Source organism: Manis javanica, chromosome X (assembly GCF_040802235.1).
Source record: "Manis javanica isolate MJ-LG chromosome X, MJ_LKY, whole genome shotgun sequence".
Lineage (NCBI taxonomy): Eukaryota > Metazoa > Chordata > Mammalia > Pholidota > Manidae > Manis > Manis javanica.
This window is the reverse complement of record NC_133174.1, coordinates 42,442,216-42,730,573: the sequence shown is the minus strand read 5'-3', so window position 1 is coordinate 42,730,573 and position 288,358 is coordinate 42,442,216. Positions and strand designations below refer to the sequence as shown.

The window sequence follows — 288,358 nt, the reverse complement described above, 5'->3', positions numbered from 1 at the left end:
TTTGTTCTAAAGTACAGCTGTTTATTTAAAGAGGGAGAACTCTGAATGTAAAAGGAAGTTGTAGAAAGTTGTGGAAGAATTGATATGGTCATGCTGTGTAAAATTAAAGTAAATGAGTCTCGATTTCAAGTACACAGCAAATTAGAATTTTGTTTTCAGTTAAAAGGGCAAAGTTTTCTTAAACTGTTAGTCTGCTTTTAATGTTGAGAGATTGCTGTTAGGCTGGAGGAAGGAAAAACAAGGACATGCAAACAGAACAGAAAGATGCCATAGGGGGAGAACAGACCAGACCCCAAGGTCTGTGCCTTATATGGAAAGGGGACAGCTCTTCCTTAATTCCATCCTTCTGATGTGCCAACTAAGACCTGCATGTCAGCCTCCTCCCTCTTGGAAGGAAAAAAAGTTTCTAGTTGTCTATTATGTCACCTTTAGCCAATCATACCTCTCCATGCCCCCTAGGATAGCTTGCCCACTCCTCCCCCTCCTAATCCCTTATAAGCCCCTACCTCCCTGACCAGGTGTGACTTCCCTGGCCTGTAATACCCAGACTGTGGAACATCACCTGGGAGTTGCACTCAAATAAACTACCTGGCCCTTTGTTGCCTCTCTTCGCCTGCTTATTTCGGCTAAAACTTATCTTACATTTGGTGCCGAAATCCGGGAAGGAGCCTGAGCACGGGGCCCCAACTGGCCACTGGTAGCACCGCCCCCTCCGTCCCTGACCCAGGACCTCAGCCTGCTCTCCACTGCATGGACTATTTTCCGATGAGTCCCTCAGTTTCCCCCAGTCTGTTTCCCTTCCTTACTCCATTTCACCTTGTCTGTTAGAAATTGTATGTAGGTCCAGGTGGGGCATCCGGCCCCTGGGCATTCAGCCCACCCTCTGTGGGCATCTGGCCCACCCCTGGCCCTGCAGTGGGGGAGACGCCCCTTACCCAGGCTCCCAGGATGTCTCCCCTGACTTGGCGCGCTTGGGATGCTGGGCTCTCTTCTCAGCAGGATTAGTTGGGACGTGGCAAAGACATGGGAAACCAGCCCTCAAAAGCAGAGGCTCAGACCCCACTGCGGTGTCTCATTTCTAATTTGGCTACTCTATATTTGTCCTGGGAAGTTCGCAAATAGAAGCTAGTCTTTCTTTGCTCTGAGGCCAGGCCTCAGTATCCCTTGGACAATCAATCTCACTGGCCCACTGAGGGAACTTTCAATTTTAGCCCCCTCACCAACTTGATTAATTATTGCCACTGGAGCAGAGAGTAGAGTGAAATCCCATATGTGCAGGCTTTTTGGACTTTGCACTCCCACCCATACCTTTATGTTAAGTGTTCAATGACACAGGTTCTCCTAGCCCGATCTCCAGTTAAAGATTGTTAGCCTCTTACTCTGCTCAGTCCTTCTTCCTTTTCAAATCCACCAGAAGACCTCAGTCGCCCACCTCCCTCAGCTTGCAATCCCCTTCCCCTCTCTCCATAACCATCTTTAAGTCCTTTGTCTTCACATGTGTTGCTGCCATCTTAAAGTCCTACATTCTCAACCATGCCGTTGTCCTGCTCTCCTCTTCTGGTGGCTGCACCACCCCCTCCCCCTCTCCTTCCACCTTCACTGCCCTCTTCTCCCACAGGAACATGCTCCTACCACCCTCTGGTTCCAGAAGCCACAGACAGGAAGCTCAGGAGAGGGAAAGCAATTGGATATCAGTGGCTCAAGTCTTTATATCAGTTTGTCTCTCTGTGTGTATGTTTTTGTGTGGGGAGTGCTGCTGACTGCAGTCATTGTATCTCAGTTTGTATGTTTGTGTGTCTAGGTGTGTAAATGAAAAATATTTTCCTACCTCCGGATAGTATTAATAAAAATTGATTTAAAAACAAACACTTGTGAAAATTGGGCATTCTAAAACTTCCAGAAAATCTGATTAAAAATATTAAGCATTAATGCTAATTTGGGTTTGGCTGAGGTGGGCATGTCCTTGTGGTTATCAGCTTCCTAAGTTTACCTAAGGTCATTTAAGTTGATGTTATCTGCTAAATCTTTTAAGAATAAAATGCTTAAAGGCTTGGCTTTGTCTGATATTCAGTAAAGGTCTTGTAAGTAATCTAGCATAGTTGTTACGAATGAGTGAACTAAATAAGTGTGGCAATGAACACCTTTTTAATTGTGTGTTACAGTGTGTATACCTACCTGCAGCCTGAGGATCTTTGTGGTAAACTAAAACCTTAAAGTTTCGCTAAGTTAAGAAGATATACTATATGTTTAGTGAGAGACTGTGCTGTAAGGCTCATAGGTACAGAAATTATAAAATGTTCATAAATTTGTCAATCTAAAGAATGCTAGTGTAACAGTTTACAATAGCCTGCTTCTCAGTGTTCACTAAAAATTAAGGTACCTAATGGTTTTAAGTTCTAATTCAAACTACTTAAAGTAATAAGGAAAATATTTCTGCATGCTAAAGAATGTGTATTTTGATAAAAGAAAGTAACATTATTCTGAAGTACAGCTGTCTATTTAGAAAGAAAAATCTAAATGTAAAAAACGTTGTAAAAAGTTTGTGGAAGAATTTAATATGGTCATGCTATATAAAATTAAAGCAAATGAGTCTCGGTATCAAGTACACAGCAAAATTAGAATTTTGTTTTCAGTTAAAAAGACAAAAGTTTTCTTAACTGTTAGTCTGCTCCTAATATTGAAAGATTGCAAAAAGTTCTCTAATTGTTTTATCAAAGCAGTTTCTCATGCTTAAAGTCTCAGTGAGTTGTCTGAGTATTTAAGAAAATAAGCTCTTAATATTAAAAAGACTAAAAGCTAAAGTTTGCTAACAACTGTGCAACCTTCTTTATTTGCCTTTGAGGTATTTTGTTGTCATTCTAGTTAAATAGATAAGTATTGCTTCATTGCAACCTATAATCCTATTTAAGCAAGTGCCAAAGAAACTTTTTTCTGACAACTTCCCAAAATCAAATTCAAAAAGGTACTTTTACCTCTAGTTAACTCTGATATGTTCCAGAGGGCCCCTGGAACAAGTCAGAGAAACTTTTTCTCATTGGAGAAAGTATTTGGCTAATTTAGCTTACTTATCTGATATATAATTATCTGCTTAATTACCTAGAAATCACTGTCAAAAAGAATAATGCTAAATTTTTCTACTAAATGTTTTGTGTTACAGAAATATCAGCATTTTCTTATGTCAACTGTCTTACAGTAAGCTCTCATCAAATCTTTAACCATTGTCATTTGTAAGTCTTTTATTATTTATAGTCACTGTTTTATTACTCTTAAGCTAGTAAAGAACTAGATTTCAGCAGAACAGGTATTAGTTACATAGGATTAAGTAAACTAAGAAAGATGATTTTGTGGCTTTTTGTTTCAAATGTTGTTGATAAAGTGTTTTGAGCTTTTTCTCTTAAGCTGACAACAGTTTAGTAAATGACTGCATTTATAAGCAGAATTGAAACTTTATCTTTCTCTCTACCTGATCCCTCCAGAATTTAAAAACTCTCAGTGACTATTTTTATATTTCATGGCAGTATGTTTATTTGCACAAGTTCAATAATAATCTGCTTTCCTTGTAAGAGGACCAATTAAAAACACTGGTCATGTTACCAAGGCTTTGACTGGAACATCATACCTGAGAGACACGTGTGTAAACTCAGATATGAACAGACAGCTTTAAGGAACTAAGATTGACTTTATAAAGTCAACAAAGCCCCTTAAAAGAACTGGCCTGGTACCTTGCTTACAGAGTTCCCAGCAGCCTTACCAGGTGAGTAAGGAAGGTCACTGCCTGGCAGGTGCAGGAAACTCAAGAATGTCTTGGGAACCTCAGAGAAGAGAGGAATTCACCGAAATGTACAGATACTGCAGGCAGAACTTGATGGCAAGTCTGGCTTGGCTTTCTGCCCTCAAAAAGGCTTTAAAAGTCCAATCTGAAATTCCTTATAAAAAGTTCCCTTAGAACCTCACCCCCCCTGTTTTGAGAGAAATCTTCTGCATCCGTGGATGTTTTATTGCCCTTGTCTAGCTTGGATTAACACTCAGTCTACAGGCACACACCTGATCATCTACATTTGCTCTCTTACAGCACTAAACTAAGTTTTCTACCTTTATCTAGCATCTACCTACCACTTCAGCATTTTATTTAAAAATAATAATAATAATAATAATAATAATAATAATAATAATAATAATAAGGGAGAAATGTGGGATTCACATATAAATCAAGTATAAAAATCAAACGAATATTCATATTTGACCTGATTGTTTATAGTTCATAATGCATGATCAAAACCGAAAGTTTCTGTGAAGACTGCCTTTCACCATGTAAGAACTTATTCACTATGGAAGAATTTGTTCACCATGTAAGAACTTGTTCGGTATGCTTCAGAAGATTGGAGACTGTTGAGAATTAGGTTTGGGGTGGATTAATGATTGTGAATTGAGTCCCCTATACAGAATTTTATTGTTGTTAACAACTATTTGATCAATAAATATGAGAGATGCCCTCTCAAAAAAAAAAGTTCCAGAAAGCATATTTAAAAGAGCCTATGTAATCAATTGCTCTTCTTGCTGCACTTATGCAAATAATCAAGCCAACTGTTAATGATTTTCTTAATCTGGCTACTTCTAATAAAAATGAGGGTGATTTTAGAGAAAAGTATTGTTTCAATAATGCAGTCTTATCTATACTAAATCCCATTGCTAGTCATTGAGATGTAAACTCAATCCAGAATTCCACTCCCCCATAATGGCCTGGCTAATACCCCTAGTGGGCCCCTTAATAACAGTTTGTGGTTTACTCTTAGTTGCCCCTTGTGTCCTCAGGTTCCTCCAACAGCAGCTAAACCAGATGATCCAGGTCGCCACCAACCAGATGTTACTTCACCATTATGCACCTCTTCCCACTGAACCCCCTCCTTCAGCCTAATACCAGCCACAAACCCCCACGATGCCCCTTGTCAGCTGGAAGTAGCCAGATCGAGTCATCACCCATTATGACCAAAAGGCTGGAATGTTAGGCTGGAGGAAGGAAAAACAAGGACATGCAAACAGAATAGAAAGATGCCATAGGGGGAGAACAGACCAGACCCCAAGATCCGTGCCTTGTATGGAAAGGGGACAGCTCTTCCTTAATTCCATCCTTCTGATGTGCCAATTAAGACCTGGATGTCAGCCTCCTCCCTCTTGGAAGGAAAAAAAGTTTCTAGTTGTCTATTATGTCACCTTTAGCCAATCATACCTCTCCACACCCCCTAGGATAGCTTGCCCCCACCTCCTCCTCCTAATCCCTTATAAGCCCCTACCTCTCTGACTGGGTGTGACTTCCCCAGCCTGTAATACCCAGATCATGGAACATCACCTGGGAGTTGCACTCAAATAAACTACCTGGCCCTCTGTTGCCTCTCTTTGCCTGCTTATTTTGGCTAAAATTTACCTTACAATTGCAAAAGGATTTTCAAATTGTTTTATCAAAGCAGTTTCTCATGCTGAAAGTCTCAATGAGTTGTCTGAGTATTTAAGAAAATGAGATCTTAATATTGAAAGGACTCAAAGCTAAACTTTGCTAACAACTGTATAACCTTCTGTATTTGCCTTTGAGATATTTTGTTGCCATTCTGCTTAAATGGAGAAGTATTGCTTCATGGAAACCTATAATTCTATTTAAGCAAGTGCCAAAGAAACTTTCTTCTGGCAACATCCCAAAATTAAATTCAAAAAGGTACTTTTACCTCTAGTTAACTCTGATATTTTCCAGAGGGCCCCTGGAACGTGTCAGAGGAATTTTTTTCTTATTGGGGAAAGTTATTTGACTAATTTGGCTTATTTATCTGATATATAATTACTTGTTTAATTACCTGGAAAGTACTGTCAAAGGGAATGATGCCAAACTTTGTTACTGAATTCTTTGTTACAGAAATATCCAAATTTCCTTATGTCAACTGCCTTACAGTAAGCTCTCATCAGATCTTTAACCATTATCATTTGTAAGTCTTTTGTCATTTATAGTCACTGTTTTATTACTCCTAAACTAGTAAAGAACTAGATTTCAGCAGAACAGGTATTGGTTACATAGGATTAGGTAAACTAAGGAAGATTATTTTGTGGCTTTTTGTTTCAAATGTTGCTGATAAAATGTTTTAAGCTTTTTCTCTTAAGCTGACAACAGTTCAGCAAATGACAATACCTTTATAAGCAGAATCAAAACATTTATCTTCTCTCTACCTGATCCCTCCAGAATTTAAAACCTCTCAGTGTCTATTTTTATATTTCATGGCAGTATGTTTATTTGCATAAGTTCAACAAGAATCTACTTTTCTTGTAAGAGGACCAATTAAAAACACTGGTTATATTACCAAGGATATGACTGGAATGTTATACCTGAGAGACACGTGCATAAACTCAGATATGAAGAGCTTTAAGGAATGAGGTTGACTTTACAAAGCCAACAAAGCCCCTTCGAAGAACTGCCCTGGTACCTTCTTACAGAGTTCCCAGCAGCCTTACAAGGTGAGTAAGGAAGGTCAATTCCTGGCCAGTGCAGGAACCTCAGGATGTCTTGGGGACATCAAGAAGAGAGGAATTCAGCCAAATCTACAGGTACTGTAGGCAAAACCTGATGGCAAGTATGGCTTGGCTTTCTGGCCTCAAGAGTCCATTAAAAGTCCAATCTGAAATTCCTTATAAAAAGTACCAGCAGAGGCGGAGCCAAGATGGCAGTGTGAGTAGAGCAGTGGAAATCTCCTCCCAAAACCACATATATTTTTTAAAATACAACAAAGACAACTCTTCCTAAAAGAGAGACCAGAAGACACAGGACAACATCCAGATGACACCCACACCTGTGAGAACCCAGCGCCTCATGAAGGGGGTAATATACAAGCCCCAGCACAGCAGGACTCGAGCTCCCCACACCCCAGCTCTGGGAGAGAAGAGAGTAGTCAGAGTGGGGAGGGAGACAGAGCCCAGGACTGCTAAATAGCCAGCCCTAGCCATCCACACCAGAGCGCAGACACAGTGCATGCATGGGGTCCTGGATACTAGGGAAACAGGACAGTAAGAACTGTGAGTGGGTCCCTGCAGCTGAAGCCCCAGGGACAAAGAAACGTGAGTGCTTTTTGGAAGTTGTAAAGGGACAGGGACCCCACTGCCAGACAGAAGCATCCTGGGACACATAGTCCAGCAGCAGGGAACTTTGGGCACCCTAAACCCCTGGAGAGCAGAGCAGCTCAGAGGCCCCTCATGGAGATAAAGAACCTTCCAGCCATTCCCCCTCCAACGTGGCTCCACCATCTAAGAGCAGCAGCCCAAGGCAGGCCATGACCACAGCAACAGCGGAGATAAACTCCATAGTGGCCAGGCAAGAATCAGGAGCCCGTCTACACACAGCTGCCCAGTACAAGACACTAGAGGTCACTGTTCTCCCAGGAGAGGAAGGCCACAAACCAACAAGAAGGGAAGTTCTTCCAGCCATCACTCGTGCCAGCTCTGCAAACTATCTCTATCCCCATGAAAAGGCAAAATTTTTGGCAGACAAAGATTACAGAGACAACACCTGAGAAGGAGACAGACCTAACCAGTCTTCATGAAACAGAATTCAAAAGAAAAATCATAAATATGCTGATGGAGATGCAGAGAAATATACAAGAGCTAAGGGATGAAGTCCAGAGGGAGATTACAGAAACCCGGAGGGAGATTACAGATGTCCGGAAGGAAATTACAGAAGTGAAACAAACTCTGGAAGGATTTATAAGCAGAATGGATAAGATGCAAGAGGCCAATGATGGAATAGAAACCAGAGAACAGGAATGCATAGAAGCTGACACAGAGAGAGATGAAGGGATCTCCAGGAATGAAACAATATTAAGAGAACTGTGTGACCAATCCAAAAGGAACAATATCCATATTATAGGGGTACCAGAAGAAGAAGAGAGAGAAAAAGGGATAGAAAGCGTCTTTGAAGAAATAATTGCTGAAAACTTCCCCAAACTGGGGGAGGAAATAATAGAACAGACCACAGAAATACAAAGAAATCCTGACAGAAAGAACCCTAGGACAACACAAAGACACATAATAATTAAAATGGCAAAGATCAAGGACAAGGACAGAGTTTTAAAGGCAACTAGAGAGAAAAAGGTCACCTACAAAGGAAAACCCATCAGGCTATCATCAGACTTCTCCACAGAAACCTTACAGGCCAGAAGAGAATGGCATGATATAATTAATACAATGAAACAGAGGGGCCTTGAACCAAAGATACTGTATCCAGCACGATTATCATTTAAATATGAAGGAGGGATTAAACAAGTCCCAGACAAGCAAAACTTGAGGGAATTTGCCTCCAACAAACCACCTCTACAGGGTATTCTAGAGGGGATATTCTAGACGGGAGCACTCCAAAGACTAAACAGATGTCACCAGAGAAAATAAAATCGCAGCAAAGTAAGCAGACAAAAAAAATACTAACTAAAGGCAAAAAATAAAATCAACTAACCACTAAAAGAAGTTAAAGGAAACACAAAAGAGCACAAAATAAAACAACCAACATATAAAGAATGGAGAAGGAGGAATAATAAGGGAGAGAAGAAAAGAATCTCCAGACAGTGTATATAACAGCTCAATAAGTGAGCTAAGTTAGGCAGTAAGATGCTAAAGAAGCTAGCCTTGAACCTTTGGTAACCACGAATCTAAAGCCTGCAATGGCAATAAGTACATATCTTTCAATAGTTACCCTAAATGTAAATGGACTGAATGTACCAATCAAAAGACACAGAGTAATAGAATGGATAAAAAAGCAAGATCCATCTATACGCTGCTTGTAAGAGACTCACCTCAAACACAAAGACATGCACAGACTAAAAGTCAAGGGATGGGAAAACATATTTCAGGCAAACAACAGACAGAAGAAAGCAGGGATTGCAGTACTAGTATCAGACAAAATAGACTTCAAAAGAAAGAAAGTAACAAGAGACAAAGAAGGACATTACATAATGATAAAGGGCTCAGTCCAACAAGAGGATATAAACATTCTAAATATATATGCACCAAATAAAGGAGCACCAGCATATGTGAAAAAAATACTAATAGAAATAAGGGGGAAATAGAATGCAATACATTCATTTTAGGAGACTTCAACATGCCACTCACCCCAAAGGATAGATCCACTGGACAGAAAATAAGTAAGGACACACAGGCACTGAACAACACACTAGAACAGATGGACCTAATAGACATCGATACAACTCTACATCCAAAAGCAAAAGGATATACATTCTTCTCAAGTGTACATGGAACATTCTCCAGAATAGACCACACACTAGGTCACAAAAAGAGCCTCAGTAAATTCCAAAAGACTGAAATTGTACCAACCAACTTTTCAGACAACAAAGGTATAAAACTAGAAATAAATTCTACAAAGAAAACTAAAAGGCTCACAAAGACATGGAGGCTTAACAACATGCTCCTAAATAATCAATGGATCAACAAACAAATTAAAATAGAGATCAAGGAATATATGGAAACAATTGACAACTACAACACAAAGCCGCCACTTCTGTGGGATGCAGCAAAAGCAGTCTTAAGAGGAAAGTATATAGCAATCCAGGCACACCTAAAGACGGAAGAACAATCCCAAATGAATAGTCTAACATCACAATTATCCAAACTGGAAAAAGAAGAACAAATGATGCCTAAACTCAGCAGAAGGAAGGACATAATAAAGATCAGAGAAGAAATAAACAAAATTTAGAAGAATAAAACAATAGAAAAAATCAATGAAACCAAGAGCTGTTTCTTTGAGAAAATAAACAAAATAGATAAGCCTCTAGCCAAACTTATTAAGAGAAAAAGAGAATCAACACACATCAACAGAATCAGAAATGAGAATGGAAAAATCATGACAGACTCCACAGAAATACAAAGAATTATTAATGACTGCTATGAAAACCTATATGCTAAGAAGCTGGAAAAACTAGAAGAAATGGACAACTTCCTAGAAAAATACAACCTTCCAAGACTGACAAAGGAGGAACACAAAAGATAAACAAACCAATTACGAGCAAAGAAATTGAAACGGTAATCAAAAAACTACCCAAGAACAAAACCTCCGGGCCAGACGGATTTACCTTGGAATTTTACCAGACATACAGAGAAAACATAATAAATATTCTCCTTAAAGTTTTCAAAAAAATAGAAGAGGAGGGAATACTCCCAAACTCACTCTACAAAGCCAACATCAGCCTAATATCAAAACCAGGCAAAGACCCCATCAAAAAAGAAAATTACCGACCAATATCCCTGATGAATGTGGATGCAAAAATACTCAACGAAATACTAGCAAACCGAATTCAAAAATATATCAAAAGGATCATACACCATGACCAAGTGGGATTCATCTCAGGGATGCAAAGATGGGACAACACTCGAAAATCCATGAACATCATCCACCACATCAACAAAAAGAAGTACAAAAACCACATGATCATCTCCATAGATGCTGAAAAAGCACTGGCCAAAATTCAACATCCATTCATGATAAAAAAAAAACTCTCTAAAAAATGGGTATAGAGGGCAAGTACCTCAACAAAATAAAGGCCATATATGATAAACCTACAGCCAACATCATACTGAACAACGATAAACTGAAAGCTTTTCCTCTGAGATCGGGAACAAGACAGGGATGCCCACAATCCCCACTGTTATTTAACATAGTACTGAAGGTCCTGGCCACAGCAATTAGAAAAAACAAAGAAATACGAGGAAACCAGATTGGTAAAGAAGAAGTTAAACTGTCACTATTTGCAGATGACATGATATTGTACATAAAAAACCCTAAAGACTCCACTCCAAAACTACTAGAATTGATATTGGAATACAGCAACATTGCAGGATACAAAATTAACACACAGAGATCTGTGGCTTTCCTATACACTAACAATGAACCAATAGAAAGAGAAATCAGGAAAACAAGTACATTCACAATTGCATCAAAAAGAATAAAATACAAAGGAATAAACCTAACCAAAGAAGTGAAAGACCTATACCATGAAAACTACAAGTCACTCTTAAGAGAAATTAAAGGGAACACTAACAAATGGAAACTCATCCCATGCTCTTGGCTAGGAGGAATTAATATCGTCAAAATGGCCATCCTGCCCAAAGCAATATACAGATTTGATGCAATCCCTATCAAATTACCAACAGCATTCTTCAATGAACTGGAACAAATACTTCAAAAATTCATATGGAAACACCAAAGACCCGGAAAACCAAAGCAATTCTGAGAAGGAAGAATAAAGTGTGGGTGTGGGGGGATCTCACTCCCCAACTTCAAGCTCTCCTACAAAGCCATAGTAATCAAGACAATTTGATGCTGGCACAAGAACAGAACCACAGACCAGTGGAACAGATTAGAGACTCCAGACATTAACCCAAACATATATGGTCAATTAATATTTCATAAAGGAGCCATGGACATACAATGGGGAAAGGACAGTCTCTTCAAGAGATGGTGCTGGCAAAACTGGACAGCTACATGTAAGAGAATGAAACTGGACCATTGTCTAACCCCATACACAAAAGTAAATTCGAAATGGGTCAAAGACCTGAATGTAAGTCATGAAACCATAAAACTCTTAGAAAAAAACATAGGCAAAAATCTCTTAGACATAAACATGTGTGACCTCTTCTTGAACATATCTCCCCGGGCAAGGAAAACAAAAGCAAAAATGAACAAGTGGGACTCTATTAAGCTGAAAAGCTTCTGTACAGCAAAAGACGCCATCAATAGAAAAAGGTACCCTATCGTATGGGAGAATATATTTGTAAGTGACAGATCCGATAAAGGCTTGACATCCAAAATATATAAAGAGCTCACACACCTTAACAGACAAAAAACAAATAATCCAATTAAAAAGTGGGCAGAGGCTTGTCTAGCCTGGATTAATACTTAGTCCATAGGCACACACCTGATCATCTGATCATCTACATTTGCCTTCTTACAGCACTAAACTATGTTTTCTACCTTTATCTTGCATCTACCTACCACTTCAGCATTTTATTAAAAATAAAAATAATAATAATAATAAAAGGAGAAATGTGGGATCAACATATAAATCAAGTACAAAAATCAAACAAATATTCATATTTGACCTGATTGTTTATAGGTCATAATGCATGATCAAAACCGAAAGTTTCTGTGATGAATGCCCTTGTACTGTTCACCATGTAAGAATTTATTCACTATGTAAGAATTCGTTCACCATGTAAGAACTTGTTTGTTATGCTTCAGAAGATTGGAGACTGATGAGAATTAGGCTTGAGATGGATTAATGATTGTACATTGAGTGTTGTCCCCCCTATACTGAATTTTATTGTTGTTAACAACCATTTGATCAATAAATATGAGAGATGCCCTCTCAAAAAAAAAAAAAAAAAAACAGAAAAAAAATAAAATAAAATAGTAAAAAAAAAAAAAAAAAAAAAAGTGGGCAGAGGAACTGAACAGACAGTTCTCCAAAAAAGAAATAAAGATGGCCAACAGACACATGAAAAGGTGCTCCACATTGCTAGTCATCAGAGAAATGCAAATTAAATCCACAATGGGATATCACCTCACACCAGTAAGGATGGCTACCATCCAAAAGACAAACTACAACAAATGTTGGCGAGGTTGTGGAGAAAGAGAAACCCTCCTACACTGCTGGTGGGAATGTATATTAGTTCCACCATTGTGGAAAGCAGTATGGAGGTTCCTCAAAATATTCAAAATAGACTTACCATTTGACCCAGGAATTTCACTGCTAGGAATTTACCCTAAGAACACAGCACTCAAGTTTGAAAAAGACAGATGCACCCCTATGTTTATCGCAGCACTATTTACAATAGCCAAGAATTTGAAGCAACCTAAGTGTCCATCAGTAGATGAATGGATAAAGAAGATGTGATACATATACACAATGGAATATTACTCAGCCATAAGAAGAAAACAAATACTACCATTTGCAACAACATGGATGGAGCTAGAGGGTATTATGCTCAGTGAAATAAGCCAAGCAGAGAAAGAGAAATACCAAATGATTTCACTCATCTGTGGAGTATAATAACAAAGGAAAAACTGAAGGAACAAAACAGCAGCAGAATCACAGAACCCAAGAATGGACGAACAGGTACCAAAGAGAAAGGTTCTGGGGAGGATTGGTGCATAGGGAGGGATAAGAGGAGGGGAATAAGAAAGGGGGAATTATGATTAGCATGCATAATGGGGAGGGGAAATGGGAGGACTGTACAACACAGAGAAGACAAGTACTGATTCTACAACATTTTGCTATGCTGATGGATGGTGACTGTAAAGGGGTTTGTGGGGGGAACATGGTATAGGGGAGAGCCTAGTAAACATAATATTTTTCATGTAAGTGTAGATTAATGATAACAAAAAAAGAAAGAAAGAAAGAAAAGGGGGAGTACTCCCTGATAGGATAAAACAAAACTAACTGTAAATCAACGATTAATGCATGCTTTAAATATCCTTAATTTTGATCACTTAAAGGGTGTCAGATGAATGGCTATGGAGGTATATTTTTCTGATAATATTCCTTTCTCTTAAAAAAAAAAAGGAGTTCCTGTGTGGTGACATCCAATGAGTTCTACACAATGGTATAAAGGGCATATCAAAGTGTAGGCAAAGGGTCTGTTTGTGTTTATACAGAGGATCAAAGCCTAATTTGGCTACCCAGAAAATGAACTAAGATACGATATGAAGAAGAACTTCCAACATCAGCACTCTCTGGAAGCCTCATACCAGAAGATGATCATCAAAAAACCTCAACAAATATCCAGGCGCTGCTACAGCTGTAGCTGCATTCATCCCACCAGTACCTGGACTTGCCATGGTAATGAAGAAGGAGATATCTAAGCTGGCCTGTGCATGCAGTAAAACAACAAATTTGACTGGATCTATACTGTTGGAACTCAACCAAGAATTAGGAGAAGTGCAAGTTGTAACACTCCAAAATCTTACAACTACAGACTATCTACTGTTAAAAGAACATATGGGATGTGAACAGTCCTCAGGAATGGGTTGTTTTAATTTGTCTGATTTCTCTCAGACTGTTCAAGTTCAGTTGGACAATATCCACCATATCATAGATAAGTTTTCAGGAATGCCTAGGTTGCCTAACTGGTTTCTTGGTTTCACTGGAGATGGCTGGTGATTATAGGTCTGCTTTGGTTATGTAACTGTACTCCTATTATGTTAATGTGTGTGCACAATTTAATTAGTAGTTTAAAACCAATACATACTGAAGTTACTCTGCAAGATATGTCAAAGAAATAAACGAACTTCCCACGTTTTCTTACGCCTGCTACTTCTATAGCTTTTCTTCTTCCTTCCTAATTACAACCCTTAAATAGAATTCGTGCCTCATATCGAATTTACCGAGTATCATAATTCCTCCAAGTGGTAAAGATACCTCAAGACAAATACTGGGCATTGAAGCCACAGTGCATAAATCTGCAAATAAGTAAAAAGCTAACCTTCTCAAACAATATTGCTTCTCTCTCACTTACCAACTTTACATTTCCCTGTATGGCCCTGGAAGATGACTGGCTAGTCAGAGACAGGTAAGATTCCTCAAGGGAGGAACAACCTAAGACAGGCACAGTCGCAGGGGGACCACCAGGTGAGAAATTGGGGATCAACAGAGGTGAGGCTTAGAACCTCACAATCCCCCCCCGTTTTGAGAGAAATCTTCTGCATCCATGGATGTTTTATTGCCCTTTTCTAGGCTGGATTAACACTTAGTCTACAGGCACACACCTGATCATCTACATTTTTTCTCTTGCAACACTAAACTATGTTTTCTACCTTTATCTAGCATCTACCTACCACTTCAGCATTTTATTAAAAATAATAATAATAATAATAATAATATTAATAATAATAATAATAAGGGAGAAATGTGGGATTCACATATAAATCAAGTATAAAAATCAAACGAATATTCATAGTTGACCTGATTGTTTATAGTTCATAATGCGTGATCAAAACCGAAAGTTTCTGTGAAGACTGCCCTTGTACTGTTCACCATGTAAGAACTTATTCACTATGTAAGAATTTGTTCAACATGTAAGAACTTGTTCGTTATGCTTCAGAAGATTGGAGACTGATGAGAATTAGGCTTGGGGTGGATTAATGATTGTGCATTGAGCATTGAGTCCCCTATACAGAATTTTATTGTTGTTAACAACCATTTGATCAATAAATGTGAGAGATGCCCTCTCAAAAAAAAAATCTCCTAGACATAAACATGTGTGACCTCTTCTTGAACATATCTCACCGGGCAAGGAAAACAAAAGCAAAAATGAACAAGTGGGACTATATTAAGCTGAAAAGCTTCTGTACAGCAAAAAACGCCATCAATAGAAAAAGGTACCCTACAGTATGGGAGAATATATTTGTGACAGATCCGATAAAGGCTTGACATCCAAAATATATAAAGAGCTCACACACCTCAACAAACAAAAAACAAATAATCCAATAAAAAAGTGGGCAGAGGAACTGAACAGACAGTTCTCCAAGAAAGAAATTCAGATGGCCAACAGACACATGAAAAGGTGCTCCACATCACTAGTTATCAGAGAAATGCAAATTAAAACCACAATGAGATATCACCTCACACCAGTAAGGATGGCTACCATCCAAAAGACAAACAACAACAAATGTTGGCAAGGTTGTAGAGAAAGGGGAACTCTCCTACACTGCTGGTGGGAATGCAAATTAGTACAACCATGTAGAAAGCAGTATGGAGGTTCCTCAAAATGCTCAAAATAGACTTACCATTTGACCCAGGAATTTCACTGCTAGGAATTTACCCTAAGAACGCAGCACTCAAGTCTGAAAAAGACAGATGCACCCCTGTTTATTGCAGCCCTATTTACAATAGCCAAGAATTGGAAGCAACCTAAGTGTCCATCAGTAGATGACTGGATAAAGAACATGTGGTACATACACACAATGGAATATTATTCAGCCATAAGAATAAAACAAATCCTACCATTTACAACAACATGGATGGAGCTAGAGGGTATTATGCTCAGTGAAATAAGCCAAGCTGAGAAAGACAAATATCAAATTACTTCACTCATCCGTGGAGTATAAGAACAAAGAAAAACTGAAGGAACAAAACAGCAGCAGAATCACAGAACCCAAGAATGGACTAACAGGTACCAAAGGGAAAGGGACTGGAGAGGATTGGTGAGTAAGGAGGGATAAGTGGGGGGGAAGAAGAAAGGGGGTATTATGATTAGCATGCATAATGTGGGGGTGGGAGAAAGAGGAGGGCTGTGCAACACAGAGAAGACAAGTAGTGATTCTACAACATTTTGCTATGCTGATGGACAGTGACTGTAATGGGGTTTGTGGGGGGGACTTGGTATAGGGGATAGCCTAATGAACATAATATTCTTTATGTAATTGTAGATTAATGATAACAAAAAAAAAGAGAGAAAAAAATGGGGATTACTCCCTGATAGGATAAAACTAACTGCAAATCAATGTATCCTTTATTAACATATCCTTAATTTTGATCTTTTAAAGGGTGTCAGATGATCAACTATGGAAATACATTTTTCTGATAATATTCCTTTCTCTTAAAAAAAAAAAGCAGTTCCTGTGTGGTGATCTCCAATAGGTTCTTCACAATGGTATAAAGGTCATATCAAAGTGTTGGCAAAGGGTTTGTTTGTGTTTATACAGAGGATCAAAGCCTAATTTGGCTACCCAGAAAACGAATTTAGATACGATATGAAGAAGAACTTCCAACATCAACGTCCTCTGGAAGAGTCATTCCAGAAAATTATCATCAAAAAACTTCAACAAAGATCCTTGGCGCTGTTGCAGTTGTAGCTGCATTCATCCCACCGCTTCCTGGACTTGCCATTGGAATGAAGAAGGAGATTTCTACGCTGGCCTGTGCATACAGTAAAACAACAAATTTGTCTGGATCTATACTGTCGGAACTCAACCAAGAATTAGGAGAAATGCAAGTTGCAGTGCTCCAAAATCTTGCGACTATAGACTATCTACTATTAAAAGAACATACGGGATGTGAACAGTTCCTAGGAATGTGTTGTTTTAATTTGTCTGATTTTTCTCAAACTATTCAAATTCAGTTAGACAATATCCATCATATCATTGATAAGTTTTCACAAATGCCTAGGGTGCCTAACTGGTTTTCTTGGTTTCACTGGAGATGGCTGGTAATTGTAGATCTGCTTTGGTTATGTAACTGCATTCCTATTATGTTAATGTGTGTATGCAATTTAATTAGTAGCTTAAAACCTATACATGCTTACGTTATTCTACAAGAAGATGTGTCAAAGAAATAATCAGTCTTCCCATGTTTTCTTCCGTCTGCTACTTCTATAGTTTTTCTTCTTCCTTCCTAATTACAACCCTTAAGTAGAATTCATGCCTCATATAGAAATTACCGAGTATCATAATTCTTCCAAGTGGTAAAGATACCTCAAGACAAATGCTGGGCATAGAAACCACAGGGCATAAATCTGCAAAGAAGTAAAAAGCTAACCTTTTCAAAGAATATTGCTTCTCTCTCACTTACCAACTTTACATTTCCCTGTATGGCCCCGGAAGATGACTGGTTAGCCAGAGACGGGTAAAATTCCTCAAGGGAGGAACAACCTAAGACCAGTACAGTTGCAGGGGGGCCATCAGGTGAGAAATTGGGGGTCAACAGAGGTGAGGCTTAGAACCTCACCCCCCCCCCTGTTTTGAGAGAAATCTTCTGCATCCGTGGATGTTTTGTTGCCCTTGTCTAGCTTGGATTAATACTTAGTCTATAGGAACACACCTGATCATCTTCATTTGCCCTCTTACAGCACTAAACTATGTTTTCTACCTTTATCTCGCATCTACCTACCACTTCAGCATTTTATTAAAAAAACATAATAATAATAATAATAAGGGAGGAATGTGGGATTCACATATAAATCAAGTATTAAAATCAAACAAATAATCATATCTGACTTGATTGTTTATAGTTCATGATGCGTGATCAAAACTGAAAGTTTCAGTGATATGACTGCCCTTGCACTGTTCACCATGTAGGAACTTATTCACTATGCAAGAACTTGTTCACCATGTAAGAACTTGTTCATTATGTTTCAGAAGATTGGAGACTGTTGAGAATTAGGCTTGGGGTTGATTAATGATTGTGCATTGAGTCCCCTATACAGAATTTTATTGTTGTTAACAACCATTTGATCAATAAATATGAGAGATGCCCTCTCAAAAAAAAAAAAAAGTACCAGCAAAGCACATTTAAAAGAGCCTATGTAATCAATTGCTTTTCTTGCTGCACTTATGCAAATAATAAAGCCAAGTGTTAATTATTTTCTTAATCTGGTTACTTCTAACAAAAATGAGGGTGACTTTAGTGAAAAGTATTATATCAATAATGCAGCCTTATCTATACTAAATCCTAATACTAGTCATTGGGAGATAAACTAGATCCAGAATTCTAGTTTCTTCAAAATATCTGGCTATGATTCTCTAGATGTTTCAGTTTTCTTCCATCATTTAAATTAAAGTTTTGCTATTTCTAGTCCTCATATTTAGCCATGCATTCTTAATCTCGTCAAGTTGATCCAAAATAGAAAGTCCAACTCCAGATGTTGCTACTTAACACAATTTGTTCTATCTTGCCTAAAATCCACAAAACTACAAATAGTAATAGAAATGGAACCTGGAATAAAAGTGCCCATATTCCGAGGCCCTCTTAACTGACCACTGATGGAGACCTAACTACACCCTTTACTGCACCCCTTCTCAGCATGAAGCAGCCACAGCAGTCATTGCCCCCTTTCCTTAGCAGCAGCTAGGGTCTCTATCTGTAGAGGGGGGAATGAGACAGGGACCATGGGATTAGACAGAGTAGGGTGAGGGTCTATGGAAAAAGCAAGGCAAGATATTTACAGTCAAAGCAATGTAACAATGTAAAGTCCCTATCGAAACTCTGTGTTCACCATTATCCAAAGTCAAGGTCACACTAATTCTCTAGGGTAAAGATACCAGACCAGGAATATACACATCTTCAGTGAGATCAGTTAAAGGTCAAAAGGCCAGGAGCAACTTGGCCTGGAATGTTTAAGTGTTCTGCAAGGGCATCTCAGCATAACCTGTGACTTCACTGTAAACAGCCCTAGGAAACAGACAACAACCCAGCCCACCTTGAGGGCAGGGCAGGTGACACAAGTCCACACCCTATGCCCTCAATTCCCAAAAATCCTCAACTGCCTATAAGTCCCCTAGACAACACACCACTCCGGGCTCTCTTGTCTCTTCCTGGAGTGAGCCAGGAGCTCTTTCCTCTCACTTTATTTCTAAATAAAAGCTTCTGCCCTGGCTCTCCTAAAAAAAAAAAAAAAAAAAAGCAGGCCCAACCGATGGGCTATGGCCCACATTGTCTTTTGCCCTGCATGAAACAAATGTTGTTGTAACCATTGGGCCACATCAGAGGCTTTCCTTCTAGCCAGTGCACCTGGGCCAACGTGTCTGCTTCATCATTCCCTGGGGATGCCAAAAGCAGATGGCCAATCACATGACACACAATAACTGTTGTAGTCTAACCAGAGGCCTATAGATCTTACGACAACTCTTGCACCCAGAGGAGTTGGTGATCAACTATCCAGTTGGTGTGGTACCATGTCGGTAGCCACAGAGTCAAGCCTCCTAGATGGCCCAGATGTCAGTGCAGACAACTATTGCAGAGGGTGCCTGGATGATCACAAGTCATACTGCCCACAACTCTGTCCATTAACTGCTCTTCCCCTCTCTGTCCTCCATCCATATTGTCTCAGTCTTAGGATGGAAAGCCACAGCCCTCCACTTTGGGGACTGCCCACTACTGGAGCCATCTGTGTACCAAGCATCTTCTAGTATAGGGGCTCTTCCCTCCTGATAAGGGCTCTCTGTTGCTAATTGCTCCAGTGTAAATTCTTCCTGCCTTTCTTCACTGGTGTATGTCATTGGCCCCAGTATCAGACTTCTCCAGTCAAGGGGCTAGTAGAGGGGGCGCTATGCTGCTGAAAGTATGAACCTCACATGGTCAGTGTTGGCAACTGTGCCACACCACTCCATGGCCTTTGGGTTCAGTCTTGTACCCACACTGTGATGGGATAACTGGTTATTACCTTTGTTGGGGCAGTTCCAGTGATGGGCTCCATAGCTAGCAAAGTGTGGTATGTGGCAGCCAATTGCCTTTCCAGAGTTGTGAAAAGAATCCAATAGGTTGGTGAGTCTCTTCAAGCTGCTACCAGAGGCCCTAGCCATAACCATCTTTGGTTACATGAACATCTAGCTCACAGAGCCTTGATGGGTCCATCACCCTCAAGGCCTGCACAGCCTTGACTGCCCTCTTAGCAGTGGCAAAGGCAGATGCACATGTCTCATCCCAGTCCTGATACCAGGGTTCTTGTTTACAGTGTGGAAGAATGAACTTCACAAACACTCAAGGTAGGCAAACAAGAAAGAAGCTTTTTATTGATAGAAAGAATTAAAGATACAGAACTCCCAGGCATAGACAGGGAGCAAGCGACAAGGCTACCATTTATGGGCTCAGGCCTAGGGGTTTTATGTCTGTTGCATCAACAAGGGAGAGAAGCTGTTTGTTTTCTATAGATTCCCATCAGAATGCCAGCAATATTTTAGCTAATCATACTAAGGCCATTTCTATTTTTAGCAAGTATGCCTTGGTTGAGCTACATGTGCTGCATGACTTACAGTCAGTAAAATGGTTCTTTATCATGGAGATTTGGTGGGAACCTTCTTATACACTGTTGTATTGTTTCAGCTGCAGGTCTTCTGTTTTTCACCTTCCAAGGTCCTCAGTAATCATCTCCTTTGTTGTTCCCAGGGACCTTATCTTGCTGTAACTGGACAGGGGCTACTGCCCCTTGTCCTTTTCCTATCTCACTCCACCCTCTACAGATGGAGACCCTAACTGCTGTTAGGGTCTTGAGCAACAACCGCTCTAACTGCTTCAAGCTGAGAGGGGGTGAAGTGAAGGGATGAAGTCAGGTCTCCATCATTAGTTAATAAAGACAGCCCCAGAAGATGGATGTTTCCATTCTGGGTTCCATCTCCATCACCATCTGTAACGTTATGGATTCTAGGTGAGATAAAAGGAATCATGTTATTAGATTCAGCATGCAAAGACCAAATACCAGGATTAGAATGATATTAAGACCAATAACAAAAGAGATTTCTACCAAAGGGACTATTGCAGGGTATCAGAAGACTTTGGGCCCTTAGGTTGTCAATGCTTAGCCTCAGGCCCTCATGAGCTTCTGGTTTGAAAGGGTACTGTCTTCTATGAGGAAAGTGTTCAGGGTCTTTGAGGCGGATCTGCACTGCTTGGGCTAACTTACCCTTGCCAGTTTTTCCTTCAGTCACCCAGACCTCAGGATTAATGTCTACTTCTGCTACAGGGAGGCACCACTCATCTTTCTCCATGTTTATATGTATAGAGACCTGTGCCTTAGGAAGCACATCACAGCCTAAGAGAGGTGTTGGGCTTTCTAGGACTACTAGGAAACAGCTCTGAAAAACAGAGTCCCATGTGCAATTTACAGGCTGAGTAAAAAATTTTGTCATTGGCTTCCCAGATATGCCTCTAACAGTAGCTGACTGGGAGAAGGGAGGACAGCGATTGTGGAGGACTGAATAGGCAGCTCCTGTATGGAGCAGGAAATCAATGGCATGGCCTCCTGCAGAGAGAATCACCCAGGGCTCCTGTGGTGTTATAATGGTGATGGGAGCCAGCATGGGTAGCCCCGGACCCCTTCAGTCCTGCCTTTGCTGTTGCAGATAAGACCTCAGCAGCCTAAGCCTCTGAGGGCAGTGTCACTTCCAGTGGTTTCCCTGGCAGAGCAGACAAGGCTTTGACTGTTCTTGGCATCCAAGCCAGGGTCATTCCCACTTAAAATGTCCCTCCCCACAATAGAGAAAGCAGGCCCTGGGCCCCATCCTCTGCACCGGCCTCCCTTTCTGAACCTAAGAGCCCAAGGCTAACTCCCTGCAGGGTTATCACAAATGCCTCCACCTGTTGCTTGTCCCTTTTATCCTGTTCTCTCTTCTCTTCCTCATCTCTATTATAAAAAACTGACATGGTGACTCTCATGAGGCTGTCCAGATTTTGTTCTGGGTCAAACACCAATTTTTGTAAGTTTCTCCTAATATCTTGGGCCAACTGAGTGATGCATTTGTCTTTAAGAACTATTTGACCCTCCAGAGACTCTGGGGATATATAAGCATGTTTCACCAGTGCCTCCCTGAGTGACTCCAGAAGGCTGAGGCTCTCCTTCTCCTCCTGTGCTCACTGCTGATAAGCTTACAGTAGTTCAGGGGTGTAACTCCAGGGGAAAATCCCAAGGCAAAATACCTTTGAAACTGAAATCAGTCAAAGGGAGGAATAAAGTGGGAGAAGCCCATTTATGGATTACAAGCAGTCGTCCCACTTCTCTCTCGACCTGGCTGCAGAAGAAGAGAGAGCTCCACACAATCTATCTGGTCCACATAAGCCCTTGGCTTGCCCATGTAATTACCTATTGATATGGAGATGAGTACTTCTCTCCACCCCTTGGAAACACCTACTGGTATGGAGATGAACTAAAGCCAGGCAAGAGATTCTGGAATTATTGCAATTTTACCCACAGCCCACCCCTCCAGAAATCTCACCTTACAATCTACTCATTCCCCATCTTCCACAATGGCCCCTGTGCAAGAAAAACTGGAGCACTGTAACCAGACTAATAACATAAAATCATGATACTCGTCAAGCCGGAGGATTCAGCTGGGTTCAAAGTCCTGTGCAGATTAAGTACATAGCTCGCCCATACCACATGCAGTTAGTAGATGAACAGGTAGGGAGTTTAGAGCAATGATCACATGGCAGCTGCAGCCAGGGGACACAACCAGTCCACAAGGACTGTAGAAGAAAATAACCTTAAGGAAAATAAGATACACATTTTAATAACACCAGCATAGGCAAATCTTGTTCATAAGGAAGGATAAATGCAAGAGAATGGTCCTGTGATAGGACAATGGCAAGAATGGGATCTTGTCCTGATCTAGTATACCAGACTTTTACCCCTCTCCCTGTGGGAGTTACAGATGGATCAATATATAGGGCTATGGGAGGTACATGCACTGGCCATAAAGAAAAAACAAAATTTCCCCGTAAGATATTCTTACCTCCTGGATATTTTGGATACACTACCATGATCTTTGGGGGCCACTGTGCTGTTACTCCAAGAATATACAGGAGGCCAGCTTCGAGGCCTTTTCCCCAAGGTGCCAGAAGGGCCAGCCATCACTGATTCGTGTGTTGAAATGTCCAGGGCCACGTCCATTCAACAGGGTCTGCAAGGGATTAATGTAGTTGGGGATGGCATTATGATCTTGCTCTGCTAGCCATATCCTGGCTTCAATAACTCTTCTGGTTGGCACATACAGTTGCATAGGAGAGGCAGCAATATGTGTTAGCATACCCACAGGGCTCAAGGCTCCTTTTCTGGGCTTCTCATTCAAATGCTGTAGCACTGTCCATAAGCAAACTGACCAGCCCTGTAGACTATTGGTGTCTGACTTCAGGACAGATTTCAACAAGCCATTGTACCTCTCTCTCATGCCTGCCCCAGCAGGGTTATATATATGGTACATGAAACTTCCACTTTATTCCTAATTGCTGCACCCATTCTTGTAATGCATGTCCAGTAAAGTGGGTGCCTTGATTGCTCTCAATCACCTGTGGCTGGCCATAGGCTGCAAAAAGATGCTCTAAACCCCTGTTGGTGGTTTGCAGATCTGCATGACATGCAAGAAAAGCAACCAACAATCCAGTATCTGGGTCCACACAAGTTGTCGCCTACCAATACCCTTCTGATATGGGCAGAGGCCCAATACAGTCTATTGGCCACCTGACACAGGCTATCAGCCCCCTTACTATTGTCCTGTGATGCTGTGGGACTCAGTGTAACTGCCACTTAGAGCACATAAGGCACTCCTTCCAGTCTCTGCTGACTTCTTCAAAGGTCAACAGGAAGCCCCACTGACAGGCTAAAGCCCACATTGTCTCATGCTCTTTGTGCAACAAACACTGATGTGACTATTGGGCCACATCAGAGGCAGGCTTTCCTTCTAGGCAATGCACCTGGGCCAATGTGTCTGCTTCATCATTCCCTGGGGATGCCAGAAGCAAATGGCCAGTCACATGATATACAGTAACAGTCTTAGTCTGGCCAGAGGCCCATAGGTCTTGCCACAACACTTGCCTCCAAAGGGGCCAATGGCCAAACATTCAGTTGGTATGGCACCATATCAGTAGCCACAGAGTCAAGCCCCAATAGACAGCCCAGCTGTCAGTGCAGACAACTACAGGGGAGGGCTCCTGGGTGATCATGAGCCATACTGCCTGCAACTCAGCCCACTGGCTGCTCTTCCCCTTTCTGTCCTTCATCCATATTGTCTCAGTATTAGGATGGAGAGTCACAACCCTCCACTTCGGGGTCTGCCCATGACTGGAGGTGTCTGTATACCAAGGATTTTTAGGTATAAGAGCTTTTCCCTCCTGATAAGGACTCCCAGCTACCAATGGCTCAAAAACAAGTTCTTCCTGCTTTCCACTGGTATATGTCACTGGCCCCAGTAAGCGTTGGAGTTCTTCACTTAAGGGGCTAGTAGAGAGGACGTTATGCTGCTTTAAATATGCACCCCATTTGGCCAGTGTAGGCATCTGTGCTATGACACTCCGTGCCCTTTAGGCCCAGTCTCACACCCACCCTGCAACAGGATAGGTGGTTATTAGCTTGGTCGCAGCTGTTCTGGTGATGGGCTCCATAGACAGCAAGGTGTGGTACACAGCAGTGAGCTGCTTCTCTATCAAGGTGTGCCAGACCTCTGCTCCTTTTCATAGTTGTGAACAGAATCCAATAGGTTGGCATGTCCATTCAGGCCACTGCCAAAAACCCCATCCATAACCATCTTTGGTTACATGAACATTCAGTTCATAAGGCCTTGATGAGTCCATTACATTTAAGGCCTACATGGCCTTGACTGCCCATTTAGCAGCAGTAAAAGCATCTGGACATGAGTCATCCCAGTCCCACCTGATGCCCTTTCACACCACTGGTATAAGGGCTTCAGAATTTGTGCCAAGTGTGGGATAAACACTCTCCAGTAGCCCAAAAGACCCAAAAATTCTTGTAATACTGCCACAGTGGTAGGGGTAGGGAAAGCCTAGACCATGTCTATGACTGCTTCAGGAATAACTTTAGTTTTACCCGACCAGACAACCCCCAAGAGTTTTACAGACAAACCAGGCCCCTGAACCTTGATGCTGTTCACAGCCCATCCTCTCTCCTGTAGATGTTACACCAGTCTAGGAACTGCCCTTTCTAAGTCTGCAAGAGAACCAGATGTGAGCATAATATCATCAATGTAGTGATACCGTTGCACCATTTGCAGTTTCTTCCATGTGGCCAATTCCTGGGCTACAAGTCCATGACAGATGGTGGGACTGTGGAGATATCCCTGAGGAAGGACAGTGAATGTCCACTGCCGGCCTTCCCACATGAAGGCAAACTGTTGCTGACTTTTCTGTACTATGTGAATAGAGAAGAAGGCATTAGCAAGGTCCACAACATAATGATATGTCCCTAGTTCCTGACTGAGGGTGTCCTTAAGGTCTGCTATAGAGGGGACAGCAGCATGCAAAGGGGTTGTGACTTTATTCAATTCCCTGTAGTCCAAAGCCATATGCCAGGAGGCGTCTGGCTTTCTCACTGACCACACTGGGGAATTGAAAGGACTATGAGTGGGCTTTATGATGCCCACCTTCTCCAACTCCTGTAGAGTTTCTCTAATTCCCTTGTGTCCCCAGGCAATTTATACTGCTTAGTATTTGTCACTTGCCAAGGTACAGGTAGAGCTACAGGTGCTAAGTATGTTCCCTCAGAACTGCCTTTACCACACGTACCCTCAGTCTGAACTCACTTGCAGTGGTGTGTAACAGCAGACCCTGCAGGATATCTACCCCCAAAATATACTCAGGGTTGGGAGAAATGTACACACTATACTCCTTTGGGGGTAAACACCCTATTCCCAATGGGATTTGGGCTTTCTTCACTCTAATTGCCTTACCCCCATAGCCATCCATCACAGCAGGGACCCCAGGAAAATGCTCAGGGTTGCCATAAATCAGAGAACATTCAGCTCCTGTGTCCACCAGAACCAGTAAACAGTGTACATTCACAGGGGACCAATGAATTGCTAATTATACATGTGACCTCTGGTCCCCACCTTGTCCCGCAAGGTGGGGGACTTGACCACCTCTAAGTCAAACCACACCCAATCATTTTCCCATGGGGTTGCAGGCCAAGGCAGAGCCTGAGTACTGTCCTCCAAGAAGTCTTGCAGGGACACAGGCCAGACATGGGGCTTTGACTCTGGTTTCCATGTCCTGGACCTTAGTGGCTGGAACCGCTGCTCTGGTTTTAATTGGTGCCACAGTTCTAACAATATCATTTTGGGCTACTCATTGAGTTTTTTTTCACATACCCCAGCCTTTATCAAGTCAACCCACATCTGGATTCTGAAGACCTTCACAGGGCCCTTTGCACCTCTCCTTTCAGTCATACTTCCTTCCATGTTCTTATTGTTTCAACCTCCCCCAGATCTCCTAAAGTACAACTAGCCTCACTTATGGGTTGCCCTAGGAGGGGGCAACAATAGTCACTAGGGACCCAAAGAGAGATGGGTGAGGTGTATGGAGCACCAGATTTCTCATTCCTGCAGTGAACAACTCCTATCAGGGCCCTGGGGGTCCACATTTTGAATGATATTTTTCATGCCCAGCTCCCATAACACCTGCTGCAGCTCTGCATACATTTTCCAGCTAGTGGGTAAATATGATAAATCACCCTGATTAGGCTAAACTTCCCTGCTGGCTACTGTCAGCCAATCCAGAAGCTCCCAATTCCCTGAGGTGTGATGGGCACTTTGCAACCACTGCCAGAGAGAAGGGCAAGTCGTCAGGGAAGCCAGTCTATTCACCTCAGAACCCAACATAGCAATGTTTTCCACCCCCATATCCCAGAGATGCAAAAGCCATGCAGGCAGAAGTTCCGATGGCCTCTGCCTATACCAGATGCTCATGTCCACCAGCTCATCCTGGGTATAGGGGTGGAGCATGGAGTGTTCCAGAACTTGTTCCTCTCCCTGAGGAGCCTGCAGTAGCTGCATTTTTATTTTCTTAATTACAATCAGGCAGGCCTTTAATACAGGAAAGGCTGGTACCACAAGTGGTAGCCTCAGCAACAGATCAGCTTTCAGCCACATCCCATCATCCTTTCCAAACATCTCCTCTATCATCTCTGGGGCTTAAGGCAGTGCTCTTTCCTTCCCCTCCCCCACAATCTCCTGCAACATGGACTCATTTGCTGTCTCCCCCTTCACTGCTGCTAAGGAATCTTCCAGGTGCATGACTCATCTTCTCAGTAGCTGTCTCTCTTCCTTAAGGGCATCCCATAGGTCATTGCCCAGCTACTCCAAGAAATGCGAAATTGTGTCTCTCTCCTGCTGAAGTCTCTCTCTCTCCTTGATAACCCTCTCTCTCCTCAATAACAATTTCCACTATCTCGAGGAAAAGAGACCCTATATTGCCAGCTGCTACATGGCCACTCAGGGCCTCTAAGCAGTGAATTAGCCTTCTATCTCACGGAAGGCTAATTCTGCAGCTTCCAGTGTCTCCACCCTTCCCTAATTCTGGAGAAGGCCCCACCCCTCTAGGAGGTGCTTTACCCTAGGCCAATTCCCCACTAGGGGTTCCCTAGTTGGAAGCTCCACATATAGGGGGTTTCTGAGTGAAGCTGCACCCTCTACTGCTGCAGCCACTTGGGCCTCCCCACCATCCCTAGAGTCAGCCTGCCCAAGGGTTGCACCCATGTAGACAGATTTCGTGTTCAGAGGTCTTCCTGACTACCACCAGGTATAACTCTGGGGAAAAATTCCTTTGAAACTGAAATTAGTCAAAGGGAGAAATAAAGTGGGAGAAACCCATTATTTCTTACAAGCAGTCATCCTGCATCTCTCTCAACCTGGAAAAAGAGAGCTCCACCCAACCTGTCTGGTCCAAATAAGCCCTCACTTGCCAATGTAATTACCTATTGATATGGAGATAGACTAATTCTCTCCACCCCTTGGAAACACCTATTAGGATGGAGATGAACTAAACCCAGGGGAGAGATTCTGGAAATATTGCAATTTTACCCAGAAGGGGTTTTACTCATGCCCTTTTTAGCCCTTCCAGAATGCAGGTGATAAAGTGGTTTTGGTGGCAGTTTTGGTACCATCTGTGTCTTGGACCCTTTCTGTGTCAGAGAGTGGTACTGCCTGACAGCCAGTGGGGACTTGGGTTAAGTCCCCTGGAGACTTGCCACTTGCATTTATAGTGTACCACTCATCTCCAAACTCTAGGGCTCCCCTGATCACTTTTTTTTTCTCCCCTCTGGTAAGAGTTTGGTTTAATATAAGCATGATGTCCTTCCAGATTAATTCAAAGGTCATGATAAGTCCTTGGAAGGCTTCTACATATTTGTCTGGGTCATCTGAAGACTTCTCCAGGTCCTGTTTTATTTGACTCAGGTCTTGGAGGGAGAAGAGGACATGAACTCTAACTAGTCCCCATTCCCCATTAGCCAGTTCGTAGGGGTAATAAGGATGGGTATAATTGTTTTGCCACCACCTAGAAAGGCTGGTGTGGCTGTTAGCCTGATGGAGCTTGTGGTTATGGCTTTTCCACAGCCTGTCTTGCAGGGGTCTCAGGGGGTGGACGTGGATAGGGTGGGCAAGTTAGTGTCAATGGGGAGGGGCTGGTACTTGAGTAGGATCAGGGATTAATCCACATTCTTTGCAAACTCTTATCTTCTTGAAGGGCAAAGAGAGCCTGCACATATGGGACCTCTGACCATTTCCCCTCCCTGCAGCAGACAAATCTAGCTGCAAGATCTTATGGGATTGTATACTTCCCTCAGGGGGCCATGCCTCTCCATCAGAGAGTTTGCATTAAGGCTTGTGCGCAGAAGATTAGGCACTTCTTTTTCAGAGTCTGGGGATCAAAACACTCAATTCCTCTGTATACACATCAGTGGGGTGCTTGATTTTAGGCTTGACGGGGTTGTTACCATCTGAATGAGAAAGCAAGAACAGGCATCCAGCACCTGGTTCTCTACTTCCCTTATCTGGGCATCCCCATCTCACAGCTGAGAGACAAGGTGAACAGTGACAGTTCACCCCCTCGGGCCTACTGAACTCTCCTTTACCAGTCACTCCTTTACCAGTGTGGCCATAACCATTACTTGTCCCCTACTTCCCACTAGGTAGCGGATGTGAGACATCAATTTTAGTGTGCTTACACAGGTGTTCCCATTCCTCACTGACTTTGGGAGTTTTGACCCAGATGAGAAACCTCTGTTCGCACACTTCTGTGTGGAACACTGAGGCACAAGGTGGTGGTAGATTTCATCAGTGCAGTGTTCAGATATCGATCTTACACACAATTCTACCAGGGACTGGGAGTTCCTATCCATCTGGACTCTGACCTTTACCAGAGTAAAGGCCTCCCTAGCCCTGGGGAAATCTCCCAAACACCAAAGGAGATTGAAAATTTTGAGTCCTGCTGAAGTCCCATCTAGGAGGACGAGGCACATAGCCTGGGTGAAAGTCCAGGCCCATGCAAGCCGAAGTGGGGGACTCATCTCAGGAACTTCCTCTGTACTCAGTAGAGAAAGTGTGAGAGCCCAAGGAGAACTGCCTCCAATGAGAAGGTGGTAGAATCTGGTCAGGGACACAAGTCAAAGGGGAAGCAGGGGTGCCAAAGACAGCCATAAGGGTGGGAGCCAATAACTCTAAGAAGCAGTCCCTGCCACTTCTGGGAGATTATTCTACTAGTTGCCTTCTGTAGAAAGTCTGCCCTTTGAGGTAAGAGGTCAGGGGTGATCTGCAACTCTTGCATAGGCAGCAACCTAGCTGGAGGTTCACTCAGCACCACCAGTTCAATTGGCCAGATCCAAGATCCAAGGACTAGTGTCTACTAGTCTGGTCTGCCCTCAGAGTCCTCTGATTAGGATAGGAAAGTAGGAAGTTGACTCAGCCACTTCTCAACATTCCTGCCCATGGGTGGGAGATCAAGGGACAGCAGATGCCAGGAAACATTTCACCCAAGTCTTAAGGCTGGTGGCCTATACTAGCCATGTTTAAGTGGCCAATGGGTGCCCAGAAAATGCCCCCAAGATAAAGGGAAAGTATGAGGAAAGGTGAGAGCAAGAGTATTTGCAGCCTACCTGGTGGTGGTGAGCATCAGTTCCATGAAGTTAACAGATGAGTCAAAGTATACAAAAAGAGAGCAAAGGAAGTAAGGAAGTGCTCCTACCAGGGCCAGAGTAGTCCAAGGTGAACTGAAAGCACATAGATGACTACTCAGTAGGATACCCATTAGGGAAGTTAGGGTCTGAGTTCAAACAAGCCAACCTTTGAGAGGCTGCTGAGGTGCAGCTTCAGCTTGGGTTCTCATAATTGTCCACCTGCATCCATCAGTCCCTCACATCCAGGGAGAGACTCTGAAGGGAATCCTGGTCCCCGCTCAGTCTACTTTCCCAGCTCCCAGTGGAGACAAGGGGTCCACTGAGGGAGACACAGGAAAACCTATCACTTGAGATTTGAGATCAGCAGCTGGGCTAATATAATTTAAACAGCTGATGAGCGTCCATTGTTGTGCACCATAGATGGCATCCTGTTATAAGGAAAGTGACAGAAAAGGAGGAGTTTAGATGCTGCTCACCTCTGAAGATATCCCAGATGAGCCCCCAAAAGATGATGCTGGGGTTTTTGTTTACACAGTCGAAGAATGAACTTAACAAACACTCAAAGTAATCAAGCAAGAAAGAGGCTTTTTTTTTGGTAGAGAGAAGTAACAATACAGAACTCACAAGCATATACTGGGAGGGACAAGGCTACCATTTATGGACTCAGGTCTAGGGGTTTTATGCCTTTGCATCGACGAGGAAGAGAAGCTGTTTGTTTTCTATAGATTCCCATCAGAATGTCAGCTATATTTTAGCTAATCATACTAAAGGTCATTTCTATTTTTAATTAGTATGGCTTGGTCGAGCTACATGACTTACAGTCAGTAAAATGGTTCTTTATCATGGAGGTTCAGTGGGAACCTTCTTATACACTGTTGCATTGTTTCAGCTGCAAGTCTTCAGTTTTTCACCTTCCCAAGGTCCTTAGTAATCACCTCATTTGTCCTTCCCAGGGCCCTTATCTTGCTCTAACTGGACAGGGGCTGTCCCCTGTCCTTTCCCTGTCTCAGTCCTACCTGATGCCCTTTTGTATCAGACAGCAATATTGGCTTTAGAATTTGTGCTAAGTGCAGAATAAACACTCTTCGGGAGCCCAAGAACCCCCAAAACTCTTGTAATAATGCTACAATTGTAAGAGTAGGGAAAGCCTGGACTTTGACTGCCTCTTGGATGACTTTTGTTTTACTCAACTAGACAACCCCAAGAACTTGACTGACAAACCAGGTCCCTGAACCTTAGTGCTGTTAACAGCCATCCTTCTCCTACAGATATTGCAGCAGTCTAGGTGCTGCACCTTCTAGATCTGAAAGAGAATAAGACATGAGCATAATATCATCAATGTAGTGATACAACTGCACTGTTTGCATTTTCTTCCATGTGGCCAAGTCCTGGGCTACAAGTCCGTAACAGATGGTGGGGCTGTGGAGGTATCCCTGTGGAAGGACAATGAACGTCCATTGCCATCCTTCCCATGTAAAGGCAAACTGTTCCTGACTTTCCTGTTCTATGTAAATGGAAATGAAGGCCTTGGAAAAATCCACAACATAATGATTTGTCCATAGTTCATGACTGACGGTGTCCATAGGGCTGCTATTGAGGGTACAGCAGCATGCAGAGATGTGACTTTGTTCAGTTCTCTGTAATCCATGGTCATACATCAGGAGCCATCTGGCTTTTTCACTGGCCATGCCAGGGAATTATAAGGACTATGAGTGGGCTTTATAATGCCCACTCTCTTCAGCTCCTAAAGGGCTTATCCAATTTCTTTATGTCCTGCATGCAATTTGTATTGTTTGGTATTAGTCACCTGCCAAGGCACAGGCTAAGCTACAGGTGGGTGCTGAGCATGTCCCCTCAGAACTGCCTTCACCACATGTGTCCTCACTCTGAACTCACCTGTAATGGTCTGTAGCCACAGGCCCTATAGGATATCTATCCCCAAAATATATTCGGGGATAGGAGATATACACAGTGTACTCCTTTGGGGGTATATACCCTATCCCCAATGGGATTCAGGCTTGCTTCACTCTAATAGTCTTATACCCATTCCCATTTATCACAGTGTGGGTCCTAGGAAACCTCTCAGGGTTGCTGTAAACCAGAGAACATTCAGCTCCTATGTCTATCAGTAAAAGGACATGCTGCACATTCACTGGGGACCTATGAACAGATCATTCAACCATGTCCCCCAAGGTGGGGGCCTCAACACTCCCCTCATTCAAACTGCAACACCCAGTTATCTTCCTTTGAGGGTCCAGGCAGGATTGACTTACTCTCCCAGAGGAAGTCCTATAGACACACAGGCCTAACATGTGGCTTCCATTTCTTGGCCCTCTGGGGCCAAAACCACTGCTCCGACTTCAATTGTTGCCATAGCTCCAGATATTTGACTTTCCATCCAATTTCTCTTTATCTGCCCCTTCCTTTATCAGAGTTGACTTTCACAGGGCCTTTTAAACTCTCTCTCAGTAGCAGAAAGCACTGTCTTCCACCTCCTCATTGCTTCTGTCTCTTCCAGATCTGCTACAGTGCAAGTAACCTCATTTATGGGTTGCCTTAAGTGAGGGACAAGAATAGCCACTAGGGACCCAAAGAAGGATGGGAGAGCTGTTTGAAGCTTTTGCCCAACTCCCATAATACCTCTTGGAGCTCAGCATACATCTGCCATCTAGCATGGAAAGATGGCAAATCACCCTGATTAGGCCATACTGTGCAAAGACAGGTCATAATCCAATCAAGAAGGGAGTGGTTCCCTGTGTCTGATAAGCATTTTGTAATCTCTGCCAGAGGGAGGGTTGATTCCTTAAGGAAGCCAGCTTTCCCATTTCTAATCCAGACATAATAATTCCGTCTATCCCTAAGTCCCAAAGGTGCAAAAGCCAGGCTGATGTAGGCTCCAAGGCCTTCTGCTGAAACTGGGAGCTCAAATCCACCAGTTCAGCCTAGGTATAGGGATGGATCATGGAATGCTCCACAACCTGGGGAGGGGGCTGCATCTCTCCCTGGGGAACCCACTGTTGCTGCATCTTTTCTTTCTTAACTACAACTTGGCAAGCTTTCAATAGGGCAGTGGCTGGTGCCTCTGGCAGCACCACCCTTGGCACCATCCCCTCTTCTTTCCCCAGCTCCTCCTTCTCTGATGTCTCTTCTACCATTTCTAGAGCTGAAGTCACAACTACTCCTTTATCTCTCCCATGGCATCTCACAGCCTTCATTCTCCTGCTGCTCCTTCCTGTGTCACTATCACATCCTTCAGCAGTGCTATCTCAGTCTTTAACAACTTTCTTTTCTTCCTCACAACATCCCACAACTAACTCACATTCCCATTCTGTCACTTCCTTCAGAAGCACATCTCTCTGTGGTAACACTTTCCAAAGCAGTGAGAAATATAACCCACAGTTCCAGCTACCTCATGGTCACTAGTTCCCCTAATGAGTCCCCTAATTTTCAGAAGACCAACTCCACTGTCTCAGGTGTCCAGACCTCTCCCCGGTTCTGGAGAGAGGCCCAATCCTCTAGGAGGCAAGCCACCACAGACTATATCCCCACTGGGGGATCCCTGGGTGTCTCCCCATCCATAGAGGCAGCCCACTGAAGCATCCATCCCATGAGGACAGCCCTTCAATCTCAAAAAATCCTGCTGACTACACCAAGAATGTTGCTCCAAGAGGAGGAGTTCCCTACACAGAGCAAGATCTCCACGAATTTGATGAGACTGAATAAAGGCAAGGGCAAGGAGTTGGGGATTTAAAAGGAGATTTTATTCTCATGTCAGTATGTCTCAGTCTCTCCTCATTCCCCACCCTCTCAGCCACTCACCACCTCCCTACCCCTCACACCAGGAGGATCTCCATGGGTGGATCTCTGATGACTGGCAGATGCCTGACCAATTATGTACCAGGAACTGAGGGCAGAAGAGAATGGGTGTTTCCTCTCCACCCCTCCCCTGGGATGGTACTCCTGTGACTGACCAGTGGTTCTGTCCCCGGTAAATACCCCATGGAAGTGCAAACAGGCTCTTATTATATGTATATTATATATACAATGGGTGATATTAAGGCCAGGTGGGAATCCTGGTCAGAAATTCCCATTGCACAGTACTTACTATGTGCAAGTGTTATACTAAAGGTTTTGCATTTATTACCTCATTTTAGTATTCACAACAACCCTATGAGGTGCATGCATATTATTATTACCCTTATTGAAACTGATAAACTGAGGCATAGAGAGTTTAAGTTATTTCCCAAAGTTCCCACAACTATTAACTATTGACACTAGAGTTTGAATGTAGGAAATCCGCCTCTGGAGCCCAGCTCCTACCACTATGCTATGTGGCCTCATATATTACATATTTCATACCTAGTGGCAGGTAGATCATGCAAAATGTGACTTGAAACTATTCACTTACTCTTCTTTGCCACATCCATTCCTTTTTGCCAGAGTTGTTCCCCTTCTAGGAAATGGGCTAGGAGCCATTAATTGGCCTAATACCATACAACAGGAAGAGAACTGAGGAGGAAAATTAAGAACTGGATGAGGTGGCTTGCAAGTTGAAGGAAGCCAGGGCCAAATGGAGTAACCACAAGAAGCCGATCCTCCATGAACTAATAGTCTGCAGCAGACAGTTTTGGCAGGCATTCTCCTATCTTCTTGCTAACAGAACTCCAACATTGATACATCCAACAGAGATCTTTTGATCTCAGGGAAGGTGAGCCAGCATTAGGAGATGAGTCATGATTAGTTTGACAATTACAGCAACAATTTCCCCCTTTACCCGTCATTGGCTCCAGTTCTGGCCAGTGAAGTATAAAGGGAGGCCAGCTAGGGAACTTCTGGGAAAGATTACATCCCCTCTTGTTGAACCAGATGCCTCCCAGAAGACCTTCCTGTGTATTTTGCATTTAGACATGAGACTCAAAGTCAGAAGAGAACAAGAAATCCTTGCAACTGTGCATGACAGAATATAAACATTGTTAAAACCCAAAGTAAAGTCTAAAAGTGTGGGAGGAGTTGAATGGCCAGATTATGGAGCAAGAGAAGGATTCCAGAAAGACACCAAATGGCAGGACTGAGACACTGTGATCAATCCATCTTAGATCATGTGGTCATCACTCTTATGGCCCAGTGAATGGACTCTATTACTAGAAAAAGGAGAAAATGTAGTAGGCAGAAACAATAGGTAGTCATTACTGGGATCATCCCCTATTTATATTTTTCCAATGACTTCTCCTATATTATCTGCTTTAGGGATCTGCTAAAACCATAACCTCCTTTTTCTGATAACTGGATCCTTTCCCCTCATAAGGGTAGGATCCTGGAAGCCATACTGTAACCCTGACTCTGGGCCAAGTTTATTGAACCATACAGGATCCCTGATCCAAGCTGGGATAACCAGATTCCATCCTGAGAATTTGGAATTGGAATTCAGAGATGCTAGTCAGTCTCTGCTGGTCTCTTAAACCTAGGATTTGTAAACTCAATAGCTGTGGGGAAGCTCTATTTAGTCAAATTCATGGAAAAGCAGAGAAGTCAGGGTTGCAAAGTGAAGACCGGAGTAGATATGAAAAGATAAAAGCCCATATGGACTGAGATGGTGATTAAAAGAAACAGAGAACTAACTACCTTGACTCCTGATGACTCTCTAGTTCACAGCTTTAGTCCCTTCTGAAACATCGCTATACTTACTGACCTTGTGTTCCATAAAATTCCCTGTATCCTATAATAATGTAGGATTTCTTAAAACTAAACTAATTCAAGTAAGTTTCTGTTCTTAGCAACCAAAAGAGCCCTGATGAAGACACTATATTGTTTGCTCTTCAAACCAATTGAATAAGGGTAGTTAGTCATCATCCTCATTTTACAGATAAGGAAACTGACAACCCCAGAGTTCAGCCATATAGTTTCCAGTGAGATATGCCTACTGGAGGCTGTGCAACCTTGGGCAACTCAGAGAACCTTTCTAAGTTTGTAAAAAAAAATTTGTGAGTAATCTCTGGATCTCTTGAGTTCCTTGAATTAAAGACCCATTTAAAATAAGACATTTAGGTTTTTTCTGATGTAAAGCCTCCCTTCACAAGAGATTGCATAGGGTTCTTCTCTGTGCTCCCATAGCCACCTATGCATCCTATTACAGAACTTCTAACACTGTATTGAAATTGCCTGCTTACTTGCCTGTTTCCCCCCCTGGACTATTATCTCTGGGGATCATTGTTTAATAGGGACTAACACACATCAGGTGCTCAATAAATATACGTTGAGCGAATAAAAGAATAAATGTCAGTTTTTGATTGGCTTCTTTCCTGACTACATCCTCTCTGAATGGTTCACATGACACAGTTGGACCCAAGGAAAATAATGTCTTTTGGTAGAAAAATAATTGAAGGCACACATGGCTTCCAGGATCAGCTCTGTCATTAATAAGACAGTTGCGTGACAATAGAAAAGCCATTTCCCATCTGAAAAACCAGAGAAGTAGATTATATGGTTTTATCATTTTTCTTATAACTTTGAGTCCTTTTCCTTTGCGGACTGTCCTACATTATGAGTCTATGTTTTCCCAAAGCAGAAGCCATAAATTTGCATTCCCAGCCTGCCTTACCACTAAGTTACAGGCATATGACTTAGAGTCTAATAAAACATGGTAGCTCAGTTTCACACAGGTTACATACTTAAGAAATACATAAATATGGCATATTTAGACCTGGATTTTGCTTGCAGAAGCAAGTGTTGAAGGGTCACAGCTTGTGAGCTATTACTGAAATGGTGAAAGAAATGTAATCTGAATTGGAGGGGAAGTTGTAATGCCAGACATAGATGGTATTTTTGTATATTTTTTGTTTTGTTTCGCTTTTAGTTTGTTTTTTCTTGTTGCTCTGGGATCACAGTATACACAGTTAACTTACTGCATCCTCCTAGTATTGGTATTTTATCACTTCAAGTGAAATATAGGTCCATGCTCTCAGTTTATAATTTACTTACCCTAAATATTTACTCTACATACATTGTGAACCACATTAGGCAATATAATTTTCTTTTAATAATATAACATAATTTTCAAAACTCAATAGGAGATGGATAGTCTATTATATTTATACATATCTTTACTTATTCCATTGGTCTTTCTTCACTTTTGATGTTCCAAGTCTCGTTTCATTGTCATTTCCTTTCTGTATGAATAGTTTCCTTTGGTCATTCTTTTAGGGCAATTCTGCTGGTGGCAAATTTTGTTAATGTTCATTATCTGAAAATGTCTTCATTTCACTTTCATTCCCAAAGAATGTTTTTGATAGATAATGAATTCTGGATTGATAGTCCTTTACTTCCAGCTCTTGAAAAATGTTGTGCCACTTCCTTTTGGTCTCCATGGTTTCCTTTTTTTTTTTTACATCTTTTATTGGAGTATAGTTAATATACAATATTATATTGATTTCATATGTACAACATAGTGATTCAACAGTTATATACATTACTAAATGCTCACCATGGTAAAAACAGTACCATCTGTCAGTACACCAAGATATTAATGGTTTCTAACAAGAAATCTACTGTCATTTGATTCTGTGTTCTTGTACAATATTGCTTTTAAGATTTTTTTTTTTGGTCTTTAGTTTTCAGAAGTTTTATTATGTGTCTGGGCATGAATTTCTTTGAGTTTATCCTGTTTGGATTTCTCTCAGCTTCCTGAATCTGTAGGTTGTGTCTTTTGACAAACTTGAAAATAATTCAGCTATTATTTTTCCTAAATTTTTTTAGCTCCATCTGTAACTTCTCCTTCTAGGACTCTAATGATACGAATGTTGGATCTTTTATATTGTTCCACATGTCTCTAGGCCATGCTCATTTTTTAAAACCTGTCTGATCTCTGTTGGTTTGACTGAATGATTTCTATTGACTAGATCACTGATTCTTACCCTATTATCCCCATTCTGCTACTGAGTCATTATTGTGAGTTTAAATTCTTTTGGTTATTAAATTTTCAGTTCTAAAATTTCCATTTGGTTTTTCTTTGTTCTTATATTTCTTTGCTTGAAACTCTATAATTTTCATTGGTTTTAAGATTATTTGATGTCTAAAAGAAACTCATTTCAAATATAACAAAAATTAGATTAAAAATAAATGTACTTGAAAAGATACACTAATCAAAAGAAATGTGCCATGGCTATGCTAATATCAGATAATGTAGACTTCAGAATTGGCCAGCTTCGGGAAAATTCAAACTGCCAAAGCTCACCCAAGATAAGATAGATTATCTTAATAGTCCTACAACAATTAAAGAAATTGAATTAGTAATTTAAAAAATTTTAGTAAAAGAAATCTCCAAGCCCAGATGGTTTTCCTAGAGAAATCAGCCAAATATTTATGGAAGAATTAACATCAGTTCTATACAACCTCTTCCATTAAACAGAAGAGGAGGCAACACTTCCCAATTCACTTTATGATGTTAGCAATATTGTGATGCCAAAACCAAAGATGACACTGTTAAGAAAAGAGCTACAGACCAGCATCCCTCAGAACATAGATACAAGACCTCTTAACAAAATATTAATAAACAGAATTCAGTAACATATGCAGGTAATCATACAACATGATCAAATGTAGTTTATACCAGGGATGCAAGGCTCATTCAATATTTGAGAATCAATCAACGTAATCCACTGTATTTACAAGCTAAAGAAAAAAATCGTGTAATTATATCAGCTGATGCAGAGAAAGCTTTTTACAAAATCTAACATTCATTCCTGATAAAAACTCTCAACAAACTCAGACTAAAGGGGAACTTCCACAGCTTGATAAAGAACATCTACAAAAACAAAACAAAACAAAACAAAAAACCCTATAGCTAATACCACACTTAACAGTGAAATACTGAATGTTTTTCACCTAAGGTCAAGAACAATCAAGAAAGTCAACTTTCATCACTTAAAATGGTACTAGAAATCTTAGCCAGTGATACAGGCAAGAAAATGAAATATAAAACATACAGACTGGATAGTAAAAATTAAAACTGTCTCTATTTGTAGATGACATGATTCTCCACATGGATAACCCCAAGTAATCTACAAGAAATTCCAAGAACAATAAGTGAGTTTAACAAGGTCACAAGAAACAAAGTCAACAAACAAAAATCAACCTACTTCTTTATCTTATTGGTGAACTATTGGCAACCAAAATTAAAAACACAATGCATTATAATCATTTCACAAAAACAAAACAGAAATACTTAAATATAAATCTAACAAAACATGAATAGTATCTGTATATTGAGAACTACAAAACTTTGAAGTCAAAGAAGACTTAATAAATGAAGACATGTCGTGTATAGGTTGGAAGGTTGTATATTGTAAAGTTGTTAAATCTCTCCAAACTGATCTTCAATAGACTTTTTTGTAGATATACACAAGTTTACCTTAAAACTTATTTGGAATAGTTAGAATGGTTAAAATGGTTAGAACGGTTAAAAGATGATAGAATAGTTATAACAGTATTAAAATAGAGGAATAAATTTGGAGGAATCACACTGCTTGGTTTTAAGACAATCAGGACAGAGTGGTATTGGAGGATGCATAGACACAGAACATGGGAACAAATTATAGAACCCAGAAATAGACCCACATCAATATGCTCAACTACTTTTTTACAATGGTGCAAAAACAATCCAATGGAGGAAGGATAGTCTTTTCAACAAATGGTGCAGTAGCAAAACTGGACATCAAAAATGCCCCAAAATAAGAACTTCTACTTAAACCTCATACCTTAAGCAAAGATGAATTCAAAATGGATCATAGATTTAAATGTAAAAATATAAAACACTTGAAGAGAACATAGGAGAAAATGCTGACCTTTAACATGCTTTACAACATCAAAAGCATAAAAAGAGAAAAAAATGAACTTTTTTAAAATTGAAATTTTGGTTAGTAGAAAAACCTTGTTAAGAGGATGACAGCATAAACCATCACCTGGCAGAAAATATTTGCAATTCCCAGATCCAACAAAGGATTCATATACAGAATATAAAACATGCTCTAAATTCAACAGCAAAAAAAACCACAATCTGATTCCAAATATGAGAGAAGACTTGAACAGACACTTTACCGAAGAGGATTAAATGTATCTAAAAACACAGGAAAAGATGATCTACATCATTAGCCATTCATGAAATGCAAATGAGAATCATTATGAGATATCACTTCACACCTATTACAGTAGCCAATAAGAAAAATACTGACAATAGTAAGGGCTGACCAGGATATGGAGCAATTAGAACTCTCATATATTACTGGTGGGAATAAAAAATGGTAGAGCTATTCTGGAAAACAGTCTGTCAATTTTTTACCATAGGACCCAGGAATTTCACTCCTGGGTATTTATCCTAGAGAAGTGAACTTCTGTTTACACACAAAAACCTGTACATGAATATTCATAGCAGCTTTATGTGTAATGGACTGAAACTGGAAACAACCCTACATCCTTCAACAGGTGAATGATTAAACAAATTATAATGCATCCATGCAATGACACTAATTAGCAATAAAGAGAAGCAAACTACCAATGTAGACAACAACAGGGATGAATTTTCAGGGACTTATGCTGAGTGAAAGAAAGCTAATCCAAAGAAGTTACAGATTCTGTGATTCTATTCATATAACATTCTCAAATAGACAAAATTATAGAGACAGATAACAGCTAAGAGCAGATAGGGAAGGAGAGAGGATGTGAAATTATAAAATGACAGCATAGGGAGTTCCTTTTTTTGTGACAGAACACTGTTTCTTGATTGTGGTGAAGGTTATATCCATTTACACATGTGATAAATGTCATAGAATCATACACAAAGACATACAAAAAAATGAGTGGATGCAAAAACTAGTAAAATCTGAGTAAAAGATGTAGTCTAGAAAATTGTATCAAGCCCATTAGTTTCCTGGTTTTGATATGCACCTTAATGATATAAGGTGTCATATTTGGGGAAACTACCTAAGGGGACACAGGCCCTCTCTGTGCTAATTTTGCACCTTCTTGTGAGTCCATAATAATTAAAAAATAAAACATTTAGTGAAAAAAATACCAAGGGTTAGCTAGTTGGAGTTATCCCTTAATGTTCTTACACTCACATAGACTTTGTTTGCTAAAGACTATTTGCCTGAAGGTGACTTTCTGGGGTATAAACCTCACCACCAATCTATAGAGGCTTGATCCAGAAGCCAGAGGCTTAAATTCCATATGTCAGCTTACAAATTTTACCTATCTCATTCCTGGGAAGTTCAATGTTCCCTCCAAGATGTCTATATTCTCTATGTTACTTAGTCACTTTTGGCTTGAAGAACTTGCTGTTGCTGAATGGATCTATATCCCTACTTAATCTTATTTCCTATGGCTGATCTTTCTTCTTTCTCTGAAGCAAACCCTACATAAGACTCAGTCTCTTTTCCTTCATTTCCACCAAAATCACTCGCAAAAGATATTTGCATGTGTAGCAGACTGCTGAAAGCTTGGAGCAATGGAGGGGAATTGATACTATAGCAATACAAAAAAACCTTAACTCTGAATATTTGATATTCTTTTGCTTTGAATCCTTTTGTCCATGTTCTTAATAGGAAACCTTCAGTCTTCCTACCATCTTCCCCAATTCCCCAGAACATCAATATCTACATCTCAGGAGGCTTCTCAAAATATTTTCTTTGGTGAATATTTCATAATGCATATAATTGAAGAATCACTCTATTGTACACCTGAAAAGAATATAATATTGCATATCTACTGTGGGAAAAATGGAAGTTCCTATGGCCAGGATCCTCAACTGACCCTAAACTACTTGATGTGATAATTGTGCTACCTCTAGGCTAATACTTACACACCCATTAGTGATTACTGACTGAGTCATTATATAAAGAGTTCTTCCCAGTGCTCTGGGCAGAAGCAGAGAGGGAAGTGGATTACGGACCTGCAGACTGCTGGATGCAGACATGATTCTAGTGCTCAACCTACTGCATGAGAATAAAGCCAGGTATAAACCCTTACGCCCCAAGAACATTCCATTGTCATTTCTTGGTCTCATCGAATCCATAGTGAACTTGCCCAGGCCTGAAACCCTTGGGTGAGACAATTGGCATAGTAGGCAGGATTCTCTGGAGACTGAAGAATGGAACAGGCTGCCTTCATGGGAAGGGTGCTTCAGCAGTCTTCCCCAATGGATGGGGAGACATTTGAGTGCCCCACAGTGGGCATGTGGTCTGAGGTGGCTTGACTCCTAGAAGGTTGAGCCCCACTCCAGGACTGGAGGGTGGTGGAGGTTATGCCTGAGGCAGTAGAGTTGGCCCTTATCATAATAAGAAGGTCCTATGAGGAAAAGAGTGCCTGCAAAGTGGTGGGAAATGTGTGTTGGCTGTTTCTCAGAGTATTAAAAAAGGGCTACAGATAAGAGGAACATGGTCTTGTGAGAGACACGAGAAATGACAACACAAGAACATGAGCAGCAAAGTGCTGTGGATTTGTTGAAGAATGAAATGGTATTGATACAAGAGGAGGCAGCATAAGAACACAAGCTGTGAGCTGTTGAGGAAGTAAAAAGATTTGTTGAAAAATTAAATGGCTTTGCTGCCAGGCACTGTGGAAGAGGTAAAGACCTTGAAGGAGAAGGACTACTCCTGTAAGAAGCACAAGAAGAGGCAGCACGAGAATGCCAGCTGTGAGGTATTGAGATAAAGATAAAAGAGCTGTTGAAGACTGAGCTAGCATTGCTGTGAGGCACACTGTAGAAATGGTAAAGGATATAGCAGAGGAGGCACTTGGGGCACTGGTGAGAAAGGTGCTGTTACCCCCCCAAAATGGAGAAGGAGCTGGGGAAGGAAGAAGGGGTTGGTGCCTCTGGCACCAACCCCTTTGGCATTGAAAGCCTGTCTGGTTGTAGTAAAAAAAATAAAGAAGCAGCAACCACAGGTTCCTCTGGGAAAGGTGCAGAACCCTCCCACGTCATGGAGCACTCTATGCTTCACCCCTATACTCAAGCTGAGCTGGTGGATTTGGGCTCCCGCTTTTGGCAGAAGACCTTGGAGTCTATATCTGCTTGGCTTCTGCATCTTTGGGATGTAGGGGAGGATGGAATTGTTGTGTCTGGATCAGAAATGGGAAAACTGGCTTTCCTTGAGGCAGTGATTACAAAATGTACATTAAACCCCAGAAAATCACTTCCTCCTTGATTGGCTTATGGCCATGCTTCATATTCTATGGCCCAATCAGGATGATTTACCATCCTTGCCCACTAGATGGCAGTCATTTGCCAAGCTCCAACAGGTGTTACGGGAGTTAGGCATGAAAATTGCCATTTATAGTCCAAAGAATTATGGCCATGATGAGGAGCCTTTTACTGTGGGGATGAGAAATGTGGTGCTTCAAACAGCTCCCATGTCCTCTTTGGTCCCCTAGTGGCCATTCTTTCCCCTCACTTAGTGCAGTCCATAAGTGAGGTTACCTATATGGTACCAGACTTGGGAGAGCCTGAAACAATGAAAACATGGAAGTAAATATGGTCCACTACATAGAGGAAGAGTTTAAAGGGCCCCATTAAGGTCACAAGGACCCAGATGTGAGTTGATTTAATAGGGGTAGGAGCAGACAGAGAGAAATTGGATGGGAAGTCAAATAGAATCTTACTTGAGCTGTGGCAACTATTGAAACCAGAGTAGCAGTTCCAGCCACTGAGGACCAATAAGTGGAGGCTGGAAACAGAGCCACAAGTCTGGCCTGTGTGTTTGTAAGACTTCCTGCTGGACAGTGAGCTGACCTCACCTAAACCTGCACAGGAAGATGATTGGACAATATGGTTTGACAGAGGGGAGGGTCAAGGTACCCACCCTGAGGGACAAGAGGAAACTCGAGGCTACCTATTAAAATATCAATTCTTTGCTGCCCAGTGAATGTACAATGTGTCCTGGCTCTGGTGGACACAGGAGCTGATTGTTCACTGATTGAGGGCAACCCTGAGCAGTTTCCCAGGACCCCTGTCGTTGTATATGGATATGGGAGAAAGGCTATCAGAGTGAAAGAAACCTGAATCCCATTGGGAATATGTGTCTACCCCCCTCCCCAAGGAGTGTACCATGAATATCTCTCCTATCCCCTCATATATTTTGGGGATAGATATCCTGCAAAATACTGCAGGGGATAGATAGTTGAAGACTACTGCAGGTGAGTTCAGACTGAGGATACATGCGATAAAGGTAGTTCTGAGGGTACACGCCAAGTGCCTACTCTTAGCTTTGCCTGTGCCTCAGTGGGTGACTAATACCAAACAATACAAATTGCCTTGAGGGCATAAAGAAATCAGAGAAACCCTCCAAGTACTGGAGAAGGTAGGTATTATTAAGCCCACCCATAGTCCTTTCAATTCCCCAGTGTGGACAGTGAAAAAAGCCAAATGGCTCCTGGCATATGACTGTGGATTACAGAGAATTGAATAAAGTCATACCCCCTCTGCATGCTTTCATCCCCTCTATTGCAGACCTGATGCATACCCTCAGTCAGTAACTTGGGACATATCATTATATTGTGGATCTTGCTAAGGCCTTCTTTTCCGTTGACATGGAACAGGAAAGTCAGGAACAGTCTGCCTTCATGTGGGAAGGATGGCAATGGACTTTCACTGTCCTTCCACAGTGGTACCTCCACAGTCCCACCATCTGTCATGGACTTGTAACCCACACCTTGGCAGCATGGGAGAAAACACCAATGGTGTGGCTGTACCATTATATTGATGATATCATGCTCACGTTTGATTCCTCTTCAGATCTAAAAGGTGCAGCACCTAGACTGCTGTAACATCTACAGGAGAAGGATGGGCTGTGAACAGCACCAAGGTTCAGGGACCTGGTTTGTCAGTCAAATTCTTGGGGGTTGTTTGGTCAGGTAAGTCTAAAGTTATCCAAGAAGCACTCATAGACAAAGTCCAGGCCTTCCCTATCCCTACAACTGTGGCATTGTTGCAGGAGCTTATGGGTCTTTTAGGATACTGGAGAGTGCTTATTCTGTACTTGGCACAAATTCTGAAGCCATTTTACCATTTGGTATGAAAGGGTGTCAGGTAAGACTGGGATGAAACATGGGCATCTGCTTTTACTACCACAAAACGGGCAGTCATGGCCATGCAGGCCTTGAGTGGGATAGACCCATCGAGGCCCCATGAGCTAGAAGTTCATGTAACTGAAGACAGTTATGGCTGTAGTCTCTGGCAACAGCTTGAATGAAACTAGCCAACCTATTGGATTCTGGTCACAACTCTGGAAAGCAGAGGTATGGTACACCTTACTAGAGAAACAATTGGCTGCCGTGTATCACACCTTGCTGGCTACAGAACTCATCATTGGAATGTCCCTGGTAAAGGTAATACCCGCCTATCCCATTGCAAGGTGGGTGAAAGATGGACCCAAAAGCCATGGAGTGGCATGGCACAGATGCCTAGCCTGGCTAAGTAGGGCCCATACCTGCAGCAGTATAGTGCCCTCTATACTAGCCCTTTGAGTAAAGAACTCCAACAGTTACTGGGGGCAGTGAAATATATCAGTGAAAGGCAGGAAGAATTTGCTTCAGAACCATTAGTAGCAGAGAGCCCTTATTGAGAGGGAAAAGCCCCTCTACCCGAAGATGCATGGTACACAGACAGCTCCAGCCATTGGCAGCCTCTGAAATGGAGGGCTGTAGCTTTTCATCCTAAGACAGAGACAATATGGATCAAAGATGGTTAGGGGAATAGCAGACAATGGGCAGAGTTGTGGGCAGTATGGCTCATGATCATCCAAGAGCCCTCTTCAATAGTTGTGTGCACTGACAGCTGGGCTGTCTATTCAGGCTTGACTCTGTGGCTATTGACATGGTATATGCCAACTAGATGGTTGGTCACCAACTCCTCTGGGGGCAAGAGTTGTGGCAAACTTATGGGCCTCTGGTCAGACTAAAATAGTTACAGTATATCATGTGACAGACCATTTGCCACTGGCATCCTCAGGAAATGAAGAAGCAGACATATTGGCCAAGGTACTTGGGCTAGAAGGAAAGCTTGCCTCTGATGTAGCCCAATGGTTACATCAGTGTTTGTTGCATGTGGGGCAGAAGACAATGTGGGCTGTAGATCATTGGTGGGACCTGACTTTGACCTTTGGAGAAGTCAGCAGATCATAGCAGGGGTGCATCATATGCTCTAAAAGAGACATACACCAAGTCCCACTTCAACATGGGACAATAGCTAAGGGTCCAATAACCCTCATCAGATAGACTATACTGAGCCTCCACCCATGTCAGAAGTGTATCAATATGCCATGATTTGTGTGGACACAGCTACTGGACTTCTGGTTGATTTTCCTGAACATTGTGCACACCAGGGAATGAAAAAAAGAAGTCTGGAGCATCTCTTTGAAGCCTATTACTGACTTCAGGTGTTTGAGAGTGATCAAGGCACCCACTTCACTGGATATACATTACAAGAATGGGTGCAACAATTGGGGATAAAATGGAAGTTTCATGTACCATATAATCCTACTGTGACAGGCATGATAGAGAAGTGCAATGGTTTGTTAAAATCTGGCCTGAAGTCAGACACCAATAGTCTACAGGGATGGTTTAGTTCTCTTACAGACAGTGCTACAGCATTTGATTGAGAAGCCCCAGAAGGGGACATCGAGCCCTGTAGACATGCTAACACACATTGCTGCCTCCCCTATACAACTGCAAGTACAAACCAAGGAGGAATCATTGAAGCTGAGGTTTGGCCACCAGAACAATATATTGCTGCCAGCACCAACTACACTAAACCCTGGAGACTCTGTTTAGTGGATGTGGCCTTGGACGTTTTGACACATGGACCAGTGATGGCTGGCCCTCCTGGAACTTTGGGGACAAGATCTAGAAGCCAGCCTCCTATGTATTTCTGGAGTAATAGCAGAGTGGCCCCCAAAGACCACAGTAGTATATCCTAAACAGCTGGAAGGTAGGAGCATCTTACCAGGGAGTTTTGTTTTATCATTATAGCCAGTGCATGCACCTCCAGTAATACTATATATAGATAGACCCCTCAGTAACCTCTACAGGGAGAGGGGTAAAGGTATGGTATACTAGACCCAGACAGGACCACTCTCTTGCATGCATCCTACCTGATGGACAAAATTTAGCTCTGTTGGCATCATATCACCCTTAAGGTTTTTGTAGATTGGGTACATCCATTAGCAAAAAACTGCTACTCACTGGGGTGCATTGAGCTCCCTATCAGTACCACTACTGGCCTCCTTTGGGAAGTATGAATCATGAAGGACTGGTTTGAATACATCTGGGATGACCACTTGGTGGCAATCGATCTCCTCAGGCTGGAGTATAACTATTATTATTTTTGTTGTTGTTGTTGCAAGGTTCTGGCTTTCTCACACAGGGACCATAGCCGATTGATTTCTCCCATAGATAGTGTGAGTCATAAACTCATCTGAGTAGAACTGGCTTGAATACAGCTGGAATGACCACATGATGGCAATTGATCTCTTCAAGCTTGAGGATAATTATAATTTTTGTTACCTGTATCATAATTTTTGTTGTATCACAATTTTTGTTATTATCTGTATGTCATTGTTATCTTCTTTTGTGTTGTGGAATCTTGTTACAATGCTCAAGCTTTCTCACACAGGGACCATCACAGAAGACTGAGGGCATGTAGATTGTGAGGCAAGAATCCTGGAGTGGTAGAGTGTGGGGAAAATGGAAATTCCTATGGCCAGGATCCTCACCTGGCCCTTACCTACTTGATGATGTAGTTGGCCTACTGCTAGGCTAATGCTTCCACACCTGAGGCAATAAGCTATTAGAGACTGAGTCACTATATAAAGAACTTTGCCAAGTGCTCTGGGTGGAGGCAGATACAGAGGTAGATTACAGACCTGTCAGCTGCTGGATGCAGATGGGATCCTAGTGCTCAACCTAGTATCATGAGAATAAAGCTGGGTATAAATCCTTTTACCCCAAGAACATTCCATTGTCATTTCTCAGGGTCACTGAATCCATAGTGAACTTGCCCAGGGCTGAAACCCTCAGCCAATACATCTACTAACTTCAATTTTTTTTAAATGTGTTTTTCTTAAAAAATGCATTTCCTTTCCTAAGAAGAACTGTAGTACCAGTTTTTAAAGTATAAAATATTAAAATATCACCTATTAAAATTTTTACCCCACTATATACAGATAACAAGTTTGAGGTTATTTTTTCATTTTGTTTTGTTTTCCACAAAATGAAATTATAGTGTACTTAATTGTCTGCAACTTGCTTTTTTCACTCAATTATATTTAATGGCTATCCTTCCATACCTGTCCATACCAATCTACCTTATTCTTTTTAGAATATAGACTCATCATGTGACTGTTCCATGATTCCTTAATAACCCCTATATTGATGGATATTTAGGTTATATCAATTTTCTACAGTACAGACAATGCTGAGATAAATATCCTCTTACATAAAGCTTTGCACAGTTGTTCAATTATTTCTATAGAAATATTTCCCAGAATGGGAATGCCAGGAACAAAGGGTATGTGCTCTTATGCCTTGGAGAACTCACACCAAACAAGCCTCTATAACAACCATGTCAATCTACATTCCAACCTGGGTGTCTGAGGATGTCCCTTTCCCTGTACTCTTTCTAACCCTAGTAATATAATTTATATTTCTTTGATTATGAGTGAGATTAAATGGCTTTTTCTTTGTTTATTGGCCATTTGGGTTGTTTCTGTGAATTACTTGTTTATATCATTTGCCCACCCATCATTCCCTTCCTATTAGTGTTTTGAACTGCCCCTACTCTCTATCTCAGGACCTAAATCAGGCTTATAATACACCTTCACCAGTCGAGGCTTTAATATCATTATTTGGTTGAAATGTTCTATGTTATTCAATATATTTATGTCATTATTAATATGAAAAACAAGATGCTTTTAAAATGTCATTCTTTTTAAAAGTTATTCTTTCAAAGAATATTGAATGAAGTGGAAAATACAATGGCATGTTAACAAAACATTACAGAAGAACTACAGTTTATAGAACTACAGTGCCACCCACCTTTCAATAAACCATGCATGTTTTGCTAAAGTTGAAATCATACTGGGATATAATTTGGTGCCTCAGTTTGGGCAATTACCATTGAATCATTAACCTTGGGCTTTTCTTATCAACCCAGTGTCCATTTGCATTCCTTCAGTCCCTGGCCACAAATCTTAGCCAAGGTTTTGGTTCTTTTGGTGTACTTTACACTTAAGGGAGTCACAGATTCTGGTTTGTTCCTTCTACCTATTCCCCAGAGCTGCCATTTTCTCTCAACTGCCCCATCAAGGTTGCAGGTGAAAACAGTTACTCAGCAGTCCCATAACCTGAGGCAAATCCACAGAGGCAAAGCTCCTTTGGGCTTGGAGCCAGGGCCTTAAACAAGCTGAACATGGATCAGAATAGGCTGGAGAATAGGAAGTCAATAACCCAGGAGGGAAATTATTCCAGAGGAAAAGACATCTGTGCAAAGCAATCCACTCCAATAGTTACTAAATGGTGTCTTCCCAATGGGTTTCAGCCCCGGGAAAATTCGCTATGGATTCAATGTGACCAAAGAAAATTGACAGCAGAACATTCTTTGGGATGATAGGGTTATACCCAACTTTATTTCCAGGTGGCAGGTCAGTCACTAGAATCCCATTCACTCAGAGCGAGTCTGTATGAAGCAAGCCAGTCTCTGCCTCTGGGCCCCTCTGTCCGCACAGCTGTCCTCTGGGCTTCTCTGCACAGCCGTCCTGCACAGCCATCCTCTGGGCCTCTCTGCACAGTTGTCCTGTACAGCCATCCTCTGGGCCTCTGTTCTCGGCGCTGCCACCACTCCAGCCTTTGCCCTGCTCTCCTGCAGCCTTGCAGCCCTACCACCATGTTGCATGCAGAGCACTGGGTGGAGCTCTTTATATAGAGTCAATAGCCATGCATTGCCCACAGGTGTGCAGGGAGCTAGTCAAGCAGGGCCAGGTGAGAATCCTGGCCACAGGAACTCTCATTTTATCCACAAATGGAATATAAGAAATAATTTTAAAAAAGAATATAAGGCACTGTGGGTTAACATTACTTAATTCTATTTGTGTGTACAAACTGTCATATATAGAAAAATAATAAAAATACATTCACCAAAACCTTAACAATGCTATCTGAGTGAAGAAATTTTAGATTATTTTACTTTCTTTACTACCATGATTTTCTGTATTTTCTTATTATTTTACAGTGATCCTATGTTTTATAATAGGAGAAAAATGAACATTATTTTTTAAAAGCACATTATTGTTTTTCAATTATCCCAATGTCATCTGTGAGCAGTTGGGAACTGACGGAGGTGAGTTCTGATCTCTGAATTCTTAAAGCTTCACCCAAGAAAGGTTTGCTTGAATTGCCATAACAAAGTACCATGGCATAGACGGCTTAAACAACAAAAAGTTATTTTCTCACAGTTCTGAAGGCTGGAAGTATGAGATTGGGTTGCCAGCATGGTTAGTTTCTGATGAGAGCTCCCTTCCTGGCCTGTAGATGGCCACCTGTGGGGAAAATGGAAGTTCCTATGGCCAGGATCCTCACCTGATCCTAAACTACTTGATGATGTAATTGGCCCACTGCCAGGCTATTGCTTTGGCACCCATAGGCAATAAGCTATAAGACTGAGTCACTATATAAAGAGCTCTGCCCAGTGCTCTGGCCAAAAGCAGACACGAAGGAGAATTACAGACCTGTAGATAGTTGGATACAGAAGTAATTCTAGTGCTCAGGAGCACAATTCTATGGCCAGGAGAACAAAGCTGGGTAATAAACACTTTTACCCCAAGAACATTCCATTGTCATTCCTCCGTCTCACTGAATCCTAGTGAACTTGCCAGGGATTGTGTCCGCATTGTGTCCTCACATGGATGGCCTGTCTTCAGTGAGTGTGCACACAGAAAGAGAGGGCAAGCTTTCTGGTGTCTCTTCCAAAAGGGACACTAATCCTTTTGGATCAGGGTCTCACCCTTACAACCTTATTTAACCTTGATTACTTCCTTACTCCTCTTACAACCACACTGGGGATCAGGACTTCAATATATGAATTTTAGGGAGACACATTCAGTCTATAACAGAATTAAAGGAAAGAAATCTACATATCTACTATATACTAGGCAGTTTCACACATAATCTCATTAAATTCGCACAATAACCTTACAAAATAGGGGTTATTTTTCCTAATATATATTTAGTAAAAGTAGTAGTAAAATTTATTAAGCACTTACCATGTGGCAGGCACAGGGCTATGGGGGAATCCCTGCTAAGTACTGGAATAAAGCTTATTGAAATTGTTGCCTGAATTTATGGAGAAAGTAGAACATGTAGGTAATGATCTTGCTTACTTTATAAGACTTTCAAGCAAAGTGTTGAAGGTGTAGCCTGATTTTTTATTGCTGCTTTTAGTAAAATGTGAGAGGAGAGAGATAAATTAAGGGAAGAACTGTTTAACCAAAAAAAGAACTAGTACTTGATTCTCAGCCTTTCCAGATGGCAGAAGATACTAAAATTAAGAAATGACTTCTGAGCACTGTTAGGAAAGTATGGCACACAGAAAAGCCTGAAAGAGTGATGGTACAGCATTTTGTTAAAGCCTCAGAAAGATCAAAGGATCAGAGTGGTATGTAGTCACACAAGGGGCCCTTTCAAGAGATTAGAGATGTGCCTCACAGAACCTCAAACAGTAAAGCCTCTAAGAAACTTAAGAGCTGCACCTAGCTATGTCAGGAGTCCAAGGTAGAGAACGGTTTTTCTCAAACAAATCTGTGCATGTGTCTTTTTTCTGAGTGAACCTCAGATAATTCCACTGAGGACTCATAAAGTTTTTGAGAAAGTTATTTCAGCAGAAACACTGTTAGTTTGGACTGAGACAAAGAGTGCAAAATTAAGGAAGGCTGTTAGACCCCCAAAATTCTATTTTAAAGAAGCAGGCTGATAAAAGTACTCAGCTGCGAACATGTGCTATCTTTTATGAAAAAGGCCCTCTTCCCTGGGTGTCTAGCCTGCTGGGCCACCTACAGATTTTGGACTTGCCAACCTCCATAATTTCATGAGTCAGTTCCTTAAAATAAATCTCAGTACACACACACACACACACACACACACACACACACACACACACACACACACACACACACACACACACATATTCTATTGGTTCAGTTTCTCTGGAGAAGCCTAACTGAGGCCTTCAGTCTGTCACCCTCAAGGAGTTGAATGCTACCAACAATCATGTGAGTTTGGATATGGATTCTTCCCCAACTGAGCCTCAGATGAAATCCCAGGCCTGGCCAACACCCTGATCGCAGCCTTACGGACAATCCAGCTAAACTGTGCCAAAACTCCTGACCCACATAAACTGTTATATAATAAATGTATATGTGTGTGTGTGTGTGTGTGCATGCGCACGTGTGCACGTGCATGCGTGTTTGTTTTTTTAAGTTGCTAAGTTTGTGGTAATGGTGTTATATAGCAATAGATAATTAATAGAAGAAGGCATGGATTTCAAAAACTTGGGAATTTCTACGTACATAGTTGACCCCAATTTTTTTCTTTCAAGGGCTCTTATAGCTTCCAGCAAGTAAGCTCTGTGTGATGCTTCCTTAGCAGAACTACCCTATGGAAATATTGAAGCATTATGGTATTGTAGAAAGAGATTCAGAAGTCATATAGACTTGGACTTGAATCCCACCTCCACTATTTCTTATCTGTGTAACCTATGGCAAATCACTTCACCTTCTCACCAGTATGAGCTTCCCTTTCCTCATCTGACATAAAAGAGTTAAATAATAGTATTTGTTTTTCAAATTTCTTGTGAGGATTAAGTGAAATAATAGATGGGAAGCATGGAATCTAGTGCTTGAAACAGAGCAAAAACACTCAATATGTGGAACTTTTTAAAAATGATAACTTGCAGAGGGTTCCTAAGCCCAAAATATCCCCAAGGACAAGCATCATTTCCTACATCTGCCCCAGATCCAAGGCCACTTGGTCATCTGGTTAATAGCTGGTAGTGGCATGATGACTAGTGAGTAGAGTCACTATTCCTTCTACATCAAGAAAGCCTAGAAACAGCAGGTCCAATATATATTTTCTGAAAGAGTACATGGAAAACAAAACAAAAACCCTCCACTAGACTATAAACCCTGTGAAGACAAGCACTGTGTCTGTATTGTTCGCTGCTCTATCCCCAGCACAGTACTGGGACAGAATATTCAATAAACAGTTGCTGAATAAATGAATGAACGAATGAATGAACAACTGAATGAATGAAAAAATGAATGAATGACTACCCATATATGGAGCATAAAGGGAAGTAGGTTGGGTGTTTATTTCTAACTTGTAGCTCCTCCACCTGAACGACTTCTCAGAAGCACTGAGGCCAACCAGGGATTTCCTGTAGGCCAAATTATTTCTACTGCTGTCCTGGGGAACTGTTAATTCCCCCAAAGTAAAGCAAATAGCTGTGAACCGAAGGGTCCTGGTTATTTAATTAGAGTGAAGAAGAAGAAGAATGCTATTTTTTAGGATCTACTGGATACCAGGCACTGTTAAGCATCTCACACACATTATCTTTCTCGTTTATTTCTTACCACAGCTCTGGGTTGGGTATTAACATTCTCTGCATTTAGCAGAAGACATTACTGAGGTACAGAGAGGTTAAGTGCCTTGGCCAGAATCACATAGCTAGTAAGTGTCAGAGCTAGGATATGAACTTAGACATGTCAGATTCCAAACCTCAGTCTGTTACACCACTATTGGGATTAGACAGCAGCCACAGAGTTTTAGAAAGTCTAAGGGCAGAGACTTATTTGCTTTTGTGCATTAAGTTCTATCACAGTAGCTGTCAAATAGTAGAGTTTCAATAAATGCTTGATGAACAAATCTATCAGTGAAGAACTTTTCCCATTCATTCATTTATTTGACAAATATTTACTGAATGCTTACTTATAGTTTGCCAGGTATGTCTAGGTAGAAGCTGGAGATAAAATGGTGAACAAAATCCCTATGGAACTTATATTCTAATTGGGAGAAATATACTATAAACAAGTAAGAAAGCATCAGATAATGACTGTGCAGAAGAAAAAAGAGCATAAAGTGATTAAGAATGACTGGAAGGCCAGAGAAGACCTCTGTAAAAAAGGACATTTAAACTGAATACCAAAAAAGACCTAGTCATGTCAAAGTCTGAGGGAGGTACATTTGAGAAAAATGAAACAGCTTGTGCAAAGATCCTGAGGCAGCAATAAACTGGATGTGTGAGGAACTGAAGGAAAAAAGAAGATGGCATTCTGGGAGCAAGTGAAAGGAGAGGGAGAGTGCCAAGAGATGAGGTATATTAGCTTTCAAGGGCTGCTGTAACAAAGTGCCACAAACCAGGGGAGTTAGGCAACAGAAATTCAGTGTCTCAGTTCTAGGGGTTAAATATCCAAGGAGATCAAGGTGTCCACAGGGTTGATTCCTTCTGAGGACTGTTAGGGAAAATGTGTTCCAGGCCTCTCCACTAGCTTCCAGTGGTTTGCTGGCCATCTTTGACACACCTTGGCTTGTAGAAGCATCACCTTCATCTCTGCCTTCATCCTCACATGGTGTTCTCCTTGTGTGTATGCTTGTTTCCTAATTTCTCCTTCTTATAAGGACACCAGTCATATTGGATTAGGGCCCACCATACTCCACTATGATCTCACCCTAATTTAACTAATCACAGCTGCAATGACCCTATTTCCAAATAAGATCACATTCTGAGGTACTGGGAGTTAGGACTTTAACATGAATTTTAGGTGGACACAATTCAATGCATGAAGTTAGCAAGATAGGCCAGGTGAAGATCATGGAAAGCCTCAGAGGCCAGGGTAAAGGGTTTAGATATGCTCTAGATGTAATGAGAAGTCACCAAAGGGTTTCAAATCAGGCAAGTGGGGTGACTTGATCTGATTTATGTTTTAAAACTGTGGCAGCTGTGTTAGATTATGGGAGAAAACAGCCCTCTGTGCCTATATGAGTCATATGGCTCCCTGCTAGGAAAGGGAATTCTCATGATAACAAGCACTTACTGGATCTGAGGCTTTAGTTTTCATTGTTTATGATTAGTTTGAAGGAAAAACCAATTTTGCTTCCAATTGATGAGATGAACTCATTTGTATAACCACATATAAAAATACTGTTTTCTTTCCTGGATGCTTGCTTTCAAAAATTATTAGTGATACAAGCTCCTGGTAAAAACTTCAAATTACATCAAGGGAGGTAAATTAGTAAATACAGGACCCCAGACACTGCTCCCCCACACCTCTCCCTTCCCACTTTTCACTTTTCTACACCCACTTTTAAAAGATTTTAAAATTCATTTCTTTTAAAAGAAACTTCTTTGGAGATCCTCTTCCTAAAATTGTTGTCTTGTCTCTATACAGATTCTTACCCAAGGTAATTTTATCACTAGGTCAACTGTCCAGCCATGCAGGCTCCCATTGCCATAAAGTGGCCTGGAAACATTCAGGATGAACAAAACACTTGGCTGCAAGATTAGTAGTAAAAAGATCATTGGACATGGGATTAAAAACACTGAGTTCCAGTTTCTGTTGTAACACTTCCTGCTGCTGAGAGACTCACCAAATCACAGCCAAATAATTGTTTCCTCACATTTTCCCTATCTCATAGGGTTGTTGTGAAGTTCAAGGGTATTTGTTTAATAAAGCCTTTCTCATATATTGCTACTAGGGTAGATGTGGATAAAATCAAAGTTCCTGTGGCCAGGATTCTCACCTGGCCCTGTTTGGCTAGCTCACTACGCACATGTGGGCAATACATTGCTATTGATTGTTTACAAAGAGCTCCGCCCAGTGCTCTGGGTGACACGGTGGCAGGCTACAAGGCTGCAGGAGAGCAGAGCAGAGGCTTGAGTGGTGGCAGCACCGAGGACAGAGACTGAGACGCCTATGCAGATAGAGAGGCCCAGAGGCAGAGACCAGCTTGCTGCATGCAGTCTCACTCTGAGTGGATGGGAATCTAGTGATTGACCTGCCACTGTGGAAATAAAGTTGGGTATAACCCTTTCACCCAAAGAATGTTCTACTGTCATTTCTTTGGTCACATTGAATCCATAGTGAACTTGCCAGGGGCTGAAACCCACTGGCAAGACAGTAGACAACCCTCCTCCCCACTCCCCACATACACATGGCCCTTTCTGTTGGTATTCATCCATATATAAGGGAATTTTTGTTTTTTAACTGGAACTAGAAAGAGAAATTATGCTGGAGGACAGGCAAAGAATGAAGAGGTACAATTAGCTTTGTCAGGCTGGGTGATATCTAGGATAGTGAAGGGCTCTCCAAGTGGCTTTGCAGACTTCAAATGTGGCCAAATGGACATTGGAGCTTGAGGGAGGAAGAAAGTGCATGCATCCCTCTTGACAAGCATAGCTGACAAATTGGTGTGACCATACCTGGGATGCTCTGATTTGGTGGTATATTCTGGAGTCTCAGAAACAGAAATAACTGGAAAACATTTTGGGAGAAAAGGTGCCAAGATTCTGCTAATATTCAGGATAGGCTGCCATGCCCGTAGATATTGGACTTTGAAAAAAAAATTCTTACTAGAATAGTCTGCTGGTTTATGCCATTCAAAATTCTATTTTTGGATCGTCATCTAGGAAATGGGTCTGTTGCTTCCTTCACTGACTACCCAGTGCCAAGAGATGCTCATTAAATATTGGTTGAATGAATAGACTATTCTCATTCATTATCTCCTTTAGCTCTCAGGAGCAACTGAGTAACAGTGATGTTTGTAAAGCCCAGTTTTCAAAGCCGGTTTCACTTCATCTCAACAGTCCAATGAAACAGGTTTTATCATCATGCCTGCTTTATAGGTGAGGTTCTGAGGTTCATATAGGTCAAATCACATGCCTAAAACCACATGGCAAAGTAGGAGAGCCTAAAATAAACATGCCCTCTGTCACCTACACAGTTGTATGAGATAGTGATTACCAGATTGTGACTTGAATCGGTTGTGGGTGGGTAGGTGTGGTGTCCCTGGAAGGTGGTATACATCTAGGAAAGAGACACATCTTCAGGCAGGCAATAGTAGCTAAGCAGGCAAGCTCTACACAGCCAGCCATTCCACCAGTACTGCATTTTGAAAGGTCTTGCTCTGTGCTGAGCATTGTATCTGGTGCTTGGGATACAAGAGTGAACAAGTAGGATGAGCTCTCCCAGGCAGGGCTGAGATGGTACCCACCACATAGCAGGCTACGGCTTCAGAGTGGGTTGAAACCTGCAATTCTTTTATATGGTTTTCCAAATATTAGTGCAACACCTGGCCCCAAGCCTCCAAGAATGTATATTTTAACATGCACTTCAGGTGATTTTGATGCAGTCAGAGGAAGCCAGATGAGCCTGTTGTATAACACATAGGTTCCCTTTTATTTTACCCTGAGCTTTTAGATTAAAAATTCTACCTCCACCTCAGTTGTGCTATAGAGGCCCTCTCAGGCCAGAACATTTAGAAGGAAGTGATCTCTCCTACAGCCCTAGGCCAGTGAGGTAACCAGAAAAAATTGCCTCTGTGGTAAGGAGACTCTTGTGGAACACAAAACCATACTGTGAGCTATCCAGAAGCCCCTTTTCAAGAGGGATTCTTCCTGTGAGGTCAATCTCAGAGATCCTGAGTTGCATTTGATCAAGAAAAGCAGCAGTTCCTTTATAGCAAGCCTCGAGTCCAGTTCCTCTCATTCTAAATCCTGTGCTTCATCCACTCTGTCTTTTAGTCTATCTGCAGGCTCCTGAATCAAGATCCTAAAATGTCAATTTAGAGACACTAGCAGTGGGCAGTGTATAGACATGGAACCTCTTCAACCTGACAGCTTGAGGAGGCCTAAAGCAACCCAAAAGCCAAAATTGTCTTTCTCTTACCCTGAATGCTGCTTTCTTCTCAGAGTCCTACTGTTGTTTTTGAGAATAAGAATTTTTTTACATGTTTGAACACCTCTCTTACTCCACATCCCAGTAGCAGTTAAGATGAGACTGCTTATTATGAAGGGAAGAGAGCTCAGGAGAGGGGCCCTGGGAGCTCAAGGGAAGGGCAGAGTGTGAGATCCTAGGGAAGGAGCTTGGGAAACCTGGAGCTAGAAGCCAAAGGACAGGAGCTAGGGATCCCTAAGGAAGAGAGGGACTACATGTCTTGCTTTGATTGCCTGGTGTAATGGACTGAATGTTTGTGTCATCTCCCCAGATTCATGTATCAAAATCCTAACCCCCAGTGTGATGGTATTTGGAGGTGGAGCCTTTGGGAGGTGATGATTTCATGAGGGTGGAGCCCAGAGAACTCTCTAGCTGTCTTTCTACCATGTGTGGATACAAGAAGTCAGGAGTCTGCAATTCTAGAGAGGGTTCTTACCACAACGCAACAATGCTGGCACCCTGATCTTGGGATTCCAGCCTCCAGAACTGTGGGAAATAAATGTCTATTGGTTATAAGCTACCAGGGCTATGACAATTTGTTACAGCAACCAGGATTAAGACACCTGGGTAGCTCATGTTCACACTTCTTCTCCCTGGGTAATTATTAGCACCACCATCCCATTGTGAAGTGTCCTAGTCATACAATAAATTATATGGTCATCCAAATGAGAGGAACTAGAGAGCCCTTCTGTCCTCATTGTTTTTATGTGGAACACTGCTTTTAAAAAGAAACTACAAGTTTCAGACACCAGGAAGATAAGTCCCTTAAAGGCAGGGGCTGCCATGTGGTTGATTTTTTTAAAATAAGAAAAGCATGAAGTTTTATTATATACATTAAAAGGACAATTTCTGATAAACTAATTCCTTGTGACTGAATTTTGTATTCCCAGCATCTAGCTGTATGCATGAATTATGGTTTCTTGCCCTGCCTATCTTCAGACACAGCTCTCTTCTGACCAAACCACAGTATATAAGTATTTTAATGATTGCACTGACATCTGGTGGTCATTCCCAGGTTTTTCTCTGGGCAGCTGCTGTACTAGATGATGGATGGATCTGTACCTCACACTCTATTAAAGCCACTTTTATCTGAGCTCTACAGTCACCAGATATGACACTCTAATTGACTTCAACTTATTGATAGTTGGTAACAGCTAGACATACTGTTTTTTGTCAAAAGGTATTTAGACGTAGGAATGGCAATAATGTGGAAGGAGTCCAGTAAAATTTTAAATAACATCAAAAACTGAAATTTCTTTGTGGAATTGTAGGCTTATGAGGGAGTTATTTTTACATATTGGTGTCCTTTCTGAAATGATACCAAGTAGGTCAAAGGCATTAAAGTTCTTTGTAGAAATAAGATACCAAATCAACATCAGTGCCGATATGGTCAAATGTCAACAAAAACGTGGACACAGTAAACTGCCTTACTAGTGGTCTGGCTAACAGAGAGGGGGAGGGACAGGGGAGGAGGTATCAGATGCAGGAAAATAGTGAGCAAGTAGGAAAGCCATGTATAGCTTTCCTTTGTTTTCTGTGTTTCAGAGAGATGTGAAAAGGAAATGTTTGCATATTTGACTACCTCCCTGAAAGCCCACCTCCTTGGTCACTTGAGAGGGTATTCCCCAGAAGGCATATTAATCCAATCACTCCACAAAGAGGGTACTACTAATCCTACTATTCACTGGACAAATACTTCAAACACCCACCCTACTCCCTATAAGAACTGACTGTGGGCAAGACGCCTGGTAAAACCCATAATCTTAAATCATTAAAAGCTCGAAAAGAGAGAAGAAAATACAGCTCCCAGTTAATTCTCATGTCATCAGGAAAGCATCACAAGTGTGTGAGACAGGAACATTTAAATAGCCATAAGGAATGAGGTATCTGGAATTTCTCAGAAAATGCATGTTGCCTCTCATCTGTCTCCTTATTGTAAAAAGTATTACTGAATCTGAAAACATAGAAATAATTATTTAATAAATCTTTTTAATAAGTGAGTCTTCTAGTAAGATTTTGTAGCTGCCTTTTACATAATCTCAAATCTCACACCCTGATCCCCTGCTTTTATGATCAGATCCAGAGCTACAAAATTTAGGGTCTTCAAAAACATATCAGAAACCAGGTTGGATAAGGCTGTGCTTTATTACATGCATAATTACAAATCTGTGCTAAGTGAAAATGTATAAAGCAATGGCGACCTGGGCATAAGCCACAGAGAAAGGGCTGGACAATCCCATTAACCCTTCTAGCAATGTCTATTCCATTGCCTTTAACATGATTGTTTCCATTTCTTACAATTTGCATAGCACTTCTCAAAGTACTTTCCATTCATTGTCTCAATTTATCCTCACAACAACCCTGTGAGGTAGGTAGGGCAATTAACATTATCCCCATTTTGCAGATGGGAACACTGAGGCACAGAGTGGTTAAGATCCCAAGGCTAGTTAGTAGGAGCATAGGGAATAGAAACCAGGTCTCCTGACTCCCCAGCCCATGTCTTCCTTTTTAGACTATGTTACTATGCATGACCAGGAAGCAGAATGAAGTGAGCAGTGAGCCACAGCTTGGTACAGACTGTGCCTACAAATGGGGACCAACACCTCTAACAGCTAGAATAAAGCTAAGAAAGCATGACTAAATGGTTGGCAACACTCAGATAAATAACTGCTGTTAATAGCTCAGCACCAAGCTTCCTGCAGAAACTCGGGCTCTATTAGCTTTGGTTGATGCTAGTTTCTGGATGCCTAGCTACTGCTGATGTCTATACATTAGCATCAGTTGAACTTTTACCAACTCTCAGGAACTAGAATGTCGAGTCAGATAGCTTTTCTTTGGCTACTACAATTGGAGCCAGCCCTACAAATGAGCATGTTACAGAGATATTTATATAGTGGCCCATGGGTTAGAACCCAGACCCTCTGCTCCTCCCAGTCCTATTGGCTCACCCAGTGGGTGGTATTTTTCCCATAGCCAGAAATGAATGGAGAGAGGCAAGAGCAGGAGGCTGGCCTTGGTCAAATGAGGAGTCACCATTACGACATCGATATCCCTAGGTGGTCTGACCAGGGTGCTGTCTGTCAGGCTCAACACTTCCTGGCCTATACCTGGTTAGCAGCATAGCTTCAAAAGAAAGTTTAAAAGAACAAAATATTAAAACATCATTTTTCATCTAAAATGAAATTCTTGATCATTACATAGTCCCAAAGGACCAAATATACAATAATAAAGTAAATACTTATTTTAAAAAAAACTAAGTACTAAAAAGGGAGGGCAATGGAAGAAAAACAGAGAAAGGATAAAGTGATATGGAGGAGGGAAAAGGAGCGCTCTTGAAGGACCATATATTTTGAGGTACATTCAATATGATAAGGACAAACATTCCTACCCCAATAAAACCATCTCTGGCTACTCCCTCATGCCCATTTTGCTAGATGGCATTTCACTCACCAAATCCTAGACTGCCTCTGACTTTCAATGGACTTGGACCAGTAGATAATGACAAGGTTTAGCAATAAATACTTCATATGCCTGCCCTGAGATGCTAAGGCCCTCGACACTCCCAACACATGCCACTGGCTTTAGCCCCTACAGTACAACAGAGCGCCGTTGGCCCTATCAACTCCGAAGTGTCTTCCATTCTCTGTTCTCAGAACAATCCTTTCTCTCCCTGCCAAAGTCCACATCCAAACAACACATCTGTAACAGTTGAGAAGATTTTGAATTTAGGGCATGGGGAGGGGAGAGAGAGAGAGAAAAAAAAGGGGGGGGAGGAGGAAAGAAGGAGAGAGAAGGAGGGAAGAGATAATTTTTTAAACCCTTGTATTTTTATACCACTGTATGCTGTTTCTCCTTAAAGGGCAAGACTAAATACTATTCATTCAATGAGTGTGCACACAGAGGCTGAAGACCCTTTGGCAGGAACTTAGAGGTAGGAATTTATGACGGTAGGATCAGGCTGGGTGACCTGAAGGGTCCCATCCAAGAAATGCAAACTCTGCACATCATATCCTTTCTTCCTCCTTGTGGTGATCTGGCACAATCAAACTACATAGTGGAGAAACCAATTTTGTTCACTTCATTACTATAAAACTTGTTCAGATCCAGATATTTAGAAATGAGACTGTGGCCAGCAACCATTTGGGGAGTAACTTAAGTTGCTAACACCAACCATTCCAAGAACTTCTCTTCTTGGAGCAAACAACTGAAATTGAGGTAGAGCAAAGGTCACCAACAGGTCTACTATGTCAATTTCACTTTGAATTTACACAGCTCCATGAGCTGTGATCTGCAAAACTCTCACTTTTTTCTTTTTTATACATAGCAAGTACATACTAGGGAGGCTAAAAATATACATTAAAAATTTTTTGCTATCAAAATTTGAGACAATCTACTTAAAGCTTATCACTTAGGCAATGGCAGTAGATGCTGCCCACCTTCATGAATAGATGTCTCATTTTATGTCAATCCTCTCCATAAAAAATAGACTGCCTCCAGCATAATGCTGCTTTGAACCTCTCATTTGCTTGGAAAGCCTGGTCTCTAGGAGACCGCTTGGTTTTTTCTCCCCTCAGAGCACACGTTCAAGCAGTTTTTCCGTCCCTGGATATATGGCTTGGGGCATGGGATAGCCTTCGTCCCACCACCTTACAAGAACTCATATATTTTCTTACTGAGGCTTTTCCACTGCCATAACTTTCAAATATGTCTCTAAAAGGAATCTAGGCCACCCAGAGATGGTTAAAAAAAATCAAAGTTTTAGGACACTTAAGTTCAGACCACATATTCAGACATCTATTTTTTTAAAGAACTCAATATTCTACTTCCCATTTTCTTCCTAAGTTCCTAATTTTTCTAAATTTCTAGTCTTTCAGGATTTTAGGAGCACAATACTCTATGTACCACCATAAAAGATGCTCTTCTGCTTTCTCTGAACTGATCAGTGGCCTGTATTTGGCTCTGATCCAGTACAGGTGAACCAGTTCCTCACAGTACAATGTAGCCAGTCATCAGGAAGTACTTTGGCAATATAAAACACACTGGCTCTTTTAAATTCTCAACATTGTCTTCACTATCACTATTAAAAATTAAACCTCAAAAATGGCATTCCTTGGGACTTATTTTTTAAAAAATGAAAACAGAAACAGGATACTGTGGGTAACAGGTATATACCTTCCTGCTCTTCACCTAACAAAACAAACCTGCCCAACCAGGACAGGTGATTCAAATATTTAAAACATACAGCAATGATTACTTTCCATGATGGACTCTATGGCACGCTGTTTTTAAAAACATATTTGCTCCCCCCACGCCTGAACTGGTTCATCTTCATGTTCAAACAGAATTGAAGACTTGCTAGAGAAATTTATACTTCGCTCTGCCCTTCCTGTAAAGGGCTCAGATTCAGCGTCTGGTGCCAAACAGTTGAACTGTTTTGTGGTTCAATCAGCAAATTAATCATTTCCTCTGCCAGCTGGCAAATCCAAGTTCATCAATGTCAGATTATCTACCAGAGGATATGTGTTCTGTGAATTATATCACCTCTACTCCATAGCTGGACTGAGCCAGAAGAATGCTAGAGCCAGAAAAGAGGAGAGTATCTGAACAAACATCCAAATAGAAGTGATCTTGAAAGTGGCCACTATTTTGGCATTTTCAGTCCCCTGTTTCTCCTCTCCAATGGTATAACTAATCATGCATGAACTGTTTCAACTTCTTTCATTCTTTACACTGAATATTTGAAGATACAAAATGTAGCAGTTACACTTTTACAAATCTATAAACTCTGATTCCTTTCATGGCTGACGTCTACCAGATCTTTTCTCCCTGGAAAATCCTCTCTTGAAGCACTTATTGACATTCTTCTGTAAATCCTTCCCTTGTGTCAGGCAATTTTCCTTTCTAATATCAAAATAGGCTAGTCTCTCAACTCATATTAATTTTTTAAATCACAGATTATCTAGTCTTTTGCCACTGAGATGTGTGGCCATTTGAGGCTACTCCCTATATTGACTTTATTTATTGGTTAAGTATGTCCAACTGCTGAATTTGCAATGGCATAAAGAATGTTTTCCTTTGCCTCAAGACAAGAAACTCTGAGTGTTAAGGTGCTGAGCTAGCAGTCTATTAGAGAGCTCTAGCCACAATTAGCCAACCTTTGAGCCAAACCATAGAATTAGACAGATAATGGATACCATACTCTACAGTTACTTCCGGCGTATGAGTTATAAGGATTCCTGAGAAGCTGAGGTTAATGCATAAGATTTATCAGGAGTGAGGTATCAAAGGAATATTACTCTCTGGAGGGCCATCTGGAAGTATACCTTGGCACAGTGTTATCTGGTTTCTTGAATTTATTATCTGAAGTAACACCTTAACACTGGCTCATCTGTCTAAAATAAAAAACAGAGACTAGGAGAAACACAAAGGCAAACTTAGACACCCTCCATATCACTGTTGCACTAGGAAATGTGACCAAGCCTTTCACTGTCATGAAATATCAGAAATACTAACACTTTCTGTTTTGTAAACTTTAGTTGGTCAGCTAATAAGATAGGTAGTGAACCGGAAATACACAGATAAGAATGATTTCCACTACTGGGTGGTCGGTCAGACAAACAGCCTCATCTCGTGTGAGGGAATCAGTGGGACGGAAGGGACAAAAGATATAAAGTTACTGAGTCATGACTATGGTATAATATAACCTAGAGAGTTTTTTTTCTTTTTCATTAAAATGCTAGAGTGATATACTTAAAAAGAGAAACTCTAATGACTAATTTGACATTTTTAAGATAAAAATCAAAATAAGCTTTGGCTACCCAGTTCTGGACAATCAAAGAATTTCAGATTTTGGAAAGACAAGAACTAGAAAATCCTAGAATCAGGGGTCAGCAACTTTTAAAATGAGGTGCACTGAGGTGTTTGGGAGGAGAGGTGGTGGGTCAGGGAGGATATACCGCATGACTGCTGATTCTGGGCTAGAAGGGTGGTGGGAAGTGCTGGGAACAGACCTGAAATGTCGGAAAGGCTGACCCCTCACCCATGGCAGTTAAGCCTTGCTGCTGTGTGCATTGGTGTGAAAATGGAGGCACGGCAGCAGCAACTGGGCTACAGAGCAAAGAAAATGGCTGTGCATTACATCTGGTCCACATGCCATCACATTGCTGAGCCTTGGTTTACAATTTAACTAGCCCTGGAGTTACTTTTTTTGTCATAGGAATGATTAACCAGGCACAGTTCTCAGTCCTGAAGGAAGGATTCAGGACTGAGGAGTGGGAAGATTTTAAGAATGGAGGGGAATAAGCGTATGTGGGTAAAACTATAGAAAATGAAACAGTCAGAATGATGGTGGTAGCCTGTAATTCCACCAGGTGTCCCTACAGTGTGATGTTTTCTGCTGCACTAAAGGTGGTAGAAAATTGAGATAGGCACCTTTTCAATTGAATACAAGCACCTTTGGTATCACCAGGCCTTGTCCACACCCCTGGGTCTTAAGATGGTTCTACATTTTATTTAGAATTCTAAGGAGCCTCAAGGGAGTCCCAGCTGCCTATCTTGTTCCAATGCACTAAATATATGTGAACGGGCCCCAAGCTGAAATTCATGCTCACAGGGACAACACTGGCCTGTTATTCACTCTTTACAGTAGGAGGAGGTTATTTTAGTATTGGTGGTCTTTATGAAGGAGTGCATTAGAATGCAGATACAGCTCGAGGTCTTCCTTTGGTTTACCAGTATGCAGCCCCGACTTGGCTCCCTTTACTATTCTTACACATTCCAGAAGCCTAAAGCACCATCACTCATGGAGGTGGCATCTGGGTAAGAGGGTTAGTTGGGACCTCATAAAAATGTGAAATTCCTAATCACTGACTTTGCTTAGAACTTAACTAATGATTCATTTAAGGAAGCTGGACAAATCATTCCTTGCTACTAACAAATTCATGACAGAGTCCTTGTCAACTAGCTACCAAATGCCTTCTGGGAAATTACCCCTTTTGCAGACAAGGAGAAAGTTCTAGAACTTATCTTGTGCACTTCAAAAGAGTACCAGGAACAAGCAAGCTATAAAAGTCAACCCCTCTAAATTCGTTTAGAGAGATTAACCAAAGCAGCACTGTCTTATAATCAGATATTAAAGTTAGCATACACATACACACACAAACTCATAATGCTAAATATTGTAACAGGAACACAACAACATTTGAACTGAATTTCACAGTCTGGAAAACACCATTACTATTTTCCTTCTGACTTTCCTTTCTGTGGTTGGAGAAGCAAAGCCCCTTAGTTTACACTTCATCTTCCACCAATGACAGAGTCCAAAAAAAGTGACTTTTTCATGAGTTTCCTCCAGGCTATAGGTCAGGACAGTTGGAATTTTTTTTGCATAGTTTTCAATAATTGCATATTGGCTAATAATTATGTTTTAAATTTTTTAAAAATCTCTTAAAAAAAGAAAAAGAATTAAACCATAGCAATCTTGTTTACTCTTTCATGAAATCCTCCTAATACAATATCACAGAAGCCTAACTGTATTTTCTCCTAAAGAGAAGATTAATTTCTAGAGATTATGTAGTGCAACTGGTTAACTCAGAGGAAAGAGACAACACATAATATAACTTCACCATCCAAATATGGGAAATGTATTTTGGGTACCCAGTTAATAAAATATATCCATAGTCCGCAATGTCCTTCCTGTTTTATATCCAGCACAACCTTGTGATTCTAGTTGAAGAGAATGGAATCAGGATCTTGGTTCGCCATCTGTGCTATATGCTTTAAAACATCCTTTTTGGTAATGATTCCAAGCAATCGCCTAAAAGACAAAACAAGACAACGAAACAAAGATAAATCTGTAGTTAAAATAATATTCTCAAAGGTGACAATTTTCCTCCTCAGTCCTTTTTAACTTTGTCTGTGGACACTATATGCACTTACTGAATGAGATAACAGGACTAGGTTACACGTACCAGATAAACGAGACTACGCATGGATCCCTAATATGCATCAAACATATCTACTTCTAGGTCTCAGATCCCATTATTTCCTCTGGTTTAAATATTCTTCTCTACATATACAAATGTCACTTGCCTTATACAACCCAGGTCAAATGTTCCTCTTCCAGAACACCCTCCCTGATCCTACAAGACAACAGGGCCTATGCCCTCTTCCCAGCAACAGCATGTTCTGTGCACTTGTCCTGTTTGCTGCCATGCTGCACGCACTTATATGTTCTTAGCTTCCCTATAACACTGCATACTCCTTGAGGGCAGAGAAGGGTCGTATTCATTTTTGTGTCTCCCCAGAGTCTAGTGGAATACCTTCTTACAAGAGTAGGGATTCAGTAAATGTTGAATGAATCATTTAAGGAAAGCCTTCTTATTGATTTAAATTCTGCAAGACATCTGTTACAACATTTAGAGATTTCAGGGGGTGAAATTCTTATATAATTGCTGGATTAACATACTACATTCAGGAAAAAAAATCTCTTCTCTCCAACCTCCCCTCTTTTCCAATAAAAATAGCAGGGCTCCCTTTGCTGGATAAAAAATATCCCAGAAAGAGCGAGCCTTGGGAGTCAGAAAACCTATGTTTAAAGCCTGCCTCTACTGTATATTAACTGGGGGCCCTTGTGTAAATCTTTAAACCTCACTGAAACTTGGTTTTCTCACCCTCCAATAATAATAACAAAAGTACTATAAGGACCAAAAACTATACATATACTATCTAATACCATTATAACTTCAGGGTTGCCTGTTCATAAGAACACAGCTGTTTCCTTTGTGAGGGAGGAACTGAGTTCTTAATAATGTACAACCAGCAGTTCACATCTCCGAAACCCACTTTCTTGCCCCAACTTCTTTTCTATTAATTATGAGGATTAAAGAAACACATCCATCTTTATCTCAGAGCTTCCAAAAGGCCTATAAGTGCTACTAATGCGCATGTGAACTGGGTTCTTCTTTCTCTCCCTACAATTCTCTCTTCTCCCACAATCTAATATGTCTTCACCAAACAGCTCTCACCCATTGTGTGTAACCAGGCACTGCCGCAGTCCCAGCTTGCGGAATATATCCACTACGATCTCCATGGGTGTAAGGTCAGTCACAGTGAAGGGGCTGAGATCCAGGATGTTCCGAAGCTTCAGGGTGGGTGGGGTGTATGGTGGCATTGGAGGAGAATGCTCAGTGAAATAAATGATGGAAGTGCTCACCACTCCGTCCTGTTTTTTTCGAGCATTTTCTATTTGAAAAGTAGGGGGGAAAATGTTGAAAATGGAAGTGCTAGTTCTATCCTTCTGGCCCCTAACTAGTCCCCTCTTCCCTCTGTCTTCCCTCATTTCACACATACTTCTTTATTTCCATAGTGGATGCCATTATCTTCTTTTTAATATCCTTACCAATTGAAATAATGAGATCTCTTCGGAGGACAAAACCCACAAGTCTTTGGGACTCCCGGGACACCACCACTGGGAAGCCACTGTAAGTGGTTTCACTGATTATGGTCTCTACATCTTCCACGGTCATACTGTCCTGAGTAAGGACAGTCAACAAGGGATCATTTCTCCGGGGTTTCATCACATCCATTGCCAGGGTCTTATGAGCAAACTCTTCTTTGGCTTCCAGAAAGGGATAACCATTGAGACGGATGTGGGCATCATAGATGCCCTCCCGCCCAAGAGCATCTGCCACCCACTTGCTTGTCATGGCTGCAGCCATCAGAGGCACAATGTATTCCAAGCCACCAGTTAGTTCAAACATTATGACAACAAGAGAAACAGTCATTCGAGTCACCCCGCCTGTAAAGAAACAGACACAACGTACTGAAGGCAGGAAAAGTACAGGATTCATTATAATTATGGGCCTGTAACAGGCCCCATCTAGGAAAAGCTTACTTACCAGGAACATTGCTAAAAGGAGGTCTCACCTATAACTGTACAGAGCCCAGCAACTGCATGAAAGTAAGTTTACAATGGACCTAAGTCAGATTTCTCAAAATAACACCTACAAAAGTACAAAATATTTTCTTGATTCTTTTTTTATTTGTCTGTTGCTCCCCCCAACCCCCAATTATAAAAGTAATTGCAGAATATCCACAATTTGTGTAACACTAGAGGGACTAGAGGTTCTCTGGGATACAAAGGCCCATTGTAGAAAATTCAGAAGATATTTTTAAGTTTATAAAAGAAAGTCATTATTCATAAGCTCATTGCCTAGAAATAAGGAGAGTAAAAACTCTGAATGACTTTTTCACATTTTTTACTATGCAAAAATACATATTTTTACATAGGTGGGCTCATATTACATGTTGAATTCCCCACCATACTTTTCCCCTCACTTTATACTGGGAACATTCTGTATATTATTACAAATTTATTTAACATTATATTTAAAGATGTTAAATATTAGCATCACATTCAGTGGCTGCCTAGTATGATATGTGGATGTACCACAATTTATTTAACAACAGTCCCTTTCTGTGAATATTTGGGTTGATTCCACTTTTTTGCTACTATAAATAATACCATGATGAACACTATTTTGCAAATATCTTTGTCCAAATTTCAGATGATCTCTTCTGTATGATGGAATTTCAGAGTAGAATTAGTCTCAAAGGGGAGGAATGTAAACATAGGGTAAAGAATGCTTTCTTAAAGCACTTGGAAACTGGCAAACCCAACATGAACTTAAAATTATAGTCACTTAAAAAATCCACAGTCAAATATGTTCAATATCACATTTCTTTATTATGTCATCTGGTAGCAACTTCTTTGAAATCAATGCAAACATGACTCACCTAAGCAGGCGGCAGCCCCGACCATTGCATAAAGGCCGGGGGTGATGCAGTCAGCTCCTTGACTACACCAGCTATTGAAGATGGCCCAGTCGTGGTGGTAATAAGCCAGTTGTTCCATTCCTACTCCTAAAAGTCGACCTGCTATAGCACCAACAGCCATGCTAGGGATAAAGAGGCCAGAAGGGATCTGCAAAGAGAAAGCAATAGATGGTTACTGAGAAATGATATGATCACCTGGCATATGGTAAGGGCTGGAGGACTGACCCTCTGTGAAGCAAACAGACCAATGACAATTTAACTATGCACTATGCTAGTAAATGGCTGCAAAGATGTGTATGACACTACAGGGACTGGAGGTTCTCTGGGACATGCAGGCAAGTATGACTGCAAAGAAGCTGACCCTGATTTGGGGTCCATCAGGCAAGAGCCTTTACTCTCCAGACCAACACAGAACTGGAGGCCTTTCTCAGAGAAAAAGGAAAATATATGGAATTTCTCATACATGCAGACATTTTCCCCAATTCTGAATTCTTATAAACAACAATTACCTTTTATTGACCATCTACCATGTTCTATGCTGGGTGCTCTTCAGACAAGATTCATAAGCTTTTTACAACTACCCAGAGATAGGTGTTATTATATCAAAATCATAGAGAACCTAAGGTTTAGAGAGGTTAGGTGACTCACCCAAGGTCAACATATAGTAAATACTGGTGCTGGGGTTTAAATGCAATGCTTATAACCACTCTCATGCATTGGAACTTACCCACTGCTCATAGAAAAAGGATGGCACATGAGATTTCAGCTGATTTCATAACAGTATATGGAAACATTAAACAAAATTTTTAAATGAGGTAGTGACTATCGTTGCATGACTATCCAATAAGGAGTGCACATCTGCCTCCCCACTCTTTTTCTTGACTCCTAGCATAATCAAGTGAACTCTCAATTTTCTGTGCTAAGAGAGGAAATAATGACAAGTAATCAAAACAGATTATTTTAAAATAGCTTGTGTTTGATTTTGGAATACCTTTGAATCTGGGTGGGTCTAGTGATCTGAAAATTTACTTCAAAGTAAGGAATGAAGCCACAAGGTAAAAATCAACTCATGAGGTACTATAAAACTTTCCAGGGTGTTGAGGGGGATGGATACCAATTCAGAGATTACAGTACTGCCTACACTGAGTTGCTGTCTCTTATTTTCTGGTTTGAATCTCATTTCTCCAGAGAATAGAGGGAAATAACTTGGTAGCTTGGGTACTAAAGTAAAAAAAAACAAAACACAAAAACCTAGGAAGGAGGAGGACAATACCTAAATAAATTTTTCCTTTCTGGTTTCTTCTGAAACGTGGAAATAACAGGTATTAAAAATAAAATGCTGGCCTGATGTCTACTTTTGATGGTTTAAATATTAATTTAGGATCATCTGTGAAGTTCTTAATAATTGGACAGTGATGACAACTATAAAAAATACATTTAGCTATATATTGGATTGAACCATTTGAAATTGCCAAAATGGCTGAATATCAGCAACTTCATTTGGTTCACCCTAATATTTTGCTTTCTTGGTGAACTCTAAAGCCACCTTATAAGGACCAAAAATGCGATCCAGATACTGTTTTAATAGAAAATGCACTGGAACAAATACCTCACCATCCTTTTTAAGGGGCAAAGTATGTTTTCTACAGAAAAAAAACACATTTCTACTTAAAATGTCATTACTAAGGTTTGCATTTGGCCTAAAACTAGGCTTGGACAACGTTAGAGAGAGGTAATGATTTTCTAAGAAGTTATGAGGACATATGTGAGTAAAAAGAGCTTTGGGAGGTAGGGGATAATGTTGGGTAAAGTTAGAAGTGCCACATGAGCTATGACAATTGTATGGTATCTTGGCTTTGCTCTCCAAACCCACAGCTACACATACATCCACTGAGTACCAAAAGAATCCCCTCACCTTCATGCCAAAAGTGAATACAGTGATGATAATTTTCAGTATGAGTGCCAAGGCCAGCTGCCACATGGCACTGTAGACGCCTACACCAGCCGGTCTGTCGGGCAGTTCACCCCCCTTGCTTGTGTTGAAACGGTTCTCATAATCACAGAGCTTGGAGGAGTCCAGAAGGCCACAATCATTAAACAGCTCAGAAATGAGTTCACTTGTGCTCATCCGGGTATATTCATTGGGGAAGGCCAGGATGGCAGTGATGGCTGTCACAACGAGTACCTCTATGACAGGGTACTTGCCCAACTGTGTGGTCTTGCGCTTCCGACACCAGGCAATGTTTGTGTGGATAAACAAAGCTCCCCACAGACCACCAAATATGCCCAGCAGAATGAATGGTACAAGCTCAAAGAGATGCCATGGGGTGTGAAACTCCACATAAAATAGAACCAGGCGACTATTCCCAAACGGATTGATAGAGCGTAGAGTAAATGCTGCCACCAAGGCAGCAAAGAATGAACGCCACAATGTTTTGAGGGGAAAATAATAGCTGACCTGTAAGAGAGAAGGTGAGAAAGCAAACTCAGTCAATATGCTTAAACTGTTTGAGGTGAAGAACTGGTGCTGCAGGAATTAGAGCTGTGGACGTGAACTGTCCAGAGATCTCTGGTCACGTGGTAAAGCACTGAGTTGGGCAGAGCACTTTGGGACTGCAGTGTACATAGATGATGGCTGGAATTCCTGACACTGAGTGCTCTCCAGACAATTAAAAGTAGTTACCTCTTCTAGGCTGAATAATACTCCGCCGATAGGTGCCCCAAAGGCTACAGATACACCAGCTGCCGCTGCAGCCGACAAGACCTGCAATACAAACCTCAAAATTAGTGATAGGATAATGCCACTTTCCTCCCTTTAATCACATTTTTAAAAGGAATGTTAATGGTTATAAAACATTTTTAGAAAACCTTTATATGCTCCATATCCAGTTTATCAAAAATGAAGTTCAATTTATATTATTTTGAGAGCAAACACTGTATGCTGAATTTTAAACACATGGTTCACATGCATGAGCAGGTGGAGGGCCTTTCCTTTGTAATTAATCTAGACATGTACTTTATTCTAAATTATGCCCCCTCATCCCCAATACTCCCAATTCGTAAGCAAATTTGAGTTTGCCGACCTATTTACCACCTAAATGGAGTACTTACAAGTGATGTACTAACACAGCACTTTCATTATGAAGGAATGACTTTTTAAATGAGCTTTTAAAAAGGCTCTAATGAGGAAAACTGAAGTAACAATTGACTCACAGTTATTCAGGAGCTGCAAATATTCATACAATAGGTATTTAGGGTTTCCTGTACCCGGTGCCCTACTTCATGCCTAGCGACCTGTGGAATAAGAATTAGGGAGGCAACTAGAAGTAAGGTTGGGGATAGATTTTGAAGGGAAGAGAAGACCTAATAGATGTGGCAAGAGAAGGAGCTAGGAGGGAGAGGAAGAAGGAGAGAAGAAGCTGTCAGAGGAAAATAGGAAGGGACAAGGGAGTAGAGAAAGAGAGCAAGTGATGTTTAGAGAGCAGCACTTTTATGTGGAGCCATATGCATAAATGTGCCCATATAAAAATGTGCACGACATGCAAACCAGAATGAATAGAAGGATAAAGTCCTTCCATTGGATTCGGGTTGCTGTGGAGTGATACATGATTTCGGGTAGCAAGGAAATATTTTGAAGAGAAAGTTGAAAACAATTAACAGTTTTTGAAGAATAAAATAGGTCTTGGCTAGATAAATAGGCAGGTTTCTCTGGGAGTGTAAGATGGTCCACAAAAATGTAGGGGAGGAAAGAGTAAGCTCTCTGGTGCTAGTTGGAAAGAACTTTGAAGTTCATGACTATAAAGGCTTTAATCTGAAAAGAATTAGGACAGTCAACATGGACCTTGAGGAAAAGGATTTCAGTGACTGTTTAGGATGAATTATGAGGTAGAAGAAAGAATCGAGGTGACAAGTTTGTTTTAATTTTATGTTGTAAAGTGGAGTCTTGTCTATGCGCTTCCTCCTCAAATCACTATTTTACCCCCAACCATCTGCCCACTTTGAAAAGGCTCTGGGACACAAAAAAGGTACTGCCAATGATGAGAACAATAGGAAAAAAAACTGGAGAGTCTAAAGAAGCAATAGGAGTAAACTAAAGTTTCAAAGAGTCATAGTCTAGTTAGAGAAATATATGACATCTGTACAAACAGCCAACTCCTCTCTCATATAATAAGGAAGTATTTGGACAAAACTGCCAATTTTATGGAATGAAAGTAACCAGCAATCTATACTTTCAGAGTCACCTCTACCCATGAGAAGCCAGCAACAATCAACATCTTATTCTTGACAGGTAAAATGTTTTTTTAATCTCTTTAACTTCTGTTGCACATTATTGCCATCAAACATTCTCACCACTTGAATACTGCTGTTATGTCCCTCTACCATTTGACAGGTACCTAAACAATGTCCTCAGATTTCTCCCTCTCTTGCACCTTCTAGCCTTCCTCTCTGGCCAGGAACTTTTCCCCTTGAACTATCAAAATGTATTCCATATTTGAAACTTCGACTTCTTTAAGTTTCCTCCTGGGTCTTATGGTTAATTTTGTTTTATTTTGTTTTCAGAATAAATTGCTCAGTTCCAATTTTGTGAAAAGCCCTCTCCAATGAAATGACCTTGGTCTTGACCCATTCTATATGTGATTTATTTATAATTCAAGGAAAATACAGGAAGAACCTTTATTTTCTTAAATCTTTAATTATAGCTGTACAAAATTAACCAATGACTTGGACTATTTTTTAAAAACTGTTCTTCCTCCTCAAAAGGATGTACATTAACAAACTGCATAAACATGAGAACAACTACAGAGATGCTGTGGTGGGACTAATTTAGCAGGGCTGAGGTAAAAGGCAAGAAGAGAGAGTCAATACAGAGAGAAATGAATTCAGTGTGGTATTAGGTGGGAAATAAAAGATGAAAAAGCTGTATCTGAAAACACATGCTGAATTTATATTTTTAACAGGAATAAACAATTCTTTAGAAAATCTATTATTTTTGTAACTTATTTTGTAATAGAAACAGCACATACTTGTATAGAATTATATATAATAAAAAGTTAAACTCTTTGCTTCTCTATCACTACCACCTCACTTTCTCACTCACCAGAAGTAGACATTTTTAACAGTTTGGGGGTAAAACCATTTTCGAGACATTTTCTTTCTAGGTGTATATATATATATGTATGCTTTTGTGAAATATTAATTGAATTATACTATACACATTATTCCAAAATTGTCTTTTGAAAGTTAATGGTGTTTTATAGCCTCATTCTATGTCAGTATAATAGGGCTATCTCATTCTTCGTCATGTCTGCATAGTATGCCAGAGTACATACAGAATATTGTTTATTCAGTCTCCAGTTGATGGGCATTTTGATTGCTTCCGCTTTCCATGATGTTGACAAATGTTCTGCTGATTATGCCCTTACATCGTCATGCACACACATACTAGGATGTCTGTAGTTAAACTCCTAGAGGTGGAACTGCTGGGTAAAAGGGTGCTTGAATTAACATTGGTAGAACCCCCACATTCTCATCCCTGAGACTGTATCATTTACGCTCTCACCAAATAAGAGACTATTAAGCCCATATGTTATTACCTCTCTGCGCTTGGCTTCATTCTTCCTGTATTTGTTGAAGCAGTGGCAAAGGATGTTCCCACAGCAGCAAGCCACATGCACTAGAGGGCCCTCTTTGCCCAGGCTCAAGCCAGATGACACTGCCAGCACCAATGTGATGGTTTTGATAATCAGGGTCCACTTACCCAAATAGCCCCTAATAATGAAACCACTCAAGATAGTTTTTATCTGCAGGTCAAATACAGAGAGATTGAATATAGACTAAGCAAATAAACGAGGCTAAGCAGCAATAATCTGGACCTCTTCTTAGAAATTGCACTTTTTGTAGAGGTGACATAGAAATGCCTGACCTACAGTGATCCTAATTTGTGAGGGAGTTCAGGGGCCCCAAACAGCAAGAGCTGTTCTTTATACTTTCATGTTCTTTTTTTTTTTCTCCCACATGATTGCTGGGCAAGGGAGTATCTTAGTGTATGAGTGTGTTCATATGGAGAAGGGGAGGCAGAGAGGGAGGGTGTTTTCTTTACTTACATCCTTACAGGCCACCATAGCCTTGATTCTCTGCCAAAGAAATTTATAACTATGATTTGACCAGGAAACAGAGAGGGGCAAGGTCATCGGGTAATCTAAAATCTTTGTGGTTTCAGTCACTGTCAAGCAATCTAAATCAAAAGTAATTAGAAGAGGGTTTTAATCACTGTTTTTCTAGCCCAAATCATATTGTAGGAAATGTAGCAAAAAAGTTTTATTTTTTCTGTTCTAACAGAGTTGACAATACCACTACTTTTTCGGACCAGAATCTTGGGATCTATGCTGGGATTTTATTGAGTAGAGAGTAGGGGAGGTCTTCAGGGGCCTGGTTCACCACAGGAGGCAAGGAATAAAATCCCTTTAATGTCTAGGTGGCCCAGGTTGGAAGGACACTTGAGAGCCCTAGATAGACTCAGGATGTGATCCTATATCATATTCAAATTGTGGTATATGCTGGAATACATATTAAAGAGTTTTTAACCAAAAAGGATTCATTATTGTTACCATTTATAAACCATTTTAGATACTCACCTCAGGAATTCCAGAGCCACAAGCATAAGGTGCAAACACTTTGACAAGTGATACAGCAAGGAAGGCAAACAGGAGAGCCCAGAGGACGTACATGAAATAATTGACTATGTAGGCAAAGGCTCCCTGAAACAAGGAAAAAAGACAGAAGCTTGTTTTTGCCCAGACAGCCTCAATGAGGCATACAGCTCTTCTGAGTAATGGGTTTTCAGAAGAGGAGGTCAGAAGGAAAAAGAAGAATATTAAATCGCTCAAGATGTTCCTTCCCGGGTTGTCAGCAAAGCAACTACTCATATACTGCCAGCCCACTTGCTCCTGGAAATGAGAGGCTTTGCTACACCCAAAGGAACATGACAATAGCTTCTAAGAATGGACAAGAACAGAAGAGCTAAGAAAAACCCAAAGCAAATTCACTTTCTGTATGAGTACTGATAGGTTTTGTAGTCAAATATATACAATTCTATGTCAATTTTAGTAAGATTATAAACACTTCTTTGATTCAAATAGCTGAAACTTGGCTAACACATTTGAAGTACAGCCTGGCTGCCTACCTACCTTGTTTTCTAATTCTCACAGGAGGTTATAGCATGTAAAATTCCCAAATGTTTTTCTTAAAATATACAATTAAGCTCTGTAAAGAACCACCACATCTTTGAGAGAATTTTGCTACCACAGACGCAGCATTAAGTATATGCAATAGAAAGTTTTGGGCTCTGACCATAAACCACCACCAGTGAGATGCCAGATAGCCCAAAGAATAAAATGGCAATAGCCATTTTTAAAATGAGAATATACTTTTGAGATGATCCCCCTATGATAATGAAATGCCAGAAAACAAACCTAATTTGACCACTAATAAGGATTCACCAACATTAAAAGGCTTGAAAACAGTTAATGCCTTGCAAACAGGCTACTTTGAACATCGGAAATATTATGCTTGCTGAAAGAAATATTAGAAGTTGAAACCCACTCAAATTACATGAAACACAAAACTCAGTAACCTTTTGACTTTTTAAAACAGAAAACGTTATTAAAATAATTCACTGACCTAGACAAGGAGAAACAAAATACTCAGGTTTTTTTCAAGTTATAATTTTGACCCAGGTTGTCCATTATCTTGGTCCCTCAAAGGAACACATAATTGCTCTTCCTTAGCCTTTCGAATGTAAAATGAGGGGGGAGGCTCCAGTGGTAGGAAACAAAGAAACAAAGAAAGAAGGGAGTGAAAGGGGAAGTAGCTGAAACTGGCTAGAGGCAGAGGCCTGGAGGCCAAGTTCATGGCAGGAAAACACTTCCTAAAACCTAGAAGACTCTTTCCCCAGGCAAGGATGTCATTCATAAAAAGGAGAGCCAGGGAAATTCGTCACTGGAGCAAATATCAAGATCCAGTTTGACAGTTAGGGTTGGAACACTTAAACACATTCACACAACCATAAAGGGTTAGCACAGGGCCTGTGGCAGGTGGAGCCTATAGTGATGGAAAATAGTTCTACATGTCTATTGTGGTGGTGGTTACACAAGTCTACATGTGACAGAACTCAAGAGAACTACACACACACACATGCATGTAAAACTGGTGAAATAAGGTCTGTGGATTGTACCAATGTCAATTTCCTTGTTTTGCCACTGCACTATTTTTATATAAGCTATTACCATTGGTGGAGGCTGAGTGAAGGGTACACGGACCTCTCTACATATTGTTTCCCAACTTCCTGCTTATCTATAATTACTTCAAAAATAAGAGTCAAAAAGTAGGCAATGACATACACACACACACACACACACACACACACACACACATTCACCCTAAATTCCAGGGTTTCTCAAAATTTCTACCGAAGTACTCCTAATCTAGGAGACAGGGTAGGGGGTGGGATGCCTAGGTGCAGAGCTGAAATAGAGATTATGTTTTATCTTTACAAACATGAGAATTTTGCATTTTTAAATTAAATGTAATTTTTGAAAAAAAAACTTTCTTCCAAATGTTGAGGAAAAACTGATATTCTGGGAAGGCATATAACATTTACACTGTGGTTTCATTTACCCTCTAGCAAGCTGACCTTACTGCACTGTGAGCATAGCCCTAAACCCTTGCACACAGATAGTATGTATATAAACCTTTTATTGAACTCTTTCCCCAAGCCAATATGTACAGTCATATATGTGTATAAACACTCTTATTTCTGACTTTATTGTTTTCCTATCCTTCTTTTTCCTTAACTGAGTCTGTGTGTGTGTGTGTGTGTGTCATTTCAAATTGTTTGTGGACGAAAGTAAATATAAAAATAAATTTTGAAGGCACAAATATATATCCTAGTCTTATTCCCCCTCCTTTCACCAGCAGAGTAGATGAGCAGTGAGCTGACACTGGTACCTGTTTTTAGTGGTAATTGGGGATTGAGAGTTATTTTATTTTGTGTTTTTTGTTTTTAGTAAGAGCGATCTAACATGCAAACCAAGTGGTACTCGAAAGGTAAGGAACTGAAAAATGAGTTTTTTTATATCAAAAAATATATGCTAGAAGACAAGGGCAACTGAAAATATTGATGTAATCTCAAAATGGGACTATGGGCTATTTTATTCCTGGGTTTCTGTTACCTTGATATGGAACTAATGTTCTAATGCAATGCTCTGGGAAAAATAACTTCTGGAGTTTATACAATAAACTCATTTTTAACCCATTGCATCCTTTCTTAGAAATTATGTTCTACCTGTTGGCTGGCTTGACATTTCTACTGAAAGTATCAGAGAAAGATAGATTTGGTCACCCTGTGTACTGACAACTAAGAAAGAAGAAACAAGAGGCTTGTTTAAAACAAGTAAAAATTTTAAGTCACTGTGTAAGCATCAAACAACTTCACATGTTAGAAGAGATGGAAATAGGGCAGCATTTAAACCACAAAGGCCACTGACATAGGTTCCTCTTTTCATGAAAAGGAAAATAGGGGAAGATTCCATAATTGCCTTCAGTGCAGTATAAGAAATGAAGTAAATATAAGAACAGAAGTCAGTGGCTCAGAAACCTTCACTACATGGTACCTTATCCGTGCTGATGATAAGCTGGGACCAGCTATTCCACTCTGGGCATTTGTCTCTGTCTTCAAACGTGACATGCTTGGAGTTCCAGCAACAGTGTTCATGGTTAAACCAGAGTCCCCCTGTGCATATACCTTCTTTTAAGTCTGTCATCCAATGAGCAGAGATGTCTATCAAGCCAGCTAGGGAACCTGATTTGAGGGGAGGAAAGGAAAGATGAAAGTTGTCACAGAAAATGAGGGAAAAGGAATCAAAACAATGGACAATCATGTACCTTCCTGTTCTACCTACAACCTCTTTCTGATTGTCTGCTTGATTTTTACCTATTATCTCTAATAGGTTTCACCTATTATTAAATGTCTGTTCAAGAGGGAAAAACAAGAGCAAAACATTGTCTGCATTACACATTGTGTCTGTAGAACTTATATATAGGAGAAATTTACGGCAAAATGATTAGATGGGAACAAGGGGTAAGTGGATTTGACTTTGGGCTGATTTACATGGCCAAGACTGCTTTGACTTACAGTTGATGACTGCTGATCCATAAAGATAGTCAAGTTTATTAAACATAACTTTATTCTCACTATATAATAAGATTGAGAAAATGTGAATTTCCCCACACTGAAGAATATTATATGACATTTATTTGAGCAGACGTAGGGAGGTGAGCTGATGAAAGTAAGGGAAGAAGAGCTCAGTGCTGATAGTGACTTTGCTCCATGGGCTAGACAGTCTGAACAATGGCAGAAGGGCATTCTAGGCTAAGGGAATGGATTTATAAAAGCACAAACTGTGATATACAAGGAAGGACAGATGAAGCTGTAGACATGTTGAAGCATCCTGACCCTGGGACAGAAACATTCTGACCCTCAGGCTATAGGTCGCCAACCTGTGGTCTAAGGTGTTAATGCTGTCCCTTCTGACCTTGAGCAACCATCTCAGGTGACTGTTAGGAACCAGATTTCAAGGGGAGGCACTCAGTGTAGAAGTCATGAAGATATCTGGTGGCCATTGGAAGGAGAGAAGGGACAGAAGCTTGAAATTGTAACAAGGACAAGGGAAAAAATTTTATTCTTCAGGGTAGGGGAAACCTGATAAAATTTGTCCAGGGAAGAAGAAGCTAGCTGGGAAAAGGAAAGTTTTCTTAGTGAGAAGGCACAAATAATATTACATACAGAACATTCATCAAAGAAAATTATGAGAAAATGAATAGTGAATGGGGATTTATGTGCTATGGTCAATAGACTGATAGGGTTAAGACAGCTACAGTACTTTCGATTCTGGCCTTCTTATCATTTCTGTCATCCACATGAAAAAACTCTGGCATAGAGAAATTAAATGGTCTAGCATCGTGCTTTAGGGAAAGACATCATAAAATTCACAGCCCCTGCATTCTCAGATTGTTTCTGCATTCAAACACACTGATTCTATTGTTGCTCTACAGTGCTTAAAAACAAAATACCCTGTGTGTATAAAGTAAAGAAAAATATTCACTGGCCACCTAGTGACAAGAAATATGTTTAAAAGTTGAATATATTACAGCTACATTCCAACAGGCTGGAGGCCATGTCATGTGTATGTTTGGGTAGGTGCTGAAAGTGTTGACACAGCTTATTTACATACTAGAATAAGCCAGTCAGATGTAACACATTGTTTGATGCCTACTCTTGACCACTCCAGCCCCTGCCTTCTCTTCCTTCTAACTCTTACTGCACTTACTGCCTGGATTCAAAAAATTAACGTGAACATGCAGAGTTTGGCTTGTTCTCTGGTAGTGTCACGTGTGCACATCTTACTCTACCTAACACTGGCACCCTCAATCCTATCTTCCCTTCTACTGTTCCTCCTCCTCTTCCCATCAACACCCTAGACCACAGGTTGGCAAACTATAGCCCGAGGGTCAAAGCTGCCTCTATGTTTGTAAATAAAGTTTTTCTTTATCATATCTCTGTTCATTTGTTTATCTGTTGTGTATGGCTGCTTTCCTGCTACAGAGAGCATCTGGTCTACAAATCCTAAAATATTTATTTTACAAAAAATGTTCATTGACTCTTGCCCTAGATAATTTTTGAAACCCAGCTATGGATGAACCATTGGTCATTTGCAGCAATCATCTCATGCTCCATGGTTCATGAATATCTTTAGGTAATATCAGTAGCATCCTTAACAACTGGGCATAAGTGTGCTTAGTCCAAGACTTAGGGGAGGGGCACACCACAATGTTAGGAGATTCGTTTAGAAAACTAACATAGTTTTCCATACCTGCAAAAAGCCCAATAAGTAGCATCAACAACCAGCCAGAAAAAGCATCACTCACACTGTGAATTAAGGCCCATGTTGACTCTTTGCTTTTATTGGTAATCTAGGGAGAAATGAGAAAACACTGGTATACTCGACATACACACTTGCTTTTTCACCTCAAAATGTGCAATAAAGAAAGGCAAAGACAAATCTGTTCATTGGGAACAGAGACCAACTTGAAGTTACTTCTCAAATAATATGAACCAACACCACCAAGAACTCTGAGGTTTATTGAACCTTGTCTTCCTGAACCCCACCTTGATCTACAGTATTGCAATGCCAGCAAGTACCTCATGCAAGGCTCCCCCATTCAGCTGCTAATTTCTTATACCATCTTATAGCATCAAGCCCTGTCCATCAGATATTCTAAGGATGGTCTCTTGATGCACAGCAAATAGTTTGAAGGTTCTTCAAAGAAAAAACAAACATGGGCTTATTTGAGTGGTGAAAGTACAATTTGAGGTTTACTACCCTGTGCTGTGCCTCAGGGTCAGCCAAACACCAAGATTTGATCCCACAAACCCCAATTGTATCTTGACCATAGATAACAGGGATGTATCTCTTTGTTTTCAAAAACCTGTTGGGAATATCTGAGGCTATCAAGAGGTGGAGACAGTTTGACCTTTTAGGTCCTAACCTTGTCAATTAAACCCTTTAGTGCCCACATCTCAAAACCAAGCATTCTGACAGCTGTCATTGGCACTTCCCCCTTCTCTGTACCTCTATTTCTTATCTTTGAAACTGTGACTTAGCTACCTCATCCCCATCTATATTAACATCACAAATAATAGCAAACATTATTATAAAAAATTTTGAGCAGTTTAAAAATTTACTTTGACCTATGACTTTAAGTTTCCATTTTCAGTTCTGAAAGTAGATAAAGTGACATCTTTCCCTGTGACAGTGTTTCCACTCAGATCATGAACAGTTAAGGCTAAAAAAAAGTCCCCTTTGAACATCTGATAAACACATTTGAATTGATTTCAAATTATTATTAATTGGCATAATTTGTCTCAGATGTAAGCATTTTAACATAATGGGAAATACGTCCTCATCATATCACAGCTGACTTTCACAACGTGCATAACATGTTCAATAAGCAACTCATGACAAACTGAACTCTGAATTAATTACAAATAGCAGAAATTCTAGAGCCATACAGTTCTAAATTTTAAAGCCTACCTGAATCAATATGATAGAAAGAAAATGTGTGTGCTCCCACATAGCAGAAACCTTATGAAAAACACAGAATGTTCTATAGAGAGCATCGTTTTTAGTTAGGACAAGAAAACTGAGTGGGATTATCACAAATCCATGGATTACAAAGGAATTTCTCAAAACCTGTACCTGGGACAACCTGACCCCTGCTTTCAGGTGGTCATGAGAAAACCAGAGGAGCTGGGAAAAGTTTGAATGAAAAGCGATCTCAACCTAACTGCTCAGGCAATTGACTTGGCTCAGAGAGGAGTATCATGAACTCAGGAGAGAATGGGGCCCACTTAATCAAATTTTAAATCTGGAGTCAAAGCAGAAATAGTAAGAAAGAAAGAAAAAATAATACCTACTGTTGGCTGGAAAGGTCTCACCAGAGGATCACCTACTGCATCAGGATCACTGGGTCCCTACCTTTTCCATCTATTACTTAATTCAATGAATGTCCTTCATTTGAACTTGGTTGGTATTGTGCTCTTGCATGAGTTGAATGCATAAATTTGCTTTGGTTTTATGGTTGTACAAGACCTATCATCACAGGGAGTTTATCTTGTATGCTTCAGTAAACACTACGGCTCTGATATTTTTTTTAACTTCTATTCCTTTAAAAGGAGCCCATTTACTTATCAGTTCTAAAATTCCTGCTTCAAGGGAAAACCATAAAAGGGAGATGGGATGGGGATAAAAGATCTTTGAAATTTATTTTGGTTCCCCACCACCACCACCAGCTTTGTTTTCACCTCCCTGCAAAGGCATTTATACTTATACTCACTTCAGGTCTACAAGGATCCTTTTAAAAGACGAAGATAAATCATCATTAAATATAGATCCTTTTAAAAATCATATAAAAGATATCTCGAAAATAAAAATAAGTTTAAAAACAAAACCCCACATTGCCAATAGAAACCCGATTCAGCCATATCCAGAGCTGAAGGAATGCATACATATAAAGAATACATATCTTTGACTTCTTCCCTGGTGCTTCCTGACACTTACTCATGTACCATCTTTTGTCTTACCTCTCGGTGCCTATCCCGGTCTCGAGACTTCTCTCTCACCCAATCAATTGTATTGAAATCATCATAGGTCCCCACACCGGGGATTGGCTCCTCCAAGAAGTCCATCATCCTATTCGAAGAACCTATTCCTCCACCATTGTATGATTTGTCCTCTGAATAGGAAACAAACATTAATACTTCAGACATTCTAGACATGTTTAAGACCTCCTTTCTGAGCATCAAAAGGTGAACCCTTAAACCATCAGAGGACTACAGTTAGGGTGTGCTGAGAAAGCAGCACAATCACCTGGTGGGAAAATCCATCACATCCAGAGGTTTCTGTGGTCTAGGCACAATATGATAAGTGTCTTAAGGCAGTGAAAATGGAAAGGGACAGATGAGAGTGACAACACAAAAGGAAAATTGACAGGAGCAGAAGTGCAGAGAGAAGGACTTTTGAAACAAAAGACAGGAGCTTGGAGCAGCTTGGATATTTCAGTTACTGTTACGAAAAGGAGACAAAGTTTTTCATAGATGTATCACATCAGAAACCATTTTACATTTATAAGGCAGTGATTCAACCCTGAGAGGTGGCTTTTGCCTGAGAAGGGACTGCAAAGAAAGTATGTCAGCCTCTTCAAGAGTTAAGCTGGCTGGAATGTACATATTTCCCTTCAATAGTTTTAAGACTTTGATCTCTTATGTAACAGGCTTGTAGAAACTTTTACTGAGTATGTCAGAACAGACTAAGATTTACAAGTAGAGATTCAAGTCCCTCCCTGATCCCTCAGCTGGTAGAAACACATCCATTTGCCTGACCATCACAGTCATTTATCTGCTCCAATTTTAGCACTTCTATTACAGTTACTTATACAAATGCTTCATCTTCCTTTCCAGACTAGAAGCTCTTTGAGGGCAGCCCTATATCTGATTCATCACTACCTTCTCCAGTGCCTAGCACATATCCAAGATTCAGTAAATATCAGCTGAACCAAAGTTTGTTTGATGAATAGTGGGAATGGGGGAGAAGTATTCAAACTCAGAAGTCGTACTCAACTAAGGTTACTTAGTATTGCTTCAAACTTGTCTAAAATACTCCCACAATCCTCTGGTGGAACAATATTTCATTATTAAACACAAAATGTAAAACAATATTCAGGAACTTATGCAAATGCACACTGAGGAAAAATGCAGAGTAATGGCATCATTGACACAATCAGTCAAAGCTCACATTTGCAGCATCAACCTTGGCAGGGACAGAGCTTTACACAGACGTGACGAACACCTCTGCAGAGCAGTCCAAAGAGGACCTGAACTGAACCCCCCTCCCCACATCTGTATTCCCATTTTCACTCTAAACTCCTAACAGACAACTTCAACACTCTGGTGGGGTAAATCTGAATTAACACCCAAGCTGAAAACCTGGTTTACAAATTAAGACTTTCACATACCTAATTCAGCATACCTTTCACAAGCAACACACACATTTGAAAGGAAAAGCTTTGCAGAATCCAAATCATATTGAGGGTGAGGGTGGGGGTGGGGTGGGGCTGGAGTAGAGGAGGTGAACAAGTTAATCTTAAAACCCCTAACCAAAGTCCTTTCGGTATCTTCTAGCATACCTGGCTGTAAAATGGTTGGCTGCTGAATCACCAGCCCAGCATTTCCTATCATGTCAGTGCCATACTGATAAAGATTTGTGCTGGTGTGTTGTTTGAGAGCTTGGAGAAAAACAGCCAGCTAGAAAATGAGGGCAGAAAGAAAATAAGTATGTGAGGAGCGAAAAACAACCAAGCTGTTTCAATTCTCAAAACAAATGCTGCCATGAACACAGGACACCAAACAACCATAAATTTACTTTTTAAAGCAGGTTAATGCTTCAACAGAATGTGCTCTGGTTTAAGAGAGTTCCTTTCAAGAGAAATTTAAACAGGATTTTGTGAAACTGATTTTTAAAGCATCCAACAGCTATCTAACATTATAGCAAATGAGGCCCCCAGCTCTAAGGCTATTAAGACAAAATGAAGATCCACAACAGCGACGAAAAGAGAAATAAAGAATCTTATTACATCACTAGGTAACCTGAGCACTGGCATCATCCCTCTCTGTAGACAGTCTCCTGTTCGAAAAGCAAATTGTCAGGCAGCTCGAAAAGAGCAGACAGTGATTAGAATCTGACAAGAGACTGCTTGTGATTCTACAGATCCCCTGATCCCTGGGGTCATGCTTCTGTCCTTGGCCGTGCTCAAGTCTGCTTACCTTCAATCACAGCTTTCTTTTTTTCTGCCTTAAGGAAGAAAAAACCTTGGCAGCACGCATCTGGTTATTTAGGCTGAGGAGCTTTTACAGAAGGAGCCCTGGGAGGAACTGCTTTAGAAGGGCACTTGCTGTGTTCTCTCCCTTTCGCAGGAACAAACGCCACCTTAAAGAACCACCAATGTTCCCCAGCGGTCAGAGTGTGATGTCACTGTTGGAATCATGTGACCAGACCCTTGGACCAGCCTTGGAGAAAGGAAGATTTTTAACGGAGCACAGAAGCCTTAAAGATGTAGTCTCATCTAAACAACATGCCATCAAACTGGGGGCAGTGGAGTAAGTTTGGAAAGCTGAGTTCCAGACAAGTTTTACTCTTCAGACCTCATTTAGTAGAAAATCCAAGGAGGCAAAGTAGAAACATCCAAAAGTATTTAGAGCTACTATCCAAAAGTATTAGACCTAAGCAAAAATGGGAGATGGGAAAATACAGAAAAGTCTTTTAAGAAGTGTACTGCATAGCAAGAACACAGATAAAATCTCACAAACTTAACGCTGAGTGAAAGATGCCAGATATGATAGAGCACATAATAATTCTATTCATGCCAGTTCAAAATCAGTCAAACCTAAATTATAACATTTTAGGATACAACTGTAAGCAACTACAATACAAAGAGAAGCAAGAAAATGACAAAAGTAGAGACAGTACCTATCCAGAAGGGAGAAGAGGTCAACCATCAGGATAGAGCATGTGGGGAGGGTGGGGCTTCTGGAATGCTGGTAATTTTTCTTGATCTGAGCAGTGGTTACCTGAGTGTTCACATTATAATTATTCTTTAAACTATATACATATGTTTTATGTCTTTCTATGTACATATCATAATTAGAAAAAATTATACAAAAACTGAACTGCATATGAACTTACAAGGTCAGTTCTTTAATAATACCTAGAAACTTTGAAAACCCAGAAAACAGTCAAATGAGTTATTTCAATTATACAATTACACTTTTGAAAATCATGTGTATCTTACATAGAGAGGATGATAAGCTCAACCTCATAAGCTCCCTTCAAAATCGTTCTTTATTACATAGGATTCCACATGTAGTATCTGAAGACAACTACATAATTCACTTACATTATTTAATGAGACTCACATTATCTTACTAGATTAATTTACAGTAAAAGATAGTATCTTTTTTGGTACTTAAAGAAATGTATCATTCTTCAATGTGCAGTGACTGACTGTATAACTAGTACCATGTAAGCAACTTTTGATTAAAATTTATGTGTTTTTCAAAATACTACACCTATGTGTCTAAGGAAGAGACTTCTGAAACATAGAGGGTGGTAGCTATGATGCAGTCCTCATACTAAAATGAGGTTCAGTTACAATTCAGATTAAGAAATGACACACTGGAGGAGCCAAGATGGCGGTGTGAGTAGAGCAGCGGGTATCTCCTCCCAAAACCACATATATTTTTGAAAATACAACAAATACAACTGCGCAAAAAAGAGAGACCAGAGAGAGGATACAGTACAACAGTAAGGCTTCATCTCCATCTGCGGAAACTCAGCACCTCATGAAGGGGCTAAGATACAAGTTGCGACCCGGTGGGACGCGAGTGCTACCCCCACCCCAACTCACCAGTGGGAAGAAAGGAGTTGGAGCAGGAAGGGAGTGGAAGCCCAGGACTGCTAAATAACTAGCCATAGTAATCCGCACGGGGAGTGCAGACACACATTGAATGCTATGCTGGATATTAGGGAAACAGAAAAGTAAAACCTGCAAACAGGTCCCCACAGTCGGCTCCCCTGGAACAAAAGAAAACTGAGTGCTTTTTGAAAATCTTAAAGGGACGGGGGCTTCACAGCTGGATGGAACCATTCCAGCACACTCAGCCCAGCAGGCTAGGAATTCTGAAGAGATTCAGGTGCCCCAGCCCTCTGGGAGGGAGCACAGCTCTGAAGCCCCTCACGGCAATCAGCAGCCTGCCATTCATTCCCCTGGGCGGTGCAGCTCTGCTACAGTGGTGGAGCAGCTGGAGAGTGGCCCTGGCCACAGCAGCCACCCAGAGTTTCCTCCCAGCATGCAGCTGCCTGGTACTGGCAGAGGAAGCTGGGAGATGGCGCAAAGGGCCACTGTTCTCAAAGGAGAGCACACCCAGCAAGCCTGCCACTCCCCACAGGGTTCTAGGCTACCTCAAGGGCTGCTTCCAGTGTGCAGGTAACTAACACAGGCAGCGGAGACGGGCAGGGTGACCAGCAAGCAGAAAGGGACTTTGTTCTCGCAGCTGACACATGCACCACCTGCCTACAACTACCTCTACTGCCATGAAAAAGCAGAAGAATTTGGTCCAGTCCAGAATTACCCAGACAGCCCCAAAGAGAGGGCCTGGGGAGACAGATATAACCAATCTTCCTGAAAAATAATTCAAAATAAATGTCATAACCATGCTGATGGACCTGCAGAGAAATATGCAATAGCTAAAGGATCAAGTTACGAGGGAGAATACAGAAGTAAAACAATCTCTGGAAAGACAAAAGAGCAGACTGGATGAGGTGCAAAAGACCATTAATGGAATAGAAATCAGAGAACAGGAATACAGACAAGCTAAGGCAGAGAGAGATAAAAGGATCTCCAGGAAGGAAAGAATACTAAGAGAACTATGTGACCAATCCAAATGGAACAATAATCACATTATAGGGGTACTAGAAGAGGAAGAGAGAGAAAAAGAGTTAGAAAGTGTCTTTGAAGAAATAATATCTTAATACTTCCCCAAACTGGGGGAGGAAATAGTCTCTTAGACCATGGAAGCAGACAGATCTTCCAACACAAGGGACCCAAGGAGGAAAACACAAAGACATATAATAATTAAAATGGCAAAGATCAAAGACAAGGACAGCATATTAAAGGCAGTGAGAGAGAGAAAAAATGTCACCTACAAAGGAAAACCCATCAGGCTATCATCAGACTTCTCAACAGAAATCTTATAGGCCAGAAGAGAATGGCATGATATATTTAATGCAATGAAACAGATGGGCCTTGAACCAAGAATACTGTATCCAGCATGATTATCATTAAAATATGAAGGGATTAAACACATCCCAGACAAACAAAAGTTGAGGAAATTTGCCTCCCACAAATCACCTCTACATGATATTTCAAAGGGACTGCTCTAGATGGAAGCACTCCTAAGGCAACATAGATGTCACCAGAGAAAACAAAATCACACCAAAGAAAGCAGACCAACCAAATACTAACTAAAGGCAAAAAACAAAATCAACTATTCAGAAAAGCAGTCAAAGGAAACACAAAAGAGTACAGAACAAAATACCTAACATATAAAGAATGGAGGAAGAGGAATAAGAAGGGAGAGAAATAAAGAATCAACAGACTGGGTTTATAATAGCTTAATAAGTAAGTTAAATTAGATGGTTAGATAGTAAAGAAGCTACCCTTGAACATTTGGTAACCATGAATCTAAAGCCTGCAATGGCAATAAGTACATATCTTTCAATAATCACCCTAAATGTAAATGGACTGAATGCACCAACCAAAAGACACAGAGTAATAGAATGGATAAAAAAGCAAGATCCATCTTTCTGCAGCTTACGAGAGATTCACCTCAAACCCAAAGACATACACGGACTAAAAGTGAAGGATGGAAAAAGATATTTCATGCAAATAATAGGGAGAAAAAAGCAGGTGTTGCAGTACTTGTATCAGACAAAATAGACTTCAAAACAAAGTAACAAGAGATAAAGAAGGACATTACATAATGATAAAGGGGGCATTCCAACAAGAGGATATAACCATTATAAATATCTATGCACTCAACATAAGAGCACCTACACATGTGAAACAAATATTAACAGAATTAAAGGAGGAAATAGAAGGCAATCCATTCATTCTAGGAGACTTCAACACACTATTCACTCCAAAGGACAGATCCACTGGACAGAAAATAAGTAAGGACACAGAGGCACTGAATAACACACTGGAACAGATGGACCTAACAGACTTCTACAGAACTCTACACCCAAAAGCAGCAGGATACACATTCTTCCCAAGTGCACATGGAACTTTTCCAGAATAGAAGACATACTAGGCCACAAAAAGAGCCTCAGTAAATTCAAAAAGACTGAAATTCTACCAACCAACTTCTCAGACCACAAAGGCATAAAATTGGAAACAAATTGTACAAAGAAAAAAAAAGGCTCACAGACACATGGAGGCTTAACAACATGCTCGTAAATAATCAATGGATCAATGACCAAATTAAAATAGAGATCAAGCAATATATGGAGACAAATGACAACAACAGCACAAAGCCCCAACTTGTGTGGGACGCAGCAAAGGCAGTTCTAAGAGGTAAGTATATAGCAATCCAGGCCTATTTAAAGAAGGAAGAACAATCCCAAATGAATAGATTAAGGTCACAATTACTGAAATTCGAAAAAGAAGAACAAAAGAGATCCAAAGTCAGCAGAGAGACATAATAAAGATCAGACAAGAAAAAAATAAAATTGAGAAGAATAAAACAATAGAAAAAATCAATGAAACCAAGAGCTGGTTCTTTGAGAAAATAAACAAAATAGATAAGCCCCTAGCCAGACTTATTAAGAGAAAAAGAAAACCTACACAGATCAACAGAATCAGAAATGAGAAAGGAAAAATCACGACAGACCCCACAGAAATACAAAGAATTATTAGAGAATACTATGAGAAGCTATGTGCTAACAAACTGGGAAACCTAGAAGAAACGGACAACTTCCTAGAAAAATGCAACCTTCCAAGACTGAACAAGGAAGAAACAGAAAATCTAAACAGGCCAATTACCAGCAACAAAATTGAATCAGTAATCAAAAAACTACCCAAGAACAAAATCCCTGGACCAGATGGATTTATTGCTGAATTTTATCAGACATCTAGAGAAGACATAATTCCTATTCTCCTTAAAGTTTTCCATAAAAGAGAAGAGGAGGGAATACTTGCAAAATCATTCTATGAAGCCAGCATCACTCTAATACCAAAACCAGGCAAAGACCCCACCAAAAAAGAAAATTACAGACCAATATCACTAATGAACACAGATGCAAAAATACTCAACAAAATATTAGCAAAGAGAATTCAAAAAATACATCAAGAAAATCATACAACATGATCAAGTGGGATTCATCTCAGGGATGCAAGGATGGTACAACATTAAAAAATCCATCAACATCATCCACCGCATCAACAAAAAGAAGGACAAAAACCACATGATCATGTCCATAGGTGCTGAAAAAGCATTCAACAAAATTCAACATCCATTCATGATAAAAACTCTCAACAAAATGGGTATAGAGGGCAAGTACCTCAACATAATAAAGGTCATACATGACAAATCCACAACCAACATCATACTGAACAGGGTGAAGCTGAAAGCTTTTCACCTAAGATCGGGAACAAGACAGGGATGCCCACTCTCCTCACTGTTATTCAAAGTAGTAGTGGACGTTCTAGCCATGGCAATCAGACAAAACAAAGAAATAAAGGGCATCCAGATTGGTAAGGAAGAAGTAAAACTGTCACTCTTTGCAGATGACATGATATTGTACATAACAAACCCTAAAGACTCCACTCCAAAACTACTAGAACTAATATCTGAATTCAACAAAGTGGCAGGATACAAAATTAATACACAGAAATCTGTTACATTCCCTTACACTAATTAACTAGCTGAAAGAGAAATCAGGAAAACAACTGCATCCACATTTGCATCAAAAAGAATAAAATACCGAGGAATAAACCTAACCAAGGAAGTGAAAGACCTACATCCTGAAAACTACAAGACACTCTTAAGAGAAATTAAAGAGGACGCTAATGAATGGAAACTCATCCCATGCTCTTGACTAGGAAGAATTAATATTGTCAAAATGGCCATCCTGCCTAAGTCAATCTACAGATTCAATGCAATACCTATCAAAATACCAACAGCATTCTTCAACAAACTGGAACAAATAGTTCTAAAATTCATATGGAACCACCAAAGATCCCAAATAGCCAAGGCAATCTGAGAAGTAGGAATAAAGCAGGGGGTATCTTGCTTCTCAACTTCAAGCTCTCTACAAAGCCACAGTAATTAAGACAGTTTGATACTGGCACAAGAACATACCCACAGACCAGTGGAACAGAATAGAGACTCCAGACATTAACCCAAACATATATGGTCAATTAATATATGATAAAGGAGCCATAGACATACAATAGGGAAATGACAGCCTCTTCAGCAGCTGGTGTTGGCAAAACTGGACAGCTACATGTAAGAGAATGAAACTGGATCACTGTCTAGCCCCATACACAAAAATAAATTTGAAATGGATCAAAGACCTGAATGTAAATAATGAAACCATAAAACTCTTAGAAAAATGCATAGGCAAAAATCTCTTAAACATTAACATGAGCAACTTCTTCATGAATATATCTCCCCAGGAAAGGGAAACAAAAGCAAAAATGAACAAGTTGAACTATATCAAGTTGAAAAGCTTCTGTACAGCAAAGGACACCACCAATAGAACAAAAAGACATCCTACAGTAGGGGAGAATGTATTCATAAATGACATACCTGATAAAGGGTTGACATCCAAAATATATAAAGAGCTCATGCACCTCAACAAACTAAAAGCAAATAATCCAATTAAAAAATGGGCAGAGGAGCTGAATAGACAGTTCTTCAAAGAAGAAATTCAGATGGCCAACAGACACATGAAAAGATGCTCCACATCGCTAGTCATTAGAGAAATGCAAATTACAACCACAATGAGATATCACCTCACACCAGTAAGGATTGCCACCATCCAAAAGACAAACAACAACAAATGTTGGTGAGATTGTGGAGAAAGGGGAACCCTCCTACACTTCTGGTGGGAATGTAAATTAGTTCAACCATTATGGTAAGCAGTATGGAGGTTCCTCAAAAACTCAAAATAGAAATAACATTTGACCCAGGAATTCCACTCCTAGGAATTTACACTAAGAATGCAGAAGCCCAGTTGGGAAAAGACATATGCACCCCTATGTTTATCGCAGCACTATTTACAATAGCCAAGAAATGGAAGCAACCTAAGTGTCCAGCAGTAGATGAATGGATAAAGAAGATGTGGTACATATACACAATAGAATATTATTCAGCCATAAGAAGAAAACAAATCCTACCATTTGCAACAACATGGATGGAGCTAGAGGGTATTATGCTCAGTGAAATAAGCCAGGTGGAAAAAGACAAGTACCAAATGATTTCACTCATCTGTGGAGTATAAGAACAAAGAAAAAAACTGAAGGAGCAAAACAGCAGCAGACTCACAGAACCCAAGAATGGACTAACAGTTACCAAAGGGAAAGGGACTGGGGAGGATGGTTTGAAAGGGAGGGATAAGGGCGGGGAAAAGGGGGGCATTACGATTAGCATGTATAATGTGGGGGGGCATGGGGAGGGCTGTACAACACAGAGAAGACAAGTATTGATTCTACAGCATCTTACTACGCTGATGGGCTGTGACTGTAATGGGGTATATGTGGGGGATCTTGATGGGGGGAGTCTAGTAAACATAATGTTCCTCATGTAATTGAAGATTAATGATACCTAAATAAATAAATAAATAAATAAAAGAAATGACATGCTGGCATTCAGAATTTGATATGTTATGTTGTATTTCTTTTACTCTTTTCTACCTTTGTGCATTCCTTTCTCTGCCAAATTTGTAAACTCTAGCATATGTTCATTATATAGACTCCCACATGTAGTTCAATTCCTAGTATTGTAACAAGACAATGCCATGGTTACCAATTTTTAACACACCCTATGATAAAGACACAATAATAGGGTTAACATCTGGGGACAAGCAGAGTTATCTTTCCGAACACAGATCTGATCAGATCATTTTTTGATTTCTAAAATGTCATAGGCTCCTACCTTTTTACAACTTTTAGCATAGGATGACCACTTAATGGGCTTTTGGCACAAGTGTGGACCAGAAATTTTAAAATATTCTTCGTAGTTTTTAGAATAGGAAAAATAAAGTATTTTTAATGTATAATAATGATGATGATGACAACATTACAACTGTTTTAGGTTTCACCAAAGCGTGAGCTTAACATTTGCATTCTTTCACAGATGTGTCTATATCTGACTTAACAAACAGTTTGAACTGTGGTTCATATTCCACATTAAGTTGGTTTCCTGCCTCAGCATTTTTTTAACTTAATAGAAAGAAATGGTAAATTCATGAAAGTTAGTTGTCAAAAATGGCAGCAAAGGCTGCTCCCTCTTTCTGGGGGCAGCCATTTTCTCTTTCAAATAATAAAATCTCTTGTGTGGGCCCATGTCTCCTGGGTTGTTCTGGGGTAAGGAGGGTCACGGCAAGATACCCTTTCATTGGTGCCATGACTTGGATGAGGCGCTCCCATTGACTTTGCTCTTCCTCTGGGAATCTGAGCTGCTTTGGGAACCCTGACTGCCCGATCCTCCTCCACAGGTTCACTGTCCATTTCCCTGGTCACTCGTCTTCTCGCCCAACACCGGTCTTCAATTTGGTGAGTCTCCCCTTCACGGTCGACTTAAATGTCCCTTTGGAACCTGGGAAGTGACTGTTGACTGTCTGGCACCCCCATGGGCTCCTCCGGGACAGGGGCACCCCCAACCATGACTTTCAGAACCACAGTTCATACCCATAGTCGGCCTTTCCTCGCCTTCTGCCTTTTTCCACAGTGAGAATCTCTACCCTTTTGGGTTTGATATCCTTCTCCTCTAACAAAATCCTGGTACCAGGTATCAAACCTCCTCGGCATTTTCACCTTGACCACTCAGTTAGAGGTGGTGATGACCCCCTAACTGTGTCTGGTCTTCTCTGCGACCTTCTCAATCGTTCTGGGATGCCTCAGTGACTTGTGAACAGTCTCATTCTCAACATGGGAAGTGGCCCCTCCATTCCTGCAGATTCACTGCTAGACTGCTTACTCAATAATCTAAAACCCCTCCACCTCACTCCAGACCTCAAACCTTTTAAGCTCATTTGCTACTGTAATGAGATCTGGCCACAATATTCCTTGGACAATCAGTCTAGATGGCCTCCCAATGGCTCTTTAGATCCTAAAATTCTCTGTGACTTATACAACTTCTGTGAGCACATGGGCAAATGGAAAGAGATCCCATATATCCAGGCTTTCTCCTATCTCCAAACCAAGCCTGCTTTCTGTCTCCCTTGCAATCCTAAACATCTTCTCCTCACTCTAAAAAACTTCACCCCACCACCCACCAATTCCCATCACGTCCTCTGACTTTGACCCTGCTGATGAACCTCCTCCCTACCAATCTCAAACCCCTACAGCTCCCCCTCAACCACCAGTTCCTCTCCCGCCCCAACCTCTTCTCTGCAAGATCAAAATCCCAACCCTCCCAGCTCCCCTAGTGCCGTTGCAGGAGCCACAGCACCTCCTCCTCCTCCACAACCAGTTCCCCTTCCCTCACCCAGTCCCATGCCAAGCCCTCTAGTCACTCACTCTCAAACCCAGATCCTAGCCCCACTACAGGAAGTAGCCGATACAGACGGCATTGTCAGGGTCCATGTCCCTTTCTCTCTCTCCGACCCATCTCAAATTGAGAAAAGATAAGGCTCTTTCACCACCAACCCAGCTCCTTACATAAAAGAGTTCCAGTACCTAACTCAGTCATATGATCTTACCTTTCATGATATTCACATGATCCTATCCAACACACTTTTGCCCAAGAGCATAGGTGAGTCTGGGAACAGGCTAGAACTCGTGCCGATGAAGTTCACCAAACTACTCCAGCTCATCCAATTGGTGCTGAGGCGGTTCCTGACCGAGACCCTAACTGGGACTATAATACGGCAGGGGGAGTCACCAGTCGAGATCAATTCATCACCTGCCTCATGGCAGGTCTCAGGAAGTCAGCCAATAAAGCCATTAACTAACTCCAAGAGGTTATTCAAGATAAAAATGAGAATCCCTCTATGTTCCTAGACCCCCTCACCAAAGCTCTTTTACAATACACAAACCTAGATCCTGAGACCCCACATGGGAGACAAACATTAATGACCTACTTCTTCACCCAGAGTTTCCCTGACATTAAGGCTAAACTTAAACATCTAGAGAAGGGACGCTTAAGTTCTCAGGCAGAAGTCCTGGAAGTGGCCTTCAAAGTATATAATGGAAGAGATGAAAAGGCCCATAAACAAAAATATCAAATGCTGGCTAAGGCCTTTCAACCTATCCCAACCACTGGTGCTTGGGTATCCTCACTTCCTAAGTAGCAGCCAGGAGGACCTCCTGGTCCATGCTTCAAATGTGGTCAAATGGGTCATTGGGCTAGAGCCTGCCCAAATCCCTGGAAGCCCCTGGTCCATGCACTAAGTGCCATCAGGAGGGACAATGGGCTGTTGACTGTCTTCGCACACCGAGAGGTGCCAGGCCATCCAGCTCTAACACTCCACACATTAGACCTTCTGGGTCTGGCAACTGATGATTGAGGGGGCCCGGGACTCCTCCACCCGACCACTACCATCACTGTACAGGAGCCCAGGGTAACCATTGTGGTAGCAGGTAGGCCCATCTCTTTCCGTTTGGACACCGGGGCCACCTACTCAGTCCTGAAGGAGTTTTGGGACCTACCTCCCTCTTAAAGTCTTCTATAGTTGGGGTAGAGGGCACAGTTTATCAACCTTTACAAACTCCTATGCTTCACTGCCTCTTTAAGGGCATTAGTCTCTCTCATTCCTTTTTAGTGATTCCCTGTTGTCCGGTTCCCCTTATGGGAAGATACCTTCTACCAAGCTAGGGGCTCTTATCTCCTTTACCTTTGGCCCATGCCTCAACCCCGACTCACCCTCAATCCCTTTTCCACTTGCTCTCCAAACCATTCCAGACCCACCTCTCTCCCCTTTTCCCTTACCCCCTTGCCAAGTAAACCCCACAGTCTTGGACACCTCTACCTCCTCTATCGCCACCTGCCCATCCGTAACCATCAAACTCAAAGACCCTACCTCCTTCCCCTCACTATCTCAATACCCCTTCTATGAAAGGGCCTTTTGAGACCAGTCAATTCACCTTACAACACCCTGATACTGGCTATCAAAAAACCTAATGGCTCTTATAGGCGAGTTCAAGATTTAAGAATTATCAGTGCAGCTGTTATTCCAATCCATCCAGTAGTCCCTAACCCCTATATGTTATTATCCACTAACCCCACCTCTTCTACTTACTTCTCCATCCTTGACCTCAAAAATGCATTCTTCACGATTCCCCTCCATCCCAGTGGGACCACTTACACCTTCAACTCCACAGACTACAAATCCTCCAGTAATCTACTCTACAACCCAAACAGGAACTCCTTACAGCTGCATAAGGTGGCATATGTGCCCTATTCCAAGAACAATGCTGCTTCTACACCAACAAATCCAGTCTCGTTGGGGATGGTATAAACACCTCCATGAACAAGCCTCCAAACTCCTAGAAAACTCCCCTAACAATCCGTTCCCTTACCCCTTCAATTGGCACCTGCCCCTCCTAGCCTCTATTACCTTTATTATTATTATTCTCCTTTTCCTTCCCTGCTTCATTAACCTATTACAAAAAATCATTCAAAATCAAATTTTGAAAATTTCTAACCATACTGTCAACCAGTTACTCCTCCAGGGCTATCAAGGCCTTATCACGAAGAATAACAAAACCAGCTCGATGACATTACGAATCATCTCAAGATGCCCGCCCTTCCCCAACTCTACAGCAATGGCCTCGCTAACCCCAGAATCTGCACCCCCCTTCCAGCAGGAAGTAGCTAGAGAATGAGATTCTATGCCCAGGTCCCCAGAGTCCCAATTAAGAAAAGAAAAACGTGGGAATGAAGGCAAATTCTGGTGCACTAAGACCCCCACCCCTTAAGAGCCAATCACCACCAACCAGATGGTCATCCAGCCCTTAAGATCCAATCACCAACGCAGAACACACCCTACCCCTACTCCTTAAAAACGCGCTTCCTCACCCACGAGCTGCTGCTTCCTCTCTCTGAGGGCAGCCATTTTCTCTTTCAGATAATAAAATCTCTTGCATGGGCCCGTGTCTCCTGAGTCATTCTGAGGTAAGGAGAGTCGCAGCAAGATACCCTTTCATTCAGGAGAAAGTCCTCCCACTGGAAAGGCGCAGAGACAAAATGCAACTAGGTTGAGCAGTGAGAAAGCTTTATTTAAAGATGCTTTAGTTAAAGGTACCCTCTGCTTTATTCAAGTAAACCTGACTTTGTCTACCTTAACTATGGCCTGCTCCTCCCTTGCAGCATGTTCAAATAAAACTTTCGCTCTGCTTCAGAAAAACAAAAACAAAAACAAAAACAAAAACAAAAAAGAATGGCAGCAGAGATCATCCCACTCAGGACCAACTACTGAGGTACAAAGAAAGTAATAAAATGCATAAGGATTTTCAAAAATCTATGCATAAAGCATTAAATTCTGGTATATAAATACTCTGCCAAGAAAGAATAAAATTAAATGACCCCAAATGTCAGATTGGGTACTTAGGTAAGTCTAGATTTTTGCCTCTATGCAAAAGAAAACAGAAAAAAGTAAAACTGAACTCAAATAAGTTTTGAAGGCATAGTGTGCCATAAGTCATCTATCCAATAAAATAATTTTGTGCTCTAACAGGAAAATCATTCAAGTTTAGGTACAATTAGAGCTCAACTTGAATGATAAATGAAAAGGCCCCAAAACTTAATTTGCATTGCTTCAGTCTGGGAAAAATGTGTAAAATTTAGTCAGAAAAAAGTCAACATTGAAACAGCTTTCCAGGTAGGTTACCCTAAGGCCTAAAAACTTAATAATGGATCTTTAGAAACACACAGCTTGAATGAGGAGGCATATAAAGGAATGCATTTAGCTCATTTCCCTTTATAGAAACCACTCTCTAAATTTTTTTAAATCACATGATTCTTAAGACCAGAAAACCTCTTAAAACATAAGAAAAGAAATTCCATTTGGGAATAAAGTATATTTCAATACCTAACCAACATGCCATTAGTAATTTGCCTGGGGGGCTGAACAGTAATTGATTAAATGAACTAGTTAAACACTAACAAAACCACAAGAGGAGAAAGGACAGAAAGAAACTTTGTGCACAGACCCTAAAGGACTACTTCAGTAACATCACAGCCATAGGAGGGCTCACTTATTGGCAGACTTGTAAAGAAAGAGAAGCACTCCAAGGAATGGGGTGGGGCTATTGGTACATATCACAGGACTTGAAATTGGTCCCATTTTTTAAAATGCATTTCAGATTTTACAGGGATATGTTGTATTTTTCAAGGTTGTAACCATATATACAAAAAATTCAACACTTAGTACACATCACTGGACATCCATCCTATGGTTATTTCAATTTTACCTTCATGCAACAGCAAGTACCAAAGGCGTACTGCATACCACTTCTCACTTCCATGCCTGCACCTCCTCCCTTCTTGTATTGATTCATCCATTATAGATCTCCCAATAGGACATAAACCATTTCACAGTCCATTCACCTCTATGTTTGTGAATATATTACAGCAGAAGCCCCACGAATTAGTCATTATTTTTAGGACCTTTCTGTCTGTCAACTTCTATCTCCATTTTGCTTTTATTTCACTTACCCCCTTATCCAAACCCAGTGGCAAATGTTGGTGGAGTAAAGGTTTTAAGAGGTTTTCTAGTTTCTAGTTTTATCCTTCTAAGCCCTGGATAAGTATCATGGGACCACGTTATGCTTTAATATATTGTCTTAGTTTGGCCCCTCGAACACTTATTCAGGGTGACTATTCCATTGGTACACATCTGTAGAGTCATACTGGCTGTTAAATACTGAAATACCTCTATAGCTGTAAATAAATAACTACTCGTTCCTGAGGACTCTCCACCCCACCAACTATCCCCCTAGAAGCTTCTGAATGTTCCCATGATGCAGCAGTTGGAATACCAGAAGGCTCCAGGACACTGCCCAGCACTATGTCTGACATCCAATCTGACTGGTCACTGCTGTACTCATGTTATTTAGGGACTGACTGCTTTGATTCCTGCTCACAGCAGGTTAAACTTGAGGCAAAGGAAAGACAACAAAGAGAAAACTCTATCCCAACTCTGCTGAGAGCTAGACAATAAAAGAGATGGTGAGAGATGTGGTAACACAACTGCAAAAATGGCAACAAATCTACAATACGTACTATTAAATGAAGTTTGCAGGTTATACAGGCAGGTGGAGGAAGGCAGAAAGGAATAGGAAAAGGCTTTAGAGACAAGCATGAACCTAGATTTTAATACCACCTTCAGACTCCTTGTTTCCCATTGGATACAACTCTGTTCCCACTGGGTTGTAAACATTTGGTTGCAGTTACATCTTCTATGCCTCCTACTCCCAGTATCTGCTCTACTCTGGAAGTTCCTGACCCAACCCATTTCATTACCAGTGGAGCCAATGTGCTAATTGTCAGAGTTAGTAGAGTTAGGAAAAATAGCATGAGGATTGTGGCTTGGTATCAGCAGGCTCTCACTGGACTAGAAGGCAACAAAAATCAATGCAGAACTGGAAGTAAGGAGTCAAGGCTTGACAAAGTTACTGAGAGGATTGTCCATATAAAGAAAATAGGTCTCTGCTCCATTAACTTGCTTTTCATTCCTTTTCAGATCTACACATTTATGGGCCCGACAAGAGGATTGAGGAATGTAATGAGTAGGGAGACACTGCCGTAAAATGCATATAACTTACCACAGTGTTGGGAAACCCTTTAGCTAGCACAGTCCTGTGTAATAACTTGTACTTATTGATTTAGAAACAGCAATTCTTCAGTTCATCTGTGCTAACCCTGCATTGGTTCTCTCTATTAATCTTCAAAAGGAAGTTGAGAACCTGAGATTTGCAATTATTCTTTGGCATAGGGGAAAAAACTTCAAGAGAGGAAATACCAATTAGGAGATTCTTCTTGTATTCATGGGAATAGTGAGATGTCATGGACATAAAAATGAGTTAATAAAAACATATACATACACATATATAAAATACATAATCTAGGATTTGCTATTAAATAAACACTTTTACCTGTGCACACCAATGTATATTATTCACTGTAGCACCGTTAGTAGTACTAAAAACCTGGAAACAATCAAAGAGTCCAGTAACAGGGGAGTAGCTCAAGGAAAGAAGTAGACTGATGTGTAGTAAAATAGAAAAATCTCCCAAACATATTATGTGAAATAAGCAAGTCACAAAATAATAAGTAGAATATGTTTTTTAAAGTGCGTCTCTGTGTGTTAACTAGAGAGAAAAAGAAGTGAAAGGGTCATATAGTATTCTATTTAGGGGTTATGTCTGGAGTGGGAAGTATAGGCTGACTTTCACATTTTGTATATATGTGCATTGTTTGAATCTTTAATAGTGAGGTGTATGTGTATGCTATATAAGTCATTCTAAAAAGACAAATACTGGTAACACAACTAGAAAAATAGAGATAGGACATTGCAAAGGGCAGGCTTCCATTCTAAGGCAGACCACTATTTAGAATCAAAGCAGGTAAGTTTCTAGAGAGCACCAGGAGGAAAGCACAAAGAGGAGGATGGCTTACTAAGTTTTTAAATGAAAGTCAATAGGAAGAAAGTCTTTGTGATCAGACCTATTGCCCAGAAGTGAGAAGATATAGATTCTAACCCTAGATCCACAACTCACTAGTCATGTCACCTTGGGCAACTGCCTGAATTTCTGTGGGCTTCAGGTTCCCCATCTGTAAAATGAGGGGGTATTAGCACATACAGGTTTTAAGGTCCCTTCTGACTCCCATACTCTATCAATAATTTTAACAATGATTTTCTTTTCCTCACTCATACATTGTGCTGAATGACTTTTGAGAAGACCTTAGTTTTGAAGAATTCCAAATGCTATTTTGATTGTGTAGTTACCCTAGAACACTGTTCTGACAAGATCACAAAACGACACTACCAATCCTTAGAAAACTAAGACCCAGCTCATCAGTAAAATATAGGACAACATGAGACTCAATGCTTCTGGCATATGGCTAACTAACACTGTAACAGCTTGACTACAGTATCTCTTCAGTACCTGCTAGCCATAGACCCCAGAAACACCCAGCACACACTCCTAAAATCATTACAGCAACCCTTTCTTCCACTCCATGCCATAAATCAGAATGAGATAAGGTTAAAAATAATCTACTCAGGATTTATAATATTGCCAAAGGGCCTCTTACTTTTTTTCTCCTTCAAGAGAGGACCAAAGTGGTTTCACTAATTGAAAAATAAATGGGGAGCTTCCAGTTGTCAGCTCTGGCAATGGAGCTTAGAAGTTGTCACTCTCATCCTTACAATGGGAAAAGTAGAACAAACTGAAAAATCATTAAGTTTTCTTGGACTGACCAGGGAATTGAGTTTAAAGGGGACACTGCAACCCCAAAACCTGAAGAGGTAGGCTTAAGCAGAGAGACACAAAGAGATCTGCTTACCTGGTATACAGATGGCTGGAACCTAAACTGGTAGGCACACTTAAATGGCAACTTTGATGGACTGCTGAAGGCTAAGGGTGGACCCGTGTGACAGTGAGAAACTCCTGAGCCCTATACTTTCAAGGGCTCTACTTTGAGGAAGCCTACCAAGGGAAGACCCAAGAGAGATCCCCTCCTTGCTCTAAGGGAGAGAAAGAGTAATCATTGTGAAATACCCTAGAGCTTTCTCTATAACAAAGACCTGTGCTCCAGGGGAAAATACTTTGCCTGAGCCTTATCCCAGGGCAAGGAAGGGCATTCCTTCTACTGCAGCTCCACCCTACTCCAATCTTCTTGTATCACCTAAGGGAGAAAATCATGGCCAACAGGGGCCTGGGTTTCCTGGAAATGGGCTGGGAATGCTGGGATCAGGCTCAGGAGTATAGGGCAGGGAGAAGAAACAGCTGTACCACTGGACTAAAACTTGTGTAGGTCACAAACACAAGACACAGGCCCAACAGACACAGAGATTTAATCAGAAGATTACAAAATAACCTGCTTGCCTCCACATCAATAGGACTCCAGTATAATAATAGTAAATTGTAGCTGAAAGAGCTGCTTGACACAGAATCTCTCTCAAGGAGCTGTACTTACAAAACTAAAAATCAAGAGGTAAGACAAAAAACAAGGACACTATGGGAACTCAACCCTCTGGCACTGATAGTTATACTAAACAATAAACAGAGCCCAACTCTTAACCATAAATCCTAACACAATGGAATTAAACTAGAAACCAATAACAGAAAAATGGCTAGAAAATGCCCAAATACCTGGAAATTTAACAACATGCTTCATGCTTCCAAATAATCCCTGCGTCAAAAAGTCTCAAGACAAATTTTAAAATAGTTTGAAATAAATGAAAATGAAAATACAATATATCAAAATATATGGGATGCAGCAAAAAGCAGTGCTTAGAAAAACATTAAGTATTAAATGCATATATTAGAAAAGAATAAAGATCTAAAATTAAAAGATCTGAACCTCACAGATGAAGAAGATACACAGTTGGCAAATAGGAAATGAAAAGATGCCCAACATCACTTGTCCTTAGAGAAATGCAAATTAAACTATGCACCTATTAGAATGGTAAAATCTAAAACAATGAAAATACCAATTGCTCACAAGGTTGTGGAGTAACAGGAATTCTCTCATTCATTGCTTCAGGGAATACAAAATGGTACAGCCATTCTAGAACAGAATGGCATATTTGGCACAGTTTGGCAATTTCTTAGAAAAATAAACATAGTCTTACCATATAACCCAGCAATTGCACACTATATATTTATCTGACTGACCTGAAAACTTATGTCTACCTGAAAATGTATGAAAATCTGCACACTGTTTATAGTAGCTTTAGTCATATTTGCCAAAAGTTGGAAGAAACCAAGATCTCCTTTAGTAGGAAGGTGAGTAGATAGACAAAATGTAGTACATCAGACAATGGAATACTATTCAGTGATGAAAGGAATGAGGTCTCAATCTACACAAAGACATTGAGGAACCTTAAATATATATATTGCTAAGTGAAAGAACCTAATCTGAAAGTCTACATATGGTATGATTCCACTTATATAACATTTTGGAAAAGGGAAATTTATGGAGATGGAAAACAGATTGGTGGTTTCCAGGGACTTGGAATAGAGGTAGCTGAATATGGCAAAGCACAGGAGATTTTTTAGGGCAGCGATACTATTATTCATGTATTGTAATAGTGGATACATGCCACTATGCAATGGCAAAATCCATAGAACTTTACAGCACAAAGAGTAAACCTTAATGCATGTAATTTTTTTTAATCCCAGGATGAAGTACAGAATGCGTCAAAAGAATCCAACTATATTACAAATTTGTAAAACAGCCTCACTGAAGAGGGCAGAGGAAAAAGGTGGGTGCTGACCCAAGTAACTGGAATGTGTACAGTCTGTAACACTAAAGGCAAAAGGAATTGTATAAGCACTGTACTCTAGCTAATAGAGTTTTCACAGAAGGTATGGGTTAACAGTTAAATAATGAATGGTGTATGATGGGAGCCAGGTTTCTCACTACCTGGAGTAGGAGGTTACAAACAAGCAAGGGGAAGAGGCTAGAATAATTCATGGTGTAATGGATTAATGTTGGAGATATCAGTATAATCTCATGTTTAGCTTAATGTAGATATAGATGCTTACATATAGGTAACATATCTACTTATAGATATGTATACATACATGGATCACTATATGTACATGAATTTTCTCATTGAGAGGCTAAGAGGGCCTAGAAGCAACAATGCCCTGGTGGAAAGGAGCATACCTGGTGGCCAGATCCTGGTTTCTAATATCATTCTCCACTAAAAGAAATCAGGGCTCCATGGAGAAATAGCTGATTTTAGGACTGAGGAAGGAAATATATTAAATGGGTCTGGAGCTACTGTCATGCCAGAAAATACATAAGTGCCCCAAACAACCCCACAGCGATGATGGTATGTCAAAGGGAAACAGAGACAGTTGAAAGCACTCCAAATGGCCAAAGCCAGAAAATTTTGAACAAAATAAAGTAGTAATAGATTATCACCCAAAGTATAAAAAATATGAGTCCCTACTGATATAAATAAGTGATTGAATAAATAAATGGGAGAAAAGAACATCTCCCATGTAGAACAATTCTAAATAATTTCTGTAGATAGTTTACTCATAAAGAGGTAGAACATAACTCCCTAGTTCGTGGGCTATGCAGTGACTTCCTTTCAAAGAGTACATCATGGAAATGATTAAAAAACAGGAGCTTTACCATGGAGAAAGCTAACAAACAGTACCTTAGCTAGGTGATCACAGTTAACATCATCAATGATGAGTCATATCAACAGTATATTGCCTTGATATGATGTGATGAGAATGGCACTTTATCTCCAGTCTTCCTCCCCAAAACCCATAACCCCAGCCAAATCAAAAGAAAAACACCACACAAATTCTAACTGAGGGACACTCTATGAAGACCTGGCCAGTAATTCTCAAAACTCGATAGGTAAACCCACTATGGAAAACAGTATGGAGGTTCCTCAAAAAATTAAAAATAGGACTAACATATGATACAGCAATTCCACTTCTGGGATTATATCCAAAGGAAATGAAAACTAACCCAAAAAGATAGCTGCACCCCTATGTTCTTAACAGCATTATTTACAATAGCCAAGACACAGAAACAACCTAAGTGTCCACTGATGGATGAATGGATAAAGAAGTTGTGGTGTGTGTGTGTTGTATACATAATGGGATATTATTCAGCCATAAAAAAGGAAATCCTGCCATTTGTGACAACTTAGATGGACCTTGAAGGCATTATGCTAAGTGAAATAAGTTGGACAAAGAAAGACAGATACTGTATGTTTATGATCTCACTTATATGTGGAATCTAAAAAACAAAAGCTACCAAACTCAGAGAAAAGAGATCAGACTTGTGGTTACTAGAGTTGGGGTTTTGGGTGGGGGTGGGAATTGGAGGAAGGTGATGAAAACAAACTTCCAGTTATAAGACAAATAAGTACTAGGAATGTAATGTACAGCATGGTAGCTATAGCTAACCCTGCTGTATAGTATATAGGGAAGTTGCTAAGACAGTAGATCCCTCTCATTAAAAGAAGAACATGTTTTTCTTTTCTTTTTATTATATCTATAAGAGATGATAGATGTTAACTAAATCTACTGTGGTAATCATTTGACAATATATGTAAATCAAACCATCATGCTGTACACCATATACAGTAATGTATGTCAATTATTTCTCAATAAAGCTGGAAAAAAAGAACACAGGTGTGTAATAAACTTTACAAACTACTGAAAAAAAATTGTCAAGATCACCAAAAACAAAGAAATCTAGGCAACCATCACAGCCAAGAGGCGACCAAGGAGAAATGATGACTAAATGTAATGTGATATCCTGCATGGGACATTAGGTGAAAAACTAAGTAAATCCGAATAAATCATGTACTTTAGATAAGACAAAAATATAAATAAATAAATGTGGGAGAGTGTAGAGGGCATAAATTCTAAAGTCTGACCAGGTATTTTCCTATGAAGCAACTGAAAGGGAACCTTTAAAGCCTAAGGCCACCATTATATGCATTTACCTTGAAAGTTCAATATATAAAATTGGTATGGTTTATGGCCCCAAAGAGCTTTTGATACAGGCCACTTTTTTTCAAGTTCAAAAAGCAGCCGTACCAGTTGCTGTTCTCCCAGGCTAGGCTAAGTGTGTAGGGACATCTGAGTATTATGAGGGTGACGGGTTCCGAATTCCTTCTCCTTGCTCTCCCCCTGCACCACCCACACACTTGCCAGAGTCAGTTTGGGATTGCCTAACCAGGGTGGTGAGGGTAGGTTTCTCCAGGAGCTGGAGCCCAAGATGTTTCCTGTTCCTCTCTAGAGGAATACGCTGATGTGTTTTTACACTGTGGCAGAACAAACAGAACTGTTTCACAATGTACTTGGTTGATTTCATGCAGTGTCCTGTTTTTCATTTTTAAGAGCCTTTTTTTTTTCCTTCCCTGGGATGATGGGAGGTTATGTTGAGACTTGCAGGGGTGGTCCGGGCACATTCTCAATATGCAAGGTGGCCACAGGCTGCTCTCATACTCCAGCTGCGCTTTGAACTCATCCGTGACTGTCTTCTAGTTTACTCCCCTTATCTAATCGGTCCTATCGACCCCCTCTCTGAAATTTCCCCAGAATTTATTATTCATTCATCTCTATTTCTGTTGTCTTAATTCAGGCCGTTTGATCTTTTACCTACATTTTTAAAAAACAACAGCTAAACTGGTCTTCCAATCTCCAACCTACTTTTCCCCCCTGGATCTATGTGTCCTCCACACTGCCATAAATTCTCTAAAATACAAATCTGATCATATCACTCCTCTACTTTTAAATCATTTGATGACTCCTTGGTTACAAGATATGGTCCAAAAGCATAGACAATTTGGCCTAGATTTCCAACTAGATCTCCCTGCCCTATCCTCCACTGTCTTCCCTCCTGCTCCAACTGTCACCATCCCCACCCTCGGGACCTCAGATGTGCAGAGGCTGTCTCTTGAATATAAAAGGCTCTCTTTTGCTACTGTGCCTTTAACCTGTGTTGCTCTCTCTGCCAGGAATGCCTCCTCATTCCACATTTAAGGAGTAGTAGCAAGGCACACTAGGTAGAAACACAAGGAAGTGAGGGAAAGAAGGGAATTGAAGAGCATTACTAAAAAAGCACAGTGTTCGGTTCTGATTTGGGTGCTCCATAAATATTGAATGAATATGTCAATGAATGAATGAACTGCTGACCATAAGGTCTAGGCTGAAAAGGCAGGCAAGTGAGAACAGAAAACTGTGAAGACTAGGAGTATAGCTTTGAATATTTTCCTATTACTCAAACCCTTTTTGTATTTTCCTCCCCTTCCCCTTCTTTCAGATCGCCATGTTTATGTTTCCTCTAGTTTACAGACTACTGTAACACTACCTCAGATGCATTTAACCATGCCATGCATAATTTATTTATTCATTCCTCATACATCAATCCCTAAAGCCATCTGGAAAATAAGAACCAGTTCTACTGCCTTTCAAGCTCCCTTTAACTAATCTTTTTAGTACATGCTATTGTGCCTGGTATGAAAGGTAGTAATTTATGCACAGTTTCACCACCAAATATCAAGGGCTTTATGACCTTTTTTCTGTTGTTGTTCTTTTGTATATTAGGAAATCCCATGTGAAAGCATTAAATAAAGTAAGAGCAATTAAAAAGTAAAGCACGAAAATCATATCACTGCATAGTATAGTAAGTGGACTGATTTTCATGTATGGTTCATGGAAAACAGCCTCATTGTATTAGGTCAAACCTTGTAAACCACAAGCAGTAATTCTCCTGTAAAGCCTAGTGAAAAGTGATGAAAGGCTACTCATGTAAAAACATTCCACAATCATAGGCAATGTCAAAATTTTGTCTGCTTCAGTTTTCTAGTCTAGTAAATGGGAACAATAGATATTCGTTAGCCCTCATCACCTACTGAGAGCACACTGAACACACACAAAGTATGTAGGTGATATGCATGCTCTATGATATCATTTCCTATTAGAAACAATGCTAATAACCAAGCTAAATCACTCTGGGAGAGCCAGAAGGCTTAAGCAGAGGTATCCCAGTTTAAGTTTATGGATACCCTAACTGCCCATTTCTCTGGAGCTACTGACTATTAAACTGACTCACTAGGGTTCTAACTACACACATGTAGAAGTGATATACAGACACATGTCCCTGTTATAGAAGCAGGCAAGTATAAAAGCCACTAAATACCAAACCATGAGTATCTTTCTCTTATGCACTTTAAATTTAGGGGCTCTCTTCTCCTGTCACTTCCCTGAGGTACCTTTACTAGGCAATTTCTTGTTATCTTTTGAAACTGTGGTTTTCATACTGTTGTGTTCATCCCAAGTTGGTCACCTCAGAGAGGCCTTCCCTGACCTTTCTAACTAAAGATTATTTCCCAGTTATCATCATTCACTTTATTTCACTTATTTCACTTTATTTTTCCTAGTACTTATCACAATAGGTAATTAACTAGGTAATCTTTTTTTTTTACTCTTTTACACAACATATCTGTGTGACTTTTACCAATATATCACCAGCACCTACAATAGTGCCTCATTCATAGCAGGAGCTCAAAAAGTATTTATTGACTGAAAGAGTGAAGGAGTTTGTTCTCGCAGTGACAGTAAGGTTAATTCAAACTTCTTAGCATGACATTCAAGGCCCCAATTTACTTACTTGGACTTCTATTCTGCCTTTTTTATACCTGTTGATATCTGTTAAAGCTTACTTTCCACCTGGAATGATCTTTGTCCTACCAAAAAACTTATCTTTCAAGGCCCTTTTCAAACCCATCTTTTCTGTGAATCTTTTCCAATCCTCTATAAACAAACAGACAAACAGGCACACACACAGAATTCTTTCTCTGCTAAATTCTTAAAAGAGCTATAGCACTTACAGGATTGCAACAGAAATAAAGTCATAATAATAATAATGATAGCTAACATACTGAGCATCAACCCAATGCCAGCTACAGTTATAAGTACTTTATTATTATCTCATTTAATCCTGAAAACTACTCTAAATGGTACTTAGGTGTCTGTTTAGCTAGCTAGAATCAACTCTGTGAAGGCAGGGATGGTGCCTTAAAGCCTTACTAATTCCCAGAACCTAGCAAAGTATCTGCAATGTCATATGCCCTTAATACAAATTTGTTAAATAATGAATGCTGATAGTTGTTTCTTGTCCTTTGACTTTACGTTAAGAATGGCAATCTCAAAGAGTTAAAGATTTAACTCAATCAGTTAAAATTACTAGACAGTAGTTTCAAGTAATTATAAAAGTTTAACATTAAATCAATGCAATCCTTTCTAATTACAAGAAACTCAGAAGTCACAAAAGGTAACATGCCTGGCTATATCAACATTTTTAATATTTGTAGATTTTTAAAAAGTAAACAAAGGCAAACCAGAAATGGAAAAATATTCAACCTACATTAGACAAAAGATTGATAATAATATTCAAAGGGCTTCTATAAAAAGAATAAGGTAATCAGTTCATTAGAAAAACAGTAACATCACTTGAACAGGAAACTTCCAGAAAAATAAATTTAAATGGTTAGTAAACATATGAAAATATGATTGACCTCATTAACTTAAGAAAGTGAAAATTAAAACAATAATGAGAATTTATTTATTTATTTAGCCTATCATATTGTAAAGAATGAAAAAAGAATCACAATATTCAACACCAGCAAGGCTATGGGGAAATAAGCACTCTTACACACTCATGCTACAGAAATTTCTAATATATTTAAAAGATATATATGTGAGTGTGTATATATATATATATCCATACACACACACACGCACAAGGTTGTTCACTGCAGAACTGTTTGTAATAGCAAAAGATTGGGAACTAAAATGTGCATCAATAGAAGCTTGGTTAAATAAACAATGGTTTAGCTCTATACCATGAAATTGTGTGCAGCCATTGAAAAGAATGATGTTACAGGACAACCAAGTAATAGATGAGGGGAATTCTCATTTTATACATGTATTCCAGATAATAAAAAAACCAGTTATAAAAAGAGGAAAGAATCTGAGCAGACACTTTATCAAGGATATAAGGTTGGCAAATAAGCACATGAAATGATGTTCAACATCATAAGTCATTAGGGAAATTAAAACCATGATGAGATAACACTACACGCCTATTAGAATGGCTAAAATAAAAATTACTGAAAATATCAAGAGCTGTTGAGGATGTGGAACAAGTGGGACTCTGACACATGGTTGGTTCAGGTGCAAAATGGTACAGCCACTCTGGAAATGGTTTAGCAGTTTCTTCCAAAGTTCAACGTATGTTTACTGCACGGCCCAGTGACCCTACTCCAGGGTTTACTACTCAGCATGAAAAAGGATTGGAGAACTTGTATAAATCTCTAAGGCATTAAGTTGAGTGAATGAAGTCAGTCTCAAAAGGTGAAAAACTATGTGACTCCATGTATGTGACATTCTCAAATAGAAAAAAATATAGGGACAGAAAATAGATCAGTGCTTACCAGGGTCTGGGATTGGGGAAGGCCTGATTGCAAAGGGACAGCAAGAAGGAATTCCTTGAGGTGTGGAACTATTTTGTATCCTGCTGGCACTGGTGGTTACAAGCATCTATGTATATGTTAAAGCTCATAGGACTGTGTGCCAGAAAATAAGTTTTAATGCATGTACACTAAAAATAGTTTTAAAAAATAAATTGTCATCAGTAGTAATGATACCTTCTATGTCTCTATCTAAGGGAGGAACATCATCTCTCATGGAGAAATCCATAGCTGTCCCGGGTATGTCCATCAAGTCTTCATCACTGGAGCTCCTCCGGAAACCACTGAAACTCCCCTGCTGAAAGCCTCTGTTATTCATGGCTCCTGTGAAAAAAGAAAAACAGGACGCTTATTAAAATGACCTCCAAGCCCCTAACCACTTATTCTTTTTTTATTGTGGGAAATATAAATAAAATTTACAATTTCAACCACTTTAAACTAGACAATTCAGTAGCATTAGGTACCTTTATAATGTTGTATTATCATCACTATCCATTTCCAGAAATTTTTCATCATCCCAAACAGAAACTTGGTACCCAGTAAACCTAAGTTCCCATCCCCCTTCACCCTCCATACCTGTCACCTCCACCCTTATAACCTATCTTTGCATCTCTATATGATTTGCCAATTTTGGGTATTTCATATAAGTATGTAATATGTGACCTTTAGTGTCTGGCTTCTTTCATTTCTCATAATGTTAAGGGTCATCCATGTATTAGTACTTCATTCCTTTTTAGGACCAATACTTATCATACAGATATACCACATTTTGTCTATCCACTCATCAGTTGATGGACACTTGGGTAGTTTTCACCTTTGGATTACCACTTATTCTTAAGTCATCTTTCATGATAACAAAGACATGCAAGCTACTGAGTATATTCAGTTACCCTTCAGATGTAATGTGCCTTTACCTTTACCATGTTGCTGATAGCAGTTTTTTGAGAACCATGCAAACAAGCAAACAAAATGAGAACATGTATACAAAACTCATAGCAGTTCATAAGTAATCAATTGAAATAAAATTGAAATAAAAACTAGGCATAAGTATTGAGAAGTGTGCTAGCCACTTGGGATAGAGAAATATTTTCTTATACCTCTGACTCTCCCAGAGCTCCTAACACAATGTAGAAGCACAGAAATACTGAGACAAAGAGGCATGCTGTGCCATTCAACATTGTTCTCTGCTCAAGAATTTAATATTTAAAATGAAACATTTTCTACACCCCCAAGTGTGAATCTCCAGATTATAAATTTTACTCAAAAAAGTTCAGTATAGTGATTTTTTTTAAAAAGCATTATAGCAAACTTTACCTTATAGCCCTGCCCCTCCCCCAAATTTTTTTGACAAAATCTTGATTGATAATCATAGTCAGCAGAGTTCTATTGGATTAGGCAAATAATATTCCCTTTGAGGTATTCTAACTCTTTTAAATACTTACTCTAGGTTATCAGAATTATGTGTGATGAATGTGGTAAAAACCAAATCAAGTAAATTAAGCAGCAGGCCTGAAAAATTAGAATCATAACCGATAAATAAAATATTTTAAACACTGAGAATAAGAAGAAAGAACCAACATCTGTTAGTTATTTACCAATTTCCAGGCACTGGGCTCCATGCTTAAAGTGAACCCTTTAACTTACTTTTTCCAACATTCCTATGTGGTGGCATGGTCACTCCTCATTCAGATGAGGAAACTGAAGCTCAGAAAAGCTAACTTGCCCAGTTAGTGTTAAGAAAAAAGTTAAACTCCAAATCATGTATACAATTTCACAATGCCTCACTTCTAATAAAGAGACCAGTCTGCTTGAAGTGTGACATTTATCAACCACCTACTACTATGTACAAATTATTGTGGGACAATGGGACAGGTATAAAAATGATGCTGGGTAAGCCAGATAAAATGAAGATAGGGAGGCAAAGATGTGGGAGTTATAAACATCAGGATGATGGTTAAAACCAAGAGAACAGATATTCAAAGGGAAACTTAATGGATAAGGATGAATATAAATAAAAGAAACACATTCCCAGTATCTTTTCTTAATATACACAAATCACTTGAACTCTGAGCAGACTTGAACAGTGGGTTCCCCATGAACATCACTGTAGTTATGTGGTGGTATATAGTCATGTAGGGAAGCTAGGACCATTTACCCAAAGGTACTAATAATGTACAAAATTACTGATCATAAAATCATTTCCTCAGCCACAAAGACTCTAACCTTGCTATATGGATTAAATCTCAGAGACCAGGAATCCATGCTTTGTGGCCTTAGACTAGCTACTTTGCTGCTTGCCAGTCCTTCCTCACAGGACCCTTGCCCCTGCTCTGTCCTGCTTCTTCATGCCCTCTCCAAGCACAGCTGGAACAATGCACTTACACGAAATTCCTGTCTAAGTTGCTTCTTCTAGGGAACCTGACCGACCTCAGGATCTTTAGCAGTTTCTTCTGTTACTAACAACACATAGGAAATCCTGAATCTGTCTTCACTCCTGCCATCCAGAAGGAAGTGTCTTTACCCTTTAAGAAAAAAAAGCCCTTGTACTTTGCTCTGGATCTGACAGATAACAGATCCTTCCCCACCTTCCTCTGATTTACTTTATTTTATCCCTTATGGAAACCTCCTATCTCTAGCTCTCATCTCTACCTCCAGCCCACTCCTGAATTCCCAAGAACTCCACTTGACACTTCTGTTGCTACGAAAGACTCAACAGAATGAAAATGAGAAAACAACTGGAAATAACATTAACTTAAACACAAAAAATAAAATCCAAACAAGGCATGTTCCCTGCCCTCACCCTCCATATCAACTTTCCTTTCTAAGTGCAGGCAGCATCAGAGTCAATATTTGCAGTTAATATTTGTCTAGCTCTGGGATTTACTACATTCAATGAAACTACAAAAAGCATTTAATCTTAAGAGTAGGTATTCCAAGTTTCTGGAAATCTTAGCTAAAAACAAACAGCATTTTAGTTCATGAGAACAGAGGTAATAGTGTAGTACAACTCGAAGGGTTTACTTTCTGGTTAAATTTATTAAATGCCCATGAATTCCATACAGTGACTACACCAAAAGAAAGCAAAAAAATTTGCAAAATGAGACAGAATCTGAGACAGAATCCTTTCCCTCTTTCTCGACTTGTTCTGTGTTTCATTCAAGAAATGATTTAAAATACACAGTTCCAGCAACTCTACATTAGCCACACAAATCATAAGAAGAAAAAGTATGGGGAGTCCAAAAATAATTTATGTTTGGCTTAGGAATACATCCTATAATCATTATTTTCAGATGGGTGTACCTATTGCTCTGGGAATTCATTAAAACAAAATAATAACATTACAAGATGAAGACTTAACAAAAGAGAAGCTGGAAAATTTTTCAAGTTCCTCATAGGGATCTTCTGAACTCCTTCCTGTAACCCACTGACACAGAACAATCCAGCTAAATTGAGCTGCCTCACTTCAAACACTTCCTGGAACAGCTACCTGGTTCACTGTTTGGGTTATAAAGTGGCTCCTTAATAAGTACATAGAAATAAAGGGCCAACAAAAGAAAATTAGAAGAAGCAAGTAAACACAGATATTATAAATAGGAGTTCAACAAAGGAAATGAATAAAATCAGTAAAACTCAAAGTGATATTCTCCTGTGAATAATCCATCTGGCACAGCATTTGTAGACAAAAAGGATAAGAGAAAAAGTTAAAGCTACAGAATAATGAGGAAATAAAGTTCCTTAAAGTTGAGACTTGAGCCCACATCTACTTGAACTCCAAGCCCAGTGCATTTTCCATACACTTTGAAGCTTCACTATGACATGTCAGTCCAGAGAATGTTACATTTGTAATAAATCAGACCTCTAGATGGCCACAAGTCAGGTCAGCCAGAATGAAGGGCAGGCCAGGAACAAAGTAGGGAGATTTGATTTATTATCCCAACTAGTAGATTACATACAGAGCTAGGGAAGAATTTGGTTGCTACTTGAGTTACATATCTGACACTTTCAGTCCTTCTGTCACTTTCTTGCTTAAAATCATAAGCTGATTGCGCACTGCCTATAGGGTCAAGTTTAAATTTCTCTGTATGGCATTCAGGACCCTATCAAATCTAGATCGTATCTACCCAGATAGACTTACCTCCTGCAAAAAATATGTTATACTCCACGTGTGCTTTTATACCTCCAAGCCTTTGCTCAGCCAGATACTCTATCTGGAATCCTATCCTGCCCCCCATCCTCTTTTCAGCTTGCTGAAATACCATTCCATCCACCTAGGGCCAGCTCAAACAGACTTTTCCCTCAACACCTCTTTGTTCAGATATCTATGTAGACTGTATAATTTCTTCCACTTGAGACTTATGATCACATCATGTCCTTCTCATTTCTGTTGTCTAGCAACTTTAGTGTTGTTCCAGAGTAGGTGTTCAATAAATGCTTATTGAGGAGAACTCCAGTTGGAAAGGCAGTGTTAATAGCCAACCAACATATTTATATGGCTGGCACTAAATAAATCTATGCCTTACACTATGAGGGTAGGGAATTGGGGCTACAAAAAGCATCTGTTTTCTTGTTACTACTCTCAATGAATTTATTGTCTAGTTGGATAGAAAACTTTCATGTAATGCAATTACACAACAACTAACAAACTGTTAGATTAAAACTGCAATTAGCATTCAGAAAATGGAGGGGAGATTGTAAGCTAGAAAAGGCTTCATGGAAAAGAGAGGGTATTCCAGACCCAGAAAAAAATGGTAAAAGGCTTGAAATGAGATTTAGGCTGGCATTTATGCTTGCATAGAGGACAGGGTAGGTGTTTGTGAGCAAATGGATGGAAATAGATCATGAAGGATCTGGAAAGCCAATGAATCACTGTGGATTTTGAAGACGAACATGATAAAAACATGATTTTAAGAGGTGAGTGTGGCAGCAGTGGGCTGGAAGAAACAGGAGGAGAGGGCTAAGAAAGCAGTTTGCTACCTCCATATTTAGGTGATTTGAGATAGTATAGGAGTGCATATTCCCAACAGTTGTCATGAAAGAGCCAGGTGGTGGTGCAGTGGGAGTGAGTGGGTGCTAGTTTGTGGTATGGCATACTGGCATCTTATTTTACTAGTAACAGTGACACATATTTGTTCAAATAAATTGACACCTCTATCTCAACTAGACCATTTGGCAAAAATAAGTAAACCAGTGGGTGGGCTGATACACATGACCCTTCAAATGAAAATATAAAGTATATCATATATTCCAACACTAACAAGCACAAGGAAACAATAAACTTCTATTTCTTATTTTTGCTCCATAAAAATATCTGTTGACCTGCACATGGCCATCTGTATAAGTAATACATGCCAGCTATTGCAAATGTGGAAAAGAAAGAGTGCAAAAGGAAGAAAGGGTTAAGAGAGGCATTATACAATTTACCAAGATACAAGTATTGTCATATCATTAAAAATAAAACATTAAAATAATCTTAACTATAATATTGAAGGTGACAAGAATTGGCACACACATAAAATCACCTTTTGTCTACCTAGTACACTCTGAGTTACTTGAGGACAGGATGACTTAAGTCTGTGATCCAGGGAATACAAAGAGAAAGCTCAGTAAATAATCTAGTTTACACTCCAATTTCAGTTTTAGTTACTTTATTTTGAGAAGCAGAAATTAAATGCAAATTTTAGAGAGTACTTTCTGAGATGTCATACGACTAATATATCCTATAAGTTTTATTCCCAAAGGAATAATAGCCTTCATATATACAAAGAGATGGTTCAGATCATTAAAATTGGATCCCAATAGATGAATATGCAAAAGATATCAAAATAATTTATTAAAGAAAAGGGATTTAAAAATTCAGAGAAATTAAAATTAAAATAATAATATGATTTTCCTTTAGAAAAGATCAGCTTTTCTTTGGTTTCATTTCAGAGATTCTTCAAATATGATAACACCCTGTTAGAAAAGCTTTCAAGAGAGTAATAAATGGCTAGAGAAGTACCATATGAGGCTCAAGGACAAGGGTCTGTCACTCCTGACAAAGACAAAATTTAAAGATGATTTTCACCTTGTAATATACAATTAAAACTCCTAAATAAACCTTACCAAACTGAATATGCAGCACATTGAAAGATTTGTCTGCTCTAAATAAAGAGGATTTATCCCAAGAACATAAGACTGGTATCATAAGGGAAAGTATCAACATAATTTACCAGATTAACAGACAAAATTTTAAGAGCCATAAGTATCTCAACAGATGTCAAGAGTAGATTTTTTAAATTTACATTTACCCTGGATTAAATTTTAAAAAATATTTCATGTGGAGGATTTCTTTCTTAGCATAATATAGAATATTGAAATTAAAACCAGGCAACAAAATATCATCCCCTTTAATACAGGAAAGCAATGATGCCTCCTGTTGCCAATCTTATTTAACATGGTACAAGAAAAAATTTTAAAGGAAAAGAAGTAAAGCTGTATACAGGAAACAAAGAAATACGATATTCTGATGTTTGGATCTTATGAGTGCATATTATACAACTCTAAGAATATTAACTAAAAATAATTAAAGGTTAATATATGGATTCAGAAATTTTAAGGGAAATACACACACAAAGAAACCTGCATTCCTGACGGCTGGTTAGCCAGAGACGGGTAAGATTCCTCAAGGGAGGAACAACCTAAGACAGGCACAGTCGCAGGGGGGCTATCAGGTGAGAAACTGGGGATCAACAGAGGTGAGGCGTAAGAACTTATTCACTATGTAAGAACTTGTTCACCATGTAAGAACTTGTGCGTTATGCTTCAGAAGATTAGAGACTGTTGAGAATTAGGCTTGGGGTTGATTAATGATTGTGCATTGAGTCCCCTATACAGAATTTTATTGTTGTTAACAACCATTTGATCAATAAATATGAGAGATGCCCTCTCAAAAAAAAATAATAATAAATATATTTCCAGGTAAAAAAAAAAAGAAAAAAGAGAAAAAAACCCTGCATTCCTATGCACTACCATGGAACTAGAAAATACAATAATTTATTTATGATAAAGACATAAATCCAAAACACAATGTTACTTTAAAATTTATAAAAGCCAAACAGGAGGAAAAAAAGAAGACACAAGTCAAAAGATTTATCATGCTTCTGGATAGAAGAGCAAAACAAATACTAATTTGAATTATATTACATCTATATATTAATCAAAATTCCCATGGCATCCATTATATCATTTAAAGATTGATAGTGAAATTCATCCAGAAGAGTAAGTAAACAAGAATATTAGAGTATTTTTTATTGAATTTGTTTGAACTAAAAAAGAAAAAATAGTTCACCCATTTCTCCCACTCCCCACCCCCACCTCTGGCAACTACTAGTTTCCTGTTTCCATGAACTAAAGTGTTTGGGGGTATTTTTTTTTTTAGATTCCATATATAAGACAGATCATAAGGTCTTTCTCTAACTTATTTTACTTAGCATAATGGCCTTGAGGTCCATCCATGCAGTCACAAATGGCAAGATTTGAGCTGAATAATATTCCATTGTATATATACCACATCTTCTTTATCCATTCATCCATCAATAGATACTTAGGTTGCCTCCATGTCTTGGCTATTGTAAATAATGCAGCAATAATGAGGATGCATATATATTTTTGAATTAGTGTTTTCATTTTCTTCAAATAAATACCCACAAGTGGAAATCCTAGATCATATGGTAGTTCTATTTTTTAACTTTTTAAGGAATTTCCATACTGTTTCTACAGTGGCTGCACCAATTTACATTCCCACCAACAATGCACTAGGGTTCCCTTTTTCTCCACATCCTAGCCAACACTCATTATTTCTAGTCTTTTTTATAATAGCCATTCTAATAGGTATAAGGTGATATCTCATTGTGGTATATTTTGCATTTCTTTGATAATTAGTGTTATGAAGCACTTTTTCATGGACTTGTTGGCCATCTGTATGTCTTTGGAAAAATGTCTATTCAGATCTTCTGCCCACTTTCTAATCAGATATTTTTTTTGCTAATGAGTTGCATAAGTTCTTCATATGTTTTGGATGTTACAGATCTACTGGAGAGATTCATGACTTGAAAATACTGGAAGACACAAAGAGGCTTTATTCTCGCAGTGAACATGCGCTGCTCACCTGCAACCCCTGCCAGTGCAGGAGGACATCCTGAGGGCTGCTCCACCCAAGGCAGCTCAGGGGATTAACCCAGAGGCTGCCCCCTGCATGCAGCTGACCAGCACAGAACAGAGGAAGCTGGTGCAGAGTACAGAGGCACGCAGGGGATATTTCTCATGGCAAACATGTGCTGCTCGCCTGCAAGCACCAACAGTGCTCCAGCTCACCCCAAGGGTCATCCTGCCCATGGCAGCTCAGGAGATTAACCCAGAGAGTGCTCCCTGCACCTGGTTGACCGGTACAGGCAGAGGAAAAAGGTGCGGGGTCTGGGAAGCACATAGGGTCTCTGTTCTTGCAGTGAACATGCGCTGCTCACCTGCAACCACTACCAGTGCCCTAGGCCATCCCAAGGGCAGCCCTGCCCATGGCAGCTCACGGGATCAACCCAGAGGCTGCTCCCTGTGTACAGTTGTGCGGCACAGGCAGCAGAGACTGGTGCAGAGTCCAGGAAGCCCAAAGGGGTGCCAATCTCATGGGAGAACACATGCTGCTCACCTGCGACCCCTGTCAGTGCCCTAGACCATCCCGAGGTCCCCCCTACCCATGGCAGCTCAAGGGATTAACCCAGAGGCTGCTCCCTGTGTGCAGGTGACTGGCCCAGGCAGCAGAGACAGGCAAGGCTACCAGAAATCAGGAAGGGACTTTGTTCTCCCAGCTGACACAGGCATCAGTTGGAGGCAATCACTCCCATCACCATGAAAAGGCAGAAGACCCTTGTTCATTCCAAATCCCTCAAAGACCAGAGAGACAGTCTGGTGAGACTGAAATCACCAATCTTCCAGAAAAAGAATTAAAAATAAAAGTCATAAGCATGCTGATGGAGTTACATTGAAATATGCAAGAGCTAAGGGATGAATTCCAGAGGGAGATGACAGAAATGAAACAAACAACAGAAGGACTTAAGAGAAGACTGGATGATGTGCAAGAGACCATTAATGGAACAAAAATCAGAGAACAGAAATACAGAGAAGCTGAGGCAGAGAGAGATAAAAGGATCTCTAGGAATGAAATAATATTAAGAGAACTGTGTGACCAGTCCAAACAGAACAATATTCACATTATAGGGGTACCAGAAGAAGAAGAGAGAGAAAAAGGGATAGAAAGTGTCTTTGAGGAGGTAATTGCTGAAAACATCCCCAATCAGGGGAAGGAGATAGTCTCTCAGGCCATGGAGGTACACAGATCTCCCAACACAAGGGACCCAGATAAGACAACACCAAGACATATAGTAATTAAAAGAGCAAAGATCAAGGATAAGGACAGACTACTAAAAGCAGCCAGAGAGAGAAATATGATCACATACAAAGGAAAGCCCATCAGGCTATGATCAGACTTCGGAACAAAAACCTTACAGGCCAGAAGAGAATGCAATGATATATTCAGTGCAATTAAACAAAAGGGCCTCAATCCAAGAATACTGTATCAGGCAAGATTATCATTTAAATTTGAAGGAGGGATTAAACAATCCCCAGATAAGCAAAAGTTGAGGGAATTTACCTCCCACAACCATGTCTACAGGGTATTTTTAAAGGGACTGCTCTAGATGGAAGTGCTCCTAAGGCTAAAGAGATATCATCAGAGAAAATAAAACCACAGCAAAAAAAGCAGATCAACCAAATAGTAAATAAATGCAAAATAAAATCAGCTATTCACAAAGTCAGTCAAGGCAAACACAAAAGAGTACAGAATAAAACATAAAGAGTAGAGGAGGAAGAAAAAGAAGGGAGAGAAATAAAGAATCAACAGACTGCGTTTATAACAGCAAAATAAGTGGGTTAAGTTAGACAGTTAGATAGTAAAGAAGCTATTCTTGAACCCTTGGTAACCATGAATCCAAAGCCAGCAATGGCAATAAGTACATATCTATCGATAATCAACCTAAATGTAAGTGAACTGAATGCACCAATCAAAAGACACAGAGTAATAGAAAGGATAAAGACCCATCTATATGCTGCTTATAAGAGACTCACCTCAAAGCCAAAGACATACACAGACTAAAAGCAAAGGGATGGAAAAAGATATTTCATGCAAACAATAGGGAGAAAAAGTAGGTGTTGCAGTACTTGTATCACACAAAATAAACTTGAAAACAAAAAGAGTAACATGAGACAAAGAAGGACATTACATAATTATAAAGGGCTCAGTCCAACAAGAGGATATAACCATTATAAATATATATGCACCCAACACAGGAGCACCAACATATGTGAAAAAAATACTAACAGAATTAAAGGAGGAAATAGAATGCAATGCATTCATTTTAGGAGACTTCAACCCACCACTAACTCCAAAGGACAGATCAACCAAACAGAAAATAAGGAAGGACACAGAGGCACTGAACAAGACACTAGAACAGATGGACCTAACAGACATCTACAGAACTTGACACCCAAAAGCAGCAGGATATACATTCTTCTTAAGTGCACACTCTGGAAATGGAACATTTTACAGAATAGACCACATACGAGGCCACAAAAAGAGACTCAGCAAATTTAAAAGACTGAAATTCTACCAACAAACTTCTCAGGTCACAAATGTATAAAACTAGAAATAAATTGTACAAGGAAACAATAAGGCTCATAAACACATGGAGGCTTAACAACATGCTCCTAAATAATCAATGGATCAATGACCAAATTAAAACAGAGATCAAGAGATATATGGAGTTGAATGAAAACAAAAGCACAATGCCCCAACTTCTGTGGGATGCAGAGAAGGCAGTTCTAAAAGGAAAGTATATAGCAATCTAGGCCTATTTAAAGAAGGAAGAACAATCCCAAATGAAGAGTCTATAGTGACAATTATTGAAACTGGAAGAAGAAGAACAAATGAGGCCCAAAGTAAGCAGAAGGAGGGACATAAGAAAGATCAGAGAAGAAATAAATAAAATTGAGAAGAATAAAACAATAGAAAAAATCAATGAAACCAAGAGCTGGTTCTTTGTGAAAATAAACAAAATAGATAAACCCCTAGAGAGACTTACTAAGAGAAAAAGAGAATCTACACACCAAACAGAATCACAAATGAGAAAGGAAAAATCACAATGGACAACACAGAAATACAAAGAATTATTAGAGAATACTATGAAAACCTATATACCAACAAATTGGATAACCTAGAAAAAACAGACAACTTTCTAGAAAAATACAACCTTCCAAGACTGACCAAGGAAGAAACAGAAAAGCTAAACAGACCAATTACCAGCAACGAAATTGAAGCGGTAATCAAAAAACTACCCAAGAACAAAATTCCCGGGCCTGATGAATTCACCGCTGAATTTTATCAGACATACAGAGAAGACATGAGACCCATTCTCCTCAGAGTTTTCCAAAAAATAGAAGAGGAGGGAATACTTGCAAACTCATTCTATGAAGCCAGCATCACTCTAATACCAGAACCAGGCAAAGACAAGACAAAAAAAGAAAACTACAGACCAATATCCCTGATGAACATACATGCAAAAATACACAACAAAATATTAGCAAACCGAATTCAAAAATACATCAAGAGGATCATACACCATGATCAAGTGGGATTCATCTGAGGGATGCAAGGATGGTATAACATTCAAAAATCCATCAACATCATCCACCACATCAACAAAAAGAAGGACAAAAACCACATGATCATCTCCATAGATGCTGCAAAAGCATTTGACAAAATTCAACATGCATTCATGATAAAAACTCTCAACAAAATGGGTATAGAGGGCAAGTACCTCAACATAATAAAGGCCATACATGATAAACCCACAGCCAACAGCATACTTAACAGTGAGAAGCTGAAAGCTTTTCACCTAAGATCAGGAACAAGACAAGGATGCCCATTCTCCCCACTTTTATTCAACATAGTACTGGAGGTCCTAGCCATGGTAATCAGACAAAACAAAAAAATAAAAGGCATCCAGATTGGTAAGGAAGAAGTCAAACTGTCACTATTTGCAGATGACATGATATTGTACATAAAAACCCCTAAAGATTCCACTCCAAAACTACTAGAGCTAATATCTGAATTCAGCAAAGTTGCAGGATGCAAAATTACTACACAGAAATCTGTTGGATTCCTATACACTAACAATGAACTAGCAGAAAGAGAAATCAGGAAAACAAAAGACCATGAATAGCCAAACCAATCTTGAGAAAGAAGAATAAAGCAGGAGAGATTATGCTCCCTGAGTTCAAGCTCTACTACAATGCCACAGTAATCAAGACAATTTGGTACTGGCACAAGAACAGAAAAATAGACCAATGGAACAGACTAGAGAGACCAGATATTAACCCAAACACATATGGTCAATTAATATATGATAAAGGAGCCATGGATATACAATGGGGAAATGAGCCTCTTCAACAGCTGGTTTTGGCAAAACTGGACAGCTACATGTAAGAGAATGAAACTGGATTATTGTCTAAACCCACACACAAAAGTAAACTCAAAATGGATCAAAGACCTGAGTGTAAGTCATGAAACCATAAAACTCTTAGAAAAAAACATAGGCAAAAATCTCCTGAATATAAACATGAGCAACTTTTTCCTGAAAGCATCTCTTTGGACAAGGGAAACAAAAGCAAAAATGAGCCAATGGGACTACATCATGCTGAAAAGCTTCTCTACAGCAAAGGACACCATCAGCAGAACAAAAATACATCCTACAGTATGGGAGAATATCTTTGTAAATGACATATCTGACAAGGGGTTAACATCCAAAATATATAAAGAACTCACACTCCTCAACACTCAAAAAGCAAATAACCCTATTAAAAAATGAGCAGAGGATATCAACAGACACCTCTCCAAAGAAGAAATTCAAATGGCCAACAGGCACATGAAAAGATGCTCCACATAGCTAATCATCAGGGAAATGCAAATTAAAACCACAATAAGATATCACTTAATACCATTTAGGATGGCCAACATAGAAAAGACTAGGAACAACAAATGCTGGCAAAGATGTGAAGAAAGGGGAACCCTCCTACACTGCTGGTGGGAATGTAAACTAGTTCAACCATTGTGAAAACAGTATGGAGGTTCCTCAAAAATCTCATAATAGAAATACCATTTGCCTCCTAGGAATTTACCCTAAGAATGCAGAAGCCCAGTTTGAAAAAGACATATGCACCCCTATGTTTATCGCAGCACTATTTACAACAGCCAAGAAATGGAAGCAATGTAAGTGTCCATCAGTAAATGAATGGATAAAGAAGATGTGGTACATATACACAATGGAATATTATTCAGCCATAAGAAGAAAACAAATCCTACCATTTGTAACAATATGGATGGAGGTAGAGGGTATTATGCTCGGTGAAATAAGCCGGGCAGAGAAAGACAAGTAGCAAATGATTTCACTTATCTGTGGAGTATAACAACAAAGCAAAAACTGAAGGAGCAAAACAGCGGTAGACTCTCAGAACCGAAGAATGGACTAACAATTACTGAAGGGAAAGGGACTGGGGCGGGTGGGTGGGAGGGAGGGATAAGGGGAATAGGGGCATTACTATTAGCACACATAACATGGAGGGGGCCATGGGGAAGACAGTATAGCACAGAGAAGACAAATAGTGACTCTATAGCATCTTACTATGCTGATGGACAGTGAGTGTAATGGAGTATGTGGCGGGGACTTGTTAACGGGGGGAGTCTAGTAACTGTAATGTTGCTCATGTAATTGTACATTAATGATACCAAAATAAAAAATATAAAAAATATAAACTGATAGAATCACAAGGAGAAATAGATGAACCCACTATTATAGGTGGAGACTTCAACACCCTTCTACTGGAAATAGTCAAATCCAGCAGCAGAAAATCAGTAAAGACATAGTTGAACTAAACAACATCACCAATCAACTGGATCTAGTTAACATCTGTAGAATATTAGGCTAAGGGCAGAATATACATTCTTCTCAAACTCACATGGAACATTCACTAAGACAGATAACTGCTGATAGGATGAAAATACAAGTCACATGCTGGGAGAAAATATTTGTGATAAGGGACTGGTATCCAAAATACACAAGAATTCTTAATATTCAACAATAATAATGACCCAATATAAATATGGGCAAAAGAACTGAACCTAACCAAAGAAGATATATAGATGGCAAATAAGCATTTGAAAACATGTTGAACATCATGTGTAATTAGATAATTACAAGTTAAAACAACAAGATATCACTACATACCTATCAGAATGGCTAAAATCCAAAACACTGTCACTGAATGCTGATGAGGTTATAGAACAACAGGAATTCTCATTCATGGCTGGTGGGAATGCAAAATGCTATAGCCACTTTGGAAGACAGCTTGTTCTTACAAAACTAAATATAATCTTACTATTCAATCCAGCAATCATGCTCCCTCGTATTTACCCAAATGATTTGAAATTTTACATCCACATAAAAACCTGCACACAGATGCTTATAGCAGCTTTAATCATAATTGCCAAAAGTAGGAAGAAACCAACATGTCCTTTAGTAGGTGAAAATTTAGACAAACTAGTACATCCAGACAGTAGAATATTATTCAGTGATAACAATAAATGAGCTATCAAGCCATGAAAAGATATGGAGGAGTCTTAAATGCAATAAACCAAGTCATTCTGAAAAAGCTGCATAGTACATGATTCCAGTTATATGAAATTCTAGAAAAGGCAAAACTATGGACACAGTAAAAAAGATCAGTGGTTGTGAGGGAGTTGGAAGGGAAGAGGGAGGCAGGGATGAATATGCAGAGCGCAGAGGATCTTAGAGCAGTGAAACTACTTTGTATGATATCATAATGGTGGACACATGTCATTACGTATTTGTCCAAACCCATAGAATGTATAACACAAAGAGGGCACCCTAATGTAAACTATGTATTTTAGTTAATAATAATGTATCAATATTGGCTCAAATGCAACAAGTATATTACACTAACTTCAAGATGTTAATAATAGCAGAAACTGGACTGGGGAGTATATGATAACTCTCTGTACTTTTCACTCAGTTTATCTGTAAACCTAAAACTGCTAAAAAAAAAAGTCTATTAAGTTAAAAAAAAACATCAAAGGTGACTAAAAGAAGTTTACACATAAGGAAATTCTGATTCTAAAATCATCCTGTGGAACACAGAAATCTCTACTAACATTATTTAAACCAATGGTTCTCAAAGTTTAGTGTGATTTAGAATCCCATGGAGGGCTTGTTAAAAAACACTGCTGCCACCCCTGCTCCCTGCCCCAACTTTCTGATCGCCTAGATGTGAGGTGGAGCCTACAATTTCTAACAAGACCACAGGGAACACTGATGCTGCTGGCCCTGTGCACCAAGAGAGATACAAAATCCAAGAAAAGAGCAGGGCTGAGCAGTAACCAACGGGATTTTAGGGTACACAGAAGTTAAGGGGCATATATTAAACAGCCTGAGTCTTTCCTGCAGAATATACTAGGAGAACTTGGGTAAAAAGGACCAGAAGTCAGAATTTTTTATATCCTACCTGTTTAAGAACTTGGGAAAGAAGACTGACATATGGTGTCTGTCTCTTCCTGTCCCTGTCTTGGCACTCTCACCATTTCTAATACTGTATTGCTATGCTGACCTGAAAATCATAAATCTGTTATGGGCAGTGGGCAAAGGCACCAAGAAAGGTAGGGAATGCCTAGATCAGCCTAACCAAAGTCGAAAGGAACTACTGGAGAATACTGCTAAGGGGACAGAAGGAACAGGCTAAAAATGCTAAGCTAAATCTCAACCCCTCCCAACCTTTGCTTTTAAACATTTACCCTAGATAGCTTAACTCATTGGATTGTCCCCTCATTTACAGGAGACAAAATATGCTGCCAACATGCAACTTTGAACTCTGAGACAATACTCTTCTGTCTCTTTCTACTTCCGTTTACACCCAAACATGAAGCTAAAAAGTGGACGGAAAACATAAAAGAGTTTCTAAGAAACTCCCATATATGCCCACAAGGCAAAACACTCAATGTTGTATGTTGTTTTTGCTGCAGTATTTCCAGCAAGCAGCACAGTGCCTAAATAAATGCTGAAAGAAGGACCCAACCTGAGAGAAGTGATGTAAAGATGAACAGTCCTCCTATATGATCACAAAGCACACTTTTCGTAGACCCAGCTATTATAGCTGGTGGATTCAGAAAGCACAGCATCTTTGTGCACTGAATATGAGAAAGGCAGTGATCAGAAGGCTCAAGTGCCAGAACCATGTAGCACAGACGTGTGTAAGTACCTCCGCCTGCCTATAGTGACAAGGCCCATCCTGATGCACTGTATGTGTGCATAACAGGTATTCAGGAAATCGTATCTTCTGTTTCCAGCAGTCTGCTAAGAAGAGATTCACTATTCTATGGATGGGAAGGAAGACATGGAAGGCTCTGGTACACAGAACTTGTTAACACCATGAAAATAAATATGTGTAGTCTCACACAAACCTACTAGATGGTAAGGCCACTGTCTCCCCCATAGAGAGGAGGAACAGGGCAGATGACTCAAGCACTTGCAGTGCTCAATGTGGAGAAGGTTCTGTTATGAAGGTCTGTATGAGATCAGGAAGGAGAAATCTCTCACATTATTCATGTTGGGAGGGGGTATTATTAAGAGGTCCCATTCCGTAGACCACCCAAACTCAGGAACTGCAGGAATATTAGGTGACAAAGAAGTCCATTCTCCTACACATATTATTTGAGACAAAGAACAAGTCCATTCTTGTGCACCACCATATGCCTACACAATCATTTATTATCACTCAATAAATATTTATCAAATAAATGAGTGAATGAATGAATTGAAGAGGGCTAATCTAAGGTCACTCTGCACTTTTCCACATCAGCTGAGGCTCACCTTTTTAAAACCCTTGTACCGGAGCCCTGCACTGAGAGCACTGGGCCCAGGCACCAAGGGCAGGAGAGACAGTAAATCCCAACGTGGACACCTGTATGCCCTAGGTGAGACAGACAGACAGGGGCACACAGAGACAGGGAGACATGGAAGTAAAGAGACAGAGAGTATGGCAATATAAAGAAACAGGCTGTTCTCATTTCCTATTGTGGTGCACATAGAAGATCAGCAAGGAGGGCCTCCTGCTCTTCACCACCTCTCCGATTCAAGAAGAGTCTGGGTGGGCATCTTAAGGAAGCTAATAGTCCTGTCTGCAAGGTCCTGGGATATGAGGGTCAGCTTATGAACTCAAACTTCCACACATCCTATAGGTGTGAAGCTTCTCCACAAATGTGTGCCTCTCTCTGTCCTCAGAGGGTAGGGAGTGAGAATGCTCTCACTGGGTGGGGGAATAGAAAAGCTCACTTTTGGGCACCCAACATTTGTGCCTATCAACACTGTGGATCTGGATGGAGTTCATCCTCCCAAAGGTGCCCACTGGATGGCATGCCCCATGATACTGCCTGTTTTGTTCATTAGTGTTTCCTTGATACCCAATGCAGTGGCTGACACATCACAGAAATGCCATACTTACTCAGGAAGGCAAGAAGGGAGATATTAACAGCACTCAGTCCTGCCACATGAGGTCAAAGCTCCCTCTCTCCGAAGCCTTGCCTGCAGACAATACTTGAGATAGCACTCCCATTCAAGTTGAAAGGAAGTGAGGGAGGGAGCAGGTGGGAAGGGTCTTGTGCCTGCCCACCATGCTGTGTATGGTAGGAAGGAAAGGAATAAAGAGAAAGCACACTCCTTAGCACTCTGGGCACCTTAACACATAACCAATATTTGATAAGGACATTACTTCTAGAACACAGACAAGCCCACTAGACAGAGAGCCTGAAATCCCAAACTATTCTGTTTTCTGGGCTTCCCTAACCCCAGTTACTCAAAAACTCTTACTGAGAAGGGAGGGAAGAAAGAAAAGAAGAGGAGAGAAGGGGGCATGTAATGTATAGGCCTATCCTTGATGCAGTGGAGCCCACCGTGTGTGAATCTTTGCCCAGTTGCACTACTTTGAGAAGCACCAACACCCAGATAGCAAGGATTAGAGACGGGAAGCAGGACAGATGGCTCAAGCACCTGCAGTGCTCCATGTGGAGAAGGTTCTGTTACCAAGGTCTGTGTGACAGCAGGAATGAGTCTCACACCCTGTGCATGTTGGGAGGAGGTATTAATAAGAGGTCCATTCTGCGGCCTGCCCCAACTCAGCACTTGCAGAGATATTAGGTGATAAGAAGTCCATTCTCCTACACACATTCTTCAAGACAAGGGCCAATTCCATCCTGTGTACCACCATATGCCTGCTGCCCAGCTCAATGTCAGTGCAGTTGCTCAACAAATCCTTGTGGAAGGGAAGGGGGGAGGAAAGGGAGGAGAGAGAGGTGATGACCAGGTTCTCTCTCCTTCTACGTGAAGAAATGGATCTTTCCTCAAGTCCTGGCGAAGGTGCACTGCATCAAGATAGAGCTCTCACCAAGGTCATAAGAGTATGAAAGGGGCAGCAGAGTGGACGATTCAGGATGTGCACATCATAAGCATGCCTGGGTGAGTGAATAAGCCAGATTCCTGTACCCTGAGCCCAAGTCCCCCTCCGGCATTGTCCAGAGGAAGCTGACTCTCCCAGGGTGAGCTAGACAGTAGGGCTGGTGTCTCTGACCAGCATCCCCAAACAGCAGGAACTCAGTACACTTGTCAAATGATGGACAAAGAAATGCACACACAAATAACTGACTGACTGAAAGAACAAAACACAGTAGGGGACATGTCACACAGGCTTTACCCTACACATAGACCAGGCTGACAATCTTGTATCCTCTCACAAGCCCACTGCACTGATAATTCAGCACTCATGCTGAGGTTGCAAGGAGAGGGGAGGGGGAACAAAACTCATAGTCCAGGCACCTGCACAACATACACACATTTGAGTGTGACAAGAAAGTGCACACTTCTGCAGACAAGTGTAAATAATAACAAAGCCTCTCTCCTGCCTTTCAGTTTGGGACAAAAATGTGTCTATAGTATGAGTGTGTGTGTGTACAGGAGGGACATGCATAGAATGAGAAGGCTCGATTCCTGGCACACCCTGCTTTCCTGCTTTCCAGGCCTGGAAAAGTTCATTTACCACATGCCTCCACTAGACAGCAGTCCTATGAAGAGAAATACTGTCTCTTATTCAGTAGGATACTCCCAGTACAGTGCATGGCATATAAAAAGTGATCAATAAATATGTGATGATTGAATTGTCTGGCAGAAATTTCATGATGACAGGGCTCACCATCCTGTAATCCATGCACATAGGAGGTGCTTTGAGAATTCACAACTCCGATATGCAATGGGTATAGGAGAAGGAGCAGTTCAGTCTTCTGCACACCACCTCTGTGTGTGTGCATGCGTGTGTGTGTGTGTATCTATCTGATCTATCTGTCTGCAGTGTTAAGGGCATGTCCTGAAAAGTAATGATAAGGCTCTTCCGTAATAGTCTTGGTAGTAAGCTCACTTAACTTCCTTACGCTCACCAAGTATGTGGCTCTGGAGGAGATTGGGAGAGTAATGAGCAATGTACTCTCTGCCGCAGCTCACAGGGACCCAGCACTGGTGATGTGCATGCAAAACGGGGAAAATAATTCCCTCCCACCCTCTCTAAGCTGGGACCCTTGGGGTATGAACCTTCACCTGACTTGCTAATCACTGTGTCCCCTGGACTTATACTAAATCAGTGATTCTCAAACTTGAGCAAACATCAGAATCAGTAGGAAGGTTTTTTGAATATAGATTGCTGTGGGTCACAATTTAATAGGCCAGGGGTAGCACCTAAGAATGTGAATTTCTAACAGGTTCCAAATGATACTGGTGCTTCTGGTCCAGTGAACACACTTTAAGAAGCACCACTCTAAACAGACATTAAAGAAATAGGAAGGGTGATGTAAAGACTCTCTACTCTTTTAAACACGGATGAGATTCCCTTTCTTTGAATTTTTATATGAGGGCAATAGACTAGAACAGTATTTGTACCCAAGTACCAAGTATGAGAGAGGAACGTGAACAGATGGCTCAGGAATCTCCAGACCTAGTGTATCTGTATGTGTGTGTGTGCAAGAAACATCATTCTCCTGTTCACAGGTGATTTGCCTATGATTATACAAAGGTAAAGTGCTTTCCTGCATATGCATGTGTGCAATAAGCAGTAAATTAGAGCAACTACCATTCTAGCTCTGGCGGTGGAAGGAGCATGTAGAAAGCTCACTGCCCTGCACATTGGACAGGGGCAAAAGGATACCACTAATGATGCTCAGTTCCCTAAACACACTGTGGGTGCAGCTCAGCATACCGGGACGCACCTTCTGTGTTTCTGTACCTCAGTGCTCGTATGTGTGTGCGTGTGTATGTATTTACAGGGAAGGCTCCTTTTCTGCCTCTATTTGGTGCAGTCACATGTGATTGTACAGAAAGGTAAAGAAAAGGGCCTCTCCCACACACAGCCCCAGGAAGGAGAGCAGCAATAATAAGGCCTCTCTCATTTAGTCTCTATTGATGGGAGGCTGAGGAAAGCTCACTGGTCTCCATGCCAGGCTGGGAGTGGGCAACACAACAGGCTCCACCTCCAGCCCTCCAGTAAGTAGGAGTCTCTGCAATGCAGGTCCACATCAGTGGGTGTGGCTGGGGCTGGGGAGATGAGAAAATTCACTCTAGCATAACCTACACACGTTCGGGTTTGCAGAATGGGTAGCGAGGAACACAGAGATCTACTTCATTCTTCTGAACAGCAGCTTGTGAGTACACAGTATCCATGTGCCACACTGGGCTTATCAGTCCACTGCCACAACATAAGGTAGTAACTCTGTTTTGATCCCTGCTACATCATCTGTGACCCACCTAACACCTGGCACCTGCTAGAGACTCAAATACATGTGGAAAGAAGGGAAAGGAAGAGGGAGCATTGCTGCCCAGGAGCTCTGTCCATCTAAATACAGACAAGGCTCCTTCCCTTCCCTTGGAGTCCTTGCACAGGGGCAGTAATTCATGACAGCATGGACACCTGGGCTGAATGGAGAGTGATGTACCCAGTCAGCGGACCACTCTCTGGCACGTGTCTGTGTATGTACCCAGTTGGGCCCTTCTGCACACAGCTGTGTGAGAGCAGGCCAGGAGGGGGCGTGTCAAGTCCCAGTGTGCAGCCCACCCACCCTCAGGGCCTGCAGGCCTAATGAATGAAAAGGAGTCTATTCTATAACCTACAGGGAGGGACCAGATTTGGCTCATTCTCTTGTGGGCCAGTTGCCCAGCACAGCTCCTGAAATAGAGTGGGTACTCAACAGGTAACTGTAGAAAGGAGGGAAGGAGGGCATAGAGGTGCTCTGTCCTACATGAAGATGATGCTCCCTCTCTCAGAATCCTTGCCCAGGTGCATTGCATTCAGAAAGCACTCTCACCCAGGTAGCAAGGATTAGAGAGGGGGAGCCAGAAGAGAAGATTCCAGCACCTGAATGCCCCACATGTGTTCATCAACAAGAAGGCTCCTTGTTATGACCTGGCTCCCCGCATGTGTTCATCAACAAGAAGGCTCCTTGTTATGACCTGGTACACTTACATAGGATTGAACTAAAGTAAAAAGAAGGTTCTCCTACATGTATCAGTGTGAAAGCAGGAAGAATAAGTGTCATATGTTTTTAAGTGGGAGGGATGGGTAGATAATTAGTCCCCTATGTGGCCCACTTACCCTCAGTACACGCAGCAGTGGTGGATGATGACAAAGTCTATTCTCCTTGGACTGTACTATCCAGGAGGGCAGAGGCCAAGTCTGTCTTGTCCACTCTCCTGTGTCCAATACCCAACACAGTGCCTAGTAAGTATTATGTGTGGAAGGAAAGAATGAATGAGAGCCAGATGGCAGGCAGGCAGGCAGCAAGCAACTGAATGGTGATATACAGATCCTTTTTCCTTCATGCAGAGAAGGCTCGCCCTCCAGAATCCCTGCCCCAGTACATTGCATTCAGAAAGCACTCTCATCCAGGGACAAAGGATGAAGCAGAGGAGCAGAGCAGAAAGCTTGGGCACTTGAACCTGTGTGTGTATGCACATATTTAACTCTTCATGGTCCCATTCCCAAAGAGCACCACTATGTGCATTTAGTAAGATGGCTCTGTCTTTCCAGGGTGTGCCTATGTATTCATCCCCAGGCACAAGATTACATGGCTATTTTCTCCCAGACAACCTCTGAATATGTACTGTGAGCTGAATCTTTTTCAGATCATACATGAGAGTCCACGTGGGTTGGCTGTGTGTTTGGGGGTTCACAAGTAGGCTGGGACAAGGTGGTGTGTACATGAGCACTCATATACATGCATGTGGTAGAGGACAGTGTAGTAAGATATTCCCTTCTACTCCTCTGCTAAACTATAAGCTTGTTGAGGGCAACAACTGGTTTTGTTGAGTCTCATCGCCCAACGTACTTTTCCCAATTACAGTATCTGACACACAGCAAGCCAGGATAAGGAGAAATCTCATGCCCTGCCATAAATGTCTGTCTGTCTACTGGCAATGAATTCCATTCTCCCATAGGTGTCCCTAGAGAGCCCAGAGATGAGGACTGTGGCCCAGGGATCTTGTCAATGTCATTCACCACTGCATCTCTAACACCCAGTGAAGGGGCTAGCACCTCATAGCAAACTCAAATATTTGAAAGAAGGTGGGAAGGTAGAAGTGATGCACAGGTACTTCATCCTTCTACATGCAGACAAGGCTCAGCCTCTTTGAATCCTTGAACAGGTGTGTTGCACTGAAACAGCACTCACACCTAGGTTCCAAGGATTCAAGAGGGGTAGCAGACAAGAAGGCTCAGGCACCTGCCTTTTGTGTGTGCTCATGCACGTGTGTGCATGTATATACAGTGTCGTTTATGAAGGAATGCAGAGAATATACAGAGAATGTTCTCTCATGGGTAGTTCTGTGTGAGATTAGAGAGGATTCATGCGTTTGTGTGTATATTTGTAGCAACTATGGCAATGAGAAATGATCAATATGTCATCAATAAATATTTGTGGAATGGACAGGAGAATGGAAAGGTACTCTGTCCTCAATGAAGATGATGCTCTCACCCTCAGAATCCTTGCCCAGGTGCACTGCATTTAGACAGCTCTCTCACTTGAGTAGCAATGATTAGAGAAAGAGAGCAGAGCAGATGGCATGCATGCATGTAACAAGAGAGCTCACTCTTCACAGAGGTGCTTCCTTGTGATGATACAGAAGTGAAAAGGGGGTTCTTGAGCTTCACGTTAAAGATGTCTGGTTGAACACATATTTTGTTCTTTCAGATAACAACAAAAAAGACAAAAAGGCATAAACCTATAAAAACAAGTAGACCAAAGGAGAGAGGAGTGTGAGCAAGAGGAGAAAGAATGAATGCAAGAGATCACCAAGCTCATTATTCCTCAAATGCTTCACATGAATATGTGACCAGCAGGCAGTATAGTTGAGAGCCCTTTTTCTCAAACTCAAACATGCATCAGAATCACATGGAGTACTTGATGATATACAGGTTACCTCATCATGCCAGAAAATGCAAGAGGATAACAAATAAATATAAACTGAAGCATAACACCTGGCACACAGCCACTGTTATCTGTACATCCTAACCTCCACTGATACATGAATATGGGTTTGAATGAGTGTGCATAGTGAAGGGAGGTCACATTCCTGCATGCAAGGGACATGTGAATGAGGTCTGAACATCTGTGAAACTGAGTACTTGTATTAAGGGAAAGAATAAATTAATTCTCTTGAATTCCTTGTGTGTGCATGAGTTGATGAGTCTCTCTATCCTTGAATCTCCCTAATCGACAAAGTTCTCAGCCCTTCATATATAAAAAATATGATGGAAAACACCAGAAGCTTCTCTTTCCTCTACTGTGTGTGTGTGTTTGTGTGTGTGTTTGTGTGTGTGTACACAAATGTCTTGGGGGTACACTGCAACAACAAGGTGCACCCTCCTGTAAGTACAGCATATTGGAATGGGGGTTGGAGTGCTAATTGTTCAACAGTCAAGAGTTCAACTGCAAGAGTAACATCAAGTTCAACTTCAAGAGCAGTTGAGTCAGAGGGCCTGTGCCTTCATACTGGGAAGGCATCCATGCATGTACTTCTGCGTAGGGTGAGGTGGGGGGTAGGAGCACATGTTGCCCATGCAAGAGAGCTGGGATAAACTGAGGCTTCCTCTCCTGCAAACCCTGCATGTTAGAGGGCATTTTAGAAATCCCACCCTTCTCCTGGGCAAGGGATGCAAGAGGAAGTAGGTGAGATGGCTCACTCTCCTGAATGCTTCGCATGTGCATGTATGTATCAGAGTACCCAGAGAGAGAGAGAGTGAAGTCCTTGAGTGTGTGAGCAAGAAAGAAAGAAACAGAGAAAAATACAAATGAATGAGTGAGAATGAGGGCATTTGCACCTGTGAGCATCTCCATCTCTGAACACTCACCTGCCTGTATATGCTGCCCACTTAGCCACGTGTGGGCCTCCCATGTATGCTCATTCTCCTGCCTACCCTGCTTGTGCATATGTGCATGACCAGGTATCTGTGTATTTGTAATGTAAGAGGAGCACTAGCAACTGAGTGCACCTTCATTCAATGACTTCTCAGAAGAAAACGCTGAGACAGTTCACTGCCTTTCCCGGGAGGCATAAGAGCTCAGGGTCGAAACAGGAAGGCTCCATTCCTGCTCTTGTTGTCAATGGGATGCTGAATAAGGGACTATGCCCCTAGATTTGCCTGTCTGTACTTGGGGATGAGACAGGGTACTTGGCAAGTGGGGACTAAAGAGTAAAGTTGTTCACAGCATGTGTACACACCTGCACAATGGGTACAAATAAGGTTCACCCTCCTGCATGTGCCCACTAGCCAGTATACTCAAGGGACCAGGACCATCCTGTTTGCTGCTGGCTCCCTACAGCCAGCAGACTATCTAGTACAAAGTAGGAAGTAAATAAATAATGGTAGGTAGGAAGGAGAGGGAGGGGACGTACAGGTGCTTTGTGCTTCCATCTGCAGAAAAGGCTAAGCCTACACTGAATGCTTGCCCAGGTACATTGCATGTAGAAAGCACTAGCAACCAAGTACCAAGAATTAGAGGGAAGGAGTGAATAAGAGGGGTCCCAAGGATGATGCGGGAGAAATGACAGAGAAAACTCACTATTCTCAGCCCCTCAGATACATGAAGACAGGCTTAATGGGAGTGAGGAATTTTATTCTCTGATACAACCTCATGAGACAGCAAATGCAGAGCCCCTGATGCTTTGCTCACTACTGGATACCCAAATCCAAGAGACAGTCTAAAAGATCTGTGAAAGAAAAAAGAGATGTGATTTAGAGGGGTGCTCTGTTCTCTCTGTGCAGAAGACACTCACCCTATGTGAATCCTTGCCCAGGTGCATTGCACTGGAGTGGAACCTGCATCTGGGTACTAAAATTAGAGAGGGGAAACAAAGCAGAAGGCTGAGGCACCCACACACCCGGTGTGGGATTGATGGGGTTAATACATAATTCAAGTAAGGTAGAAATCAAATGTATAAGCACATATGACTTGATTGTTTTTCCCACACACTCTGCTGATGTGTAATCAAGGATTGAGTGATGAGAACCAAAGCAGTTCTCATAGCTCAGAGCCACCTTCACAGTTTTGGTATCCTTGAGAAGCGTCGCATCCTTGGGCTAGACTCAAGGCCAGAGAATGATGTTTGAGTTCATTGTAAGTTCATTTACTCAACAAATATGAGGAGTGCCTTTTCGGCATTGTTCTTGAGCTGTTATGCCTTGAGTCCCCTGGCTGGCCCTTTCAAGTCTTTGATAACTCACTGCGTCTCCTCCCTTATCTGCAGGACAGAGGCAGAAGGGGACCGACAAGTGGCGCCCGAACAGGAACTGTTGAAACTCAGAACAGAGACCGTCAAAACTCAGAATGGCGACATTTGAAACCCAGAGCGGGGAAGCTCCGCTCGGGCAACCCTTGAAAAGCAGAGCGGGCAGGCTCGGAAGATCGTTGATCTAGTAAGACTCCTGGGAAAGCGTACGTAGGGACAGGATCAAGATGTCAGGGACAGTATAATGGGCCAAACTGAAACCAAAACAGCTAAACCAGAGGATTATTTAAAATTGCTCTGTGCCAGACGGCGGAGCCAAGATGGCAGCGTGAGTAGGACAGTGGGAATCTCCTCCCAAAAACATATATGTTTTTGAAAATACAACAAATACAACTAATCCTAAAAGAGAGACCAGAAGGCACAGGACAACAGCCAGACTACATCCACACCTGCGAGAGCCCAGGGCCTGGTGAAAGGGGTAAGATACAAGCCCCGGCCCGGTGGGACCCGAGCACCCCTCACCCCAGATCCCGGCGGGAGGAGAGGAGTTGGAACAGGGAGGGAGAGGGAGCACAGGACTGCTAAACACCCAGCCCTAGACATCCGCACCAGAGTGCAGACACAGTGCATACGTGGAGTGCTGGAAACTAGGGAAACAGGAGAGCAAGACCTATGAGCGGGTCCCAAAGCCGGCGCCCCTGTGACAAAGAAAAGCAAGTGCTTTGTGAAAGTCTTAAAGGGACAGGGATGCCACAGCTGGATGGAAGCATCCTGAGTCACAGTCTAGAAGCTGGAAATTCGGGGAACTTCGGGCACACTAACCCCTGGGCAACAACTCTGAGACCCCTCACGGAGGTAAACAGCCAAACAGCCCCCCGTCCATTACCCCTCCAGGGCCCTGCCATAGCAGAGCAGCAGCCTGAGGCCGGCCACGCCCACAGCAAGGGAGCTCCCTCCATACCGGCCCGGCAAGATACAGAGTCCCAGTCTACACGCAATTGCCCAACACAAGCCACTAGGGGTCACAGTTGTCCCAGAGTAAAGAGGTCAGGAGCAAGTGGAAAGCCTTGGCTCTGCCAGCTGACAGAAAGTCAATAGCTCACCACTGCACCTATCAACATGAAAAGGCAAAAAAATTTGATCCAGACAAGATTAACCCAGACAGCTTTGACATCTACTACATCTTCCCTTGAAAAGGAACCCAGGGAGATAGATTTAACCAGACTTCCTGAAAAAGAATTCAAAACAAAAGTCATAACCATGCTGATGTACTTGCAGAGAAATATGCAAGAACTAAGGAGGGAGAATACAGAAATAAAAAAAGCTCTGGAAGGACTGCAAAACAGAATGGATGAGATGCAAGAGGCCATTAATGGACTAGAAAACAGAGAACAGGAACGCAGAGAAGCTGATGCAGAGAGAGATAAAAGGATCCCCAGGAATGAAAGAATTTTAAGAGAACTGAGCGACCAATCGAATTGGAACAATATCCGCATTATAGGGGTACCAGAAGAAGAAGAGAGAGAAAAAGGGATAAAAGTGTCTTTGAAGAAATAATTGCTGAAAACTTTCCCAAACTAGGGTAGGAAATGGCCTCTCAGACCACAGAGGTACACAGAACTCCCATGACACAGGATCCAAAGAGGGCAACACGAAGACACATAATAATTAAAATGGCAAAGATCAAACACAAGGAAAAAGTATGAAAGGCAGCCAGAGAGAATAAAAAGGTCACCTACAAAGGAAAACCCATCAGGCTATCATCAGACTTCTCAACAGAAACCTTATAGGCCAGAAGAGAATGGCATGATATACTTAATGCAATGAAACAGAAGGGTCTCAAACCAAGATTACTGTATCCAGCACGATCATCACTTAAATATGAAGGAGGGATCAAACAATTCCCAGACAAGCAAAAGTTGAGGGAATTTGCCTCCCACAAACCACCTCTACAGGGCAACTTACAGGGACTGCTCTAGATGGGAGCACTCCTAAAAAGAGCACAGAACAAAACACCCAACATATGAAGAATGGAGGAGGAGGAATAAGAAGGGAGAGAAATAAAGAATCATCAGACTGTGTTTATAATGGCTCAATAAGCAAGTTAAGTTAGACAGTAAGATAGTAAAGAAGCTAACCTTGAACCTCTGGTAACCGCAAACTTAAAGCCTGCAATGACAATAAGTACATACCTTTCAATAATCACCCTAAATGTAAATGGACTGAATGCACCAATCAAAAGACACAGAGTAATAGAATGGATAAAAAAGCAAGACCCATCCATATGCTGCTTACAAGAGACTCACCTCAAACACAAAGATATGCACAGACTTAAAGTCAAGGGATGTAAAAAGACATTTCATGCAAACAACAGAGAGAAAAAAGCAGGTGTTGCAATATGAGTATCAGACAAAACAGACTTCAAAATAAAGAAAGTAACAAAAGATAAAGAAGGACATTACATAATGATAAAGGGCTCAGACAAACAAGAGGATATAACCATTATAAATATATATGCACCCAATACAGGAGCACCAACATATCTGAAACAAATACTAACAGAACTAAAGGAGGAAATATAATGCAATGCATTCATTCTGGGAGACTTCAACACACCACTCACTCCAAAGGACAGATCAACCAGAAAGAAAATATGTAAGCACAGAGAGGCACCGAACAACATACTAGAACAGATGGGCCTAATAGACATCTGCAGAACTCTACATCCAAAATCAACAGGATACACATTCTTCTCAAGTGCACGTGGAATATTCTCCAGAATAGACCACATACTAGGCCACAAAAAGAGCCTCAGTAAATTCGAACAGATTGAAATCCTACCAACCAACTTTTCAGACCACAAAGGCATAAAACTAGAAATAAACTATACAAAGAAAGCAAAAAGGCTCACAAACACATGGAGGCTTAACAACATGCTCCTAAATAATCAATGGATAAATGATCAAATCAAAATGGAGATCCAGCAATATATGGAAACAAACGACAACAACGACACAAAGCTCCAACTACTGTGGAATACAGCAAAAGCAGTCTTAAGAGGAAAGTATATAGCAATCCAGGCATATTTAAAGAAGGAAGAACAATCCCAAATGAATGGTCTAATGTCACAATTATCAAAATTGGAAAAAGAAGAACAAAAGAGGCCTAAGGTCACCAGAAGGAGGGACATAATGAAGATAAGAGAACAAATAAATAAAATTGAGAAGAATAAAACAATAGCAAAAATCAATGAAACCAAGAGCTGGTTCTTTGAGAAAATAAACAAAATAGATAAGCCTCTAGCCAGACTTACTAAGAGGAAAAGAGAGTCAACACAAATCAACAGAATCAAAAAAGAGAAAATAAAAATCATGACAGACCCCACAGAAATACAAAGAATTATTAGAGAGTACTATGAAAACCTATATGCTAACAATCTGGGAAACCTACGAGAAATGGACAACTTCCTAGAAAAATACAACCTTCCAAGACTGACCCAGAAAGAAACAGAAAATCTAAACAGACCAATTACCAGCAATGAAATTGAAGCGGTAATCAAAAAACTACCAAAGAACAAAACCCCCGGGACAGATGGATTTACCTCGGAATTTTATCAGACATACAGAGAAGACATAATACCGATTCTACTTAAAGTTTTCCAAAAAATAGAAGAGGAGGGAATACTCCCAAATTCATTCTATGAAGCCAACATCACCCTAATACCAAAACCAGGCAAAGACCCCACCAAAAAAGAAAACTACAGACTAATATTCCTGATGAACATAGATGCAAAAATACTTAATAAAATATTAGCAAACCAAATTCAAAAATATATCAAAAGAATCGTACACCATGACCCAGTGGGATTCATCCCAGAGATGCAAGGATGGTACAACATTCGAAAATCCATCAACATCATCCACCACATAAACCAAAAGAAGGACAAAAACCACATGATCATCTCCATAGATGCTGAAAAAGCATTCAATAAAATTCAACATCCATTCATGATAAAAACTCTCAACAAAATGGGTATACAGGGCAAGTACCTCAACATAATAAAGGCCATTTATGATAAACCCACAGCCAACATCATACTGAACAGCGAGAAGCTGAAAGCTTTTCCTCTGTGATCGGGAACAAGACAGGGATGCCCACTATCCCCACTGTAATTCAACATAGTACTGAAGGTCCTAGCCATGGCAATTGGACAAAACAAAGAAATACAAGAATCCAGATTGGTAAAGAAGAAGTTAAACTGTCACTATTTGCAGATGACATGATATTGTACATAAAAAATCCTAAAGACTTCACTCCAAAATACTAGAGCTAATATCGGAATTCAGCAATGTTGCAGGACACAAAATTAACACACAGAAATCTGTGGCTTTCCTATACACTAACAATAAACTAATAGAGAAATCAGGAACACAATTCCATTCACAATAGCATCAAAAATAATAAAATACCTAGGAATAAACCTAACCAAGGAAGTGAAAGACCTATACCCTGAAAACTATAAGACACTCTTAAGAAATTAAAGAGGTCACTAACAAATGGAAACTCATCCCATGCTCGTGGCTAGAAAGAATTAATATCGTCAAAATGGCCATGCTGACCAAAGCAATATACAGATTCGATGCAATCCCTATCAAATTACCAACAGCTTTCTTCAATGACCTGGAACAAATAGTTCAAAAATTCATATGGAAACACCAAAGACCCCAAACAGCTAAAGCAATCCTAAGAAGGAAAAATAAAGTGGGAGGGGGGATCTCACTCCCAAACTTCAAGCTCTACTACAAAGCCACAGTAATCATGACAATTTGGTACTGGCACAAGAACAGAGCCACAGGCCAATGGAACAGAATAGAGACTCCAAACATTAACCCAAACATATATGGTCAACTAATATTCGATAAAGGGGCCATGGACATACAGTGGGGAAATGACAGTCTCTTCAACAGATGGTTCTGGCAAAACTGGACAGCTACATGTAAGAGAATGAAACTGGATCACTGTCTAACCCCATACACAAAAGTAAATTTGAAATGGATTAAAGACTTGAATGTAAGTCATGAAAACATAAAACTCTTAGAAAAAAACATAGGCAAAAATCTCTTAGACATAAACATGAGTGACCTCTTCTTGAACATATCTCCCTGGGCAAGGGAAACAAATGCAAAAATGAACAAATGGGACTATATCAAGCTGAAAAGCTTCTGTACAGCAAAGGACACCATCAATAGAACAAAAAAGTATCCTACAGTATGGGAGAATATATTCATAAATGACAGATCCGATAAAGGGTTGACATCCAAAATATATAAAGTGCTCATACACCTCAACAAACAAAAAGCAAATAATCCAGTTAAAAAATAGGCAGAGGAACTGAACAGACAGTTCTCTAAAGAAGAAATTCAGATGGCCAACAGACACATGAAAAGATGCTCCACATCACTTGTCATCAGAGAAATGCAAATTAAAACCACAATGAGATATCACCTCACACCAGTAAGGATGGCTACCATCCAAAAGACAAACAACAACAAATGTTGGTGAGGTTGTGGAGAAAGGGGAACCCTCCTACACTTCTGGTGGGAATGTAAATTAGTTCAACCATTGTGGAAAGCAGTATGGAGGTTCCTCAAAATAGAAATACCATTTGACCCAGGAATTCCACTTCTAGGAATTTACCCTAAGAATGCAGCACTCCAGTTTGAAAAAGACAGATGCACCCCTATGTTTATCGTTGCACTATTTACAATAACCAAGATATGGAAGTAACCAAAATGTCAATCAGTAGATGAATGGATAAAGGAGATGTGGTACATATACACAATGGAATATTACTCAGCCATAAGAAAAAATCAAATCCTAGCATTCGCAACAACATGGATGGTATTATGCTCAGTGAAATAAGCCAGGTGGAGAAAGACAAGTACCAAATGATTTCACTCATATGTGGAGTATAAGGACAAAAGAAAACTGAAGGAACAAAACAGCAGCAGAAGCACAGAACCCAAGAACGGACTAATAGTTACCAAAGGGAAAGGGACTGTGGAGGACGGGTGGGAATGGAGGGATAAGGGCAGGAAGAAAAGAAAGGGGGCATTACGATTAGCATGTATAGTGTTGGGGGGACACGGGGAGGGCTGTGCAACACAGAGGAGAGAAGTAGTGATTTTACAGCATCTTACTATGTTGATGGACAGTAACTGTGAACGGGGATGTGGGCGGGACTTGGTGAAGGGGGGAGCCTAGTAAACATAATGTCCTACATGTAACTGTAGATTAAAGATACCAAAATAAAAAAAATTGCTCTGTGCCTTCCTAAAAACATCAGGAATCAAAACTTCTAAAAGAGATTTTGCTTAGCTTTATAAATATATTAAGAAACATTGTTATTGGTTGCCACCACAGGGAACCCTCAAACAGACTGATTGGGCTAATGTTATGAGAGATTTTTTAAAAGGCTCACAGACAGGGAAACATTATCCCTGTGCCTGTTTGGGTGGATCAGTAGCCCCTTAATAAAGAAAAACTGGCAGCCTTACACACATTAGTTTAAGAACAGCTTCAGCTAGATAGATTAGAATTTTCCACAAGCCCGTGGAATTCCCCTGCATTTGTTATAAAAATGAAGTCAGGAAATTAGAGACTCTTACGTGACTTAAGGCAAATTAATGTGGTTCTTAAACCTATGGGACCTTTACAACAAGGCCTCCCTTCTTGGCCTATGATTCCAAAAGACTGGAATATTGCTATCATTGATCTTAAAGATTGTTTTTTTTTAAATTCCTTTGGCCATAACACATAGGGGAAAATTTGCTTTTACTGTCCCTTCTTTAAACTTACAGGCCCCTTCAGAAAGATTTCAATGGAAAGTGCTTCCTCAAGGAATGCTAAAGAACCCCACAATTTGCCCAAATTAGGTACATAAGGACTGATTCTTCAGCCTATATATCGAAAATGGCCCTCAGCTTATATCATTCATAATATGGATGATATTTTCATAACTCTACGTAAACATCTATCTCTTACTACTATTCTCAATGAGACCGAAGTTGAATTAAAACAATGGGGATTATAAATAACTCCTGATAAAATACAAATACAATACCCAATGAATTACTTGGGGAATAGAATTCAAGAAAATTCAATAATCCCTAAGAAAATTCAAATAAGGAGAGATCATCTTAAAACTTTAAATGATTTTCAAAGATTATTAGGAGATATCAATTGGATCCGACCATTATTAAATATTCCTACTTATAAACTGCAACATCTCTTCAATACTTTGAAAAGACCCTCAGATCTTAATAGTCCTAGAGACTTAACCTTAAAAGCTGAAGAACTCAAGGAGGTAGAATAACACATTCAAAAAACTCAATTATTAAAAACTGACTTACACAAACCTTTAATCTTATTAATTAACCTTGCTCCCCATTCAAAGCAGTCCTTATAGGCCTGCACCACTTTCTCCTGTGTAATGTAAGTGGAGCCTGTAAAGTAATCAAGCTGAACCCTCAGACCAACATGTAAATAGCTCTATTCTATTAACTCCTTTCCTTAGAGGCAGTCATCCTGGAGCTAAGCATTTCCTTGTCTGCAGCCCCAGGGAAGCGAAACAAGCCTGTGACTCAGATCAAGACTCTAGCAGGGAAAAGTCACACAGTCCCTGCTCTTATCAGACAGGTAGGGGCCTCTCAAGGAATGACTAAAGCTTAGGCAGAAAAAAACTAGGAAAACTAACTGGGAGCAATTCGATCCCTAAATTCTAAAAAACAAGTGTCTTTATCTTCTGCACACAAACCTGGCCTCAGTACAAACACTCTGATTAGAGAGACTTGGCCCCTGAAAAAAGTACGCAATATAATGTTATGCAGCTAAATATATTTTGCCACAAGGAAAGAAAATAGCCAAAAGTCCCATGAACTACTACAATATGGAATTGGTTTTCTAAATTCTTTTAGTGAAAATCTATTCTGTTTATTGGGTTCATCATTATCTTTGAAAATTGGGAAGTGTTAAACTAGACTCCCTGAGATAGAAGAAATTTAGCTTTTACAATACAGCCTGGCTTTAAATAACTGGTGCTAGAATTGTACTTGCATTTCATTTCCAACCCCCTGGATGCACACAGTCCCTATCAGTTCAGAGCCTTCATCAGCCCTTTTAGTCTGGGGCCATCTAAACCTTAACCCAGTTATGTAAACTGCTTGCCCTTAGAGTGTATTCTTGAAAACTGAAGAACTTTTAATCAAGTAAGCTAAAAAGAAGAAGGCAATTGAATATTAGTAACTCAAATCTTTCTATCAGTTTGTGTATATGCTTTTATATGAAAAGTGTTGCTAACTGTAGTCATTACGTCTCAGTCTGTATGTTTGTGTGTCTAAGTGTGTAAATAAAAAATATTTTCTACCTCCGGATGGTATTAATAAAAATTTATTTAAAAACAAGTGCTTGCAAAAATTGGGCATTCTAAAACTTCCAGAAAATCCAATAAAAAATATTAAGCATTAATGCTAATTTAAGTTTAAATGAAATGGACATGTCCTTATAGTTATCAGCTGCCAAAGTTTACTTAAAGTCATTTAAGTTGATATTGCCTGTTAAATATTTCAAGAAGACGCTTAAAGGAAAGCTTGACTTTGTCTAATGTTTGGTAAAAGTTTTATAAGTAATCTGGCATGGTTGCTAAAAATAAGTAAATAAGTGTAGCAAATGAACATCTTAATAATAATACTGTATTAATGTGTAACAGTGTATATATCTGCAAACAGCCTGAGAATTTTTGCGGAAACCAAAATTCTTAAAGTTTGCTAAGTTATATAGACATATTTTGTGCTTAATGAGAAATCGTGCTATAATCTTGCTATAATCGTGCGATATTTCCAAAAATAATAAAATATGTTCATAAATGTATCAATCTGAAGAATGCTGGTGTAATCGTTTACAATAGCCTATTTTTCAGTGTTCACTGAAGGTTAAAATACCAAATTGTTTTAAGTTCTAATGAAAACTACTTAATATAATAAGGAAAACATTTCTGTATGCTAAAGAATGTATGTTTTAATAAGAGAAGGTATAAGGAATAGAAATGCATTGTATTGAAAGTAAAAGAAGATAACTATTCAAAAGTACAACTGTTTGTTTAAAGACAGTGAACACTGAATGTAAAAGGAAAGTTGTAAAAAGTTTATAAAAAATTGATATAGTCGTTCTATGTGAAATTAAAACAAATAAATCTTGATATCAAGTACACAGAAAGACTAGAATTTTTGTTTGTTAAAAGAACAAAAGTTTATTACTCTACCTTTAATGTTGAAAGATTGTAAAAAGTTTCTGACTGTTTATTAAAACAGTTTCTTATGCTTAAAGTCTCAATGAATTGTCTGAGTATTTAAGAAAATGAGATCTTAAAAGGAATGTAAGCTGAGCGTTGTTAACAACTGTGTAACCTTCTGTATTTGCTTTTAAGCCTTCTTATTATCAGTCTGGTTAAATAACAAGTGTTATTTAATAACTATAATTCTATTTAGGCAAGTGTCTTAAAAACTTTTGACAGCTACCCAAGACCAAATTTTTAAAAGTACTTTTACCTCTAGTTGACTCTGATATTTTCCAGAGGGCCCCTGGAACATTTCAGAGAAATTTCTTCTCCTCATCAAGGAAAATATTTGATTAATTGGGCTTATTTTCCTGATATATACTTACCTGGAAAGCATTGTAAATAAGAATAATGCTAAACTTTATTACTGAATGTTTTATGTTACAGAAATATCACTCTTCCCCCGAAGACGCTTACTCCTGATGCCCAATTAAATTTACCTGTTAGTACTACTATAATTACTGAATGTGTATGTATTAATTGTACTCATGTACCCTCTTACCTTACTCTATAATCAATGTAAAATGGTCTTCTAGATAGAGACTTCCAAATGGTTGGGTATTTTTGTGTAATAACAAAGCATATCAAGCCCTTTCTTCACACTATCGAGGTGTTTGTGGTGTGAGACGCATTCTTTCTGCTCTAATAGACCGTCCTGGATATAAGTGCAAAAGACTTCTCCAAACTCTGCCATCCGATTGTGATGAAAACTTGAAACTTTCAGATCCTTCTGCTGTTGCAGTTGCACCTGCATTCCTTCTGCCAGTTCTTAGACTTGTCGTAGGAACGCAGAAAGAAATATCCAAGCTGGCCTGTGCATACAGAGAAACAACAAATCTGACTGCTTCTATATTATCTGAACTCAACCAAGAACTAGGAGAAGTACGAGTTGCAGTACTTCAAAACCATGCTACTATAGACTATCTATTGTTAAAAGAACATATGGGATGTGAACAGTTTCCAGGAATGTGTTGTTTCAATTGCTGGTAATTGTAAGTCTGCTTTTCTTATGTATCTGTATTCCTATTCTGTTAATGTGTGTATGCAATTTAATTAGTACTTTGTTAAAACCTATACATGCTTACATTACTCTATAAGAAATCATGTCAAAGAAATAATTAATCTTCTCATATTCTCTTCTATCTGCTACTTCTATAGCTTTTTTTCTTCCTTTCAAAATATAGCTCTTTACTAGAATTCATGCCTTATACCTAAAACTGCTGTGCATCATAATCCTTTTCACTGGCAAAGATGTCTTAAAGCAAGTGCTGGACATAAGCCATGGGGCATAAATCTGTAAAGAAGTAGAAAACTAACCTTTTCAAAGAATATTACTTCTCTCTCACTTACGAACTTTACATCTCCCTCTATGGCCCAAAGATGGGTAAGATTCCTTAAGGGAGGAACAACCTAAGACAGGCACAGTCGCAGGGGGGCCATCAGGTAAAATACTAGGGGCCAACAGAGGTGAGGCTTAGAATCTCACCCCCCCACCAGTTTTGAGAGAAATTTTCTGCACCCATAGATGTTTTGTTGCCCTTGCCCAGCTCAGAACAAAACACAGTCTATAGGCATAGACCTGCTCACCTGTACCTACCTTCTAATTGCACTACATTCTCTATCTTTACTCTCCTTTACATACATTCAAAACATACTTTTAGGCCAAGATGGCGGCATGAGTAGAGCAGCGGAAATCTCCTCCCAAAACCACATATATTTATGAAAATATAACAAAGACAACTCTTCCTAGAATAGAGACCAGAGGACACAGGACAACATCCAGACCACATCCACACCTGCAAGAACCCAGCGCCTCACCAAGGGGGTAAGATACAAGCCCCAGCCCGGCGGGACTCAAGCACCCCTCCCCCCAGCTCCCAAGGGGAGGAGAGGAGTTGGAGCTGGGAGGGAGAGGGAGCCCAGGACTGCTGAACACCCAGCCCCAGCCATCCAGACCAGAGCGCAGACACAGTGCATGCATGGCGTCCTGGATACTAGGGAAACAGGGCAGCAAGACTGGTGAGTGGGTCCCTGAGGCCAGCGCTGGAGAACAAAGAAAAGCAAGGGGCTTTTTTTTTTTCATCTTTGGTGAGTGCTTTTTGCAAGTCTTAAAGGGACAGAGACCCCAATATTAGGGAAACAGGGCAGCAAGACTGGTAAGCAGATCCCTGAGTCCGGCACGTGAGGACAAAGAAAAGCAAGCAGTTTTTTTTTTTTTAATTTTTAAATTTTTTTTTTTTCTTTGGTGAGGGCTTTTTGGAAGTCTTAAAGGGACAGGGCGGGACACTTAGTCCAGAGCATGGCCAGGGAATCTGGGGATCTCTGGGCACTCTAACCCCCTGGGCAGCAGGGAGCACGGACACCCCTCACAGAGATAAACAGCCTCCCAGACGCTCCCCCTCCAACACGGCTCCACCATTTTGGAGCAGCAGTCCGAACCAGGACAGACTCACAGCAACAGCAGAGATAAACTCCATAGCAGCCGGGCAGGAATAAGAAGCCCTGTCAGTGCACAGCTGCCCAGCACAAGCTACTAGAGGTCAATGTTCTCCCAGGAGAGGAAGGCCACAAACCAACAGGAAGGGAAGTTCTTCCAGCCGTCACTCATCCCACCTCTGCAAACTATTTCTATCACCATGAAAAGGCAGAATTACAGGCAAACCAAGATCACAGAGACAACACCAGAGAAGGAGACAGACCAAACCAGTCTTCCTGAAAAAAAATTCAAAATAAAAATCATAAACATGCTGACGGAGATGCAGAGAAAAATGCAAGAGCTATGGGATGAAGTCCACAGGGAGATCACAGATGCCAGGAAGGAGATTACAGAAGTGAAACAAACTCTGGAAGGATTTATAAGCAGAATGGATAAGATGCAAGAGGCCACTGATGGAATAGAAACCAGAGAACAGGAATGCATAGAAGCAGACATAGAGAGAGATAAAAGGATCTCCAGGAATGAAACAATATTAAGGGAACTGTGTGAACAATCCAAAAGGAATAATATCTGTATTATAGGGGTACAGGAAGAAGAAGAGAGAGAAAAAGGGATAGGAAGTGTCTTTGAAGAAATAATTGGTGAAAACTTCCCAAACTGGGGGAGGAAATAATCGAACAGACCACGGAAATACACAAAAATCTCAACAGAAAGGACCCAAGGAGGACAACACCAAGACACATAATAATAAGAGTTCTAAAGGCACCTAGAGAGAAAAAGGTCACCTATAAAGGAAAACCCATAAGGCTATCATCAGACTTCTCGACAGAAACCTTACAGGACAGAAGAGAATGGCATGATATATTTAATGCAATGAAACAGAAGGGCCATGAACCAAGGATACTGTATCCAGCATGACTATCATTTAAATATGATGGAGGGATTAAACAATTCCCAGACAAGCAAAAGCTGAGGGAATTTGCCCCCTACAAACCACCTTGACAGGGTATCTTAAAGGGACTACTCTGGATGGGAGCACTCCTAAAAAGAGCACAGAACAAAACACCCAACATATGAAGAAGGGAGGAGGAGGAATAAGAAGGGAGGGAAGAAAAGAATCTCCAGACAGTGTATATAACAGCTCAATAAGCGAGCTAAGTTAGGCAGTAAGATACTAAAGAGGCTAACCTTGAACCTTTGGTAACCACGAATTTAAAGCCTGCAATGGCAATAAATACATATCTTTCAATAATCACCCTAAATGTAAATAGACTGAATGCACCAATCAAAAGACACAGAGTAATAGAATGGATAAAAAAGCAAGACCTATCTATATGCTACTTACAAGAAACTCACCTCAAACCCAAAGACATGCACAGACTAAAAGTCAAGGGATGGAAAAACATATTTAAGGCAAACAACAGTGAGAAGAAATCAGGGGTTGCAGGACTAATATCAGACAATATAGACTTCAAAACAAAGAAAGTAACAAGAGATAAAGAAGGACACTACATAATGATAAAGGGCTCAGTCCAACAAGAGGATATAACCATTCTAAATATATACGCACCCAACACAGGAGCACCAGCATATGTGAAACAAATACTAACAGAACTAAAGGGGGAAATAGACTGCAATGCATTCATTTTAGTAGACTTCAGCACACCACTCACCCCAAAGGACAGATCCACTGGGCAGAAAATAAGTAAGGACACGGAGGCAATGAACAACACAGTAGAACAGATAGACCTAATAGACGTCTATAGAACTCTACATCCAAAAGCAACAGGATATACATTCTTCTCAAGTGCACATGGAACATTCTCCAGAATAGACCACACACTAGCCCACAAAAAGAGCCTCAGTAAATTCCAAAGTATTGAAATTCTACCAACCAATTATTCAGACGACAAAGGTATAAAACGAGAAATAAATTCTACAAAGAAAACAAAAAGGCTCACAAACACATGGAGGCTTAACAACATGCTCCTAAATAATCAATGGATAAACGAACAAATTAAAATAGAGATCAAGGAATATATGGAAACAAATGACAACAACAGCACAAAGCCCCAACTTCTGTGGGACGCAGTGAAAGCAGTCTTAAGAGAAAAGTATATAGCAATCCAGGCACACTTGAAGAAGGAAGAACAATCCCAAATGAATAGTCTAACATCACAATTATCGAAACTGGAAAAAGAAGAACAAATGAGGCCTAAAGTCAGCAGAAGGAGGGACATAATAAAGATCAGAGAAGAAATAAATAAAATAGAGAAGAATAAAACAATAGCAAAAATCAATGAAACCAAGAGCTGGATGTTTGAGAAAATAAACAAAATAGATAAGCCTCTAGCCAAACTTATTAAGAGAAAAAGAGAATCAACACAAATCAACAGAATCAGAAATGAGAACGGAAAAATCATGACAGACTCCACAGAAATACAAAGAATTATTAAAGACTACTATGAAAACCTATATGCCAACAAGCTGGAAAACCTAGAAGAAATGGACAACATCCTAGAAAAAAACAACCTTCCAAGACAGACTAAGGAAGAAACACAAAAGTTAAACAAACCAATTACGAGCAAAGAAATTGAAACGGTAATCAAAAAACTACCCAAGAACAAAACCCCCAGGCCGGACAGATTTACCTCAGAATTTTATCAGACACACAGAAAAGACATAATACCCATTCTCCTTAAAGTTTTCCAAAAAACAGAAGAGGAGGGAATACTCCCAAATTCATTCTATGAAGCCAACATCACCCTAATACCAAAACCAGGCAAAGACCCCACCAAAAAAGAAAATTACAGACCAATATCCCTGATGAATGTAGATGCAAAAACACTCAATAAAATATTAGCAAAAGGAATTCAAAAATATATCAAAAGGATCATACACCATGACCAAGTGGGATTCATCCCAGAGATGCAAGGATGGTACAACATTCGAAAATCCATCAACATCATCCACCACATAAACCAAAAGAAGGACAAAAACCACATGATCATCTCCATAGATGCTGAAAAAGCATTCGATAAAATTCAACATCCATTCATGATAAAAACTCTCAACGAAATGGGTATACAGGGCAAGTACCTCAACATAATAAAGGCCATATATGATAAACCCACAGCCAACATCATACTGAACAACGAGAAGCTGAAAGCTTTTCCTCTGCGATCGGGAACAAGACAGGGATGCCCACTATCCCCACTGTTATTCAACATGGTACTAGAGGTCCTAGCCATGGCAATTAGACAAAACAAAGAAATACAAGGAATCCAGATTGGTAAAGAAGAAGTTAAACTGTCACTATTTGCAGATGACATGATATTGTATATAAAAAACCCTAAAGCATTCACTCCAAAACTACTAGAGCTAACATCGGAATTCAGCAATGTTGCAGGATACAAAATTAACACACAGAAATCTGTGGCTTTCCTATACACTAACAATAAACTAATAGAGAAATCAGGAACACAATTCCATTCACAATAGCATCAAAAATAATAAAATACCTAGGAATAAACCTAACCAAGGAAGTGAAAGACCTATACCCTGAAAACTACAAGTCACTCTTAAGAGAAATTAAAAGGGACACTATCAAATGGAAACTCATCCAATGCTCATGGCTAGGAAGAATTAATATCGTCAAAATGGCCATCCTGCCCAAAGCAATATACAGATTTGATGCAATCCCTCTCAAATTACCAGCAACATTCTTCAACGAACTGGAACAAATAATTCAAAACTTCATATGGAAACACCAAAGACCCCTAATAGCCAAAGCAATCCTGAGAAAGAAGAATAAAGTAGGGGGGATCTCACTCCCCAACTTCAAGCTCTACTACAAAGCCATAGTAATCAAGACAATTTGGTACTGGCACAAGAACAGAGCCACAGACCAGTGGAACAGATTAGAGAGAGACTCCACACATTAACCCAAACATATATGTTCAATTAATATTTGATAAAGGAGCCATGGACATACAATGGTGAAATGACAGTCTCTTCAACAGACGGTGGTAGCAAAACTGGACAGCTACATGTGGGAGAATGAAACTGGACCATTGTTTAACCCCATACACAAAAGTAAATTCAAAATGGATCAAAGACCTGAATGTAAGTCATGAAACCATAAAACTCTTGGGGAAAAAAACATAAGCAAAAACCTCTTAGACATAAACATGAGTGACCTCTTCTTGAACATATCTCTCCGGGCAAGGAAAACAACAGCAAAAATGAACAAGTGGGACTATATTAACCTGAAAAGCTTCTGTACAGCAAAAGACACCATCAATAGAACAAAAAGGTACCCTGCAGTGTGGGAGAATATATTTGTAAATGACAGATCCGATAAAGGTTTGACGTCCAAAATATATAAAGAGCTCACACACCTCAACAAACAAAAAGCAAATAATCCAATTAAAAAAATGGGCAGAGGAACTGAACAGACAGTTCTCTAAAAAAAATACAGATGGCCAACAGACACATGAAAAGGTGCTCCACATCGCTAATTATCATAGAAATGCAAAATAAAACCACAATGAGATATCACCTCACACCGGTAAGGATGGCTGCCATCCAAAAGGCAAACAACAGCAAATGTTGGCGAGGTTGTGGAGAAAGGGGAACCCTCCTACACTGCTGGTGGGAATGTAAATTAGTTCAACCATTGTGGAAAGCAGTATGGAGGTTCCTCAAAATGCTCAAAATAGACTTACCATTTGACCCAGGAATACCATTCCTAGGAATTTACCCTAAGAATGCAGTACTCAAGTTTGAAAAAGACAGATGCACTCCTATGTTTATCGCAGCACTATTTACAGTAGCCAAGAATTGGAAGCAACCTAAGTGTCCATCAGTAGATGAATGGATAAAGAAGAGTGGTACATATACACAATGTAATATTACTCAGCCATAAGAAGAAAACAAATCCTACCATTTGCCACAACATGGATGGAGCTAGAGGATATTATGCTCAGTGAAATAAGCCAAGCAGCGAAAGAGAAATAGCAAATGATTTCACTCATCTGTGGAGTATAAGAACAAAGGAAAAACTGAAGGAACAAAACAGCAGCAGAATCACAGAACCCAAGAATGGACTAACAGGTACCAAAGGGAAAGGGACTGGGGAGGATGGGAGGGTAGGGAGGAATAAGGGGGGGAAAAGAAAGGGGATATTATGATTAGCATGCATAATGGGGGGGTGGGAGAAAGGGGAGGGCTGTACAACACAAAGAAGACAAGCAGTGATTCTACAACATTTTGCTATGCTGATGGACAGTGACTGTAAAGGGGTTTGTGGGGGGGACCTGGTATAGGGGAGAGCCTAGTAAACATAATATTCTTCATGTAATTATAGATTAATGATAACAAAAATTTTAAAAAAGGAAAGAAAAGGGAGATTACTTCCTGATAGGATAAAACTAACTGTAAATCAATGATTAATGCATGCTTTAAATATCCTTAATTTTGATCATTTAAAGGGTGTCAGAGAATCAGCTATGGAAGTACATTTTTCTGATAATATTCCTTCTCTTAAAAAAAAAGCAGTTCCTGTGTGGTGATCTCCAATAGGTTCTTCACAATGATATAAAGGGCATATCAACGTGTGGGCAAAGGGTTTGTTTGTGTTTATACAGAGAATCAAAGCCTAATTTGGCTACCCAGAAAATGATTTAAGATACGATATGAAGAAGAACTTCCAACATCAACATTCTCTGGAAGAGTCATTCCAGAAGATGAACATCAAAAAACTTCAACAAAGATCCTGGCACTGTTGCAGTTATAGCTGCATTCATCCCACTGGTTCCTGGACTTGCCATTGGAATGAAGAAGGAGATATCTAAGCTGGCTTGTGCATACAGTAAAACAACAAATTTGACTGGATCTATACTGTCAGAACTCAACCAAGAATTAGGATAAGTGCAAGTTGCAGCGCTCCAAAATCTTGCGACTACAGACTATCTACTGTTAAAAGAACATATGGGATGTGAACAGTTCCCAGGAATGTGTTGTTTTAATCTGTCTGCTTTTTCTCAAACTATTCAAATTCAGTTAGACAATACCCATCATACCATTGATAAGTTTTCAGAAATGCCTAGGTTGCCTTACTGGTTTTCTTGGTTTCACAGGAGATGGCTGGTAATTGTAGGTCTGCTTTGGTTATGTAGCTGTATTCCTATTATGTTAATGTGTGTATGCAATTTAATTAGTAGTTTAAAACCTATACATGCTTATGTTACTCTACAAGAAGATATGTCAAAGAAATAATCAATCTTCCCATGTTTTCTACCGTCTACTACTTCTATAGCTTTTCTTCCTTCCTAATTACAACCCTTAAGTAGAATTTGTGCCTCATATCGAAATTACCGAGTATCATAATTCTTCCAAGTGGTAAAGATACCTCAAGACAAATGCTGGGCATAAAAGCCACAGGGCATAAATCTGCAAAGAAGTTAAAAGCTAACCTTTTCAAATAATATTGCTTCTCTCTCACTTACCAACTTTACATTTCCCTGTATGGCCCCGGAAGATGACTGGTTAGCAAGAGATGGTAAGATTCCTCAAGGGAGGAACAACCTAAGACAGGCACAGTTGCAGGGGGGCCATCAGGTGAGAAATTGGGGATCAACAGAGGTGAGGCTTAGAACCCCCCACCTTGTTTTGAGAAAAATCTGCACCCGTGAATGTTTTGTTGCCCTTGTCTAGCTTGGATTAATACTTAGTCTATAGGCACACACCTGATCATCTACATTTGCCCTCTTACAGCACTAAACTATGTTTTCTACCTTTATCTCTCATCTACCTACCACTTCAGCATTTTATTTAAAAAAATAATAATAATAACAATAATAATAAGGGAGAAATGTGGGATTCACATATAAATCAAGTATAAAAATCAAACGAATATTCATATTTGACCTGATTGTTTATAGTTCATAATGCGTGATCAAAACCGAAAGTTTCTGTGATGACTGCCCTTGCACTGTTCACCATGTAAGAACTTATTCACTATGTAAGAATTTGTTCACCATGTAAGAACTTGTTCGTTATGCTTCAGAAGATTGGAGACTGTTGAGAACTAGGCTTGGGGTTGATTAATGATTGTGCATTGAGTCCCCTATACAGAAGTTTATTGTTGTTAACAACCATTTGATCAATAAATATGAGAGATGCCTTCTCAAAAAAGAGGAAAATAAATAAATTAATTAATTAATTAAAAAAAGATATTTTTATTTTATACTGTAGAATGTAGAGAACTACACTATGTCAAGAGACCTTCCATTAGAAATTGTCTACTTATTGTACTCCTATATCTATGTACTACTTAAAAGAAAAGGGGGAAATGTGGGATTCATGGGGTTAATACATAATTCAAGTAAGGTAGAAATCAAATGTATAAGCACACATGACTTGATTGATTTTCCCATACACTCTGTTGATGTGTAATCAAGGACTGAGTGATGAGAACCAAAGCAGTTCTCATGGCTCAGAGCCATCTTCACACAGTTTTGGTATCCTTGAGAAGCATCGTGTCCTTGGGCTAGACTCAAGGCCGGAGAATGATGTTTGAGTTCATTGTAAGTTCATTTACTCAATAAATATGAGGAGTGCCTTTTCGGCATTGTTCTTCAGCTGTTATGCCTTGAGTCCCCTGGCTGGCCCTTTCAGGTCTTCCATAACTCACTGCATCTCCTGCCTTATCTGTGGGTCATAGGTGGGAAGGGGACTGACACCCAGTGTCAGCATAGATGCCCAACATACATAAAAGGAAGGAAAAGGTTCAGTCTTTGACTACTCATTCCTCATACTGCATATCCAATACATCTATTATATCAGCAAATTCAACTGGCTCTAACTTCAGAATATATCCAGATTTGAGATCTGACCAGTTTTCACCACGTTCACCACTATCACCTCTCCATCAGTCTCTCACCTGAATTCTTTCAGTGACCTCCTAATTGATCTCCCTGTTTCTTTATTAGCTCCCTTTTATAGTCTATTCACCACATAACAATCATAATGATACTTTTAAAAGAAAGGCGTGTAAAATCCCTAATTCTTATTTTGAATTGGAAGTATAAGAATGAAGTCATATGTTTTACCTGGATGCAAGTCAAAGCAAAAACAACAAAAAATATTTATGTTCTGGTCATTGAAGAAGCCTGAAAACAATGAACAATCCAGAAGCAAAGAGCACCCCTAGTGCCTAGAAAGTGATCTCTAAATACCATGCCCAAGAAAAGGAGCCAAGGCTTACTGCAGACATGGCAGATTCCAAGTCTGGGGAAGGAGATGTCTGAGATGAGCCTGGAACATTTGTTCAATCCAGAAAACAGAGAAGTTACTGAATAACTACTGGGCCATGTCAAAAGAACTCAGGAGCCAATATAAGGAAGCTCCCCTAGGCTAAAGATGGGACATTTGAGCTTCACTGAGGATGAGAACTGCAATGGACTGAAAGACCAAACATATTTAAATCCATGAGCTGATCACAATGATTTTTTTTTAAATCTTCTTTGGAGTAAGGTAGTGAGCCAACTCGTTATTTTGAGTATTGATAAATAAAGAAAATCAAGCACTTATCTTGTCTTTCCTATAAAAACTGTGCCACTGGATAATCAAACAGTAGATGAGCAGAAGTTTTTCTTTACAGAAGTATCACAGCTCATAAACGAAGATAGAATAATGGAATTAGAATATCATCATTTTGCAAACCTAATGAAATAATGGCTCTAGGAATTGTGTATCAATGACAACTAACATCAAAGAAAGAGAGACATCTGGTCATTATGTGTCTCTTGATGGAACTACTTCTACCCTCTTCCCCAAAATTAAGCCTGAATCTAATCAGGTTTCTAGATACAACTATCAATTTCCAGGAAATACAAACAGGGAAAAGGAACATGTAAACTATACCATAGGGATGCAATCAGAAAAATCCAGCCTGTGGGAAACCACAGGACAAATGGCCCACTTTCTTCCAATAAATAAATTATAAGCAGAGAGAAAATACAGATGGAGAGAAAAGTTACAATTCAGACTTCAGATACCTATCAACCAAATGCAATGTATACATTTTATTTGGATCCCAATTCATATTTTTTGAGACAACTGGAAAGCTGAACAATGGATATTTAATGATACCAAGAAATTATTGCTAATTATTTAAAGTGTGATAATGGTATTTTGGCTATAAACAAGGGGTTCTCACATTGTAGAGCTACATACTAATCATCAGCTTTCCCTTTCCTCCATCATATCTTACTACTTCTCACCACTCTGCTCCTCTTAAAATGGCCTCTTTGCTGTTCACAGAACACAGCAGGCCTTTCCTGATTGTGCAATTTGATCCTGAAAGTTCTCCACCACCTCCCCTGCCACTGCCCCCAACCACTCTTTGTGCCCTTTTCCTGCTTTATGATTTCCCATAGCACTTATCACCAATTATCACACTATATATTTTATTTACTCTCTTTGTTCATTGTTTGAAGGGATTCTTGTCTTTTGATCACTGACACATTGCCGGTGTGCAGCAAAGTATCTAACATGTAGTAGATGCTTACAGATCTCCTGCGAGATCTCTGTACAACCTGAGATGGGAGAGAGAATGTGAAGCAGAGGGTCATTCTCCTTCCCATGCCTGTGTGTGTCTGTGCATATTTCTGTGAAGGGGTGTGTGTGTGTGTGTGTGTGTGTGTGTGTGTGTGTGTGTGTATGCTCACAGGCGCAAGAGAGCAAGGAAAGCTGAGGCTCACCATCCTGCAAACCCTGCATGTGGGAGGGGTTTTCAGAAAGCTCACCCTCCACCATGCAAGGGATGTGAGAGAGGGAGCAGGGAGTGGTTTACTCTCTTGGCACAATTTGTGGGTATGCTCTAGAAAGCAAGGCACATTAGCCTGAGGGTTGCCCATGGACAGTAAGGGAACTGAGGGAGGAATGCTGGTAGGTAAGCCAGGAGGGAAACACATGGAGTGGCAGAGTCATCCACAGGGGGTTTGGTGGTAGTGGTATATGTATGTGTCCCCCACACATGGCTTATAAGGGAGGGGCTAGATCAAGACCTCAATCATCTTCCAGATGTATGTGTTTGTGCTCATGCCTGTGTACTAGAAAGGAAGGAGATGGCTCACCCTCCTGCAAGCCTTGGGTGTGGGAGGGTAATTAAGACACCAACGGTCCTACACTCAAGGCATGTAAGAGAGAAAGCAAGTCAGGAGATTTGCTCTCCTGTACTCTGTGTTCATGCGAGTGAGAGAGAGAGTGTGAGTGTGAGTGTGTGTGTGTGTGTATGTGTGTGTGTGTGTGTGTGTTCCCCAGAGACCTTGCACATGTATGAATATGACTATGCCCCAGACATGCTGCAATGAAAAGGTATGTCCATGTCTATCTTCACATACGTACCTTCAAGAATGTTCACTATCTACTACCTATTTTTTTTCCATTTTCCTTCTCTTTTTCTTTTTATTCCAAACACTATTATGGTGTTTACTATTTCCATGGCACTGTTCTAAGTGCTTTTCATATGTTAACTCATTAAATCCCCATAACATATTTACAAAGTAATCATCACTATCCTTATTTTATAGATGAAACAACACTGGACCGTCCATGGAAGATACATGGTATGAAAGCTCAGAATCTTACAAGCTAATGTTTAGAAACAGGATCCAACAAAGAAGGCTCAATCTCTTGCCCATTGTATTCATATGAGTGAGTGAGAAAGCGAGCAGGAATACAACACCATGCAAGTAACATGAGAGCACCTCATTTCCCTTTGTACTGAGTGGAGGGAAGGAGGTGTGGGTGTACGAGTGAAGTGGAGGGGATTTGGGTTCCAGGTGTGTGCTGGATGCAACAGGGAGGCTCATTCTGCACGCCTGCTTGTGGTGGGCATCTGAGAAAGTCCTGACCTTGTACACAAAGAATGAAAACTGATAGTGTCCAGGTGTGGGAAGCCAAAGCACAAGTGTCAGAGGGAGAGACAAGATGAACAATGTGCTAAGAAGGCTCACTTTGGTGTCAAACCATAAAAGGGAGATTCAAAAGGTATAGTTTTCTGCAGGCAAAGGATGTGAGAAAGAACAGAAGAAAACCCTTACTTGCTCGCATGTGTGAGAATGGGCATGAGAGTAAGGTAAGCCAAGGCTCCCTCTCCTGCATACTGGCAGTGGTTTCAGGAAGCTCATCCTCCTTCAGGCAAAAGATGCAAGCAAAGAAGCAGGTAAGATAGTTCACTCTCTTGAATGCCCATGTGTGTGTGTGTGTGTGTGTGTGTGTGTGTGTGCGCGCGCACATGCCCCCCAAGCAAGGTACAGAAGAAATGGGGAGTATGTAAGCCACAGGCAGATGGACAAGCAAAGCCAGGGCCTGGGGCAATAAAATGGTTCATTTTCCTGAACATCTGTGTCCCTACTCTATATGTGTGGTAGTGACTGAGTGGCGGGCGCGGGGGGCTGCTCAAGCTGAGTGTAGGGGAGGGGTTAGAGAAAATCTGACTGTGGGAAAAGGGAACAGTGAGAGGGAAGAGACACAGCCAGACAAAAAAACTGGACAGAGAGAGAAAGAGAAAGCAGAAGGCCCACTCTCCTGTCAGCCCAGGGAAAGAACCGGATTAAGGTGGAAGTAATGGAGGAGGTAAAAAGTGGCTGTGTGTGAGACATAGTTCAGATTAGGCATATGTTGAAAGTAGAGCCAATGAGATTTGATAATGGTTTGGATTGGGAATGTGAAGAAAAACTAAGTGTCAAGATGAATCTAAAAATTTTGGCATATTAACATCTGTGCATCTTTGGTCTGAGCAGTTGAGGGGGTGCCATTTACTAAGTTGGAGAACCCCAAGGGAGGAGGACTTTTTGAGGGAGGAGGGAGGAAAATCAGGATTTCGGTTTTGTGTTAAGGTTTGAGGTGTGTATTAGACACCCAAGGGCAGATGTCAAGCATACAGTTGAACACATGCATCTGGGATTTGGGAGAAAAGTCCAGGCTGGAAACAGAAATATGGAAATCATCCACATAGGATGGAATTTGGAGCTGCAGGACAAGATGAGAACAGCTGAGGACTGCTGAAAAGTAGAAAGAAGTCATTGGAAGACTAAATTCTGTATCTGTATCTCTTTAATGTTTAGAATTCAGGAGGAAGAGGAGGAGCCACCAAAAGAGACTAAGAAAGAGATGCTGATGAGATAAGGGGACAACCAACAGAGTGTGGACTCCTAAGAACCAGGTAGTCTTAAGACAGAGGGAATGAGCAACTGTGTGTGGATCTGTCAAGTAAGATGATGAAATTACCCAATGAATGAAGGGATGTGAAGGGTACTGAGGACCTTGACAAGGGCAATTTTGGTGGTGGGGTGAGAAAGTGAGAACTAAGGAGACAGACACAGGGGTGAAATCTTCCATTAAAATGTTCATTATTATAATTTTGAAGTAAAAGAGAAGGTGACAAAACAGATGGGAGACTAAGATAGCTGTATATACATGGTCAGGAAGTGAGTGAGGAGGTGCTGGGGTAAGGTGTGAAGGGTTTTCAGACTGTACAACAGAGATACAATGTGCAGCGGGCAAGATAATAAAGCTGTGACTTTGATGCTTCTGGTGGCAGTTCTGGTGCTCAGCAGGATAAGCTAAATAATGAGCTCCTGAAAAATGAGGAGGCAATGGGACACTTAATGGAATCCAGAGTAAAGAAAACCCCAAAAGGAGACATACATTTGGGGGCTTGACACGTATAATGTGATTGCTGTCCTCAAGCAGCCTGAGGTCTCTACACCAACTAAGGGTCCTATGAAAAGTTCTCTAAGCTCCATCCCAACTCTTGAAACTTTGTGATGCCATGAGGACAGATTTAAGCCAGATAAAATGAAATGCTGAAGTGCTGACACAAGACAGTAGATGCAAAATGCAGAAATTTAGAGAGGAGAGACATTGCTGCAGACCACATGGTTGGAGTGGGAGCAATGGAAGAGGATGGGAAAGACGTTGATGGGTCAAGAGGAAGAGGAGGTGGAGGAAGACATTCTAGAAGGTTAGGGAGGAGAATACTCCTCCCATAGGAGATGCTCCATTAGAGGCTACAAATTGGTAACCAGTTTGGCTGGACCGGGGAGTTCTGCCAGGAAGATGAGGTTGAATAAGGTCAAGGCCATGCTGTGGTCCTTAAATGCTGCAAGAATAATGAGTTGGGCTAGTAGTGTGGCAAACACCACTCCAGAAGGAATTTTAGGTGGCTCGCTGACATTTCTCTTAATGCCTCCACCTGAGTATAAAGAGGAATAAACCAAAACTTAACCCAAACTCAGTGTGTATGGAATTTATTGCTTAAGAGGAGACTAAAATAGGTATTTATCTTTCAATAAGCTGATTTAAAGGAAGATAGTGAGTCCAGTTGGACATGAAGATTGTAAGAGTACGCAAATGACTGGGATGCCTGTGAAACATAGCTGCAGGCAATGGGCAGTTACCAAAGTTTTGAGAGTTGAAGAACAAAATGCTTTTTCAGGAAGTTTATAGTCTAGCAGCAAGTGGAAATCTGGATTGGCACTAAGGAGATCAGTTTACAAGTTCAGCCCTCACAACCAACAGATAAGAGAGTTCAGGAGGGCCTGAATTAGGTTGAGTACAGGTGAGAATAGAAAGGAAGTCATGGTGGGCAGGGTAGTGAGGAGGGATTTGGTAGATTTCAAGAGCAGGAATTGGCAGCTCATTCTATGTGGTGTTTTATGAAAATGAATCCTGTGACAGTGTTCTGAAACAAGGCTTGAATGAGGGTGGTAGTTAAGCCAACATAAATGAGATGAGCATGAGGGACACTATAACCAACCTACAAAACTTGGATGATTCAGCTGGGACATGATTACATCAAAAAATGCCAAGGATTCCAGCATGAACACAAAGATAGATAATGACTTTGAGCTAAGAACTAGGTATCTGTAGTCTTAGTGTCGTTCACTGAAATGGTCACGTTTTTATTGTAAAGCACCAAACAACAAAATGCTGTTTGCTGCACAGGTTCCAAGGCATTTGCTGTACTTTTGCTACTCTTAATTCTGGGCAAGCTACCTATCCTGTGCTGGTGTTCCCAACATGAAACACTAAGTTTTCCCTCATTTCCCAACTCCTATAGCTCTAAAGCCAAGATATAACACATGATAAAACTGGCAGTTGAGTGGATTTTATTTTATTGCTCAAGGGAAACTTAAACAAAACACAACAACTTGGAAGGACTTAACTCATGGGCTCAAGTCCCCTCTAAAAAAGACATAGTTACACCGTTCATTTAATACATAAACTTATTATGTCTTACAACATGGAGGACTGGCAGAATGATAGTTTCATTATCTCTTCATTTATGCTTTTCTTAAGAGCTGTCAAGCCTTTGCATTCTACATTTCCTCCAAGAACCCACTCTAAGAATGACTGTCCTCTGTGTGGCTCACACAGCACTGAAATACATCCTGCCCTGCTTTCGAGTATTTCATATTGTGCCTTATCTCTCCCAAAGGGAAGAGACTGACGTCGACATAACTTGGAGGCCTCAGATGCAGGGTAGAAGCTCTATAACTATCTGTGCAAAAAATCTGTTTGCTTTTATTCTAAGTACAGCTGTTCCCATTCTATTTGAAGTATTCCCATTTCAAGGGCCCAAAAATGTCTTATCAGCAGCTATTCATGTTACTTCCCTTCACCGTTATTGTGCAAGAACATATGGATAAATGGATTTACCAATTCAGGAAGATTTCAGGGTGTGTTAGGTTTTGAGACACACAGTCCACTCTTCAGTCACTATTCTGCCTAACCACCCACCTAAGGCGTGGTGATTACTAGTCATGACAAATACCACCTACACCTCACTCTGCAATTCTAAAATGTAAGCTTATGCATATGTCTTGATCTGAATTTATTTCCAAGTTCCAATTGAGTTGAAGGTGAATCTTTATTCTCTCAATGATCTAGAGAAGAAAACACACATTAAACAATCTAGCAAATTGGATTCTAGCTCTAAACCTGTTGCTGATTTGATCTAAGTCTTAAAGCAAATGGCTGATAACTCTGCATCTTAGTTGCTTCATACTCATGTTGATATGAACAAATAGTTGTTTGGGGGAGAAGAAAAGTCTGCTCAAACTTTGCGGAAGGATTCACCCAATCTTGTTAATTTTTCTGACCTGTTGTACATTATTTGAGAATATGCCTAAACATCTGTCATATGCTGTCCCTTGGGCTTAGGCAGCAGAATGGAGTCATGGGTAAGCTTTTTGTAGGAATATCTATCCTTGTGGAATGGAGTATAAGACTGAATGGGGGGGTGTATCAAAATCTGCACTCTTCTAGGTTGTGTTATAGTGAGATGCTAACTTCACATGGTCAAAGGGACTTAATATACACTAGAATCTAATGCAGCTAAAGGGATGTTTAAAACTTTCTACTCTCCTCAGCTTTTAGCATCTAACATAAGGTGGCTCCCTAATTCTTGAAATATCTTCATCTTAGTTTACAATATACTGTACAGTGGTCTTGTTCCCCTACTACCTCTCTGATCTTTCCTTCTTTTCAGCCTTTGCTGCCACCTTGTCCTTCTTCAAGGTTTCTACTGTGTGTGTCTACTCCCGTCCCCTACCTCCTAGCATGAACACATCATCAACTTTCTAATCATCTCTCTCTGAATTCTATGATGGGTTTCAGACACCATTATCCTCAAATAAATTCTAAGTATCTATTCCTGCTTTCCCATTCAAGCCACAGGATAGTTCAAACCATTTATCACAAAATAAAAGGTTGACACCTAAAAAACATAACTAAACCTAAACTCATTCCAAAGCAAATTTCCTTCTCCAAAAGTTACCAGTAATCACTATTGCTATTTTGAGTTTACCAACTCAGAATGTTAACTATCTTTTGCTCCCTCCTACCATAATCCCTATATTTAATTAACTACCAAGTCCAAACTTTCTGATTTGCACTGTATCGTATTTGTCCTTTACCTTCTATCCCCAGTTTTCCCTTGGGAGTCCAGCCCCGACTGCTTTACACCTTTCATTACCTGCTATCCCTCTTCAAGACTGGTCTCTACTGTTGGCCACACTCAAACTCAGACTCCAGCACAATGCTTCCCAGACTCTCCACTATCCTTTTGCCTAGTCAAGCCAGTTTCCTCCCGGGCAGCCCCCTACTCCTTGTCACCCAGACCTGTGTTACTGGGTCAGACTAGATTGTCACCCTCTCTTTCTACATGGCCAAATGTTAACTGTCTTCAAAGGCCCAGTTCAAGTCTCACTTCTTTCATGATACTCTCCTTTTCCAAACTCAGATCGGACAATGCCACTCAGGTCTTAATTATATTCTCATTCTACAACCCATTCATTGTTTCTTGAATAATAAGCACATGAGAAGCCAGGTTTGGGACATTTTTTCTCTTCTATCATCCTCCACAATGTTAGATGCATAATGGGTGTACAAGAAATGCTTTTTGACTGTATAATGATTAATGTTCAAACTGCTATTTAATTTGAAAACCTCAGTCCTACTTCTCTCCTTTGTGATCACATATTGAATCTAGAAGAGCCCACAAAAGTCATGACACTCTGGTCCCCCTCCTACTCCTCTCTCTCAACCCTTCTGGAATTTAACACATGAAAAAGACACATTATACAATATTAGAAGTTGGCAATTTTAGAACTTTAGAAACAAAGGACCAAAAAATCCAGCTAGATACATCTTCTCTTAAATGTGAAAAACTGTTTTTCTCCTAGCATTCAGGTTAAACAAGCCCTTAAATTAAAAAGCAAGGATAACCAGAAACCCTTCCTCTTCAGGTCCCTGGGGAAATGCTCTGAGGCTGACCTCAGTGGTAGAGAGGGTGGGTGTGGGGAGGAAACTTTAATGCCTAGAATCTAGAGCTCAAACCAAGGGAGAAGGAGACCAAAATCTATTAGGGCCCAGCACATCTTTCTCTGATGTTAGAAGTTCAAGAGCGGAGGTCTCACTTCCTAACTTGTCTTGCTGTATTCTTTTTTAAATCTGCTTAAGCTATTGGGTTGCTTATCCCATTACCCACCAGCCACCAAGTAACAAGCCCTTCCTAGTTGGCTCAAGGAAACAACACACCAAGTCATACACCCTATTGTACTCTGCCTAAGAGTAACTGCAGCAGTTAGGTTTGTGTGGGCCAGCAGAACTTAATTAACTATGTTACAAACCAAGGAAAAATTACAGCTCCACATATATGCAAACCTTTACAATTTCAATACATCCATTAATTAACCATAAGGGCAAGCAAATTACTTGCATTAAAAACAATCTAAAAATAAATAAATAAAATAAAATAAAATAAAATAAAATAAAATAAAATAAAATAAAATAAAATAAAATAAGTGTGTGGGGGCAACTCCTGTGAATACAACTTAATATATTTATTAAAGGTCATAAAATGCTCGTTCTTGGACAGGAATTCTTGGTATTCTTTACAAATTAACCTAAAATAATCTATTATATAAAATGCTGTCAAAAATACAAAATAATAAAAATAATAAAAACACTGCTGTTCTTGCCACAAGGTTAATATATCAGTGAGTTAAGAAATTATTGCTAGGGGAAAAAGTGAAGAAAACAACTTGCAGAACACTCAGCATACTGGCTTAGGAACGTGCTACTTCTGTTGCAACAGACTTTAGCAGTGTGGCCATTTTTCTCCCTGACACAAACCACAACTTTTAAGTATTCCTTCTCTTTGTTCCTTTTTTATTTCTAAACAGAGGTCTTAGAGATTGTGCCTGGAGTGACACAACTGGATAGTCACTGGTTATTTTAATGTGGGTACTGATTAAAATGCCAACCCACAAAGCACATAAGACCTTGAAGAAGAAAACAGTCAAGCTTCCCAGCACAGGTACTTTATGAGGGTTGTGTCTAATCCTACAGTAGGACACATAAAACAGTATGTCAGAAGTCATCTTTTGAAAGCCCAAAGAAAATAGTAATAGTGGGGAAATAGGGAGATGGGCACCTTTTTGTAATTTTTCCAAGCTGAAATTCAGAAGGCAAAAAGAGAAAAAACAAAACAGGGAGGGAGGAGACCAACCCCAAGACCCTTTTGCAGATTCTATGGCACAAGTCAAGAAGATGTAGCCAGCCAGCTCATAAATTTGCTGCTAACCACAACTAAATGTAATTCAAAACACCTGTATTTTTTTTTTAATGAACTGAAAGACCCTATAGATTTTAATTTGGACAGTTGTCAGAATTTGTGCTGCCAGACAGATGGTGTCAACACTCTCAGGACAATGAGACAAGTCAAAGACTTAATTCATTCAACTGAGCAGCACTTCTGCACATGGATTACAATTTACACTTCACAATGTACACTCCCACTAACACCATATGTTTAAGAAACCATCATTGGGTTGAGAAAGGAAAGAAAGTTCCCAGTCAAATTCTCACCACCCTTGGTTACACAGGCCTGTTCACTTTGTGATAAATCACTGAGCTGTAACTTTGGATTTACAGGCTCTTTTGGACATATGTTATATTTTAATAGAAAAGTTTAAAAAAAGGAACTTCCCAGCATCCTTTGGCTAAACTGGTGGCATAGTTAAACATCTTGCTGCAGAAATGAGTAAGTGGAGCAGACTCACTGTTTGAGATGGAAATGTAAGTGCTTGTGGACTACTGGCACAGGGATGATAAGAATCAACTTTACATCTACATGCATAAGGGACAAATTATTCACTGATTAAAGGGTGTGCAGACTAGACTGAGCCATTTAACCTGAAATAGGCTAACTGAGCAATTTCCAAATTTGAGGCAACTATAAAACTCACTCAGCTTAAAGTTTTTTCTAACCTCCAAATGAAAAAATTGCATGATGTGTGTGTTTGTTTATATATATGTGACAGAAATTTACATATATTAGGTAAACAAGAATTATTTTTTGAAGTTTCACAACATTCTTAACATGTGACACTTCATGGAATCAGAAAATCAGGGCAAGGAATAACTGGTCTGAATCAGCAGAAAATGCCTATGAGAGGCAGGACACCCCACAAAAACCTGTGCCATAGTTACAATCCTATTCAGTGGCCAAAAGGTTATATAACAGGGCAATATTGGGAAGTGAGTACTTTATATGTGCCCCAACTATAATCAATTTAAAGTCAAATTATTGACTTTAAAGATACATAGTTAATGCAAAAATGATTTACATTATTAGTGAGTTCCATATGCAAATATGCTTTTTTTTGGTATCATTAATCTACAATTACATGAGGGACATTATGTTTACTAGACTCCCCCCATCACCAAGTCCCCCCACATACCCCATTGTGGTTTTGATTTGCATTTCTCTGATGATTAGCGATGTGGAGCATCTTTTCATGTGCCTGTTGGCCATCTGAATTTCTTCTTTGGAGAAGTGTCTGTTCAGTTCCTCTGCCCATTTTTTAATTGGCTTGTTTGCTTTTTGTTTGTTGAGGTGTATGAGCTCTTCATATAATTTGGATGTCAACCCCTTATCAGATATGTCATTTTTGAATATATTCTCCCATACTGTAGGATGTATTTTTGTTCTACTGATGGTATCCTTTGCTGTACAGAAGCTTTTTAGTTTGATATAGTCCCACTTGTTCATTTTTGCTTTTGTTTCCCTTGCCCAGAGAGATATGTTCATGAAGAAGTTGTTCATGTTTATGTCCAAGAGATTTTTGCCTATATTTTTTTCTAAGAGTTTTATGGTTTCATAACTTACATTCAGGTCTTTGATCCATTTTGAGTTTACTTTTGTATATGGGGTTAGACAATAATCCAGTTTCATTCTCTTACATGTAGCTGTCCAGTTTTGCCAACACCAGTTGTTGAAGAGGCTGTCATTTCCCCATTGTATATCCATGGCTCCTTTATTGTATATTAATTGACCATAAATGCTTTGGTTAATGTCTGGACTCTCTATTCTGTTCCACTGGTCTGTGGGCCTGTTCTTGTGCCAGTACCACATTGTCTTGATTACTGTGCCTTTGTAGTAGAGCTTGAAGTCAGGGGGCGTAATTTCCCCTGCTTTATTCTTCCTTCTCAGGATTGCTTTGGCTATTTGGGGTCTTTTGTTGTTCCATATGAATTTTAGAACTATTTGCTCTAGTTCATTGAAGAATGCTGTAGGTATTTTGATAGGGATTGCATTGAATTTGTAGATTGCTTTAGGCAGGATGGCCATTTTGACAATATTAATTATTCCTAGCCAGCATGGGATGAATTTCCATTTATTAGTGTCCTCTTTAATTTCTCTTGAGAGTGTCCCATAGTTTTCAGGGTATAGGTTTTTCACTTCCTTGGTTAGATTTATTCCTAGGTATTTTATTCTTTTTGATGCAATTGTGAATGGAATCGTTTTCCTGATTTCTCTTTCTGCTAGTTCATTGTTAGTGTATAGGAATGCAACAGATTTCTGTGTATTTATTTTGTATCCCGCAACTTAAGAGCACATTTATTTTTTATTTTTTCAGCTTGAGACATAATTGACAAATATCACTGTAAGATATTTAAAGTGTACATCATGGTCATTTGATACACATATACATTGTAAAAGGGTTCCTCCAACCTAGTTAATTAACACATCCATCACCTCACATATTTATCTTCTTTTTAGTGTAAGAACACTTTAAGTTCTACTCTTTGCAAATTTTAATTATACCATACAATGTTATCACCTAGAGTCACCATGTTATATGTTAGATCCTCAGAACTGAAAAGGCAGATTTTAAATAGATTAAAGAGGAGTTAAAATCATTTATATGAGAATTTTCAAAGAAGATATCAAGACAGGCAGCCTCTACCTGCTACAAGCAGAGAAAATTAATGTAGACATGTTTAAAAAAATACAGACCATAAAAAATAAGAAATGAACACTTCCATTTAAATAGCAGCCATTATGTTTCTCAAAGAGCTTTCCTATGGGTTAAAGAATGTTGTAGGCATACTGTATATAGTAAGGAAAATCTTAGACATGCTCTAATCTAGCACTTTCATTTTTCAGATGAAGGAACTGAGGCCCAGTGCCTCACTAAGGATGGCTAACATTGACTGGGCACATACTCTGCACTTAAAAGTAAATGCTTTACATGTGTCCCCAGTATAAACCTAAGTACAAGCCCCATTTGGCAGCTGGGGAAAATGACTCAGAGAACTTAGGTAATTTCCCAAAGGTAACACAGGACCTTTGCAGGGCCCTGTGCAAAATGCAAATGCAGGAGTGCCCCTTGTTCAAAATTTAAGAATTTCAAGACAGTGGAGAATTAAACCAAATACAAGTTCCCGGCTCTAGGGAACTGCACAGGCCATGTCACATGCCCGTGAAGTCAAGCCTGGGTGTACAGTTAGTGAAAGTGGGAGAGCTGGACCTTAAAATCACTTCCCTCAGAGCTCAAAGTCCCTAAACATACCACTACTTTATTCTGTCTCCTGGGGAATTTAAGGCATCACCTTATCCAAGGTCTCACCATTGGTTTGCAACAGTAATCAAATTTGAACCCAGGAAGCTTGATGCCAGTTGCTCATGGCCACAAAAGACCCTTTTGCTCCTTGTCCCTCTTCCAGGTGATTGAGATCAGCTAGTTATGGGCAACTCAAGAGGAGCAGCTGTCACCACCACAGCTGAATCCGCCCGCTGCTGGCTGGCCCAGCCCTGCCCACCACCTGCTCCATACTCTTAAATCAACATTTGTACAGCCTGGCTTCTGGGAAAGAGGCTCTAGGAGGAAATGAGGGAAAGTGGTTCTATTTTTCTCTCTCTCCCTCCATATATCCTCTTTGGGAATGTCTAGACACACATACTTGGAAAAAAAGCCCCTTGTGTCCTGCTGTACACACTTGGGTACTGACTTTAGCCTAATAAGGGGAGTTATGAATGTTTCTCAGGTACCTCTAGGAAACTGATCACTAGAACAGCTATGTTAATGTGGAAATTACAGTAGACTTAGAGAAAAACATACCAGGGGTTAGGATTCTAACCCTCTCACTTATTTGCTCTCTGACTCTGGCCTCCTCAGTTCACTTCTCTGAGCCTCCATTTCCTCATCTATAAACTGGGGATACCACCATTAATTTCCCTGGCTTGTAAAGTGTGCTTAAAGATTCACTGCACTGTACCTGATACACATATATTTGTGAAGTTTTTTAAAGAAGGACAAAAAGGTACTCTATGCAAAAATTACTGCTTTTAAAAGAAAAATTATATTCAGTGTTAGGGAGCATTATATCCCTAGGACATTCAAGTTGTGAGGAAAACATATCCCTAACACCAGCACCTGTTTATAACTCTCCCTCCTCCCAAATAAACAAGGCTCTAAAATATTTTTCTTCCCCCACCCTGTCAATAAAAATCTTTTTTTAGAAAACTATCCACTCCAAATAACAATACAAATAAAATTTGCAAGACCCACAGGATGGTTCTGAGATGCCACTCTGAGGATTTACAATTTAAGATGCAAGATTTTCCCCTACAGGAGACTTTCTCTCACATTGTCTTATCTATATCCTTAACTGCCTTAATGAGGCTTAAAGAAAATTGCTGTTCTCAAGGTTTTTTTTTTTTTATTATTTTCTTCCCAGATAGCCAAAATTAGCCTAAGTGCACCTGCCTGGATTTCCCTCAGACCTCGTATTCCACCCAACCACCCTGCCCCCAAGCAGAATATAGTAATGAAGAGATCAAGTTTACCTCTGCTGCCACAGCAAAATGCTGCCTCCTGCTCTGGCATAACCTTTGAAAATGCCTTTCTATTTATTGTGACAGCAGAACACTCCACTGTGAAAACAATTATGTACATATAGACAAAGCCTGGAAGAAAACCCAAAAAGCATAAGAACTGCTGTGTTAGAGGAATGAGAGTAATGGCAAGTGTGAACAAAATGAGAGTTCCTGTGGCCAGGATTCTCACCTGGCCCTGGTTAACTCGCTCACTGCACACCTGTGGGCAACACATGGCTGTTGAGTCTCTATAAAGAGCTCCACCCAGTGCTCTGCACACAACACAGTGGCAGGGCTGTAAGGCTGCAGGAGAGCAGTGTAGAGGCTGGAGTGGTGGCAGCGCCAAGGACAGAGGCCCAGAGGATGGCTGTGCAGGCAGAGTGTCCCAGAGGCAGAGACCAGCTTGCTGCATACAGACTCACTCTGAGTGAACAGAATTTCAGTGACTGACCTGCCATGTGGAAATGAAGTTGGGTATAACCCTTTCACCCCAAGAACGTTTTGCTGTCAATTTCTTTGGTCACATTGAATCCATAGCGAACTTGCCTGGGGCTGAAACCCATTGTTAAGACAATTGGCAAAAGCAGGCAGGGTTCATTGTAGACCAAGGAAAAAGACAGGCTGCCCTTATGGGAGGGGTGCTTCCGTGGGCTGCCCCTGTGAATGGGGAAACAGTGGACTATTCCCCCAATGGGTATGTGGTCTGAGGTGATGTGGATAAAATGAGAGTGCCTGTAGCCAGGATTCTCACCTGGCCCTGGTTGACTAGCTCACTGCACACCTGTGGGCAATACATGGCTGTTGACTAAAGAGCTCTGCCCAGTGCTCTGTGTGCGACATGGTGGCAGGGCTGCAAGGCTGCAGGAAAGCAGAGCAGAGACTGGAGTGGTGGCAGTGCTGAGGACAGAGGCCCAGAGGATGGCTGTGTGGGATGACTATGTGGGATGGCTATGCAGGCAGAGGGGCCCAGAGGTAGAGACTGGCTTGCTGCATACAGACTTGCTCTGAGTGAACGGGATTTTAGGGACTGACCTGCCACCTGGAAATAAAGTTGGGTATAAACCTTTCACCCCAAGAACGTTTTGCTGTCAATTTCTTTGGTCACATTGAATCCATAGCGAACTTGCCTGGGGCTGAAACCCATTGTCAAGACAGCAAGGTATTCCCACAAGCCTAACATTAAATATAAATTTTAAAAAGCAGTTATTTTGCATAGATGACTGCAAACTTAGTTTTAAGTCCCCCCCACCCCACCCCGACTCAAACCTGACACTTCTTAAGGACATTATCCTCGCCTTCCTCCATTTCAGGAGTCTTAACTATTAGCGGCAGTCTCGTTTCACTTTGCCTGTTCTCATATTTGAAAGCTCTTCGGGAATATTTGATACCAGTGACCACTTAACCCTGGAAACCATCTCTTCCTGTGGGTTGTTCTAACATCCCTTGGCCACTCCCAATGTGACTTCTCGTGGTTCTGGTGCTGGCTCTGTTCCAAGGAGCTTTTTGACTTTGGAGGGGTTTTCAGACTTCAGCCTGCACAGAATCCCCTCAAGGGCTTGTTCAAACAGAGCTGGGCCCCATCACCAGAGTTTCTCCTTCACTGGCTGTGGGGTGAGACCCTAGAATTTGAGAACCACTGCTTTAGGTAAAAGAGAATTGAAGCAGAACAGAGCAGGGTTTCTGAGCCTCAGCACTACTGACATTTAGGCTGGAGAACTCCTGGTGGGCAGGGCATCCTGTGCGCTGTCAGGTATTTAGCCACACTCCTAGCCTCTGCTAACTGTGACAACCAAAAATGTCTCCAAGCATTGTCAAATGGTACCTGGGATGGTGGGCAAAATCACGCAGGGTTAAGAACCACTGAGTTAGATTGACAACCAAGCTCCTTTTCTATGAAGTGATAAAATCTCCTCCTCTTGTTCATAAGTTCTTTCTCAAGATGTGGGGGCTTTTTTGTGTAATTCATCCATGCACCCATTCTATTATGTGTCAGGCACTAGGGGACTACTTGAGTTGATGAACATGTCCCTGCTCTTAGGACACTTACAGTTAATAGAAGCAATGGTGTGACTGAACCATACACCCAGGAAACTGGGGGGACATGAAACAGGGTGTCATAGAAGGCTTTCTGAAAGATAATGATAAAGACGGGCAGGCACTGACTAGACAAAAGGGATGGAGGAGAAATCCAGACAGAGGGCATGGCAAGTTCAAAGTCATGGGGGCAACAAAGCATGAGTCATAAAATTCACATTTATTCCATGTGGCTGCTGAAGCCAATCATCTTTTCCTTTGTAGGAAGAGAGTACTAGGGTGGAAACAATATTATCAACTCTTTACTTTTGTGTGAATGACTACCTAAATCTTTTTATCCCCTAACCATCTCTGGTAATTCTTCGTCCTTCCGCTATTTGCATTTTACTCTGTAGGCATCTTGAACCTCTTTCTAACCTCAGAGCCTTATAGAATCTTTCTCCAGATGCCTGAATTAAATTCTCCTCCTTTCTTCTATCATGACTCCCACTGTAATTGTTTATGTCTGTCTGCACTAAGCCCACCAGCTCCATCAGGCCAGCGGCATGGCTATCTTGCTCTTCAGTGTAGCTCCGGCATCCTACCCTGTGCCTGGCAAAGTGTCAATATCAGCTAAATGAACATATGCCCTCAAATTCTGTATGTCCCAAACTGAGCACTCACCAACACCTTCCTTCCCCAAACCAAGTCCTACTTCTGTATTCACCTACCATCCCCCACCTTCCACACACCCCACTCACATAATCTCATCAAAACTTGCCATCACCTCTCACTTATTTTTTCTCACTCGATACATCCATCGTGGTATCTCCAGTAAAAACCAAGTCTGTCCTCAGAACCTCAATAAATACGTCATCTGGGAGAGAGTATATGGAAAAAGCATGGGCTTTGGAATCGATCACTTTTGCCTCTTAATTACTAGGTAATTTTGAACAAGTTACAGTCTCAGAGCCTTAGTTTCCTCATCTGTAAGTAGGTTTAATAGCACCAACCTTATATAAGGTTGTTTTGAAGTTAAATATGAAGTACTGAGCACTTTTCTGTTACTCCATAAGCTTTCCTTTCCCCTCACAGCATCATTGGCAGGAGTAAGAAGCAAGCAAGAAGAGCTAAATAAGCAAGTTAATAGAATGGAGCAGAGTGAGGTAACATGGAAAACCAAAAGAGAAATAAAACTTTCATCAGCTGCAAAAGCCACATTTACTTTTCTATTTTTTGTCTCAAAATGTAATACAAAACATTTGTGCTAATCAAGGAACACAGTAATATCCAAAGAAATGAAAAAAAGTACACCAAAAACTTGTACACAAATATTCACAGCAGCATTGCTCATAATAGCAAAAAAGTGGAAATAACCCTAATATCCATAAACTGATGAATGGATAAACAAATTGTGATATATAAACACAAGGGAATATTACTAGGCAATAAAAAGGAATGAAGTACTGATACATACTAACCCTGAAAACATGCTGAGTGAAGGAAGCCAGTCACAAAAGGCTACATGTGGTAAGATTCCATTTACATGAAATGTCCAGAATAGGCAAATTTATAGAAACACACAATAGATCAGTGGTTTCCTGAGACTCTGGGAGGTATGTCATAGGACACAAATGTTCTGAAATGAGTGTGAATATATTTAAAATCATTGACTCATATACTTTATTTCTTTATTACTTTTTATTGTAATATAGTTTATGTACAATATTAGTTTCAGTGATTTATCAATTATATACATTATTAAATGCCTACCCTGATACGTGTCACCATAAAAAGTATTACAATATTATGAGCTATATTCCCTGTGCTATATTTCCATGCTTGGGACTAAACTACTTTATAATTTAAATTTTTTACCTTTTTAGCCCCTTCACCCATTCCCCCTGCCACCATGGTAATCAACCATCCATTCTCTGTGTTTATAGATCTATTTCTGTTTTATTTGATCATTTGTTTTGTTTTTCAGATTCCATATATAAATGAACCCATATGGTATTCCTCTTTCTCTGGCTGAGTTATTTCACTTAGCCTAATGCCCTCTAAGTTCATCCATGTTGTTGCAAATGGCAAGAATTCTTTTTTTAATGGCTGAGTAATACTCCATTGTATATATGTACCACTTCTTCTCTATCCATCATTTATTGATCGACACATAGGTTGCTGCCAAATCTTGGCTATTGTAAACAATACTGAAATAAACATAGGGGTGCACATATCTTTTCAAATTAATGATTTCATTTCCTTCGGGTAGATTCCCAGAAGTGAACTGCTGGGTCATATGGCATTTTTCTTTTTAGTTTTTTTAGGAACCTCCACACTGCTTTCCATAGTGACTGTACCAATTTGCAATCCCACTAACAGTGTATATGACTCATACATTTTAAATGGGTGAGTTGATGGTATGTGATTTATATTTTAATAAAGCTGTTAAAAAAAGAAAGAAAGATACAGAGAAGTAAAGAATGGCTAGAGAAATGGACAAAAATAATTCTAATTATTTTCTTCCCACATCCTATTAGATTACCTTCCATCTTTACCTCTGAAGACTGCTACCTTCAACTAAAGAGAAATTTTCTAGCTATAGACAAATTGTCTCTGGCACTGGCCATGATAAGAATGTATGAACATCACCACAGAGACCAGTAAGGGTGCAATGAGAGTTAGGCTGGAGTAGAATCAAAGGGTCAGTGCTCTAGAGCAGTGCCACTCAGACTTGAAGGCACACATGCATCACCCTGGAGTCCCGTTTCCATGGGGTGATTGTTGTAGCTCTAAAATCAACACTTTATAATCAGTAAAGTACCATATAAATGTTGTTATGCAGTCAGGTCAAACATTTCTGAGGCTGCACAGAGGTCATTTTGAAAGGAGTAAGGGAAATGGCAGTAAGGTTTGTCCTACTTTGCTTAATGTTTCACTGACCCACAATGTCTTCAAATCTGCATGCTAGAAGCATCTGGCACAGGTTTTAGAATCATATGATCTTAAAGTGCTTTAAAATTCATAAAGTAGAAAAGTCACATGTAGACAGTGAAGATCTTGTTCAGCAAGGTCATTTGGTATGGAAGAGTACAGACACTAGTATGAGGAATGCTGAATTTGAGGCCAAGGTCTAACACCTGCAAAGCTTTATATCTTTAGTGAATTCCTCAGTGTTCCTTCATCCTTGATATGGGTGGGGGAAAATGTATCTTGCCTATGTCACACACTGGTAGGATCAGCTGAGCCAATATAGTGAAAGCACTTTGTCAAACTCTGGATTGATTGTTTCACAAATCTTTTTATTGCACATGTTTATCAGCAGGAAAACATTTGAGCATGGACTCCCAAGTATATACCTCTGTATTAATATTATGTACAATATAAAACACATACAAAAACAGAGGGAGGAAGCATGAGATAAAAATAGAGGAGGAAATCCTCCCTTGGCCCAGAAGGAGAGACAGAACAAGTAAAGAAGAAGAAAAGATCCAAGACCGGAAGTATGGAATGAATTGTCGGGAAATCAGCATTAACTTTGGGACCTGTTATTAACATATTCCACTGTTCATTAAAGAGTGGATTTAAGGTAGAGGGGATTCAAGATGGTGGCATGAGAGGTGAGACAGAGAACTCCTCGAAAAACCACATATATTATGAAAATATAGTTAATACAACTATCCCTGAAAGAGCAACAGGAAAGAAGGCTGCACCAGACTGTATAGGCCTGGAGAACAGAGCAGACCTCACAAAATGGAGCACCAGTGCTGCTCTCCTGTGACCCCTGACATCACTCCAGGGGCTGAGCAGCTCCAGAGACTAGAGCATCTTGGGACTAGAGGGTGCCACATACAAATATGAAATGTCAAAGGAACCTAGTTCAGACCAAAATCTCACAAACCCCAGAAAAAGACCCAAATGAAACTGAACTCACCAATCTTCCTGAAAGTCAGTTCAAAATAGAAACCATAAAAATGCTCATGGAGGTACAGAAAAATATTTAAGAAATCAGGCAGGAATTTAGGATTGAGATTCAATCATTAAGAAATTCCATATCAGAAAAGAAACATACAATGGAGGGATATAAAAGCAGAATAGCTATAGTAGGAGAGTCAGTAAATGGAATAGAAATTAGAGAACAGGAATGCAAAGAAGCTGAGGCACAGAGACAAAAAAGGATCTCTAAGAATGAAAGAATATTAGGAGAACTGTGTGACCAATTCAAACAGAACAATATTTACATTATAGGGGTATCAGAAGAAGAAAAGAGATAAAAAGGGATAGAAAGTGTCATTGAGGAGGTAATACCTGAAAATTTACCCAATCTACAGAAGCAGATAGTCCCTAAGGCCATGGAGGTGCATAGATCTCCCAACACAAGGGACCCAAGGAGGACAACACCAAGACATATAATAATTAAAATGGCAAAGATCAAGGATAAGGACAGACTTTTAAAAGCAGCTAGACATAGAAAAAAGATTACATACAAAAGAAAACGCATCAGGCTATCATCAGACTTCTCAGCAAAAATCTTACAGGCCAGAAGGGAGTGTAATGATAAATTTAATGCAATGAAATGAAAGTACCTCAAACCAAGAATACTCTGCCCAGCAAGATTATCATTTAAATTTGAAGGAGGGATTAAACAATTTTCAGATAAGCAAAAGCTGAGAGAATTTAACTCCCACAAACCACCTCTACAGTGCATTTTGGAGGGACTGCTATAGATGGAAGTATTCCTAAGGCTAAATACCTATCAACAGGAGAAATAAAACCACAGCAAAGTAAAAAAGTTAATTACTAAGCAGATGCAAAATCAAATCAACTACCCCCAAGGTCAATCAAAGGATAGACAAAGAGTACAGATTATGATACCTAATATATAAAGAATGGAGGAGGAAGAAAAAGGGGAAAAAGAAAAAAGAATCTTTAGGTTGTGTTTGTAATAGCATACTAAGTGAGATAAGTTAGACTGTTAAACAGTAAGGAAGTCACCCTTGAACCTTTGGTAACCATGAATCTAAAGCCTGTAATGGCAATAAGTATATACCTATTGATAATTACCTTAAATGTAAATGTCTGAATACAGCAATCAAAACACACAGAGTCACTGAATGGATAAAAAAAAAGACCCATCTATATGCTGCCTACAAGAGACTCACTTCAAAACCAAAGACATACACTGAGTGAAAGTAAAGGGATGGAAAGAGATATTTCATGCAACCAATAGGGGGGTAAAAGCAGAAGTCGCAGTACTTGTATCAGAAAAAATAGACTTCAAGACAAAAAGAAACAAGAGGCAAAGAAGGACATTACATAATGATAAAGGGGTAAGTCCAACAAGAGGATATAACCATTATAAATACCTATGCACCCAACATCAGAGCACCTACATAAGTGAAACAAATACTAACAGAATTAAAGGGGGAAACAAAATGCAATGCATTCATTTTAGGAGACTTCAACACACCACCTACTCCAAAAGACACATCAAACAGACATAAAATAAGTAAGGAGACAGAGGCACTGAACAACATATTAGAACAGATGGACTTAATGGACATCTACAGAACACGCCATCCAAAAGCAACAGCATAAACATTCTTTTCAAGTGCACATGGAACATTTTAAAGAATAGATTATATACTAGGCCACACAAAAGAGCCTCAGTAGAGGGGCGGAGCCAGGATGGCGGCATGAGTAGAGCAGCGGAAATCTACTCCCAAAACCACATATATCTATGAAAATACAACAAAGACAACTCTTCCTAAAATAGAGACCAGAGGAAACAGGACAACATCCAGACCATATCCACACCTGCGAGAACCCAGCGCCTCCTGAAGGGGGTAAGATACAAGCCCCAGCCCGGCAGGACCCGAGCACCCCTCCCCCCGGCTCCTGGCGGGTGGAGAGGAGTCAGCAGGGAGGGAGAGAGAGCCCAGGACTGCTGAACACCCAGCCCCAGGATTCCAGACCAGAGCACAGACACAGTACATGCATGGGGCCCTGGATACTAGGGAAACAGGGCGGCAGGACCGGTGAGCAGGTGCCTGAGGCCGACGCCGGAGAACAAAGAAATGGGAGCATTTTTTTTTTTTTTTTTTTTGGCGAGTGCTTTTAGGAAGCCTAAAAGGGACAGGGACCCCAATACTAGGGAAACAGGGCAGCAAGAGCAGTGAGTGGGTGCCTGAGACCGGTGCCTGAGGACAAAGAAAATCGCGCGTTTATCCCTTTTTTTTTTTCTTTCTCCTTCGTTGTTGCTGTTGTTGTTTTCGTTTGGAGAGTGATTTTTGGAAGTCTTAAAGGGGCAGGAGAGGACACTTAGCCCAGAGGCAGGGAATCTGGGGATCTCTGGGCACTCTAACCCCCTGGGCAACAGGGAGCACAGAGGCCCCTTATGGAGATAAATAGCCTCCCGGCCGTTCCCCCTCAAACCTGGCTTCACCATTTTGGAGGAGCAGCCCCAGCCAGGCCACGCCAACAGCAACAGCTGAGATAAACTCCAAACCAACCCGGCAGGTAGCTGAAGCCCTGTCTGCGCACAGCTGCCAAGCATAAGCCACTAGAGGTCGCTATTATCCCAGGACAGGAAGGCCACAAACCAACAAAAAGGAAAGCTCTCCCAGCTGTCACTTGTACCAGCTCTGCAAACTATCTCTATCACCATGAAAAGGCAAAACTACAGGCAGACAAAGATCACAGAGACAACACCTGCGAAGGAGACAGACCTAACCAGTCTTCTTGAAAAAGAATTCAAAATAAAAATCATGAACATGCTGACAGAGATGCAGAGAAAAATGCAAGAGCAAAGGGATGAGATGCAGAGAAAAATGCAAGAGCAATGGGATGAAGTCCGGAGGGAGACCACAGATGTCAGGAAGGAGATCACAGAAGTGAAACAAACCCTGGAAGGATTTATAAGCAGAATGGATAAGATGCAAGAGGCCATTGAAGGAATAGAAGCCAGAGAACAGGAACGTATAGAAGCTGACATAGAGAGAGATAAAAAGATCTCCAAGAACGAAACAACACTAAGAAAACTATGTGACCAAGTGAAAAGGAATAATATTCATATTATAGGGGTAGAAGAAGAAGAAGGAGGAGAATAAGGGATAGAAAGACTCTTTGAAGAAATAATTGCTGAAAACTTCCCCAAACTGGGGGAGGAAATAATCAAACAGACTACGGAAATACACTGAGCCCCCAACAGAAAGGATACAAAGAGGACAACACCAAGACACATAATAACTAAAATGGCAAGGATCAAGGACAAGGAAAGAGTTTTAAAGGCAGCTAGAGAGAAAAAGGTCACCTATAAAGGAAAACCCATCAGGCTATCATCAGACTTCTCGACAGAAACCTTACAGGACAGAAGAGAATGGCATGATATATTTAATGCAATGAAACAGAAGGGCCATGAATCAAGGACACTATATCCAGCATGACTATCATTTAAATATGATGGAGGGATTAAACAATTCCCAGACAAGCAAAAGCTGAGGGAATTTGCCTCCCACAAACGACCTTGACAGGGCATCTTACAGGGACTGCCCTAGATGGGAGCACTCCTAAAAAGAGCACAGAACAAAACACCCAACATATGAAGAAGGGAGGAGGAGGAATAAGAAGGGAGAGAAGAAAAGAATCTCCAGACAATGTATATAACAGCTTAATAAGCGAGCTAAGTTAGGCAGTAAGATACTATAGAGGCTAACCTTGAACCTTTGGTAACCACGAATCTAAAGCTTGCAATGGCAATAAGTACATATCTCTCAAAAGTCACCCTAAATGTAAATAGACTGAATGCACCAATCAAAAGACACAGAGTAATAGAATGGATAAAAAAGCAAGACCCATCTATATGCTGCTTACAAGAAACTCACCTCAAACCCAAAGACATGCACAGACTAAAAGTCAAGGGATGGAAAAACATATTTCAGGCAAACAACAGTGAGAAGAAATCAGGGGTTGCAGTACTAATATCCGACAAAATAGACTTCAAAACAAAGAAAGTAACAAGAGATAAAGAAGGACACTACATAATGATAAAGGGCTCAGTCCAACAAGAGGATATAACCATTCTAAATATATACGCACCCAACACAGGAGCACCAGCATATGTGAAACAAATACTAACAGACCTAAAGAGGAAAATAGACTGCAATACATTATTTCAGGAGACTTCAACACACCACTCATCCCAAAGGATAGATCCACCAGGCAGAAAATAAGTAAGGACACACAGGCACTGAACAACACACTAGAACAGATGGACCTAATAGACATCTATAGAACTCTACATCCAAAAGCAACAGGATATACATTCTTCTCAAGTGCACATGGAACATTCTCCAGAATACACCACATACTAGCTCACAAAAAAAGCCTCAGTAAATTCTAAAATATTGAAATTCTACCAACCAATTTTTCAGATCACAAAGGTATAAAAGTAGAAATAAATTCTACAAAGGAAAAAAAAGGCTCACAAACACATGGAGGCTTAACAACATGCTTCTAAATAATCAATGGATCAATGAACAAATCAAAATAGGGATCAAGGAATATATGGAAACAAATGACAACAACAACACAAAGCCCCAACTTCTGTGGGATGCAGCGAAAGCAGTCTTAAGAGGAAAGTATATAGTGATCCAGGCACACTTGAAGAAGGAAGAACAATCCCAAATGAATAGTCTAACATCACAATTATCGAAACTGGAAAAAGAAGAACAAACGAGGCCTAAAGTCAGCAGAAGGAGGGACATAATAAAGATCAGAGAAGAAATAAACAAAATTGAGAAGAATAACACAATAGCAAAAATCAATGAAACCAAGAGGTGGTTCTTTGAGAAAATAAACAAAATAGATAAGCCTCTAGCCAAACTTATTAAGAGAAAAAGAGAATCAACAAAAATCAACAGCATCAGAAATGAGAACGGAATAATCACGACAGACTCTACAGAAATACAAAGAATTATTAAAGACTACTATGAAAACCTATATGCCAACAAGCTGGAAAACCTAGAAGAAATGGACAACTTCCTAGAAAAATACAACCTCCCAAGACTGACCAAGGAAGAGACACAAAAGTTAAACAAACCAATTACAAGCAAAGAAATTGAAACGGTAATCAAAAAATTACCCAAGAACAAATCCCCAGGGCTGGACAAATTTACCTCAGAATTTTATCAGACACACAGAGAAGACATAATACCCATTCTCCTTAAAGTGTTCCAAAAAATAGAAGAGGAGGGAATATTCCCAAATTCATTCTATGAAGCCAACATCACCCTAATACCAAAAACAGGCAAAGACCCCACCAAGAAAGAAAATTACAGACCAATATACCTGATGAATGTAGATGCAAAAACAGTCAATAAAATATCAGCAAACAGAATTCAACAGTATATCAAAAGGATCATACACCATGACCAACTGAGATTCATCCCAGGGATGCAAGGATGGTACAACATTCAAAAATCCATCAACATCATCCACCACATCAAAAAAACAAAGACAAAAACCACATGATCATCACCATAGATGCTGAAAAAGCATTTGACAAAATTCAACATCCATTCATGATAAAAACTCTCAGCAAAATGGGAATAGAGGGCAAGTACCTCAACATAATAAAGGCCACATATGATAAACCCACAGCCAACATTATACTGAACAGCGAGAAGCTGAAAGCATTTCCTCTGAGATCGGGAACCAGACAGGGATGCCCACTCTCCCCACTGTTATTTAACATAGTACTGGAGGTCCTAGCCACGGCAATCAGACAAAACAAAGAAATACAAGGAATCCAGATTGGCAAAGAAGTTAAACTGTCACTATTTGCAGATGATATGATACTGTACATAAAAAACCCTAAAGACTCCACTCCAAAACTACTAGAACTGATATCGGAATACAGCAAAGTTGCAGGATCCAAAATTAACACACAGAAATCTGTAGCTTTCCTATACACTAACAATGAACCAATAGAAAGAGAAATCAGGAAAACAACTCCATTCAAAATTGCATCAAAAAGAATAAAATACCTAGGAATAAACCTAACCAAAGAAGTCTAGAAGTCACTCTTAATAGAACCCTGAAAACTACAAGTCACTCTTAAGAGAAATTAAAGGGGACACTAACAAATGGAAACTCATCCCATGTTCATGGCTAGGAAGAATTAATATCGTCAAAATGGTCATCCTGCCCAAAGCAATATACAGATTTGATGCAATCCCTATCAAATTACCAGCAAGGTTCTTCAATGAACTGGAACAAATAACTCAAAAATTCATATGGAAACACCAAAGATCCCAAATAGCCAAAGCAATCCTGAAAAAGCAGAATAAAATAGGGGGATCTCACTCCCCAACTTCAGGCTCTACTACAAAGCCATAGTAATCAAGACAATTTGGTAGTGGCACAAGAACAGAGCCACAGACCAGTGGAACAGATTAGAGACTCCAGAGATTAACCCAAACACATATGGTCAATTAATATTTGATAAAGGAGCCCTGGACATATAATGGCAAAATGACAGTCTCTTCAACAGATGGTGCTGGCAAAACTGGACAGCTACATGTAGGAGAATGAAACTGGATCATTGACTAACCCCATATACAAAGGTAAACTCAAAATGGATCAAAGACCTGAATGTAAGTCATGAAACCATTAAACTCTTGGAAAAAAACATAGGCAAAAACCTCTTAGACATAAAGATGAGTGACCTCTTCTTGAACATATCTCCCTGGGCAAGGAAAACAACAGCAAAAATGAGCAAGTGGGACTACATTAAGCTGAAAAGCTTCTGTACAGCAAAAGACACCATCAATAGAACAAAAAGGAACCCTACAGTATGGGAGAATATATTTGAAAATGACAGATCCGATAAAGGCTTGACGTCCAGAATATATAAAGAGCTCACACGCCCCAACAAACAAAAAATAAATAACCCAATTAAAAAATGGGCAGAGGAACTGAACAGACAGTTCTCTAAAAAAGAAATACAGATGGCCAACAGACACATGAAAAGATGCTCCACATCGCTAATTATCAGAGAAATGCAAATTAAAACTACAATGAGGTATCACCTCACACCAGTAAGGATGGCTGCCATCCAAAAGACAAACAACAACAAATGTTGGCGAGGCTGTGGAGAAAGGGGAACCCTCCTACACTGCTGGTGGGAATGTAAATTAGTTCAACCATTGTGGAAAGCAGTATGGAGGTTCATCAAAATGCTCAAAACAGACCTACCATTTGACCCAGGAATTCCACTCCTAGGAATTTACCCTAAGAACGCAGCAATCAAGTTTGAGAAAGACAGATGCACCCCTATGTTTATCGCAGCACTATTCACAATAGCCAAAAATTGGAAGCAACCTAAATGTCCATCGGTAGATGAATGGATAAAGAAGATGTGGTACATACACACAATGGAATACTACTCAGCCACAAGAAGAGGGCAAATCCTACCATTTGCAGCAACATGGATGGAGCTGGAGAGTATTATGCTCAGTGAAATAAGTCAAGTAGAGAAAGAGAAATACCAAATGATTTCACTCATCTGAGGAGTATAAGAACAAAGGAAAAACTGAAGGAACAAAACAGCAGTGGAATTACAGAACCCAAAAATGGACTAACAGGTACCAAAGGAAAAGGAACTGGTGAGGATGGGTGGGCAGGGAAGGATAAGGGGGGGAAGAAGAAAGGGGGTATTAAGATTAGCATGCATAGGGGGGGAGGGAGAAATTGGAGGGAGAGCTGTACAACACAAAGAGGAAAAGTAGTGATTCTACAACATTTTGCTATGCTGATGGACAGTGACTGTAATGTGGTTTTTAGGGAGGACCTGGTATAGGGGAGAGCATAGTAAACATAGTATTCTTCATGTAAGTGTAGATTAAAGATTAAAGAAAAAAGGAAAAGAAAGAAAGAAAGAAAGAAAAGGGGGATTACTCCTTGATAGGATAAAACTATTGGTAAATCAAAGATTTAGGCATGCTTTAAATATCCTTAATTTTGATCACTTAAAGGGTGTCAGATGATCAGCTATGGAGGTACTCTTTTCTGATAATATTCCTTTCTCTTAATAAAAATAAAAATAAAAATAAAAATAAAAATTAAAAAAAGCAGTTCCTGTGTGCTGACCTCCAATGAGTTCTACACAGTGGTATAGAGGGCATGTCAAAGTGTGGGCAAAGGGTCTGTTTGTTTTTATGTAGAAGATCAAAGCCTAGCTTGGCTACCCAGAAAATGAACTAAGATACGATATGAGGAGGAGCTCCCAGCATCAGCACTCTCTGGAGGACTCGTGCTGGGGGATGATCATCAAAAAGCCTCCACAGCGATCCAGGCGATGCTGCAGTTGTGGCTGCGTCCATCCCACCCTTTCCTGGACTTGCCATTGGAATGAGGAGGGAGATGTCTAGGCTGGCATGTGCATACAGTGAGACAACGAATTTGACCGGATCTGTACTGTTGGAACTCAACCAGGAGTTGGGAGGCGTGCAAGTTGTAGTGCTCTAAAATCTTACGACTATAGACTATCTACGGTTAAAAGAACATATGGGATGTGAACAGATCCCAGAAATGGGTTGCTTTAATTTGTCTGATTTCTCTCAGACTGTTCAAGTACAGTTGGACAATATCCATCATATCATAGACAAATTTTGACAAATGCCTAGGGTGCCTAACTGGTTTTCTTGGCTTCACAGGAGATGGCTGGTAATTATAGATTTGCTTTGTTTATGTCACCATATTCCTATTATGTTAATATGTGTGTGCAAGTTAGTTAGTAGTTTAAAACCTATACATGCTTAAGGTACTCTACAAGAAGATATGTCAAAGAAATAATCAATCCTCCCATGTTTTCTTCCATATGCTACCTCTATAGCTTTTCTTCTTCCTTCTTAATTACAACTCTTAAATAGAATTCGTGCCTCATATCGAATTTACCGAGCATCATAATTCCTCCAGGTGGTAAAGATACCTCGAGACAAGTGCTGGGCATAGAAGCCACAGGGCATAAATCTGCAAAGATGTAAAAAGCTAACCTTTTCAAACAATATGGCTTCTCTCTCACTTACCAACTTTACATTTCCGTGTATGGCCCCGGAAGATGACTGGTTAGCCAGAGACGGGTAAGAATCCTCAAGGGAGGAACAACCTAAGACAGGCACAGTCGCAGGGGGGCCATCAGGTAAGAAATCGGGGAACAACAGTGGTGAAGCTTAGAACCTCACCCCCCCCCCCTGTTTTGAGAGAAATCTTCTGCATCCGTGGATGTTTTATTGCCCTTGTCTAGCTCGGATTAGCACATAGTCTACAGGCACACACATGATCATTTACAATTGCTCTCTTACAACACTAAACTATGTTTTCTACCTTTATCTTGAATCTACCTACCACTTCAGCATTTTATTAAAAATAAAAATAATAATAATAATAAAGGGAGAAATGTGGGATTCACATATAAACCAAGTATAAAAATCAAACGAATATTCATATTTGATCTGATTGTTTATAGTTCATAATGCGTGATCAAAACCGAAAGTTTCTGTGATGAATGCCCTTGTACTGTTCACCATATAAGAACTTATTCACTATGTAAGAATTCGTTCACCATGTAAGAACTTGTTCGTTATGCTTCAGAAGATTGGAGACTGACAAGAATTAGGCTTCAGATGGATTAATGATTCTGCATTGAGCATTGACCCCCCTATACAGAATTTTATTGTTGTTAACAACCATTTGATCAATAAATATGAGAGATGCCCTCTCAAAAAAAAAAAAGAGCCTCAGTAAATTAAAAAAGACTGAAATTCTACCAACCAGCTTCTCAGACCACAAAGGCAATAGACTAAAAATAAATTACACAAAGAAGAAGAAAAAGGCCACAAACACATGGAGGCTTAATAACATGCTCCTAAATAATCAATGGATCAATGACCAAATAAAAACAGAGATCAAGCCATATATAGAGACAAATGACAACAATTATTCAAAACCGCAAAAATCTGTTGGACCCAGTGAAGGCCATGCTAAGAGGAAAGTATATTGCAATACAGGCCTACCTCAGGAAAGAAGAACAATCCCAAATGAACAGTCTAAACTCACAATTAATGAAAAAAGGAAAAGGAACATCAAATGAGGCCCAACGTCAGTAGAAGGAGGAATATAATAAAGACAAGAGCAGAAGTAAATAAAATCAAGAATAAAACAATAGAAAGAATCAAGGAAACCAGGAGCTGGTTCTTAGAGAAAATTAACAAAATATATAAACCCCTAGCCAGATTTATCAAGAAAAAAAAAAGAGTCTACACACATAAACAGAATCAGTAACGAGAAAGGAAAAATCACTATGGACACCACAGAAATAAAAGAATTATGACAGAATACTATGAAAAATTATATGCTAACAAACTGGATAACCTAGAAAAAAAATGGACAACTTTCTAGAAAAATACAACCTTCCAAGGCTGACCCAGGAAGAAACAGAGAATCTGAATAGGTCAATTACCAGCAACAAAATTGAAATGGTAATCAAAACACTACCTAAGAACAAAACCGCTGTACCAGATGGTCTCACTGCTGAATTTTATCAAACATTTAGTGAAGACATAATACCCATACTCCTTAAAGTTTTCCAAAAAGTAGAAGAGGAGGAAATAATACCAAACTGATTCTATGAAGCCACCATCACCCTAATACCAAAACCAGGCAAAGACCGCACCACAATAGAAAATTATAGACCAATATCCCTGATGAACATAGATGCAAAAATACTAAACAAAATATTAGCAAACCAAATTAAAAAAATACATCAAAAAGATCATCCATTATTATCAAGTAGGTTTTATTCTAGGGATGCAAAGATGATACAACATTCAAAAATCCATCAACACCATCCACCACATCAACAAAAAGAAGAACAAAATCTCCACATGATCATCTCATAGATGCTGAAACAGCATTGGACAAAATTCAACATCTATTCATGATAAAAACTCTCAACAAAATGGGTATAGAGGGCAAGTACCTCAACATAATAAAGGCCATATATGATAAACCCACAGCCAACATTATACTTAACAGAAAGAAGCTGAAAGCTTTTCCTTTAAGATCGAGAACAAGACAAGGATGCCCACTCTCCCCACTTTTATTCGACGTAGTTCTGGAGGTCCTAGCCACAGCAATCAGACAACACAAAGAAATAAAAGGCATACAGACTGGCAAGGAAGAAGTTAAACTGTACCTGTTTGCAGATGAGATGGTATTGTACATTAAAAACCCTAAAGAATACACTCCAAAACTAGTAGATCTAACATATGAATTAAGCAAAGTTGCAGGGTACAAAATTAATACACAGATCTGTTGCATTCCTATACACTAATTATGAACTAGCAGAAAGAGAAATCAGGAAAACAATTCCATTCACAATTGCAACAAAAAGAATAAAACACCTAGGAATAAACCTAAACAAGGAAGTGAAAGACCTATACTCTGAAACTACAAGACACTCTTGAGAGAAATTAAAGAAGATACCAATAAATGGAAACACATCCCATGCTCATGGATAGGAAGAATATTGCCAAAATGGCCATCCTGCCTAAAGCAATCTACAAATTTAAAGCAATCCCTATCAAAATACCTACAGCATTCTTCAACGAACTAGAGCAAATAGTTCTAAAAGTCATATGAAACCACAAAAGACCCCGAATAGGCAAAGCAATCCTGAGAAGGAAGAATAAAAGCAGGGGGAATTACGCCCCCTGACTTCAAGCTCTACTACAAACCATAGTAATCAAGACCATTTGGTACTGGCACAAATACAGACCCACAGACTAGTGGAACAGAATAGAGAGTCCAGATATAAACCCAAGCATTTGCAGTCAATTAATAATCAATAAAGGAGCCATGGATATAAAATGGAGAAATGACAGCCTCTTCAACAACTGGTGTTGGCAAAACTGGACAGCTACATATAAGAGAATGAAACTGGATTACTGTCTAACCCCATACACAAAAGAAAACTCAAAATGGGTCAATGACCTGAATGTGCATCATGAAACCATAAAACTCTTAGAAAAAAACATAGGCAAAAATCTCCTGAATATAAACATAAGCAATATTTTCCTGGACTCATCCCCTTGGGCTAGGGAAACAAAAGCAGAAATGAACAAATGGAACTATATCATGCTGAAAAGCTTCTCTACAGCAAAGGACACCATCAGCAGAACAAAAACACATCCTACAGTATGGGAGAATATCTTTATAAATGACATATCTGACAAGGGGTTAACATCCAAAATATATAAAGAACTCACATGCCTCAACACTCAAAAAGCAAATAACCCCACTACAAAATGGACAGAGGATATCAACAGACACCTCTCCAAAGAAGAAATTCAGGTGTCCAACAGGTACATGAAAAGATGCTCCACATCGCTAATTATCAGGGAAATGCAAATTAGAAGCACAATAAGGTATCACCTCACACCAGTTAGGATGGCCAACATAGAAAAGACTAGGAACAACAAATGCTGGCAAGGATGCAGAGAAAGGGGAACCCTCCTACACTGCTGGTGGGAATGTAAACTGGTTCAACCATTGTGAAAAGCAGTATGGAGGTTCCTCAAAAAACTCAAAATAGAAATACCATTTGACCCGGGAATTCCACTCCTAGTAATTTACCCTAAGAATGCAGCAACCCAGTTTCAAAAAGACATATGCACTCCTATTTTTATCTCAGCACTATTTACAATAGTCAAGTAATGGAAGCAATGGAAGCATCCATCAGTAGATGAATGGATAAAGAAACTGTGGTACGTATACACAATGGAATATTATTGAGCTATAAGAAGAAAACAAATCCTACCGTTTGCAACAACATGGATGGAGCTAGAGGGTATTATGCTCAGTGAAATAAGCCAGATGGAAAAAGACAAGTATCAAATGATTTCACTCATATGTTGTGTATAAGAACAAAGAAAAAAACTGAAGGAACAAAACAGCAGCAGAAACACAGAACCCAAGAATGGACTAACAGTTACCAAAGGGAAAGGGACTGAGGAGGATGGGTGGGAAGGGAGGGATAAGGGGAATAAGGGGTATTACTGTTAGCACACATAACATGGGGGGGCACAGGGAAGGCAGTTTAGCACAGAGAAGACAGGTAGTGACTCTATACCATCTTACTACACTGATGGACAGTGACTGTAATGGGGTATGTGGTGGGGACTTGATAATGGGGGGAATCTAGTAACTGCATGTTGCTCATGGGTTTGTATATTAATGATACCAAAATTAAAAAAAGAGGATTAGAATTTCTATAGTAGGTTAGATAATCAATATTAAGTTTACTGATATTGATAATTATCTTATGTTTATATAAGAGGATATCCCTATTCCTAATAAATACACTCAGTTATTTATTACATAGAGCCATGATGTATGTACTTACCCCATGTGGCTCAGAAAAGTGTATACATGCAAACAGGCATATCAGAACATGCAAATGGAGTAAAATGTTAACAATAGGTGAATTTGGGTAAAGGGTAAGAGTGTTTTTTGTTCAGATTTTTTCAGATTTTCTATTAATAAGAAGTTTTAATTATTGATTTGGACTTACAGAGTGGCAGAGTAAGGAGCTTGGCCCATTCTTTAACAAAGCAATAATTTAACTCATAAAAATTAGGTTTAAAAGCAATCATTTAAAGTTTCTGGAAACTGTCCTAAGGGCATGCAGCAAATAGAGAAACATACATTGAAGAAAATCTATTAAATCTCAGCAAGAACAGTAGATGGCATTTGAGCTACAACCTGCATCTTTACCACCCTACCCCAGCTCTGTGTTACAAAGGCTCTACCCTGTAGTGAAGATGGGGGCTCCTTCCCATCCCAGCTCCCAGTCTGGGGCTACAGTTTCACCCCAGAGAGGCAGGGTGATGGTGTTTCCAAGTGCCCCTCCTCATGTTGCAGAAGTTGCACTTCAATCAGACACAGCCAAGGAAACTAAGTATTCCTTCCCTCACCCAGCTCCCACTTCTAGCGTAGAAACTACTCCACATGGAGCAGGCCTAGAATGCTAGGCCCTGATCACCCTCACGCACTCCTAGGGCAAAGGCTACAACACCCTTTCCTGATAAAACCATCAATAAATTAGGAATAGAAAAGAACTTCCTCAACCTTATTAAAAACCAACTACAAAAACCCAGAGCTAACATAAGTAATGGTAAAAGACTGAATGCTCTCCCACTAAAATCAGGAAAAAGACAAGATGTACACTCTCACGCCTTCTGTTCAATACCATACCAGGAGTTCTAGCCAGGGCAGTTAGGCCAGAAAAAGGAAAGAGAAGCATCTAGATTGGAAAATAAGAAGTAAAACTATCTGTAAATACAAATGACATGATTGTACATACAGAAAATCCTAAGTAATTCACTATAATAACTATTAGAACCAATAAATATGTTCAGCAAGGCTTCAGGACACTAGTTCAATGTACAAAAATCAGTAGCATTTTCAAATACTAGCAATGAACAATCTTAAATAAAATTAAGAAAACACTGGTATTTATAATACCCCAAAATAATAAAATAATTAGGAATAAATTTAACAAAAGAAGAACTAAATTTGTACTCTGAAAACTCTAAAACATTCTTAAAGAAATTAAACAAGACCTAAATAAATGGGAAGACATCCCATGAGAGACAATAACAAGTGCTGACAAAGATAGGGAGAAGTTGGAACCCTCATTAAGCTGCTGCCAGGAGTGTAAAACAATGTAGCTGCTTTAGAAAAAGAAAGTTTTGACAGTTTCACAAAATATTAAACACAGAGTTATAAATATGACCAGCAATTCCACTCCTCAGAATATAGCTAAGATAAATGAAAAGATACAGCCACCCACAATCTTTAATGTGAATGTTCATAGTAGCATTATTCAACAACAGCCGAAAAGTGAAAACAACCCAAAAGTCCACAACTGATGAACAAAATGTGGCAGATCTACACAATGAAATGTTCTTCAGCCAAAAAAAGAATGGAGTAATGTTACATTCTACAACATGGATGAACCTTGAAAACATTATGCTAAGTAAAAGAAGCAAGTCACAAATGACCACCTATTATATGATTTCATTTAAAGGACATTTCCAGAAAAGGCAAATCTAGAAAGACAGGAAGTAGATTCATGGTGGCCTAGAGCTGAGCTGGTGATAAGGTGTGTAAAACTTTCCTAATGAGTATAGAGTTTCTTTCAGGGAGAAAATAATGTTCTAAAATTAGATTGTGGTGACAGCTGTACAACTCTCAAAATAATAAAAACCATAAATTGTACACTAAATAGTTGAACTGTATGATATGCAAACTATACCTAAATAAAGCTGTTTTAAAATGTAAACAGTCGAAATGAACCAGTAAAAGAAAGCTATACATTGGATTGAAAAAATCAAGAATCTATGTACTATATGCTGCCTATAAAAAAACTCACTTTAAATATAATGACATAATAAGTTAAAAGTAAGAGGCAAATTAAAGCTACAATAAGATACCACTACACATCTACTAGAATGGCTTAAATTAAATACATTGACTATATCAACTATTGGCATGGATGTGGAGCAACTGACAGTCATTGAATAATTTTACATTCCCATCAGCAACCACTTTGAATAACAGGTTGGCAGTTTCTTAAAAAGTTAAACATGCCTACCATATGATGCAGTCATTGCAATCTTAGCTATTTACCCAAGAGAAATGAAAGAATATGTGCATAGAAAGATTTGCTCACAAATGTTCACAGCAGCATTATTCATAGTAGCTAAAACCCAGAAACAATTCCAATTTCCATTAGCAGGGGAATAAACAAATCATGGTATGTCCATACAATAAAAACCAATGAACTACTGATACACATAACATGGCTGAATCTCAAAATATGTATGCTGAAAAAAAGAAGCCAAACAAAGGAGACTATATACTATATGAGTCCATTCACATGAAACTCTAGGAAATGTAAATTAACACATATCAATAGAAAGTAGATGGAGGTAAGGCAGGCAGAGCTGAATGAGAAGGGCAAAGGAAGAAATCAAGAAAGGACTGGACAAAAACCTTTCAAGGTAATGGATATTTTCATTATCTTGATTAAATGTGCATTTAATTGAACATTATATCTCAATAAAGCTTATTTTAAAAAGATAAAAATCACATGTTCTCAAGGACAAATAGAATCTCACAAATCATTAGACCAACACCAGGCAGATCCTTCAGCCCTTTTGTTGTTTTGATGCTCCTGGTTTTCAGTTGAGGAGCACAACCCTTGTGCTCACCTTCCAAGTGGAATGAGTAAAACAAGACTGTTGAATGACCTATTTCAGTCCTGCTGCTGGGTACCCTGGAAGCACATATACTTTGTTATACATGACACAGTTTTCAGTCATTATTCAAACTAATACAAATCAAGACAGGCTTTTCCCTAAACTTTGGAAACTTGGTCTAATAGACTGAGGCAGGATAAAATCATCCCATATAGGGTCTGTAGGAATCTACTCTTGAGGGAACAATGGAAGAGAGGGCTTGTGGAACTGAATGGTGTGATGGTTGAAAGAATGAGCCTTGGAGACAAGGGCCTGGCACATAGTAAGTACTCAAAAATTAGCATAAAATCTTATAAAAATAACACAATTAAAAAATAAATCCCATTAATTCTAAGTTTGTCATAATCTGGATTAGAATTGGGTAGAAAAATCTTTATACAAGGATAAAGGAGTTTGATAAATACATCAAGGGATAAGCAGCATATCAGGGGGTATGATAAATCCACTTAAAGTTCCCTCAGAAAGTACCTATTTGCAGCTTAGTAAAGGTAGCCCAGACTGGAAACAGAATGCCTATACTCAAATCCCAATGTCATGACTTAATAACCTTGTAACTTTGGGCAAAGTACTAAACCTCTATATGACTCAGTTTCTTCATCTATAAAATGGGAATGAAAATAGTATCTACCTCATAGTGTTGTGAGGATTAACCAGTTAACATTTGTAAGGTACTTAGAACAGAGCCTGGCACTAAACTGCTACTTGTTCATTAATGTTGTAACTGGCCAGACTATTACAAGTTACACTTTTCACTAAAATACACTGACTTTACTTAAAATTGGATGGAATTAATTAAGCTTCTTTTCAAAGAGTAATCTCTCACCTACTCCTCCTGTGTGACAGCTCTTTCTAAAGAATATATCTTGTAAGTAGTCTGCTGCTCTGATTTGAACAAAAAGCAACTCGATTATTCAAAACATCATTTGACATTCTCTGGCACATAGCTGGTGCTCAATAAATGGCTGCTGAACAAATATTCTTCCAGACCAAAGTAAATTTTCCATGCTTAATATTGTTACTTTGATAGAGTTAAAATGCAACATGCACCACATCCAAATAGGGAATAAAGGACTCAGAAGAGGTACAGTTACCACCAAACTGGTTAACCAACTTCAATGAAGTTGCCCAAGATAAGAAAGGTGCTAGTTTACTGCAAAAGTGTCAGAATTAAGGCTTTGCTTTCAGTCAAATTGATGATGCAATGCAAACACTCCTTAGCACTTTTTGGTGATAAATAGAAAAAAGACAGACGTAATGATCCACAAATAGGAAGAACATGAACTGTGTCCTAAATGGCCTCAATGGGGAACAGCACAGGTCTTCGGAGTAACTGATATGGAATTCACCTGACATCCTTCTTTTGCAGGAAAAAGTGACCTGATTTGTAATATTTGTCCTGAGAGACCTCCTAAGAATGTCAGCTGAATTCCTTTTTCCCGAATGTAAAACTAGAATCTAGCAGGAAGTAATTCATCCTTGCTCTGAGTGGTCCAGGTGAGCAAAAGCTGAAAACATCTTCTTCCCAGGTAACCAGTAAAGTGCCTTCAAAAGAGGCAGCCAAGTGGTTACCACTCTGTCTTGTACTACTAGACAGTTTCTCCTCCTTTCTAGACTAGTTTTACATTACTATGATGGCCACCTGTTGCACCTTCTTAAATCCTAATTAGCCTCTCTCCAGCCCTCAAACCATATACTCCACTCAGAAGAGAGATCAACAAACACAAGCTTCCTTGTACCCTGCCTCTCAGTCTCAAGGCTTCGATGTGCCATTGTTTCAACATGACTTGCTCATTCTGGCTTCCATCCTTTTGGATAAGTCATTCTGCTCTACTCAAAATCACTTGCTCTTATCCCTTTACCCACCCCAACTCAAACACTTCCTTAAAAATATGTTTAAAACTAGAGGCGGAGCCAACATGGCGGCATGAGTAGGACAGTGGGAACCTCCTCCCAAAAACATATATTTTTGAAAATACAACAAATACAATTAATCCTAAAAGAGAGACCAGAAGACACAGGACAACAGCCAGACTACATCCACACCTGCGAGAGCCCAGCGCCTTGTGAAAGGGGTAAGATACAAGCCCCGGCCTGGCGGGATCTGAGCGCTCATCACCCCAGCTCCCGGCGGGAGGAGAGGAGTCAGAGCAGGGAGGGAGAGGGAGCCTAGAACTGCTGAATACCCAGCACCAGCCATCCACATCAGAGCGCAGACACAGTGCATGTGTGGAGGGCTGGAAATTAGGGAAACAGCACAGCAAGAACTCTGAGCGGGTTCCAAAGCTGATGCCCCTGTGACAAAGAAAAGCGAGTGCTTTTTGAAAGTCTTAAAGGGACAGGGATGCAACAGCTGGACGGAAACAACACAACTCACAGTCCAGCAGCTGGAAATTAAGGGAAAACCGGGCACACTAAACCCCTGGGCAACAGCTCTGAGACACCTCATGGAGGTAAACAACCAAACAGCCCCCCGTCCATTACCCCTCTGGGGCTCTGCGAAAGCAGAGAAGCAACCTAAGGCTGGCGACGCCCTCAGCAAAGGAGCTTCCTCCATACCGGCCAGGCAAGACACAAAGACCCAGTCTACACGCAATTACCCAACACAAGCCACTAGGAGTTGCAGTTGTCCCAGTAAAGAAAGGCCAGTAGCAAGTAGAAAGTTTGGCCCTCACAGCTGACAGTCAATAGCACCTATCAACATGAAAAGGCAAAAAAATATGATCTAGACAAGACTAACCCAGACAGCTTCAGCATCAGCTATATCTTCCCCTGAGAAGGAACCTGGGGAGATAGATTTAACCAGTCTTCCTGAAAAAGAATTCAAAACAAAAGTCATAACCATCCTGATGGACTTGCAGAGAAATATGCAAGAACTAAAGAAAGAGAATACAGAAATAAAACAAACTCTGGAAGGACTTCAAAACACAATGGATGAGATGCCAGAGACCATTAATGGACTAGAAAGCAGAGAACAGGAACGCAGAGAGGCTGACGCAGAGAGAGATAAAAGGATCTCCAGGAATGAAATTATTCTAAGAGAGCTGAGTGACGAATCGAAACAGAACAATATCTGCATTATAGGGGTACCAGAAGAATAAGAGAGAGAAAAAGGGATAGAAGGTGTCTTTGAAATAATTGCTGAAAACTTCCCCAAACTAGAGGAGGAAATGGCCTCTCAGACCACAGAGGTACATAGAACTCCCATGACAAGGGATACAAGGAGGGCAACACCAAGACACATAATAATTAAAATGGCAAAGATCAAAGACAAGGAAAAAGTATTAAAGGCAGCCAGAGAGAAAAAAAGGTTACCTACAAAGGAAAACCCATCAGGCTATCATCAGACTTCTCAACAGAAACCCTAAAGGCCAGAGGGAATGACATGATATACTTAATGCAATAAAACAGAAGGGCCTCAAACCAAGACTACTGTATCCAGCACGCTTATCATTTAAATATGAAGGAGGGATCAAACCATTCCCAGACAAGCAAAAGTTGAGGGAATTTGCCTCCCACAAACCACCTCTACAGGGCAACTTACAGGGACTGCTCTAGATGGGAGCACTCCTAAAAAGAGCACAGAACAAAACACCCAACATATGAAGAACGGAGGAGGAGGAATAAGAAGGGAGAGAAATAAAGAATCATCAGACTGTGTTTATAATGGCTCAATAAGCAAGCTAAGTTAGACAGTAGGATAGTAAAGAAGCTAACCTTGAACCTCTGGTAACCGCAAACCTAAAGCCTGCAATGGCAATAAGTACATACCTTTCAATAATCACCCTAAATGTAAATGGACTTAATGCACCAATCAAAAGACACAGAGTAATAGAATGGATAAAAAAGCAAGATCCATCCATTTGCTGCTTACAAGAGACTCACCTCAAACCCAAAGACATGCACAGACTTAAAGTCAAGGGATGTAAAAAGACATTTCATGCAAACAACAGAGAGAAAAAAGCAGGTGTTGCAATATGAGCATCAGACAAAACAGACTTCAAAATAAAGAAAGTAACAAAAGATAAAGAAGGACATTACATAATGATAAAGGGCTCAGACAAACAAGAGGATATAACCATTATAAATATATATGCACCCAATACAGGAGCACCAACATATCTGAAACAAATACTAACAGAACTAAAGGAGGAAATATAATGCAATGCATTCATTCTGGGAGAATTCAACACACCACTCACTCCAAAGGACAGATCCACCAGACAGAAAATAAGTAAGGACACAGAGGCACTGAACAACACACTAGAACAGATGGACCTAATAGACATCTACAGAACTCTACATACAAAAGCAACAGGATACACATTCTTCTCAAGTGCACATGGAACATTCTCCAGAATAGATCACATACTAGGCCACAAAAAGAGCCTCAGTAAATTCCAAAAGATTGAAATTCTACCAACCAACTTTTCAGACCACAAAGGCATAAAACTAGAAATAAACTGTACAAAGAAAGCAAAAAGGCTCACAAAAACATGGAGGTTTAACAACACGCTCCTAAATAATCAATGGATCAATAACCAAATCAAAATGGAGATCCAGCAATATATGGAAACAAATGACAACAACACAAAGCCCCAACTACTGTGGGATACAGCAAAATCAGTCTTAAGAGGAAAGTATATAGCAATCCAGGCATATTTAAAGAAGGAAGAACAATCCCAAATGAATGGTCTAATGTCACAATTATTGAAATTGGAAAAAGAAGAACAAATGAGGCTTAAGGTCAGCAGAAGGAGGGACATAATAAAGATCAGAGAAGAAATAAATAAAATTGAGAAGAATAAAACAATAGCAAAAACCAATGAAACCAAGTGCTGGTTCTTCAAGAAAATAAAATAGATAAGCCTCTAGCCAGACTTAAGAGGAAAAGAGAGTCAACACAAATCAACAGAATTGGAAACAAGAAAGGAAAAATCACAACGGACCCCACAGAAATACAAAGAATTATTAGAGAGTATTATGAAAACCTGTATGTTAACAAGTTGGGAAACCTGGGAGAAATGGACAACTTCCTAGGAAAATACAACCTTCCAAGACTGACCCAGAAAGAAACAGAAAATCTGAACAGACCAATTACCAGCAACAAAATTGAAGCAGTAATCAAAAAACTACCAAAGAACAAAACCCCTGGGCCAGATGGATTCAACTCGGAATTTTATCAGACATACAGGGAAGACATAATACCCATTCTCCTTAAAGTTTTCCAAAAACTAGAAGAGAAGGGAATACTCCCAAACTCATTCTATGAAGCCAACATCACCCTAATACCAAAACCAGGCAAATACAACACCAAAAAAGAAAACTACAGACCAATATCCCTGATGAACGTAGATGCAAAAATACTCAACAAAATATTAGCAAACCGAAATCAAAAATACATCAAAAGGATCATACACCATGACCAAGTGGGATTCATCCCAGGGATGCAAGGATGGTACAACATTCAAAAATCCATCAACATCATCCACCACATCAACAAAAAGAAAGACAAAAACCACATGATCATCTCCATAGATGCTGAAAAAGCATTTGACAAAATTCAACATCCACTCATGATAAAAACTCTCAGCAAAATGGGAATAGAGGGCAAGTACCTCAAAATAATAAAGGTCATTTATGAGAAAACCACAGCCAACACTATACTGAACAGTGAGAAGCTAACAGCTTTTCCTCTGAGATCGGGAACTAGACAGGGATGCCCACTCTCCCCACTGTTATTTAACATAGTACTGGAGGTCCTAGCCACGGCAATCAGACACAACAAAGAAATACAAGGAATCCAGACTGGTAAAGAAGAAGTTAAACTGTCACTATCTGCAGAAGACATGATATTGTACATAAAAAACCCTAAGGACTCCAACCCAAAACTACTGGAACTGATATTGGAATACAGCAAAGTTGCAGGGTACAAAATTAACACACAGAAATCTGTGGCTTTCCTATACATTAACAATGAACCAACAGAAAGAGAAATCAGGAAAACAACTCCATTCACAATTGCATCAAAAAGAATAAAATACCTAGGAATAAACCTAACCAAAGAAGTGAAAGACGTATACTCTGAAAACTACAAGTCACTCTTAAGAGAAATTAAAGGGGACACTAACAAATGGAAACTCATCCCATGCTCGTGGCTAGGAAGAATTAATATCGTCAAAATGGCCATACTGCCCCAAAGCAATATACAGATTTGATGCAATCCCTATCAAACTACCAGCAACATTCTTCAATGAACTGGAACAAATAATTCAAAAATTCATATGGAAACACCAAAGACCCTGAATAGCCAAAGCAATCCTGAGAAAGAAGAATAAAGTAGGGGGGATCTCACTCCCCAACTTCAAGCTCTACTACAAAGGCATAGTAATCAAGACAATTTGGCACTGGCACAAGAACAGAGCCACAGACCAGTGGAACAGACTAGAGACTCCAGACATTAACCCAAACATATATGGTCAATTAATATTTGATAAAGGAGCCCTGGACATACAATGGCGAAATGACAGTCTCTTCTACAGATGGTGCTGGCAAAACTGGACAGCTACATGTAGGAGAATGAAAGTGGACCATTGTCTAACCCCATATATAAAAGTAAACTCAAAATGGATCAAAGACCTGAATGTAAGTCATGAAACCATAAAACTCTTGGAAAAAAACATAGGCAAAAACCTCTTAGGCATAAACATGAGTGACCTCTTCTTGAACATATCTCCCTGGGCAAGGAAAACAACAGCGAAAATGAACAAATGGGACTATATTAAGCTGAAAAGCTTCTGTACAGCAAAGGATACCATCAATAGAACAAAAAGGAACCCTACAGTATAGGAGAATATATTTGTAAATGACAGATCCAATAAAGGCTTGACGTCCAAAATATATAATGAGCTCACATGCCTCAATAAACAAAAAACAAATAACCCAATTAAAAAATGGGCAGAGGAACTGAACAGACAGTACTCTAAAAAAGAAATACAGATGGCCAACAGACACATGAAAAGATGCTCCACATCGCTAATTATCAGAGAAATGCAAATTAAAGCTACAATGAGGTATCACCTCACACCAGTAAGGATGGCTGCCATCCAAAAGACAAACAACAACAAATGTTGGCGAGGCTGTGGAGAAAGGGGAACCCTCCTACACTGCTGGTGGGAATGTAAATTAGTTCAACCATTGTGGAAAGCAGTATGGAGGTTCATCAAAATGCTCAAAACAGATTTACCATTTGACCCAGGAATTCCATTCCTAGAAATTTACCCTAAGAACGCAGCAATCAAGTTTGAGAAAGACAGATGCACCCCTATATTTATCGCAGCACTATTTACAGTAGCCAAGAATTGGAAACAACTAAATGTCCATCAGTAGATGAACAGATAAAGAAGATGTGGTACATATACACAATGGAATACTACTCAGCCATAAGAAGAGGGCAAATCCTACCATTTGCAGCAACATGGATGGAGCTGGAGGGTATTATGCTCAGTGAAATAAGCCAAGCAGCAAAAGAGAAATACCAAATGATTTCACTCATCTGTGGAGTATAAGAACAAAGGAAAAACTGAAGGAACAAAACAGCAGTGGAATCACAGAACCCATGAATGGACTAACAGGTACCAAAGGGAAAGGGACTGTGGAGGATGGGTGGGTAGGGAGGGATAAGGCGGGGGATGAAGAAGGGGGTATTAAGATTAGCATGCATAATTGGGGGGGTGGGAGAAAGGGGAGGGCTGTACAACACCGAGAGGACAAGTAGTGATTCTACAACATTTTGCTATGCTGATGGACAGTGACTGTAAAGGGGTTTATGGGGGGGACCTGGCATAGGGGAGAGCCTAGTAAACATAATATTCTTCATGTAAGTGTAGATTAATGATAAAAAAAAGAAAAAAAGAAAAGGGGGATTACTCCCTGATAGGATAAAACTAACTGTAAATCAATGATTAATGCATGCTTTAAATATCCTTAATTTTGATCACTTATAGGGTGTCTGATGATCGGCTATGGAGGTACATTTTTCTGATAATATTCATTTCTCTTAAAAAAAAAAAAGCAGTTCCTGTGTGCTGACCTCCAATGAGTTCTACACAGTGGTATAGAGGGCATGTCAAAGTGTGGGCAAAGGGTCTGTTTGTGTTTATACAGAGGATCAAAGCCTAATTTGGCTACCCAGAAAATGAACTAAGATACGATATGAAGAAGAACTTCCAACATTAGCACTCTGTGGAAGACTCATACCAGAAGATGATTATCAACAAACCTCAACAAAGATCCAGGCACTGCTACAGCTGTAGCTGCATTCATCCCACCCGTTCCTGGACTTGCCATGGGAATGAAGAAGGAGATATCTAAGCTGGCCTGTGCATACAGTAAAACAACAAATTTGACTGGATCTATACTGTTGGAACTCAACCAAGAATTAGGAGAAGTGCAAGTTGTAGCACTCCAAAATCTTACAACTACAGACTATCTACTGTTAAAAGAACATATGGGATGTGAACAGGTCCCAGGAATGGGTTGTTTTAATTTGTATGATTTCTCTCAGACTGTTCAAGTACAGTTGGACAATATCCATCATATCATAGATAAATTTTCACAAATGCCTAGGATGCCTAACTGGTTTTCTTGGTTTCACTGGAGATGGCTGGTAATTATAGATCTGCTTTGGTTATGTAACTGTATTCCTATTATGTTAATGTGTGTGCACAATTTAATTAGTAGCTTAAAACCTATACATGCTTAAGTTACTCTACAAGAAGATATGTCAAAGAAATAATAAATCTTCCCATGTTTTCTTCCGCCTGCTACTTCTATAGCTTTTCTTCTTCCTTCCTAATTACAACCCTTAAATAGAATTCGTGCCTCATATCGAATTTACCGAGTATCATAATTCCTCCAAGTGGTAAAGATACCTCAAGACAAATGCTGGGCATAGAAGCCACAGGGCATAAATCTGCAGAGAAGTAAAAAGCTAACCTTTTCAAACAATATGGTTTCTCTCTCACTTACCAACTTTACAATTCCCTGTATGGCCCTAGAAGATGACTGTTTAGCCAGAGACAGGTAAGAATCCTCAAGGGAGAAACAACCTAAGACAGGCACAGTCGCAGGGGGGCCATCAGGTGAGAAATTGGGGATCAACAGAGGTGAGGCTTAAAACCTCACCCTCCCCTGTTTTGAGAGAAATCTTCTGCATCCGTGGATGTTTTATTGCCCTTGTCTAGCTTGGATTAACACATAGTCTACAGGCACACACCTGATCATCTACATTTGCTCTCTTACAACACTAAACTATGTTTTCTACCTTTATCTTGCATCTACCTACCACCTCAGCATTTTATTTAAAAAATAATAAGAAGAATAATAATATTAAAGGGAGAAGTGTGGGATCCACATATAAATCAAGTATAAAAATCAAATGAATATTCATATTTGACCTGATTGTTTATAGTTCATAATGCGTGATCAAAACCGAAAGTTTCTGTGATGAATGCCCTTGTACTGTTCACCATGTAAGAACTTATTCACTATGTAAGAATTCATTCACCATGTAAGAACTTGTTCGTTATGCTTCAAAAGATTGGAGACTGACGAGAATTAGTCTTGAGATGGATTAATGATTGTGCATTGAGCATTAACCCTCCTATACAGAATTATATTGTTGTTAACAACCATTTGATCAATAAATATGAGAGATGCCCTCTCAAGAAAAAAATCAAACGAATATTCATATTTGAACTGATTGTTTATAGTTCATAATGCGTGATCAAAACCGAAAGTTTCTGTGATGACTGCCCTTGTACTGTTCACCATGTAACTTATTCACTATGTAAGAATTTGTTCTCCATGTAAGAACTTGTTCGTTATGCTTCAGAAGATTGGAGACTGATGAAAATTAGGCTTGGGGTGGATTAATGATGGTGCATTGAGCATTGACTCCCCTATACAGAATTTTATTGTTGTTAACAACCATTTGATCAATAAATATGAGAGATGCCCTCTCCAAAAAAAAATATGTTTAAAACTGATGAATGTCCCTCACCTCTTTCACTGCTCACCTCTGTCTGGTGTCACTATCTGACTGCTCAGTAGGTCTGCATCCCTTTTACCACCTGTCTTGCCAATGGGTTTCAGCCCTGGGCAAGTTTGCTATGGATTCAATGTGACCAAAGAAAATGACAGCAAAACGTTCTTGGGGTGAAAGGGTTATACCCAACTTTATTTCCATGTGGCAGGTCAGTCACTAGAATCCCATTTACTCAGAGTGAATCAGCATGCAGCAAGCCGGTCTCTGCCTCTGGGTCCCTCTGTCTGCACAGCCATCCTCTGGGCCACTCTGTCCACACAGCCGTTCCGCACAGCCATCCTCCGGCCTCTCTGCGCAGTTGTCCTGCACAGCCGTCCTCTGGGCCTCTGTCCTCGGTGCTGCCACCACTCCAGCCTCTGCTCGGCTCTCCTGCAGCCTTCTAGCCCTGCCACCATGTAGTGCCCAGAGTGCTGGGTGGAGCTCTTTTTATAGTCAACAGCCATGTATTGCCCACAGGTGTGCAGTGAGCTAGTCAACCACAGCCAGGTGAGAATCCTAGCCACAGGAACTCTCATTTTATCCACACCACCATATTATAGTACTGACCTAGGTATGTTAGGTCCCTCCTATCATTCCAACTCTAGTGGTGGGGGGGAGGGGTTAGTTCCTGCTATTGGCTCTAGGCTGAGATGGCACCATATCAATCTGTTACCAGCACTATACCTGAGCTGAGCAAGAAGGGACAAGGGCCTTCATTCTCAAGGCAGGAAATGCAGAACCAGGCCAGCTTTAAACTTAATTAAATATGCCAAATTCTCATTTGGAGGAAGTTCAAGGTGAGATTGAAATTTAAAGCTTAATCAGCTAAAGACTACCAAGGATAAATCTGTAGTGTGACAGTCAGATTTATTCCCTCATCATAAGTGAGGGCACGCCAGAGGAACCATGGGGTGCTGCTTGACAGGAGGGAGGAGGGAAGCATCGTTTGGGTTCCTTCTGAATGATTCTGAGGAGGGCCTAAAGAAAGTGGGGATCCATTCTGGATTGGCTGTTATTTCTGAGGCAGGATTAGGAGAAGCAGGGGTAAACTAGGGATTGGGTGCTGATCTGATGCAAGGGCAGCTCAGCAACTGGGGATGCCCAGTGATAGATGGGACTAGCAGACTGAGCCAGGGGCATCACTGATAAGAAAACAGTATTCACTGAAAGGGGTGTCTATGGCTTTTTACAGCTGCTGCATGAAAAAATAATGTTCCCTGTTAACTTTGCAGTTGTCTTTGTCCTCCCAGCTCAGTTAATAGCATGAGCTGCCTTCCCCCCAACCTCCATCAGTCCCAGCTGATTCTCCTATCCTGGACATTTCTGACTCTTTTGGTGAGATGGACATGGATGATATGCACTTTCCAGTTGCTTCATAGTCCTGCAATTGTTTAGGTCTGGGAAAAAAATCATACAACCAAGGAGAACCTGGACTGTATCTACTGACTTTGAAAGCTTAGGTAGAAAGCTGAATACTTTAGAGGCATATAGAAGCTTTTCACCTCTTCTTCAAGGTCAGAACTTTTGATTAGAAGAGAGGATGTGGGAAATGAATATTTTACTACTTGCATGGTATCAAAGAATAGGATGTGGTCTTCTGGAAAGCCCTTAAGATCTCAGAATGATGGACTTCTGGAAAGGGATGCAGGACATTTCACATGACCAGAAAGAAATTATTTTGCTGGAAATTCATTAACATGATGAATACGGACTCCTAGGAAAATGTTAAAACAAAAAAAAAGTACCACCAAAAATTGACATAGAAAGAAAGACATGTGCAAGAGAGACCCACTACTCTTCAGGAGAATACTGGATAAAAGAGCTAGAAATCATGCCTAGGGCTGAAGTCCACTAACGGATTTAACACTAGAAGTAACAAAGTTAATGGGTACTTGAAACACCATGCAAATATGATCTCACAGTTACCATCATCGAAAGCTAGTGACATGGCATCTGGCACTAGATCATAGAAGGACACAGAGTGTAGTGGTTAAGAAGTTTGAAGCCAAGCTGACCAGAGTTCAACTCCCGGTGCTGCCTCTTACTTGTCATGGGATCTTGGTTAAGAACTTACCCTCCCTGAACTGTTATTAACCCACCCATCAAATGGGTGTCAGAACACTTACCTCAATAAGCAGAAGATTGAAGATTACAATGCATTTAATACTCTATCAGTAGCACCCACAAAGTAGCTACTATCATTATCATTACCATCACCATCATGTATAGTAAAAAGGTGGTACTTTATTATGGAATTCAATTAGCCAGATGGTGGGAACATGGTGAATAACAGTTGATTGAGAATAAAAGCAAAGAGAAAAAACTAATGTTATTAAATCATGTTATGAACTTCCCTGCAACAGAAGAAAGGTGTAGTATTGAGTTCTATCCCCTCTCCCTCATACTTCTGTTCCCCTCTAAACAGGCATGGGCAATCCTGTCTGTCTGTACACCCACACAGCACACATACACACATCTTTCCCCCTTTGTTTTTTGTATCTCAGGACATCCAATCCACCCAATATGAATTTAAGTCGATGCTAACCTATGAGAGGTCCGTTTTTAGTAGTGGGTAGGGAACACAAGCCAAATTTTATTAATTGAAGACTAAGAGGTGAGGAAGTATTGATGTCTCTTTCAAGAAATTTTCAGATAAAATGAACAGAAAGATATTCCATTCATCTGTGGGGATAGTAGGATTAAAAGAAGATTTTTGGGAATTAGGTGAAAGAGGGATTCTTGGATATGTTAGACCTTAGAAAAATACTAAAGATATTAGAGAGAGAAGGGAGAGACTAATAGAACAGACTATCTTTAAGGAGGTGACAGGGGATAGGAAAAAGAAAGACAGGTTTATCTTGGAAAAGGTGTACAAAAAGAATGAAGATAACAGTAGCCATGGCAATAAACATTTTGAGGGAAAGAGAGAGCTTGTGGTCACTGGATTCTATCTTTTCACAGAAGTATATAACTAGATTATCTGCTGAGGGGAGTTGGGTAGAGGGAAGGCTAAATTAGGGCACCAGAGGGGTATGGTAAGAAAATGGAACAGATGCTGTGGGAAATTGGAAAAGGAACCAACTAGGAATGTGTAAAAAAAAGGATTAGTGAGCAACCATTGAGGATCCAGCTGTGGTCAGAAATCACAGTTTGGTCATGGATATAATCAGCATGGTGAGGTGATGTTCTCAAGTTCTGTTCAGCAGCCTGAGAACAGGACAGAAGAAAACAGATGCAAAAGTATATCTAGGTTTTGGGATTGGCAGGACAGGTGCAGGGGAACAAGAGTGATGTGAGGGAATTGAGGATACTGGAGAGAATTAATATCAAATGGCTGGCAGGGTGTAGTGGGGGTGGGAAACAGTTGAGTGGGAAAGACCATAGAAGCAAGAGAGGACTCAAAGTCAGGAAAGGAGAAGGGACTCGAAGTGCTGATGAGGCCAAAGAGATTCTGTGAGAATAAGAGAAGAAAAGTTGTGGAAGGCTAGAGATACTAGTTGAAAAGCTGTATTTCCAAGTTTTAAATATTAAAATAGTTCTAGTTGGTGACAAGGCCCAAAGTGTGGCCATATGAAAAAGTTCCTGAAGCAGAGTGAAAAAATGGTCATACTACTGGAAGTCAAGGAAGTGTAATTCTGGAACATTTGATGATGCATCCATGTGGCCATTGACGTTATTGAGGATGATGCCAGGAATCAGGATAGCACAGAATACTAAGCTAGGTCCAAGAATATAAACAAGTAGCCCAGAGATCAGCCTTCAAGAATGTGAGCAAGTAACCCAGCAACCGGTTATGTCAATGAACAGCGTCAGTATACTACCCAATAGCATACATATTAAAGAATAATGGGAAAGGAAAGTTGTTGAACAACATCTTGGCCCCAGAAGCTAACTTCAAGACTGAGGAAATATGTATTCTACACAGCTCCCATTTAAGAGGGTAATGAAGAAAACACTGTCATCAAGGCCAAGATTTCCAGAAAAATAGTTGAGACTATATGGACATTTCTTGAGCACAGACCAGGAGTTCTAGAGGGCCCAGGAGATGTGGGAAGGGTGTGTCAGCCAGGAAACAATATGCCTAAGAAAGGAGAAGGGCTGCACTGAACTTACAAATGGGACATTTCATCCTTTTGGATGCTGAGGAAGCAGCAAGAGGAACTATAACTCTGTACAAGTTTGACTAAGAAAGAAGAACTGATTGATAGAAGTGAAAAGAAACTTCAGGAAATCTGGCCATGTAATCTTAAGTACTATTGGGTAATGACCAAGGACAAAAAAAAGTGATAGGGACAGATATTCCCCAGATATAGAGAATGAAAACTTTCACAGATCACAGTTGACTCTTAAGTGGATTACTGTATAGAGGATTAAAAGATTTGGGGGAAAATTCTCATAATATCATCAATCCCCCATGACCTGAAGGAAAAAAGGAGAAATGACTAAAAAACACAATGTACCTACACAGGAAACATGCTTGTAGGCTATAGGAACTAATGTAGCTAGAGCAAGATCAGAGTTTTCATGGTAAGATTATCGATCTTAAATGGAACAGGTGACAGAGCACGTGGCTAAGCAAGAAAGCCAGTGCAAAGACTCGGTTTCTATCTCTATTCCATCTTAAATGATAAGGGTGATTTTCAAATTGGAAACAGTAGCACAGAAATGAATAATAGTTTATCACAGCCCAGCAGATGCTGAGATATTGAGAATAGTAAGCAGTTTAAAATGAATTTGGATCTGTGGGCCCACATTAAGGATATCCCATGGTACTAAAATGACCAACGTTTCTGATTGAGAAACCACTACTGGTAATCTGAAAAATCATGGCCAACTCCTAAAGTGAAGGAAGACAGCAGTTTGGCAACTAACAGCTGAATTTTCAAAAGCCAGACATTTCTATAACAGCACAGAAATCAAAGACTTAATGGGAAGAACAGTTTACAATGGAACATTCAACTGATGGTTATGAGCAATGATCAGGTAATGTCACTGACTGTTTTTGAGTTTCAGTAAGTCATTCAAGACATTTTTCCACATAGAATACATTCATGTAAGACAGTGAGATATGCCCTGTACTGATTGAAAAAAACCTTATTTAAAAATAATGCTAATGGAATGCTACTCAACAAGAAAAAGGAACAAGCAATTAATAAATGCAGAAACTTAGGTGAACCTTGAGGAAATTACACTGAGGGATAAAAGCCAATCTCAAAAGGATACACATTGCACAATTCCATGTATGTGACATTTGTGGAACAACATAATTATAGATATGGAGAACAGTTGTCAGAGGGTAGGCCCCAGGAAGGAGAAGGGATGTGGCTAGAGAGGGGTAGAACAAGGGAGTCTTGCAGTGATGGTGGAGTTAAGTATCTTGACTGTGGTGGTGGTTACACAAAGACACAAGGAACAAAACTTCAACTGCACACACACACAATCTGAATTAAGCTCCTTGGATTGTGCCAATGTCAATTTCTTGGTTTTGATATTGTAGTATAGCTGTGTAAGATATTAGCATTGGGAGAAGCTGGGGAAGAATGCAAGCTACTTCTCTGTATAAATCTTTGCAACATCCTCTGAATGTATAATTATTTCAAAACAAAAAGTTTTTTAAAAAACAGTAATTAACAGGTCAATGTCACCTCACAAAAGGAGATCTAGTTGCTTATCCCAGGGCTCTGTATTGGCACTACTGAAATGCTATTTTTAACCCAACAAGTTAGGGTAAATAGAGAAAGCATGCTCATCAAGTTTAAGAATGATATAAAACATAGAGACACAGCTAATCTGTTTTCAAATAAAACTAGAATCCAAAAATACCAACAGGCTGGACTAGGGACTGATACAGAACAGAGACAAAGGCAGAACACACCATTGTATCCCTGGTACACAGCGCAGTGCCTGGCACAAAGAACAGTGCTCAAAAAAATATCTGGTCAAAAAACAATTGAATGCAAGTTTAAAAATAGTCAACAAGTTTAATGGGAATTTATCAGAAAAGCCCTTTAGCCAACAGAATGATAACATGCTCTCAAAATGATATAATATTCCACTTCATTAATAAAGTATATATATTTTTAAGGGAGGGCAGAGGTAAATATTATGTTATCACTTTTCTCTGCACTAGTCTGACTGCACATATAGGACCAAGTCAAGTCCTAGGGGTCATGTTTTAAAGGAGACATAAATAAACTAGGTATTTCCCACATAAGGCAACTAAGATGGCTAGGTATCTAGAAATCTTGTTATATGAAGAACACTAGAAGGAAAATATATTTAGCCTGGCAAAGATAAGATGTGGCAGGTGGAAGGAACTGGCTAGATAATAATTATAAAATAGTCCATGATATCATGATAATATTAAATACTCCATTGTAGGTAGCATGACACTTTACAATTTACAATGTGCTTTTATACTTGTGTCCTTAACTGTCCAATGTCTGAAAGGCTGGCAAGTAAGGAACGGGTTAGATTTTCTTTTCCTTCTGTGTATCACAATGGTTAGTGATTATGAAGAGAGAACTTAGCACAAAATAAAGAAGGGTTTTCAAACATTTCGATCTTCATGACAATGAAATTCCAGTAATGGTAAGAACAAGAATGTGCTATTAGAAATAATAAGTACTATACATTTATTATCAGATTTAACCATCACAACAGTCTTCTGAGATAAGTACCTTATCTCTACATCACAGATGAGAGAACCAATGCACAGAGGAGTTAAATAATCTGCCCAAGGCTATCACCACAACTAGTTAAGTGTCAGAGCTAGAATTCAAATTCACGCAGCCACACTCCAAAACCACTGCTTGTAGGCTAACTGGAAATTGTTACCCACTAAGCTCACTGCAGGGTGAGTAGATCACTAGCCTGAGTCAGAGGCAGAACTACATGAAACATAAAATAATAGGATTCTAGGAATCTTGGATGACAGGCTAGTTTGGACTGGAAACACAAAGTGGTGCCCTTCTGAAAGTGATATGGCTCTAGTTCAAGAAAAAAAGTAACATTAAAAAAAATGTACAGTTTACTAAAAAGGTAAGGGACAGTGCTGTTAAAATATTTCTTGCACATGTATTTTTAGTCTTGTAATGGCTGTCTGTTACTTCCTTATACCTCTGCCTCCTTTACTTTCTTGCAGAATATTTTTACCATATTTCCACAATTTCAGTCTTATCCTAGATTTATGAGAAAAAAACATAATGCAATATGCACAGTAACTAGAAGAGTTATGCTATTGTCTGTTATGCCTATATTGCCCCTAAATTGAAAACAAACAAGTAAAATAAGGCAAAACAAACAAAACATATTAGTTCAAAGGCCCTAAAGCAGCTTGTTCGAGAGTGAAAGCAATAGCATAAGGCCTAAAGAGCCAAGCAGACCTTGGAGACAGTGGTATAGTCTCTCCGTGTTTGGATCAGTTTTGTCTTCTCTGGAATTTGCAATTTGGAGATTGAACAGAAGATTAATGTCATCACAACTGAATCATAAAAGTACCTGTGCACTATTTCTTATTCCAGCCCCTGCCCCCATCAGTTGATACAATATATATTAAAATAACAAAGCTCACTACACTTTGACAATTTTAATTAACAGGTTTTCTCCACTCAAACCACATAAATTGAGATTTCTACCTCTAGGGAGATAGAAGAGGATTTTCCTTGGAAATCAGTTTAACAGTTTCCAGGTTGAACTGTCTTTGAAGTGTGTAGCACATGATGAAAAGTAGAGAAAAAAGATAAAGTATTGAGTGAAATCTAGATGAATTTCTGAAAAATACATTAGAGGAAAATAAACCAAGGTCATCACAATAAGAAACCTGTATTCAGAAGCAGCCAAACTGTCTCAGACTTTTACCAATGTCTATACTTATGGTATCTCAAGGGAATTGTAGGGTGGAAGTGACTGTCTGAAGAGCTTGTCAGAAGCCTTAAGAAAAAATGCCAACTTTGTAAAATAAAAGTGTTTTGTTGGGTTTCTACTGATATCTGCATTCCCGTCCACTAAGTTCTAGCTGGAGCTCAAGGAGCAGAGGTTGCAACTAAAGACTGCAGTTTTAACTGTTTTCTGACCAGAGGCAACAATCAGCCTGTAAAACAAAGATGAGGTCCAAACTGACTACAAGGGGTGGAACCCGGAAAATGCAGCGAGCTGAGCAAAATGGTGAGGAAGCAGGGGTGGGGAGTGGGGAGGATTCTCTTATTTGGTTAATCAGATACCTGTTCTATATCACTTGTGAAAGGTCAGTTAATACCAGACCCCAGAATCAAGCCCAGGTCTACCTGCCTCAAACAAATGTCAGTCATAAGAAACAGCTCTGCCACTAACCAGCCCAGTGACTCTGGATAAATTACAGCCTAAGGTTCAGTTTCCCCATCTATATATAAAACAAGACAGGTAGAAAGGGGAACCCTCCTACACTGTTGGAGGGAATGTAAACTAGTTCAGCCATTGTGGAAAGCGATATGGGGAGGTTCCTCAAAAAACTAAAAATAGAAATACTACCTGACCTGGGAATTCCACTCCTAGGAATTTACCCAAAGAAAACAACTTCTCAGATTCAAAAAGACATATGCACCCCTTTGTTTTTTGCAGCACTATTTACAATAGCCAAGATATGGAAGCAATCTAAGTGTCCATCAGTAGATGAATGGATAAAGAAGATCTGGTACATATACATAATGGAATACTATTCAGCCATAAGAAAGAAACAAATCCCACCATTTGCAACAACATGGATGGAGCTAGAGGGTATTATGCTCAGTGAAATAAGTCAGGCAGAGAAAGACAAATACCAAATGATTTCCCTCGTTTGTGGAGTATAACAATGAAGCAAAACTGAAAGAACAAAACAGCAGCAGACTCACAGACTCCAAGAAGGGATTAACGGTTACCAAAGGGGAGGGGTGGGGGAGGGTGGGTGGGGAGGGAGGGAGAAGGGGATTGTGGGGTATCATGATTGGTGCACATGGTGTGTGTGGGGATCATGGGGAAGACAGTATAGCACGGGGAAGACAGTATAGCACAGAGAAGACAAGTGGTGACTGTGGCATCTCAGTACACTGATAGACCGTAACTGCAGTGGGGTATGGGGGGGCTCGATAATATGGGTGAATGTAGTAACCATATTGTTTTTCATGTGAAACCTTCATAAGAGTGCATATCAATCTTTTTCAAAAAAAAGAGGGGTAACATTTGGGGTGAAGTGTTAGTTTTTGACTTCATATCTTATCCCAAAGGAAATGTCACTGGAATCAAGATTGAAATGTAATTAAAATAGCAAGTCACTACAGGAAACGGGTCCATCCCTGACATTTGCAAGGCCAGAGGCAAGAATATAATGTAGGTCCATAATCCCTCCCTCTTCTTTTTGTTCTCTTTCCTGACCCCACTCCTTCTTACAGGACTAGAGGCCTTGGGCATTTATGTGTGAGCTACCCAGTCCACCCATCCAAGCTCCACCCACACATTTTTCCCACCAAACAACCACCCCTTAAGACCCAGGAGAACTCACACCTATGGCACAGTAGCCCATTAGAAGGACAAACTCAGGAAAGAGGTCTTTGAAAGCCCTAGAAGCAAACTGAGCACAGAATTCTTTGCTTCCAGGTGCCTGGAGTACAGTCTAGAAGGAAAAGGCTGGAATTCTAGGGGCCGGTACATCTCTTTGGCCCTTACAACTCCCTGCCCTGTAGTGAGAAACATGTAAAGTATAAACCATAAAAGAAAAGGCTGATACATTTGACTATATAAAAATGGAAAAACTTGTGAAAATTAAAAATAAATCAATTATAAAACAAGTATCAAAACTGGGAAGAAATATGTGCAACATTATTACAGTTACTTTCCTTAATAATTAAATAACTCAAATCCGTTAAAAAGTTCCTAGTAAGGAATTATCAATAATACATGCACATAAAGAAAGCTCAACTTCACTTGTAAATTAAAGGAATATGCTACAACAGAAAGCCCTTTTTGACTTAATCAAATTAACAATTAATTTCCAAATGCTAATACAGAGGATTGGCAGGAGTTCAAGAGTGTAAACTGATCAACTTTTAACCTCCTATTTATCCCATTCAACTTTTTACAATAAATACCAAGGAAAGAGTTAAGAATATGACAAAGATTTAACTCTGAGGATGTTTGCTGCAACACTGGTAATGACAGAGAACAATCAGAAACTTAAATGTCTGACAACAGGGGCCTGGCTAAATAAATCATGGTACATCAATACAATGGAGTGGTCAAGTGTTACTGAAGATGAAGAACTGACAATATAGAAAGATATTCATGATGTAAAGATGAAAAAGGCAGTTTATAAAGTGGTATGGTCCAGTTTATTGTTAAAGTTACACAGACAATCTAAAAGGCTATATACACTGATGTTAAAAATATTCTTGTTTTTAATTCAGGATATTGAAATTTTTCTTTGTTCCTTATTTGTATTTTCTAATTTTTAAAAACTTGTTATAATAAGAACATACTACATTAATTTTTACTTTTTTAAAGAGATTAAATTGTAATTTCTAAGGCACTTTAGTTCCTCTAATATTCTGCGAGAGTATCCCTTTGCAGCTTTATAATTTTAGGATTCTATGAAAGGAAAAACCAGTGAACTGCATGGTATCCTCTAGAAAGCAGGAAGGAGTCACAGTAGCATCTTCTGCATTAATGAGGCAAAATTCTGTTAGTATTAAACAAACACAAAAATCCCACCTGGAAGACCAAGGCCCTGCAAGAATAGAGTGGAAACTTTCTCCTTAGGACTATAGAGTTCTTTTTTTCTGGATTTTATCTTGAAAGTAATATTCTTTTTTTTCCAAAGTCTTTTTTACTTGCCAAATGACTTGCACATGAAACCAAGCTAATTTTATGAACAATTGGTAAGTAGAAGGAAAACACAGAACTGAACACAAGTGTTACTGGCTGTGGGAAGGGGATTATTTTTTTTCCCCACTTCTTCATTTCAAGATAGAGAAGCTTCTGTTAGAGTAATGTTTTGTCTGGCCTCTTTCTTCCCCCTTAACTTACTCTTACCCATGGAGAGAACAAAACAGTTATTTGCTTGAGAGATTACACAACAATTTATAGGAAGGAATTCACATTAAATATAAATTTCAAGGCTGACCTATTGTAACCACAGTTTAGAAACAATTTATCTGCCTGCCCCTCCATCTATACCTACCTAAAAATATATGCACTGGCACAACTGTGTGCTTAAGCAGCACTTGCTTCCCAGCTGACCCAGGAGATCAGAAATCAAAAGACTTAGATACGTAGTTTGTTCCATGAGTGGTTGTTTCTATGTATATGCAAGAAAGGGGTCTACCAAGGAAGGCAGGGGGACACAAAAGCATCCTAAAAACATCCCCATTTTAATGTATCAGATCTCTCTCCATTTTGTGCCACGCAGAGCTTCCATTTGGTGAGCAAAAGGCCATGCCAGCTCAGTAACCTGCCACCTATGTCTGCATATCCCTTTGAGTACAGGATGGACTTCTATTAAAATCCTATCTATCTTTCTTCAACCAGATCAAATTTCACCTCTCTCCCAAATGTTCCCTCCTCCTCACCATAGTTGCAAATGACTTCTTGTTCTCTTGAGATTTTAAGCCCTTTGTTTCTACACTCATTACACATTATTTTATGTAGAGTTGTCTGTGTATGTGTTATTTTATTACATTATAAGCTCCATGGTGGCAGGGGCCAAGACACTGATTTGCATCTGAGCCACTGTATGAACACAATCTTACACAGTTATTCGTCAGATGTGAACAGAAAGAAACCTTTAGAATTTACATAATTCAAAGCATCCTCCTTCCCCACCCTTTAATAATGCAAGCATTAGAGAACAAACCTAATGCCCACCTTAGAGACTTACAGCCTATCACAGCAAACTTCAGTCCAATGTATTTAACAGTTTTGTCTTCCTCAGCATTTAGTCTCATATAAATGACAATAAGGTGAGATATCACCCACTCCTGGAACTAGTTTGATAAGACTCTCTAGAATAGTGCTGTCTAACAGAAATATAAAAATGCCACCCACATATGTAACTTTAAATTTTCTGGAAGCCACATCAAGAAAAGTAAAGAGAAACAAAAGAACAAAATGAAATTAACTTTAATAATAGATCTTATTTAACCTGGTATAACCAAAATATTCTCACTTCAACATGAAATCAATATTTAAAAATATTGAAATACAGGAGGAGCCAAGATGGCAGCATGAATAGGGCAGTGGAAATCTCCTCCCAAACCCATATATATTTTTGAAAATACAACTATTCCTAAAAGAGAGACCAGAAGACACAGTACAACAGCCAGGCCACATCTACATCCGCGAGAACTCAGTGCCTCACGAAGGGGGTAAGATACAAGCCACGGAGAGTGGGGCCTAACTGCCCGCCACCCACCCCAGCTCCCCAGTGGGAGGAGAGTAGTCAGAGCAGGGAGGGAGCGGGAGCCCAGGACTGCTAAATACCCAGCCCTAGTAATCTGCACCAGAGCGCAAACACACATTGCATGGTCTGATGGATATTAGGGAAACAGAACAGTAAAATCTGTGAGCAGTTCCTGTAGCCCGCAACCATAGGACAAAAGAAAAGCGAGTGCTTTTTGAAAGTCTTAGAGGGACAGGGGCCTCACAACTGGACAGAAACAACCCAGCACACTCAGCCCAGCAGCTGGGAATCCCAGGGAAATTCAGATGCTCCAGGCCCCTGGGAGGCAGCGCAGCTCTGAAGCCCCTCACAGCAATAAACAGCCTCCTATCCATTCCCCCTCTGGCACGGCCCCATCATAGCAGGGGAGCAGCCTGAGAGTAGCCGCACCCACAGCAACTGCCCAGTGCCACCTCCACAGCAGCCCAGGCCAGACTCAGAGGCCCCGCAGGTGCGCACAAAGCCGGGACAGGGCGCTAAGGGTTGCCATTTTTTTTTTTTTTTGAGAGGGCATCTCTCATATTTATTGGTCAAATGGTTGTTAACAACAATAAAATTCAGTATAGGGGGGTCAATGCTCAATGTACAATCATTAATCCATCTCAAGCCTAATTCTCGTCAGTCTCCAATCTTCTCAAGCATAACGAACAAGTTCTTACATGGTGAACGAATTCTTACATAGTGAATAAATTCTTACATGGTGAACAGTACAAGGGCATTCATCACAGAAACTTTCAGTTTTGATCACGCATTATGACCTATAAACAATCAGGTCAAATATGAATATTCATTTGATTTTTGTACTTGATTTATATGTTGATCCCACATTTCTCCCTCTATTATTATTATTATTTTTATTTTTAATAAAATGCTGAAGTGGTAGGTAGATGCAAGATAAAGGTAGAAAACATAGTTTAGTGCTGTAAGAGGGCAAATGTAGATGATCAGATGATCAGGTGTGTGCCTATGGACTAAGTATTAATCCAGGCTAGACAAGGGCAGCAAGACATCCACGGATGCAGAAGATTTCTCTCAAAGCAGGGGGGGTGAGGTTCTGAGCCTCACCTCTGTTGAACCCCAAATTCTCAACTGATGGCCCCCCTGCGACTGTGCCTGTCTTAGGTTGTTCCTCCCTTGAGGAATCTTACCCATCTCTGGCTAACCAGTCATCTTCCGGGGCCATACAGGGAAATGTAAAGTTGGTAAGTGAGAGAGAAGTCATATTGTTTGAAAAGGTTAGCTTTTTACTTCTTTGCAGATTTATGCCCTGTGGCTTCTATGCCCAGCACTTGTCTCGAGGTATCTTTACCACCTGGAGGAATTATGATACTCGGTAAATTCGATATGAGGCACGAATTCTATTTAAGAGGGTTGCCGTTTTTGCAGAAGAGCACACCCAGCGTGCCTGCACATCCCCGCACAGCTCTGGGCTGCCCAGATGGCTGCCCCACACACGGCGGCTCAGGAAATAAAATCAGAAGCTGCTCCGAGGAGGGCAAGGCGACCAGCAAGGAGGAAGGGACTTTGTTCTCCCAGCTAACACACATGCCAGCTGCCCACGAGTACCTCTATAGCCATGAAAAGGCAGAAGAATCTGATCCAGTTGAGATTCACCCAGACAACCCCTGAGAGGGAGCCTGGATAGAAAGATTTAACCAATCTTCCTGAAAAAGAATTGAAAATAAACATCATAACCATGCTGATGGACCTGCAGAGAAATATGCAAGAGCTAAAGGATCAAGTTAGGAGGGACATACAGAAATAAAATAATCTCTGGAAGGACTTAAGAGCAGACTGGATGAGGTACAAGAGGCCACTCATGGAACAGAGATCAGAGAACAGGAACACAGAGAAGCTGAGGCAGAGAGAGATAAAAGGATCTCCAGAAATGAAAGAATACTAAGAGAACTGTGTGACCAACTCAAACAGAACAATATTCGCATTACTGGGGTACCACAAGAAGAAGAGAGAAAAAAAAGGGATAGAAAGTGTCTTTGAAGAAATAATTGCTGAAAACTTCCCCAAACTGGGGGAGGAAATAGAATCTCAGACCACAGAACACACAGAATTCCCAACACAAGGGATGCAAGGAGGACAACACCAAGATACATAATAATTAAAATGGTAAAGATCAAGGACAAGGACAGAGTATGAAAGGCAGCCAGAGAGAGAAAAATGGTCACCTACAAAGGAAAACCCATCAGGCTATCATCAGACTTCTCAACAGAAACCTTACAGGCCAGAAGAGAATGGCATGATATATTTAATTCAATGAAACAGAAGGGCCTTAAACCAAGAATACTCTATCCAGAAAGATTATCATTCAAATAGGAAGGAGGGATTAAACAATTCCTAGACAAGCAAAAGTTGAGGGAATATGCTCCCACAAACCACCTCTACAGGATATGTTAAAGGGACTGCTCTAGATGGAAACATTCCTAAGGCAAAATGGATGTCACCAGAGAAAATAAAATCAAAACAAAGAAAGCAGACCAACCAAATACTAACTACAGGAAAAAAATAAAAGTAACTATTCAGAAAAGCAGTCAAAGGAAACACAACAGAGTACAGAATAAAACACCAAACATATAAAGAATAGAGGAGGAGGAATAAGAAGGGAGGGAGAGAAATAAAGAATCAACAGACTGTATTTATAATAGGTTAATAAGTGAGTTAAGTTAGATGGTTAGATAGTAAAGAAGCTACCCTGTAACCACGAATCTAAAGCCTGCAATGGCAATAAGCACATATCTTTCAATAATCACCCTAAATGTAAATGGAATGAATGCACCAATCAAAAGACACAGAGTAATAGAATGGATAAAAAAGCAAGACTCATCTATATGCTGCTTACAAGAGACTCACGTCAAACCCAAAGACAGGCACAGACTGAAAGTCAAGGGATGGAAAAAAGATATTTCATGCAAACAATGAGAAAAAAGCAGGTGTTGTAGTATTTGTATCAGACAAAATAGACTTCAAAACAAAGAAAGTCACAAGATATAAAGAAGGACATTACATAATGATAAAGGGATGAGTCTAACAAGAGGATATAACCATGATAAATATATATGCACACAACACAGGAGCACCAACATATGTGAAACAAATAATAATAGAATTAAAGGAGGAAATAGAATGCAAGGCATTCATTTTAGGAGACATCAACACACCACTCACACCAAAGGACATATCCACCAGACAGAAAATAAGTAAGGACACAGAGGCACTGAACACACTAGAACAGATAGATGGACCTAATAGATATCTACAGAACTCTACACCCAAAAGCATCAGGATACACATTCTTCTCCAGTGCACATGGAACATTTTCCAGAATAGACCACATACTAGGCCACAAAAACAGCCTCATTAAATTCAAAAAGGTTGAAAATCTACCAACCAACTTCTCAGACCACAAAAGTATAAAACTAGAAATATATTGCACAAAGAAACAGAAAGGTTCACAGACACATGGAGGCTTAACAAGACCCTCCTATATAATTAATGGATCAATGACCAAATTAAAATAGAGATCAAGCAACATATGGAGACAAATGACAACAACAGTACAAGGCCTCAATTTCTGTGGGATGCAGCGGAGGCAGTTCTAAGAGCAAAGCATATAGCAATCCAGGCATATTTAAAGAAGGAAGAACAATCCCAAACAAATAGTCCAAAGTCACAATTATTGAAATTGGAAAAAGAAGAACAAATGAGGCCCAAAGTCAGCAAAAGGAGGAACATAATAAAGATCAGAAAAGAAATAAATAAAATTGAGAAGAATAAAACAATAGAAAAAAATCAATGAAACCAAGAACTGGTCTGTGAGAAAATAAACAAAATAGATAAGCCCTTAGCCAGACTTATTAGGAGAAAAAGAGAATCTACACACATCAACAGAATTGGAAACAAGAAAGGAAAAATCACAATGGACTCCACAGAAATACAAAGAATCATTAGAGAATACTATGAGAATCTATACGCTAACAAGCTGGAAAACCTAGAAGAAATGGACAGCTTCCTTGAAAAATACCACCTTCCAAGACTGACCAAGTAAGAAATAGAAAATCGAAACAGACCAATCACCAGCAGTGAAATTGAAGTGGTAATCAAAAAACTACCCAAGATCAAAATGCCCAGGCCAGACGGATTTACCGCAGAATTTTACCAGACATACAGAGAAAACATAATACCCATTCTCCTTAAAGTTTTCCAAAAAATAGAAGAGGAGGGAATACTTCCAGACTCATTCTATGAAGCCTGCATCACCCTAATACCAAAATCAGGCACAGACCCCACCAAAAAAGAAAATCACAGACCAATATCCGTGATGAACATAGATGCAAAAATACTCAACAAAATATTAGCAAACCGAATTCAAAAATACATCAAGAGTATCATACACCATGATCAAGTGGGATTCATCTCAGGGATGCAAGGATGGTACAACATTCGAAAATCCGTCAACATCATCCACCACATAAACAAAAAGAAGGACAAAAATCACAACATCATCTCCACAGATAGAAAAAGCATTCAACAAAATTCAACATGCATTCGTGATAAAAACTCTCAACAAAATGTGTATAGAGGGCAAGTACCTCAACATAATAAAGGCCATATATGACAAACCCACAGTCAACATCATACTGAACAGCAAGAAGCTAAAAGCTTTTCCTCTAAGATGGGGAACAAGACAGGGATGCCCACTCTCCCCACTGTTATTCAACATAGTACTGGAGGTCCTAGCCACAGCAATGAGACAAAACAAACAAATACAAGGCATCCAGATTGATAAAGAAGAAGTCAAACTGTCACTATTTGCAGATTACATGGTATTGCACATTAAAAACCCCAAAGAATCCACTGCAAAACTACTAGATCTAACATGTGAATTCATCAAAGTTGCAGTATACAAAATTAATACACAGAAATCTGTGGCTTTCCTATACACTAACAATGAACTAGCAGACAGAGATATCAGGAAAACAATTCCATTCACAATTGCATCAAAAAGAATAAAATACCTAGGAATAAACCTATCCAAGGAAGTGAAAGACCTATACCACAAAAACTACAAGACACTCTTAAGAGAAATTAAAGGGGACACTAGCAAATGGAAACTCATTCCATGCTCTTGGCTAGGAAGAATTAATATTGTCAAAATGGCCATCCTGCCTCAAGCAATCTACAGATTCAATGCAATCCCTATCAAAATACCAACAGCATTCTTCAACGAACTGGAACAAATAGTTCTAAAATACATATGGAACCACTAAAGGCCCAGAATAGCCACAGAAATCCTGAGAAGGAAGAATAAAGTGGGAAGATCTCACTCCCCAACTTCAAGCTCTACTACAAAGCGACAGTAATCAAAACAATGTGGTACTGGCACAAGAACAGAGCCACAGACCAGTGGAACAGAATAGAGACTCCAGATATTAACCCAAACATATATGGTCAATTAATATATGATAAAGGAGCCATGGACATACAATGTGGAAATGACAGCCTCTTCAACAGCTGGTGTTGGCAAAACTGGCAGCTACATGTAAGAGAATGAAACTGGATCATTTTCTAACCCCATACACAAAAGTAAATTCGAAATGGATCAAAGATGTGAATGTAAGTCATGAAACCATAAAACTCTTAGAAAAAAACATAGGCAAAAATCTCTTGGACATAAACACAAGCGAATTCTTCATGAACATATCTTACCAGGCAAGGGAAACAAAATAAAAAATGAACAACTGTGACTATATCAAGCTGAAAAGCTTCTGTACAGCAAAGGACACCACCAATAGAACAAAAAGGCATCCTACAGTATGGGAGAATATATTCCTAATGACAGATCCAATAAAGGGTTGACATTCAAAATACATAAAGAGCTCACACACATCAACAAACAAAAAGCAAATAATCCAATTAGCAAAAGGGCAGAGGAACTGAACAGACACTTCTCCAAAGAAGAAATTCAGATGGCCAACAGGCACATGAAAAGATGCTCTACATTGCTAATCACCAGTGAAATACAAATTAAAACCACAATGAGATATCACTTCACACCAGTAAGGATCACCACCATCCAAAAGACAAACAACAACAAATGTTGGCGAGGTTGTGGAGAAAGGGGAACCCTCCTACACTGCTGGTGGGAATGTAAACTAGTTCAACCACTGTGGAAAGCAGTATGGAGGTTCCTCAAAAAGCTCAAAAGAGAAATACCATTTGACCCAGGAATTCCACTTCTAAGAATGTACCCTAAGAATGCAGCACTCCAGTTTGAAAAAGACAGATGCACCCCTATGTTTATCGCAGCACTATTTACAATAGCCAAGAAATGGAAGCAACCTAAGTGTCCATCAGTAGATGAATGGATAAAGAAGAAGTGGTTCATATACACAATGGAATATTATTCAGCCATAAGAAGAAAACAAATCCTACCATTTGCAACAACATGGATGGAGCTAGAGGGTTTTATGCTCAGTGAAATAAGTCAGATGGAGAAAGACAAGTACCAAATGATTTCACTCATCTGTGGAGTATAAGAACAAAGAAAAAACTGAAGGAACAAAACAGCAGCAGAAACACAGAACCCAAGAATGGACTAACAGTTACCAAAGGGAAAGGGACTGGGGAGGGTGGGTGGTAAGGGAGGGATAAGAGGAAGTGGGGGAAAGAAAGGGGGTATTATGATTAGCATTTATAATGTTGGGGGGGCACGGGGAGGGCTGTACAACACAGAAAAGACAAGTAGTGATTCTACAGCATCTTATTACGCTGATGGACAGTGACTGTAATGGGGTTCACGGGGGGTCTTAGTGATGGGGGGAGTCTAGTAAACATAATGTTCCTCATGTAACTGTAGATTAATGATACCAAAAAAAAATGAACTTAGTCCACAAACCAGCATTAGTACTAGAGACGATGTGGGTAGCATGGGGTAAAAGCTTACCTAAGGTGGGTGAGGTGGGGTGAGGGGGGACTTGGTGCAGTTATTCCTTCAGGTCTAAAAAATATAGTAAAGACTGATTCTAATTGACCAATCTATCTTTTTTCATTTCAATAAAGGAGTTCCTACACACCTACCATTTTAGCACTTCAACAAGTTGTTGGTTTCAAGGAACCGAAAGGAATATGATAATTTGGCAAACCTCTGGGCCTTAGGGTAGTAGAGACACTAATGTAAACAAAATTTACTAACATATATAAACTTACTGTGAAAGAAAAGAGGACAAGATATTATTTCTGACAAAAGCAATTCTAGAAATGCAATTTTCCAAGTAATGCTTCAATGGACTCATACACAATTAAAAATGCAACTGTTTTTTAAAGACTGGACAGCTGACATTGAAAATTTTTAAAGGTAAAAAGCAAAGGACAGATAAGCCACATTAAAAAACTCAATTCATGTCAAAACACACTATAAATGAAATTTGAAAAGCTTCAACAAGCTGAGACAAATCTGCCATATGACAAAAAATATACTCAATATTAAAACAGCTCCTAAGATCAAGAAAATGATCAACAATACAAGATAAAATGGGCAAAAAAGTAGAAGCAGGCCAACAGGTAACCCTGAAAGGTCACCCTTGTTAGTAATAACAGAAATTTAAACAATATACCTTATAGATAGCCAGATTTGGGGAGCTTTTCCAAGTAATACTGCTCAGTTCTGGTGGCTTAGCAGTAAAGGCAAGAATATTCCCACTCCCAGAAATCCACTGGAGCAGTCCCCCTTTACTCACCAACTTTCAGTCTCTCCTTCTCAATGTGGCTTTGATCACCCTGTTTAAAACTGCATTCCATCCCCACCCCTAAATCCTATTTTTTCACCTTATCACCTAACATACTATATAATTTACTTATTGTGTCAATTGCTTATTCTGTCTCCCCCAATTAAAATAAAGCTCCCAAGGACAGAGAGATTTTTCTTTCACTGATGTATCATAAGGATGAAATAGCTTTGGACATGGTAGGTGTTCAAAACTATTTGTTTAATGAATAGGAGTTAAATTGGCTCTTGCTGGAGACAACTTTGACAATAATTATTAAAAATATTTAAAATGTATATACCAGTAATATCATTTCTAAGAATATAACCTAAGGAAATAATCACTGATGTGAGCTGTGAGCAATGGTTATCCAAAGGATTATACATCTTAGCTATGAATTGTGAAAAACTGCAAACAGCATACAGTGGAACATTTAAAATGATGTGGAATATGTAATGCTATGAAAAATATTCATGGTAATGTTAACTGGGGAAAAGTATACCCAATGATTTCATTTTTGTCTTAAAAAGTATATATATGTATATTAATAGCAACTAAAATAAATTATGATATAATGAAAAAATTACTGAAATACTTTATATTCTTTTTATACTAACTCTTTGAAATCTGGTGTGTATTTTCCATTTATAGCATATCTAAATTCACATCAGACACTGCTTATTGGCTATGAAAGCTAGTTACCTAACCTCTCTTTGCCTCAGTTTCCTCAATTTTAAAATGGAAATAACAGTATTTACCTTATAGAGCTGTATTGTAGTTTAATAATTTAGTATGCGTAAATGACTTAGAACAGTACCTGGCAAATTGAAAGGGCTCAATAAATATTAACTACCTTTACCATTACCATCTTCCATTATATGAAGAAACAGCATGTGAAGAAACCAAGTGTATTACCCAAGTTCATAAAGCAAATCAATGCTGGCTCTATTCTTTTTAAACAGTTGTCTATTAAACCATGCAGGGCAGGTGGAAACAATGGAAAATCATATTTTTTTACCCATTTAAAATTCCAAAGTGGAAGCCAAAGGGAGTTTGGGAGTCAGTCCAAATGACAACATTCTTCAAAATGGTAGCTTAGAGAAATGCCATCCAGCTGTGTTACTCTAACAGCCCTTTCACCCAACCACTTCCTTTAAGCTCTGTCCCCTATTTGCTGTAATACTCCATCCATGTCAATAGGTGAAAAGTATAACTCCTTAAATTTTGTTCTGCATTATTTTGGACTATTTTGCTTTGGGTTTTTTTGCTTTCTTTTGGGTTTTGCCTTTTTTTTAGATGACTGGTGGAATTAAATATTCTTGCAAAAATTTGCAAAATGTCTAGGACCTAAGACCATCCAACCTTTGACATACCTGAGTGTGCTCATCAGGAGACTCAAAGCAGAGAAGCAGCAATATAGAAGCAATGGCAGAATTGAAGGACAATGGCCTAGGAATCAAGAAACCAGATTTCTGTCCCAGGGTCTATGACTAAATCACTGTGGGACCTTAGGCAGCCCACTGAAACTCCTAAGCTATATCTCAGTTTAAGGTAAGGTCACCTGCAGTATTTAGGACAAAGAACTCAAAAACTCAAGATAAAATTGCATCAGGTCTTAGCAGTCTTGTTCACTTCTTTTTAAGTGTTCTAGTCATAAGTTCCCTTTGAAAAAAATGAGTACTGACAAAGTTTTGGCATAATTTCCTTTAATATCCGAATAATTAGAATACCTAGAAAAGTAAATAAGGTTCCTCTATCTAATATTTATGCTACTACCACTGAAATCCAAAAAGTGGTCATATCCTCTAAGATTAAGAATTATAGGACATCAGCATAACACAAAGGGGCAGCAATGACCACCTCCATGGAATTCCCCCTAACCCCAAGTTTCTTGGAGCAGGGTTTCTGAACTTCAGCACTGCTGACATCTTGGGTCAGGTAATCCTTTGTTGTGAAGGGCTGCCTTCACAACAGCTTCCCTGACTTCTACTCACTAGATGCCAGTAGCATCTCCCACAGTTATGTCAGCCAAAAATGTCTCCAGATGTTGCCAAATGTCCCCAGAGAAGCAAAACTGCCCCAGTTGAGAACCATTACTATGAATCTTCTACCATGGCTGCCCTAAATTCCTTTGGAATTAAGCTTATACAGAAACCTGCAATTTTCACCATGTCATTACTTATGATAAATCCTCATTAATACAACATGGAGTGATCAACTTCCATTGGCAATCTGGACCCTCAAAGGGCATAATGTTTCCGGTTAATATACATTTAATACACATAAAGTGGGAAATACTTTTATAAAATAACCTATTATACTGTAGAACTTATCCATACATCTTTTTCAGAGTCAAAACAGTAATTTCACACAGAGATTCTAATAACTAGTATCTTAGATTCAGATATTTAAGTTTTAGAGCCCAAGATATAGTTCTTTAATGTTAGCACCCAGCTTTAATTTACTGACCAAAGTTTCTAATATACTACTCACTACCACCTTATTCTCCTCCAACAGTCCTCATGCTTCCTCTTATTCACCTAACTGCTCACATGTTCTGGCTCCTAATGACTGGGCCCTATACCCAGTCTACCACGTTTTCATCTAAAATTTCAACAGAGGGTTATTCTATTTCGTTCAGTCTGTGCATATAAGCAAATTGGGAAGGAGTACTAATGAGAGTTTGTCAGTCATAAAAATAATAGGATCAACCAAACAGGGAATATCTACTCTTTAATGCTATGGGGACACAAAAAGAAATACATATTAGACATGAAAGAATCACAGAATAGAAAGAACCACAGAAAGAATCACATCAACCACATGCCCAAAGTTATTCAACTTGCAAATTGGTACACTGATACTGGAGCACTTGAGTAAAGGTAACCTGATTCCAATCATTGATGAAAAACTAAAGTTTAGAGTTAAATTTGTGGGCTTAGGACTCAACACCTGGAAGAAAGGACACCAACAGAATAAAACTGGTTATCTCTGAGGAGGAGGTTGAAGGGACACTTTCACTTTATATTTAAGATGCTTCCATATTATTTTTTAAGATGAATGTGAAATCATGTGTTACTTCTCTCATTAAAAACCAAAAAAAAAGATAAAACCAGGACAGAAGATGAAATCTCAGAGAGTATAAATAGAGAAAAGGCAAAGAATTCAACCCTCCTAAATATGGACATGATTAAGGGGCAGAAGGAAGTAAAAGCAAGCAGCAGCAGGAAAGGGGGCAGAAAGAGAACTAGGCGAGTACAGCAACTCTGTGGCCAAGGAAGGGAAGTTTCAAAAAGGAACTGAACTGTCAACAGGACCAAAAAGGGAAAGCGGGAAAGAAAGAAGATGGCAGAACACAATTTAGATCTGAAAGAGGCTTCTTAAAAATCATAACCTTCTTACATCATGCCCCTCAATCTTTGAAACAATGGAGACCCAGAAAGGTTAAGTGGCTGGCTAGATAGGTATTGGTAGCTAGAGGGCACAGCAAAAGGAAACCACATGTGGTTTAGCAAATGGGTCCAGTGGAAAGGAAGAAATGGGGCTAACTGGATAAGCAGTACCTGGAATAAACAGGAAGAGAAGAGACTGAAAGCTTCTGCAAAGAAAAATAATACAACTTTTCATCTAAGGCTGTATAACTTGTTTCCTTTTTCATTTTGGTTGTCATATTAGGTCAGGGGAATCACTTAGAATACCTGGGTTTCCCCAGAACTCTACCCTTAGCACCTTTCCCCTCTTCAACTATACACATACTCCATGCATCATTTTCCCTCTATACACGAAAGATTACCAAGTCTCTATTTCAGCCCAAACCTTCTCCTAAGCCCCAGAAGATGAATCTCTACTTGATATCTATAGGCATCCAAACTGGAACCTCCATCCCCACAGTTTTATTCCTGCTCCAGTGCTCTGTCTCAGTGAAAGGCCCTACACGAATGACTTTAGGCAAATTTAGATGAACATCATCTCTCATTTTATTTTTGTGAGCAAGATGAAAAAAACAATCCCTAGATATCAGTAAAGTTAGAGTCATAGCTGTTACACCAGCCTTATCCCATGAGTGTCCATTAATGGACTAATGGTAAGGTATGAAGTCTTCAAGTAGCCTCATTCAGCTCTATGCCAAATGCAACACTTGTATGTGACCCCCAAAATGTCCACCTCCTGGTGTTCATGTCATTGTACAATCCCCATGCCTTGAGTATGGGCAGGACCTGTGACTAGCTTCTAGCCAAGAGAATATAGCAAAGCTGATGGGCTGTCACTATTATGATTAGGTTAAATATATATATGCACTTGACCCTTGAACAGCATGGGTTTGAACTATGCAGATTCACTTATATACAGATTTTTTTTCGATTAATATATTGGAAATTTGGGGGGGGGGATCTGTGATAATTTGAAAAAATATTTTCTTTTCTCTAGCTTTATTGTAAGAAAATAGTATGGCACCTTTAACTCCCATGTTGTTCAAAGGTCAACTGTATATAGTAGTGTCCTCTTATTTGTGGGGGATATGTTCCAAGACCCCCAGTGGATGCCTGAAACAATGGATAGCACCAAACCCTATATATACTATGTTTTTCCTATACACATATGCCTATGATAAAGCTTAATTTATAAATTAGGCACAGTAAGAGTAACAACAATAATAAGTAGAACAACTGTAACATTTACACTTTAATAAAAGTTATGTGAATGTGGTCTCTCTCTTAAAATATCTTATTGTACAGTACTTACCCTTCTTGTGATGATGTGAGATGATAAAATGCCTACATGATGAGATGAAGTGAGGTAAATGATGTGCGCATTGTGACAAAGTATTAGGCTACAATTGACCTTCTGATGATATGTCAGAAGGAGGAGCATCTGCTTCTGGACCTCAGTTGACAGCAGGTAACTGAAACTGCAGAAAGCAAAATGATGGATAAGGGGGGACCACTGTATACGGGATTCTTTCTTGCTAGCATGACACAGACTTTACTCCTTACTGGCCTTGAAGAAGCAAGCTGCTATGCTAATAAGTGCCTATGGAAAGGGCCATTTGCCAGGCAACTACACGTGGCACCTAGGATCTGGGGCCCTCAATCCTACAATCACAAAGAACTAAATTCTGCCAACAGCTGCATAAGCTTAGAAGACCCCAAGCCACAGAGGAGATTGTGGCCCCAGCAAACACCTTGACTGCAGCCTGGAAGACTGAGCTGCAGGACCCAGCTAAGGACCCAGCTAAGCTGAGACAGACTCATAACCCACAAGAACTGCCAGACAATAAATTGCTATTGTTTTGGGTCACTAAATTTGTGGTAATTTACTATGCAGCAATAGAAAACTAATACACCAAGCAATATTTTATTACAAACAAGAAATAAAAGTTTAATAACATTAATGTTTAAGTAAAAGCCTAGACAGAAAGGTTTCAGTAGAAAGAAAATAATAAAAAGACAGACACATGCTTGAAGGAAGAAGGAGGCCTTGGGCTCATTATGAGCTCATAGTAAGATGTAGCTACCAAAAACCCAATACTATATCAGACTGTACTTACCAAGTACAGTGTACAAAACAAAAGGAAAAGCGGTCCTATTTTGCCATTTGAACTGGTCAAATCAAATCAATAAACATTTCCTGGGTACCTCTAATTAAGACATTAGGAGGAATAGAGGGATATACATGTTGGCAATCCTCAAGTATTTTCCAATCTATCCAAGGAGGTAAGATAAACATTTTAAAAAGTCAAATCATAATAAAGAATTTAAAAAGCAGTTTAAGACAATGATAGAAAAGATGTTATAAAGCAGGCATCAGAATTCATCTAGCAATTAGTTCAAGGCAATAAGAGAAGCAGGAGTTCAGAAGAGGGAAATAATGTATCATAATCAATATTATGATTGTCATTTTGCCAATATAATATAGAAGTGAGTGTATTCAACACTGGGATTCAATTTCACCTTACTAAGCACAAGCATTCAAATTTTGAAAAAGTGGAGGTTAAAAAAACATTCAGACAAGCTGTGAATTTCAGGGGCTTTTAGTGACAGATAGCATTACATTTTACAGATGAATAAATATGGGCAAAGGAGGGTTAAGTCATTTGTTTATGACTACAAATTAGTAGGTCAATTGTTTTGAGAAGCAGATTTTCTTAGTCTAGAAATGCAAATGAACACTCACATTACCTTTCTAGGTTACAATGGCTACTTTTGGTGAATATCCTGTCATGCTTTACTCTTCTTCTCCTTCCCAAGCTGACCAGTAGTCAAGGTTTATCATTTCTTCCTCTCTGATGTCAGTCACATTTATCCCTTCCTTTAAATCCCCAAGTCAGTAACTTATATCCAGGCCTTCATAATGTTCTACCTGAATCTCTTTCATCACTCTCCTAACTAATCTCTCCAATTGTGGCATCTCCTTCCCATCTGTCTTACATAGTTTAAACCATGACATTCTCCCAAAGTCCTTCAATCCCCACCACCACCACCACCCACTGCTTAGCAGAATGAAGTACAGATCTCTTCATCTGGAAGCGACAGTTGGAGTCAAGCCCTGGCTCTACCGCTTGATACCTATGAGCACTATTTTTCTCATTTGTTAAATGAAGTTGATACCAATCACCTCATATGTCCTGGTTTCTATGGGTCAGTCCCTGTCTATCCCTACCCCATCTGATTAGCATGCTACTTTACTATCAAAAGTGGTTTTGACAATAAATCATTTGGTCAATAAAGGCTTGTTATGATGATTTAATGAAGTAATGCAACAGGCCTAGCATGATACTTTGTTTTCTCATTCCCTCAAAGGTGCAATGTACTTTGCTGCCTGAAATCATATTTCTAATATCAACAACTATAGAAGAACCTACCCCATACTACATTGCCTACTTCAGATGCCACCTCCTCACTTTTGTCCAACTCCTATGGTATTATTCTAAGCCTTTTTTATATTGTGTGTCTAACCCAAGCTGGGGTCACAGTTATTTGTGCACATGTTTTAACTTCCTCAGAGACTAGCTATGGGGAGGACAGCCTCTGCTTCTGATTTCTCTTAGTCCTACACATGGCACCTAGCAGTATCCCACACAGAAGATACTCACTAAATGTCATACTTAAATTCAGAAAGAATCCAGAATTTTGGCCACAGAATTGCATTCCACTTTTGCATCGCCTGTTATATTCAAGCTTTCTGCTTTCTTACCTCCTTGAGACCATTGCACTTGCTCATTAGTACCACAGAAAGGAGACTCTAACAGGAAGTATCAGTCTTTCACAACTGACCACCACCCTGATTATTTTGGGGAGGCAGTAGATAAGGAATTCTGGGAGTGATGATCCTAGGAATACAGAGTAACATAGAATACAGGTTCCAGACTGCCTTGGATCCAGACTTTATCAGCTGTGAGCTCAGAATCTATATAAAGCACTTGGGAAAAGCACATGGTAAGTATTTGATAAATGATAGCTATTATTATTTGTTCTCTTCTCTCTCTCAACTTCAATCAAATCAGAATCCTTTACTATGGAGTGAGGCCTCTCAGCAACACCCTCTACACAGAGAAGCCAAATACTGGCTCTCAGCAAGTACAAAGTCCAGCCCACTTGTGGCTCAGGGTCTTCTTTGTCTGTCTTTCCAGGACGTCTGGGTTCTTCTCCCAGTTCCTCCATCTTTTACGCCTAGTCCAAGCTAGGGCCATTCCTAACAGCTTCTCTGATCACCAGCAAGGACAAGAATCTTCCTGACTGGTTCTCTAAGCATGACTTCCAGGTCCAGGTTCAAGTTCAGTTTCAAACCACACTCCAAGCAGCTCCTCATGCTCTATGGTTTCCACAACCAGACAAATCTCTTAAAAGTTGCACTCGTTATGACACCCATCTCTCTATACCTATCCACAGCCAGAAATTACTTAGTCTTTCTCCTTCCTCTCGATTGCTCCCATCACTACAGCCTCTGCCTCCTGCCCAACTGTACATCTTATACATACAATTCTACATCCTATAGTAAAATCTGTCTTGCTTCTTAATCCATTGTTAAGTTTTCTACCATCCATCTCCTGGCTAAGATTCCAAATATTATAGAACCAGGGTCAGTTAAGACAGGGTAGTGATTATTGTCTCTAAACGCACACAACTGAGTGAAAGAACTATTCATTACACCAAATCGAGAGAACATTCAGCTGAACATTCTCTTTACTTCTTGCATCTCAGACAAAAGCCTTCTTTTTGAGGGGGTGGGGCAGGGGAGGGAGCTAAAATGAGCTTGAAGCATTTAAGAATTTAATCAAACTTTTACTACACAAATATCAGGCAACTTATATCTTCTCCACTTCAAATGTAAGACTATGCGTGCATTCCCCCTTGAGCCCTTAAGCAAAAAGCTCAAGAAATTGTAGCCTAGCATGCATTTATATTTAAACAAGTTGAACAAGAACAACTATTTATTCAGACACTGAGACACTTAATTGTTTAACTGTGGCCTAAAGTACAATTACTATGTTACTTAGGTATTAAAATACCCACAAATAAAAACCAATGACATAACTAAAATTGCTTCATCTAAAAACAAAAAGGCCTCATAAAATCACAATTTTTACCTAATTTTGTCTCATTTTCTTAGTACTAGGCTTTAACAAAGCCACAGCTCCCCTAAGCCCCTGGCCATGATGATTCCCTGGTAGCTTTCAGAGGCCTCTGATTTGCCCAGATTCTGCCTCCTGTGCTTCAGACCTAACTTCTCACTTCAACCATTATTATATGTTCTATTTCTAGTATATTAGTGTAAAGAAAAGAATCAAATGGGTATGGGATTTTTTAATTTTTACTATTTAAAGGCTTTATAGCTTATTGTAAACAAGTTAAGCAGTAAAGAAAGGTATCAAGTGAAAATGAAAAGCCCCTAGCCCTGCCTCCCCTAATCTCCAAGGTAACAACTGAGACCTGTTTCCTGTGCTTCATTCCAGAAAACGTCTATGCATATGTAAGTATATGTATATACAAACTCATATCCATCTATCCTATATCTTCTCCCTTCTTTCTGTTGTACAAATGGGATTATACAATACCACTCTGCATCTTTATTTCCCCACTGAAAATGTATCTTGGACATCAATCCCTGTCCTTATATATAGATCTACCTCACTTTTTTTTTTAGAATAACAAAAAATATTTTACTAAAACATAAGATTTACAGAAGTTTCCAGACAAGCCATACAAAATGGTCACAAGCTTTTTCTTGAAGGGAGGATTCTACACTTGACAGCAAAGTCACAATGTTATTAGTGAGGGCTGTGATGTTTAATGTTCCCATTTTGGTTCAAACAATCAAGCTTGGCCATCTACAGCATCTAAATAAAGTTAGACTTGGCTAGAGAGCATATTCTAAAGAACTGGTTAGCTGCTTTTAACCAATGCAATTAGATCACCATAAAGGGGAGGACAGGAGCCCATTACAATTAGAACTACCCACCCATCCCAAAAAAATAAAAACACCCACACCCCTGCAGCTAACCCTGACAACTACCTTCATTCACAGTGCTTTATACTTAAACCATGATGGGGGAAATGAATAAAAGCAGAGAGGGGCCACTGCTTTTAAACTTTTCACAACAATCCAGATGATACTTCTAGCCTCTGCTCATGCTTTACAACAGTGAATCAGGACAAGACAGATTTGCTAGTGTGCATTTAATCACCAAAGGACTGAAGATGTCTGGGCTTTTATTCTGTAATGTTTCTAAGACTGTGTCCATTAAACACAAACAAAAAAGGAAGAAGTCTTGGTAGAACAGGAGAAGTGATGCACACTTGATGATCAGAGCGATTTAAATATTATTCATGGCATAAAGCCTAGTCTATGCTCTAGCTGTATCTATGGCTTGGGCTTCGTTGGTCTTCCACTGCTCCGCTACATCATTTGCTAATGGATCATCTGGATTGGGAGCACTTAACAAAGCCTGGATCGATAGCAGAACTGTGCGGATCTGCAGTGCTAGGGACCATTTATCTTTCAAAATATCTAAACATATTCTTCCCAACTTGTCTACATTAAGATGATAAATTTTGGTCATGAAACATACTTTAGGGGCTGCCATCGGGTATTCTTCTGGAAGGAATAGTTCAAGTTTAAAAGTCCCTCCCTCAAAGAGGGAATCCTGAGGACCAGCAATGACCACATGGAAATAACGGGTGTTGCTCTCATCTGGTTCTGCTTTAATGCCAGGAACTAGTTCTGCCAGCAAATGCTGGGTTTCCTTGATAATCCTGCGGGGTAGCCCGGCCATCTTGTCAGGTCCCGAGTTTGGCCTCTGGTCTAGTCTCAGTACCTCACTCTTTTTAATGAAATGTACAGCATTCCATAGTGTTTATTCACTATTATTAATATAACCAGTCTCTCATGATAGACATCAAGATTGCTGCTATTGAAAAAATGGCAACAATGAGGCAATATCTTTGTGACAAGTGACTTTTGTGCAGTTCCTTTTTAGACTGGGACAAAAATATACTCATCTTACATTTGATAAGGATTTCCAAGCTACCTTCCAAATGGGTTCTACCAATTTATACTCTACCAACACTGCACAGAGGTGGACTGCTAAATCAATCACCTGATCTGAAGTTCCTGCAGCCCAAGTAGAAAACCAGACATTTAACAAAAAAGTAGCAAAGCACTGATGATTTTGTTACATCTGTTATTTTAACACACTCTAGAAAACCAAGTGCCACAGTTGGTGGCAGACACACCTAGCTGCGATTAACTTTGCCCTCCTCCAAATGCAAATTCAGAGGGTGCTATTCTTCACAGTTAATTTAGCTTTCAAATAATGAATTCCTAGGTTCAGAGATTTATTGGATGAATTCAGTATAGAAGAGAAACCTATGCTGCTCCTGGCAACATCACCCACAGTTATTTCTAACACCAGGAGTGCTACATCATGGTGTGATATCAAAGGGTTCCCACGCACCTGTAATTAGCTAAAGGCATTGGCAATGGGGGCACACTTTGAGTATGTAAGAACTCAGTATATCAGCATACTCATGGCATGGGATGGTCTGTCTGCGAGCTTTTGCTAGTTTAACAGAGAATTAGGGGTTTTTTTTCATGACAGTGAATGTCCGTAAGCATCACTGCATAGAATTTAGTGAATCACATCTAGAATAGTATCTGTTTAACATGCTATATTTTACAAAGCACCTTAGCATACCTTACCTCCTTTAATCTTCATGGCAATCCTGGTAGGAAGGCAAGGCAATTACTATGCATTAAACAAAGACTCCATGAACACATACTGTGTGCTGGGTACTCTATGCTAGGTAGCTGTATGTGAAGATGAATGAAGACACTAACCTCTTGTTCACTGTCACCCTGCCCTATCCAATTTATCCACAAAGCCTTTGTATTGCACTTAGGATTCTTGGTAACACAGCCTACAAAACCCTGTGTGACCAATACCCTGCCCGCCCTTCCACTTTCATCCCATGCCCATATACCTCATCACTATAATCCAGCCACACTGGACCATGTTGGGGAATAATCCACGTTTTTTCCACCTTAGGGATTTCCTCCTCATTTCCTCTTCCTGGAATGCTCTTCCCCCAACTCTCCAACTGGATAAACTCCTACTCATTTTTTGGTCTGAACTCGTCACTTCCTCCCAGACACCTCTTCCCAATAAATTATGTCTCATATTCTTCTTCTTCATAGGACTTCACTTTCTAGCATTTACACACTTCATAATGAAATATTTGTGCATTTGACTGTCTGCATTCTAACTCCCCCATATGACTGCAAGGTTTAGGAGGACAAGAATCATGACTTTTGTGTTAACCACTGTAATCCCAACACCTACTCAATGAAGTGCTTGGCACACAGCAGAAACAAAAACAAAAGTACGGAAGAAATACAGCCAATGCCCTTGAAGGGTATACAAAATAGTAGGGAAAGACACAAAGAAGGGAAGGGCTAAGTTTACCAGAGGATGGGCGAGGTTTCAGGAAAGATTACAGAGAAGAGATTACCCTTCTCAGGGCTGATGCCTGAAAGGTAAGTAGGCTCTTACCAGGAATGTGACATCCTGGAATGATCTAGACCATCAGAGGTGGACTGCAAGTAGGGAAGAACAAGGATGACTGTGTGCTTCCTCTCAGACTTTTGACTTTGCTATCTAGGTGGGTGGTACAATAATTCAACATAGAAAATATAAGAAGAGATTGTACTATTATTATTAATTACCAGAGTATAGAACCCAAGGAAAAGGAGGCCTTGATATAGTTGGGAATTTGGATTGCAGCAATTCCTCTGCCCACTTGCCTCTCACCACTCTCAAACTAAATAGAAAATACCATGATTTCAACCTGGGAATATCTGTCGCTGAGCCATAGGTGGCCACAGGTGTGGCCACCAGAAGACTTAGCACAGCCAGGGCCAGGGCTGGGGGTGGAAATTCTCTACACCTGAACACCTTGGCTAGACGATATCAATGATGTACTTTAGTATGCATATCTTTTCATGTGGTGGCCAAACGAACAAAGGAAAAAGAGATTCAGTACACAGAGTATTTCACATGCCTGGTAATGTCTGTTTCATTTCCACTGGATGCTCCCTATCCTAGATTTATTTCTAAATGCTCTATGTTGCAATTCCTGTGTTGTTCTTCATGGAAGTAGTCAGGGCAGAAATTCTAAATAAATACAATAAAATGTTACCTAACGCCTGAATGGTATTGGGTTGAAAAGCATCAAAATATGTCATTACTAAGAGGGTTACCTCATCCTGTTAACTCCTCAACAGCTTCTTTGGTCTGACCACAGGTCTATAAATACCTGGGGCATTAACAGAAAATAGAAAGAATAAGAATAATATGAAATTTTTGCCACCTGTAGTGAAATTTTCTGGTCCCCCCTCCCTCCACCCTGCCACACACAGACCAGCATTACATTAACAGGAAGCTTTGAATAATATTTCTGGTTAAAACATAACCTATAGGGGGGCGGAGCCAGGATGGCGGCGTGAGTAGAGCAGTGGAAATCTCCTCCCAAAAACACATAGAGCTATGAAAATATAACAAAGAAAAATCTTCCTAAAATAGAGACCACAGGACACAAGACACATCCAGACCACATCCACACCCGCAAGAACCCAGCACCTTGCGAAGGGGGAAAGATACAAGCCCCGGCCCGGCGGGACCCGAGCGCCCCTCCCCCCGGCTCCCGGCGGGTGGAAAGAAACTGGAGCGGTTTTGTTTTTTTTTTTTTGGCGAGTGCTTTTTGGAAGCCTTAAAGGGACGGGCCCCCGTTGCTAGGGAGGCAGGGTGGCGGGACCGGTGAGCAGGTGCCTGGGACCGGCGCCTGAGGACAAAGAATATCCCACATTTCTCCCTGCGGGACCAGCGGGCAGGTGCCTGAGACCGGTGCCTGAGGACGGAGGAAATCGCGCGTTTTTCCCCTTTTTTTCTCTCTTTTTGGCGAGTGCTTTTTGGAAGCCTTAAAGGGACAGGGACCCCGGTGCTAGGGAGGCAGGGCGGCAGGACTGGTGAGCGGGTGCCTGGGACCAGCGCCTGAGGACAAAGAATATCGAGCGTTCCTTCCCTGCGGGACCGGTGCGTGGGTGCTTTTTGGAACCCTTGAAAGGACAGGGACCCTGGTGCTAGGGAGACAGGGCAGCAGGACCAGTGAGCGGGTGCCTGGGACCGGCACCTGAGAATAAAAAAAAAAAAAAAAAAAATCGCTTGTTTTTTCCTTTTTTTTTTTTTTCTTTCTGTTCCCTCTCTCATTGTTGCTGTTGTTGTTTTGGTTTGGAGAGTGCTTTTTGGAAGTCATAAAGGGGCAGCACAGGTCACTTAGACCAGAGGCAGGGAATCTGGGGATCTCTGGGCACTCTAACCCCCTGGGCAGCAGGGAGCACAGAGGCCCCTTACGGAGATAGCCTCCTAGCCGCTCCCCCTCCAACGGGGCTCCACCATTTTGGAGGAACAGCCCCAGCCAGGCCAAGCCCAAAGCAACAGCGGAGATAAACCCCAAAGCAACTGGGCAGGAAGCAGAAGCCCTGTCTGCACACAGCTGCCCAGCACAAGCCACTAGAGGTCGCTATTCTCCCAGGAAAAGGCTACAAACCAACAAGAAGGGAAGCTCTTCCAGAGGTCACTTGTACAGATCTGCAAACTATCTCTATCACCATGAAAAGGCAAAACTACAGGCAGACAAAGATCACAGAGACAACACCTGAGAAGGAGACAGACCTAACTAGTCCTCCTGAAAAAGAATTCAAAATAAAAATCATGAACATGCTGACAGAGATGCAGAGAAAAATGCAAGAGCAATGGGATGAGATGCAGAGAAAAATGCAAGAGCAGTGGGATGAAGTCCGGAAGGAGATCACAGATGTCAGGAAAGAGATCACAGAAGTGAAACAATCCCTGGAAGGATTTATAAGCAGAATGGATAAGATGCAAGAGGCCATTGAAGGAATAGAAGCCAGAGAACAGGAACGTATAGAAGCTGACATAGAGAGAGATAAAAGGATCTCCAGGAATGAAACAACACTAAGAGAAATATGTGACCAATACAAAAGGAATAACATTCGTATTATAGGAGTACCAGAAGAAGAAGAAAGAGGAAAAGGGATAGAAAGTGTCTTTGAAGAAATAATTGCTGAAAACTTCCCCAAACTGGGGGAGGAAATAATCGAACAGACCATGGAATTACACAGGACCCCCAACACAAAGGATCCAAGGAGGACAACACCAAGACACACAGTAATTAAAATGGCAAGGATCAAGGACAAGGAAAGAGTTTTAAAGGCAGCTAGAGAGAAAAAGGTCACCTATAAAGTAAAACCAATCAGGCTAACATCAGACTTCTCAACAGAAACCCTACAGGCCAGAAGAGAATGGCATGATATACTTAAAGCAATGAAACAGAAGGGCCTTGAACCAAGGATACTGTATCCAGCACGACTATCATTTAAATATGATGGTGGGATTAAACAATTCCCAGACAAGCAAAAGCTGAGGGAATTTGCTTCCCACAAACCACCTCTACAGGGCATCCTACAGGGACTGCTCTAGATGGAAGCACCCCTAAAAAGAGCACCGAACAAAACACACAACATATGAAGAATGGAGGAGGAGGAATAAGAAGGGAGAGAAGAAAAGAATCTCCAGACAGTGTATATAACAGCTCAATAAGCGAGCTAAGTTAGGCAGTAAGATACTAAAGAAGCTAACCTTGAACCTTTGGTAACCACGAATCTAAAGCCTGAAATGGCAATAAGTACATATCTCTCAATAGTCACCCTAAATGTAAATGGACTTAATGCACCAATCAAAAGACATAGAGTAATAGAATGGATAAAAAAGCAAGACCCATCTATATGCTGCTTACAAGAAACTCACCTTAAACCCAAAGATAAGCATAGACTAAAAGTCAAGGGATGGAAAAACATATTTCAGGCAAACAACAGTGAGAAGAAAGCAGGGGTTGCAGTACTAATATCAGACAAAATAGACTTCAAAACAAAGAAAGTAACAAGAGATAAAGAAGGCCACTACATAATGATAAAGGGCTCAGTCCAACAAGAGGATATAACCATTCTAAATATATATGCACCCAATACAGGAGCACCAGCATATGTGAAGCAAATACTAACAGAACTAAAGAGGGAAATAGACTGCAATGCATTCATTGTAGGAGACTTCAACACACCACTCACCCCAAAGGATAGATCCACCGGGCTGAAAATAAGTAAAGACACAGAGGCACTGAACAACACACTAGAACAGATGGACCTAATAGACATCTATAGAACTCTACATCCAAAAGCAACAGGATATACATTCTTCTCAAGTGCACATGGAACATTCTCCAGAATAGACCACATACTAGCTCACAAAAAGAGCCTCAGTAAATTCCAAAATATTGAAATTCTACCAACCAATTTTTCAGACCACAAAGGTATGAAAGTAGAAATAAATTCTACAAAGAAAACAAAAAGGCTCACAAACACATGGAGGCTTACCAACATGCTACTAAATAATCAATGGATCAATGAACAAATCAAAATAGAGATCAAGGAATATATAGAAACAAATGACAATAACAACACCAAGCCCCAACTTCTGTGGGATGCAGTGAAAGCAGTCTTAAGAGGAAAGTATATAGCAATCCAGGCACACTTGAAGAAGGAAGAAAAATCACAAATGAATAGTCTAACATCACAATTATTAAAACTGGAAAAAGAAGAACAGAGGAGGCCTAAAGTCAGCAGAAGGAGGGACATAATAAAGATCAGAGAAGAAATAAACAAAATTGAGAAGAATAAAACAATAGCAAAAATCAACAAAACCAAGAGCTGGTTCTTTGAGAAAATAAACAAAATAGATAAGCCTCTAGCCCAACTTATTAAGAGAAAAAGAGAGTCAACACAAATCAACATAATCAGAAATGAGAATGGAAAAATCACGACAGACTCCACAGAAATACAAAGAATTATTAAAGACTACTATGAAAACCTATATGCCAACAAGCTGGAAAACCTAGAAGAAATGGACAACTTCCTAGAAAAATACAACCTCCCAAGACTGACCAAGGAAGAAACACAAAAGTTAAACAAACCAATTACAAGCAAAGAAATTGAAACAGTAATCAAAAAACTACCCAAGAACAAAACCCCAGGGCCGGACGGATTTACCTCGGAATTTTATCAGACACACAGAGAAGACATAATACCCATTCTCCTTAAAGTGTTCCACAAAATAGAAGAAGAGGGAATACTCCCAAACTCATTCTATGAGGCCAACATCACCCTAATACCAAAACCAGGCAAAGACCCCACCAAAAAAGAAAATTAGAGACCAATATCCCTGATGAATGTAGATGCAAAAATACTCAATAAAATATTAGCAAACAGAATTCAACAGTATATCAAAAGGATCATACACCATGACCAAGTGGGGTTCATCCCAGGGATGCAAGGATGGTACAACATTCGAAAATCCATCAACATCACCCACCACATCAACAAAAAGAAAGACAAAAGCCACATGATCATCTCCATAGATGCTGAAAAAGCATTTGACAAAATTCAACATCCATTCATGATAAAAAATCTCAGCAAAATGGGAATAGAGGGCAAGTACCTCAACATAATAAAGGCCATATATGATAAACCCACAGCCAGCATTATACTGAACAGCGAGAAGCTGAAAGCATTTCCACTGAGATCGGGAACCAGACAGGGATGCCCACTCTCCCCACTGTTATTTAACATAGTACTGGAGGTCCTAGCCACGGCAATCAGACAAAACAAAGAAATACAAGGAATCCAGATTGGTAAAGAAGAAGTTAAACTGTCACTATTTGCAGATGATATGATACTGTACATAAAAAACCCTAAAGACTCCACTCCAAAACTACTGGAACTGATATCGGAGTACAGCAAAGTTGCAGGATACAAAATTAACACACAGAAATCTGTAGCTTTCCTGTACACTAGCGGCGAATCAATGGAAAGAGAAATCAGGAAAACAATTCCATTCACCATTGCATCAAAAAGAATAAAATACCTAGGAATAAACCTAACCAAAGAAGTGAAAGACTTATACCCTGAAAACTACAAGTCACTCTTAAGAGAAATTAAAGGATACACTAATAAATGGAAACTCATCCCATGCTCATGGCTAGGAAGAATTAATATCGTCAAAATGGCCATCCTGCCCAAAGCAATGTACAGATTTGATGCAATCCCTCTCAAATTACCAGCAACATTCTTCAATGAATTGGAACAAATAATTCAAAAATTCATATGGAAACACCAAAGACTCCTAATAGCCAAAGCAATCCTGAAAAAGAAGAATAAAGTAGGGGGGATCTCACTCCCCAACTTCAAGCTCTACTACAAAGCCATAGTAATCAAGACAATTTGGTACTGGGACAAGAACAGAGCCACAGACCAGTGGAACAGATTAGAGACCCCAGAAATTAACCCAAACATATATGGTCAATTAATATTTGATAAAGGAGCCATGGACATACAATGGAAAAATGACAGTCTCTTCAACAGATGGTGCTGGCAAAACTGGACAGCTACATGTAGGAGAATGAAACTGGACCATTGTCTAACCCCATATACAAAGGTAAACTCAAAATGGATCAAAGACCTGAATGTAAGTCATGAAACCATTAAACTCTTGGAAAAAAACATAGGCAAAAACCTCTTAGACATAAAAATGAGTGACCTCTTCTTGAACATATCTCCCCGGGCAAGGAAAACAACAGCAAAAATGAGCAAGTGGGACTACATTAAGCTGAAAAGCTTCTGTACAGCGAAAGACACCATCAATAGAACAAAAAGGAACCCTACAGTATGGGAGAATATATTTGTAAATGACAGATCCGATAAAGGCTTGACGTCCAGAATATATAAAGAGCTCACACGCCTCAACAAACAAAAAACAAATAACCCAATTAAAAAATGGGCAGAGGAACTGAACAGACAGTTCTCCAAAAAAGAAATACAGATGGCCAAGAGACACATGAAAAGATGCTCCACATCGCTAATTATCAGAGAAATGCAAATTAAAACTACAATGAGGTACCACCTCACACCAGTAAGGATAGCTGCCATCCAAAAGACAAACAACAACAAATGTTGGCAAGGCTGTGGAGAAAGGGGAACCCTCCTACACTGCTGGTGGGAATGTAAATTAGTTCAACCATTGTGGAAAGCAGTATGGAGGTGCATCAAAATGCTCAAAACAGACCTACCATTTGACCCAGGAATTCCACTCCTAGGAATTTACCCTAAGAACGCAGCAATCAAGTTTGAGAAAGACAGATGCACTCCTATGTTTATCGCAGCACTATTTACAAAAGCCAAGAATTGGAAGCAACCTAAATGTCCATCGGTAGATGAATGGATAAAGAAGATGTGGTACATATACACAATGGAATACTACTCAGCCATAAGAAGTGGAAAAATCCAACCATTTGCAGCAACATGGATGGAGCTGGAGAGTATTATGCTCAGTGAAATAAGCCAAGCGGAGAAAGAGAAATACCAAATGATTTCACTCATCTGAGGAGTATAGGAACAAAGGAAAAACTGAAGGAACAAAACAGCAGCAGAATTACAGAACCCAAAAATGGACTAACAGGTACCAAAGGGAAAGGAACTGGGGAGGATGGGTGGGCAGGGCGGGATAAGGGGGGGGAAGAAGAAGGGGGGTATTAAGATTAGCATGCATGGGGGGGAGGGAGAAAGCGGAGGGTGGGCTGCACAACACAGAGAGGACAAGTAGTGACTCTACAACATTTTGCTAAGCTGATGGACAGTAACCGTAATGTCGTTGTTAGGGGGGACCTGATATAGGGGAGAGCATAGTAAACATAGTATTCTTCATGTAAGTGTAGATTAAAAATTAAAAAAAAAAAAAGAAAGAAAGAAAGAAAAGGGGGATTACTCCTTAACAGGATAAAACTATTGGTAAATCAAAGATCAACGCATGCTTTAAATATCCTTAATGTTGATCACTTAAAGGGTGTCAGATGATCAGCTATGGAGGTACTCTTTTCTAATAATATTCCTTTCTCTTAATTAAAAAAAAAAAAAGCAGTTACTGTGTGCTGACCTCCAATGAGTTCTGCACAGTGGTATAGAGGGCATGTCAAAGTGTGGGCAAAGGGTCTGTTTGTTTCTATGCAGAAGATCAAGGCCTAGCTTGGATACCCAGAAAATGAACTAAGATACGATATGAGGAGGAGCTTCCGGCATCAGCACTCTCTGGAGGACTTGTGCTGGGGATGATCATCAAAAAGCCTCCACAGGGATCCGGACGATGCTGCGGTTGTGGCTGCATCCAGCCCACCATCTCCTGGACTTGCCATAAGAATGAGGAGGGAGATGTCTAGGCTGGCATGTGCATACAGTGAGACAACGAATTTGACCGGATCTGTACTGTTGGAAGTCAACCAGGAGTTGGGAGGGGTGCAAGTTGTAGCACTCCAAAATCTCATGACTATATTCTATCTATGGTTAAAAGAACATATGGGATGTGAACAGATCCCAGAAATGGGCTGCTTTAATTTGTCTGATGGTTCAAGTACAGTTGGACAATATCCATCATATCATAGATAAATTTTCACAAATGCCTAGGGTGCCTAAATGGTTTTCTTGGCTTCACTGGAGATGGATGGTAATTATAGATTTGCTTTGTTTATGTCACCGTATTCCTATTACGTTAATATGTGTGTGCAAATTAGTTAGTAGTTTAAAACCTATACATACTTAAGGTACTCTACAAGAAGATATGTCAAAGAAATAATCAATCCTCCCATGTTTCCTTCATATGCTACATCTATAGCTTTTCTTCTTCCTTCCTAATTACAACCCTTAAATAGAATTCGTGCCTCATATCGAATTTACCGAGTATCATAATTCCTCCAGGTGGTAAAGATACCTCGAGACAAGTGCTGGGCATAGAAGCCACAGGGCATAAATCTGCAAAGAAGTAAAAAACTAACCTTTGCAAACAATATGGCTTCTCTCTCACTTACCAACTTTACATTTCCGTGTATGGCCCCGGAAGATGACTGGTTAGCCAGAGACGGGTAAGATTCCTCAAGGGAGGAACAGCCTAAGACAGGCACAGTCGCAGGGGGGCCATCAGGTGAGAATTTGGGGATCAACAGAGGTGAGGCTCAGAACCTCACCCCCCCTGCTTTGAGAGAAATCTTCTGCATCCATGGATGTCTTGCTGCCCTTGTCTAGCCTGGATTAATACTTAGTCCATAGGCACACACCTGATCATCTGACCATCTACATTTGCCTTCTTACAGCATTAAACTATGTTTTCTACCTTTATCTTGCATCTACCTACCACTTCAGCATTTTATTAAAAATAAAAATAATAATAATAATAGGAGAAATGTGGGATCAACATATAAATCAAGTACAAAAATCAAACGAATATTCATATTTGACCTGATTGTTTATAGGTCATATTGCATGATCAAAACCGAAAGTTTCTGTGATGAATGCCCTTGTACTGTTCCCCATGTAAGAACTTGTTTGTTATGCTTCAGAAGATTGGAGACTGACGAGAATTAGGCTTGAGATGGATTAATGATTGTACATTGAGCGTTGACCCCCCTATACTGAATTTTATTGTTGTTAACAACCATTTGATCAATAAATATGAGAGATGCCCTCTCAAAAAAAAAAAAAAAAAAACATAACCTATAATTTATTTCAAAAATGCTAACAGAGTGACAGAAAGAAAAAAACACACCCTAGAAGCCTCAGTGAAAAAAACAATTCTTTGGGAAAAAGGACTAAACTTTTCAAAGTAAGCCATAAAGTATAATAAGGAAAAACTAACATTTAGCAGAAAATTATAAAATAGCCAAGCGTGGGGGAGGCAGTGTAACTGCAGTAGGGGCTAAACAGGCAGACAGACTGGGAGAGAGAGCATGCTAGGCAACACTGGTTATCAGGAGCCCAGGGCTTAGTCCTGGCTGGCTCTGTGCACCATGTGATGGCTGTATGACCCAGAACGAGTCTCCCTAGGCTTCAGTTTCTTCCTTTGCAAGATTAGACCTTTGAAATAGATTACCTTGAAAGATCCTTTCCAATTTAAAAACAGCAGGGAAAGAGTATATCAATTTTTTATGCTGCAATTATAATATAATCAGAACAGCTTCAACAGGCACACACTTGGGTGATTCTCATCCTCATCTACAGCCATGTGAGATAAATATTACCATATCCTCTTGCACATCTTAATAGTAAAGGCCACCATTTGTGAGTGTTCAGCAAGTGCCAAGCAGTGTTCAAAGGCTGTATGTGTGTATATTAACTTATTTTATCCTCCCAGTAATCCTATAAGTAGTTATGATTATTATTAACCCCTTTTTACATATAAAGAGGATGAGGCAAAAAGGGATGAAATACCTTGCCTATAGCTAGCAGTGACAGGGCAAGGACACAAACCCAGGGAGTCTATCTCCAGAGACTCAATGTGATCCTTGATGAGATAATTGTGGCTTTTGGAGTTAGAGGTAACTGGCCACCAGTTGGCAGGGTTGGGTTCAGATCCAGGCATACCAGATTCCAAAGATGGTGCTCCTTCCACAACCATATGCTTGGGAAGAAATGGCTGGCGGCTCTTAGACAAAAACTTTCTGAAAGATGACTTTTGTTTACCCCCTAGCCATCCCCCACCTATTCTGCTCCACTGAGGAGTTGTAGGGGGAAAACAGAGGAGATGAAGAACTCTTTTCTTGTACCTGCCACAAGAGAGACACTATGCCAGATAGAGAAAAAAAAGCGGGGGACGGCAGTGGGACTGTGCTTCTTTACTCCTGCTCTAACAACATGAACTTTGCTTGACAGTCACACAGATACTCATGTTTTGGTCAGCAGGCAGGAGCCCATGGCTCTTCCTAGGGGATGGTGGTCCAATTCTCAAGCCACACAGCTCTCCAGACTTCACACCAGGGCTCTGTCACTCATTCACTGACTGTTTTGTGACACTCCCAGGGCCCCCGCACATTAGCTAAATCACCAAAGTGTTTACAAATACATTGGGATGTGTCAAAAACAAAACAAAACAAAAACCTGCAGGGCTGAAATACACTTCCTGTAGATCTGAAGCCCACAGAAGAGTTTTTCACAGCAACTATCTATTTTCTTACAACTTTCCTCCGCCTTATTTTTATGTTTATCCTAACATATTTTGCTACCTCACCTTATTATGTAATCCCCACATTAGATTAAGTGTAATTTCCCAATTTTTACACAATCTCCCCTGTCCCCACTTCCACTCCCGAAAGAGTTCTTGGAGTCAATAGGAGAGACAGCCAAAAATTACAAGAGTACTCGAAGAAGTATTAATAACAAAAAACTGCTCTAACCAAATCCTTGGGGGCTTGGTTTGTTTTTCTTTTTAATTTGGAGGTAGGGAGGGCACAGAGTGGCTGAAGTAGTTGTCCCCAAGCCCACACAATTCACTCCTTTTTGGTGGCACTGTCATTTTATATCTCATTTTCAAATAACTTATTTATTATAAAAGTAATACATAGTCATTGTATAAAATTTGGAAAATGGAAGAATAAAAAAGGGGGAAAATATGTGCATCCTATTACCTAGAGATAGTCACTTCAACAACTTTGGTTCCTTTCCTTCCATTCTGTACTTATTGTCACATTCATAGTTGTATTCATAACATATAAACTTACAGAGATACAAATAAAGCCACATTTAAATTAAAAAGACAGAAATGGGATAATCTCACATTTTTCCATTGTATCATGAAGATTTCTCTCAGCATTAGTCTGGATTTTTAATGGCCAGAGATTTTACTCTGTGGACCTGTCATAATTTACGTACAATCCCCTACTATGGAAACTATGTCTTCAATTTTTCACTATTACAAATACTGGGTCTATAAAGCTGGGTGCATGTATCTGATATTTCCTTCAGAAATTATACTTTTTTAAATAAAAAACAAGGAATCCATGCTATTTACAGAAAAATTGGAAGACAGAAATCAGCAAAATAAAGTCAACCTTAATTTATTTTTTAATACTTTTGTATATATCGATCCTCAGAATTTTCTTTGTATTATACACACATGTACACACATACATTAAAATAGGATCATGCTATTAATAAAAAATAAGTTACTAATAATAACTACCATATATTGAGTACTTACCACATACCACACTGTGATTTTCTCATTTAATCCTCCCAACCAACCTACGTGTTAGCTCAGCGATTTCCAAACTTGTCTGTACATTAGAGTCACCTGAGGGGCTTCAAAAATCCTGAGGGCTGCATCCATCCTCAGAGATTCAGAAGTAACAGCCGGGTGAGGTCTGAATTTGGGAGTGTTTAAGAGGTCCCCTGGTGATCCCAATGGGCATTACAAGTTGGGAACTATTAGGTTCGCTGTTATTTTATTCCTCTTTTACTGACGTGGAAGTTGAGGAACACTCAGGTATTTCCCAGCATCACCCAGCTGATAAAACTGGGATTTCAGTCCAGCTGTAAGCCCAGAGCCCAGAATTTTAACTATTGATAAGTTTGGATCTGCTTCCCCGACCACCACCCATTTAACATCATATCATGAACCATGTTGATAAATGAAACTCTACATTATCGTTTTTAATAGCTACAGTATTCCATTGTATCACTATATCAGAATGCAAGCGGTATTCTTTTCTCCCACTATAGAATATGCTGCAATTAATATCCTTATTGACACATCGACACATCTTTGTGCACATCCTTAATTATTTCCTTAGGATAAATTCCAAGAAAAGGGATTGCTGGGTCAAAAGGAAAACATGCTTTTTAAATCTTTTGATAAATATTGCCAAACTGACATTCCCACCAAAAGTGTATGAAAATGCCTGCTCCCTCATGTGCTTGCCAACACTGAGTTTCATCATTCCTTTTTAATCTTTGCAAATTATACTGGAGAAAATAGTATACCATTTTAATTCTCCTTTCCTTGACTACTACCGAAACAGAACATTTTTTCATGTTGGTTGGACATTTGGATTTCTTCTTTTATGTATTTTCCTATTCTCATCCTTTGCACATTTTTCTAGTTAAATAATCATGTTTTGCTTATTGCGCTATAAGTCTTTGTTTATTAAAGGTAGTGAGTCTTGTTGCGATTACCCCTAGTTTTCTCATTAACTTCATTTATGGTTTTGTAGAGATATTTTAAATTTTCATACAGTTGATCATATTAATATTTTTCTTGATAAGTTTACCTTTGATGTTATGCATACAAATATCTTCCTTACCCCAAGATTATATATTCTCCTATATTTGGGCTTCTTTACCATCTCTCTTTTTTTTTTTTAAACTTTCAGTTCTTTAATGCAGCAGTTCCCAAACAGGATTACACATCAGAATTTCTTAAAGAGCTCCTTTAAATGCTCAGGTCTTTAGACTGAATCACAATTTGGGGGAATGAGACCTGAGCAGGAATATTTTTTAAAGCACCAAGGGCAACTCTGATTCACCCCATTCTTTGTTTTTTTTTTTTTTTGGTATCATTAATCTACAATTACAGAAAGAACATTATGTTTACTAGGTTCCCCCCTTCAGCAAGTGCCTCCCCCCACATACCCCTTCACAGTCACTGTCCATCTGCATAGTAAGATGCTGTAAAATCACTACTTGTCTTCTCTGTGTTGCGCAGGCCTCCCCGTGCCCCGCACGCACTATACATGCTAATCGTAATGCTCTCTTTCTTTTTCCCCGCCCTTATCCCTCCCTTCCCACCCATCATCTCCAGTCCCTTTCCCTTTGGTAACTATTAGTCCATTCTTGGGTTCTGTGATTCTGATGCTGTTTTGTTCCTTCAGTTCCCCTTTGTTCTTATACTCTACATATGAGTGAAATCATTTGGTACTTGTCCTTCTCCGCTTGGCTTATTTCACTGAGCATAATACCCTCTAGCTCCATCCATGTTGTTGCGAATGGTAGGATCTGTTTTTTTCTTATGGCTGCATAATATTCCATTGTGTATATGTACCACATCTTCTTTATATGTTCATCTACTGATGGACATTTAGGTTGCTTCCATACTTGGCTATTGTAAACAGTGCAGCGATAAACATAGGGGGATTCACCCCATTCTTTACTAATAAAAACTCTTTTAATACTTCTAAATTTATGTTGGTATCATTTTTTCCAAATTGCTTCAGCACATTTGTTAAACAAATCATTTCATGAATTTGAAATGCTACCTTTTCCTAGTTGGGAAGCTCCATGAGAGCAGAGACCATACCTGTTGCACTGACCAGTACATCTCTAGGGCTCAACAGAGTGCCTGGTGCATGCCTGGTGCTTAATAAACATTAACTGAATAAATAAGTAACACCTAACACAAGTCTCCAACTTCATTCCACCCCAAACTGGATAGTCTTCTCATCAATATTTTCTTGACCATTACAGCAATAAAATTGATGTTATTAATGATGACCTTCAGTTAGCAAAAATATTAAATTATGTCCAGTACATGGTGCTTAAAGTGGCCAGGAAATGTATTAAAGAGCTATATCAAATGAAATCAAAATAATGATGTTGGCCATGTTTAAGCAGTAAGCGAATTCTGATCAAATTCTCCATGGGGGAACTAGACAGTGTTTACTGAGAAACTAAGCAGACTTGGCTTCATCTAGCTGTTAGAGTTCCTCAGCTAGCTCCAGAGTGTGACTCAGAGCTTCCTTGAGCTGAGGATAGACCCACACATTCCCTCTTCCATGAGCCCATGGGAAGAAAACTGGAATAGGGAATCAGGAGAGCTGGGTTTTAGTCCTGTCACTATTGTCAATCTGTTTGAGCATGGGCATGTCACTTAACCTCTAGGAATTGGGCTAGATGTTTTCTAAGGATCTCTTCAGATCTAAACCTCTACCTAAAGACCCAAACAGATTACCACAGGGCAGAGCTTCGAAGAATAACTTGAAATTACCTCTACAGAACAGGGTCCCGGTCTCACCCCAGGCTCTAGCAAAATAATAATGATAATAATAGCAGTAGTAGTAGTAGCAGTAGTAATAGTCATAGTAGCAGCAACAGTTATTGCTAAATTTTACTGAGCACTTATTATGTGCTAAACAATATCTAAATGTATTACTGCCAATAATAATGGCACACACATATAATACTATGTTCCAAGTGCTTTGCATATATTAACTTATTCTTCAGAACAACTCTATAAGGTGAGTTCTATTATTATCCCCATTTTACAAAGGAGGAAACTGATACACAGGTTAAGGGACTTGCCCAAGGTCTCATAGCTACCAAGTGATGGAATCAATAGAGTTGAACCCAGACCCATACTTTTAACTACTACCATACTGCCACCCCAACAACCATTGTACTATGTTGTCATTTCAGAGGTTGCACAAGGATTAAGTTACAGTTACTTATATGGAATACTCTCCCCTTCAGTAGTTCTAGAAAAATTAAGTTTACTACAACATAATTTTAAGCAGGTCAGGTTCAAAGCCTGAGTTAGCAAAATGAATTATTTATTAAAAAAACAGGACATTGTGTTAAGAATGGTCATCCATTAAAATGTTTATATTATAAAACAAATAAATCATTAACTACTAATGACATCTCCATTAAACAGAAAGAGAAAAAAATAACACACACTCTTTACGCATCATTAGGAACAAAACTCTAGATCCCCACCTGCACAAACTCCAGTTCCATACTTTTAATCATCTACCTGACATGACAGCCCACAGGTGTCTCAAACCAAACTGGGTACACTAACTTCCCACCATCCCCATGCCCTTCTCTCCTCTTCCCATATTCCCCATTTCAGTGATTGGCACCACCGGCCACAGCCACCCAAATTTGGTGGCAATCTAGACTCAGATCCCCCCACATCCAGTCACAGAACATTTCTGGAATTCATCCTTCTGTTCTACCCTTGCTGCCCCTGCTTCTGCTCAGACCCTCACCATCTCATCCCTAAACCACTACACCAGAAACTTCCCAACTGGCTCTTGGCTTTCTTTCTCTCCAGCTCCAGCCTCACCTTAACACTGCTGCCAAAGTAATCTTTCTAAAACAAAATCTGATTGTTACTTCCCTGTTTAGAATCTTTGTATTTCAGATAAAGTATAAAATCCTTCCTAGAACATACAAGGTTCTTTACTATCTGGCATCTGACTACCTTCCCTGCTTCATCTGGGGTCATTCCCCACACATCTCACATGAGGCAACCAGAGCAACTTGGAAGTTCCCAAACAGTGCTTCTCTGTCTCCCCAGAATGCAATTCTCTTATTCGCCCATCTAGCAAACTCCCAGTCTTTTTTTTTTTTATACCAGCTCAAAACTCAAAAGAGTTCATTACCCTGTTCTCTGGGCTTCCATGGCACTTTGCACTTCTCCCTGTTATAATACTTATTCAACCTAACACAATGATTTGTTTATGTCTGTCTTTCCCATAAAACAAGGAACTCTCTAGGGTCCTGTGTCTCATTTGTCTGTGGATTCTAGTTATTGGATGAACCACCATCTCAGGATTTAAACAATATCCAGACTGCTCCTAATAAATGCCCATTGTGTGAGTCAAAGCAGGTATACAGGCCAAATGCCACTTCAACAAATCTCTTCAAATTGACAAACCTCATACATCTAAAATACTTGTTATATTTGTGTGCCTATACACTTGAAGCCATAACCAACAGGAGACAATTTGAAAAGAAAGGTCACCAACAAACCTACTTGTTGAATACTTACAGATATTTGAGTTCTTTCCTTCTACTTCATCTCAGTGGTCCTTAACCTTTTGTGGGTCATAAACCAATTTGGGTAGTGTTTGCCTATCATTTCTTAAACCCACACTCCCTTTTGATAAACATAAAAATCCCACCCACGCCTGGAGATTCTGATACTCTCCCATAAGGCACAATCTTCAACCTCACCACAAATAAAAAAAACTTGGTATGTGATAAGAATTCACAGGTTCAGAAGAGGTATAATCCATCAGGCAAGAGATGGTTGAGCTTTGCTCTCAGGTAGTTCATAGTATTTAAAAAGGCATTTGCCTTCTTTTAACAAATATAAAAATTGTAACATTAAATATGCTTCCAAGTCTTTATTGGGAAGAGGAAGCCAGGAAGGTGCTGACATCTGTCTCCCTCACCTTTGAGAACCTTATGATAGAAATTTGCTGGAAACAAATGAGAAATACAAATATGAAAAAAATATCCTGTTTCCTCTCATATAACCCCCACAAAGCACATGTTCAAATGAAGAGAGTTCTTTGAAAATGCTTCTGGCACTACACTTTCCTGCTATTCCCCAAACATACACACACACACAACTTCTATAAAATAATTTGAACTTCTAGAAAGGAGCAACTTCTTTTCAACTAATATATTTTGTCCTTGTAGAGACAAAGAATTAAATTAACGAAACAGCTGGCTGCCTGCCACTGGCTTGGGGTGGAGGATAGAGAATGAAGAAAAACCAGCTACAGGAATAAGTGCTAATTTCTTACCCTGCCACATGGCCATCTTTATCCTATCCTTTGCCACGTTGGGGTCTCAGGCTCAGAGTCTCCCAGAGTTCCCCAGTTTTGTAGCGGTGGGGGGGGGGCTTGACTGGGATATAGAGGTAACAGCAGCTGTGATCTTACTTTCTGTGATATGTGTGTTTCTGTGAGATGCTCAAATCTTACTTTCTGTGAGATGCGTGATCTTACTTTCTGTGAGATGCTCAAATCCCAAACCTGAAAATGTAAACAGAAAAATGAATACCTAAATGAAAAAAAAATTTCAAATCCTTGAAAAGTATCTCCTGTCCCAATCTGAACTTCTCTTTCAAAGATATGCACATAGTGTCAAGTTTTTCCCCCAGAGATAAGAAAGATAAAATGGGAAAATCTAGAGTCAATTAATATTGCTGCTGCATGCTGTTCAATTCGATATGAATCACTGGATCTTCAGTAAATGGGTTTCAGAATCTCAAAGGATGGGTGGTTGAATGAGATGACTGTCAAGTGTCTTTCCTATCATTAAGTTCACTCTTCAGGGAATGAAAAACAGCATAATATCTAGTGCCCTCCCCAACTGCCCAAAAACCCAACTTTGCATTAAAAAATGCAGAAAAAAGTAGAAAGGAGAGCAAATCTTGTGCATACTTCAAGTTTGAAAATAGAGAAAGGACGCATAATGAAAATTAAGAGCTATGCCCTGTCATAGTTCTTCCTCTTCACTTCATCCTACTTTCCCAAACTTTGCCAATGTCCTATAGGGAGCATAGATTACTTTTATAATCAGGAGAAAGAACCAAAGAAAAAGAAAAATGGAACAAAACCAAATTAATTCAGCTAACTCCTACATTTAAAACATCACATTCAGTCTTAGGACAACACTATGCTAAGGATAGGAAAGGAATTAGGAATGGAAGAAGAAAAAATGAAAGGTCTACTTTGTTTGATTCAGAGCTTTAGAATAGCAAACACCGTGCTTTGGTCTATTTAAAAGTTCTTAATAAATTGATCTTCCTTATTTAGCATGCAAGCCAATCTGATTTTTCTAAGAAAAAGTCTTCACCCTTTCGACCGGGTGAACATCAAAGTGGATTGCTGTTTCCATAGTTTTTATAGAAGCAACACCTCCACCAGCAAAGTGAAAGCACGAATGCGCACATACTGAAGACTTAACACCAACTTGAGAGTCGTCATTTTGGCCTTCTTTAATGACTTTTTTTTTTAAGACAAAAATATGTATGTGTCCAGTAGTCCCAAAAACATCAACAGAGAAGAAACAATGCTTTGGTTAAGGAACGGTTCGTGAGTCCAAGAAAACTAGGAACTCACAAAGTCCCAGGGTGAATTCACCAGGAAAAAAGTGCTCCAATGATTTATCTGGAACCTGTAACAGTCTGTTTGGGTTTGCCTTTTTTCCCCCTTATTTCGCGTGCAGTTAAAAAGTACCGATCTGCGTCTGGTAGGACCAGGCGAAATGTAACATCTCTTAAGTCAAACCCTGGCAGTTGCTAATAAAATTATGACGTTTATATAAAGCAGATTCTTACCGGCGTTTTATGCTCCACACTTCTGGATTTATCTCACTTATTTAGGGTACCTTACACTGACGTTATCACACGGGCACATGAACAACTTCACTTGGCACTCCAGGAAACTGATTTGCTCTGAAATAGTAATAAAGGCAAACGCGCATCAATGTAAAGGTAAAGCTCTCCCCTCCGAGGCAAAGGCGCTCAAGGGCAAGCCTGGAAACTGGAGAGAAACAGCTTCCTGCATTAAGTGGGAAAAGGAAAACTCACAATTACTTTTCCGAATTTGGACTTCTATTCGCTAAGAACCACAGGAACCTCAGACTACAGACCAGGAGGGAGAAGAAAGGGGCCTCGACAAAGCTTTGCCGGCCAGAGCCACACTGCCCCAGTCTTGGGAAGAGGACGCCTGCAGCTAACTTCCCCCGTTCAAAAGAGGGGCGGGCTTGGCACCGCTCCGCGAGAAAACTTCGCTGGGACAGTGCAGAGACCCTTGCTGGGGAACAGGGCTGGGCTCCGGGGAAGATGCCGCCCTGCACTGGCTAGAAGTAGCCGATCTGACTCCTCCGAGTGCCAGTCTGTGGCAGCTGGGCAAGGGGTACCCCCCATCTCCGGGGGGCCGAGCTAGCAGGGAGCGCTTCCCCTGTGTCGCTGCGCCCAGGAGGTGCTCCGAAGGTGGGCCGGGAAGCGGCGGCCCGCATAGGACCTGTTAGGAAAGAGACAGCCCATCTGTCTTTACCTGTCGCCGAGGTCAGGAGCGGCGGAGCCCGAGTCCGCCGCCGGCCGGCCGAGCGCTCAGTCAGCTCTGGCGTCCAGACACCAAATTGAGCTAGCGCCCCACGTAGCCAGCAGAGCTTCATTCACAGCCCAGCAGGGAGTAGGGGGAGAGGTGCGGGCGCGAGGCTCATGTGACAGGCGCCTAGCAAGTATCGGCCAAGCACAGCTTACGTCTGCGCGTGCACGCCCTGGCCAGCCATCTCCCAGCACGTCGGCTGAGCCGGGACTAGGGTGACGCGGACCGGGAAGGCGACAGGACGTAAGGAGCCGCGGTGAGGGAGGCGTGGGAGGAGTTTCCGCGTACGCAAGCGCAGTAGGTCGGCCCTGCGCGCTGCCATATTTAATGAGGACGGGGCGGGTCCTAACCCAGTTCTGGGTGCGTTAATTGTTCTGGGAAAATAAATGTTTTATTTTTGTGTTTCGGGCTCACGGTACAGGTTTTTAGTTTTGTCCTTTGAGTGAAACTGTTCATCCTGAGATTCTGGCCCACAGAATAGTTAGTAGTAGATATCTAATACTAATTACATTAGCTCACGTATTTTGAGCCTCTAATTACGTGCCAGGCAGTTCCAAGCCCTCTACTTTTTTCATCTCATTTAATGCCCACAGTAAGCTCCTTGCGGTGCATACTACTGTTTCTCCACTTTTATTGATGAAACAGAGGCACAGAAAGGTTAATAATTTGTCCGAGCTCACATAATACAAATAGGCGTATAGCGACCACCTTGATCCTCATTGCAACACTGGAAAATCTACACAGCAGTTTTCAGTATTATCTCCGCTCTAATAATTACAAAACGGAGGCTCAGAAAAGCAAAAATCACAGGTTTTAGTAAGTGGGAGAACCGATATTGAATCCTAGGTCTACCTGATGTCGAAGTCCTTGCCCTGGGATTGGAAGAAACAGCCCCTCGTCTTACGAGAAAACAGGCCAATGGGGAACGTTGACTTATTTAAAATGATCCTGCTAATTAGTTATTAGCAGAAATGAAGCTGGAATCCATATACCCAATCCACATAATCTAACTAGAACCCCAATATTCTAATTCCTAGTCTACTTTAGTGAACAATTTTTGAATTCCTACTTTGGACAAGCTAAGTGGCTAAGAGTACAGAACCTGTATCTTAGCCCAGTCAGGGTAAGGCCACCAAGAACAAATCTGTAATCTGAAAAGTCAGGCTTTTTGACCTATTGCAATAAGGAAGACTGCACACCAGGTAAACCGTGGGGCATCTCACCAAACAAAGAAAAAGGCACTATAGGATTTAAGGGAATGGTAGAGTTTAGGTAAATTATAAATGAAGCATTGTTTTGGTAAACTCAAATTAGGGCTGTGTGGAGGGGCCAACATCAAGACTACACTGTGAAGTGAAACCAGAATCTTGTTTCCTTGGGAACCACAAAGTAAAGATAGATGTGGAATGCTGTATCCAGATACCCTCATTTGAACCTCTGCACCTGGATTGGAAATCGAGGCTGCTTCTCTGTGTCTGAGAAATTTATGTCTTCCAGACAAATGTGTGACGCTTTATTCTCACTGATATGATTTTAAGCAGCAAAGTATCTAATAATCTATGATACTAGAGAAAAAAAGTTTCTAAGTGAATAAAAAAGTAGTGGTGGTCACTCAAATAAAGGGGGTTGTTATCACTCTACAGCTGCAGTGTGTCTTTAGAGAAATATTGATTCTTGTTAAACTTGCAGCTGGCTTTACCTGTGTCTGTTATTCCAGTCCAATGAATGGGCTGATTTTTGCTTTCTCATCCCAAGCAAATTTTTACTATCTCACTGGTAACATTTATTCCTTGCCTTCAGGCATGTATGGGTAGGAGATAGCCAAAAGTAATAGAAAGAATCCAGGGAAGTTTACACTGAGTCCTCTGATAAAGGTAAATCCAAGTGGAGGTAACATCTTGTGTAAAGGAAATCACATACAAAGTCCTGTGAGTAGTCCTGTGTGGTTGAAGCTTAGGGTAAGAAAGGGAAGTTGTAGGAGATATAACCAGAAGGCAAACTGAGGCCCAGTTCTGGAGCATCCTGAATTTTGGGCTGAGATTTATACTTAATTTGTAAAGTGACTGAAAAAAAATTAAGGCTGTTGAGCAAGGGAATACCTTTATTGGAGCTCTTCCTTAAGAAGGTGAATCAAAAGTGATTGTTCAAGGAAAGAGGTTAGTTTGCTTATTTTTGTCACTTCAGTATAGAAGAAACTGTAGCTTATTTTCAGATTAAGCAGGAAGAGCCACCAGTGAGATGGAAATTGAAGAGGCAAGAAAAGGAGGGGATAAATAATGGAGCAAAATATGGGGGGAAATAGAGAAATGAGATGCAAAACACAAGGTAACCTTGGAAAAGATGCCTGTTCCTCTGAGACAAGAAAAAGAGGAGTTGAAGGATGGCAATAGGTTGGAAGCCGACTTGTCATGAAGTTACCACTGTAGAGAGAGCGTATTGGCTTTTTTAGAATATGTGTAAATTTGGGAAAGCTTTGGGCACGAGTAATTTATGGAAGATGAAGATGCACTACACCCAGATTACCACTTAGTGTCGCCACTGACCACTGACTGTTTGGAGGGCTCCTGTTGGGGGACCTTAAAGAGTACATTTCTAAAGAGAATTTTATCTCTTGCGAATTGCAAAACAATATAGTTATGACAGGGACTCTGGAGCCAGACTGTCTGGGCTCAGAACCAACCAGACTGGGATACTTACTATGTGTGTCACCTCATTCAAGTTACCTAATTTCAGTCTCCTTCAGTTTTCTTATTTGTAAAATGGGATAAAAGGATAAAAGGATAAAGTGTGCTAATAAATGCAAAACAAAATGATTAAAACACTCAATAAATGTTAACTAGAATTGATAATGATAATGATGACATCTCCTTCAGCCTTTGGATCTCTAAGTTTTGCAGGAAATATTTATATGGTGAATAATATATGGTGAATAATAAATGACTGTACAATACCTTCCCAAGTGAAGTGGTTAGAATGTGGCACCAATGAGACAAAGTTAATAATCTAGTCAAGAGTTATAGATTCTTTTATCTCTGTTCTCTTCCCCATGAGAACCTTAGCCTGGTGTCCCACAAGTGCGTGCACATGGTCACAAATGAATCTGGCCAAAAGAGTGTAAACAGATCAACATAAATGAGTCGCCTGCTCTTCTTCCTTGGAAAACTTTGGGAAAAAAATTCCCTATCCTCCCCCTATGGTGGTCAACAAACTTTTGGTCAAAAGTCATTTCAGATCTTACAAAGCAAAGAGTAAACACAACGTAATCTTAAATGTTAACTATAAAGAAAGAATAAAATAGTGAATTTCTCTGTATAATAAAAGGTAGCACTTTAGAGTTAATTTTGCAAAAAGGAAAATTTCCAGAGCAATAGATCATGGTGGTACCTAGACTGTCCTGTCTGAAGCAGCTTTATCTTTAGTTCTGAGATTGTCATTGCAAATACAGACTGAAATAGATTACATGACTACATAGCCATGTAAAGTAGTAAGTTGATGTTTCTAGTATTTTTCTCATTTATTCGTTCTACATTTTATTTAAGTCCTTACTATAGTTCCAGGCATGATGTTAGCCCCTAGATACTAGTTTTAAAATAAAACATCTTGGGTGTCCAAGAAATGCCTGGGATACTTCTAGAGAAATGAGCAGAATAAAAGGAAATGAACAAAGTTCTTTAGCTCAGGAGATCTCTTGAGACAGTAGTTTAGGAATTCTGAAAATAGAGGGACCTAGGATCAGTTGTAATTTCCCTGTACCTGGACAGCTGAGTATCAAAATTAACAAATGGCTTCTATACCAATAATAGTAGTTAACCCCCTGACTGGAGAAATTCTAGTGTGATACTATTGGTAATATATAAAAATACTGATAATACATCATGTTGACAAAGCTGAAGGGGGGAGTCCTCTCATAAATTGCTGGTGGGAGTGCAATTAGTCAATTGAGGGCAATTTTGCAATAAGTATAAAAATTACAAATATATGAAACTTTGATTCCAAAATTCCATTTCTCCTCCAGTTATATTTGCATAGGTATAAACTGTTATGTGTACAAGGTTATTCACATAGCATTATTTGTAATAACAAAAAATGAGAAACAATCAGATGTCCATCAATAGAAGACAGATCAAATAAATAATGGTACATCTACCCAAAGACAAAGCTCTTTATGTACTTACGTGTAAAATTCTATGAAAAAAGCAAGATGTAGAGCTGCATACTTTCTCAATTTCATGCCATGAAAGTATATTACCTATTCAATTACGTATCTTAAAAAAATAATATTGAAAAAATGTAACAGCCTGTCAGAGATAGCATTTAGATTAAAGAGCCAGTTGGGTAGCTTACTGCCTTAGTGCCTGCTAAAGAAAGACCCCATAAACCTGTGAGCATATACTAGAAAGTCTATGATTTGCAAAAACCCAGTCTTTATAGTTCTTAAATTGGGCTCAGCATAATTTTTCATGAGAAATTTTACTTTTCAAAAATCCCTTATCAGATTACCTTCTACTTAAGAGAAGTCTGAGTCTATCTAGATTAGAGCTGTGAGTATTCTAAGGGGGCAAATATGAAAGTTTCTCTAGGGAGTGTTTCTGAGAATTTGCAGGTCTCTAATCTGCAAGTCCACCCAGCTCTGTATAGCCCTCTGTTCCATAAAGAAATTGAAGCACATGAAATAGTGGCATTCATTTCTCAGAACCCCTGTGATACCTTTCCGCCCCTAGAATGAGAGTCCCTTGAGGGCATGGTCCGTGTCCTATACTGCCTTCCTATTTATCACAGCAGTGCTTTACAAACCATTTGTGGGGAAGGACCATTTTCCCCCATATCCATTGTGTACCAACACTTTTATGAAACACAATAAAAATAAATTACTAGAAAAATGAAATAAAACAGAAACATACAAAATACAAGCCCAATTCTTTTATGATTATGTACAATAGCCATAAAATTGCCCTGTCAAATTGATAAGGTTTCAAAACACATACTCTTAATTGCTTTTTTTATTAAAGTACAGTTGGTATGCAATATTACATTAGTTTCAGGTGCATAACATAGTGATTCAACAATTATATACCTTACAAAACGCTCAGCATGATAAATGCAGGTACCATCTGTCATCAGTTCTTGTCATGGACCAGCAAGAAACAATCTGTGGACTGGCACTGGTTCATGGACCACATTTGAGTAGGATTGCCTTACTCAAATGTGGTAGCATTACTACAGTGCTCAGCTCATAGTAGACTTTAGATAAATGCTGGGTTTAGTACATCATTCCTACTGTGTTTTCTACTTTGCAGAGCATATTCACATATTTTTCACCCTTCTGTCCTGGCGCCACCTTCCGAGTTAAATGGAGCAGATTTTATCACTCCCATTCGACATATGGGGAAATTGAGGCATGCAGATTAAGTGGTTTGCTCTTTCTGAAACAGCTACTTAGTGTCAGAACCCATATTAGTCCCTGATTCCTCCTGCATTTTGTGGCCATAGCACTAAGAAACCCCTTCAGTCAAAGAGAGCCTCCCAAGAGTTTCACCAATTAGAAAAAAGAGAGACTGTCTTAGGCTTTCCAGGGGACAGCAGTTTGACAGTGTGGTGTAATGGAAAAAGCAGAGACTCTGAAATCAGAGAGATAGTTTGGAATCCAGGCTTGAGCAAGAGATAACTTCTGAGCTTGTCTCCTTATCTCTACAGAGGAGATAGTAACAACTCCACCGAAAAGCTCCCCTAAGAACTAAATGGAGACTGTAACTAGCCAGATATGTAATTTAGAAAGAATGGTTGCCATAATTAATATTAGGCACAGTTTAGAAGCCAGCATTGATGGGCTTCCTTATAATCTAATCACATGGGATGCTCGCCATCTACTGGTGGAGGAAAGAACAATGGCTCTCAGAAGAGAACATTGCTCTGAAGAAATGGCATCAATGAATCATGCGCTCCTTGTCTTTCTCTTTTTGCAGTGGCTTCTAGAGAGCTTGGAACCAAATGCTTGGTCCACCCCTAGCAAATGAACAGGACTTTACAGATTGTGTTTTTTGTTAACCTTTAGCTCCATTTTGTTTTTTCTATCTGTATTTTCCCTTGGCTTGATTGTCTCACTTTTATGTATTTTGGAGGTCATTTTAAATACCTTTTAGAATATACTGAATGGCGATTTATTAAACCAGATAAAATGTAACAAAAATACATCCTATTTTTTTGTTACTTTTGGTCCATTATCCTAGCAACCAGAATCTAACAATAGGTACAAGAACAGATAAGTTGACTCTAAGATATAATGGAATTTAAAACAATGCAAATTTAAAATAAAACTTTAAGACTCCAGCCTATGAAAATTAAAATGGCCAATGTCAATAGTACTGGAACACTACACCCTGAGTTAGGTGATATATTCATTTACTTACACACTGGGTATTTACAACATATCATACATACCCTGTTCCAGGTACAGGAAATGCAGCAGTGAATGAAAAGACAAAAGTCCACACTCTCATTGAGCTTACACTTTTTGTGGGGAGTGGATAGTGAAGACAGATAGTGAGCAAGATAAATAAGAATATTATATGGTATATGTAGGAGGTAAGTGCTATGAAAAAAATAACCTGCAAAAGCATATAGAGATATCTAGAGGGTTACAATTTAAAATAGAGGAGTCAGAGAAGGCTTGGAGAGAAGGTGACACTTGAAAAGGTAACACTTGAGAAGCACTTGAAGAAAGTGAGAGGATAGGCCATGCTGGTACCTAAAGAAAGAGCATTTCAGACAGAGGATAAGGACGTTGACCTCTGCTCTTGTTTGTGTCATGTCTTGAGAGCCATAGGAGGGTCTCAGAAAGGGATGATATGATTGATTTATCTCTTAAAAGGATTGCTCTGATTATTATATTAAGTAGGAGGGACAATCTAACAATAGGTATAAGTATAGATAAGTTAGGAGGCTATTTCAGCAGTCCAGACAAGAGGTAATGGTAGCCTGAACCAAGGTGACAGCAATGGGGGTGATCAGAAGTGGTCAGATTGTGCACTTATTTTCAGTGTAGCACAGGATTTGCTGATAGATTGGAGGTGTTAAAGAAAGAGCAAAGTCAAGAATGATCTCAAGGTTTGTGACCTGAACAATTGGAAAAAGTTAAGGACAAGCAGGTTTGAGGAGGGTAGAGATCAGAAATTCAGATTTTATATCTTAAAGTTTGAAATATGTATTAGATATCCAAGTGGAGATATTAAACAAGCAGCTGGATGATGTACAAGTTGTAGTTTAGGGGAGAGGTTTGAACTGTAGATAGAAATCTGAGGGTAACAGATGGCATTTAAAGCCATGAGATCAGATGAGATTACCAAAGGCAAAAGTACAGAAGAGAAGAGGACAAGATTGAGCCCTGGAGCACTCTCATATTAAGAAATCAAGAAGCCAAGAAAGAACTGAAAAGGAAACTAAGAAATATGAGAAAATCCAGGGCAATGTGGTATCCCAAAAATAAGTGAAGGAAGTGTTTTAAGAAGAAGGTGGTTGCCATAGGGGAGGGGGTGTGAGTGATGAGTGAAATAGGTGAAGGGGGAAAAAATTTAGTGAGATTGTTTGATATCTTGATCTGAGCAATAGTTACATGAGTACATGTCAAAATCCATCAAGCTGTACACTAAGATCTGTGCATTTTATTGTATGTACCTCAATATTAAACATTTTTTAAATAAAAACAAAATAAAACAATGCCTAGCACAAGTCAGGCAATATTCACTGAATCAATGAAAATGACCCAAAAAAGTAAATCATGTAAACCATTCCATGAGAAGAAAAATAAAGAGATGATCATGTGACCATCTAAAACTAATGTAAAAAGTAATTTAATAAAATTCAATATAAAAAAGAAGAAAGATCAACTGAGTTTAATGTAATTGATGGGTCAAGTAAAATGAGAACAACATTGGATTTGGCAATGTGGAAGTCATTGGTGACTCTGACAAGATCAGTTTTAGTAGACTCATGGACAATGGAAACTTGATAAGAATAGGCTTAAGAGAAAATGAAAAAGGAGGATCTTCCAGTTCACAAGATAAAGTAAATACACTTATCACTATTCCTCCCTCTAAGTAACAACCCTGGATATTATACATAAAATAAATCTAAGAAGATTTTGAAAGCTGAAGAGAAGAAGGAAAACCCACTAGGAACCTTTGCACCTCAGGAATAACACAGTGCTTGAGTGCTGCTATCAGTAGTAGCCTCATGGGGAAGTTGAATTTTCACTTCCCAATGGTAATGAGGTGTCTCCTGCCCCGCAGTGAAGACAAGATAGGGAACATGGTCTTCTACCTCTAAATTCAGAAACAAGGTGGTGCCCCTTCCTGATATCGTATCAGAGGAGGTTCAACTAAAACAGAAGATTTGAATAAGATCCAGAGGCTCATCACATAACATACAAAAAGTCCAGCACATAAATGAAAGTCACTTGTCAGAATGAGAAACAGGAAAATCTAAAGTGAGATAAGAATCAATCAACAGACCCGAAGACCTATGTGACACAGACATTGGAATTATATTACAAGGATTTTAATGTGTTCATCATAAAAATGCTTCAAAGAGCAGTTCTGAACAGGTTTGAAATGAATGAAAAATGGAAAGTCCCAGCAAAGAAATAGATGATACAAAGAAGAACCAAACAGAAACTTTAGAACTGAAAAATATAATGACTAACATTTTCCAAAATTTTGGGAAAGACATAAACCTACAGCTTCAAAAGCTGAATAAACAGAATAAAGCCGAAGAAATCCATACCAACCTACATCATAATCAAACTTTTGAAAGCTAAAGACAGAGAAAACATCTTGAAAGCACCAACCAAGTAAGAGATGACACCTTATATGGGGGGTGAGGGTGGGAGCAGGGAAATGTTTGAATGAAGGCAGATTCCTCACCAGAAACCATGGGGGCGGGAAGTAAGTGACACATTTTTCAAGTGCTAAAAGAATAGAATATATAAAGAGCACCCAAAATTGAATAGTAAAAGAAAATAAACAATCGAATTAAAAAATAAACATAAGACAAGAAGAAGCATTTTACTGTAGATGACATACAGAAGGTATGCACAACATCACCAGCATTTAGAAAAATGCACACAAAGAGTATGATGACATCACTACACACCCATTAGAACTGCCAAAACCAAAAAAACTGATAATACTAAATGCTGACAAGAATGTGGATAAACTGGGTGTCAAACATTTCTGGTGGGAATGTAAAATGGTATAGCCACTCTGGAAAATAGGTTAGCAGTTTTTTTTTCCTATCATTATTCTACAATTACCTGAAGAACATTCTGTTTACTAGGCTCCCCCCTTCACAAAGCCCCACCCACCAACCCCATTGAAGTCACTGTCCATCAGCGTACTAAGATGCTACAGAATCCCTAATCATCTTCTCTGTGTTGTACAGCCCTCCCCGTGCCCCCACCCCACTACACATGCTAATTGTAATGTCACCTTTCTTTTTCCCCACCCTTATCCCTCCCTTTACACCCATCCTCCTCAGTCCCTTTCCCTTTGTTAAATGTTAGTCCATTCTTGGGTTCTGTGATTGTGCTGCTCTTTTGATCCTTCAGTTTTTCTTTGTTCTTATACTCTACATATGAGTGAAATCATTTGGTACTTGTCTTTCTTCGCCTGGCTTATTTCACTGAGCATAATACCCTCTAGCTCCATCCATGTAGTTGCAAATGGTAGGATTTGTCTTCTTCTTATGGCTAAATAATATTCCATTGTGTATGTATGCCACATCTTCTTTATCCATTCATCTACTGATGGACACTTACGTTGCTTCCATTTCTTGGCTATTGTAAATAGTGCTGCAATAAACATAGGGGTGCATCTGTCTTTTTCAAACTGCACTGCTGCATTCTTAGGGTAAATTCGTAGAAGTGGAATTCCTGGGTCAAATGGTATGTCTATTTTGAGCACTTTGAGGAACCTCCATACTTCTTTTCACAATGGTTGAACTAATTTACATTCCCACTAGCAGTGTTAGGAGGGTTCCCCTTTGTATGCAACCTCACCAACATTTGTTGCTCTTTGTCTTTTGGATGGTGGCGATCCTTACTGGGGTGAGGTGATATCTCATTGTGGTTTTGATTTGCATTTCTCTGATGATGAGCGATATGGAGCATCTTTTCATGTGCCTGTTGGCCATCTGAATTTCTTCTTGGAGAACTGTCTATTCAGCTACTCTGCCCATTTTTTTTTCTCTTTGTTTTATTTTTTTTCTTTTTGAGAGGGCATCTCTCATATTTATTGATCAAATGGTTGTTAACAACAATAAAATTCAGTATGGGGGGGTCAATGCTCAATGTACAATCATTAATCCATCTCAAGCCTAATTCTCGTCAGTCTCCAATCTTCTGAAGCATAACGAACAAGTTCTTACATGGTGAACGACTTCTTACATAGTTAATAAATTCTTACATAGTGAACAGTACAACGGCAGTCATCACAGAAACTTTTGGTTTTGATCACGCATTATTACCTATAAACAATCAGGTCAAATATGAATATTCATTTGATTTTTGTACTTGATTTATATGTTGATCCCACATTTCTCCCTTTATTATTATTATTATTTTTATTTTTAATAAAATGCTGAAGTGGTAGGTGGATGCAAGATAAAGGTAGAAAACATAGTTTAGTGCTGTAAGAGGGCAAATGTAGATGATCAGGTGTGTGCCTATGGACTAAGTATTAATCCAAGCTAGACAAGGGCAGCAAAACATCCACGGATGCAGAAGATTTCTCTCAAAGCAGGTGGGGTGAGGTTCTGAGCCTCACCTCTGTTGAACCCCAAATTCTCACCTGATGGCCCCCCTGCGACTGTGCCTGTCTTAGGTTGTTCCTCCCTTGAGGAATCTTACCCATCTCTGGCTAACCAGTCATCTTCCGGGGCCATACAGGGAGATGTAAAGTTGGTAAGAGAGAGAGAAGCCATATTGTTTGAAAAGGTTAGCTTTTTACTTCTTTGCAGATTTATGCCCTGTGGCTTCTATGCCCAGCACTTGTCTCGAGGTATCTTTACCACCTGGAGGAATTATGATACTCGGTAAATTCGATATGAGGCACGAATTCTATTTAAGGGTTGTAATTAGTAAGGAAGAAGAAAAGCTATAGAGGTAGCATGTGGAAGAAAACATGGGAGGATTGATTATTTCTTTGACATATCTTCTTGTAGAGTACCTTAAGTATGTATAGGTTTTAAACTACTAACTAATTTGCACACACATATTAACATAATAGGAATACGGTGACATAAACAAAGCAAATCTATAATTACCATCCATCTCCAGTGACGCCAAGAAAACCATTTAGGCACCCTAGGCATTTGTGAAAATTTCTCTATGATATGATGGATATTGTCCAACTGTACTTGAACAGTCTGAGAGAAATCAGACAAATTAAAGCAGCCCATTTCTGGGATCTGTTCACATCCCATATGTTCTTTTAACCATAGATAGTCTATAGTCATAAGATTTTGGAGTGCTACAACTTGCACCCCTCCGAACTCCTGGTTGAGTTCCAACAGTACAGATCCGGTCAAATTCGTTGTCTCACTGTATGCACATGCCAGCCTAGACATCTCCCTCCTCATTCCTATGGCAAGTCCAGGAAACGGTGGGGTGGACACAGCCACAACTGCAGCATCGCCCAGATCGCTGTGGAGGCTTTTTGATGATCATCCCCCAGCACGAGTCCTCCAGAGAGTGCTGAAGCTGGAAGCTCCTCCTCATATCGTATCTTAGTTCATTTTCTGGGTAGCCAAGCTAGGTCTTGATCTTCTGCATAGAAACAAACAGACCCTTTGCCCACACTTTGACATGCCCTCTATACCACTGTGCAGAACTCATTGGAGGTCAGCACACAGTAACTTCTTTTTTTTTTTAATTAAGAGAAAGGAATATTATCATAAAAGAGTACCTCCATAGCTGATCATCTGACACCCTTTAAGTGATCAACATTAAGGATATTTAAAGCATGCGTTGATCTTTGATTTACCAATAGTTTTATCCTATCAAGGAGCAATCCCCCTTTTCTTTCTTTCTTTCTTTCTTTCTTTTTTTTTAAATTTTTAATCTACACTTACATGAAGAATACTATATTTACTATGCTCTCCCCTATATCAGGTCCCCCCTAACAACCACATTATGGTTACTGTCCATCAGCTTAGCAAAATGTTGTAGAGTCACTACTTGTCCTCTCTGTGTTGTGCAGCCCACCCTCCCCTTTCTCCCTCCCATGCTAATCTTAATACCCCCCTTCTTCTTCCCCCCCTTATCCCGCCCTGCCCACCCATCCTCCCCAGTTCCTTTCCCTTTGGTACCTGTTAGTCCATTTTTGGGTTCTGTAATTCCGCTGCTGTTTTGTTCCTTCAGTTTTTCCTTTGTTCTTATACTCCTCAGATGAGTGAAATCATTTGGTATTTCTCTTTCTCCACTTGGCTTATTTCACTGAGCATAATACTCTCCAGCTCCATCCATGTCGCTGCAAATGGTAGGATTTTTCCACTTCTTATGGCTGAGTAGTATTCCATTGTGTATATGTACCACATCTTCTTTATCCATTCATCTACCAATGGACATTTAGGTTGCTTCCAATTCTTGGCTATTGTAAATAGTGCTGCGATAAACATAGGAGTGCATCTGTCTTTCTCAAACTTGATTGCTGCGTTCTTAGGGTAAATTCCTCGGAGTGGAATTCCTGGGTCAAATGGTAGGTCTGTTTTGAGCATTTTGATGAACCTCCATACTGCTTTCCACAATGGTTGAACTAATTTACATTCCCACCAGCAGTGTAGGAGGGTTCCCCCTTCTCCACAGCCTCGTCAACATTTGTTGTTGTTTGTCTTTTGGATGGCAGTTATCCTTACTGGTGTGAGGTGATACCTCATTGTAGTTTTAATTTGCATTTCTCTGATAATTAGCGATGTGGAGCATCTTTTCATGTGTCTGTTGGCCATCTGTATTTCTTTTTTAGAGAACTGTCTGTTCAGTTCCTCTGCCCAATTTTTAATTGGGTTATTTGTTTTTTGTTTGTTGAGGCATGTGAGCTCTTTATATATTCTGGATGTCAAGCCTTTATCAGATCTGTCATTTACAAATATATTCTCCCATACTGCAGGGTTCCTTTTTGTTCTATTGATCGTGTCTTTTGCTGTACAGAAGCTTTTCACCTTAATGTAGTCCCACTTGCTCATTTTTGCTGTTGTTTTCCATGTCTGGGGACATATATTCAAGAAGAGGTCACTCATGTTTATGTCTAAGAGAATTTTGCCTATGTTTTTTTCCAAGAGTTTAATGGTTTCATGACTTACATTCAGGTCTTTGATCCATTTTGAGTTTACCTTTGTACATGGGGTTAGACAATGGTCCAGTTTCATTCTCCTACATGTAGCTGTCCAGTTTTGCCAGCACCATCTGTTGAAGAGACTGTCATTTTGCCATTGTATGTCCATGGCTCCTTTATCAAATATTAATTGACCATATATGTTTGGGTTAATATCTGGGGTCTCTAATCCGTTCCACTGGTCTGTGGCTCTGTTCTTGTCCCAGTACCAAATTGTCTTGATTACTATGGCTTTGTAGTAGAGCTTGAAGTTGGGGAGTGTGATCCCCCCTGCTTTCTTCTTCTTTTTCAGGATTGCTTTGGCTATTCGGGGTCTTTGGTGTTTCCATATGAATTTTTGAATTATTTGTTCCAATTCATTGAAGAATGTTGCTGGTAATTTGAGAGGGACTGCATCAAATCTATATATTGCTTTGGGCAGGATGGCCATTTTGACGATATTAGTTCTTCCTAGCCATGAGCATGGGATGAGTTTCCATTTATTAGTGTCCCCTTTAATTTCTCTTAAGAGTGACTTGTAGTTTTCAGAGTATAAGTCTTTCACTTCTTTGGTTAGGTTTATTCCTAGGTATTTTATTCTTTTTGATGCAATGGTGAATGGAATTTTTTTCCTGATTTCTCTTTCTATTGATTCATTGTTAGTGTATAGGAAAGCTACAGGTTTCTCTGTGTTAGTTTTGTATCCTGCAACTTTGCTGTATTCTGATATCAGTTCTAGTAGTTTTAGAGTGGAGTCTTTAGGGGGTTTTATGTACAGTATCATATCATCTGCAAATAGTGACAGTTTAACTTCTTCTTTGCCAATCTGGATTCCTTGTATTTCTTTGTTTTGTCTGATTGCCGTGGCTAGGACCTCCAGTACTATGTTAAATAACAGTGGGGAGAGTGGGCATCCCTGTCTGGTTCCCGATCTCAGAGGAAATGCTTTCAGCTTCTCGCTGTTCAGTATAATGCTGGCTGTGGGTTTATCATATATGGCCTTTATTATGTTGAGGTACTTGCCCTCTATTCCCATTTTGCTGAGAGTTTTTATCATGAATGGATGTTGAATTTTGTCAAATGCTTTTTTAGCATCTATGGAGATGATCATGTGGTTTTTGTCTTTCTTTTTGTTGATGTGGTGGATGATGTTGATGGATTTTCGAATGTTGTACCATCCTTGCATCCCTGGGATGAATCCCACTTGGTCATGCTGTATGATCCTTTTGATATACTGTTGAATTCTGTTTGCTAATATTTTATTGAGTATTTTTGCATCTACATTCATCAGGGATATTGGTCTCTAATTTTCTTTTTTGGTGGGGTCTTTGCCTGGTTTTGGTATTAGGGTGATGTTGGCTTCATAGAATGAGTTTGGGAGTATTCCCTCCTCTTCTATTTTTTGGAACACTTTAAGGAGAATGGGTATTATGTCTTCTCTGTGTGTCTGATAAAATTCTGAGGTAAATCCGTCCGGCCCCGGGATTTTGTTCTTGGGTAGTTTTTTGATTACCGTTTCAATTTCTTTGCTCGTAATTGGCTTGTTTAACTTTTGTGTTTCTTCCTTGGTCAGTCTTGGGAGGTTGTATTTTTCTAGGAAGTTGTCCATTTCTTCTAGGTTTTTCAGCTTGTTGTCATATAGGTTTTCATAGTAGTCTTTAATAATTCTTTGTATTTCTGCGGAGTCTCTCATGATTTTTCCATTCTCATTTCTGATTCTGTTGATTTGTATTGATTCTCTTTCTCAGTTAATAAGTTTAGCTAGAGGCTTATCTATTTAGTTTATTTTCTCGAAGAACCAGCTCTTGGTTTCGTTGATTTTTGCTATTGTTTTAATCTTCTGAAATTCGTTTATTTCTTCTGTGATCTTTATTATGTCCCTCCTTCTGCTGACTTTAGGCCTCATTTGTTCTTCTTTTTCCAGTTTTGATAATTGTGATGTTAGACTATTCATTTGGGATTGTTCTTCCTTCTTCAAGTGTGCCTGGATTGCTATATACTTTCCTATTAAGACTGCTTTCGCTGTGTCCCACAGAAGTTGGGGCTTAGTGTTGTTGTTGTCATTTGTTTCTATATATTCCTTGATCCTATTTTGATTTGTTCATTGATCCATTGATTATTTAGTGGCATGTTGTTAAGCCTCCATGTGTTTGTGAACCTTTTTTTTTCTTTGTAGAATTTATTTCTACTCTTATACCTTTCTGGTCTGAAAAATTGGTTGGTAGAAATTCAATATTTTGGAGTTTACTGAGGCTCTTTTTGTGAGCTAGTATGTGGACTATTCTGGAGAATGTTCCATGTGCACTTGAGAAGAATGTATATCCTGTTGCTTTTGGATGTAGAGTTCTGTAGATGTCTATTAGGTGCATCTGTTCTAGTGTGTTGTTCAGTGCCTGTGTGTCCTTACTTATTTTCTGCCCGGTGGATCTATCCTTTGGGGTGAGTGGTGTGTTGAAGTCTCCTACAATGAATGCATTGCAGTCTATTTCCCTCTTTAGTTCTGTTAGTATTTGCTTCACATATGCTGGTGCTCCTGTATTGGGTGCATATATATTTAGAATGGTTATATCCTCTTGTTGTACTAAGCCCTTTATCATTATGTAGTGGCCTTCTTTATCTCTTGTTACTTTCTTTGTTTTGAAGTCTATTTTGTCTGATATTAGTACTGCAACCCCTGCTTTCTTCTCACTGTTGTTTGCCTGAAATATGTTTTTCCATCCCTTGACTTTTAGTCTATGCTTATCTTTGGGTTTAAGGTGAGTTTCTTGTAAGCAGCATATAGATGGGTCTTGCTTTTTTATCCATTTTATTACTCTATGTCTTTTGATTGGTGCATTAAGTCCATTTACATTTAGGGTGACTATTGAGAGATATGTACTTATTGCCATTGCAGGCTTTAGATTCGTGGTTACCAAAGGTTCAAGGTTAGCTTCTTTAGTATCTTACTGCCTAACTTAGCTCGCTTATTGAGCTGTTATATACACTGTCTGGAGATTCTTTTCTTCTCTCCCTTCTTATTCCTCCTCCTCCATTCTTCATATGTTGGGTGTTTTGTTCTGTGCTCTTTTTAGGGGTGCTCCCATCTATAGCAGTCCCTGTAGGATGCCCTGTAGAGGTGGTTTGTGGGAAGCAAATTCCCTCAGCTTTTGCTTGTCTGGGAATTGTTTAATCCCGCCATCATATTTAAATGATAGTCGTGCTAGATACAGTATCCTTGGTTCAAGGCCCTTCTGTTTCATTGCATTAAATATATCATGCCATTCTCTTCTGGCCTGTAGGGTTTCTGTCGAGAAGTCTGATGTTAGCCTGATGGGTTTTCCTTTATAGGTGACCTTTTTCTCTCTAGCTGCCTTTAAAACTCTTTCCTTGTCCTTGATCCTTGCCATTTTAATTACTATGTGTCTTGGTGTTGTCCTCCTTGGATCCTTTCTCTTGGGGGTTCTGTGTATTTCCATGGTCTGTTCGATTATTTCCTCCCCCAGTTTGAGGAATTTTTCAGCAATTATTTCTTCAAAGAGACTTTCTATCCCTTTTCCTCTTTCTTCTTCTTCTGGTACCCCTATAATACGAATATTATTCCTTTTGGCTTGGTCACATAGTTCTCTTAGTGTTGTTTCATTCCTGGAGATCCTTTTATCTCTCTCTATGTCAGCTTCTATATGTTCCTGTTCTCTGGCTTCTATTCCTTCAATGGCCTCTTGCATCTTTTCCATTCTGCTTATAAATCCTTCCAGGGATTGTTTCACTTCTGTGATCTCCTTCCTGACATCTGTGATCTCTCTCCAGACTTCATCCCATTGCTCTTGCATTTTTCTCTGCATCTCATCCCATTGCTCTTGCATTTTTCTCTGCATCTCTGTCAGCATGTTCATGATTTTTATTTTGAAATCTTTCTCAGGAAGACTGGTTAGGTCTGTCTCCTTCTCAGGTGTTGTCTCTGTGATCTCTGTCTGCCTGTAGTTTTGCCTTTTCATGGTTATAGAGATAGTTTGCAGAGCTGGTATGAGTGACAGCTGGAAGAGCTTCCCTTCTTGTTGGTTTGTGGCTTTCCTCTCCTGGGAGAATAGCGACCTCTAGTGGCTTGTGCTGGGCAGCTGTCCGCAGACAGGGCTTCTGCTTCCTGCCGGGTTGCTATGGGGTTTATCTCTGCTGTTGCTTTGGGCTTGGCCTGGCTGGGGCTGCTCCTCCAAAATGGTGGAGCCCGGTTTGAGGGGGAACGGCCGGGAGGCTATTTATCTCCATAAGGGGCCTCTGTGCTCCCTGCTGCCCAGGGGGTTAGATTGCCCAGAGATCCCCAGATTCCCTGCCTCTGGTCTAAGTGACCTGTCCTGCCCCTTTAAGATTTCCAAAAAGCAGTCTCCGAACCAGAACAACAACAGCAACAATGAGAGAGGGAACAGAAAAAAAAAAGGAAAAAACACACGATTTTTTTTTTTGTCCTCAGGCGCCGGTCCCAGGCACCCGCTCACTGGTCCTGCTGCCCTGCCTTCCTAGCACCAGTGTCCCTGTCCCTTCAAGGCTTCCAAAAAGCACCCGCCCACCGGTCCCATAGGGAAAAACGCGATATTCTTTGTCCTCAGGCGCCGGTCCCAGGCTCCTGCTCACCAGTACCGCCACCCTGCCTCCCTAGCAACGGGTTCCCTGTCCCTTTAAGGCTTCCAAAAAGCACTCGCCAAAAAGAGGAAAAAAAAGGGGAAAAACGCGCGATTTCCTCCGTCCTCAGGTGCTGGTCTCAGGCACCCGCCCACCGGTCCCGCAGGGAAAAACGCATGATATTCTTTGTCCTCATGTACCGGTCCCAGGCACCCGCTCACCAGTCCTCCTGCTCTGCCTCCCTAGCACCAGGGTCCCTGTCCCTTTAAGTCTTCCAAAATGCACTCGCCAAAAAGAGAAAAAAAAAAAGGGGGGGGGAAACGCGCAATTTCCTCTGTCCTCAGGCGCCGGTCTCAGGCACCCACCCACCGGTCCTGTAGGGAAAAACGCGCGATATTCTTTGTCCTCAGGCACCGGTCCCAGGCTTCCGCTCACCTGTCCCACCACCCTGCCTCCCTAGCAACGGGGTCCCTGTCCCTTTAAGGCTTTCAAAAAACACTCGCCAAAAAAAAAAAAAACCGCTCTGGTTTCTTTCCACCTGCCGGGAGCTGGGGGGAGGGGCACTCGGGTCCCGCCGGGCCGGGGTCTGTATCTTACCCCCTTCGCAAGGCGCTGGGTTCTTGCAGGTGTGGATGTGGTCTGGATGTTGTCCTGTGTCCTGTGGTCCCTATTTTAGGAAGATTTTTCTTTGTTATATTTTCATAGTTCTATGTGTTTTGGGGAGGAGATTTCCACTGCTCTACTCATGCCGCCATCCTGGCTCCGCCCCCTCACATTTCTCTCCTCTGCCCATTTTTTAATGGATTATTTGCTTTTTGTTTGTTGACGTGTGTAAGCTCTTTATATATTTTGGATGTCAACCCTTTATCAGATCTGTCATTGATGAGTATATTCTCCCATACTATACGATAACTTTTTGTTCTATTTATGGTGTCCTTTGCTGTACAGAAGCTACTCAGCTTGATTCAGTGCCACTTGTTCATTTTTGCTTTTGTTTCCAGTGCCCAGGGAGATATGTTCATGAAGAAGTTGCTCATGTTTATGTCTAAGAGATTTTTGCCTATGTTTTTTTCTATGACTTTTATGGTTTCATGACTTACATTCAAGTTTTGATCCATTTTGTATTTATACTTGTGTATGGGGTTAGACAGTGATCCAGTTTCATTCTCTTACATGTAGCTGTCCAGTTTTGCCAGCACCATCTGTTGAAGAGACTGTCATTTCCCCATTGTATGTCCAGGGCTCCTTTATCAAATATTAATTGACCATATATGTTTGGATTAATGTCTGGATTCTCTAGTCTTCCACTGGTCTGTGGCTCTGTTCTTGTGCCAGTACCAAATTGTCTTGATTACTGTCGCTTTGTAGTAGAGCTTGAAGTTGCAGAGCGAGATACCCCCAATTTATTCTTCCTTCTCAGGATTGCTTTGGCTATTTGGGGTCTTTGGTGGTTCCATATGAATTTTTGAACTATTTGATCCAGTTCATTGAAGAATGCTGTTGGTAATTTGATAGGGATTGCATCGAATCTGAAGATTGCTTTGGGCAGGATGGCCATTTTGACAATATTAATTCTTCCTAGCCAGGAGCATGGGATGAGTTTCCATTTGTTAGTGTCCTCTTTAATTTCTCTTAAGAGTGTCTTGTAGTTTTCAGGGTATAGGTCTTTCACTTCCTTGGTTAGGTTTATTCCTAGGTACTTTATTCTTTTTGATGCAATGGTGAATGGAATTGTTTTCCTGATTTCTCTTTCCATTAGTTCATTGTTAGTGTATAGGAAAGTCACAGATTTCTGTGTGTTAATTTTGTATCCTGCAACTTTGCTGAATTCAGATTTTAGTTCTAGTAGTTTTGGTGTGGAGTCTTTAGGGTTTTAATGTATAATATCATGTCATCTACAAATAGTGGCAGTTTAACTTCTTCTTTACCAATCTGGATTCCTTGTATTTCTTTGTTTTGTCTAATTGCCATGGCTAGGACCTCCACTACTATGTTGAATAACAGTGGGGTGAGTGAGCATCCCTGTCTTGTTCCTGATCTCAGAGAAAAAGCTTTCAGCTTCTCGCTGTTCAGTATGTTGTTGGATATGTTTTTATAATGTATGGCCTTTATTATGTTGAGGTACTTGCCCTCTATACCCATTGTGTTGAGAGTTATTATCATGAATGGATGTTGAATTTTGTCGAATGCTTTTTCCGCATCTATGGAGATGATCATGTGGTTTTTCTCCTTCATTTTGTTTATGTGGTGGATGATGTTGATGGATTTTTGAATGTTGTACCATCCTTGCATCCCTGGGATGAATCCCACTTGGTCATGGTGTATGATCCTTTTGATGTATTTTTTAATTCGGTTTGGTAATATTTTGTTGAGTCCATTTGCATGTATGTTCATCAGGGATATTGGTCTGTAATTTTCTTTTTTGGTGGGGTCTTTGCCTGGTTTTGGTATTAGGATGATGTTGGCTTCATAGAATGAGTTTGGGAGTATTCCCTCCTCTTCTATTTTTGGAAAATTTTAAGGGGAATGGGTATTATGTTTTCTCTGTATGATAAAATTCTGAGGTAAATCCATCTGGCCCGGGGGTTTTGTTCTTGGGTAGTTTTTTGATTACTGATTCAATTTTGTTGCTGGTAATTAGTCTGTTTAGATTTTCTGTTTCTTCCTTGGTCAGTGTTGGAAGGTTGTATTTTCTAGGAAGTTGCCCATTTTATCTAGGTTTTCCGGCATGTTAGCATATAGGTTTTCATAGTAGTCCCTAATAATTCTTTGTATTCTGTGGGGTCCATTGTGATTTTTCCTTTTGCGTTTCTGATTGTGTTGATGTGTGTTGATTCTCTTTTTCTCTTAATAAGTCTGGCTAGAGGCTTATCTATTTTGTTTATTTTCTCAAAGAACCAGCTCTTGGTTTCATTGATTTTTTCTATTGTTTATTCTTCTCAATTTTATTTATTTCTTCTCTGATCTTTATTATGTTCCTCCTTCTGCTGACTTTAGGCCTCATTTGTTCTTATTTTTCCAATTTTGATAATTGTGACATTAGACTATTCATTTGGGATTGTTCTTCCTTCTTTAAATATGCCTGGATTGATATATACTTTCCTCTTAAAACTGCTTTCACTGCGTCCCACAGAAGTTGGGGCTTTGTGCTGTTGTTGTCATTTGTTTCTATGTATGGCTTGATCTCTATTTTACGTAGGTCATTGATCAATTGATTATTTAGGAGCATGTTGTTAAGCCTCCATGTGTTTGTGAGCCTTTTTGCTTTCTTTGTACAATTTATTTCTAGTTTTATACCTTTGTGGTCTGAAAAGTTGGTTGGTAGGATTTCAATCTTTTTGAATTTATTGAGGTTCTTTTTGTGGCCTAGTATGTGTTCTATTCTGGAGAATGTTCCATGTGCACTTGAGAGAAATGTCTATCCTGTTGCTTTTGGACATAGAGTTCTGTAGATGTTTATTAGGTCCATCTGTTCTAGTGTGCTGTTCAATGCCTCTGTGTCCTTATTTATTTTCTGTTTTGTGGATCTATCCTTTGGGGAGAGTGATGTGTTGAAGTCTCCCAAAATGAATGAATTGTATTCTATTTCCTCCCTTAATTCTTTTAGTATTTGTTTCACATATGCTGGTGCTCCTGTATTGGGTGCATATATATTTATAGTGGTTATATTCTCTTGTTGGACTGATCCCTTTATCATTATGTAATGTCCTTCTTTATCTCTTGTGACTTTCTTTATTTTGAAGTTTATTTTGTGTGATACAAGTACTGCAACACCTGCTTTTTTCTCCCTGTTGTTTGCATGAAATATCTTTTTCTATCCCTTGGCTTTTAGTCTGTGCCTGTCTTTGGATTTGAGGTGAGTCTCTTATAAGCAGCATATAGATGGGTCTTGCTTTTTTATCCATTCTATTACTCTGTGTCTTTTGATTGGTGCATTCAGTCTTTTTACATTTAGGGTGATTATTGACAGATATGTACTTATTGCCATTGCAGGCTTTAGGTTCGTCTTTACCAAACATTCAAGGTTACCTTCTTTAGTATCTTACTGTCTAACTGGACTCACTTATTGAGCTATTATAAACACTGTCTGGTGATTCTTTATTTCTCTCCCTTCTTATTCCTCCTCCTCCATTCTTCATATGTTGGGTGTTTTGTTCTGTGTTCTTTTGTGTTTCCTTTGACTGCTTTTGTGGGTAGGTGATTTTATTTTTTGTCTTTAGTTAGTATTTGGTTGGTCTGCTTTCTTTGCTGTGATTTTATTTTCTCTGGTGACATCTATTTAGCCTTAGGAGTGCTCCCATCTAGAGCAGTCCCTCTAAAATACCCTGTAGAGGTGGTTTGTGGGAGGCAAATTCCCTCAACTTTTGCTTGTCTGGAAATTGTTTAATCCCTCCTTCATATTTATATCCTAGTTGTGCTGGATACAGTATTCTTGGTTCAAGGCACTTCTGTTTTATTGCATTAAATGTATCATGCCATTCTCTTCTGGCCTGTAAGATTTCTGTTGAAAAGTCAGGTGATAGCCTGATGGGTTTTCCTTTGTAGGTGACCTTTTTCCTCTCTTTAGCTGCCTTTAATACTCTGTCCTTTTCCTTGATCTTTGCCATTTTCATTATTATTTGTGTGTCAGCTGGGAGAACAAAATCCTTTCCTACTTGCTGGTCACCTTGCCCTTCTCTGCTGCCTTTGTCAGTTACCCGCACTCCTGGAGGAGCTTCCAGGTTAACCCCCTAAGCTTCCGTGGGTGGGGTCTCCATCAGAGTAGCGTAGAGCCCTGCAGGGAGTGGCAGGCATGCCAGGTGCGCTCTCTTGTGAAAGTGGCGCCCCTGCCAGGCAGCTGTGTACCAACAGTGGCCTTTGGGTCTGGCCCGGGCAGCTGTGTGCCAGTCTGAGCGTCTGCTGTGGGCGTGGCTACTCCTGGGCTGCTCGTTCTCCGCTGCCGCTGCTGGCTCCCACAGGCCTCTCCCGGGCCCCTCTGTCCCTGCCATGAGCTTGTGCAGGCCTCTTCTGGGCCCCTTTGGTGCTGCCACCGCTAGCGCATGTGGGCCACTCCCGGCCCCCTCCAGCACTGCTGCCGCGGGCTCGCGCTAGCTGCTCTGTCGCCACCACTGCTGCCAGCCCACGCAGGCTGGCCCCGGGTCGCTCCACCACTGCCACCACGGGCTTGGCAGGTCACTCCTTGTCCCCTCTTGTGCCGCCTCCCCTGGTGCGTGCTGCCACTCTCCCACTACTGGGCCAGTGTGTCGGGGTCTGCATCAGTTGGGGGAATGACTGGCAGGCTGCTTATCACTGTGAGGGGCTTCAGAGCTGCCCTGCAGCCCAAGGGGTTAAGTCGCCTAGAGTTCCTCGGATTCCCAGGTGCTGCGGTGCGTGTATCGGGACGACTTCATCTAGCTGTGAGGTCCCTGTTGCTTTAAGACTTGCAAAAAGCACTCGCTTTTCTTTTGTCTCAGGTGCGCCAGTTGTGGGGACCTGCTCGCAGGTTTTGCTTTTCTGTATCTCTAATATCCAGCACCCCCTGCACCGTGTGTCTGTGCTCCTGGTGCAGATTTCTGGAGCTGGTTGTTTAGCAGTCCTGGGCTTTCACTCCCTCCCCACTCTAACTCCTTTCTTCCTGCTGGGGTCTGGGGTAGGGGGTCATTCAGGTCCCGCTGGTCTGCAGCTTATATCTCACCCCCTTCATGTGATGTTGAGTTCTCACAGATGTAGATGTAGCCTGACTGTTGTACTGTATCTACTTTTGTATCTTTTAGGAATATTTGTACTTGTTGTATTTTCATAAATATATATGTTTTTAGGAGATTTCCACTGAACTACTCACGCCACCATCTTGGCTCCTCCTGAACGCAGGTTAGCAGTTTTTTAATAAACTAAACATACACTTACCTTACGACCAAGAACAAGTTGAAGGTCCTGTATGAGAAGGAGCAGAAGGGGCCCATGGTTCCCCATGTCACTGCAACTGCCACCTGATATCAACCATTAGCCAAAAGAGCTTCCCATGGAGCCTGCAGGCCAGCAAGCTGAGAGGGATGGCCTTCATTGACACCCAGCTGTACTTCCCCCAGATGATCAGTGTGAAGCATTTCATCCTGGCCTACATTGCCAAGAAGAGCTCCTCCCTGTCACACTACCAGAAGGACAGCAAGATGCTGACCTCTCTGTCTCAGGATGCCAAGCCCCTTGAGGTGTACAGCAAGGACTTCATGGTGGATAATGCCCAGCTGAGTTTCAGGGTGTCTGCCTGAGACCACAATCTTATGATGTACATGTACCTTCCAGGATCCAAAGATGTGATGCTGCTCTGAGCAGATTTCCCACATTCTGGAGGCTTCAGTGGTCAGTGATGTGGGAGAACAAGCACATCACATGGTTTGTCACACTGGACAGCAGCCTTGGGCTCCTGCTGGGCTTGCAGGAGAAGACCTACCCGTGGCTTCTGATACTGCATAACGCACCTACCACCATTCTGCCAGGTTTGATCCAGCGCTGGGCAGATGCAGCACATGAACCATGATGCTCTACTAAACTCCATGAGGACTGCTCTCACTGGGGCTACTCGAGCACTGCCTACACCTCAGCACTATGTAGCACTGTGAGCTAGACAAGATCAGCACCAAGCCAGACATTGTCCTTCCTGGATCACCTGATGGAGACCAAACGGTGTCACCACCCACTTCTAGCACATGGGTGCTGCTGCCTCCCAATTGATTTTTGTGTAAAACACAGGGAAATGGAGGAAAAAAGCAGTGGGGGAGGAACAACAAATGCATGCACTAACTTAACTGGATCTCAAGGACATTATGGTGAGTGTAAAAAGGCAATCTTCAAAAGTCACATATTACAAGCTTCCATTTACTCGACATTTTTTGAAATGAGAAAATTATAGAGATAGAGGACAGATTTGTGGTTTCCAGGGGTTAGAGATGGTGGAGGGAGTGGAGTGGGTGTAACTAAGAAGTAATACAAGGCAAATTTTTGCGGTGATGTAACAGTTCCATATATTGATTGTAGCAGAGGTTACCCGATCCACACATGTGATAAAATGGCACAGAACTGTTCACACATTTTGTACCAATGTCGATATCCTGGATTATACTACAGTTTGTAAAATGTAACTATTGGAGGAACCTGGGTGAAGTTGAGAATGGATCTCTCTGTAGTATTTTTACAACTCCCTGTAAATCTATAATTATTTCAAATTTTTTAAAAAATTCAAAGAACAGTAAAAGAGGAATTGTAGACATTTAGTATAGGTAATTCTAGTGAGGAGTTTGCTGTAAAGAGGAGCAGAGAGAAATGGCATGAGTAGGGAACCAAGGGAAGGTGTCTCAAAAGAAGTCTTAAAATTTTTTAGTGGGAGCAATAATAGCATGGTTGAAGCTAATGGGAATGAACCTGTAGCAGGAAAAAAAATTATACTTAAGGGGCAAGAGAGGAAATTACCAAAAGAGGATAATATCTAGTGATCAAGGGGAGAGACTGGCCTTAGCTAGAAGTAAGACAGTTCATCCAAAGCCAAAGGAGAAAGGATAGAGCATACATACAGAGTTAGGTAGGTGAGTAGATGCAGTGGTAGAAATTTGTGGGCTTTGTGTTCTGATCGCCTCTTTTTTCTCAGTGACTCAGAAGCAAGGTCATGAGCTGAGAGTGAGGATGGATGTCAAGGTGTTACAGGTTTGAAATAGTTGTCTAGGAAACCAGGAGAGTAAATGGAGTAGGATAAAATTATTTAATTTCCTGGCAACAATAAGTGCCCACTTCATATTCGTTGTATTGAATTTAAAATGACAGTGTCATTTTGTGTTTTTCTCCAGCCATATTCAGTTCCCGGGATATAGGAGAGGATTAGGAGTTACTGTTAACAACAAGATGGAGGCAAGTGACTATGATTAGGACATAGTATACCAGTTAGATCCAAAAACCTAACTACACAAGGACAAAATGGTTAAGATGGTGCTTTACTCAAGGGCTCTTATTCCTGTTTTCTTTTCTGTATTCATTCCTCAGGTGAGTTTATCTACTCTGATGGTTTTAATTACCATTAATATGCTGATTACTTCCAAACATATCACTCTAGACCTAGTATCTCCCCTGAATTTCAGATCATGTATCTGCCTTCGTGACATCTTGACTTCTATATCTAATAAATGTTTCAGATTTAATATGTGCAACACTGAACCCCTGATTTCTACTTTAAAAGTTGCTCTACTGCCATCATGCCCCATCTCAGTTGATGGAAAGTTATCCTGCCAGTTAATGAAGTCAAAATACCTTAGCCATAACTTTAACCCTATTTTTATCACCAATTCTCTGTGGTTTGCCTTTATTTCCTCACACCCATGTTCAATCTATTAGCAATTCCTTTTGGCTTTCTCTTCAAAATATACCCAGAATTGTACCACTTCTCATCATTTCCACTACTACCCCTCTGTTCCTAAACACCTTGATCTCTCACCTGGATTACTGTAATATTCTCCTAAACAGTCTCCCTGATTCTACCCTTGCCACTCTATATTCAGTTCACAACACAGGAGTCAAAGTGATGCTTTTAGAATACAAATTGTAGTATTCTACTCCTGTGTTCAAAGCCCTCCAGTGGTTTCCTCATCTTACACAAAAATCCATACTCCTTATTATGGCATACAAGAAAGACCTTATGGTGCTCGCTTCGGCAGCACATATACTAAAATTGGTACGATACGGAGAAGATTAGCATGGCCCCTGAGCAACGATGACACGCAAATTCGTGAAGCATTCCATATTTTAAAAAAAAAAAGAAAGAAGTTATGATCTCTTCCTTGCATAATTGTCCTCTAGACACACTTTGTGTTGCTGTTTTAGACCTGCCATATTCTTCCCCTCTCTGGTCCTTTGCACCTGCTGCTCTCTCGGCCTAAAAAGCTCTCCCTTCCAATGCCGCTACCCCCTGTCAGATATCCCCTTGGCAAACTCTCCACTTCATTTGGAAATCTGTTCATATGTCTTCTCCTTCCCTTCTACCACTCCTAAAATGTCACCTCCTTTGTTATGCATTCCTTTAACCTGACTTATTTTTCTTCAAACACTTTTTTTAAAGACTATATATTTTACTCATTTTCTTTATTATCACTTCCTCCCACTAGAATATAAGTTTCATGAAGGCTGGAACTTTGTCTCATTCATCACTACATCTCTGGCAACAGTAGGTACTCAAAGATGAAAGTATTAATACTTAAATAGAAATAAGTTTTAAGTGGGATCATATATATATATATATTATTTTAGTAAAGTACTGGTTTTAGATGTATTCCTAGATACTTTATAGTTTTTATTGTATTTCAGATGAGATCCTTCTTTAAAATTAAAATTCATTAAAATTTGTAACTGCCAATTGCTACTGTTTAGGAACTCTACTGACATTGGTATGAAACTCTTGTATCTAGCAATCATGTTGAATTCTCCTATTCTAATTGTTTAAAGATTGTCATAGGCATTTACATAGATAGCCATATCATCTGTGAATTATATTTTTATCTTCTCTTTCAATCTTTTTTCCTGTTTAATATTATCTTATTGTATTTGTTAGAACCTCAATATAATGTTGGATAATAATGGCACTAGGTTTAATGTAAGTTTGGGGTAAATACTTGTTTTCACCTCTATATCTCTTGTGTTTTGTTGTTTGTTTTTAAATTATGAATATGTTTTTAATTTTATCAGTTGCTTTTTCTATAACTAAGATGATCATGTGGTTTTTCTACTTTTATCTATTAATGTGGTGAATTACATTAATGGATTCTCTAATTAAAACTGTCTTGAAATATGGGATAAACCCTAGTTGTTCTTGCTTTTTAAAAGTGTACATTAGGGAAGAAATCAGATTTTATCTAGGCATTTTCATTTACGCTTACAACCAAGAGTGGCCTAGAAATTTTTTTTTAATGCACTGTCTTGGTCAGATTTGGGCATTAGATTATTCTGGCCTCAAAAAATTAGTAGTTTTCCTACTCACCAGGAAATTTGAGGTTATATAACTTTTGAAAGTTGGTTTAAAAAGAAAAAAGCTATGGTAAAGTCATTTTGGTCGCATGCTTTTCTTTAAGGGAATTTTTTTACTACCAGTTTGAATCATTTAATAGTCACTGGTCTATTCAGCTCTTGAAAATTCTTTATATATTTTGAATATAAGTCCTTTTTTAAGTATGGGTTTGCATGTATTTTATCTCAGTCTGAGATTTGTCTTCACTCTCTTTTAACAGCATCCTTCTAAAAAAAGATTTAAATTTGATGAAGTCCAATTTACAAATTTATTCTTTTATGAACCATGCTTTCAGTGTTATGTAAGAGAAATATGTGCCTAACTTAGGTAAAAAAGAATTTTTGTGTGGTGTTTATTTCCAGATGTTTCATAGCTTTAGGTTTTTCATTTAGGTTCATGAACAGTTTGAGTTAATTTTTATAATTGGGAAGAGGCATGCATCAGAATTTATTTATTTTTGCATATGGACATCTAATTATTTGCACACCATTTGTTGAAAATACCATCCTTTCTTTAATGAATTGCCTTTAAATCTTTGTCAAAAATCAATTCTGTGAGCCTATTTTTGGACTCTGTATTCTGATCCATTGATCTATTACATTCATGCCAATACCACACTGTCTTGATTACTGTACCCATATTGTAAGTCTTGAAGTTGGTTGTTGTAAGTATTCCAGCTTCAGTCCCTTTTCCAAATTGTGTATATCAAATCATCATGATGTACACCTTAAACTTACACAATGTTCCATGTTAGTTATATCTCAATAAAGCTGGAAGAAAGTTAAGCAGGCACCAAAAAACCCAATAATAAAAAAATATAGTAGTTTAATGCAGTATTTTTAAAAATCAAAATTTATGTAACAAATTCATATTGAAAAAATATAAAATCTGTAAGACAGGAGCTGACCCTGCAATCAATTAATCAATCACATTTCCCTTTAAAAATTAATGTTTGACTATTCTAGGTTCTTGGAATTAACATGAATTTTAGAATCAACTTGTCAGTTTGTGAAAAAAGTCTTACCAGATTTTGATTGAAATTGTATTGAATCTTTAGATAAATTTATGGCCAATTGACATCCTAACAACTCTGAGTCTTCAGATCCATAATCATAATACATCTCTCAATTTGTTCAGGTATTTTTGTAATTTATTTCAGCAATGTTTTCTAGTTTTTAATGCAAAGGTGTTACACATATTTTGTTAGATTTATATCTCTAAGTGTTTTATATAGTTTTATGCCATAGTAAATGATTTTTTTATTCATCAATTTTTAAAGTTCAATTCACAATAGTTAGCAGCCAGTATATAGAAATGCAATTGATTTTTATATATCAATCTTATAACCTGCAACATTGCTAACTTCATTTCTTAGTCCTAATTGTCTCTTTGGTGAATTCCCTAACATACTCTGCATAGACTATCACATCATCTGAGTAAAATCAACTTTTACCTCTTCCTTTCTACTCTGTGTACCTTCATTTTTTGTCTTCTTTCTTGTATGGCTAGGACCGCCAATAGTATAACAAATATAAGTGGACAGCAGATATTCTCCCCTCGCTCTTGATCTTGGGCTCAAAGCATTCTGTCCTTCACCATAAGTATGATGTTACATGTACGGTTTTTATGTATGTTCTTTAACAGATTGAGTAGGATCCCTTCTTTTCCTAGTTTGCTTAGAGGTTTTTTTTGTTGTTGTTGTTTTTCCAGCACCGTAGCTTGCCGGACGTGCGCGCTGCGCTCTGCTTAGAGTTTTTTATCATGAAAGAATATTGGGTTTTGTAAGATACTTTTTCTGAATCTATGGAAGCTATCATATGGTTTGTTTCCATCTTTTGATATTGTGAACTATACGTTTGGTTTTCAAATGCTAAACCCTCCTTCTTTCTTGAGGTAAATCACTTATTCATGATATATTTGAATTCTGTTAAGAATTTTCTGCATCTATGTTCATGCAGAATATTAGTCTGTAATTTTCTTTAAAAAATATTTATATCCCACCTGGGTATTAGAGTAATGCTAGCCACATACATTGGTTAGAAAGTGTTCCTTCCTCTTCTGTATCCTGGAAGGGTTTGTATAAAATTTGTGTTATTTTTTTCCATAAATGTTTGGTAGGATGTATCAGTGAAGCCATCTGCACCCGGAGTTTACATTGAAGGAAAGTTTAAAAATAGAAATTCAATTTCTTTTCTAGTTAAGGATTAGTTTGGTTATCTATCTCATCTAGCATGAGCTTTAATAGTTTGTGTCTTACACATTGTCTATTTTATCCATGTTGCTGGATTTATTGGCATCAAGTTGTTCATAATATTTCCTCATTATCCTTTTAATATATCTAGGATCTGCAGTGATGTTCCCCTGTTTCATTTGTGACACTACTAAATTGTAACCTCTCATTTTTTTCCCTAGTCAATCTGAATAGAGACATTAATTATATTGAATTTTTTCAAAGAACCTGCTTTGGTTTCATCGATTTTTCCCTTATTTTTCTATTTTATATTATAGTGATTTCTCCTCTAATGCATATTATTTTCTATTCTTCCATGTAATGTGTGTTTAATTTGCTTCTCTTTTCCTATTTTTCTAAGAAGGAAGCTTAGGTCACTTATATGAGACCTTTCTTCTTTTCTAATGTAAATGTTTAATGCTGTATGGTTCTCTCCAAGCACTGTTTTAGTTGTCACCCTCATATTCTAACATCTCATATTTTTATGTTCATTCACCACAAAGTGATTTCTAATTCCTCCTGTGATTTCTTTTCTCTGACCAATCAGTTATTTATACTTGCATTAATTAGTTTCCAAATATTTTGGAATTTTCCAGATCTTTCTGTTACTGATTTGCAACTTACTTCCTTTATGGTCAGAGAACACGTTTTGTATTACTTGAATCCATTTAAGTTCATTAAGACTTATTTTATGGTTCAGAATTTGGTGACTTGGTAAATATTCTGTTTGACCTTTTAATTAATGCATATTCTGCTGGTTTGGGTGAAGTGTTCTATAAATGGTTATGTTGGTTAATAGTTTTGTGTGTGTCTTTTATATCCTTATTGATTTTCTGTCTACGTGTTCTATTGATTAGAGAGAGGGGTGTTGAAATTTCATACTTGTGAATTTCTTTATTTCTCCTTGAAGATCCATCAGTATTTACTTTATGCATTTTGAAGTTCAGTTATTTGATGAATTATATTCTTTCCCCTGAAATCTATTTTGTTCTATATTAATATAGCTACTCCATCTTCCATCTAATTAGCATAGAATACTTTGTTCCATGGAATATAGCATGGAATAGTTGGGTCATGCTTTTTCATCCAATATGGCAATCTCTGCCTTTTAATTGGGGGTTTAGACTACTTACCTTTATTTTTTGTTGTTGTTGTTATTTCAAACGGCCTTTATAAAGTTGTGGTTCTTTCTGGACCGTATACATTCTTGCTTGGAACTATATATAACCTAACCAAAAACAACTATCAGAAAAAAACATTAGTTTTGTTGTTTTTCTAATGATGATTCCTACACTTTTCCTAGAATATTTTTTTCTTTATTCATTCTTTGTTTCTTTCTTCCTTACCTTCTTTCTTTCTTTTTTCTTTCTTTCTTTCTTCCTTACCTTCTTTCTTTCTTTTTTCTTTCTTTCTTTTTTCTTTCTTTGTTTCTTTCTTTCTTTCTTTCTTTCTTTCTTTCTTCCTTCCTTGCTTCCTTCCTTCCTTCCTTTCTTTCTTTCTTCCTTCTTTTCTTCCTTTCTTTCTCTCTTTTTTTTTTTTTTTTTTTCTTTCTTTCTTTCTTTCTTCCTTTTCTTTCTTTCTTTCCTTCTTTCTGTCTTTCCTTCCTTCCTTTTCTTTTCTTTTCTTTCCT

The 288,358-nt window shown here is 39.9% G+C and overlaps 2 protein-coding genes and 1 non-coding gene across 9 annotated transcripts; 1 reads left to right on the top strand and 2 right to left on the bottom strand.

Annotated features, from left to right (window-relative positions):
• Nucleotides 1-60,571: 60,571 nt before the first annotated feature.
• On the bottom strand, nt 60,572-256,754 carry CLCN5 (chloride voltage-gated channel 5). 7 transcript variants are annotated; one of them, XM_036996326.2, is made up of 15 exons: nt 256,470-256,754; nt 255,749-255,865; nt 254,346-254,438; nt 112,100-112,246; nt 84,481-84,632; nt 82,211-82,310; nt 79,952-80,139; nt 76,916-77,038; nt 75,875-76,081; nt 72,964-73,044; nt 72,196-72,738; nt 70,242-70,428; nt 68,845-69,243; nt 68,471-68,687; nt 60,572-67,260 (listed from the first exon to the last, which is right to left on the bottom strand). In XM_036996326.2, exons 4-15 carry the CDS (start codon nt 112,239-112,241, stop codon nt 67,170-67,172), a joined length of 2,430 nt encoding a protein of 809 aa, XP_036852221.1. In that variant the 5' UTR covers nt 112,242-112,246; nt 254,346-254,438; nt 255,749-255,865; nt 256,470-256,754; the 3' UTR covers nt 60,572-67,169. The 7 variants fall into 7 exon arrangements, with proteins under 7 accessions (XP_036852221.1, XP_036852222.1, XP_073084145.1 ...); XM_036996327.2 differs by having other exon boundaries at nt 254,388-254,438; XM_073228044.1 differs by lacking the exon at nt 254,346-254,438 and adding an exon at nt 229,918-230,083.
• LOC108389707 (ubiquitin-conjugating enzyme E2 N-like) lies at nt 234,307-238,698 on the bottom strand. The gene has a single exon (XM_073227747.1). It carries the CDS (start codon nt 235,445-235,447, stop codon nt 235,019-235,021), a length of 429 nt encoding a protein of 142 aa, XP_073083848.1. The 5' UTR covers nt 235,448-238,698; the 3' UTR covers nt 234,307-235,018.
• A 26,385-nt stretch (nt 256,755-283,139) lies between the features above and the next one.
• LOC118967983 (U6 spliceosomal RNA) lies at nt 283,140-283,246 on the top strand. The gene has a single exon (XR_005055367.1). It is a non-coding gene; the product is annotated as a U6 spliceosomal RNA (small nuclear RNA).
• The last annotated feature ends 5,112 nt before the right edge of the window (nt 283,247-288,358 follow it).

Bases quoted from the DNA above. Each gene is read 5' to 3' on its own strand.
- LOC108389707 (XM_073227747.1), bottom strand. From the start codon at position 235,447: ATGGCCGGGCTACCCCGCAGGATTATCAAGGAAACCCAGCATTTGCTG.
- CLCN5 (XM_073228043.1), bottom strand. The intron at 84,633-112,099 runs GTATCATTACTA...TTTCCTATTCAG, and splicing joins CTTAGATAGAGACATAGAAG to AGGACAAATCATACAATGGT. The intron at 68,688-68,844 runs GTAAGGATATTA...CTTTTCAAATAG, and splicing joins AGATCTCATTATTTCAATTG to AAAATGCTCGAAAAAAACAG.